At 43.2% G+C, this 288,358-nt stretch overlaps 2 protein-coding genes across 5 annotated transcripts; one reads left to right on the top strand and one right to left on the bottom strand.

Moving 5' to 3' along the window:
* The first annotated feature begins 87,107 nt into the window (after window positions 1–87,107).
* On the top strand, window positions 87,108–157,744 carry FANCL (FA complementation group L). Of its 3 annotated transcripts, XM_060249532.1 has the most exons (14): window positions 87,108–87,376; window positions 96,366–96,424; window positions 103,539–103,599; window positions 105,493–105,549; window positions 114,316–114,419; window positions 124,477–124,573; window positions 136,371–136,439; window positions 148,269–148,419; window positions 149,126–149,209; window positions 151,780–151,825; window positions 151,911–151,992; window positions 152,579–152,695; window positions 156,133–156,204; window positions 156,447–157,744. In XM_060249532.1, exons 1-14 carry the CDS (start codon window positions 87,281–87,283, stop codon window positions 156,480–156,482), a joined length of 1,131 nt encoding a protein of 376 aa, XP_060105515.1. In that variant the 5' UTR covers window positions 87,108–87,280; the 3' UTR covers window positions 156,483–157,744. The 3 variants fall into 3 exon arrangements, with proteins under 3 accessions (XP_060105515.1, XP_060105525.1, XP_060105534.1); XM_060249542.1 differs by lacking the exon at window positions 105,493–105,549 and having other exon boundaries at window positions 87,254–87,376; XM_060249551.1 differs by lacking the exon at window positions 136,371–136,439 and having other exon boundaries at window positions 87,254–87,376.
* Window positions 156,351–232,422, bottom strand: VRK2 (VRK serine/threonine kinase 2). Of its 2 annotated transcripts, none has more exons than XM_060249521.1 (13): window positions 232,321–232,422; window positions 228,756–228,900; window positions 217,964–218,019; window positions 216,824–216,893; window positions 216,491–216,578; window positions 215,633–215,741; window positions 214,503–214,595; window positions 193,554–193,686; window positions 178,235–178,355; window positions 172,556–172,614; window positions 171,059–171,237; window positions 159,106–159,255; window positions 156,351–156,771 (listed from the first exon to the last, which is right to left on the bottom strand). In XM_060249521.1, the coding sequence occupies exons 2-13, from the start codon at window positions 228,889–228,891 to the stop codon at window positions 156,550–156,552; spliced, it is 1,416 nt and encodes a 471-aa protein (XP_060105504.1). In that variant the 5' UTR covers window positions 228,892–228,900; window positions 232,321–232,422; the 3' UTR covers window positions 156,351–156,549. The 2 variants fall into 2 exon arrangements, with proteins under 2 accessions (XP_060105504.1, XP_060105495.1); XM_060249512.1 differs by lacking the exon at window positions 232,321–232,422 and adding an exon at window positions 231,475–231,813.
* Window positions 232,423–288,358: the final 55,936 nt, after the last annotated feature.

Here is a 288,358-nt window from a genome sequence, read left to right as displayed (position 1 = left end):
TACTTCGCCCCGTTGCCTTTCGGGTAGCTTTGTCAACGCCGCTGCTCAACTCCTCCAGGCTTTGCTCTCGCTTCGACCTCGCACCACTCCACAGTCCACAGTCCACGCCCAGCTCACGCCTGGCCTCGTCCGTTGCACCTCGGCCCCAACTGCCTCAGCGTCAGCGTCCAGCCCACAGCCCCGGCCGGCTCGCACTCCCAGGCCGCGCCATCCTTCACCACCTTGGTGCCGGCCCAGCTGGTAAGCACTTTTCCGTCACTTTCCTCCTGAGAGAAAAGATGGGGCAAAGCTCTAAAAATCACCCTTACCTTCTCCAACAACTAGCCAAGCAGCATAGGTAGCTAGGGAAAGTGCAGTCTGGTATTACAGTTGGAAAATGATGTTACACCAGGAGCTTCAACATGGTTGCCGCCATCTAGTGTGGCCTACAATCTCCTTTCCCTTCCTCCCCCACAACAGACACCCTGTGAGATGGCTGGGGCTGAGAGTGCTCTCACAGCCACCTGCATTGTTGCGGTATTGATAACTGCATGCAGCTGGGAGCATGGGTGACAGAGTGCTAGCAAGTGAGCAGGGAGGGTAAGCAGCAATGGGCCCTTCTAGAAGCCCAGGGTCCTGGCAGCTAATACTGGCCCTGTTCTGTCAATCTAACCTATGTTGTTGTAAGGACAAAATGGAAGGGGGTGGGGAATGAGGTATGCCAGCCTGAACTCTTTGGAGAAATATAGTAGATTGTCCAAAGACAAAGATCTGTTTTAGCATGGCTATGCGAGGTCCTTGGGCAGGACTCAGTGCAAACTAAAATCAGGACCTGCTACAACAGGGATCCCAAAAGTGGTACCCATAAGGGCCATGATGTTTGCTGGCATCTTTCCTGGTGACTACCAAGGTCTTTTTAGAAAGTGGGTAGGATCAGGTGGGGCTTTTCCCCAGCAGGATTTCTGATTGGCCACTGGAGATCTGATTGGCTTTGCACATTTTTAAAAACATAGTTTTGGCAGCAGCTGCCATCACTGTATCGCATGACTGAAGGTAAGCTGTGTGTAAGTGAGTAAATGTTTTTAACCAATATGGTCATGAAGTTTTATAGAGTTACTAATAGAGGGAAGGATAACCTCACTACTTGACATTTTGTGGGTTTTCCACCTAGGGATGCCAACTTCCAGATGGTGGCTGGAGATCTCCTGGGAATATGACTTATCTCCAGGTGACAGAGATCAGTTTACCTGGATAAAATGGTCACATTGGAAGGTGGAATCTATGGCATTATACCCTACTGAAGTACCTCACCTCCCCAAACCCCATCCTCCTCAGGTTCCATCCCCCAAATCTCCAGGTATTTCCCAAGGGGCAGAAATTTTTCTCCAGGCATATTGGCAATCACAAAGTCTATTATAGCATGAACTTTTATGAGTTCCACTAAAATTACAATGGAAAATTGTTCACTCAGAGCAAAGAGCAGCAGAGTATAAAAAGAGAGTTAACAGTGGCAGTGTTCCCTCTAAGCTGAGTTAGTGTGAGCTAGCTCACAGGTTTTTAGCTTCCGGCTCACACATTATTGTCTTAGCTCAGGAAGGATGGCCTCAGAGCAATTTAATTAGGCATTAGCTCACAACTTTAATAACTTTAATAATAACTCACAAAGTAGAATTTTTACTCAAAAGATTCCACAGCTTAGAGTGAACATTGAACACTGGGCTTTCCAGAGGGAAGAAGGATGAACACTGAAGAAGGGCAATTCTTGAGATGCTTGTTAACAATATTCTAATATTTCTGAAGTCAGAAACAGAGACAGTGATTCACCAGTATAAGACATCAGGAAATGGGGACAGTGACCAATAAATAGGGACAGCTGGAGAAAAGAAGGGCCATGTAGGGTGTGCCTTTAGAATTGCCAGGTTCTCTCATCATTCTGGCAGGGGGGTGAATGGGTTGGGATGTGATGGCTTCATTCCAAAAGACATCACATCAGGGATATCACACAGCAACACTCTGGTTTGGGGGCAAAACTCTACAGTAAAACTGGCTTCAAACCATAGAATTTTGCCTACGAATTAGAGAGTCAGCAAGCAATGCTCCCAACATTAGCATCATTTCCATGTGACGTTATCACATTGGGAACATTGTGCAGTGACATCACTCTTTGGGGCAGGGGTTCCACCCACCACCCAGCTGGCCTGTGATGAGAAGAAGCCACAAAAACGAAAGGAACCCCCGCCAGGACCTGGATTCTGGCAACTTTGTATACTTTGAATATTGAGCTGGAGAAGGCTGGGTTCCTCACTGGGCCAGTCACTCCCCATCAGCATAACTACCTAACCAGGCTGAGGTGAGAAAAAAACAAAGGAGGGAAGAATCATATACACCCCACAAAGCTCTTTTAAAGAAGGCTAGTATAAAATCTAATAAACAGAACAAATATGAAATAGCACTTTCCTGAAGTAAATGTTCTTCCTCTTCCATAATAGAAGGCTTAATGTTCAACGCAGTACTTCCTTATCAGAAACAGCAGCACAAGTTTTCACTAAGGCCCCAGTTTTTATGTGGAAATACTTTCTACCAAAATCAATAGGGTTTACTTCAAAGTAATATATTGGGAATGGGAGGGATTGTTATTATGTTATATTTTTTCCCAAAGAGGAATGTTATTTATTTGTCTTTCACTTACCTGGTAAAAAAAAATTCTGGCCAAAGCCGTGTCCTTTGTTTACACACAAATACATTATTGATTTAGAATAGCTCATTCATTTGCTTGAGAAAGTCTGGATCTGAAATTGATCCTCAGTTTTAAGCTATGTGTCCTCTGAACCTGACAGGCCTTGTGGAACTTAAAAGGGTATGCTCTGCATTAATTTTACAGGGGGTAGAAATGGAAAAAGGGAAATTCAGGAAAACCTGTAGTGAAAAATAAACAAAAATCGGGATATATTTAAGAATGTAAAAGCAGATTAGGGAGTTAATTAATATTTACAATTTTCATGTCTAGGAGCAAAAACAAAAACCCCACCACGGTCACAGCAGCACATAATTGTTCTGAATATAGCAACAAGTTTTTGAAGGTTGTGTATACACAAAACAACAACTTTGAACTCACCAGCCCTTATGATTTATGAAATATATTACATGCCTAAGCAATAGAAAGCCAGCCACTGTGTTAATTAAGAGGGTGTGTCAACAGAAACACAGCACCCTGCAAAATAGCAAGGGTGTATGCTTATGTACCTATTTTATTTTTTAAACACACACACTGAAAGGGTATATGCACATGCTCCTCTGTAAAAATTAATTTTGAGGCTATCCAATTGTTTCAGAAATAATATATATACACATAGAAATGTCCCTTTCACTGGGAACCATAAAGGCACCTTGAGGACAACCCTGGAGAAGCAGCATATAAATTTTCAAAATAAAGACTAATCTGGATATTGCCCCAACATGCTTCTGTCTGCTAGTCAAATGAAACCAAAAAGCAGAGTTTCTGGCCATTAACACTCAAAGGATGAAGGGCTTGAGGAAGGAGAAAGATGGCACTTAATACTTACAGAGACAAGCCTCACCCAGTTTCAGGCAATCAGACTATTAATTGGGCTATTAAGGAACACTTTGATACAAAGAATCTGACAATCACCATGTTTGGAAATATTCCCAGAATCCAGGAACTCACATATTCTCATCCTCAGTCAAGCAGGGAGCATACAGGTTAGCTCACCTGGAGTCCCATTCCCTTCTCCCAAGCCAGGGAAGGAAGAACCTTTTGCATTTCATTCAGTTCTCATGCTGAACTGTAATTGAAGAATCTTTCTTCATGCTATACTCAGAGCCAGTCTGGTGTAGTGGTTAAGTGTGTGGACTCGTCTGGGAGAACTGGGTTTGATTCCCTACTTCTCCACATGCACCTGTTGATGTGACCTTGAGTCAGTCACAAGTTCTTGCGAAGCTGTTCCTCTCAAGAGCAGTTTCTGTTAGAGCTCTATCAGTTCCACCTACCTAACAGGGTGTCTGTTGTGGGGAGGGGAAGGAGATTGTAATGTAAGCCATTCTGAGACTCCTTCAGAGAGTGAAGGGTGGGATATAAATCCAATCAAATCCTCTTCCTCTTCTTCTATATTCTTGTGCTGTGTATACTTGTGTACTCTGAATGCGATGCCTTGTCATACTCACTTCTGCCTTAGAAATTCCCTACAACTCCCTGGCATGTTATGTGCCTCTGACTCTTTGCTGAGCTTTCCCTTGGAGTTACCTTGAGTTTCTTGGCTGTTTAAATGTTTTCTGCTTGAAGATTAGGGTCTCTGTCTAGATAGGTAGGTATAAAACCTCACCCTCTACCTCTTGCCTGCCCTCCTCAGCCTGTATAATGTGTGTGGCTGTTTGAAACATTTGCATCTTAATATAGGCATTATTGTATCTGGTGTGGTAGTTGCATGTCTGACATTATTGTGACTGCCTGGGTGTGCTTATCCCCCCTTCAGTAAACTTATCACTGATTACACCATATCCAAGGTCTCACTATTTCTTCCAAATTGGCATTGACTTGAGAGTCTTAAACATTGCCACTTTGTCAAATGATTCCATGATCATTGCCCACATCAGGTGTACAGTTTGTGTAAAACCAACAGTTCCTAGGTGCAAGGGGCTGTAGAAGGAAGTCCCTCCTATACTATCAGTAATGTAGTGCGATTTTAGGCCATATTGGAAAGTGGGCTCCAAGCACACAAGTATGTGTCAAGGAAATCCCTATCACCCAAACACTCACAACAATGGTTAGGGTTGCCTATCCCCAGTTGGGGGCAGGGGATACCCTGCTTTGGAGGCCCTCTCCCTGCTTCAGGGTCATCAGAAAGCAGGGTGGTGGGAGGAAATGTCTGTTGGGCACTCCATTACACCCTATGGAGAACAATTCTCATAGGATATAATGGATAATTGATCTCTAGGGGGGCTGTTTGATGAAGAGGCACCAAATTTTCAACATAGCATCTAGTGCCTCTTCTCAAATCACCCCTTGAGTTTCAAAAACATTGGACAAGGAGATCCAATTCTATGAGCCCCAGAAGAAGGGATCCCTATACATTATTTCCAAATGGAGGGATAGCATTTAAAAGGTGTACACCTTTAAATGTGATTGCCAGAACTCCCTTTGGGGTTCAATCATACTTGTCACACCCTTGCTCCTGGCTTCATCCCCAAAGTCTCCTGGCTCCACCCTCAAAATCCCTACATATTTCTTGAGTCAGACCTGACAACCCTGATTGACATCACTGACCAGGTGTGAGAAAACTACATGCATTCTGAGGCACTTTGGTCCATAAGAATGAATTCTACCTCTAACTGCTTTGTATAGGAGCATTCTGTTTCTTGGTCATGCTGGGAATAGGAATAGATGGATAGAAAAAAGTACAAGAAGATGCTCATTAAAAATGTTCCATAAATGATTATGAAAAGAAGAAACCTCAACAGGTGTTCTGTTGCTTTACTCCCCCTTGCCACCACAAAACCAGGTGGTTTTGCAACATTTGCAAAATGCCTTTGCAACACTTTCCATTTGTTAAAAAAAAAAATAGTATATATGAAAAAATACAATTTTAAAACCAAACCTCTAATAAATCACATTGTTAAATCCTTTATGATTTTTTTAATTACACCCTGGGAAGAATATCTGTTCTAAAAATAATTGTGCTTTAAACATTGCTTTCAAGGCACTGAACAAGACGTTAATAAGAAACTGAAGAGATAAGCAGAAAAGAAGTCAGTGAAAAATTCTATATTTGTACTATAAAGGCATTGTTTTCACTAGTGGCACCTTATTTTTCAAGTACATAAAGAGAATGCAAGCTAGAGCAGGTTGAGACAAAGATCAATGCTGAATGTATTACCTGGCAGTGGTCAGACTCAGTTTAATAAGAAAAGAATTGATCCATTAAGCTAAACCTAATTCTTCGCCGAAAATGGTTGAAATCTATTCCTTATATTGCTAGCTTCATAAAGACCTATAATATTTGGACGAAACAACACAGAGCTGAGTTTAATCAGATTAAATGTATTGCAAAATATACTTAACAAGAATCTATCAGGTTGTTAATGATTGCTATTAATAGCAAACAATTTTTGTATAGAATTTTTTTTTTATTAATGCCATCGTAAAAAAAATATAGCTGTGTGGAATGTAATAGGGGAAAAAGGGTTTCACGGTAATCTATAACAGCTACAATTGCAGCCATGAAAAACCTTCAGCTACAAGACATAAGTAATTTATCTCATCAATCCAGTTTTTAACACAAAGCAAAGTTTGATTCATAAAGTATTTAAAGTGCTGGCCATTCACATTCCAAGAAAAGTTCAGAACAGCTTATGCCCAGGGTGGTGTGAGCCAGATGAAAAACATTTTCTCCTTGTCAACAACAACCTTTGCAAAGTAACTTGGTAATTTTAACAAAAGTTATTTATCTGACATTCCTTCACATGGATTGCTATGCTCACTGCTAGATTCCAGTCACAGAATGGGTACCCCATTATACATGTGAGTACATAAACCAGGCCAGAACATTGGTCTGATTAGATCAGTATTTCCTGCACTGAGTGACAGTGGCTCTCCAAGGTGTCAAAGCAGAAAATGGTCTTTCCTAAATACCTTTAACTGGAGGTACCAAGGACTGAAGTTGGGACCTTCTACATGAACCATGAGCTCTATCACTCAACCACAATCCTTCTATAACAACCCTTGGATGGAAAGTGGGCTGCCAATCCTGTGTAAATAACTCATACAATTCTCCTTCCCCACTGGTGTGGGTCAGTTCTATAAACATCACCTCAGCCATGTGAAAGTTGCTTATGGACAAGTAGCTTTCCAACAAATCTGAAATAATGCTTTAGAGGCTGCCCCACAATCTATTTGTAAAGTGAGAAGTGGCCCCATAGGTTGAATGGTATGTCAGTAAGTGATGCTGTCAGTTTATTATTATACTTGTTCTATGGATAAATGAAAGACTTCAGCCCACAGTTTTGTCAACAGAGCCCTCGTAACAAGCACGGCATTCACTTAAAGAAACTGGAGCACAGAGACAGAAGGATCAATCAGGCAATTGTTCTTTATAGACTCAGGATGTGGCTGTTTGATAAAACAGTGCACAAGAGAAAACTGGAGCAAGGACCAAGATTCTGCCTGGCTTCTAAATAACAGGTCATAAATGTAAGAGGCACATTCCATTTATTTCCATATGAGATGCCTGAAATCTGCCTGAGAAATTTTGTTGCTGGTTTTTCTTCCAGCTTCAGCAGCCGAAAAGTTCTCTGCCAAACCTCACCCTACTATCAAAATTCCTCAGGCATTTATAGCACTCTTTTTGGTTCTTAACCCAACCTGCATTACTTCTTGGCATTAAATACATTAACAAAGGGGTGTTAATGTGAGGAGGAGCAGATAAAGAAGTAGGACCATTTTTTGTTACAGAGCCCCTTTGCTCTTCTGTATCACATGCAGAAATTCAAATAGATATTTTTCATACTCTCACATTTCCCATGCTCCTCTACTAGAGATCCTTTAACTGGAGATGCCATCTTCTGAAGTCCCCTTTCTCAAGTCTATGAAAGTCTACCACAAAAAGAACATATCGATGCTCTTTGTTAGTATCTTACTCACCTTTCTGAAACAGGCATTATCTAGATAGAGAGGGAAGTGTGTGTGTGTGAGAGAGAGAGAGAAAGAGAGAGAGACTGTGAAAGGCATATAAATGAAAGTGGAATTATGCACAATGTTTGTATTCTTTACCTGTCAGGAATCACTTAGTTCCTGACAATTTTCCAGTAAAAATAAACAGTAGATTTACTCTTTATCCTAATAGACAGCATAGACATATTTATACATGCAGATTTTCCACTCTGCTTTGTCTCAGAAATATTTATCATTATAAAAGGCAAAAGATGACATTCCATAATGCTACCTCTTAGAGTAGTTAACACTGCAGGGAAGAGATCTGTCTTTGTCTTCAGACTCCATTACCATAAAAAAGCAATAAATGAAGTCTAACATGTATGCTTGCAAATAAATAACTAGTTTTGACCAAGAACATATCTTCTGTTATGGCTACCAAGTGATGTAATCACTTGCCGTTCAAATCACAAACAGCCTCGAACATGTACGCAGTACTGGCAGTGTTTGAACTTCTCTAGCTTTCAGCATTAACTGGATTATCAGTTTGGCATCCTCATCACAGGATCAAACATGTTACATGAGAGATCTGTAATTGGAACTCCAAGTGCAGTTTTTAATGTTAAAAAACTGCCCTACGTGAGAGAGACATTTGAATTGGAGCACTGCACTAAGGCAGGAGGAGTTAATTCTTTCCCTCCTGTGCCATTTTCCTGATTAAAAACACCTCCCCCAAGCCACTATTAGTCACAGTAGGGGGAAAGTGTAGTTTATTTATTTCACATATGAAGCTGCCATAGAGCAAGTCAGACCAATGATCTATCAAAAAATTATACAGATCATATACAACAGCCATAACCACAATCCCCCCTCACTTTTGTTTGTTCTCTCCTGACCTGGAGAAGCATTCTGATGAAGAAGCAAAATTCCATGTGTCTTAAAAATCATGCACATAAACTAGATGCTCAACTGAAAGTGCATGTGAATGTACTTGTCATCGGTTAATTTGACTGGAATGCCCACGTGGATCCATACTTGAAGATGCACTCTCATTTTATGTGAATGTAAATGTGCATCTTAATGCGCATCCAAATGTGCATCCCACTGTAAAGTTAGTGTGGTGTGGTGTAATCAGGGCTCTTTTTGTAGCAGGAACTCCTTTTGCATATTAGGTCACACACACCTGATGTAGCCAATCCTTCTGGAGCTTACAGTAGGCCCTATACTAAGAGCCCAGTAAGCTCTTGGAGGATTGGCTACATCAGAGGGGGGTGGCCTAATATGCAAAGGAGTTCCTGGTACAAAAAAAGCCCTGAGTGTAACTATGATCAGAGTGCTGGACTATGATATGGGAGCCCCAGGTTCCCATCCACACTTTGCCATGGAATCTTGCTGGGTGACCCTTTGGCATGCTACTCTATCTTAGCCTATCCTACCTCGCAGGGTTGTTGTGAGGATAAAATGGAGGAGGGGATAATGTTGTAAGCCCATGGAGTGCCCTTTAGGGAGAAAAATAAGGTATAAAATGTAGCGGGGGGATAATCCAGTGCAGACAATTTCTGCATTCAGAAGTGCACCCAAAACACATTCACAGTCCCTTATACACATGAAAACCCTACCTGAGCACATGGATCACCTTCCCTGGATTAGGCCAATGATATTTATGGCATGTATTTTTGATTGATTTAACACTGTTCTTTATGCATTTATTTATTTACATTTCTTTATAGTGTTAAAAAAAATCCATAATGCCATTCTGTGAGAGTTGTTATAATAGACAGTAGCAGCTGTTATGGTCTATTGTGTAAATAAGTAATTATGGAATTTACAGACTATCATGTAAATATGTAATTACGGACTTTTAAAAATGTGCATTATTTCCTCCGTGTATTATTTACTCAGCTTGCAGCAGTTCCTTGGGATGGAGCCCATCCAGCCTATTTGGGTAAATATATCAAGACAAAAAATTTTAAGATATGATTTATTCCAAAGTGCTGCTTTTCAATACATGAACCAGAGCCATTTTTTAAATGGGAGCCAAGTACACAATACTTTGTCAAGACCCTGCAGGTCTCTTTATTGCAGGAAAGAAATACCATTTCATTCACATTTTCATGAGACGTGTTTCTCAGGGACATAGAACAGGCCTGAGCTTCATGTGTTATAGCCCCCACTTTGCACTCCCCCAACTTGCTTCCATACGGTAGCACTTCTTGAAGATGTCATAGCATTTGTAAGCTTCTTATCATGTATCCCTGAACCCACACTATCTCTCACCTTCATAAACACTCATGTGTTTATCCAGATGAACACTTTGTTTTATTTCAGTTTCTATTTGTGGAAATTTTCTTTCAACCCAGAATAATATTTCAGGTCTAAATGGAACTTAAAGAAAAGCAGAGGAAAGAATGATGCAGCAACCATTGGACAATGTGAGAACACTGCCTCAGGGTCCTTGGACTTGACTTCAGCATTTGCTACTTATCAATGTTGTACTAGATTTATTAGGGTAATCTTCTCCCCCACTGGATCAACAATTACTTGGTAGTACAGCTGCATCCTACAGTTGCCAACTCCAGGTTGGGAAATTCCTAGAAATTTGGAGATGGAGCATGGGTAGGGTTGCCAAGTCCAATTCAAGAACTATCTGGGGACTTTGGGGGTGGAGCCAGGAGACACTGGGGGGGCGGAGCCAGGAACAAGGGTGTGACAAGCATAATTGAACTCCAAGAGAGTTCTGGCCATCACATTTAAAGGGACAGCACACCTTTTCAATGCCTTCCTTCATAGGAAATAATGGATAGGGGCACCTTCTTTTGGGGCTCATAGAATTGGACCCCCTGGTCCAATCGTTTTGAAACTTGGGGGGTACTTTGGGAAGAGGCACTAGATACTATATTGAAAATTTTGGTGCCTCTGCCTCAAAAAACAGCTCCCCCAGAGCCCTGAAACCTCCAGAACAATTCCCCATTATACCCTATGAGAATCAATCACATAGGGAATAATGAAGACGTTTCCCTCTCTCCCTCCCCCCACCCCCCTTTCTGGTGAGCCTGAAGCAGCGGATCGACCTCTCTACTCACCAGTTGCTGCCAGCTTCTTCACAGAAACACAGACACACCATCCTAAATTGAAGCCTTTCAAGTCAAGCCTCCGGAGGTGCAAAGGCACATGGTCCTTTGCGGGCAGGGCTCCCTCTCCCCCCCCTGCCAGCCAGCTGATTGGGGGTGGGAAGCAGCCTGGGAAAACTGAAGGTAGGCTGCTGCGATCGGGGCTGGGTGAGAAGGGCAGGGCAGGGCGAAGCTGCTGGGATCGGGGCTGGGTGGGAAGGGCCGCCATTCCCCCCCGCTTTCCAGATTTTTGGCGAGCGGGAGGAGAAGGCTCCAAATCGGGGGTCCCCCGGCTAGGCGGGGGATTTGGGAAGCCTAAGCATGGGGAGGGCACAGTTTCGAGAGGGGAGGGGACTGAACAGGGTATAATGCCACAGAGTCCGCCCTCCAAAAGGTTTTTTCCAGGGGAACTGATTTCTGTAGTCTGGAAATTAGCTGTAATCTCAAGGTCCCACTAGGAGTTTCACAACCTTACTGCATCCCCAACCTGCAATGACTCATCCCACTCCCACCCCCACCCCCTCAGCTACTGAGGGTGTTGTAGGTTCAGCTCTGGCTGCCTCAGAGGACAGAGCAAGATCTAGTGGACATCTACTGGTTGTCCATATAGTATACTTTTTTTGAATATATGCAGAGTGTGTGTGTGTGTTAAGAACATAAGAGAAGCCATGTTGGATCAGGACAATGGCCCATCCAGTCTCACACTCTGTGTCACACAGTGATTAAAAAAACCCAGGTGCCATCATGAGATCCATCAGTGGGGCCAGGACACTAGAAGTCCTCACACTGTTGCCCTTCCCAAGCACCAAGAATACAGAGCATCACTTGCTCCAGACAGAGAGTTCCAACAATACGCTGTGGCTAATAGCCACTGATGGGCCTCTGCTCCATATGTTTACCCAATTCCCTCTTGAAGCTGGCTATGCTTGTAGCCGCCATCACCTCCTGTGGTGGTGCCATGTGCTTGCTGGGGGCAAGACATCTCCTGCCCCCAGGGAGCCTTGCCTGCTGACACTCAAGGTCACCTGGAGAGAGCAATTAAAAAAAATCATTGATAGTGCAACATGCACAGAGTGCAATGTGGTGTAGTAGTTAAGAGCTACATTCCTCCACATGCAGCTGATGGGTGACCGTGGGTCAGTCACAAGGTCTCTCAGAGCTATTTTCTTGAAAGTAGTTCTCGAAAGAGCTCTCTAAGCCCCACCTACCTCACAGAGTGTCTGTTGTGGGGAGAGGAAGGGAAGGAATTAGAAGCCACTCTAAGACTCCACATGAATGGTGGGGTATAAATCCAATCTCCTCTTCTTTTCCCAGAAATGACACCACACCTTTCTGAGTTTTTTGGTGATTCATAAAGGGAACTGACATCACTGCTGGGGAAAACCTGTAAGTGACTTCAATGATTCCTAGAGAGGGCTGGACTCTATGGTTTTACCTATTAGATTCCAGCAATGTGATGTCACATGGGAGCTTCCTAAAAGTGATATCACACCATCTCTGTCAGCTGCCCCCATGTCCCTGCCCCCTGATCTTCCACTGGTTGCCAGGCTGGACTACAACAAAGTAGTAAAGAAGTCAGCCCTAAGTAGACAGAGGTTGACAAGGTCTTACCTTGACTCTTCTTTGTGACAAACATCTGCCACAGTCAGGCTGTGGGCCTTCTGGGAAGTGAGCTAGAGTCCTGTTCCCTGTGTCACTTCACTCCCACAAGTCTCAGCAGGCCATGTTGTTTACTGCCTTTTAGCTTTGCTCCATCCCCATTGTCCATCCCTGTCTCATTTTCCAAGCTCAGAGATAGCCACTAAGGTTTCCAGCCTCCAGGTGCTGGCTGGAGATCTCCTGGGATTACAACTGATCTCCAGGCAATAGAGATCAGCTCACCTAGAGAAAATGGCCACTTTGGAAGGGGAGGGATGGGGCTCAGTGAAGGTCCCAGGTTCAATCCCTGGCATCTCCAAAAAAGGGTCCAGGCAAATAGGTGTGAAAAACCTCAGCTTGAGACCTGGAGAGCCGCTGCCAGTCTGAGTAGACAATACTGACTTTGATGGACCAAGGGTCTGATTCAGTATAAGGCAGCTTCATATGTCCATGACTCCATGGAACTGTACTCCACTGAACCTCACCCCCCCCCGCCCAAATCCCACCATCCTCAGGTTCTACCCCCACCCCCAACCTTCAAGTATTTCCCAAACTGGAGCTGGCAACCCTACCAACAGCCCTACTAGGTCCAGTGTGTCACCTATTTCTGCATTGCTTCCTGAATCTATACTCTCTCCCTTGGTTCCTCAGCTATCCTAGTATCACAACCACACCCCACACCCCCCGCTTTCTCCCTCCATATTTGCTCAGATTTATGGGAACGGACCTCAGTTTGTCTCTCTAACCTCTCATTCTTCCTCTGCCCCCTTCCCCAGACAGATGTCGCTTTTCAACCAGTTCACAACACAGGCCTGACCCTGCCCAGACTCAGCTCCTTTCTCTCTTCCTGAGACAAAATGCTGACATTGCTTTTCTGGATCCTGACACCTCTTCTCCGTGGTTTGTTTATTCTGGATGTTCTGCCAGCATTCACAAGGTCATGCCGGATACTCCTCGTCACGCTATATTGCCTATGCGTGAAATCCTCATTTGGTGCAAATCTCACAAATATATATTCATGTCATAATATCTTAATGTCTGGAAAGGACTGAGCAAGCATAGGCGAGGGAGTTCATCATATGTGCTCTATATTATTGTGACAAAACAGGCCAATGGGAAACACTGTCAGTTCACAAATAGAAATCATGTGAGGGAGGAATAGAAAGCTTTTGAGTTGGTTGGCATTGCAGGAAGTAGGGCATCCAGCCAAAACCCCCACCAAAAACAAAAAAGTCAAAGGAATACATTGCCTTTCTGTGATTGCAATTAGTTATGTGTGAAGTAGACATGCCAATCTGGAAACTGTGTCCACATTTTTGTAAGAATAATTGCAAAGCCATTTTCAAGGTGGGATTATGGGGAAAGAAGCCCCCTGGGGCCATTGCTGCCCATGCAGTAAATCCTCATTCTGAGCAGACTTAATGAGAAAGAGAGTTTCTTGTAATTCATTCTGGTTTTGTCACTTGTTTCTGCTGCATCAATACAAGGATGTGTTGTTCGCATTTAATAAAGGCAGTGATAATTTGGGGAGGGGGGAACATGTTCCTTCTGTAAATGCTCCAACATTGCAGTAAACCCAGAATTAAGACTTCTAAATATGTATTAATAGCTTTGAGCCAAAGTTTTGTACTAAGTCACAGAGCATGCAAATTCCCTGCTATATCAGCTCTGTTCTCTGCCATGCCAGAGTAAACCCAGTCATTGCTGCTCACAAAACTCTTTGCAGGGGGGACAGCAGATGCATTTCTTTTCATGTGCTACATCTCAGATTGCAATATTTGGGATTAGGAATGGCACCTAATGATGATCAGGGTGGGGAGTGGGATCACCGCCTATTATAGCTGGTCTGAGCTCCAAAGTTTGCTATGTTTTTGACACCAAGGAGAATTAGGACAGAAGCAAGTTTCAGGACTAGGGTTGCCAGCTCTAGGTGGGGAAATATTTGGAGATTTGAGGGATGGAACCTGGGAAGGGTGGGATTTGAGGAGAAGAGGTTATAATGCCTTAGAGTCCACCCTCCAAAGCAGCCATTTTTTCTCCAGGTGAACGGATCTTGGTCATCTGGAGATTAATTGAAATAGCTAGAGATCTCCAGGTGCCACTGGAGGCTGGCAACCCTTCCAGGACTCAAGTATAGGCTACAACAACTTCAGGAATGAAAACAATCAGTGAATCTATTTAATATGGTCAGAGACCCATCAAGTAGCATAACATAGCACAACATAACAAAATATGTGGTATAACCAGGGGTGGAATTCTAGCAGGAGCTCCTTTACATATTAGGCCACACAACTCTGATGTAGCCCTCCTCTAAGAGCTTACAAGGCTCTTTTTTGTAAACTATTGGAGGATTGGCTACATCAGGGGTGTGTGGCCTAATATGCAAAGGAGCTCCTGCTAGAATTCCACCCCTGGGTATAACCAAATAACAAAATATACAATTCAAGGCAGACACAATTAAAACCTAGGCATACAAATTCTGATATTCCAATTCTAAAATGTTAGACTTCAAATTGATAAAATAATTAAAACATTTTTGCCTAACAACATTTTTCCGGTGTCTTATAGCTTGAATAGTAAATGTTGCCACCTTTAAGGTAATCCTCCTGGTCCCTGTCAGCTAAAATCTTATCTAAATAAAATCTGGTATCCCTCCCTGGAAGCTGACTACAGATCAGGGATATATAGGCCATCCGAATATTCTGATAAAGTTTGCATTCAAATAGTACATGTTTCCTTGTCTCTATTCTCCCCTCCCAGTAGATGCACAATCTTTCTTCATATGGGTGTTTGTTGTATTTGCCCTCTGTGACCGGAACACAGTTCAGTTTCACAGAATTGTAAAATAAAGCCTTACTTATCTAATGGGCACAACACAAAAAAAGGTAAAAGGGGGGGATATTAGGAAATACAGCTACCATAATGTTAAATGATGATTACATAATGACCAGGAGGTATGGCCATTGCAGCAATGAGAAGGAAATTAAATTACAGTATTATATCAAGTTACTCTCTCAAGTGGCTAAAACTACTTAGACAAATTCCCTTAAGCATTAGTTGAGAAGGTGATAAGAATGCTACTTGTGTGCCCCCAACAAAGTGGCAACTAAGAGGGGGATATTGTTTTTACAGTGCTGTTTTGATGTCTCTTTGTAGTGATGTGTGGACACATTCAGTTTGGTGATGAAATTCACCTGGCAGGGGCTGACTGGGGGGAAAGCAACTCACCCAGGCTTAGCCCCCACAAAAGAGGAGAGTCAGCCCCACTTTTTGTGTAGCTCAATGAGGCACTACCTACTGTTTAACTAGAATTGGGTGCAGCACTGTAGCCATCTACATGCTGCACCTAGCTTACCTGGGCAGGAAGCCAATTTCCTTGGGCCATGCATGGCCCTTAATCCTGTACTAGACTAGCCCAACCTGGGGAGCAGGCCATTGCCAGGTCAGGGTTGGGAAATAATTGGAGATCTGGGGGAATGAAGCCTGAGAAGGGTAGGGTTTGGGGAGTGAAGAGATTTAAATGGGGTTTAATGCCAGAGTCCACCTTCCAAAGTGGCCATTTTCTCCAGGTGGAGTAATCTCTGTTGACTGGAGATTAGTTGTAAGAGCAGAAGATCTCCAGCTACCACCTAGAGGTTGGCAACCCTATCACCAGGAAATCTTCCAGTGGCTATAATGGCCACATCCTTGTTCACCTTAATTGTCAGACTGGCCAAAAGAAAAGTGATCTAGGCTTCTGACTGACTTGAAGGCCCTACCCTGCTGTGAGGTAATTATACTTGTCAGGGTCTATATGTTTCAGTTCACACCATTGTTTCTTCCTGGTCTTCTAACTCACCTGAAAAAAAGTCAGGACCCAAAAGCAGATTAAAAGCCACAGTCTGTGACCCATTGCACAGCAGGAATATTATGGCAGGGTAGAGCCTAAGGACCTAACCTGGGGTTTTCTGGAGAAGCAACCCTTAGGATGCCCCAAGCCAAACCATATTGGCTACTGGCTCAGTTTGAGCCCTCCAAGCCAAGTTACTAATTTGTATAATAAAAGCTTGAAAACATCACGTCTAATCCTGCCTAGTGGTTAATAATCAATACCAAATTCATAATCAACCCTATAAGAACACAGAGAAGGGATACCCTTCTGAGGTTATACCTCCAGGAGACTCTAAGAATCTGCATAAAACAGGGAAAGTGTTATTAGTAGCATAAAAATGAGAAACGTCCTGTTGCTTTTGTGCATTGAATTTTCTGCAGAATGCATTACAACTCAACTTCCCCCTGTAAGCACAAGGTCATGTCAGATATGACTCGTCACACTATATTGCCAATGCATGAAATTCTCATTTTGTTCAGCACTCCAAAATATATATTCATGTCAGAATACCTTACTGTCCACTTATAGTCCGGGGGAGTCTGCCTATTACATATGCAGACAAATCCAGTAAGGAGTCTGAAATCTATTTCTTCTCCTTCACTGTACATGCTAACTTACATTAGCTGGGGATTGTACACAGAACTGTGAGAGGTCTGCATTACTGGAAAGAGAGAGAAATGAATTTGGTTTGAATATATGAAGCTGGAGTCATACTGATGGTCTAGCCATTCAGATCAGTTTTCTCTGGTGTACTGTGATGACAGATAGACAGAGAGACAGATATAAAATGCTACAATGCCAATATATGTGTCTGCTCCCTCAGTTGGGCTGGTCTAGCACAGAGTAGAAAGGCCATGCATGGCCCAAAGAAAGTGGCTTCTTGCCCAGGTGTGTGTGTGTGTAACAGGTGTAGAGAGGCCATAGCTCAGAGATTGACCATCTGCTTGGCATGCAGAAGATTTGAAGTTCAATACTTGCAAACACCAATTAAAAGTATCAGGTAGTAGATGATGTGAAATATGTTATCCTGAGACTCTAGAGAGCTGCTGCCAGTCTGAGTAGACAATACTGACCTTGATGGACCAACAAACTGATTCAGTGTAAGGCAGCTTCATGTGTGTTCAGCAGCTAAGGATGAGTGGACTATGGCTGAACTAAAGGGTCTATGGAGGTCACTTTTGGTGGTGCTAAAAACCTTCTATTTTCACGCTTTAGGAAAGTGACGATAGTACACCGAATGTGAACGACAAAATGGGATCATGAATTATTGTCCTCTTTCTTCATTGTCTTCACTGCTCCTTAGTGCATAGTCAAGTATGTTTAAAGTGCATAGACAAACACGTTTAAAGATTTTTTAAAAATAAAATAAAATAAAACATGCTTAAAACATTAGCACTTGTTGGTCTAAAGCAGGGGTAGGGAACGTTGGCTCTCCAGATGTTTTTTGCCTACAACTCCCATCAGCCCCAGCCATTGGTCATGCTGGCTGGGGCTGATGGAAGTTGTAGGCAAAAAACATCTGGAAAGCCAATGTTCCCTACCCCTGGTCTAATGGTAGGGCAGGGTTTGGGGATAGTCAAGTATGATTGCCTGAGTAATTTCACATGCATTGTATCATTGTCTATGTAATCCCTGATTGGCTAGAATCACACAGTGAAGGATAAAGAAGCCCTGGCAAAGAAGAGAAGAATGACAGAAAAGGTACAGCAGATTAAGGGAACAAAAGCTGCAAAAAGATATAACAAAAGCAAAGGATGATCAGAGTGGTGGGGGGAGAGAAATTAGAACCTCTGTAAAGGGACATCTGGAACCTGGTAGTTTTGCTTGTCAGTTAAGGCTATATCATTTATGAATTAACTATGATTTCATCTTATAATTACTCTAGAGAACTATGCTCAAGTCTAAATAAAATACAAAAAAAAGCCCTGGTACAAGAAGAGCATCACTGGGGCTCCGGGGCCTAGAGACCTGCAGGAATGAAAAGTGGGGAACTGATACTCCCACTGAAGAACTCCATGGGTACAGTGAGGATCCCATATTTCCTACTTATGCTGGAGCCTTCTATAAATCTTGGCATTCTATTTGGTATGCCCTGTGTGTTTTGGAAGCAAGGGAAATGACAAAAGATAGCCCAAGCCTTAAACTAGGCTGCCACCTCATAAACTTTTAAAATATTGTAGCTTACACTGGGATTGCCAGACACTAAATCAGCATTCCTGCTCACTTTCACCACTTGTGCTGAAAGACCTCAGTTCCATTAATGGGATATCAGTTGGACAGTCTACTCCAAGGGTGTCAAACATGCAGCCCAGGGGCCGAATTAGGCCCTCGGAGGGCCCCTATCAGGCCCCTGAGCAACTGGCTCTTGTCTGCTTCCTTCTTGCTCTCTCTTGTTCCTTCTGCATCTCAGCTTGCTTTGTAAAGCTTGCTCAATTGCACAGGAGCTACACAGCAAAACCTCTATTTTCTCCATTGGTTGAGGCTCCTCTGCCTCCTGGTCCCCTGGGGAGGGAGGGAAAGAGCCAGAGCTTCCTTTGCCCAGTTCCCTGGATCCCATGGGAGAAATACAAAGAAAGGACCTTTAAGATCAACAAGTGCTAATGTTTTATTTTTTATTTTTTTTTTATTAAAAAATCTTTAAACATGTTTGTCTGTGTTCTTTAAAAAGTTTATATCTCCGCTATCTAATTTTAAATAGGTACACACATGGCCCGGCCCAACTAGGGCTGCCAAGCTCCCGCCGGGGGCAGGGAATCCCCCGCCCAGGAAGGCCCCAACCCACCGGCAGGGAGCATGCCACCAGTGGGATCCCCGCCCCCAAAGAGCCTCGTCTGCACACGCCATCCCCAGTGCAATGACATCATTTGGAAGTGACATTATCATGCCGGGGACATCACATGGGGACAATCTAGGACTCGCACTAAAAACTCTATGGTACTATAGAGTTCTTAGCATGAGTCCTAGAGTGTCACCTGTGTGACATCCCTGGCACAGTGATGTCACAAAGTGCGCATGAAGAACAAATCCCCCACCCCATCGGTGATGGGACTTGGCAACTCTAGGCCCAACACAGCCCAGCCAAACAAGGTCTCATTTATGTCAGAATTTGACACCCCTGGTCTACATCATCACTGCATTGACTGTAGGCCAGGCCCATAAAGCATATGAGTAGGGTTGCCAATCCCCAGGTGGGGGCAGGGGATCCCCCAGTTTGGAGGCCCTCCCCCCACTCCAGGGTCATCAGAAAGTGGGGGGGGGAAGGGAAATGTCTGCTGAGCACTCCACTGTTCCCTATGGAGACAGATTCCCATAGGGCATAATGGAGAATTGTTCCATGGACATCTGAGGCTCAGGGGAGTTGTTTTTTGAGGTAGAGGCACCAAATTTTCAGCATTACATCCAGTGCCTCTCCTCAAAACACCCTCTAAATTTCAAAAGGATTGGACTAGAAGGTTCCTTTCTATGAACCCCAAAACAAAGTGCCCTATCCTTCATTATTTCCAATGGAGGGAAGGCATTTAAAATGTGAGGGGTCCCTTTAAATGTGATGGCCAGAACTCCCTTTGGAGTTTAGTTATGCTTGTCACAACCTTGCTCCTGGCTCCACTCCCAATGTCTCCTGACTCCACCCCCAAAGTCCCCAGATATATATTGAATTGAATTGGCAACCCTAAATAAGGGAGTGGAATGAGCTATGCCAGTTTGGCAAACCGATTAACACAAGTTGTTGGAACACTTGTTTTACTTGCTCACCTTATATACAATTGTAAATCATTTGGGCACATAAAAAGCTTGGGGAAAGGGGGAGACCCATTCTTATCCAGTTTCCAAAAACTTTCCACCTGCTCACTTGGAAGCAATTCTTATTCATCACAGACAAGTAGCTGTTTGCAAAACTGTACTATATGAACTCATCTGATCCTTCAAAAACATGCAATTTGGCAGTGTCCCAACACTCTATCCATTTCTTTCCTCATACATAGCTATCACTGACAATAAGTGCATAGGGAGCTCACTAGTAGTAATTATCTTAGCAATCTGTTTTACATTTCTGCATGTTTTGATGATCAGAACACTGCCTCAATTAAACAAGCTGCAAGTTTGCCGAAAAAGTGTGAGCGACACATATCTTGCGACACTCTCGAATGTATCGAAATGCCCCATGAGACTGCAAAACATTCTCTAATCAAAAGTTTAAATGAATGGAATTGTAATTTACATATGGTCTCATTGACATGGAGCTTGTAAAGGGATACACTGCAGTCAGATAATTAGGAGACTTGAAGAACACAGGTGTGTATAAGGGAGAATAGTTCCCATGAGCCATTGCTTTTAGACTCCATACTGGAAATGAGAAGAGCTACAAGAACTACAGTGCTCTGACAGTCTAAATTCTACAGGGATAAAGGGGGTGTATTTTTCTAGGTATAAGCTTTCGTGTGCACACACACTTCTTCAAATACATTAAAATGGAAGTTGCCAGTCCATACATAGTCCTTGGCAATGTTCCCTCTAAGCTGCAGAGTCTTGTGAGCAAAAATTCTACTTTGTGAACTACTGGCATTAAAGTTGTGAGCGACTGGCATTAAAATTGTGAGCGAATGCATAAATTAGGGTGCTCTGGAGCCATCCTTCCTGAGCTAAGGCAACAATGTGTGAGCTAAAGGCTAAAAATGTGGGCCGGAGGCTAAAAATCTGTGAGCTAGCTCATGCTAGCTCAGCTTAGAGGGAACACTGGTCCTTGCATCTGTGAAAGAATTTTATTAAGCTGTACCATTCTCAGTTTGGTCTCTGCATCTGTCAAACAACTTTATTGAGCTGCATGCTAATTTGCTGCTCACCCACTACCTATATGTATGGACTGGAAACATCCATTTCAATATATCTGTATGATTAATCATACTACACAGATGTGGAACGAAGCACAGAGAACACTTCAGCATCCTGAAAACCAAAGCTTTTATTGTTCAAAAAACAACAGCCAGGCATTTCTTCCATATGTGGTGGACTTGTGAAAAAGCGAAAGAATACTGGAAGATGATACAACAAGAAATCTCCCAAATTCTGGGCTATGACTTCAAGAAAACTGCAGAGACGTTTTTGCTTGGATTACAATTAGAAAAATTTCCAAAGGAAGACAGGACTCTAATTTGGTACTTGCTGTCAGCTGCTAGGACATTGTATGCGCAGCTTTGGAAGCAAAAAAAAAATACCGGAGAAATGGGACTGGACCATGAAAGTTTTATCGTGGTGTGAAATGGACAAACTAACTAGAACATTAAGAGACTATGATTTAGAGATATTTAAAAGGGAGTGGAGGAAATTTAAAGGATATATGGAGAAAGAGTGGAAAGTAAAAAGACATTGGACAATGTTTTAGTAGTAAGAACATATATATTGAATTTTGATCAGTTAGTAGTACCTTTAGTATTGAATTTGAATTTATAACCTCGGGGAAGTCAACATTGGAGGGAGGGGGGATTGAAATGTCATATGGGTTAATTCTGAAATAATTAAGAAATAATAAAGTTTTGTAACCATATGCTATCAATAAATTGTTAAAACACAAAAAACAACAGCCAGGCAGAAAACATTTCTCTTTGAATCCAGATGCAGGATAGTGGTTAGAGTGTCAAACTAGGATCTGGACAATTTGAGTTTGACTTGAACTCAGAGCCCTGCTCCATTGCGAAGCTTGCTGGGTAATCTTGGGTCAGTCACATACTCTCAACAGAACATAACTTCCAAGGTTGTTGAAAGGAGAAAAATTGGAAAGAGAGAACCAGATATGCCACTCTGAAGTCTTGGGAGGGAAAGGAAAGCAGGAAAAAACTGGGCAAGATAAGACGGCACAGAATAAGTTTAAGTATTGTTTGAATGTATTGATGTTCAGGATTTTTATGGTTTTATAGATATTTTTATGGTGGATTTATTAGGATTGTATTGTTAAGTGGTTTTTAAAGTGGGTTGCTTTGGGTAAAGCTATTAAAAGAAACAAGTCAGACTTTTTAAAAAAATAAAACAAACTATGAATAATTCCTGGGAAATAATCAGGTGAAAAAAGGACCCATAAATGATCTCTACTGAATGGCTGAGGGGATCCCCATAGCAAACAGAAGCACATGAAGGGGAAACCAAAAGGTAGCCACTTACATTTTTAATTTAAGGAGACTCCTGCGACATCAGACCATGAATCCATCTAATCTAGGGATGCCAGCTTCCAGGTAGGATTTGGGGATCTCCTGGAATTATACCTAATCTCCATAGTTCACTTCCCCTGAAGAAAATGGATATTTTGAAGAGTGGACACTGTGGCACTGTTCTCTAATGAGATCTTTGTCCTCCCTAGTCTCCATCCTCTAATCTCCAGAGATTTCCCAACCTGGAACTGGAAACCAATTCTGCAGGGCAGAGATGTTCTGACAGGTATTCAATGGAGGGTGGCAACAGTTTCCATTCCGGCTGGCACCCTCCCCTTATATTCCTCCTGCTTAAACAGTCTTTCTCCCCTCTCTGCACCCAGGAGGTGGTACAGTCTGGAATTAGGGGCTGAATTGCTACAGCGGGAGGGCTTCATAAGAACATAAGAGCAGCTATGTTGGATCAGGCCAATGGCCCATTCAGTCCAACACTCTGTGTCACACAGTGGCCAAAAAACAAAACCAAAAAAAAATCCAGGTGCCATCAGGAGGTCCATCAGTGGGGCCAGGACACTAGAAGTCTTCCCACTGTCCCCCCCACCCCAAACACCAAGAATACAGAGGATTACTGCCCCAGAGAGAGAGTTCCATCAATATGCTGTGGCTAATAGCCACTGATAGACCTTTGCTCCATATGTTTATCCAATCCCCTCCTGAAGATGACTATAGTTGTAGCTGCCACCACCTCCTGCAACAATGAATTCCATGTGTTAATCACCCTTTGGGTAAGAACATAAGAGAAGCCATGTTGGATCAGGCCAATGGCCCATCCAGTCCAACACTCTGTATCACACAGTGGCCAAAAATTTTTATATATACACACACACACACACTGTGGCTAATAGCCACTGATGGACCTCTGCTCCATATTTTTATCTAACCCCCTCTTGAATCTGGCTATGCTTGTAGCTGCCGCCACCTCCTGTGGCAGTGAATTCCACATGTTAATCACCCTTTGGGTGAAGAAGTACCTCCTTTTATCTGTTCTAACCCGACTGCTCAGCAATTTCATTGAATGCCCACGAGTTCTTGTATTGCGAGAAAGGGAGAAAAGTACTTCTTTCTCTACCTTCTCCATCCCATGCATAATCTTGTAAACCTCTATCATGTCACCTCGCAGTCGACATTTCTCCAAGCTAAAGAGCTCTTTTATCAGTTCTAATCTGACTGCTCAGCAATTTCATTGAGTGTCCAAGAGTTCTTGTATTGTGAGAAAAGGAGAAAAGTACTTCTTTCTCTACCTTTTCTATCTCATGCAAAATCTTGTAAACCTCTTATCATGTCACCCCTCAGTCAATGTTTCTCCAAGCTAAAGAGCCCCAAGCGCTTTAACCTTTCTTCATAGAGAAAGTGTTCCATCCCTTTAATCATTCTAGTTGCCCTTTTCTGGACTTTTTCCAATGCTATAATATCTTTTTTGAGGTGTGATGACCAGAATTGTACACAGTACTCCAAATGAGGCCGCACCATCGATTTAGACAGAGGCATTATGATACTGGCTGATTTATTTTCATTTCCCTTCCTAATAATTCCCTGGCCTTTTTTATTGCAGTCGCACATTGTCTCAATATTTTCAGTGATTTAACTACCACAACCCCAAGATCTCTCTCTTGATCAGTCTCCTCCAGTTCACACCCCATCATCTTGTATTTATAGTTAGGATTTTTGACCCCAATGTGCATTATTTTGCACTTGGCCATGTTGAACAGCATTTGCCACGTTGACACCCATTCGCCCAGCCTTGAAAGATCCCTTTGGAGTGCCTCACAATCCTCTCTGGTTCTCACTACCCTGAACAATTTAATGTCATCCACAACCAGTTTCACTGGGGAACATTCTAGTCTTACGAGAAGAAGAAATCCTACATTTTTATGAATACTTTTATAAATCTGAATTACATCTTTCTTTATTCATCTGTACTAAAAAGCTCCAGAAACATTAACTGTTCCTCCTAGGGCAGTGGTGGTGAACCCATGGCACGAGTGCCAGAGGTGGCACTCGGAGCCTTCTCTGTGGGAACGCGTGCTCCCTCACACCTCCCCCTTCTTTCATTGAAGCTCCTCATCTCCCCAAACTCAGGCTCCTTCCCCCAAATCTCCAGGTATTTCCCAACCCAAACCTGGCAACCCTAACTGGGCCTCCTTCAGAGAGACAGCAGGGCACTTCAACCTTTTTGAGCTCGTGGGCACCTTTGGAATTCTGACAGGGGGAGGGTGCAACCACAATGCAGCCCCCAAGCACAGCACACAGAGGAAAATTCCTTGCAGGTGTTCCTGCAGTATTAAGGAGGGGGTTAGATGGGACCTATTAGGGCAGGGGTGGCCAAACTTGCTTAACATAAGAGCCACATAAAATAAATGTCAGATGTGTGAGAGCCACCAGACACGAACATCAGATGTCTGAGAGAAGGAAGGAAGCAAAATAGGTGGGGAGGGAGAGAGAGAGGTGGAAAGAAAGCAACTTGAACTTTAAATGCACTCTCCAAGCCACTGGCTGGCTTGGCTTGAAGCAGTGGTTTAAAGAGACAAATGCCTTCTCTAGTGGGGCTTCAAGAGCCACACAATGTGTGTGAAAGAGCCACATGTGGCTCTGGAGCCACAGTTTGGCCACCTCTGCACTAGAGAGATGGATATAAGGCAGCTTTACGTTTTCATGTGGCCAAGGCTGGTTGTGTTTCATATTTCAAAACTGTTGTGGTACGGTCCAAGCTGAAGGGAAGAAGAGAGCATGGGTGTGTGGGGATGCAGGGGCGGGGGAGGAGAGATCAGGACCTTGAATCAAGCACATTTTTTTGAAGGGACATGGGTTTATTGCAGGAAATTCCACTAATCTGGCAGAAACAGTGGCCAGGATTGCCTCTGGTTTAGGAGTGGAAAGGGAGGAACTGCAGACTTCCTTGCTTTCAAATACCATGCTTCTGATAGCAGTATCTGAGCAGAGCTCTTTCAAGCCACAGGGACCATAAGGCAAATTGTTGATAAGCTGTTTTTGAACTGTTGCACTGCTGTTCTGGCTTTCTAGAGCATCCCTAACAAGTGTTTGTCCAGCCGCTGCTTAAAGACTGCCAGTGAGGGGGTCGATTGCACTGTTGAACAACTCTTACTGTTAAAAAATTTTCCTATGCCAGTCCTCTCCTCTGTTGCCAGCAGGAGCAGCTCCCTGCCATCCTCTAAGTGGCAGCCCTTCTAATACTTCATAAGAACATAAGAGAAGCCATGTTGGATCAGGCCAATGGCCCATCCAGTCCAACACTCTGTGTCACACAGCGGCCAAAAATTTATATACACACACATACACACACACTGTGGCTAATAGCCACTGATGGCTATTAACTTCAAAAGAGCAATCATGTCTCCCTTCTCAACCTCCTCTTCTCCAGACTGAATATCCCCAAGTCCTTTAGTCTTTCCTCATTGGGCTTGCTCTCCATGGTTACTCAGAAGTAATCTACAGCGAGCACTTTGAGAGCAATCCTAAACAGGTCTATTTGGAATTCTACTATGGTCTATTCAGTGGGGCTTACTCCCAGGAAAGTGTTCTTAAGATTGCACTGTGTGGCACCTGCTCTCTACACATGCACAGGATTGCAGTTTTAGTTTAAAGAAAGAAGAAGATATTGGATTTATATCCCGCCCTTCACTCTGAATCTCAGGGTCTCAGAGCAGCTCACAATCTCCTTTATCTTCCTCCCCCACAATAGACACCCTGTGAGGTAAGTGGGGCTGAGAGAAGCTCTCCCAGAAGCTGCCCTTTCAAGGACAGCTCTGTGATAGCTATGGCTGACCCAAGGCCATTCCAGCAGCTGAAAGTAGAGGAGTGGGGAATCAAACCTGGTTCTCCCAGATAAGAGTCCATGCACTTAACCTCAACACCATACTGGCCCTTCTTTCTCACATCAGACTTTCCAGTTAATACAATTCAGACTATCCTTGAAGTTTCCAAGGGTAGCCGTGCTGGTCCATAGTAGAACAACTAGATTCGAGCCCAGGAGCACCTTAGAGACCAACAAGATTTGGGGGAGGGGCACAAGTTTTCCAGCATTAGAGCTCCCTTGGTTAGATAAAAGGAGCTTTGACTCTCAAAAATCTTGTTCTCTAAGGTGCTACTGGACTCAGATTTAGCCATATAAATCAGTGGACTCCTTTCATCAACTTAATTTATTAACTAACATCATGTATCCCCTGCCTTCCTCCCCCAAAAGGACACTGAAGTGGTTTGACACACCCTCCCCTTTTCTTTTATCCTCACAACGAACCTATGAGACGGGTTAACTCAGAGTATATTACTGGTCCAAGGTTTCCCAGCAAGCTGCCAGGGCAGAGTGGGCATATGAATCAGGACCTCCCAGATCTGATTTGAACACCCTAACCACCAGCTCCTACTAAACACACTATATTTTAATGTATTCTTTTTTTCCCTAATGACAAACTAGAATGATGTTTATAATGTATGTTACATGTTCAAAAGTAAATTAGGTGGACAGGAACACCTCTGGGAAAGCCATGTTCTCAGTTTACCCCAGACTTGCAAGCAACAGAGCAATGAACAGCCTTCATTTATTGCCTTATGACACTCTCACCATCATTCTCCCATTTTGACATGTTACTATTTTGTTGGTTTCCTAAGCAAATGCTATCCAGACCAAATGTTCTTTCAGTTTGTTAATTTCACTATGAGTTGTTTTTTCTAAACTAAAACCTCAGTATTCAGGTTAAATTGCCGTGCTGGCACTTTGCGATAAATAAGTGGGTTTGGGGTTGAAGTTTGGGCACTCGGTCTCTAAAAGGTTCGCCATCACTGTCCTAGGGGAAGTAATCCAACCCTTTGAGAAGTTCCCTTCACACTTTAGAATGTGAAGTCATACCAAATTATGCCCAACCTATTTTCAAATCACAGCAAATTATGCCCAGCCTATTTTCAAGCACAAAATCTCCACAGTTGTAGATCTTCATTCCCTGTGCATTCTTGTTTATTTTTAAATAATATATATCTTTTCCAGAAACTGTCACTCCAATGACTTCCAAGGTAGCTTCCAATCAATAAACATAATTTAAAATACAATAACAAACAACATCCAAAATTGCAGCCAGCAATGATGCTTACTAAAAGCCAATAAACATTAAACAAAAAAAATGGATTATGTGGAACTGAACACAGCAGCATGCCCCAGTGGAAAGAAAGGTTTTCCACTGGTGCCTAATGCTAGTAGACTAAGTGCCAGGTAAATAGCTGTGAGATAAAGAAATTCTGGAGGTGTGGAACCACTACAGAAAAGGTCCTGTTCCAAGAAACTACTCACCTTATTGGAGAGGTGGAGGCAAACAGAGCAGGACTTCTGCAGACTATCTTAATTTATAAACAAGTTAATCAAGAAGTGGGATTTTCAACTACAACTTAGGAAATTCCTGGAGATGGGTATGGAGCTTGTGGGGGCAGAGTTTTGGGAGACGAAGGAGCTCAGCAAGAAGCTCATGGAGTCCACACTCCAAAGCCGTCATTTTCTCCAGGGAACTGAGCTTTGTAGCCTGGAGATCAGTTGTAATCCCAAGAGAACCCTAGGCCCATCTTGAAGGTTGGCTACTATGGTTATGATGACCTCACACACTTCCCTCTCTCAGAGGCAGAATCCCCATTTTTCTCTCCCTTTCTGAGAAGCCCATTCTGTCTAGTTTCTTCTCTGAAGATCTATGGCTGTCCCATCCTGTCACAGCCCAGGAACCTGATGGAAGGAATGGGAGCAGCCTTTAACATAAACTACTGAAATGGCACACAAGAGCATTTTTAAAGTTCAAAAATAACAAAATATTTTATTCAGTGTAGAGGGGCGAAGGTCAGGTGGAATCAGGGGTAAAATGTCTGAGGTAATTCAATAATGAACTCTGAGGTAAATCAGTATAGTTACATAATACCTTTCACATGTTTTGAGCAATTGAGAGCTTCTAGCTTTTCACAGAATCTTTAAGATGAGATGCTTTTGTTTCTATAATATAGTGAGTTCCATGCAATGAAGAGACGCTGTTGCTGTGATCATAGCTCTTTTATTAAGTACAGCATGGTAGTGGCTGAACACTAAGACTGACGAACTGGACTAATGGAGCCAACTATATACATTTCAAGTTTCCTGTGCCAGGACACCATTGGATCATTCAAACCAGGAGGGAGCCCTGAGCAGGGCAACAGAGATCTGAATCCTACTGCCCATTGTTCCTGAGTCCCCAAGCTCAGTCCCAAAGGCGCCAATGAGCCAGGTAGAAACACCGTTAATTATGCACAACATAAGAACATAAGAGAAGCCATGTTGGATCAGGCCAATGGGCCATCCAGTCCAACACTGTGTCACACAGTGGCCAATATATACATATATACACACTGTGGCTAATAGCCACTGATGGATCTCTGCTCCATATTTTTATCCAATCCCCTCTTGAAGCTGGCTATGCTTGTAGCCGCCACCGCCTCCTGTGGCAGTGAATTCCACATGTTAATCACCCTTTGGGTGAAGAAGTACTTCCTTCGATCCATTTTAACCTGACTGCTCAGCAATTTCATTGAATGCCCACGAGTTCTTGTATTGTGAGAAAGGGAGAAAAGTACTTCTTTCTTTACTTTCTCCATCCCACGCATAATCTTGTAAACCTCTATCATGTCACCCCACAGTCGACGTTTCTCCAAGCAAAAGAGCCCCAAGCTACAGTATTCCAAATGAGACCGCACCATCGATTTATACAGGGGCATTATGATACTGGCTGATTTGTTTTCAATTTCCTTCCTAATAATTCCCAGCATGGGGTTGGCCTTTTTTATTGCAATCGCACACTGTCTTGACATTTTCTGAGTTATCTATCATGACCCCAAGATCTTTCTCTTGGTCAGTCTCTGCCAGTTCACACCCCATCAACTAGAAGAAGAAGAAGAAGAAGATATTGGATTTATATCCCGCCCTCCACTCCGAAGAGTCTCAGAGCGGCTCACAATCTCCTTTACCTTCCTCCCCCACAACAGACACCCTGTGAGGTGGGTGGGGCTGGAGAGGGCTCTCACAGCAGCTGCCCTTTCAAGGACAACCTCTGCCAGAGCTATGGCTGACCCAAGGCCATTCTAGCAGGTGCAAGTGGAGGAGTGGGGAATCAAACCCGGTTCTCCCAGATAAGAGTCCGCACACTTAACCACTACACCAAACTGGCTCTCTACTTGTATTTGTAGCTGGGATTCTTGGCCCCAGTGTGCATTACTTTGCACTTGGCCACATTGAACCTCATCTGCCACGCTGATGCCCACTCACCCAGCCTCAACAGATCCCTTTGGAGTGCCTCACAATCCCCTTTGGTTCTCACCACCCTGAACAATTTAGTGTCATCTGCAAACTTGGCCACTTCACTGCTTACTCCCAACTCCAAATCATTTATGAACAAGTTAAAGAGCATGGGACCCAGTACTGAGCCCTGCGGCACCTCACTGCTTACCGTCCTCCACTGCGAAGACTGCCCTTTTATACTCACTCTCTGCTTCCTATTAATTAGCCTGTTTTTGATCCACAAGAGGACTTGTCCTTTTACTCCATGACTCTCGAGCTTACTAAGGAGCCTTTGATGAGCAACTTTATCAAAAGCTTTCTGGAAGTCAAGGTAAACAACATCTATTGGGTTTCCTTTGTCCACATGTTTGTTCACCCCCTCAAAGAAATGTAACAGGTTAGTGAGGCAAGATCTTCCCTTAAAGAACCCATGCTGAGTCTTCCTCAATAACTCGTGTTCATCACGAGTTATACCGTTATACCGTTATACGTTATATACGAGTTATACCATTTCTCAGGTATTAAATAAATCAATGTCTACATAGTCTACATACACAACAGTTTCAGCGTTTCCTAAATGCTCCAGTATACTTTCTTGAGCTTACCTGTCTCTTTTTATTTCCAGAAGACAGGGATACACTATCCAGTCCCCAAATTCCTTCACTAAACATACCAGTACACTTCCTTGAGTCTTACTGACTCTTCAGGTTTCAGAAGGCAGTCTCTAAACACACCAGACCAGGGATCCCTCCCTTTTATAACTAGATAGGGAATTTCTTCTCTCACTAGAAGTTTTATGTCTTTTTCTGGCCTAAATGGGAGTGTTCACTGATCTACCCACTCCTCCAGCCAGCCTTCCCAGTTCTCCATGTATGCTAAAGTGCTCTCAGTTAGGGCTAAACACAAACCCCAGCATCATCCAGCTCTTCTGAATCAGGACTGAATTCTCCTTAGCATTCACTTCTGAAGTCTCTCTCTGCTCAGTTCATGTTAACCAATCAAATTCCTTGGAGCAGCCTGTCACTCAAGGCTCTCTGACTCTTTGAGGCATTAACCCTTCACAGTCCATTACCTTTTACAGAGCACTTATGATCTTTTAAAGGACAGTCCATCACAGCTACTCTATCAGGGAATGATTTTTAAAAAATACTTTGGTGTTAGGGCACTTAGGACTTATGACTGCAGAACTCTGAATTGGATCTGGAAACAAACAGTGGAGCTCTTTCAACACCGGAGGGACATAATTCTGGCTGTCAGAATGTGGTGAATCATCTGTTAACCTACTCTGTGCATGATCTTTTTAAATTAGGTTGACTAGGAAGCAAGGGCTGGACTTTAGTATTCAAAGTTTGTGCTAGGTAATGTCCAAAACAGCCCAAGCACCTGAAGAAATTTTTCATCCAATATATCCCTCACTGCTGTATCAGGTTAGGTTTGACAACCTTGTTCTGTGCTCTTTCTTCTCAGAAGAGATATATCTCCTTGCTGCAAGGTTGTTGTTGTTTTTTGCAGGGGGGGGGATTATTTTGTCACAATTGCTTGGCAAGCTGAAATAAAACAATGTAGTATTGAATCCACCACTAGAGGGAGCAAAACATGTGCAGAACTAAAAGCAACAGGAATACACAAGCAAGGAAAATGAGAATGTGGGAAAGCCTAATGGTTCAGACTTCAAGTCCTTTTTGGTGGTTGGAAGAAGCCACTCTTTGGAATTCCTTAGACAGTCACTTCCTCACTTTCTTGTTTTCATCAGGTAAAAACACCTCTATATGAAATACCGTTTCTCAGGTATTAAATTATTAATATTGCTTCCTAGTTTTGTTTTGAAATTTATATATTATTTGAAGTTTGGGAAGAAATTTTATTATTGTGGCATGTAGGTTTTTTTCAGTGCTGTTACTTTAAAAATATTGTATTATTAGATGAGTAATGAAAACAAACACAACATAAATAAATGCAAACATTTGGGTTTAGTGTGTGAGCTGTGGGGGGTGGGTGGGTTTGAGGTTAAGATTCTCAGGGTCCAGTTGAGCTGTCCAGAGCAGAAGTATTAGGAATACAAAGAATTATTATTTTCAGTGTTTGGATACAGTAGATTCTGCCTTTTCTGTATATAATGGGATTAAATGACCTCCAGGTATACTGTATGTCCACTATTCAGCATCTTTAACCTATGTTAGGTTAGATCCAAGTGGGCAGCCATGTTGGTCTGCTTATGTTCTAAATAAAACTTGGTTGGTCTTAAAGGTACCACTTGACTCCTGTTTTGTTCAACTATGTTAGGTTGTTAGGGTTTGTAGAATCTTTCGGGCTCAAGTGCCGTGTTCTACTGGAGAAAGTTTTCCTTCCAGACGTTTCGTTCTCAGCTGTGGAGAACATCCTCAGTGGCGTTGCAGCTGGAGCAGGCGCTCTGACCTTCTTGGCTGCTGTGCATTGTTGAGAACGAAATGTCTGGAAGGAAAACTTTCTTCAGTAGAACACCGCACTTGAGCCCGAAAGATTCTACAAACCCTAATGATGTTACCAGCCGTGAAAACCTGAAATCTTTGATATGTTAGGTTAGAGTGAGTGACTGGCCCATTGCCGTAAAGCAAACTTTCATTGCACAGTGAAGATTCAAGACTAGTCCACCACTCTAAATGCTGCACCATCCAGGACTGAGTTCGGAATCAATGATTCGTATAAAAAAATAAAGGATTAAACTGAAAGAGAAGCGTTTTACTGATTCCCAGTTACGTGGAAATGGACTTTATTTATTAAGTGACAAGTGAAAAACATTCCAAACATGCTCAGGAGCTGTTTCGTATATATTCCAGTGATGACCTCCCATACCCAGCGGGAAGGTTCCAGGGCTGGCGGGCGCAACTTCTTGAGAGAGCAAAAATGTTTGATGGGTCTCAGACCCCCTGCCTCTTTGAACCACCCAGGCACTGCCCAGTTTCGCCCTCTCAAGACGAAGAGATAGAAGCGTCCTCCTTCAGCGCGACCTGCCGCGCTTTCCCTTCCAAAGGGCAGAGTCGGACTCTGCCTTCCTCCGCCCCCCCTCAGCCCTCAGCCCGACCAATGCGCAAAGCCAGTTTCTCCAGAGGGGTGGGGACAGAACTGGATCGGAGCCATTCAAAGACAAGTATCTGTGACCCCCGGAGAGCTTCTGCAGTTTCTAAGAGCCGCGGGAGGGGGGGGGGGGAGCTGCTGCTCCGATGCCCGCTCCTCCCTCACCTTGCGAGGTCTCGCTCTCCAAATGGGCGCCGCCGAGCAGAGTGCGCCTCGGCCGCTGCGCCACAGAGAGGGCGCAAAAGCTCTCCCGGTTGGACTGGGGCCCCTGCAGTCGGGCAGCACCCGCCGGCAGCGGTGGGGGGAGAAGGGGGCTTTTTTGAAGGGGGGGGCGGAACTAAAGACCTCCCCCCGACTCTCGTGGGTGTCGCACTTACCCGGGCCGTGGCGTCGTTCCCGCCACCTGCTGCGAGAGGTTAGTCCATAATCCGCACACCCTCGGAGGGGACCAAAAAGAAAGGCTCCGCCATGATTTCTTTGTTTCGCTAATTCCTCGGCTCCCGGCTTTCCGCTAACAGCACCCCCCCCCCTCTCCCCGCGCCGATTTCTCACGTCTTTATTTATATATTTAAATCCTTACATTGCCGTTTGAAAGTGCTTGCTGCTCCCCCCCCCCCCCCCCCCCTCTATCATGCATCGACCGCAGCTGGAGTCTGTTCTTGAATTTTTAGTTACCTCTTTTCCTCTCACTTTTTTTTTCTGGCCGCCCGGCTCCCTTGTTCGAAGTCAGCAGCGGATGAGAGGACGGAAAAGGTCTGGTCCTTTGCAGAGTTGGATTCGGGCTATGATCCGCTGAATTCACATGAATGGGAAAAGTGCATTTAAGCATGTGCAGAGAGTGTGCTTCATAAAAGGGTTGCCAACGCTTCAGCCGGCCGGTTTCACTGTGCCTGGAGCGGCGCCTTGAAGTGCTGCCAACCGGCGGTAAATACCTATCTCCATGCTGTAAAAAGCCCTGCTTTTTAAAGTCACAAGAGCTGGTGAGCTGATTTTTGTAACCCGTTGGCAATTCTTTTTGTCATAACTGTTTGTCAAGCTGAAATTTAGCCACTTCATCCATGCACTTTTCTGGCTAAATTCTCTGGCGAAATTTATACCCAAAGCACTTGATAAAGAGGCAGGAATCCTGCCAGCAGAAAACTGGCAACCTGCCTATGATTTACACTGCCCTAGCAAGCAACTGTACTATGAACTTTAAAAAACAATAACAAAACATCCAGTTTTACTTCCCTACTCAAGCATTCCTGGTGTTAAAGTTAGCAAAATCCAGGTTGCCTTCATGAATCCTACCTGAGTCCTGCATGAATTCTAGGGGTGACTTTTTGAATGCTGCATGACTGTAAAAAAAAGGCGCAAAAGCTCTGCTATAAAAATACTTAGCGATGTTAGTGTATGCGTGTGGACACTATTTTATTTGATGTGGAAATAAAACCCTGTCATCTTGCCAGGTAAAACTAAACATACTTACTGGAAAGGAAATTCTATTGAACTCTATGGGATAGCTTTTAGAATATTATTGGGAATGGCTATTTTGACGATCCCATTGCCAACCCACTGGCAGGACTCCTATGCCTTTGACAGCTTCATGGTTAGAGGAAGTTCAATAGGGAAAGCTTTGTGTCTCACTGCATCATCAAGCTAGAAAAATCTTTGCCTGTTGAATTTCCATTCATCCTAAAACAGTTAAAGGTTTGAAGACACTCTCAGAAAACATCAGCAACTCCTTAAGGCTCCCTGAGCGCTGAACCACTAAGAGAGCCTGAAATCTGGCTTCATTATTTTAGGATCAGCTTAATTGCCAATAGCAAAACCAATAGGTTTCCGTGATGAACCAGCCTCCAATAAATAGAACAAATGTAACAATATACTTGAAATTATATTACAAAAGTAATCTTACACAATTACAATCTCATGCAAAACATCCATATGTAGAAAACTTATTGTGTTATACAGACTGGCGGTGTTGTTTGGAGGCTGTTATTGGCCAGTGTAACATTCCATCATCTCATGTCAATGAATGTACCATCAGGAAGGATGGCAGTTCCCTGACCCTGGGGATACAGTGTCACACTGAATTAATGAAAGCATTGTTAGAATACCTCTAGCTGCGCTTTACCTGCACACTTTCCAAGGCAAGCGAAATATCAAAGGGGCCAGGAAAATAACATAAAACCACATTCTCTCTGTATGAATTACATTGGCACACAGTTTACTTTGCAAAATGTGAGAATCGGGCACAAGTATGGATTTTACGTAGAGGCTTGGGGGGGGGCACACTTTCTGCATCATATGTAGGAAATTTATTGGTGAAGAGTGTTCTTTTTTTAAAAAACCAGCATGAGAATACAGCAATAGGGAATGGTGTGTCTCTTGAACAGCTCACCTCTAATGCAATTATTAAAGGTGCACAGCATCTATCAGATGTTACAATCTTGGAGTCTCTATCAGGCAGTCCTTGCTGCCTGGAGAGGACCTCTGCACAGAAAATGCAACAAAAGCATGTTCTTCTAGGAGTGAGTGGCCGTCCCCCATTAATAAAACAGGCCATCTCTGGTTTATTATTGCTCTGTGTAGTGAATATGCCTCATGTTTTTGCCTTCTGATTTAACCTGGAAATTTTGTACAATTAATTTTGAAAATGGCAGATTTACTGTTTTTATTTACATACTTTCTCCTTCCAGGTGAGTCATTCACAGGCGTACATAGGCACATTAATTAAATACCATCCCAAATGGGAACGTGAGTATTGAATGAACAGAAGTATCTGGATCCTGTGTTCAGACAGCCTGACACCTACATCCATCACATTTTAAGTTAAAAGGCAGTCAGGGATATTCACAGGTCCAGTTTTGTTTGTTTTCCCTACTCAGTGAGAGAATGATTGTCTCTCCTGCTGAGGGCTACATGATCAGGGAATAACATAGGAGGAAAGTGGAAAAAGACCTTCCTTGCTTCTGTAGCCCTGATTACTTCCCCAAGTGTGGTACAGTAGTTAAAATGTCAGACTAGGATCTGGGAGACCTGGGTTTGAGTCCCACACTGTCCTAGGTGCTTGCTGCATGACCTTGGACTACTCACACACTCTCAGTTTAACCTACCTCATGAGATTGTTGTGAGGATAAAATGGGGGGAAAGGGGCCCCTTTTGGAAAGAAAAGGGGTATCAGTGAAGTAAATAAATAAAACACATCTCACCCCCAACAACTACTTTCTAAAGCCAAAGTAGACATTGTGGGACCTGATCCTGAATGTTCAGTATAAGATGTAGTTGCCTTTGAAAGTTTACCTGCCCACATCAGTTTGTACTACACTGCCTGGGAGCGCATGCCTATGTTACATATTTAGGCATTATAGAAGGAAAAAAGAAAGAAACATATTTCCATTGTCCGTGGTCTCTGGTAGATATAAGGATATCCCTTATGAACAGAGACAGTGCAGATGTGGTAGAGAACCTGACTCTATATGGCACATTCTGTTAGACTGTCCATTGCCCATTACAGATGCTGCCTGATCAAACCTCTCCTCTTAACCCCCAACTTGGTGACAAACAAAAGGATAGAGTTTTTGTTGGCTGACAAATGTCTCTCAATTACTGAGCAGGTTGCAGAATTTCTGGCCCTAACAGTGAATGAGAAAGAAATCAAAAATGGAGTCCGGCAGGGGAATACCTCACTCCACTTTTCTTAGTTAAGTTTTGCTTGTAACCTTGTATTCCCATGCTGGTTGGGCTTGCAAATAACTGGTTTGTATGTCCCATTTTGAAGTTCCTTTGGATCTTGTATTTCTTTTCTGTTATGCCAATAAAGGTTATGTATGTATGTAAAAAAAAGACCCAACTTTCACAGTGGTTCCTTGTCTGTCTCTTGGACATTATTTTTACCTGTACAGAATTTTTCCAGGTTATGTATCAAGCTATTCCTCCAAAGACATCAGAGTTGTATATACAGTTCTCATTTTTTTTTCTTCATGATCACCCTGTGAGGTAGTTTGGGCTGAAAGAGTGAATAGCCCAAGGTCACTCAGCAAGTTTCATAGGTGAGCAGGGATTTGAACATGGATCATTTACTTCTAGACCAGCACTGTAACCACTGTACAGTCAAGTAACTATTTAGAAGACTGTTGCATACAGCTACAGTGTTTTTTTTGTCTTTACGTCTGGGGCTTTGTATGAACTGGTTACAGGATCTACCAAGATCACAGAAATCAGTAATTACTGTCAAATACACTGAACTTCACTGTGATTCTGTAACTGTGGATTCTGCAGGACTCTTTCTCCTTTGTTAGTGCAAAGTTAAAGCAATTGTAGCATGTGAAAATAGGAGAAAGTTTTCTTTGTGCATATTATCCTGAGTTACCAAATTGCTATTTTATAACAATAAACTATACATTAATTATGCCAATTTTCTCCCCCATGATGACAGATTACAGTTGGCAATTCATCATTGTAACATATTAATCGTGTGTATTAGTTTTTAAACGGAAGAATCACATCTGTAACATACTTGTCATATTAGTGAAAATTACCACAATGATGAAAAATAACCACCCAGCTTGTACATGCATTAGCAAAACAAGAAGGTAAAAAAGTCATAATTTCCTATCTATTGGATTTTTTCCTCCCAGTAACCACCTACTGCTGTAAGAATGCAGAACTGTTCCATATTGACAAGCATAGCATTTGGACCCAGCAAGAAATATTTATGCAGTTTCCTAATTATATATGTCTGTGCACATGTGTATAATTTTCTGCTTTTAAGACTGATGCACACATATGCCCCAATCTAGAGGTCTGCATGCTCACATATATAAGCTGCTTCTGTATTCAAAAGAATGTGCATGTCACAGTTGCCTCCACTGAAGCAAATTGTGGGCAGGGGAGTCCTTTGGGTGCAGAGGTACTCTGGTTGGTACTTCTAATAAATATGCCAACTTACTCCACTGATATGAATGGGGTAAACACTCTAGGCAGGTGAGGAACTTGTGAAGAAGAGCATTGCAGGGAGCTTGGCCTTGATTAAATTAACCCATCAGAGGCTGAAGGATGGACTCTCTCCTCTCCCTGCATGAACTGGGGAATGCATGCAAGGAGTTTACCTTTTGCAAATAGATGGAGATCTGTGATTTTCCTATTTTGTGGCCTTCAATTCTTCTATTTTGTGGCCTTCAGTTCTTGAAATTGTGCCCTCCAAGAGATGTTCAATTAAACAGTGGACAGTATGCTGGTCTTTAATGCCTTCAGAGGAAAGGAAGGACAGCAACAAGATACCCTGCCCTCAGCAGAGGGGGACCCCCTTCCTCTAGCTTCCATGAGCAGAACCATCAGAAAGAGGGCAAGAGAAGCATTCCATTACCCTGGCTAAGAATTTCCTCCCCAGGGAATATTTTGTTTGAATTTGTATTGGCAGTTGTATTACTTTTTCCTTTGAGCTGCTTTGAAACCCAACTTTGGCTGCAAAGTGGGTGAAAAATATAATAAAAATCGTGTCTCAAATCTGGTCTTCGAGGCAACCACATCATAACGCCTTCTGGCAGGGTTGTCGTGGTGCAGGATTTTAGACCATGGATACTGAAAAGGTTGAGGGTACAAACATACATAAAGAAGGTTAAACAAAATATATCATTAATTGCTAAAGTGCACTTAAATAGTTCATTCAAAACTGTATAGGCCTTTAGGTTACACACTGTGCAGTACACATTACATACAATGCACTGATTGGAAGCAATAAACGAATGAAATTGGACCAGACACAAAGGCCTTCTTCAGTGGTCCCAGTTTAATCCACATGCACACCATGTGAAGGAATCTGTATTGCAGTTAGCCAGTATTGTGGGGGCATTCCAAACTATATACTGTGGCACAGAAATGGGAGTATTACATCTGGCTTTTGATCTTTATAGCTTCACCAAAAGGAATGAGAGATGATATCATCATACTGAATACAGCAGTTCCTTTACGTGCATATGTGTGCTGCAATGGTAAATTAAGAAATTCCATTTTGGGGTTGGGTTTTTGCCTCCTCTGTGTTGCAGGATTTTTGACCACCTTCTACTGATGTATGGCCCCTCTTTATATATCAAACAAGACTGAGGGCTCATGAGATTTAATTAAGGACAAAGTTACTAGCTAAAAACAGCACTCTCCATAAAAACTTGGGATTGATTAGCAATGTAAATTAAATATTGGAAATATGAGTTTCTCCTATTTGCATGTTCATTTCTTCCTGCACAGTATGGATAGCTTTTTTATTCCTCAGGCCAGATTTCTAAAAGTTTTACAAAACGTTGTTTTATTTTTAATTAAATTAAGCTGCTTGACATCAATTAAAACGGGGGAATAAAGGCAAATGGAGAAGCTAACAATACTGCGAGTTTGTCTCTGAAAAGGGATATATTTTTAATGTAATGACTCCTTTCTCATTTAAGGGAGGCGGCTGTCAGATACCAAGCACAGGTTTTGAGCACTTTAAGAATTGCTCTTTCCTATTCCGTCGGGACTCAAGCAGAAGGGAAGCTGCTCCAGAGAGATACAGGATATTCGACTATTTCTATAAAAGATATCTTTGCTTTGTTTTTAGTGAGCTTTTTTAAAGTCCCAAAGGCCTTTGGCTCCATAGTGTCTCCTTTGTATAAACGGGCAATGCTGTTCTCTAGGATGTCAAATGTGGTGGGTACATTTCTTAAGCACTAGCCATTTGTGCTTTGAAACGGCCGCTGGCATCTGACATCCAAGTTTTATTAGTAAGTGTAATGGCTGTCACCTGGCATGTTTGCAGTCAGTTGGACTGTGCTGCTGTAAAAGGAAGAGGTCCAGCATTCTTTCCCAAGGCAACATGCTATGGGAATGGCATTCTTCATGTGCTTTGCATTGTAATTTATTGCTCATACAAAAACTACTCCTGAATTTAAAGGTGTCACACAAGTACACAATTGTTGATTTTATGTGTCTGTGTGTTTGTGCATGCATGCGTTAATTTGGATCCTGCTTTTCTTCTTTGTGAGGACCCAAAATAATCACGTTGTTCAGTTCTTCTCCATTCTATCATCCCAACAACAACCTTGTGAGGTAGACCAGGCTGATAGATTGTGACATGCAGAGTGCTTCCATGGCAGAGGCAGAAGTTGAATCTAGTTGTCTTCAGTCTTTGTCTGATAATTCTAATTACTCTCTCTCTCGGCTTGACTTCGCGAACGAAGATTTAAGAAAGGTGCAGTAGTCCACGTCTGCTGCAGGCTCGCTGGTGCCTGACAAGACCAGTGCGGGACAGGCAGATCTGGCCACAGTGGCTGCAGGGAAAAGTCTGATTTGGGGTTGGTGCTGTGCCTTTTCTTTGTTGTTATTTTTTGACCGCAAGTAAGGATGCCCGTTGACCGCAGCTAGCCAACTGGGGTGGGGGGGAGACGAGCTTTGTTTAGGCCACCTTTTCTAGGCCCCTCTCCGTGTGGAGCAAGCTGTGTTGTCCCTAGATAAGGCTGCTTGGTCATTCAGGGTGCTGTCGAAAAATGCTTTCGTCTCCAGGTCAGCATCAGGCGACCAATACCCTGAACCGCCTACATGCAGGATCGGGACTGCGGCTTCCAGTGGCATCTTCCACCTGCTGTTTCGCCCCTTGCCCATCGCTGTAGGACTTGGTGTGTTGTGGGTTGTGGATGCCCTTCAGACCTGCGCAGAGGAATTTTTAGGTGAAGCACAGTGTGCGCGGTACTGGCTCCACCCTTTCACCTTGGGGTCATCTGCCATGGCCCAGTAAACCGGGACGCCTGCAGTGAGTCCTCCAGGTGGTAGGTGTTACATTAACGAGCTCTATCTGCCCGGGTTTGATGTTAGAGTTTTCCTTCTCTTGGCTGGCGAGGTTGGTGAGCCCAGCCTGCCCATCCGGTTATACCGCCGGACATTCGGTCGCACCATGACGTGGCAAACACTGTGAGAAATGGGGGGGACCAGCGGGAAGGTGTTGCCACGGATGCAGTAATGCAGGAGAGGCCATTGCAGTGACCATCTGCCAGGCATAGCCGGACAGTGACCACGCGGCGTTCACTACACCGGGAAAGGAGAGGCTATGTATTGCGCATACACTTTCCCTGGGGGGGGGGGCAGGATACCCAAGAGGGAGCCCACCCACTCCTCCCCCCATCTAATTACTATGCTAAAGCAGTACAGGTGTTCCCCCCCACTTTTCTGGGAGCTGGTTTGGCATAGTGGATAAGAAAATGAGATCTGTTACTCAAATCCTCTCTGCCATAAGATCACTTGGTCACTTTGGAAAGCAATTCAGTCATTTGAAATATGAGATAACAACATTGGCCTATCTTATATAGCTGTGTATGGATTGTGGGGGAAAAGATTCTTTAATAGGATTGCCAACCCCCCAGGTGAGGATAGGGGACCCCCTGGTTTGGAGGCCCTCCTCCCACTTCAGGGTTACCAGAAAGCAGGGAGAGGGGAGGGAAGTGTCTGCTGGGCACTCCATTATACCCTATGGAGACTGATTCCCATAGAGTATAGTGGAGAATTGATCCATGAGTATCTGGGGCTCCGGGGAGCTGTTTTGTGAGGTAGAGGCACCAAATTTTCAGCGCAGAATCCAGTGCCTTTCCACTTGCGGGATAGGGCGGGATATAAATTGAAAAATTAAATTAAATTAAAACACCCCCCCAAGTTTCAAAAAGTTTGGACCAGGGGCTCAAATTCTATGAGCCCCCAAAGAAGGTGCCCCTATCATTCATTATTTCCAAATGGAGGGAAGGCACTTAAAAGGCGTGTGGTCTCTTTAAATGGGATTGCTAGAACTGCCTTCGTACTTCAATCATGTTCGTCATACTCTTGCTCCTGGTGCCACCCCCAAAGTCCCCAGATTTTTCTTGAGTTGGGCCTGGCAACCCTAGATTCTTACCATTTTTCCTTTCATTTTTGTTAAATACATCTGTAGTCCTTAGGGTTATGAAGATCAAGTGTGAAAATACATCACATCTTAGCCCCTGGTAACACTGGGAAGAGCAGATTTTTTCCCCCTACAGTTGGGGACAGTCTTCCTCCTCAGGACTTGTAGAGGAAAATTATGCATAATAAGAAAATACATGCACAGTTGTATTAATTTCCATAATATATACAGCTCACAGAATTTTCCTATGGAATTAACACAAGAGCCCTGCTGAACTGGACTAGTGGCCTACCTATGCCAGTATTCTTTTTCCAGCAGGATCCATAAAGATCAGAAAAGGGACCTGTGTCAGATAACAAGCACGTAGAACCCCATAAAAACTGCGAAAATCCTTGTACCATGCACAGATGCAATAATATGTGTTTATAAGAGTGCAGTCTCTGACTTATTCTTCTGACATGGTCCCTGCAAAATATACATTTTAAAGAAAAATGTACATAAGAAAGCCTGTCAGTAACATTTTATTGATATAGATTTGTTTATTTATTTACATTATATTTATATCTCGCCCATTCTATGCATACTCAAGGTGGATAACAACATAAAATACACAATAAACAATAAGCAATATTAAAACAATAAAATAATCAAATAAAATTGCAGTGGTGCACATTTAAGAGTTAAGCTACTGTTGCACAAGTAATTGATACTGCTCACTCTTTCTACTTTGAGTTTCTTCTTGTATTCATTCTACATTCCAGGATGCTAGCAGTGTGCCCTAATCCAGGAACAAACTCGCCTCTTAAAACTGCCTTCCCAACTAACCTTGATTGGCACAAACAAACTGAGCCACATTCTATCAAACGGATACATTTTGGATTCTTCAGGCCAGCGTCAAAAGTGCACAGTGTTTATAGAAAATTTCTGTTGTTTAACCCTCTTTAAAAATGCATCTGCTAGCAAAATACTTTGGAAGTAAAATTTTCAGCCAAAGCCTTTGTAGTTTACAGTTTGCTTGCTTGCTTGGTAATTGTCAGTAATAATCCCTTTCAATTACCAGGGAGAAGTAGGTCAGCCAATCCTTACTGCTTACAAAACTTGGAACACGGAGCTTGAAGGCATAACAGAAAAGTTAGACTCAAATACGGTTGAACAAACAAGATTCCTTGCAGGCCTGTCAGCTGAAGGTTCAGAAGTTGTGCTCCACCAAGACCTTTTAAAGACCAGCATGCCTCCATTACCATCCTTTGAGTTTTGTTACTCTGCACTGATTCATATGGGATCTGGGAAGTATGAACATCTGCACATGAAGCTGCATTATACTCAGACCATTTGTCCGGGAAGGTCCGTCTTGTCTGCTCTGACTGGCAGTAGCTCTCTAGCATTTGGGGTGGGGGTGGGGAGGGAGATCTTTTACATCACATGCTACCTGATCCCTTTTCAAATTTAGATCCTGGGAATTGAACCTGCGACGTTCTGCCTGCAAAATAGATGCTCTTGCACTGAGCTAAAGGTGCCTTCCTGCAATTTGAAGGCTGGAATTCCATGAGATTGGGGCTATAGCCAAGTTGGGACTTGTGAATACTCCACCCCATCTGGAGGACTGGGAATGGAAACTTTTTAGATTAGGATCATTCCTAGGTTTGTGGGATCTGTGTAGAACAACAACCATGTAGATTGGTGGGCTGGAGTGAGAAATAATAAAGAATGAAATCTTGTCCCTTTTGTCACTGGAGCTGTGCTTGCAGAGGAGGATGAAGGAATGAATTCACCCCCTTCCTTTCCTTCCTGACTCCATCCCCCTAACCTGTGTGGCTGCTCTTCTATGTAGATCCCCTGACTTTGGGAATAATCTTGCTGGAGGTCAAAAGGGGCTGCAGAAATTGAGAAGTATGCAAGAAAACTGCTTTCCATGCATGGAGTGATCAAACAAATAATTGTTCTCATTCAAGTCCTTTATTTTATAGATAAAATATATGCAGACCCTTGGCAAGAAAGTATATAGGTGTTTCATAACCAATTTTCCATTTATTCCTTAGAAGCCCCACCTGGCAAAATAGCAGTCCTATCTTGTGAGGAAGGTTGGCTGTGGCTTTGCTTGAGATGGGCCAGTCATTTGGGTGATGGCAGCATCCCCCTGAGTAGGTTGCCGGTTCTTCCATGGGAAAAACCATTCAGATAACATTTGAAACCAGCCCCCACGTTATCATTACAGGGAGGGTGTGCAGCATCACTCTTCTGCTGTTGTGCTGATTTCCTTTTTCTCAAATTCCGTGTGTTCCACTCAGTTCCTTTGGCAAAAGTTTTTTTTTTCTAGCTCCACCCACTCCTGAAAAAGATGTACCTTTGCAGGTGAAGTGATGGGGCTTTGCAAAGAGGAACTGATCTGATTGTCAGTGGCTGAGATAGTGAGATTTTTCTCACATGTAAATGAATAGTTACCATTCATGTCAGAGAACAACTGGTCACCAATCATCCTATGACAAATAATAAAGCACTGCCTTCAAGGACATGGTCATAAGAAAAGCAAAATCTACCCTTTGCCCTTAATACTGCATTGCTTGGACTATCAAGGTTTCCATGGCAGGGCCTGTCCAAAGAATCTGTGTGTATGGCACACTGCTTGTCCATGGGGCACTTGTAATGTGCAGATCCTTTCCTCACTGACTGCATGCACACAGAATCAAGGGCCATTATGCTAGTTTAAAAAAAAAACAAAACCTAAAGTTAGTCCCCTGTGCAAGCACCAGTCATTTCCGACTGTGGGGTGATGTATCACAACATTTTCATGGCAGACTTTTTAATGGGGTGGTTTGCCATTGCCTTCCCCAGTCATCTACACTTCCCCCCAGCAAACTGGGTACTCATTTTATCAACCTCGGAAAGATGGAAGGCTGAGTCAACCTTGAGCCGGCTACTGAACCCAGCTTTTGCTGGGATTGAACTCAGGTCGTGAGCAGAGAGTTTGGACTGCCGTACTGCAGCTTTACCACTCTGCACCACAGGGCTCCTTATTATGCTAGTTAGGCTACATCAAAGGAAGTTCTCATTTCACCACATTCTAGTGTGGCCAACTGCCATCTCAAGAACCCTTCTAACCCCATTGAAGTTGGCTTCAAAGGGGAGCAATTTGCTTAGGATGGCACTGCAAGAAACTGATTGAGGAAAGAAAGGAGCTGGTTTGGGTCTCAGTGGCTTCCAATAGATCTAAAGGGCAAGGTGTTACCCTTTGTTATTAGCAAAGGAAACAAATATCATTTAGATATATCTTTAGATGCCAAACACATATGTTTTAACATACGCATTAAATTTAGGAAGAAAAGTTATAAAGTTATATACTAAAATTTCCACTTCCAGAAATAAAAAAAGGTTACCAGCAATTTTGTGTGTGTGTGTGTGTGTGTGTTTTAACTGCCATTTCTTAGACCTGTTGATTCAGATACTTTAGATGGCTTAAGGTGCAATCATAAATAATTCAATTGACTTTGAAGAATCTAACTCAGTTTAGGATTGCTCTGTTAGCCACCTGGTAGACTTTATTATAACAATACATTTTATATATTGAATGCTGAGAAGCAGGGGGCCGCCCCATGTCCACCTATCTGACTTTACAGGCCTTTTATTGAATGCTGTATTTGTACCATTTGTACAAAGGGATTGGTGATGATATCATCTGTTCAATGTTAATTGCAAGGATTTGGTTTCAGATCTCAAACTATGGAGAAGCAGAGATATTTGTCAGGGTCGCTAGCACAGCAATGCCACCAATCATTAGAAGTCACCAGGAACCTTGGCAGAGAGTTTTGTTTTCAAGGATGTTGTGTTTGCTCGGCAATGGGTTTGTCCTGAGAGGCCTGAACTATGAAAAGCACAGTGATTCCACAGGCACCTAGTAAGCACTTTCTAGCCCTTGAAAATTTGGGGTGGCGGTAAATCACATGCCAGGCTGTAACCGTATCCACAGCAGGTCTTTAAGGTGAATAGCACCTAGGAGGCAACCTCCAAATGAGGAGCTAATAAATATCACTAGACAAAAAAAGAGAGAGATACTTGGCTGTAAAGCCCCCATCCCCTCTTTTATTGAAAAGTATTCTGGCTTTATTGCTGTAAACAACTTGGATCATAATGATGCCATTTGAAAGAGCTGATCAAGCCGAGAAAAAATGGCAAATGCTGTAATAAAGGCATACTAAATTGTGCTATTAACATTTTATAGTTCATCTAAGGAAACAACACAACGGGCTCCAACTTGCAACTACAGACAAAAGAGAAAATTAATTTTTAAAATAGGACCATGGAAGCAAATGTTTGCTGTATACTGGCAAAGCACTCCACAATATGACATGAAGTGAAGATTAAAGCTGCTGCTGGGTTAACTTTGTTGAAGAGCTTATTGCAACAGAGTGGGGGTGCTCTTCATCTTGGCTGTTTTCCGTGCTGGGGCGTGGGCAACAAGGATCAGAGGTGGGAGGGGGTGCAGTGGCTTAGAAGAGACTGGAAAGGCAAGCAGATGGGTTAGAAGCAGGGAAGCACAAGTGATTAGAAAATCACAGGGAGAGGGTCAGATCTGTCTGTCTCCCGGGCTTCACCTGAAGCATATACTTGACAGGTGAAGCCAGAGAGAGCTAATGGTCTACTAGGGTGGATAGATAGAACTATTCTGGGACTTGGGTTGAAAAATGATAACATTTCAACCCTGGCTTCCGGCAAAGCTCAAAGAACCACAGTTTAGGAAGCCCTTGGTACCTTCAGGCATATTCTAGTGATGTTATTCCAGTCCTTTGTGAACAGCAAGGGATCTATAATGGCTTAAAGTATCCAGAGTTTGCCTCAGCCTGGTCCAGGCTCTGCCATGATGAACAAAACAGATTCTATTCTGCAGAAATGTAAATGGTAGTATGTTTCTTCTTGTGTCTCAATAAACTGTTTTGTTTGTTTCCATCAAGCTGTTGATTCTGTGTGTTCCTTACTGGTCCAATGTGGCTTACTGGAACAAATAGGATCCAGGTTGAATCCTGGATTTTTCTCTCCTTGCAAGGAAAGAAGGTGCAGGTTCAAAACAATTGTGGTTGGATGAAAGGAAAGTGCTTTGTAAAGTTGAAACATCACATTTTTGGTATCTTGAGCTATGGCAAATAACCATGGCAGAAAGACTGATGTATCAGTGTAATCAAAAATAAAGTGAAAATGTTACTTTTCCAAAATGTGGCATGATCTTATATACAAATCAAAGAGGCATTCAACATTTATCCAAGCCCTTCCTCAAATTATTGGGAGGTGGGGTTAAGTATGAAGTACAACAGGCCTCATTTTGAGCAGGAGCTCATAAGAGCAGAACTCCGGAACCTCTAAATTTTATTGTGCTCTTTCTTAATCTCCCCGCCAAAAAAAAAATTGCTTCTGGCTCCATTGTTCAAAACCCCTCTGAGAATTTTGCTAAACTCTTAAGATTTGACAAACTTTCTAATATTTCCCCCCACATAAAAAGGGAAATTAACTGAAACATATAAAGCAGACAGATGGAAATCTTTATGCCACTGAAGCCACATAGGAGAAAACAATTTTAAAAGTATGATGGGAGTAAGGTTTTATTATGATAATTATAATTCAAGAAGCATTTTAAGGTAGATGCTGAGCTGATATAATTTAATACACCTTCCGGGATGTCAGGGGTGTGTAGCATATGCAAATATGTTACGCTAATGAACTCCGGCACCTCTTTTTCTACCAAATGCCCCCTGAAGTATATAAAAAAATAACAGTTCTTTAGGCCATCAATATTCTCTCTGTGTCTCTCTCAGCTATGCCTGTATGATAAATTTCCAAAACATGCTGAATATTAAGCCCTCTGTCAATATCTTTTCAACAATATTTCTTTGTATTCTATGTATTTTTCTTATTACTTTGTCCTTTATGTTGGTAATTTAGAAGGTTACTTTCTACATTTTGCTTTTGTCTTGTTTGTAGAGTGATAGTTATTCCTGTTTTTCACCTCCTTTTTTGTATTTCATCTAAAATTAATGAAATGTTTTTTTTAAAAAAAAGCCACAGAGATTGTGCATAGGAAGCAGTCACCTTGCCACTGCCAAAAAGCTTGCCTGGGTGATAAACTTTTGCTCTTCCCTGATCAATGCTGAAAGAAAGGCACTCTTCATATGCTCTGGGGTGCAACTGTTTTTATTCTTGCTTTTCATAGGCCAGGACTGATGCCTGAAAATAAAAACAGATACCAGATCTAGACAGTATGCTGGAAGATCTCAAGCATATTTTTCCTCTGCAAATATCATCCACAAGAGACTCCAGTTCAAATCAGGATCATGGAGCGGGGGAAAAGAAAGCGTTTAAATCCCCCATAATGATTTCCAGACCCTAAATGGGGGAAAACATACAAGTTAAGATTGCTAACTGAAAAGGGGGGTGGGAATGCCCTTTCACTTTCATAGGGGTTTAATAAGTGCAAATGAGTAGCTGAAACTTCATTGTATGGTTAAATAACATAACATGATAACTGCTGCAAAGCAGTTTTAAAAGGACAGCTAGAGGGAACAGTTTAATTGTTGGCAACCCTACATACAACCAACCTGTATGTTTCTAGCAATTCTGAACAACAGCTTCTGAAACCTGCAGTCCTGATCCAAACTGGGACCTCCTGCAGTGTCTGTTTACAAAGGAAAAACACAATGGGAGATCGCAGAGCTTCCAGTGTTTCATCTGCTTTGACTCTTGCAGTCTGACATATTACAAAGGCAGCACCAGGGCTTTTTTTTTTTTTAAAGCAGGAATGCACAGGAACGCAGTTCTGGCTTGGTGTCAGGGGGCGTGGCTTAATATGCAAATGAGTTCCTGCTGGGCTTTTTCTGCAAAAAAAGCCCTGGGTAGCACATCCTTATACATCTGCCAGGTCCTGTCAACAAAGATGCAAAAAACAACCTATTGTGTCAAGAAACAATTAATACATTGTATTATAGAAAATATCCAGACCAAATACCAATATTCAGACATTAAAGAACAATCCCATATAAATATTATCAAAGGATGACTCCGAAACAATCTTCATACAGTCTGTAAGGAGTACTAAGACTCAAGTGTAAAGTTCGAACGGAGTCCTTCCATGGCGTCGGCTTCAAAGGAGAAATTCTTTCCTTCACGCAACCACCGGTTTGAATTGCGTTCCGCTGCCTTTACAGCTTTTTCATAAGCCAACTCTAAAACCAAATGTGACAACACATATAATAACAAAATACCTAATATACAATAATTATATTGTAATTATAATGCTCCTCAGGACCATTTCACATTGAGAAAACAGCAACGGGATGGTGGTGGTGGTGGTAAAGCCCTTTCTCCCTGTGCACCACAGTACCAATCCAGATTTGGGTCATGCAGGCCCAAGAAACATTGAACTCCCAGTTCCTATCTGTTTCCTGGTTCCGAGGATCTGCCCAGGAAAAGCGTATTGTGGAGTTCAGCTGTCAGTACAAGGCCCTTTCATATGATTTCCCCTGACTCAAATGAAGGCCACGTGACTTCCATTCTTTAGAGTGAAAGTTCTGTTTTACAGCTACAAGATCTTGGGCAAAAGAGGCAAAGACATGATTGAGCAACTTGACACTATTTTAACAGAGAATACTGTAAAAGTATTTCAAAGTCGACTTGACATCTGGGAAGGGAAACCTTAGATTAAGAAATGTCAGTCTGGCACTGCACGGGAAGAGAAGAGCATGATGTATTATGTCAATGAATAGCCAAGGTGGTACAGGCCGACACCTATAAACTTCCCCTCTGGTGCGCTGCACACATTGTATCCTTGGAGAGGCCAATTAAGTGGCCCATTATAGGTACTTGTGAAATGTTGCAACAAGGAGTCCAAAATTGAAACTGGCACATAAATCTGAATCTAGCTGTTATTGCTGAAGAATTTTCTCTTTATCTGGATTGCCCTGCTGGTCTTATTTGATGTTAGAAAGGTGTGTTTATAGCTGCTAAATGGAGAATGAAATATATGCTGTCATGAACACTAAGGACAAAGTCTCTTTTAGGGTGACTGGATAGAAATGAAAACAGGGCTCCTGCCCCTTTAAGAGTAGCCACTTTATAAATCTTTTTGTTTATGTTTATTTCATCCCAGGTTAATGTTCACAATTTTCATAAGAGTTCTCAAGAATCCTGGGAAATATAGTTTGGTGAGAATCTTGAAAATTCTCATTTACAAATCCCTTGCTCTCTTAACAAACAAGGCCATTAGCCAGCATTTATGGCTAGGTGGGTCTCCATATGGGGAGAGCCAGTTTGGTGTAGTGGTTAAGTGTGAGGACTCTTATCTGGGAGAACCGGGTTTAATTCCCCACTCCTCCACTTGCACCTGTTAGAATGGCCTTGCGTCAGCCATAGCTATCACAGGAGTTGTCCTTGCAAGGGAAGCTGCTGTGAGAGCCCTCTCAGCCCCATCTACCTCGCAGGGTGTCTGTTGTGGGGGCAGAAGATGTAGGAGATTGTAAGCCACACTGAGTCTCTGATTCAGCGAGAAGGGCAGGGTATAAATCTGCAGTCTTCTTCTTCTTCATATTTCTACGAAGAACTTCAAAGAAATGATGAAAAAGATATAAGTTGTTTGCTCAGAACAAATATTTCTTTAAACCTGTTGCTAGCTGAAGAATGGTTTTTAATCACTGGCATCAGAAACATGCATTGACCATCAGCTATTTTTCAGAAGTCCTGATGATGATTTTTTAAAACAATCTTTTCCTTGTTCCAAAAAAAAAAAAATCATTTAAATAAAGCTATCACATAACAAATTATAAAGCTCCTTTTAAAAGAAAAATTAGGTGGGGCAGACCTCTGCTCCGGTTGGATAAGGATGCTCATTGTCCCCATCCTAGAACTGAACCTGGAACTTTCATATGCCCAAGGCACTTGCTCTGTGCCATAAATAGCATAGATCGTATTTGAACCCGCGTCTCCCAGACTGATAGATCTGGCAACTGGCTCCCTACCTGTCTCGCCCTGACTAGCCATTGTAATCCATGTGACAGTTACCTCTAGGCAGGGCCTTTTTTTGAGCAGGAACACAGTTCCAGCTGACTTGGTGTCAGAGGGTATGGCCTAATATCCAAATTAGTACCTGCTGGGCTTTTTCTACCAAAAAAGCCCTGCGAGAAACAATAGTTGTGTAAGGGTGTGTGGCCTAATATGCAAATGAATTCCTGCTGGGCTTTTTCTGCAAAAAAGCCCTTCTTCTAGGCTTGATTACTGTAACTCGCTCTATGTAGCGATGCCCTTGAAACTCATCTGGAAGTTACAACTGCTCCAAAATGCAGCAGCCCAGGTCCTTATAGAGACACCATTAACTGCACACCTTTAGCCAGTGCTCCGCCAGCTGCACTGCCTACAGATTGAGTACCAGGTGAGGTTCAAGGTTTGCCCTTCAAGGCCCTAAATGGTCAGGGACCAACATACCTGCAAAACCTCCTGTCCTGGTATGTCCCCTGGAGAGTGTTGCACTCAGGAGAACAACATCTGCTGGAAATCCCTGGCCCAAAGAGCACCCAGCTGTCCTCAACCAGAGCCAGGGTTTTTTCGGCTCCTGGTGGAACTCTCTGCCAAATTACATCAGGGCCCTGCAAGACTTTTTACAGTTCCACAGGGCCTGTGTCATGATCCTGGGCCTAATGAGGTCTACAGGCTCCAGAAGCCTGCCTAGGAGTAGCTACAGAGCGCCTACATTTCCCAAGATCCCCTCTGATTGGGTGGTGAGGTTTTGGAGGGAAATTAGCCCAGAGAGGGGTGGGACTTGGGAGGAAGGCATAAAAGGACCAAGCACAGACAGAGTGTGTTCTCTCTGGAAAAGGCTGCAGGAGAGATCCCTTACCCAATGTGGTGAGTTTGGGCAATTTAATTGGATTTATATTAGAGGAAGGGAATGTCTAGCTAAATGCATCAGGGCTTCTGTTTATTTGCACCAACCTTTAATGTATATACATTTCACTGTTTCCCCCCACTTATTATTTGAACATTGTAAATCAACTGTTGTTGTTGTTGTTATACTGCCTGGGTCCTCATGTCTCCTTGGTCACAGCTAAGAGGTATTTGCTAATAAGGAAGATACAGGGGTGGTTGGGTGTTCTGGGCCTTCCCATGTAGACCCTTACCAAAGTGGTCGCAGCCAGTAGAAGGCCCTCCTAGGCCCCTGCTGACAGTGACAGCCTGCAAGATGTTTGCCAAGTATATGGTTGAGGACAGCAACCGTCTTTATCAGCAGTTGGCAGATTTAGTTGCCTTCTTACTCTCCCTTGTTATTGAGCATTAAATTTGTACTGTGATGCCATATAGGTTAGACTTCTTGGTATATTGTCTGTTTGTTTTAAGGTTTCTCTATTTTATCTGTATATTTAGATTAGTGGATTGTTTTTAATGTTTCTTGATGTAAAATGCTGTACACCTCTCTGAACCCGCTCTGCAGAGAGAGCAGAATAAAAGTAATAACAATAACAACAATAGTAATATATCCTCACCAAATAGCTTTATTTCTTCTATGCTTCTTTATGGTGTTGTTGGTTTTGTTCCCGACTATATACAGATGCAGTTCCCTGCATTCAAGAAATTTCCCATCCCTTAACACAGCACTTCTGCATCTCAGCAGCTATTTACAAGGTGGGGGGAATGCTCAGACAGATGATCTTGGGTAGTTTGACCCTCACACTGTAGCTTTTCTTGGCATTTTTTTTTCATACAAATAGATAGAAAGAAGCATACCTGAGTACAGCCCTTTCACACCGGAAGGCTGGGCAGGTTTCTCACAGAAGGTTATTATTTTAAATGTCTTGTGCTTTTAAAAAAAGGTCACTTTGATATAGCGGGATGTAGTTTTACACTGCCCCCCCCCCCTTTCCTCCATTACAGGGGAAGAGCAGATCTAGAATATTAAGAATAAGCCCTTTGAAGCTTGCAGTTTCCCTTGAGTTCATCGGTATCCGAAACCGTCGTTCTAGATAAGTGTTCTTGCTTCAGGCTTTTGCAGACTTATTACAAGCATAGGCAGGACTAGCTATTACCGCAGTGGAGTACCCATTAAAACTTCAAAGTGTGTGCTTAATCTGCATTTCTCTCCTTGTGTTGCATGGAGCACTTGTTTAAAAAAAAAAAGGGAAGAGATTTATTAAACTTCTGCTGTTTTGTAGGCTGAATCCAAGGAAGGGTCATGAGCAACACTCAGATTTGCAAACCATCGTAAAAGAGGGCAGATTTTCGTATTTCTGTTTGGATTCAGGATTTTATAAAACTGCAGCTCCTTTAACACAGTTGAGTAGCAGTGCAGCAGCTCTATATGCTGCTGATTTCTTTTCAACAATAGAGGAACTAGTTTAAAAGATACCTGAAGAAAACAGGGATCATTATATAGGCCTCAACTAACAATCCAATGCAAGCTGAAAGCAAATGTACTTATGTGGTAGGAAGGGAACTCCACAGCCTTCAGCCCTGAGACCTTCTATGCAACATGCAGAATGAGGAAGGAAAAATTATCTACTATACTACTTCAGCCTACAGTTGGAAATAGGGTTGCCAACTCCAGGTTGGAAACTTTCTGGATATTTGGGGGGGGGGGGGAGGTGCCTGGGGATGGCAGGGCTTGGGGAGTGGAGGAATCTTAGTACTGTATAATGCCATAGAGTCATAGTTGATTCTCCAAAGCAGCTATTTTTTTTCCAGGGGAACTGATCTATGGAGATTACTTGTAATTCTGACTCCCAAGCAACTGGCTGACATCTGCTTCCTTCTCCCTCTCTCTTGCTTCTTTCTGTATAACAGCTTGCTTTGCAAGGCTTGCTCAATTGCATAGGAGCTACAGAGCCATTGGCTTCCTCTTAGGGAGGAAGGGGGGGGGGACAGCTTGCTTTGCCAGGCTCTCTCAATCACACAGCAGAGCTACTAAGCCAAGCCTCTTTTCCTTCTATTGGCTAAGGCTCCTCCCACTCCTGGTCCTGAGGGAGGAAGGAAAGAGCCAGAGCTTCCTTTGCCCTGTTCCCTGGATTCCATGGGAGAGATATGAAGAAAGCACCTTTAAGACCAACGCATGCTAATGTTTAAGCATGTTATTGTTTTAAAATCTTTAATTGTGTTTGTGTCCTTTATAAAGTTTATATCTCTGCTACCTGGCATTACATTTTATGGCATACATGGCCTGTCCCGACAAGGTTTCATTTATGTCAGATCTGGCCCTCATAACAAATGAGTTCAACACCCCTGAGCTAGTGGATCTTCCACTATCTAATCCATTTCAAATGACTTGGTTGATGTTGACTTGCTATATTCCACTCACACATATTGCCATGAGCTTGTCAGTCCGTGCTGGCACTGGTGTATGTATGGACCTTACCCTTGGTTTTCCTCTTATTTACGGAGGAGGAGATTAATTAAAGTCATTCATCCAACCAGTTGACAGTCTGGTTTGCAGGCATTCAACTCAGAGGTGTTATATACAGCATGCAGAATGAGGGGTGTGGAATTCTCCACTGTACTATTTAAGTCTTCAGTCTCTCTCTTTCCAAAATCTCCCATGTACTGCACCCAGTGCAAATTAGGGCTTGGAATTAGGGCTCAATTAAACAAGGAACCAATATCCAGGTGCAAGCAACACTGGCAGTGGACGGACAGGGATGCCAGTTCTGGAAATCAAGAGTTTTGGCACCCAGGTGGAGACTGATACTATAGTTGGAAGCGGAGTCCAGTGGTTTTTAGAAAAGCCAGGAGACAAAACTGGAAGCAGAATCTAGCAGATTCTGGTAGGCTGGGGGTGGAGCTCCATGCTTTTGCTTGGGTATGGAGTGGAGCTGAATAATTTCTAATAATTCGGTAATAAAATTTAGCTCTGATTTGCCTCCTGCTTTCTGATAGATGTTCTCTTCTAGTTCTAGTCTGTCCCTTATGTTTTGTTTACCTAGGTCATCATTGCTTCCTTCTGATTTTTCTTCCTCAGTAATAATCCAAAAGTGCATTATTCTTTCTATTTTCTTCTATTTCACCAACCTTTTCACATAACTCTTACTCTACCATTTTAGGAACCCTTTTGGATCAGAACATTCTTTTTTTTGGGGGGGGGGTGCATTATTATTATGACTATTAGAAGAGGAAAAAGAGTAGGTTTTTATATCCAATTTTTCTGTACTTGAGGGAGTCTCAGAGCGGCTTACGAGTGCCTTTCCCTTTCTCTCCCCCCCCCCCCCCCCCCGCTGCAGAAACCTTGTGAGGTTGGTGGAGCTGAGAGAGTTATGAGAGAACTATGACAAGCCCAAGGTCATACAGCAGGTGGAGTGGAGAATCAAACCCAGTTCTCCAGATTAGAGTCTGCCACTCTTAACCACTGCACCACGCTGCTACTGATGTTAATAAAGCTGCACTATTTATCATAATTCTGTTGCTGTCATTTTTCACCCTGATCAGCTTGTGAACATTCCATGCCATCAATGCAGACAAGCCATGTAGCTTTATTTATTTACAATTCTGCCTCACCTTTCCACTCCAATAGGCCTTCAAAGTTGCAAATAGTTTGAGAGTGATTCACAGATAGATTTCCTACTACATCCGTAACATAATTACAGATAATTGTTGACCATCATTTGCAAAAGCCATGGATTCATGATACAAACTTTCTGTCCAGCTGCTGCCTTGTCTCCAGTATGCTATTTTCTTGTCAAGGTACCAAAGCCAGCTGTCAATCGGTTGCTTCTCTGCATTTATGGAAATGTGATAAAGGCCTAGCCTGTGCATTGTTTAGAAGCAGTGTGCAGCCTGTCTGTGTACATATCGAGTGGCTGAGTGTAAGTTGCAAGGTGAGGTGGGTGGTATTTAAATGTATGACATTTTCTTTTTCTGTTTTAACATTATCTCCAGTCCTGCGCTTCTGGGAAGGGAACATTATAAAGAAAGGAATAATATAATATCATGTTTCTTTGTTGCCTACTGAAGCAATATTTTATTCTGAATCAGAAGTCATTTTTTGTCAGTTTTCACTAGTGTGCATTTAATAGAAGGGGCAGCCTTCCTCGATTCATGCTGTCCGCCAGCCCTCCTTCATTCTGTGCTCTTGAAAACCCTATCTCCTCATCGCATGCCCCCCAAACTCCTCTGTTGCTGCCACCTAAAACCAAACAGTGATTTACAGCTGGATCCTGCGTTATCAGAAAATAACACTGTTGCATCCCAGGCAGCTAGCCCCAGTTGTCATACATGGTTACCATTGTTTCTTTAGAAATAAATGACTTCTGGTTATCACAGGCCATTCTAACATGGGTAACACAAAACCATATTCAGGGCTGTGGTGTTCGAGATGATAACGACTCTTACCACATTACAAAACCGGCTGAAATTCTCTAGGAATTACTACTTATTAACTGATACAGATTCTGGCTCCAGCACACTGGTGGTGACATTCTTAAAGCTACTTTGGACATTACATCATACTTAAAAGAGGAAGAAAACTTTTACCACATTACAAAACCAGCTGAAATTCTCTGGGAATTATTACTTATTAACTGATACAAATTCTGGCTCCAGCACACTGATGATGACATTCTAAAAGGCTGCTTTGGACATTACACAGCAACCATCAACAGCTGATTTGTCTAAAACATTTTACCACCTTTTGACCAACAGCATGTTTCCAAGACAGTTTAAGATTTCTTTTTTTAAATTAATGTGGCTTTGTCATGGAGAGAAACTGCAACAGAGAACCACTGTCAATCCTAACTCCTCAACTAGTGTACCTCTGATATTTGAGTTTGCAAACATGTACTTGTTGTGTTCATCCTTCATATTTATAGGTTCTCATACAAAACATCCGTTTTGATCCAGTGGAGTAGGGACATGTCCAGCTGCCTCACAGTGCCCATCTCTACAATCTTACCATCCCCATGAACACCCAGGCACCCCAGGACTGAAATTGCATGCACCTGTTTTCCTAGCTGTGAGAGACTGTGTGTGTAGCTACTGCTTGGTGCGTATAGTTCCCCTCTCCAGTCTAGCATCTGGGGTGATGAACAAGCAACTCTTGTTCTTCCTTGGTAAACAGGTGTCCAGTGAGATTTTTGCTCTTCAATAAAATGGTTCAATGCCTTGAAATGATCTTTCTGACTTGCTTTGTTCTTTTCTGCCTCATATCTGCACAAATGGTTTTTCTTCCTCTTTTAAATATGATTCTCATTAAACATCTGGTTTTTATTAACTCTCTCACACATACACACTTTTTTAGACTTGCGGTTTTAGGGTCAAACTAGAAACGATAGCAACTGATCCATCTTCTAATATTAAGGTCTGCTTCAATTAGCTATAATATGGGGGAAGGTAATGGACCCTTAACTGAAACAGCAAAGGGGGTGTGAGATGCTTAGTTCTTTCTTGTTGCTTTCCTTCCTGTGCCTTTCCTCCCCAGAGTCTATCCCCACACCTCAGTTTTTTTCCTCAGCCCAGTCCTGAGGGCAGAAGCAAGTCCCATCTGGAAGCAGGGTGGGGGGAGCCTTGAGAAGGACTGCAGGGAGACAAGCAGCAAGTACAGGAGATGGTCAGTTTATTGACTACCTCACAGCTGTAAGACCTGGGCAGGGCTATCAATGATAGGGGATTTTGTAGGTAACTGATTCATAGGGTTGATGTAATTCTGAAGTAACTTGATGGCATGTAGCACACACAACAGTAAGAGTCTCAAATGGACAAAAACAGCTACAAAAGAATTACAAATCGGGTTTTTTTTAAAATGGAAACTGGCACTGAAATAATTAGCACCAGTAGTTAGAAGTTTTGTAGAAGAATGCACCTCAGTAGGAAAGAAAACCTATTAACAGCTGTCATGGTCCTTACTCTGTTGCTCTTTAAATCATTCCCCAACCCTCAGCCAAGATGCTATCACATCTAGTTTGGCAGGCATTCTTACTTGGATTTTGGCTCTTTTACACAGCCCAGCAACTGACCACTTATTCCTGTACTTTAACACTCTCTCTTCTTTGCTATATATCTAACATCAGTGCCCTCAAGTTCATTTTTATCCTGCATCTCCTACAGGACACTCAGAGGCATTCAGATTTTTTTTCCTTTGCCCATTTAATCAGCACGACAGCCCTGTCAGGTAGTTTAGGCTAAGTGAGAGTCCAAGGTCACTCAACAAGTGGCAGTGTGGAGAGCTGAACCTGAGTTTCCCATATCCTGCACCTGACACTCTAACAACTAGGCTTGCTGTATGCTTGCTGAGGGTGGGAGATCGCTCAATGTCAGTTCCTGTTGCCTGCCAGCAGTACAGCATCCAGTGGAAGAGGGGGAAAAAAACTGCCATTGGGCAATGGCATTATGTCACTTCCAGGGGAAACCTGAAAGTGACATTGTGTCACTCTACGAATCGGCAGAAACTCTTCAGAGAAACCATGGAGCTTTCAATGATTCCTAGAGTGGCATGATGTCACTTCTAGGTTTTTCCTGGAAGTGTAACACCTTTGCCCAATAGCGTCCCCCATGTCACCTCCATCCTGAATTCACACTGTTTGCTGCTGCCTTTCCACCCTACTAACCACAAAACCTGTATCTCTCTTATGAGTGATTATGTCCTGTGTTATTTTTGTGCAGAGCATAGTAGTGAACAGCAACAATAATGGTAATACAAACACCACAAATGAAATGTGTAAAGTGTACTTGGCTCTTAGCCAAGATCTGAACAGTCAAGATTGCCCTTGGAGATTTTACATAGATGCAGCTGGCCCAAGATGAGCTAATGGAGAAGACACATTTTCCCCTCCCTGAAATGCCTGCCATGCAAACCAATTTTGTCAAGAACAGTTCTGTGCTTTACATATTTGCCTGCTGCTAATTAAATTGAGCTCTAATTCCAATTAAAATGCTGGTTTTCTTAAACAGGCCACATTAAAATGACAGTGCTATGCAATTTGGTATTCTTACGTGACCGTTGTAACAATGGTCTATTCAGAGTGCCTTCTTTCTGTCTTCTAATCACAGTGGATTGCATGCAGAATCCATGGAAGTCCATTAGAACTTTATCTATTGCTTTCATAACAGCAGTATTTCACTCACCTTTGTTTTATTTCTGTCTTCTACAGTTTATTGCAGATCACTCAGCTGGTGTAAAAGTATTTCTCTTATGGGAGCTGGTATCAGTCACAAGTCCCTGACAAGGATTTGTCTCTAACTTTTGGTTCACAAACTGTCTATTGCTTTTCCTAATAGTATTGTCATTGCTGATGAATCAGTTATCCAAAGTATATTCATATATCCATAACGATTGTTTTAAGTGTTCCTGTATGTATTCCTGCACATATATTCACAGCTATACTAACCCATGTATTACAACACCAGTATTTACTAATCCTCATAAATCTACATTGTATTCTTTTAAGGTTTATGTAGAATAGTGTTGGCAAGACTTTTTTTGTAGCAGGAACTCCTTTGCATATTAGGCCACACATTCCTGATGGGCTCTTATTACGGGGCCTATTGTAAGCTCCAGCAAGATTGGCTAGAGCCAGTTTGGTGTAGTGGTTAAGTGTGCGGACTCTTATCTGGGAGAACCAGGTTTGATTCCCCACTCCTCCACTTGCACCTGCTAGCATGGCCTTGGGTCAGCCATAGCTCTGGCAGAGGTTGTCCTTGAAAGGGCAGCTGCTGTGAGAGCCCTCTCCAGCCCCACTTACCTCACAGGGTGTCTGTTGTGGGGGAGGAAGGTAAAGGAGATTGTGAGCTGCTCTGAGAATCTTCGGAGTAGAGGGCGGGATATAAATCCAATATCATCTTCATCAGGGTGTGTGGCCTAATATGCAAAGGAGTTCCTGCTACAAAAAAGCCCTGAATGTTGATAACAAAGGAGACCACAGTAGGGGGTAAGCCACTGTGGGAAGCAAGGGTCTAATCTAGTTTCCCTGGTAATGGAAGATAAGTACCAACAAAAGATGTCTGCCAGCTGGAATGCGACCTTGGAGAAGAGTAACACTGGAGTCTGGGAACTAATTCAAAGACTTTTGAGCAGGAGACAGGAGGGAGAAACGATGGGATGTTAACCTATAACATATATTTGGACTGTAATTTTTGTTTTATGTCAGTTTAGCAAGACAAATAGTCTTGTGTGCATATGCTACAAGTGTTTGTTTCCTGTTTATTCATTAAAGCTTCTTTTGCATTCACTCAAGGAGTCTTGTGTTAGATTCTGGGCAAACCTTACAGCTTGTTGCTATGCCTCACCAATGGGGAAAAGCATCTGCTTTGCTTTGTAGGTAGGGTTGCTAACCTCCAGTTTCCCTGGCGAAAATGTCAGCTTCAGGGGCCAAATTTTATGGTATACCATAGATTCTAGGTGACGTCGCTTCCCAAATTCTCCCATCCACAAGTACTGCCCCCAGATCTTCAGGAATTCCTTAGGCTGGAGCTGGCAACCTTACCAGTGCTGTGTGACTTGTCTACAGCCTGGCTGTGTACTTCCTGTCTACCTAAGGTAATTCCTGTTCCTCAAATCTGGCCAGGCACCCTTACTCTCATACTTACAGGAATTCCCCTACAGCCAGCCATTCGCAGAAAAATAGCTCTAGCTAATGCAGAAGACTAATATTCTAAGTTTCTGAAACAGATTCTAGGACCTGATACCAATGGCTTCTGCCTCCCATTAACCTTTTTTCTTCTAGCCTGTGTCTTGGAGCTCTGCTCCCCATTTTCCACCAGGGCTTTCCCCTTATTCCTTTGGCCTACCAGTCCCAGCAGATGGCCTTGTTTCGGGACAGTTCAGGAGTACATTCATGGGGGTTTTGTAGCCAGATACTGGTTCTCCTTTCCATTTTTGTCTGTACTCTGGTTAAGTTTGAAAGATCATAGTTTGGTTGGTGCAAATGTGAAAAACTGCTATGTTGTGACAATTTAAGATAATTGGTAATGTCTGATTTATTTCTACAGTAAATCTAATTGGATCCAGTGATTAGAACTCTGTTGTCCTCCCTTGGTAAAGCAAAGACTGCCATCCTTTGTAAAAGCAAATATGCCATTTTCAAGAACATCACAGTGAAAATGTCACAGGGCTAGTGTTCAGATATAATCACCACTTGAAATCTGTTTTGTTTTTAAAAATAATCTTTGGTCCACTGTACTTTCTTCTTTTAAATCCTAGAACCAAAAAAGCAAAAACCCTAGTTTCTATAAATGCAACATCAGTGATACCTTGAAAACATACAGCTTAGAAGGAGGAGAAGGGGAGTGTTTATGAGTAAGAGGTGCCTTTGCTACTAGGCCTCACATGAATAAGAGACATCAGATGTTTCTGGTGATGAAAACCTCCTTGGAAGGTTAAATGGGCCCCATGCCCTATCTTTTATTTCAGAGATCAGATGGATTTTATAAAAAAAAATGAAAGAAAAGAAAACCCTACCTGGTTCCTTGATGTGAGGTCTCACCACATAAAATAATCTCTCCAAGACCTTGCTGTTGGCAAGCGGATGTCTCTTTCCCTTCTTCCATGCATGTCAGAAGACTATTAAATTAGTTGGGTTCCTGTACAAAATTTTGGTTCCCAAAATGAGCCATCATTATGTTCAAGAGAACTAGTTCATGGCTTTTTGACACAGGTATCCCTAAAGTATTTTATTTGCTAGAAGACTAAAAGACATGGCTGATCTCCAAAATCGATATCTTGATTGAATATGTTTGAACTACTGGCAGGTAAAGCCTCCTTTTCCTGGCCTCAAGGCTTTTGAACCACAGAGAGATACCATTGTAGCCACCCTGGGATCTGAGTGGAAGGAGTTCTCAAAGTTGTGTTAGAAACCTTCCTGCTGTTCCTTGTGTTCTTCCAGCAAGGTTTTCTAAAGGTTGAGATGAGACGACAAAAAGATCAAGAACCAAAGTGTCTTTATCTCCATGTTTTAATCTTTCCTGGTGCTCCCTCCTTCTTATAACTAAAAATAAGCATTTATAACACTAGTTTACTGGAAAAATTCCCTGTGGGGAACCATTTAGAGGAAGAAGGAAACAGAAAATTTTACACCTTCATTTCCAAAGATACTAGAATAACTTATTGTTATTGAAGGTTTCCTCCATTCATTAAAGAGGAATATCAATGGGCTTGATCCAGATAGATTTTACTATTCATTTATAATAAAATGTTTACCTAACACAACTGGCCAATATAGCTTCCAAATTGCATGCCAAAACCCACCCGACAAATGTACAAATAACATCACCACAACAGTTCCAGTATAAAATTTAAATAAGAATACAAGAAGAACCGCACTTGATCACACAAAATATCTATCTAGCCCAGCATTCTGTTCCCCACTTTGGCTAACCAGATGCCCCACAAGGGTGTGGAGGCTGGAGCCTTCTCTTGCTCTTGCCCCCAGCAACTGCTTGGGGGGGGGCAAAGTGGAAGGGCTTCTAGCCCATCTTGTGAACCTCCTTTCTTTTTTGGCCACTGTGTGACACACAGTTTGGACTGGATGAGCCATTGGCCTGATCCAGCATGGCTTCTCTTATGTTCTTATGAGGTAAATTGCTTCTATTCATTTTAAAGCACAGCACTCTGCCTTCCCCTCCAGAAACTCCCAAACATTCCTATATTAAATACAAGCAAGCCTTGAATTCAGGCAGGAGCTCACAGGAGCACAACTCCTGAATCTATCTGAGGGTTCCCCCTCCTCCCCCCAACCTACCTTGTCCATTGAATAGTAAGGTGCAGCTGCATAACACTCCCTGGATTAGGAGAGCAGCCAGCCAGCCAGCCACCAGGAACTTTGCCACATCCGCAGCAGCCCTCATTAACCCCTGGAGAAGCCCACACCACTTTTTCTCCAAGGAAAACCCCAGATGAGGAAGGCCTGCTTGGGCTCACTGGATCTCTACCCAGCCCAAGCAGGCCTTGCTTGCCTGGGGCTCTCTTTTCTTGTATTGGGTTGCTTTTGGCTGGTGGGGGGCAGCATATACTAATGTTATGCTAATTAGCTCCACCACCTATTTTTCTACAAAATGACCCCTGAATACAAGCATTATTATTATTATTATTAGTTTATTTCTATTCCGCCCCTTCCCCCTTTTGGGGGGCTCAGAGTGGAGTACAACAATTTAAATTAAAATCATAGTAAAATCATAATAAAAAACAAGTTCAACATTCAGTAAGTTAGTTCAGCAAGGTAATATGAAGCAAGATGGTATAGCTCCACAATACAGTGATGCAGCGGGCCATAAGGGTGTAGGGAGAGGCCAACTGATCTAATAGATGGATGCCCGCTGCCTCATCCAAAGACCTGGCAGAACAGCTCCGTTTTACAGGCCCAAGTAAGCCAGGTAGGGCCCGGATCTCCATTGGGAGCTGATTCCACCAGGTCAGGGCCAGGACCGAAAAAGTCCTGGCCCTGGTAGAGGCAAGACGGACATTCCTTGGGCCGGGGACTGTCAGAAGACCCTGGGAGGCCAAACGAAGTGACCTCCGGGGCATATATAGAAGGAGATGGTCCCATAGGTATGTTGGTCCCAGGCCGCATAAGGCTTTAAAAGTCAAAACGAACACCTTGAAACGGATCCGGTACTCTATAGGCAGCCAGTGCAGGTCGCAGAGCGCCGGCCGTATGCTCACCCGTATAGGTGATGCAGTCAGCAGGCAAGCTGCCGCATTCTGTACCCGCTGCAGGTTCCGGATCAGTTTCAGGGGCAAGCCAGCGTAGTTACAGTAATCCAGCCTGGAAGTGACCATTGTGTTATGTCTTGAAACATAAGCTGATGTGCCACATGGCGATCGCTACAGAGGCAACCCCATGGGTCCCCGGATGGAGCTCGCCAGACACCCCGCCCATCAAGATCTGTGGCGGGAAGTTTGACTGGCCAGGATTGGACTGGTCAGACTGGGGGGCAGTTCTGGGGAATGTATATAAGCGGGACCCGGCCCGCATGTTCTCTCTCTTGTAATGTACCACCGAATAAAGCATGTTGCCTTCAACCCGTCTCGCAACTCAGTACATTACAGTGGTGACGAAGGTGGGATGCTAGCCAGGTAACTCCCGAAGAGGACCTTTGTGGAGCTGGCCGGAGACGAAGAAGGCACACCGTCCAGGGAGACGGAAGCACCCGCTGCCGCAGCCATCATGGCTAACCCGAGCGGAGCGACGGGTCGCCTCAAAGAGTTCAACTCCGCTAAACCGGAGAGGTGGGAGACCTACATGGAGCGGGTCGATTGCTACCTTCGAGCAAACATGATAATGGATGACAGCCGGAAAAGAGACGTGCTCCTAAGCATCTGCGGAGAGGCCACATTCAAGATCGCCAAGGGTTTCTCGGCCCCCACGAGAATCACGGAGAAGACGTATGAGGAGATAGTCCGACTCCTTGCCCCAACCCTCAATCATCGCCCGCCGATTCCTCTTCCACAAGAGGGACTAAGAGGCGGGAGAGACAGCAGCTGAATACCTGGCCGCTCTCCTCCAAATCGCGGGAAACTGTAGCTTTGACAAGCTACAGGAGGCCCCGAGGGACCGTTTCGCCTGGGGCCTGAGGGATGAAAGACTACAGCAGAAGCTCTTCGCAAAGGAAGAGCTCACCCTCCAGGGCGCCTTCAACGAGGCCACCATATTCGAGAGAGCCACTAAAGCTTTCCACAGCCCGAGGGAAGAAGACATCCACCAGGAGGAGACGGCGCAGAGTCACCCAGAGGAAGAGGAGATGCACCAGCTACGCCGCCCACCAGGGACAGGACTGAGAATGACCCAGCGGCCACGAGCGACGGAGAAACCAACCATCACCAAGTGCGCAAGCTGCGGGGACCTGCACGAGCGTCGGGACTGCCCCTATCGCAACGTGGATTGCAGGAACTGTGGGAAAATGGGCCACATTGTGCGGGCTTGCCGGGCCAAGGCCGCCCGCAGATGCCAGTCCACCAACCAAGACTCGACCGAGGACTACTCGACCGCCTCGACCAGCCTGCAGGTGATGAACTTGCCCAGCAATACCCCCGACGTCAAGGTATTGATCAGGATTGAGGGCAGCCCCTGCCTGATGGAACTGGACTCGGGCTCCTCCATCTCCATAATTTCGGAGGAGTCCCTAAGAAAACTGTGCCCACGTGGCCGGCCCAGGCTGCGCCCGGCTGGTTTCATACTACAGGACTTCGAAAAGAACCCCGTACAGATCCTGGGGTGGGCCACGGTGAGGGTGGAGTTTAAGAGCTTTAGGGGGAAACTGGATATACTTGTGGTCAAACGCCAGCTCACCACACTGCTGGGCCTGGCCTGGTTTCAACTGTTGGGAATTCAGATCATGGGGGTGAAGCAGCTGGGAACGCAGGGGTTCGAGCATGTGTGCAGGGAATTTCCAGAGGTGTTTGATGGGGCTCTAGGGTGCTACAAGGGTCCTCCCATATCCTTACCCCTCGACCCCCATGTGCGGCTGATACGGCTAAAGGCCAGGCAGGTTCTGTTCGCTCTGAAGCCCAAAATTGAAGCAGAGCTGGACCGCCTCACAGCCCAGGGAGTGCTAGAACCGGTTTCCTACACCACGTGGGAAATCCCGATAGTAACCCCGGTGAAGCCAAACGGGGACGTGCGCATATGCGCCGATTACAAGTGCACCATAAACAAGGTACTACAAGATAACCCCTACCTAGTCCCAGTAGTCAGTCATGTTTTGGCTGCACTAGCGGGGTCAAAAAATTTTGGGAAGTTGGACTTGGCCCAGGTGTACCAGCAGCTCCCAGTGGACGTCGAGACGGCGGAAGCCCAGACCATAGTGACCCACAGGGGAGCTTTTAGGGTGCGGCGGTTGCAATTTGGGGTGAGTGTGGCTCCGGGGGTCTTTCAGAGCCTGATGGATTCTCTCCTCAAATGGATCCTCGGGGTGCAACAGTCTTTTGACGACGTTCTGATCGCCACACCAGACGCGGAGGAGTTCAGCAACCGGTTGCGAGAGGTTCTCCGCAGATTCCAGGTGGCTGGACTGAAAGTCAAGCGGGAAAAGTGTTCCCTTGGGGTGCCGAGGGTGGAGTTCTTGGGGTTTGCGGTGGACGCTGCACCCGACGGCCGACAAAACCAAGGCCATTGTGGATGCCCTGGCCCCCACATGCAAGGCGGAGCTACAAAGTTTCTTGGGGTTATTAAACTTTTATCATTTGTTTTTGCTCCACAAAGCAGCCATAGCAGAACCCCTCCATAGGCTCTTAGATAAAAACGCCCCGTGGGTCTGGGGAAAGAAGCAGGCAGCCGCTTTTCAGGTGGTTAAGGAGCTCCTCGTATCCAATAACGTGCTTCACCATTTTGATGAAGCCCTGGTGGTGGTCTTAGCGTGTGATGCGTCACCCAAAGGGGTGGGCGCCGTCCTGGGTCACCAACTCCCAGACGGGAGGGAGGTCCTGATAGCATATTACTCCAGGACCCTGACCCCCGCAGAGCGCAACTACGCCCAGATTGATAAGGAGGCTTTGGCAATCGTGGCGGGGGTGCATAAATTTAATGACTACCTGTACGGTAGACGTTTTATGATCACCACGGACCACAAGCCGCTCCTGGGTCTCCTCGCCCCGGACCGCCAGACGCCACAGATTCTGTCGCAGCGCGTCCTGCGGTGGAATCAGTTCCTGAACTCTTACTTGTATGCCCTGGTCCACTGCCCGGGCAAGGCGATGGGTCACGCTGACACCCTCAGTTGCCTGCCGCTGCCCTCCATGGACCCGGACCTGGCCCCAGCCCACCATGTGATGCTCATTGAAACACTACCGGAGAGACCCCTTCATGCCGCCGAGGTAGCGAAGCCCACGGGGCGGGACAAAATACTCGTGTGGGTTCTCGAGTGGGTGGGGAGGGGATGGCCCGAGGGAAAACAAGCCGAAGAATTCAGGGCATTCACATCGCGCAGGGAAGAACTCTCCACGCACAAGGGGTGTCTTCTCTGGGGAAGCAGGGTGATAGTTCCCCCCCCCCCCACATTGCGAAAACAAGTGCTGGAGGCCCTACACGAAACTCATCCTGGGATTGTATGGATGAAGGCCCTAGCACGCAGTTATGTTTGGTGGCCGGGGATGGATGAAGAGATCGAGGAGTGGGTTCGTAGGTGCCAAGCCTGCCAGGAGTCCCGGCCCGAACTGCCCAGTGCCCCGGTCCACTGCTGGGAAGCCAATAGGAGGCCATGGTCGAGGTTACATATTGACTTTATGGGGCCATTTCAGGGCCAAACATTCTTCATTCTGGTGGATGCTTACACCAAGTGGTTGGAAGTGATACCCGTAGCCTCCACCTCAACGGCAGCGGCGGTCCGAGTGTTGCGCAGGGTCCTTTGCACACACAGGATTCCTGACACCATCGTCTCAGACAATGGGACCGTGTTCACCTCCCAGGAATTCCAGGAGCTCTTGCAGCGATACCTAATAAAGCATATATGGTCCGCTCCTTTCCATCCAGCCACCAACGGCCAAGCGGAGCGGATGGTATGCACCACAAAAGAGGCCCTGGGATGCATAGTACAGGGGGACTGGGACCACCGCCTGGCCGCCTTCTTATTTGACAATAGAATCACCCCCAATCCAGTCACAGGGATGAGCCCAGCCGAGTTGTTAATGGGAAGGAAGCTGATCACAAGGTTAGACAGGTTGCATCCTGACCGGGCCACCGATCTCCGCTAGCAGCCCCGAGTGGGTAGTTGGTCGGGTGCTGCGCATGACTGGGTCCCGCCACTACGACGTCTCAATCTGTCAACAGCAGATTCTAGATTCTGTAAGAATTCCCCCCACCCCCAGCTTCAAGTCTCCACTGCTTCTCTTTCCATGCCTGAGTACTTTAGCCATCTTGCCTCCCCCTTGCAATGTTCAGCCATGGAGGAATGTTGTAGGGTGTGCAAATGGACATGGATTAATGGTGATGCTCAAAAGGTTTTTTTTGTGTGGCCATGTCAACTGAATGTGCACTTTAAAAGATGCCACGAGATCCTCAGCTACAAAGAGGAGTTGCATGGCAGGAAGTGGGATGTTTATACTCCCTGCTTTAAACATCGAGTACTATTTTATTCACAGCTCCATGGCACAGAGTGGTAAGCTGTGATACTGCAGTCCAAGCTCCGCTCATGACCTATCCCAGCAGAAGGTGGGTTCAGGTAGCCAGCTCAAGGTTGACTCAGCCTCCATCCTTCCGAGGTTGGTAAAATGAGTACCCAGCTTTGCTGGGGGGAAAGTGTAGATGACTAGGAAAGGCAATGGGAAACCACCCTGTAAAAAGTCTGCCATGAAAACTTTGTGATGCAACGTCATTCCAAAGTTGGAAATGACTGGTGCTTGCACAGGGGACTACCTTTACCTTTACTATTTTATTCATGGAAGATCAGAAAAGAAATGTTGAAAACAAATAATGAATACATCTGTCCCATGTAATACCAAAAGAAAGCATTTTCTCAAAGTGAAACTTGTCACTTTCATGACAGAGTGAAACTTCCAAGGGACAAACATGGTTTGAATGGCCAAGTTTGGAAAGTCCATTTACACTCTTCTTCCCATTTCCTATTGGATGTTGCATGTATGGATCTGGGCTGAGCCATTTAATTTCAAGTAATATGAAGAAGTCCCGCATCTGAGCTCATTTAATCTGCAGACAAAGCAAGGTTTATCAGCTTTGCCACCAACTCCCCACCACAGTATACTCAAATGGCTCGACTGTGCCAAATGCTACCTTCCTCCAGTTACTGTACCAGACATCCTTTAACTGAAACAGCAAGCACCCAGCAGTGATGTTGGATAGTCAATAGAGTTTTCAAGGATAAAAATAAGCCAGGCAAAATCTATGGTTTCTGCTTGCTTTCAGTGTGTTTGGGAAACATTGTTAATGAAAAATGAGGTGGATGTACCCATTGCACATTTTTGGATTACTGTTCAGCACCATCAATCTGAAACCTAATGAAACAGAGACCACCTACAGTGGACGGATATTGTGTCCATCTGACAAGCAGCATCCGATTTACTAGCTGGTTGTGAGGTACAAGCTGACATCAGCTGAGAAATTTCCACTTTCTGATCAGGCATGGGCAAAGTTCCAACCCCCCCCCCCCCCTTTTGCTGTAAGACAGGCAAGGAGGGAAGCTCACCTAGAGATCTGGGTGGCCGCTGGAAAAAAGCCAAAGAGTTCAGCAACTGTCTTGTGCTACAGTTGTAGTCAAAAGGATCTGAAGGATGTGGCCACCTGCTAGCAAGTGTAGTGAAACAGGAGCAAAGGACACTTGTGCAGAGTTCTGTGATGATCTCCTCTGCGTTCTTCCTGTATTTACTTGAAAGGAAGACAACCCTGATTGTAAAATGACCCTGATTGAAAAATGTTCTATGCTCACACAAAATAATTATTGGACACAACTCTAACTTGGAGGCAAATGTAAGATGACCTTTCTCTCTCTCTTTTTTTGGCATACCTAGACTTGTGTTTGAGTAAATACTGTATTTTAAACCAAGCAGCATTGGAGGGGTGGGGGGAACTGTGACTGTGCATAAGAAGGGCCTACTGAAAGAGGTTATTGAGGGCTCTTCTCTCCTGTCAAGTTTCTAAGCTCAGATTCACCCTCCCCATTCTGCTTGTTCATCTATGGTGAGAAGGTATTGCCCATCCCTCTTCTCTGAGGCAAAAAAAACCTGTGTGTGTGTGCCTGGGGGGGGGTGATGTTGGGCCTTAAGTAGCTTCTGTCCTGTGTCATTCTCCTGCTCTGACACAGCTTGCATCACACTGCTTGGGTTAGAGAGCAGAAAGACAAGAGGAAAGATTCACGGATGTGCACCACAGTGACCTAGGATGTTCCCAGTTCAAATCTTTCCTCTGCCATCAGCAAGCTGCTCTCTTTTAGCTTCAGCAGCATCCGTCTCTGAAATATAGGGATAACAACACTTGCCTTCCTTACAGATCTGTTATAAGGATTATAAGATGCTATATGTGAAGCTTTATGAACAGATACTGGGCAATCCTAATCAGATAGATCAGAGGGTAGCCATGTTGGTCTGCAGAAGAACAGCTAGATTCCAGTCCAGTAGTACCTTAGAGATCAATAAGATTTGGGGTGTTTGGGTGGTATGAACCTTTGAGAGTCAGGACTTTGACAAAGGGAGCAGTGAAATGTCTGATAAAGGGAGCTTTAACTTTCAAAAGCTCAAACCTCCTCAAAACCCTGTTGGTCTCTAAGGCGCTACTGGACTGGAATCCTTCAATCCTACTCAGAGTTACACCCTTCTAATCTCTTTGATTTTAATAAAAAGATTTAACTCTGCTTAGAATGGCACTGTAGACGTGCCATGTAAGTATCATTTTTGATAATTATAAATGCTAATGTTTATCATTATTACTATAGTTACAGCCCCGGATTCAGGAGGGAGAAGGGAAAGGCTGATTGAGGGTAATTATTTCCTATTGATGTGTCCTGAATTTTTTGGGGGGAGAAACGCAATTTGGACACATTGTGGTATGTTATGGAAGTATAATTTGCAACACACCTGAAATATACATACAGGTATCACACATTCAAAATGCACATCGAAATGCACATCGCACATGCATCCAAATAAACAAAGTTAACTGAAATTTGCTGAGGAGCATCGGAAAGTTGCAGAATACAACATTAAATGCAGCAAAGCTGCAGAACACAAACAGAGTGGAAAGAGTGACATTTGTCCAACCATCGTAACACAGTAGTGAGCTTCAGAAAGATATTGCTAGGCACTGTGGTGGGCGTCATGGGTTTGAATCCACCAGCCAGAGCAAATTTTCTTCTTTAAAGTAGAATAATGCAGACATTTTAGGTGAGAAGTGCCTTTGTCTCTGCACCTGTTTGGACTAAGCAGCAATGTTAGGATTGTTGTCTTGTTATTGCATGTCACTTTAATGGGGAGAAGAAAGCCATGAGGAATTATACTCTGTATTACTTGGATCTCTTGCCATTGTGAGACACAATGATTAGCTATTTCTGCCGGGGCTGCCACTGTACAGGCAGAGGTTATGAAAACAGCCAGTGCTGTTAAAAGTTTTCCTGGCAAGCTAAATGGGGCTCACATTAGACCTCTTCGCAGGTCAACTTGCTGTTGGTTATGGATGAAAATGAAGGTTTTTAAAATCAATTTGTAAAGGTTCCTGACAGGCTTGTCCCTGGTCACGTCTTCCTGAACTTGTCCACCTGTTTGTTCATTTGTAGAATTTATCCCTAGCAGGTGCAGGTTTGTTATAGGTTTTCTGAATATTGACTCCTATTGCCAGAAAAGACTAGTAAGGTGGTGAGGCTTATTGTAGACCCTGTATCATTCCACAGCAGAGAAACAGCTTTCCAGCTGACTTTGAATACCCCACTGTCTATAAAAAAATAATCACAACATTAGATCTTTATTTCAGCTAGAGCAATGACATGCAGGTTGTGTTTCAAACTGCAGTTCATGTCCAAAAGCATGTGAATGAAAATGTAGTTTATGTGCCCACAACACATTGAATTGAGGAGCCATTTATCTGCAATTGTCTTCCATGTGGCTGGGAGAATGTTTTGGGCAACCTTCTTCTTTGTGTCCTTTTATTTATTTATTGCCCACTTTCTTTTGTCCTATTATGATATGTGCAAAGAAGCGGACTAGCTTTTGTTAACCAATGAGGAAAAGGTCCTCAATTCTTGTTAATGTTCTACATGGAGTTTTAACGATAATCCTCATGCAAAAAGGTCTATGCCACTTAATGTGCATCGCATGTGCTAGCTAATTTATATGATCCTTTGAAACAGTGTTACTCATCAGTTTACATTTACCCCAGTGTGGGCAAGGTGCCATTTTTATTTATCTGCTTGGGTATTTTTTACTGCCTCACAATAATGGAGCACACATCTAACACCACAAATGCTTATGCTGATGACTCTTGGAATAACAGACATAAATCAAGATGCAAGAGCTGCCAATTATTCCAAGATCAAAGCTATTACTGCTGTAACATCTCCTCTACTTTTACAATAATACCGCAGGATTGTACCTGTCTCCCATTTCCTCATGGGAAGCAAGAGAACCTCAGTGAATATGTCCTGAAAGCTAGTGTCAACAGACCACTTAAAAACAGAGCAGTGCCAAGAGCAGAGACTGAAGCCAAAGTAAGGGAAGAGGAAGCACATGCCCTTTTGAGAATAGCCTTTGCCTAGCCTCTTGTGCGCACTTGGGAGTCTGGAAGAAGTCTAACAGGGAGGTACACAACACCTTATCAGTCTACAGAAAGGAGATTCACAGTTGGAAAAAGACTTAGCTTCCCTTGATCAACAGCAGCCCAAGCAGCTGTAGTTAGTATTAGGGCTAAGCTAAAGATAGCAGTCACATATCTATCTTCATTTATTCAAGGGTGTGTGTGTTAATCAAGAAAATGACACCGTGACAAAGAGTTAAAACACTCCTTCTCTTAATGCCACATCCCCATATTGTGCCTTCCCTATCATGATGGCCCTGTCACATTCCCTGAGTGATAATGATTTCTTCTGGGGTGGGGGGGGGAGGGACTAAGCTGTTGAGGGATGCCAGCATTCTTCCTCTCAGGATCCCTCCTGTTGAGGGATGCCAGCATTCTTCCTCTTAGGATCATGCCTCTAGGCAGTGGAGTCTGACCTCTTTTCTTTGGCCAAGGTGTGAAAGCATGCCCTACCTTTTGCTCCAAACATAATTCCTTACCAATGGCCATTTTCCTCCCAAGCAGGAATCAGAAACTGAGGGAGGCTTTCTCTGCAAGCAACCCACTTGGACAGGGGCATGAAGAACTCTGGAAGTGTGTAGTTCATCTGATTTTCATCTCTATATTTGTATCTCCACCCCATTATCCTTGGATTGTCTAAGAATCCCATCTGCATAAGACCAATGGTGCAATCCCACTGTGAATACCATGATAGCTCCATGAAAGTCTGACTGGCCTCAACATGTGAGCAGCCTCGCTGAAAAGACTTCCCACTGGATAGGCTGGTGGTGTGTTGGCTCGCAGCAGGGAAGACTGGGAAGGGAAGGTGATGGAATGGACCTGCCTCTCTCCACATCCCATCTGTGCTTGGTCCAATCATATCATCCTCCATTATATGAGAGGGGGGGAATTAAATCACAGATCCACAACGTATCATTTCTTTATTTATTTTTATTGGATTTATATCCCGCTCTCCCACCGAAGCATGGGAGGTTCTTGGAATATAAAGAAGAAAGCTGAGTCCCTGCCTCATCAGTGAAGCTACTGCTTTTCCTACATGTTAATAAAACATTTTTAAAAGATATGTATTCCATAAACTCAACAGGGCAATCCCAAGAAGAGTCAGTGGGTTTAGAGGGATGTTAATTCTGCTTTGGATTGCACTGTAGGAGTCTAACTAACCCAGTATTAATTTATGGGGATTTCTAGAGATGCAATGGAAAAACCCAGATGTGACATCACACCATTGCTGAGGGCTGCCCCACATCCTCCTTGTCCCCTGGTCTCCCATTGCTTGCCAGGCCAGGCCTGGCTACCATATGCATGTATGAAGCAACAATGGGTTGATACATGCAAGCCAGCAATTGACATTGTTGCCATTGGGTGGAGTGCATCCATGTGTGAACCTGCTATGGCCTTCTTACAATGAGAGGAAAGAAAATACTCCCTTTACTCCCATGTCAGATTGGAACCATCTTCCTTTCCAGTTGCTGCTGACTGTGAAATGAATGTTGGCCTTCCAAGTACAGGAGATTAATTGTCAGTAATTGAACACAGTTTGGAGGCTAATTGTGTAAAAATTGATATTAAAAGAATACTACTGGATTGATGGAGTTTAGCAGTTCATATTTAGTTTTACAAATTACATGAGTTGAGAGGCAGCAGTAAGAAACAATAAAAATCCACGGAGAGCTGCTAAAGCAAATTAAGGTTTACTAGTCCTTTGAAAGACAAATGATCCAAGCACTTGTAATGTAGGGAGGGCAGTAAAAATTGTTCCTAACATTTACTATAGATTTAAAATATCAAACGGTCTTGGATGCCATATGTTGAACACATTTCATTCCCTCCCAGCTTTGAAGGTAAATGCTGTTTTATTCCAAAGAATGATAAGGAAGGAAGGAACCTGAGATATGATCTTCTGAACCTGGTGTCTCTAGTGTGGTAGAATATATCTAAATCTGTGGGCTTCATACCAAGTTCTGGGGAACCCTGGGCTTCCACAGAAGCTTATCAGGTGTTCTTCAGAGGAAAGCTTCTCTGAAGATCACTTGCAGTTGTAGATCTTCCCCTCTGATATGTAGGTTTTTAAGGAATGATGCAATATATATATGAGGTTTATTTTCAGAATAGGAAATATGAGCTTGGTTTAAGAGTGGATGCTCTCATCATCAGACCAGGGATTATTATCAGTTCTCACATGTGGGCTAATGAGAATTTTTCTGCTCAGATTTCTTAATGGCCAGTTCTCACTCACCAGCCAACCTACTTTTATGTGCTCCCCTGTCTTCAGATTTCCTTCTTTCTTCCTGGGAGCCTCTCCTCCAGATGTCTATGACAGTTTGCTGGTACCAGGCCAAGTTGCATTGTGGCTGATGATGTCAGGCCAAGTTTCATGGTGGCTGCCAGAGCAAGGCCATGTTGTATAGTTGCTGTCAGTACTGGGCTGGGTGAAGTTGTACATTGGCCATCATCAACGCTGAACTGGACAAAGTTGTGTGGTGGCCACTGGTCCAGGGCTGGTTGTGTGGTGGCTGGTGTGACCACAAGGAAAAAAGGAAAGGTCCCCTGTGCAAGCACCAGTCATTTCCGACTCTGGGGTGACATTGCTTTCACAATGTTTTCACGGCAGACTTTTTACGGGGTGGTTTGCCATTGCCTTCTCCAGTCGTCTGCACTTTCCCCCCAGCAAGCTGGGTACTCATTTGACCGACCTCGGAAGAATGGAAGGCTGAGTCAACCTCGAGCCGGCTACCTGAAAACCCAGCTTCTGCCTGGGATCGAACTCAGGTCGTGAGCAGAGCGTAGGACTGCAGTACTGCAGCTTTAACATTCTGTGCCACAGGGCACAGTAGCCACAAGGCTGGGCCCAATTGCATGGTGGCCAGTGCTGCCACTGGGCTAGGTCTGGTACCATAGTTGCACAGTGGCTACTGCCAGGTTGTCTGGTCATCACTTGCAGGCCTGTCTTCAGCAAGTCCTACTCTACCAGCAGACATTACAAGGGAGAGGGAACAGGTCCTTTCCCAGGTATGTTTTAGCCTTCCAGTTACAGAAACAAGGCTACAATTTTTATTAATATTGTTGTGGCTACACTACACTTGATCTTAGCCAAAAGGCCGACATAGTCACAACATAACCTCCAACATAACCACAGAGAGTTCAGTGGTTATTCTTTTGTTAAAGCTACAGGTGTTGTTTCTATTTTTTTTTTGGGGGGGGGGGAGTTAATCCCCCAGTACATTTTTTAAATTTCAGACTTTTCTGCAACCCTGGGACTTCCTTTAGGTTTGTGGAAAAATCTTCCCTGTTTGCTCCTAGGTCCATTTTACAGCCCTGTATATCATATCGAGAACAATCTCATCAGATTTCCAAAGCTAAGCAGAGTCAGACCTGGTTAGTATTTGGATGGGAGCCCACCAAGGAAGACCAGAGCCATTATGAAGAAGCAGACGATAGTAAACCGCCTCTGAACATCTCTGGCCTTGAAAAGCCTATGGGGTTGCCATAAATTGGTTGTGACTTGACAGCAAAAAAATAAAGCACAGAGGCTGCTTATGTCTTCAGTGCTATGTCAGGATTCATTCCCAGTCTTCCACTTTAGCCTATGTCATCAAGGCAACTAGATCCAGCTGCATGTATAAAGCTTGGTTCCAGTGAATTCACATCAGTCCTCGTTAATGACACAGCAGAAGGCTAATGGCAGGCTGGCTTACAGTGTGTAGCACATTGTTATCCTTGGACATGAATTCTTGCTTGGCTCTGGACTGTTGATTTTTTGCTTTAGAACAGCCTGATGTACTAGACAGGGCTGCTGAATCAATGACCAGCTGTACCTCAGTCTGGAGCTGACAAATGTGACTGTTCAAGGCTATGCCACCTAGTGGGAAGGGCGGGATATAAATCTCAGATAAATAAAAATAAATAAATATGCGGGGGGGAGGGGGCAGAACAAGGCATTGCCCTGTTGACCAGGTACAAGCAGAGAACCAGGCTTCACATATTCATATCAGATGGGCAGGGGTTATTTTGTTGAAAAAGAAGTGCTGGAGCTCATTAACGCAACTCATTTGCATTTGCGACACACCCCTGACATCACTGGAAGGAGAACTAAATTATATCAGCTCTGCATCTACCTTAAAACACTTCTTGAATTATGTCATAATAAAATCTTACTGCCACAATACTTTTTAAATTACTTCCTCCAAGTGGTAAACTGCAGTACTGCAGTCCAAGCTGTGCTCATGACCTGAGTTCGATACCAGTGAAAGCTGGGTTCAGGTAGCTGGCTCAAGGTTGACTCAGCCTTCCATCCTTCCAAGGTCGGTAAAAAGAGTGCCCAGCTTGCTGGGGGTAAAGTATAGTTGATTGTGGAACACAATGGCAAACCATCCCATAAAAAGTCTGTCATGAAAACATCGTGAAACAGCACTATAGAATGGTTTTAAAATTGATATAAGTAAATTATGGTCTTATATGTTTTATTGAATTGATTGTTTTTATGATGTTGTAAGCTGCCCTGAGTCCGCTTGTGGAGAGGGCGGGATATAAATGGAAAGTAATAAATAATAAATAAATTGTTATGTGATGTCACCCCAGAGTTGGAAATGACTGGTGCTTGCACAGGGGACTGCTTTTACCTTTATGTGGCCACAGAGGCCTGATGATTTCCATTGCTCTGCTTTATATGTTTTGGTTATTTTCCATTTTTTTTTGGGGGGGGGATATTAGAAAATTCTCACAGGGAGTTGAACAATGGAGCCCAGAAGCAAATATTGGGGGGGGGGGGGTAAGAAAGAAGGAACACAATAAAATTTAGAGGTTCCAGAGCTGTGAGCTCCTGCCCAAAATGAGGCCTGGATGTGGCCAATCCAGAGGCTTCATACTGTGTCTGCCAATCACAGCAGATGATCTACATCTTTTCCCCCTTTGCACCAGAAGAGACTTCTGTGGCCTGAACAAACACAGTCTTAGGCAAGATCCCAGCATTGCATCTTCGTAAAGACTCTCTCTCTCTTTCCCTCTCTGTGCATCTGTGTGAAATTAGCCACACTTTAGCTATTGCACAAGCTGAGCATTTTGCAGATCCACATTCTCAAGGTGACAGTTTGTGAAATTGTCCTTCTCACACATGCTGTATTTGCATGTTATCCCAAACTCTAGAGACCCTCAAGTGCTGTGCCAAAATGGCTGTTGAAAGTACAGAGCTCTGTACATCTTGTACAAAGCCTAACATGACATGACCTACAAACCTCTAGGTCTGCGTCCTGAATGGCAGAAAATCTTAATATTGAAGTCTAGACATCCTAATCATTCTCAAGCTGCTATGCTCTTCTTCCATTTTCCCCTTCTACTCATGTCTTCTTAGCTCCACAAATACTTGGCGTACCAGTTTTATTATAGAGATCTGCCTTCTGTGTGACTTCATTCAGCAATGTCCAATTTTACCATCTGGTCTAACTAACCTTCTGTTTTTTCTCTCAGAAACCATGGCATATGCACTTTGCAAGTGCACTGGGACTCTCAACACTGTTAAGGATTTCTTTCCCTTTGTTGTACATCTCATCCCAATAAAAGCCATCATCCAGCTTGGTAAGCAATATGGATTCCATCCACTTTAGTACATAAAGAGCCAAGGTAGACATGACAACACAGTTCTATTTGCTATTTCTGTGCTACTCCCTCCAGCTTCTGTGTAGTGGTTAAATCCTTAGACTCTTATCTGGGAGAACCAGGTTTGATTCCCCATTCCTCCACATACACCTGCTGATGTGACCTTGGGTCAGCTACAAGTTCTCTCAAGGCTGTTCTGCTCAAAAGCAGTTTTGGAAAAGCTCTCTCAGCCCCACCAACCCTACAGGTATCTGTTGTGGAGAGGGGAAGGGAAAGGAGATTTGTAATCCACTCTGAGACTCCTTTGCCTAATGAAAGGTGGGGTATAAATCCAATCTCTTCTCTTCTTGAAGGCCCACAACAATAACTGGACATTCTCCCAGAGCCTCACTTCACAGAGCTGTTGTGCTGCAGCCCTAGCAACATACCCTCCCTACCCAGAGCTGAGAATACTGCCCATCTGCTCTGGTTACACTCATTCTATAGGGCTGTCTTCAAATTCCTGGCCTCACTGCCTCAGCATCCAGTCTGTCTCCTCCTCATAACTCATTTGTTATGAGGGACGGATTTGACATAAATGAGACTTGTTGGGCCGGGCCATGCATGTCATAAAATGTAATGCCAGGTAGCACAGATATAAACTTTATAAAGGGCACAGAAAAACACAATTAAAGATTTTTTTAACTTAAAATAAAACATGCTTCAAACACTGCCTCAGCATCCAGCCTCTGTCTCCTGTGCTGGTTCAGAGTCATGACCTAATGAAGCTGATGGGCAGTAGTTCAGGAAGGACAAAAGGAAATACTACTTTATATAGAGAATGATTTAAATGTGGAAATTGCTGCCAGTGGACGTAGTGATGGTTACAGGAATAAACAGTTTTAAAGGGGGATTAGATAGATTCATGGAGGATGTCTATCAGCGGCTACTAGCCAAAGTGACTGAGGGAAATTGCCACATTCAGGGCAAGTGATGCTCTGTATTCTTGGTGCTTGGGAGGGGCAACACTGTGAGGGCTTATAGTGTCCTGGCCCCAGTGATGGATCTCTTGATAGCACCTGGGTTTTTTGGCTACTGTGTGACACAGATTGTTGGATTGGATGGGCCATTGGCCTGATCCAACATGGCTTCTCTTATGTTCTCATGTTCACTAAACCTCTGATTCCCAGAGCCAGGAGGAGGGCCTCGGCCTCTACGCTATTGGCCCTCCAGAGAAACTGGTTGGCTGCTGTGTGAGAGAGGATGATGGTGAACCATTGGTCTGATCCAGCAGGGCTCTTCTTATGTTCTTAACTCTTGACCAGGAGTGTAGCCTCTTGCACAGGGCCATGTCACGCCTTCCCTTTCTAATCTCTAGTAGTTGCTCAGCTCACATCAACTACTTTTCCCCTAAGATCAGTTTTAATACAGAAAGTATTCAGCTGAAAGAAAAGAACTGTAAATGATGGTGTGTGAAGAGGTAAGGTAAAAAAAGAAAAAGATTTCAACTCTGCCCCAGTGCACACACTCCCTTTCATGTCAAATTTGACTGCCTCACCCATTTCTCAAGCCCATATTATGAGTCAGGAAATAAAAAGTATATTTCTTAGATTAAATATCATAAATAAACCATATAATGGCAATGAATTTGCTCACTCCCTGCTGAAAAGAGAAAAAATATCAATAAACAAACACATAGCCAACTAGGGATACCAGTTGTCTCTCTCCATTGTTCACCAGCAGGAGGGGGGAAATGGTTTTTAAAGTAGTGCTACACTAGTGATGCAACATCACTTCCAGTAAATGCCTAGAAGTGACATCACATCTTTGAGATAACATTGTTGTGATGCTCTGGGATTTGAGCAAAATTTGAGTTTTTCCCAAAGCCTAGAATGTTGCATCAGTGTCATATTGGCCACATGACATCACTTCTGGGAATTCACTGTTGGTATGGCATCATTCTCCCTTGTCCCTAGCCATCCCCCCCCCACACACTGGTTGCCAGCTGTTGGGTGGCAACCTGAGGCCCAACATAGGTAGTTATTTAAAATATTTATATCTCACTTTTCTCATGATCAGTGGGATTCAAAGGGGCTTTGTCTATTTATTTAAATATATCCCACTTTTCCTGATGGCTTAAAGTGGCTTATATCATTATAACTTGCTATAATCTCATTTCACACAAATCATTGTCTCTGTTTCCAGACTATGATATAGAGCAAGGGTGTCAAACTCATTTGTTATGAGGGATGGATTTGACATAAGTGAGACCTTGTTGGGCCAGGCCCTGTGTGTCATAAAATGTAATGTCAGGTAGCACAGATATAAACTTTATAAAGGGCACAGAAAAATGCAATTAAAGATTTTTTTTAACTTAAAATAAAATGTGCTTCAAACATTAGCACACTTGCAATATTAGAGGATATAGAGGATGGTGCAGAATTGTTTTCTGTTGCACCAGAAGGTAGGACCAGAACCAATGGATTGAAATTACATCAAAAGAGCTTCCTGACTGTAAGAGCGGTTTCTCAGTGGAACAGGATTCCTTAGGAGGTGGTGGGCTCTCCTTCCTTGGAGGTTTTTCAACAATGCAGCAATGCAGATCCTGTGAATTTAGGGGGAGGTATTTGTGAATTTCCTTCATTGTACAGGAGGTTGGACTAGATGACCCTGGAGGTCCCTTTTAATTCTATGATTTTGTTTAACAGCCTCTGATAACTGACACCTCTTGTTCTGAATTATTGTATCAAAAACTGGAGACAATGTCTGAGATGTAGCAATCTTGAGTATGCTGTAAGTTGTAAAACTTCATTCATTACAGAAATCTCATGGTCAATGCTTTGATCCTAACACCCAAAGGAAAACATGAAATGGCTGGGCATTTTGAGCTTTTGTAATTAAGTTGCTTCATGTGCTGGTCAAGAACTTGTAAAGGCACCATGACAAAGACTGAGGGCTATGTATTTGTCTACAAAACCATAGTCTTCCCCAGAGAAAATGCTACATCCATGTGTATAGTAGTCAGTATCAGCCTACTATCTGGGAAGTCTACGTTCAAAATTCCCCATCAATCAAAGGAAACCAAAGGAAAATGTGAAAGAAAAATCAAACGAAATGTGCTGGGTAAACTTCGTCTGGATATAGAGTCTCAGCCTAATCCTGGCTTGTTGTTATTCCTCTTCTAAACAGTTCACATGCTTTCCTATTGAGAAATGAGAGCATGAATAAAGTGGGAGGCACTCAACCCGTAACAAGCCCAACAAAAACTCATACCTTGAATAAACATTGCTGGTCTTAAAGCTACTTTCTTTGTATCTCTCCAGTGGGGTCAAGTGAACTGGGCAAAGGAAGCTTTCCCTGGAAACGAGGAGGCGAAGGAGCCTCAGCCAATAGACAAAGAGAGGCTTGGCTCAGTAGCTCTGCCAGGCAATTGAGAAAACCTGGCACCCCAGGCTAACTCAGTCACACAGCAGAGCTACAGAGCTGAACTCCTCCATTGGCTGAGACTCCTCCCTCCTTCTTCCTTTGGGAAGAGGAAGGAGGAAGAGGGAAAGACTGAGAGGCTGCTTTGCCCAGCAGCCTCATCACGGGGGAGAAATTAAAAATGGTGACTAAAGGAAGCAGGTGAGGGAGAAAGAAGCAGACAATGGCCAGTTGCTGGAAGGCCTGATTGGAGCCCTTTGGAGGTCAGATCAGTCCTGTGGGATGGATGTTTAACACCCTTGCAGTAAAGGATAGAGAACTAAGAGGTAGCCTACTCAGAACTGGCCTCAATTAGAAGATGAGTTATGCAACACTTCTTTGGTTAATTTCTGTTCCACATAGGTCATAACTAGGGATGGGTATGAACCAAAAAAATCTGGTTTGGTTTGGAGCAGCTCCTGAACCAAACCCCAAACCCAACTGACCCAAAAGCCCCCAAACTGAACCAGTGAGTTTGGTTCTCCCTTTCTCCTGGCTATGGCAAGCCCTCCTCCTGCTCCTTCCGTTGATGAAAGACCTCTAGATAACACTACTCAAAACTTTGATTACTTATCTTCGTAAAGTGTACTCAATAAATCAGGTTCTTACTTTAACAGTAGGCAATTGTGCTCAGATGGTGAATTACTGATCTTCTTCCCACCCTTGCTTGTAACAAAATGCAAGGACAATTCCTTCCACATGAAGGTTCTACCTACAAGGTCACCCTTCTAAGAAGTATCTTCTGCTAGTATTTCCTTCATGGTTTTTAATGTTGCAGTTTAGTTAGAAGCCTCTTTATTTTTAAGACTTATTTTACTGTAGCATTATCACATCTTAATTTTCATGCAGTTTAATCACACTGGGTTATAAAGTAAAACATCTTGGTACTTATGGTAGCATCTAGTGGAACCTACCCATTTGGTCCTTTTAGTACCCCCTGACTCATCATCTTACACTATATTCATTCATCAGCATTTTAACAACCCTTCTTAAAATGTGATGTGATGGGATAATTTGCTTAAACATGTTTGGCTTTATTATATCCAGGGTGTGTGGGGGAGAGATTTCTCCATAGTGCCTTCTGAGCTGTAGGCTTATTAGAAAGTATTTCCCATTGAACTCAGTGAGACCCTATTCTCAGTGGCACACCTAGGATTTTAGCTACAAGTCTATTGTGTTTTGTTTTATAGCACTTTTCAGCTTTGCAGTTCTTCCATTTATCCTGATACATTTAGCAGATTGAAGAGACTAAGAATATAATCAGTCCAAGGCAACTTGTGGCTGAGGATGGCCTCCCACATATAGATTCCAAATTTTTATCTACTGTACCACATTGACACTTAAGAAGCGACTGTAGCTCAGTGGTATAGCATCTTCAGCTTTGCATGCAGAATGTCCTTGGTTCAGTTCCTTGAATCTTCAGGCAAAAGGATCAGGTAGCAGGTGATATGAAAACATTCACCTGAAATCATGAAAAGCCCCTGCCAGTTACAAAAGCAATACTTATTGATAGACCAGGAGTCTGACTCAGTTTAAGGCACTGTTGTATATGTGATATAGAACTATCGCAGAAATGATATTTTTATATGCATCTCAGTACATCCTCAATAAAACAGATTCCAAAAGAATGACTCTATTACTTGTGTTTCTTTCACAATAACCTTTCCACCTACTCCTCTCAAGCTACAAGATGAAGAGGAAGGGGATCCATTCAGTCTCAGCAGCAACTCCTAAAAACTAGGCCCAAATCCAGGAGCTGCCTTCCACTCAGAGAAAGATTTTTAGAGAGAGACAATAATCTCTGATGCACTGCCATCCCTCATCCCTGGAAGCTAGATCTCTATATTCTGATTCTTTGTATCACCTTACTGGCAGGGTGTATGTTAAGAGTGGAGGGGCTCATAGAATATATGAAAGAAGAATATATATAAAATGGTGATTCTAAGGGAAATAATATAAATGTATACACATAAAAGTTACCTGAAGAGTTGTAGTGAATGAAATAATAGAAACTGAAGTTGTGTTATCCCCCTACCCCCAAATTGAAACATGGAATGTTAAACGTGGTTGAGAGAAAATCACTTTAGTCTGATAACCGGATTACATAGAACAAAAAAACCAAAGGAAATTAAGAACTGAAGAGCATAAAATTAAGGTGGAATGCAATTTAAAGAGTAAGTAAATGATGTAGGCTTTCATTTTCATCCCCCCCAGTGTCCAACTAATTAAAATTACAGTCAAAATGAAAGAGACCAAACTTGTAAATATCTTTTTGTTAATGATTTTGTCTTTTTAATCATCTTCGTATTCAAAGACTTTACTTTATTCATTTAGAGCTTTACAATTCAAAAACTGTTTTGCTTCAGTAAAAATCTCCTTTCTTAGTTTTTCTTAAATGTCTCTTCTTCAAATAGGACTTCAGGATTTCTCATTTGTCTTTCTGAGGTTCGTGCTTCTTTCAGTGAAATCACACACTGCATCAGTTTGCGTAGTCTCACTTTTGTTTTCAAATGTATTTTTATATATGAGCATAGGTTTTAATTTGAGTAAGCCAAAGTCTGCTTTCATACAATTTATATTAAAAGTACACATTACTACATTTAAAATGTACTACATCACAAACCCCTTATTTTATTTATTAAAAAATACAAGATTGAAAAAGGCAATAGAAATTACAGAAAAGGTGTGGTTCAGCATAAACCATGCTTAAGACATGGGATTTGAGGAAGGACTGAAGGAACATAGAAACAGGAATTATATTGGGTCAAGAGATCACATCCTGAGCCAAAGGTCTTTTAGAATTTGAATATCCACCCACCATTTCTGAAGGGGAAATGTTCAGCGGACAGTTTGGAAAGCCTCCAAGTATTTTCAAGGTTTGAAAGGGATTAACAGCATCCTTTTGGGCCTTCAAAATCAGGGCAGCATATGGATTGGTCTGGTCTTTCAGTGCTGCCAATGTCTGCAAAGGGAATATTTTTATAATTCAAGGAGATGTAAATGAGGCATTAGAGAATCTACGTTCTTTATGTGTAGAAGGCAGTTGATTTATATGGTTGCTGTTGGACACCTGCCAGGAAGAAATAATTCTGGGGAGCCAAGATCATGTTTTGCATATGTGCACAGACATAGTCAAGGCCACTTGGTGTTATTTTATAAAGAAACAAGTGCAGACAGCCATAACTTATTGGAATGATCACCACACAGACCTTCGTGTCCTCATAATCCACTGCTAGCATAGAAATTGGCATTGTACATACGTCATACAGCCAGTTTTCGATGGAAGCATGTTTCATAAAGTGGGTGCTATAGGAGAGAAGGGCCTGCTCTATGCTTTTGCAGATTTCTCTTGAGCAAATAAAAGAACTATGGAACAGACTCCTGAGAGAGAGAATGAATGAAGAAACACAGCATGCAGCTCTCAATTCAAACCAGTTCAACATATCATTAACAAGCTAAAACCTATGCTGGACAACAATATGTTCCTCTCACAGGCACTACAGGACCACCCCCCCCCCTCACCTTAAGCAAGTTCTCACCCACAACAATGTCCTTCCTAAAATGGACACAGACTGGAACTAGAGCCTGCAACAAACCAAAATATCCCCATATTCACTCTGACAACACAGTCACCAGACCTAACAACACCAGCTCATACCTTTTCAGGTTCATTTACTAGTTCACTTTCCAACATTACATATGCAATCAAATGTCAGCAATGCCTTTCCACCATCTATATCAGGCAGACAGGTCAGTCCCTATGCAAAAGAATAAATGGACGCAAATACCCTATAAAAACTACAACATCCAAAAACCAGTGGAAGAACATTTTCATCTTCCAGGTCATTCAACTACTGTGGCAGTGCTCAAACAGAGAAGCTTCAAGGGGAAATTACAACACAAGATTGCTGAATTTGAGTTCATTCATAACATGCTACCCCCACCTCCAGTTGGCCCACTGAACAGACACAAGATTTTTACCTCACTGCAGATGATAATTGTCTGCCCCCATGCATTTCCCCTCTCCTGTAATTGAGCTGATTACAATATGCATTGCATCCCTGAATAAGAACATAAGAGAAGCCATGTTGGATCAGGCCAATGGCCCATCCAGTCCAACATTCTGTGTCACACAAAAACAAACAAACCCAAGTGCCATCAGGAGGTTCACAAGTGGGGCTAGAAGCCCTTCCACTTTGCCCCCCCAAGCACCAAGAATACAGAGCATCACTGTCCCAGACAGTTCCAATAATATGCTGTGGCTAATAGCCACTGAGGGACCTCTGCTCCATATTTTTATCCAAACCCCTCTTGAAGCTGGCTATGCTTGTAGCTGCCACCACCTCCTGTGGCATGTTAATCACCCTTTGGGTGAAGAAGTACTTCCTTTTATCCATTCTAACCCGACTGCTCAGCAATTTCATTGAATGTCCTCGAGTTCTTGTATTGTGAGAAAGGGAGAAAAGTACTTCTTTCTCTACTTTCCCCATCCCATGCACAATCTTGTAAACCTCTATCATGTCACCCTGCAGTCAATGTTTCTCCAAGCTAAAGAGCCCCAAGCATTTTAATCTTTCTTTAAGGGAAAGTGTTCCAAACCTTTAATCATTCTAGTTGCCCTCTTCTGGACTTTTTCCAATGCTATAATATCCTTTTTGAGGTGTGGTGACCAGAATTGTACACAGTATTCCAATCTTGATCTGAGATATAAGAGATCTCCATTCCAACATATGTCTGACAAATGGAGCTTCGTCTCTCTAAAGGTTATACCCCCAAAATCTTGTTGGTCTCTAAGGTGCTACTAAACTCAAATCTAGCTGTTCTACTGTGGACCAACACAGCTGCCCTCTGAAACAATCTTTATTGAAGAAATCCAAACAATGCAAAAAACAATGGAGCCACACACTTTCAGCCTAACCATTCTGATACCGTTGCCCCATTTTTATTCCAGTCTGTCTTTTAGGAGGGTACTCTCACAACCACCCTCTGTCATATTCAGGGCAACCATACGGGACTGCTTGTGATGATAAAATGAGGTAAAGAGAATTAGGCAACCCTGCCTTGGCCTCCTTAAAAGGAAGGATTAAAAACGAACTTCTCTGAACTCATCATAACACAAAAACTAAGCAGGTCAGCCCCAATTAGTACTTGGGTGAAACAAACAAAAAAGACCAGTGCTACTACATCAATACAATTGTCAACCTCCAGGTGATGGCTAGAGATCTCCAGCTAATACAAGTTGATCTCCAAGTGAGAGATCAGTTCACCTGGAGTAAATGGCCACTTTAGAAGGTGGACTCTATAGCATTATACCTCATTGAAGTGCCTCCCCAAACCCCACCCTCCTCAGGCTCCATCCCCAAATCTCCAGGTATTTCCAACAGAGGCAGGCAACAGCAAAGCATCTCTGAACATCTCTTGCGTTTGAACTCAACAGGGTCACCATAAGTCAACTGCAACTTGGTGGCACTTTGCACCGCCACAAAAATGTACTAATTTAGATAGATAAGATAGATTCAGGTGGGTAGCCCTGTTGACAGGGTCTCTTTCACTATATTCTGCCAGGAATTAACCCCAAACAAATTGGAACAATATAAACTAAGCTTGTTATTCCTATTTGGTCCTTGAATCTGTTAAACATCTTCATTAGGTTGTATGCTAATTTATTGCTCACCTTCTACCAATATGTATGGACTGGTAATTTCCATTTCATTGTATCTGAAGTGTACTTGCACAGGAAAGCTTATACCTTGAATAAAACCTGGATAGACAAGGATAAAAGACTAAGGGCACTGTCCCCGGTTTTTTTTTTAAATTCCATTTAGGACTGTCCTAAAGCAGCTACTCTTATTTAACCGTAACCCACTAAATGCAATGGCCCTGGACTTCCTCGATGCAAACTCTCAACGATATTGCCCGCTCCCTCCCTTTCTCAAACCCCTCCCCTTTTCTGCCCAATGATAGTTAAAGGCGCGAGAGTGGAAGTTTTGAGAACAACAAAACAGTCGACCCATGGCTAGCATCCTCTTCTTGCTTCAGAACTAGGCTCGGGTTACTTTTATGAAGGACCCATGCATCCGCTTTCTCTTTCGTCCCCTTTCTTTGTACAGATAAAGAAGTTTTGTTTTGGTGGGCGGGGCAATGCTTTTTAAATGATTGACTCTACCCATCGGCACTGTGGGTCTGCAAGCACTACGCATGTGCCGCCAGAATTTTTCATTTCCCGTAGGGCGGCGCTTGATAGGGTTTTTGACAGACCGAGTGCGCGTGCGCGTTGTTTTCGAATTCTCCGGCGCGAGGAAGGGCGGGCAGCAAAACAAAATCCTACAGTATTTTGGGGGGTTCTGTGCATCCGCCAGAAGGCGGCTGGGTGCAGGCAGGAAGGCAAAGCAGAAAATGGCTGCTGGATTCGGGTCGCTCCTTCGCGAATGTCCGCTTCTCCTGCCCCAGAACCAGGAAAAGAGTGTTTATGAGGGGTTTGTCACCGCTCAGGTAGAGTAGACGCCGTGCTCAAATCCCAGTGTGGGGTGGGGGAGAGGGTGTTATTGCCTTATGATTGTAAGGGCTTTCTGGATAACCTGCGCAGGATTTCTCACCCCTTACATTCATCCTCACAAAAACCTTGTGAGGTCGGCCATAAGTAAGAGTGCTCACAGGTTATCCTTTCCCCCCACTTATGAGCTTTATGACCATCCGTTGCTTTGCCATGGAAGCTTGCTGGGTGACCTTGGGCCACTTTCACAATCTTGCTGTAACCTGCCTCTCAGGGTTGTGATAAAATGGAATAGAGGAGAATGATGTAAGCCATTTGGGGCCCTCGAGGAGAAAGGTGGGCTAGTGGTTTAATGTTTGGAAATAAGCAGGTAAAGCTTTTTCATGAGATGGAGGTAAATAAGTTCACTTGTAAATACGTCTGTATTAAAAAGACAGTTTTGCAGGCTTGTTGGCAACCAGACCCTGGAATAAGTGGAGGTGGAGATGAGAATAGATCACAGGCTCCTTTCTTTATATATGTTCCAGGAAGGACAGTCTTTTCTTTAGCTGGTCATTTGTGGGGGAGCCTATGTAAAAATATAAAGCAAAAATATAAAGAATTTCCCTCCCTGAAAGTGTGTGTGTGTAAGAGAGAGATTATTGTGCAAAACTCACAATCCTTTTTCAAGGAGAGGGATGCTTTGTGTACAGAGATTCTTCTCTTTCATGCTCCCCCCACCCCAGCAATGTGTATGACCACCTGCTGTCAGTACTAATGTGACAGTAGAAATTATTTGTTTTACATAATGAAGGTTAGTCAAATTCCCATGGAAGGGAATTGAGCAGCATTGGTGGAACAGGATCACTGCCCGAGTTGCGTAAGGTATATTTTTCACTTTTGCTCGACTTGTTGGACACTTTGACTCTCTCCAGCAACTAGTGTGACTTCATTCTAAGTGACATTGGAAGAACTATGAACATATGCATTTTGTCTCTCAGGGTTAACAACTGTCATGTGTGGTGGGGACCCCACACCACCACACACTGTTGCTATGATGTGAACTTCTGTTTGCAGGAGGCAGGGTACATCACAACATCAAGAAGGGAGGATTCATGTTAGGATGGAGGAAGGGTTTAATCCTGTCCCCACCATTCCACAGCTTCTGTCTGGCTCAAAGGTCTTTAGAGTTGCAGCCTGAGAAATCAGTCCCATGGGAAACTGTGCTCAACAACATAGTGCCAGAGCAGTCCTGCTTATCCACTATAGTTTGTGCAGGATGATTTATTATTGTTATTGCTCCATTGTTATACATAGTGCAGAGTAAAAGGAGATAGTTGCCTACCCTGAGGAGTTTACCACTTATTTTGTACAGTTTAAACATAGAGACCTGAGAGGAGGAGGCCGGGATACATGGGAGAACAGTGTGTGTTCATTATGGGATTTCTCAGCGGACTGTACTTTCACGCTCCATTTCTGCTCAATTAAAATTAAAAGAATTTTGCCATTGACTTCTAAAGGACAGGACCCCACCTTTAAAGTACTTCATTATCTGGCATCTATCTGTTCTCTTGTATAGAATCATAGAGTTGGAAGGAACCTCTAGGGTCATCTAGTCCAACCCCCTGCACAATGCAGGAAACTCACAAACACCTCCCCCTAAATTCACAGGATCTTCATTGCTGTCAGATGGCCATCTAGCCTCTGTTTAAAAACCTCCAAGGAAGGAGAACCCACCACCTCCCAAGGAAGCCTGTTCCACTGAGAAATCGCTCTAACGGTCAGGCGGTTCTTTCTAATGTTGAGCCGGAAGCTCTTTTGATTTAATTTCAACCCCTACCTTCCGGGGCCACAGAAAACGATTCCACACCATCCTCTATATGACAGTCCTTCAAGTACTTGAAGATAGTGATCATATCACCTCTTAGCCACCTCCTCTCCAGGCTAAACATCCCCAGCTCCTTCAGCCTTTCCTCATAGGACTTGGTCTCCAGACCCCTCACCATCTTTGTTGCCCTCCTCTGGACCCGTTCTAGCTTGTCCATATCTTTCTTAAAATGTGGTGCCCAAAACTGAACACAATACTCCAGATGAGGTGTTACCAGAGCAGAGTAAAGCAATGCCATCACATCATGTGATCTGGACACTATGCTTCTGTTGATACAGCCCAAAATTGCATTTGCCTTTTTAGCCACCGCATCACACTGTTGACTCATGTTCAGCGTATGATCCACTAAGACCCCTAGATCCTTTTCGCACATACTACTGCTAAGACAAGTCTCCCCCATTCTATGACTATGCATTGGATTTTTCCTACCTAAATGCAGAACTTTACATTTATCCCTGTTAAAATTAATTTTATTGGTTTTAGCCCAGTTTTCCAGCCTGTCAAGGTCATCCTGTTTCTGTCTTCTTCTGTGTTTCAACCCCTCCCAATTTAATATCATCTGCAAATTTAATAAGCATTCCCTCTATTCCTTCATCCAAATAATTGATAAAGATGTTGAACAAAACAGGCCCCAGGACAGATCCCTGAGGCACTCCACTTGTCACTCCTCTCCAAGAGGATGAGGAACCATTCACAAGCACTCTTTGGGTGCGATCTGTCAACCAGTTACAGATCCACCTAACGGTAACAAGATCCAAACCACATTTTACCAACTTGTCAACAAGGATAATATGTGGAACCTTATCAAAAGCCTTACTGAAATCAAGATAAACGATGTCTACAGCATTCCCCCGATCCAGCAAGGTAGTCACATTCTCAAAAAAAGAGAATTAGGTTAGTCTGATATGACTTGTTCTTGAGAAAACCATGCTGGCTCTTAGTAATCACATCCATTCTTTCTAAATGTTCCAGGACTGACTGTTTGATGATTTGTTCTAAAACTTTTCCAGGTGTAGATGTCAAGCTGACGGGTAAGTAGTTACCCGGATCCTCTTTTTTCCCATTCTTGAAGATGGGGACAACATTTGCCTGCCTCCGATTTTCCGGCACCTCTCCTGTTCTCCAAGAATTTTCAAAAATAACAGCCAGAGGCTCAGAAATTACATCTGCAAGCTCTTTTAGAGCCCTTGGATGCAATTCATCTGGCCCTGAGGACTTAAAGAAACTAGGTGTTTATATACTACCCCTACGCTGATCCTAGGTTGGAACTTTATACCCTCCTTATATGTTCTGTTTTTGCCATGTTGAGCACCATTCCCCTCAGAAGAGAAGACTGAGGAAAAGTAGGAATTGAGCAGTTCCGCCCTCTCTTCATTACCTGTTACAATTTCACTTTCTTGCCCTCACAATGGGCCTACCATGTCCTTGCTGTTTTTCTTACTCTGAACATAAGAAAAGAACCCTTTTTTGTTGTTTTTAGCATCATTGGCCAGCCTAAGCTCATACTGAGCTTTAGCTTTCCTAACTTTTTCTCTACAAGCACTGGTGATTTGTTTATATTCATCCTTGGTTATAAGGCCCTCCTTCCAACTCCTAAAGGAGTCTTTTTATTTCTCAAGTCTTTAGAGAGCTGTTTATGGAGCCACTTTGGCTTCGTTAGACTTTTCCCATTTTTTCTTCTCATAGGAATCATCTGTGATTGCGCTTTCAGTATTTTCACTTTTAAGAAACTCCCACCCCTTCCTCCTAAGTATTTCTGACCATGGGATTTTACCCAGCATAGTTCTATCAAAGTTTGCCTTTCTGAAGTCCAACCTATAAGTCTGACTACGCATTGCTTTCCCCTTCCGTAAGACTGTAAATTCCAAAATCACATCATCACCACTACTCAGGGTGCGCACTATTTCCACCTCTTCAATCAATTCTTCCTACAATTCTACAAACCCTAACAATTCTTCATTGTTGGTGAGAATCAAATCCAAGATAGCAGATCCCCTTGTTTCCTTCTTCACTTTCTGGAAAAGGAAGTCGTCAGCAAGACAAGTCAAGAATCTATTTGACTTTTCATTTTTAACAGAGTTGGACTTCCAACAGATATCCGGATAATTGAAATCTCCCATGATCACTGTATCCCTTCTCTTGGAGAACTTTGCAATCTGATGTAGAAGTATCTCATCTAAGTCCTCTTCCTGACTTGGTGGTCTATAGCAGACCCCCACAATAATATCACTGTTGTTTCTTACTCCTTTTATTTTTACCCAGAGACTCTCCTTCACATATACTGCTATGCCTCCGCCCTTTCTCATTTGCCTGTCCCTTTTAAATAAGTTGTACCACTGAATCCTAATATTCCAGTTGTGAGTGTCATCCCGCCACGTTTCAGTAAGGCCTATTATGTCATAGTCTCCTTCCTTTATTAGAACTTCTAGTTCCTCATTTGGAGTACTGTGTGCAGTTCTGGTCGCCGCACCTCAAAAAGGATATTATAGCATTGGAGAAAGTCCAGAAAAGGGCAACTAGAATGATTAAAGGGCTGGAACACTTTCCCTATGAAGAAAGATTGAAACGCTTGGGGCTCTTTAGCTTGGAGAAACGTCGACTGCGTGGTGACATGATAGAGGTTTACAAGATAATGCATGGGATGGAGAAAGTAGAGAAAGAAGTACTTTTCTCCCTTTCTCACAATACAAGAACTCGTGGGCATTCGATGAAATTGTTGAGCAGACAGGTTAAAACGGATAAAAGGAAGTACTTCTTCACCCAAAGGGTGATTAACATGTGGAATTCACTGCCACAGGAGGTGGTGGCGGCCACAAGCATAGCCACTTTCAAAAGGGGATTAGATAGAAATATGGAGCAGAGGTCCATCAGTGGCTATTAGCCACAGTGTGTGTGTGTGTGTGTGTATATATATATATATATATATATATATATTTGGCCACTGTGTGACACAGGGTGTTGGACTGGATGGGCCATTGGCCTGATCTAACATGGCTTCTCTTATGTTCTTATGTTCCTCCTGTTTGTTTCCCATATTCTGTACATTAGTGTAGAGACATCAGAATCCACGTTTTATGCATCCTGAGGGTTTGGTTTCTGTACAAGCTTGCAAGTTAACATTACCTAGCATATGTGCCACTCTTCTGCAAATCTTTAATGTTCTTATCCCCAGTTTCTGGCATCATACGAGGCTTTGAATTATCGTCTCGCTCCCCCATACAATTTAGTTTAAAGCCCTCCTTATTAGGTTAGCAAAGCTAACCCTTTTCCCTACCTCTGTAAGATGCAAACCATCTCGCGATAGAAGACCACCATTTCGAAAGTGTAAGCCATGGTCCAGAAATCTGAATCTTTCCTGATGACACCGTCGATTAGCCAGTTGTTTATTTGAAGTATTCTTTTTTCTCGTCCTAAGCCACGGCCTTCAACAGTAAGCACTGACGAGATCACAACCTATACGCCCAGCTCCTTCACCTTCTGCCCCAGAGCCACATAGTCTTTTCTAATACATTCAGGGCTATGATGGGCAGTAGAGAAATGTATTTTTTGAGTAAAGAAAGGCAATACCCAAGTAACTGGCTATACACAAAATGTTATTCAAATGTACAAAACAGAAATTAAAAACCCAGAAAACAATTCCCCCTCACTAGTAACAAAGGCTTATCTAAGCTGTTGTATATGTTTGTATAACGTACTGTATGTTTCAGGAAGAGTATGTCATCTTAAAGGGTTTATTTAAAGAAAACCCCTTTCAGTATTTTAATGAAACACTGAATCAAAGTCATTTGACCTTTACAAAAGGTCAGAATTACATCTGCTATTTTTAGGGACCACTTAAATGTAATAGAGTGAGATTTACAATATACTATGAAGGTAAAGGTTGTGGGGTACATTAATTGTGTTTCTCAGTTCTTCAGACTACACTATGACAGTTTCTTGGAATTCTTTGTGTAAGTGCTGGAAATAATTAGCAGTTAAGCTGATAACTGCTCCTAAATTTAGTTAAAATACTTTCCAGGAAAAAGGTCTGTGGACTGTTTGAGACCTGAAATCTTCTTTTGTTTCCATCAGACTTCCCAACTGTGATCAATTGAAATAAATATTAGAAAGCTGCAATTTTTAAGACTAGCTGAAATACTAGATTTGGGTGGGTAGCCATGTTGGTCTGAAGCAACAAAACAAAGCTTGAGTCAGTTGCACTTTTTAGACCAACAATTTTATTCAAGGTATAAGCTTTCTTGTGCAAGCACACTTCTTCAGATACAATGAAATGGAAATTACCAGTCCATACATATAGGTAGAGGATAAAAAGTAGCATGTAGCTTAATGAAGATGTTTAGCATATTGAAGGACAAAACAGGAATAACAAGCTTAATTTATGTGGTTACCTTTTGTTTGGGTTTAATTCCAGGGGGGAAACATAGTGAAGGAAAATATGTCGAAATTGGAGATTAATAGGCAGCTGTATCCTTGATTGTGAACTGCTGAGAGTAATTAACTGAGACCCTGCCAATACTGAGAAAGCAGGAGCTTTTTTTACAAACTACGATGTATTTCATCAGATGCTAGAACAGAACTGATTAAAAATTGGTTCTTATCAAAAACAGAATTTCTTTGCCAATGAAATTTCATACTACTTTCGCATTGTGCAGGGGATTGGCCTAGATGTCCCTGGAGCTCTCTACCAACTCTGTGATTCTAAGACAAAAATTCATGCTTGAAGAATCCTGATAACTTGCTAAAATTAAGAACAAGCTACAAACCTTAACCAGTGTTACAGCTGAAACTGTTAACCAACTTTGGTTGATCTTCCAAATAGCGTGTTGGAATATATGAGATCACTTAGGAAGAAAAAACATTCCCCTGCAAATGCTTAGCACCTATAGACTCCTGCAGTATTTTATCATTAAATGTTCTAAGATAATTTAAAATAATATTTTAGTATTCATTATCTGAATGAGAGAAACTTAATGATAGAAACTTAATAAATGATAGATACTTAATGACTTGTAGCATTTTCTCTGAAAGTTGCTGGAATCTTATCTGTGGAAATAAATGCCATTGAAGTTAGAGATATTTACTGTGAAGGTACTATCCATTAGATTGTACATTAGATTATACTCACAAACTACTATGTTTAAAACTAATGACTACTTTGATTATAGAAACAGTCGTTTGAGGAAGGAGTGATTTCAAGCAGAGAGAGAGATGTTTAACATGCCTCTTCTCCCATGTGCTTTTGTCTTGCATGGTTCCAGATGTGTATTTATCTCAGCAAACACTCATCAGCTATTCCATGGGGAAAAGGCTGCTGGCAGGCAATTTTGAAGCAGAAAGATGGTGAATGAGTGAAAGGGTTAACATCTCCTCTTTGCCATCTTTTCACCACTATAAAATAACCCTGCCTCGAAGCCCCTTTTCCTTCAGCAAAATAGCTGCTGGAATTTAAAAACAAGATTTCATGAGAGATCTAGTTTGGATCTAAGCATACTTGCTATATGCTGAATTGAACCCTTGCTCTATTCCTTCCTCCTTATTGACTGAAGGGGGGGCATGTATTTTGCACGCATGTAAAAAACCATTGTAAAGGTCTTGCATGGCAAGTCAGACTTGTGCCCTACAGGATACCTTTGTCTCCTGATCCACAGTACAGACACCACTGTTATATTGTGCATGCCTGAATTTGCAGTTTATATAGATCTCTAATAACAGTTCCCACTTTTTAAAAAAGTCTTTTATTGATTTTATGAGTGCTGAAGCAGACTCGCACGACTGACTTCAATATTATGGAAGAATAAAAGGATGAGGGTGTTATTAGGTATGGGCCTTTGCATCCAATGAGGTAATGTGTGTTCTTCCCACTTTTCTTCTTTTAAACAGTATTCCCACAAGTTGCAATCCAGGAGGGGTTTTACATTTGGCATTCCGCTCACATTTGCTCCTGGGGATGAAGAAATTACTGCTATTTCTTATTATTCCCTCTCCCCTGAAAATCCCTAGATGCTTGCTTCTGTGCAAAAGAGGAGTGCTCAGCTTCTTGAAAACTATGCAACCTGTAACCCCCCAATGTTACAAAAAGCAAGGCAGCAATGATGGGTAGTAGCATTGCTGTTCTTTTTCTGATCCCAGATTACTGCTTCACTGCTTGATTGCTCAATGCAGACACTTGTCAGTTTTTTTTCTAAAGTAATTAAAATAAAAGAATTTCATAAAGTTGTGCAAGAATGTAAGAGTAAGTTGTTGTAAGTATCTTAAAACTACTGTTACTCCTTTTGAATTTATCTATGACACTTGAGGAAGACTGCATTTTCCACGGCAAGCCCAATAAAGAAGTCAAAATTCTATGTAGGAAAAGGGGTGTATTTATTCAGGTGTAAAATGCTGTATTTTGGGTACTTCGAAAATGCCAGTTATGCAAGCGTGAGATGATGTGCGTGGATGGTGCCCAACAGATGCCCAACACACTTAGGCGCTGAGAATCTTCTTACTCTAGTCCACAAAAACTAGAATAAAAATTTGTTAGTTGTGGAGGTTACCACAAGATTCCTGTTGCTTTTTGCTGCAGCGGCGTGGTGCACAGCTGCTTCTCTGGTATCATTTTATCGAGTAGTAGATATTGAAAATAAGTACATATTGAAGCATTTCTCTTCTTTGCCAGTTTTTTTTGGGGGGGGGAATGGGGTGGTCATCAAGGACTATTTGATGGTTGATACTTTTTCTTGTGAAACTTGGAAATGTGTATTTTTGTTCACCAGTAATGTTTGTTTCTTTAAATGACATATCACTACTTCAGGCAAGAGTACTATACACTTCAGGGGTTGCACAAAGATTAACTGCATGGTTTATAAAATTGAAAATAATCCCAGCTACCTTGTTTGTTATAGATTTTCTAGCAATCATTGATGTAGTTAAAATGGTTAACATCCTTGTATCTTAAGCACAGAAGTAAAAAGGGAAATGAAAGGCACATCAGTGATTCCTAGAGTGTTTTCATGTATTTCTTACGTTTAAAGATTAACTTTGGCTTTTCAGTTTGTACTGTGTTACCGTAGTGTGTTGATGTTCTCTGAGATTTTCTGGGTTTGGAGAGACGATGCCTAATGAGTTGTTATTTTTTCCAGGGTATAGACTTTCATATAAGGATACTGTTGCCAGTGGATCTTCAGTTGAAAAATGCTAGGTGAGGTTCATGATTTTCTATATTCCTCCACCTTTTATTGCCCAGTAATTTTTCATTTTAATCATGCATCTTATGTGATGAGCAGTGTTGGTGACTACAATTCGGAGAGATTCTGACTATCAGTATTTTCATTTGTTGAATGATTAGCTTCTAATTAGTTTGCTTAATATTGCTGATGTTGAGGCAGAACATGGAAAAGATGAGAGTGTGCAATAATTTTCTGTTTCTGCAGACCAGAGACTGTTAGCAAAATTGTTGGGGATCTCCTCTTTTAGATGGGGAAATTAGCAAGAGGAAGACTCTGGTAATGCTTAGGAGAGATCTTTTACCAATTTACAGAGGTCCAGTTTCAAAATAAAATTCCAACAGTAAAATAGTTTTTAAAATAAAATGTTTACTTGGGAATATATATAAAAATACAATCACACATTCAAGCAATCAAATGGTGACGGTTAAGATGTGGCATAAGGAAAAGCATTAGTCAGTTCCAGGGTCCAAAGACATCTACCTTATGAGTTCCAAGTGCTCCACTATCGGAACAAATGGAATACAAGGAACACCCCCTTGAAACCCTTCATTGTATATGCCATCTCCTGCACTATCAAAGTCAGAGGTTGAAATTGTTCCTGAGCAGGACATACCTTCAGTTTCAGCCTCCTCCCCAGCCTGCAGAACCATTGCAATCAGTTTCGTGGCAGTTCCGTGTGCCTCCACCACCCTGGCAGCACTACCCTTACTATTTTCCATCACTGTTTCCTCAGGAGTTGGGTGACTACTCTGTTCCAAGAAAACATCCAAAGTTGAGACACTATTCAACTCAGAACTGTAGCTTTGCACCAGTATCAGTGTTGTATTTGCCTTCCCCTTCCCAAATTCACCAGGTTTTTTCAAAGGTTACTTGGTTTAATGGCTTCCACCACTGCCACTGTCCCTTATGCCCATTACAAATTGTTTTTTGAGCAAATACATTCATTTTGTTCATTAACAGAGTACTGGATTTTCTACAACCAGATACATCATCCAGCAGCTCAGGGTTTTTGGTGGATGATAAAAATCTCTTTATAGGCATCCCATTTGGTCTTGAATCCCCCAAAACCTCCATAATATCCAACACCTCTTTAGAAGGCTGCGGGCCCCACTGTGGTCCTCATTCTATCCAATATAGTTGGTCACATAGAGGCTGTGGGCTCTACATAAATGTGTTAGAATTACAAGCAGTTCAGTATGCCTTATCCCTTTAGCAGCTTTAACAAAAGGGAAATTGGTTAAAGTTCATACAGATAACACTGCTTTGACGCCTTATATAACAGGGGATACATCTTTAACACTCTGTAAAGAAGCAGTGATTATCTGGGATGCAGTTATCATGCAAGGGAGTATGGTATGAGCCATACACATTGTGGGCACTGATAACACAAAAGCAGACATCTTGAACAAACTTGAGCATTCAGAGTAAAAATGGTCTCTTGGGGAGCAATATATCTGTTCCATTTTTGTCCACTGGCATTTCTCTATGGTGGACCTGTTTGCCACAAGATTCAGCACAAAGGCTCTAGTGTTCTGCTGTAGTGCTTGGAGCGATGGCCTCTCTATCAGGGATGCTTTTCAGTACTGGTGGACTGGTGTCCTCTTTTATGCCTTTCTCACAACTCCACTAAAAGCAAGGTACAGTCCAAAATCTGAGCAGAGAATACCTGGTTTATCCTAATCACCCCCTTTTGGCTCATCCAGATCTGATTTCACCTCCTTCTGTTGATGTCCAGTGGGCTGTACCTTCACCTATCCATGGCTGCAGTTTTGCTACACAAGGGCACTGTGCTCCACTATGATGCCCACTTTTTATTGAACCAACCCAATTTGGTTTCTCTGAACAAATAGGTAATGTCCTGCTCAGTGCTCTCAGTGTGTCTACCATACTATCGTATATGAGGGAAAGGACTCAGTTCTCTAGCTGGGATCTCTCTAAAGGGGTTCCCACAGTTACTTGTCCTCTTTCTCTTGTGTTTGAGTATCTCCTGACTCTGAAGGATTCAAGTCTAAGAACATAAGAGAAGCCGTGTTGGATCAGGCCAACGGCCCATCCAGTCCAACACTCTGTGTCACACAGTGGCCAAAAATTTTATATACACACATAAGTCTAGTAGCTCCATCTTTGAAGATACATTTGGTGTCCCACTCTGCATCTCATCCATGATTGAGGGCAAAACAGTATTTTCTTACCAGGCCTCTAAATGATTCTTGAAGAGTTTGCTTAATTAGTTTTTCCCCAGGGCCCTGATAGTCCCCCAGTGGTCCCTCTCTGTGGTTCTTTCCCACCTTTTGAACCACTTAACTCATGCACTCTAAGCCTTCTATCTGTTAAGGAAGCCTTTTTGGTAGCAATCATATCTGCTAGAAGGGTGGGGAAGCTGGCAGCCTTATGAGCTGACCCCCCCCCCCCCTCCCTCCATCAAGTTCCATGCAGGGAATGTAGTCTTGTGACCCAGTCTGCGATTTCTCCCAAAGGTGGTTTCTCATTTTCTTTGGGCACAGAACATTATCCTTCCTGTCCTTTTCCCGTCACCTGTGTCAGACACTGAAAAAACACTGCATTCTTTAGATGTTATGAGAGCTTTATTATTATACTGAAATAGAAAAAAAATCATTCCATAAGACCTCACGATTGTCATTTTGGCCCCTCTAAGGGGAACAGCCTCATCTTAATCTCCAAGTGGATAGTCTTTTCAATTAGATTGTTACAAACTGGCTAATCTGCCATGCTCCCTGAATGTTTGGGCACATTTCACATGTTCCCAGGGGACTTCGACTGTGTTTTATCAGGGTTGCTCCAATTATGAACATCTGTAGAACACCTATGTGGTCATCCCCTGGTACCTTTGTCAAGCATTACTCTATAGACATCAATGTGAGAAGAGATTTGACAGTTGACAGAGCACTTCTGCACTTGATGTTCCAATAAAAGCTTCATGCTTCCTCCATGGTGAGTAGTTAGTGAGTCTCCCTGTTGTTGGCACTCTAGAGAAATTGGTTGACCACTGTGTGGGACAGGATCCTGAACTAGATGGACTACTGGTCTGATCCAGCAGAGCTCTTCTTATGTTTTTGTGGGACTGTACAGAAGACTGAAGAGGAAAACAGTGTTGCACTTACCTGTAGTGGTTGTTCATTGAGTTGTCTTTTGTGCAGGTACACATTCCCTCCCTCCTGCCTCATATTGAGCTTTAGTTGGCATCTGTTAGCTCGTTTGTTACAAGGGCTGGATCTGACATAAATGTTATTTCATCAGGCCAGACTGTGTGTGTCATAAAATGTAATGCCAGGTACCAGAGATATTTTACCACTGATCATGACCCCCACCCCTCCTCAGCATCTAACTAACCATCTTTTCCTTGATATGCACAAGAACTCTTGTGCAGTACGGAGAGCTACTGCCTGACAATCAAGATGCAGCAACTAGAAGCTTTCATGGCTCTTTAAAGACTAACACATATCAGAAGTTTTTGATGAGCTTGAGCATGAAGTGCTGCATTCCATTACTGCAGGTGCAGCAGCCAAAGACAGGTGGCCAAATGGCATCAACCAGGGGGAACCTGACAAGCCCTGCTGTAAAGAAACTGCTGTGGTCAACAGGCTCTGGGGAGGGGAAGGAGGTGAGGCAGCCATACAGTCCCATGTCTCCCTGTGTCAGAGTCCTAAATTCAGGAACAGTCTTGAACCACAGGGGAAACTGCGATGCTTCCCAGCATCACAAGCAAACTTCAAGCACTGCCACTATCCAAAGATCCCAGCTCCATTTTAATTGCCTTTTGCAGACATTTATCTCCTGCCAGCTCCACGGCAAAATCCAGCTGCTTAAAATATTACTCCCCATGTGCAAGTGTGCAGACACACATCCAGCACCTGCCTCTGCGGTGTGCAAACCCAGCATGCTTTTCAGAATGCCTGCTCTTGTCCTTGATCTTCACTTCCCTGCCCCCTGCTTCCATTTAGGCTGTTACCTAAGGCAGCGCTTGTGGTCAGGGAGCCCTGGGAACGTGTTGCCTCTTATTTAATCCTCCCTGTGCCATTGAGGGGGAGAAGCAGGACAGGAATTGCAACATTTGGGTCAGTGGGTTAGCAGGCACCAGCTCACCGGACTCAGTGAATCTTTTCTTCCCCCAAGCCTCAGCATTCTGCATGCTCAGTGCCTCTTATATAAATGTCAGTTTTTTCTCTCTTGCACTGCACACCCAGTTTAGCCAGTCAGTCCATTCACATGCTTACATAAGTGGATGCATTTGGAGAGCTGGCCAGTGGCCTTCCACAGGTACCTGTGCCTATGGGCACCTTTCCTGGGCTGCTTGCAAGTGCTTGGCTCAGCTTGGGGAGATGAGGCCACAGAGATTCTGCCTGCCATATGTGAACAGCCAGCCATCTTTCCAGCAGCCCAGGCAGAGAGACACTCTAGCTGGAGGAGGAGGTGATGGCAAGCAGTGCATCCCAGACTGGTGCCTTGGCCAGGGGCAGCAGGCAGGCTCCATGGTTTTGAGGCTAAACCAGCTCTCCTTGTCCCTTATGGTTGCCAAGTCTAGGTTGGGCAATCCCTGGAGATCTGGGGAAGAGACTCTGGGATGAGTCTGCTGGGACCTTAGCAGGGGATATAATACTCTAAGCCCTTCTGGTCCACATTCGGACTGCTTTCCCCCCTAGCTGCTCACAAGCTGGATAAGAGCCCTTGGATAGGCTAGGCTACTTCTGGTCTTCAGTCCGTATGTTTGACATGTGTGAACCAGTAGTTCTTGAATGCTCATGATGGCTCAGGTTAACTGAGGGAAAGAGGAGCAACCTCTCCCCCCCAGCGCGTGATGGTTTGAGTGGGAAAATGGTTGCCTAAGTGCTCCTTTCCAGCAAAGCTGGAAACAATGCAGCGGAGGGCAACTAAGATGATTAGGGTGTTGGAGCACATTCCCTGTGAGAAGAGTCTGAAGAGTCTGGGACTTTACAGTTTAGAAAAGAGATGACTAAAGAGGGACATGATAGAGGTCTATAAAATTAGGCATAGAGTGGAGAGAGTTGTCAAAAAGAAATGTTTCTTCCTCTCCCAAAATACTAGAACTCAAGGACATCCAATGAAACTGATGGGCAGTAATTCAGGACAGACAAAAGGAGATATTACTTTAAACAGAGAGTGATTAAAATGTAGCATTTGTTGCCAGAGGATGTAGTGATGGCCACAGAAACAAATATCTTTGCAAGGGAATTAGATACATTCATGAAGGATAAGACTATCAATAGCTACTGGCTGTAGGGATTGAGGGAAACATCAATATTCTGAGGTACTAAGCCTCAGCCACTGTGTTGGTTGTCCAGAGGAACTGGTTGGCTACTGTGTGAGACAGAATGCTGGACAAGATGGACCATTGGTCTGATCCAGCAGGCCTCTTCTAATGTTCTCTTCTGCTTCTGAGGGGCTCCCATGGAGTGCTTCTAAACTCTAGAAAATGCTGGGAAAATCCCGTGGTGACTAGTCTGTGCATGTTTTGAGGCAGTGGGTATAAAATTTAAAAGTATCAGCAAATAAAACTGATTTGCAGGGTGGGTGAGAATTAAATGTTTGTCTTATTATGAAGCTGCTGGTAAAATTCAGGCAAACTCAGTTAGTTTCTTGTTTGAGAATCTATGACTTAAACTGCACACTCTGAAAGGTACATTGTTCCCTGAAATACGGGGATTAGATGGAATTTGTGCTACAATTGAATGAACATAATAAGTATTGATAGAAGTGGATGTTATCCAGGTTATGAAGAAAGTTATGAACCATTTAAGTTAAGTTGAATGGTCAGTGAAAACTGCCTCCTTTTCCCTTTTCAATTATTTCACCCTATTTACCTGAAATTATATATTTGTGGATCATGCATATAATTGTTAAATTGAAACTACTATCGCTAAACAACTTGAGGTGGCATACTTATGCCTGTTTACTTCCTATTGTAGGTAGCCCTGCTTAAAAATTTTATGGTTCATACTGTAAAGGTACTTACAAACGAATGTGGTTCTGCCCCATTAGACTTTTTTTAGCTAGTTGGAGGTGCAGCATGTACCATTGCAAGCCACAATTTCCAACATGAATTATAGTCCTTACTAATGAGGCTGTTTAATTAAAATAGGGTAATGATTGATGTTCATTTTCCTGTCCCCTTGAACAGATGTGGCCTGATTGAGGCATGCTGCCAGTCCCTTATAACCATTGGAGAACATGTAGCTTCAGTCTCTATTCCTGGGGGCGTGGCCTCCTGGATTAGAAAATAATGAGAGTAGCACAATTACCCTTTCAAGATTCATAATAGAGGTTAGCGTGACATCAGATGTAGGAGATTCAAGTAATGCTTTAAGAACCATTTAAATATTTTTTTTTCCTGAAAGCAAGCTAAACTACTTAAGCAGGTCAGAGCTCTTTTTAACAAGCATCTTTCTGATTATTTTCAGGAGAACAAAAATTATTTTATGTCTAACTGAATAAGGTGATTCCCCCCCCCCCTGTATTGTACATTATTAGAATGAGGAAGATTGGGCAAGTTTAACTTTATGAAGATTTTTTAAAAAATATTTCTGTTGAAATTATGTTAATATTTGCATTTTTATGTTGATCAGGTAGTCGTAATTGAAGATTACCTGCACCAGGTTCAAGACATGGGTTTTCTGAAATAATGTTACAAACTCATGCAAGTTTTCCAATATAGTGCTTTGATTACAACATTATCATTTTTTTCATGAAGTATAATATAATACATTATAGGCTAAGGGGTGACAGAACACAATAACTTACTGGATTTTCTAAAAAATGTTAATGTTTCTACATCTCTTAATTTTGATTTTATAGTATTTTGAAATGTATTTTATCCCCAATTTGTTGAACGTGAACTCAGAAACTTTGCTATATTTATGCTTAGGAATTATTATTTTCAACACAGAATTTCGTGTTTCTATAGTGAATAGTATTTAACATGTAAGAAAATGTCCTAATAAACACCACCTTATCCCTTCCCACATATACAATATACCAGATGGGTTTATGTTACTATTTGAATGTTGACCAGTTACTTACATGACTAGGATTAAATATTATGTTTTGTAGGATACAGTGTAGTTGGCAGCTGAAAAAGGTGCTGAGTGGATACCAGCAGATTCTAAAACAGGTATGTTAGTGCATGTGCTGGTCTGAATTTAACACCTCTCCTCAATTTATCAAAATATTTGAGGTGAGAACTTGCATCTCTAACTGTTTACTAATCATGTCTAATTAGTAGTACTAGTATAATCTCAGACACTGGAGTGTTTCAGACCTGATGGATTACTAGTGGGGATCTGTAAAGATTTGCAGGGGAAATCTCATCCAATGCCCCCATTTCCTTCCCACTCCATAGCTGCTGCCATTAATTTCCATCTCTTCTATATTTTACCCTTACACACACATACACACACCCACTTTTGACTGTAAAACCTAGGTTTAGAAAGCTTGGCAATACTGTTATAGCTGCCTAGCAACCCCAAAATGGCCACCAAGATTTTAGAATATAGTCCCATGAGAACAAAGTGGGCATTCATTTCTTAAAGCTACAGACATTGTTTCCGTTTTTATTTTAATCCACCGTTGCCTTGTTTGTAAGACTTCAGGTTTTTCTGCTAACCTGAGGCTTTCCACAGATTTGTAGAAAATCCTTCTTATCTGTCCCTGTCCTCATTGTGTGGGTTTTTTTTTCTACACTAGGGTTTAGTTCAAAATTAGGTATGATAGATTGCAACCAAAGTGATCCAGTTATGATTGTGATCCTGAATTAGAGTAGGGAGACTCCAGCACCTGCTCTTGTATGCTATTCTTCAGTGCTGTTCCATATTAAGTGGGCAGAAGCTTCTGCTCAAGCTTAGAGAAGAACTGGCAGTCACTTTCTGGTAACCCAGCCTTTGAGGCTGGAGAAGACAGGGAGCATCGCCTTAGTGATGGAACCTTTTTGCTGCACTGAAGGTTTTCTATTCTGGGTTGAGTGCCTGTTCTTGGTCTTGTCTGTTGACCTGGTTTAAATGAAAAACACTTCAAAATCTAATATATTTTAAACATTCATAGTTCACATCTACATATATTGCATTTATTACTCTCCCAGTATGTGTTAAAAGGAGGAAGAAAATATGTTCAAGTTTGTATTCATAATTTTGATGTTTTTCCGATGCTGAAGCTTTCTTTTTAAAAAAAGATACTTGAAAATGTATGCTCTCAAATGGAAAAAATATATTAAGATTTTTTATATAAACTTGACATATTTATTACATTAAAAACAAGAAAATGCCTTTTCAAAAGGTCTATCAATAACAGGTGCATCTAACCTCATTCTCATGCAGGTGCTTTTCTAGTAATAATAGAGATATTAAAATAAGTCATGTCTCTCATGGAAAGAGACACAAATAGAAGATATGTACATGTGAATTTATAAGCTTTTCACACCTATTATATTTTAAAATATTTTTCATTGAAAGCAGGTCAATAGGCAAGACCAAGAAAAGGTATTCATCCTAGGCATTCAGTGCAGCAGAAAGTTGCATTGTCATAATAGTTGACTCCTGACATTTTTTGTATGTGTCTGTTTTAAGAAAAATTACTTGAGTTCTATTCCCTCCATAAAACAGAGGTCTTTTTGGAGGCAGGAATTTCACTTCTACATCACTAGGTAGAATTGGGAATGGGATGAAGGACACTTGAAACTATTCTTATAATTAACTATAATTTCAGGAAACATCCATTTCAAGACTTTTTTTTTGCTGTCAGTAAGACAGTTCCCACATGCATTCTTCTGTAAAATCGATGGATGAGTGGCATGTGAATGAGTCATTCGAAATCAACTTGTTCGTCACCTCAAACACAGTATTTCAGTATTTTTCACATTCAGGTGTGGGTTGTCAAGTGCTGATCATTAATCAATTAACCAAATCATTTATTTGCTGCATCATAAAATGTCAAGTGGAATCAAATCTGTATCTTCACCTAATCGTAAAAAACTAGGTTTGTGAACTAATTAACAAAAACACATATTTTCCAGAGATTGCAGCGCTCCGTTGATCTGGTCAGTTTTATGGTGGAGCTGAAGACTGTTTTGGTAAGGAAACCAAAAGAGTTTATGTATAACAATTCACTTTTTTGTTGTTTATTTTTAAGCAAGAAATTCCCTTTGTTATCTGTCTGGCAATTTCTCGTGACAATCCTCCAGGAAATAATTATGTGTTGGCTGTACAATTCAAAGACCAACACCAAAGTTTACAGAACTTTAGTTTGCAAATTAATTGAATATTGAATATAATTTTGCAATTACAGCTGTTGTAAGTACATCTCCCTCCCTCATGTGTAAGCATATACTCTAGCTGAATATATTTCTTTGTGATGGGGTAATCTTTATTTCATTGTTGGAAATAAATACTCTTTTTTCTCATATAAGATCTATATTGGAATATTACTGTATGAAGGATGATGGTTTCCCTACTTTTTCTTTCCTGTCATTGGCCCATTATGGGGCATTATGAAGCCATGTGGATCCATTTACTTATCAATTTAAGTGATTGGGGCATGTAATGTATATGTACAGCACAGATCCCTGTATTAGTGTATTTATTGCCTATATGTCTATCATAAAGATGGCACTACAGCTACGCATGAGAGGCGTGCTTTATTTTCTTATTTTGAGCATATAATGGTAGTGTTTTCCAGTTCATAACTGCCAAGCAAATATGGAGTGACAATCATTGTAGAAAGATTAAAGAACCTTCTGGTCACAGCTCCCAAAGACTGCTATTTCCATTCACATCAAAACATTAAATTCTAAAACCTGTGACTATTGAAGGAGGAAAAACATAATGTTCTGAGCCTTTACGACATTTGGACATGTTTATCTGAGCTGGATGGAAGTTTCTTTCAGCCCTTATTTCAACTTGTTGCTGTTTGATAATGCAATCAATGAATTAGGAATTTTCTTAAGGTTCTTAGATGAATTAGGAATTTTTCAAGGTTCTTTTTTGAGTGCAGTTTCTTGAATAGTGTAGTAAATGTCCTTAGAATTGTAAAAACTGGATCTTGGAAAATTTTACATATATCATTTTCATTATAGAAAACGTGATGATGTGCAATTATTGCTCTTTAGTCACAGCAGGATGGTACAACTGGACTATTGCTACAGTTATGGTTAATTTTTAATATGCTTGACCAGTTGATGGAAATCCTGCACCACTAGTGTCATGGAACAGCCAGGGCTCAGTGACAAGTGAGGGCTCCTCAGAGGAGGAGGGGCCCATGGTGGCCATCCTGCAACCCACAGCAGTAGAGCAACAAGGGGATGAGATTTAGGGAGCTGAGAGTGGATACAGAGCTGCCCCAGCCCTGCAGCAGCACCCCAGCAGCTGAAGGCCAGCCACCTGCTTTCGCTTTTCCAGGGTCACCAGCACCGTTGGAATGCTGCAGTGAAAGACTCAGGCATAACTTACATGCTAGGTGTAGGAGTGCACAGCTCTCTGCTCAGTGCCAGCTTCTGGCTGACACTGAGGTTAAGTCATTGCAAGAGCCAGCTATGTGCAATGCCAGTGGCTACAAATACACAGGGAACTCGTGGGCACGTGTTCCTAGATGCTGAAGTTGCTGCTACTCCTCATTGATAGCCCTGACATCTGGACTGTTTCTTGACAACTTGTTTTCCTAACTCTTTCTGGATGCTGCTGTCTGGTAACTTTGACTCCTGGACTGTTATTTGACACTGAGTTCTCTACACCTTCTCTCCTTGACCTTGCCCAGCTGGTCTGCTGCTGCTGGTCTCCTTTTAACATTTTGGTCAAGGGGCTCTAAAGAAATGTCATGTACAGCATAGAAACTGTGCCGACAGTGATGCTTTAATGGCAGTTCCCTATAGCTGTAACATAGCTTGCTATGTATATTCCCCACTGGTATTCATTATAGGTGCTTGGAGCTTTTGGGTGTGTGTGCTGTTCAGAGGTTTGTTTCCTTTGGAGCCTTCAAATGGTGTCTGAGAAGTTGAAACATCTCCTGGCTCCTTTATCTGTCCTTCTGCCAGTTTGGTGTAGTAGTTACAAGTGGCAGCCTCTAATCTGGGAGAACCAGGTGTGATTCCACACTCTTCCACCCGGAGCCAGCTGGGTGACCTTGGGTCAGTTCTTTAAAGAGCTCTCTCTAAGAGCAGTTCTCTGAGAGCTCTCTCAGCCCCACCTACATCACAAGGTGTCTGTTGTGGGGAGAGGAAGGGAAGGAGATTGTAAACCGCTGAGACACAGAGTGAAGGGTGGGGTATAAATCCAACTCTTCTTCTCTGGGCCCATAGGCCATATATCTCGGAAAATGGGGTCTGGCTAATAAAAGCTTATACCACAAATACATTTGTTAGTCTTCTTGGTGCTTTTGAAATTGTCATTTTGTTGCAGCAGGCCAGCTTAGCTGCTCATCTGAATGGAGAAATCAGTCACCTTACCTTGGTATCTGACAAAGGGAGCTTTAACTCAAAAAGCTTATATCCTGAAAATGCTCTGGGTCTCTAAGGAATTACTAGGATCAACTCTAGCTCTTACCTTATCATTCTTTGCCATAGTAACATTTTGAGTGAACTTGGTTTCTTATAGGTTTTCATGTAGAGTACAGTAATTTATGATATACTTAAAATGATAATATTTCTTTAATGTATAACTGTTGCCTCACTCATGGTGAATCATGAATGGGGTTATATCTCGCATTGATTTAGGATTGCGCTGTGAGCCACTGAGACTTTTAAGAAGAAAGTGGCAAACACCAGAAAGTTTTTCAAATTGTTCTGTCTTCATCTCCGGTAAAATAATAAAAAAATCTAGTGGCGTCTTAAAGTCTGGCACTAGAGTTGCCCTGCAGCCACTGTGGCCGGACCTGCCTGTCCCGCATTGGTCTTGTCAGCCACCAGCGAGCCTGCAGCAGACGTGGACTATTGCACCCTTCTTAAATCTTCGTTCGCGAAGCCAAGCCGAGAGAGAGAGAGAGAGAGAGAGAGTTGGGTACTTTACTAGATTTTTGTTTTATTTTGCTGCAGCAGACTTAACACGGCTACCGCTTTACATTCATCTCCTGTAACAATCCTCTACGATGTCATACATCTCTTCTTCAGTCCATTTAAAAATCTTTAAGAATGTTTTCATTTTCTCTCAAAAAATGACTAGCGAATGAACCAGCTATCCCCTGCAGTAAGCTTATTCTTTTGACATTCATTATATATGAACAGGAGATCATTCCGGTTGCAGTAGATGGCAGCTAGCTTGAGTAATAGTATTAAGGTAAAATCCTGTATTCTCCTTCAGTGGGGGAAGTCATCCAGATTGGTTAGGTTGTGCCTCCTCCAGCTCCAGGCAGAACTATGCAAAAATTTTTGCAAGTCTCTCCGGGTTGGATCAACTGACCCATCAGTCTGAATAACTGCAGCTCCAGCAGAAAGCTCCAGCCCAACTATCTTATCTTAGAAAACAAAGTAATAGTATAGAGGCGATACCAAAAGGAAAAGAGGGATTATATAACAATTATATATATCATGTATGATTATGTATCACAGAGGGTAAAAAACAGAAAATATTTCTCCTCAACATCCCCTTAAATATAATTTTTCAGACATTATCTATAAAATACAATGGTCCTTATTTTTGTTGAAATTTAAATTTCAAATTTTATAACTGATCTATTTTGCAACTGCAGGGGTGGGGTGAAAATTTTGGCCAAGATTCTATGATTACCATAGGGTTCTGTGGTTACTGTAAAATACCAGAACTTTGCTGCACAGTGTCCCTGGCACAATGATATCACTTTCACACAATGTCATCACACCGATGCAATCACTATGGGGATGTTGTGCCAGGTGATAGGGGTGGGACTTCCCCCTGCTGGCCAGCTGGCTGATAGCCGTTTGGAGCCCACCAAATCAGGTGATCCTCTGATTCCACTTAGGAGCTGGCACTATCTTCATAGCAGAACAAATATATAAACAATTTCTAAACTGTTTCTCATTCTGAACTTGTCCCCTGCTTGCATAATGCACACTCCTTCTCTTTTCAAATTTTGCAATTGATCTGTTTCTCAAAAAGGTGGTTACTTTTGCCATTATTGCATAGTTGGCAAGTTTATTTTCCCATTCTTCTAAGTTTGGACAGACATCTAATTTCCATTTTGCTGTGAGATAATTCTAGCTGCTGTCACTATGTATTTGAATATCTCTTTCAAAATTTTGGTATTTTATTAATTTTTAATATGTTCTGCATTTTCCCATGTATTTCCTTCCAATATATTTGTTTTTTTATAAGTCCACCACATAGAGTAAAAGGTTCCATCTATGTCTTGACATTTCCAGCATTTTTTCTTTGTTGTTTTTGTCTACTTTCTCAATATCCTTTGGGATTATATACCATCTGAAAACATTTTTTACCAGTTTTCTCTTAATTCCTGGCTGTAAACTTCCCATAAACATTTCTGTTGATGCATAGGTATCTTCTCTCTAAAATTCTTCATCCATTTAATCATACTTTTTTTTCTATTTCTTCTTCTGTTTCTAACTGAAGAAGTAACTTGTATATCCATTGTAGTAAATGGTCTTTTTTGATTCATGATCAGCTGTTTGAACTCAGTCAGCTCCACCTTCCATGTTGATTCCATTTATATTTCTCATGTTCTTATCATGATAAGCATCTACTGGGGACATGAGCGGCCTAGTTCAACTTTCTGAATGGAAATAAAGTCTTAAATAGATTCCAGAATACTTATAGTTTTTGAGATGAAAAAGGAGAGGTCTTCAGGGACAAAGAAGCTTGCTATCCCTATAATGAAGAAAAAGATAAATTCAGCAAAGGAAAGGCCTTGCAAATTGAGACTTTGGAGGCCCCTAGATAATCCATATCAGCCATGCTGAATGGGAGAGGCTTCAAAAGACTGGTGAGCAGATAATCAGTGGGTTCCTTTCCAGTTTTTTTTCCCATTGAAATCATAAAGGCAAAATGGGCCATTCCAGGAAATGGAAATTCCTTGAATGCTGTCGCCCTCCTTTCAGATACCATGGAATACCTTAAAGTGCTATTGCTGGACCGGTAGTAGCTCTTAATTCAGGAATGGTGTTGTCAAAAAAATAAGAATAAAGGAGACTGGATTTATATACCATCCTTCAATACCCAAAGGAGTCTCTGAGTGGTTTACAATCTCCTTTCCCTTCCCCTCCCCAAACAAAAGTTGGTGGAGCTGAGAAAGCTCTAACAGAAATTGCTCTTGAAAGGAACAGCTCTGTGAGAACTTGTGTCTGACTCAAAGTCACAGCAGCAGCTACATGCAAAGGAGTGGGGAATCAAACCAGATAAGAGTCTGCACACTTAATCACTACACCAAATTGTCAAAAGATGGTGACAGCCCCTTAAAGGACGGTGACAACACCTAAAAGAGTTCACCTCTCCATCTCCCCATTGCTTTATGCCTTCCCCGATCCCAAAATTGGAACAAAGACTTATCTACTGTGACAAGTCATTCATCTCTTGCTTCAGATTGAAGCCACAGAACCAGTTCCTACAGACCAACACTTCAAGGACTCTTTGTGGTAATGAAGACTTCAGGGGACTGGAGAGCAATTTTAAATTTGATAAGTCTGAAACTTCTGGGTGGTTGTATCCTTCATCCAAAGCTGAAGCACCCTAAGGAAAAAGTTTGGTATAAGTTAGCTGCGCACTGAGTTCTGTGCATATATCTAGATAAAATAAAACGTTTTAGGCTTTCTGATATTGTTTGCATCTCACAGCAACCTGTTGCTGGGGGGGAAATGTCAAGGACATTGGTCACCTTTTGGGTCAGAACATATATCAGTAAGCTGTACGAGACACAGAGCCTATCACTACCAAAGAACATAACAGCTCACTATGTGGTCTAATTTTTCCACCTTTGTCAAATATTACAGGATTGACCAGATAGCCTCAGCAGGGACATCCTTTTGCAGAAGGGTGTTTCAGCAGACGTTGGATTATGGAGGAAAAAGCAGGATCTCTCCCTGTGTGACAGTTTGGGCATACAGCCTATTTAGATTACTTCCCCCTGTCACACAGCAGGGGCCTGGGAGGGTCTTCTACTAGCTACCACCACTCTGGTAAGAGTCTGTATGGAGGGCCCAGAGCACCCAACCACCCTTGTCTTCCTTATGAATAAATACCTCTTAACTGTGACCAAGGAGACGTGAGAACCCAGGCAGTATAACAACAAAAAGAAGTTTATTATTACTGCTCTAAAACAATAAGTGGGTGATAAAGATTCAGTGCTAAAGTGAATATGAAACAGTAAAAGTTGGTGCAAATAAAAGCCCTGACGCGTTTAGCTATATAGTCCCTACTCTAATACCAACACTCATCTTCTTGGGTAAGGGATCCCTCCTGTGGCCTTTTCCAGAGAAATTTATTATTTATTTATTTATTACTTTACATTTATATCCCGCCCTCTCCGCAAGCGGACTCAGGGCGGCTTACAGTATCATAAAAACAATCAATTCCATAAAACATATAAAACCATAATACATTTATCAATTTAAAACTATTACGCTATCTCAATCCAGTCTGGCGGTATTGGGTTCTGCCTATGACCACCAGCTTCTGTAGGATGTCCGGTGGCAGCCCATTTTCAGTCAACCAGAAAAGCCTGTCTAAACAGTTCGGTCTTACAGGCCCTGCGGAACGCCGACAAATCCCGCAGGGCCCTTATAGCTTCTGGGAGGGTGTTCCAGAGTTCTGGTGCTGCCACCGAGAAGGCCCTAGATCTTGTTGCGCATAGCCTGGCTTCTTTTGGGCCAGGGGCAGACAGCAGATTTTTTGTCCCTGATCGCAGTGCTCTCTGGGGGATATATGGGGAAAGGCGGTCCCGTAGATAGGCAGGTCCCTGACCATAAAGGGCTTTAAAGGTTAATACCAACACCTTGAAGCGAACTCGGAACACAACAGGCAACCAGTGCAGCTCTCTCAGCACTGGCCGAATGTGCTCCCGTCGTGGTAGCCCCATTAACAGCCGTGCCGCAGCGTTCTGCACTAGTTGTAGTCTCCGGGTTAGTGTCAGGGGTAGCCCCATGTAGAGAGCATTACAGTGATCTATTCTTGAGGTGACCGTCTGTCTGTGCTTGGCCCTTTTTATGCTCTTCTCCCAGGTCCCACCCCTCTCGGCTAGTTTCTCTCAAAAACCTTACCACCCAATTAGAGGGGATCCTGGGAAATGTAGGATTTTAGTAATAACTCCTAGGCAGGCTTCTCTGGGACCTGCAGGTCTCACTAGGCCCAGGATCATGACACCCCCACTGAAAGAGAATGAAATGTTGGAACCTTCCTGAAGGTTTCTTCTCTTCAGTGGGGTGAAGTAAACAAACACGCAAACAAAAGTGGTATGGATGTAATCAAAATATTCAGAACTGGGCTGTACTAAGAATGGAGGAGAGACTTGCAATAAAATTTGTATAATCTTGCCTGGAGATGGAGGACGCATGACCTATACAATCTGGATGACTTCTCCCCACTGAAGAGAAGAAATCTTCAGGCAGGTTCCAGTGTTTCATTTTTATCATTTAGATGAGGTCTTTGCTTATAACTTTGTTTCTATGTTCAACTTCTGTCTTGACCTTGCATCATTTTATAGTTCATTTTTGTAACATTGCCTGAATACTCCCTGTTCTCAGGATCAGAGATTCATTGTTTGGGCAGTCAGGAAAGGAGCAAGTATATTTTCAGGAGATGTAATGGTTGGAGATTCTCAGTATATTCTTTTCTATTACAAGGATCCATTTATTTTTGAAGTTAGCTTTCAGTGTGTGTTTGCCATAAAGAAGGAATGGTTTGTATTTGTGTCCACCTATGTATTGACATTTATCGTTAAAAAATGTGCACAGCTGTCTGTTATGGGTTTTAGAAGCAAATTACTTGACTGTGGCTTTTCTGTTTAAGTTAGATAGCTTGCTTCCAGTTCAGGTGACATTAACCATAAACCAATGAAGTTAATTGTGACTTATGTGTATTTGCTTTCAGTAGGTCTTAATCATGCATAACTGTAGCTTGATTTGGGCCCTTATGAATTATGCTGGTCAAGTTAGTGTTTGTTGATCCCTGAATGAAAATGCTTTTCAGTACTGCTAAGTGCATTCATGAGATGTATGCATTTGTTTTCACTGGCTTCAATGGGAAACACAATTCTAGGTATAACGTTTCCTATTCAGTTTGGGTAAAATGTTCAGAGATCATACTCCTCATCCAAGAGATGTTGCTTTTCAAATTTCAAATAGTAGGAGGAATCCTAGGTATGTAGACAATTAAAACAAAGGCACATGAATCTTAAAAACACTCTCCCTGCAAAAAAAAAAAATCAACATCTAAAATGCTACTTATCCAGTTTCCATAAAATATTGGGAGACGTGCCCTCAGGATGATTTTCATGTAAACAGGAAGCAGCAAATAAGCAGGACAAAGCAGACAGTCATCAAATAGATCTTTTCTTTCTAGAATGCATGGTCAGAGTGATGAAGGGAGTCAGGAGAGATTGAGAGATATGAAACGGATGTATAGCAAGTAGTAAATAAATCATCAAAATATATACTTTATTGCTGTTATATTAAATTGCCTACAAAGCTGGGATCATTTCTCCTACCTGCCCAACTTGTGGCAGGCGGGATCCCTTATAGGAAGAGAATAGTCTCTCCTAATTTCATGTAATTTGGCTAAAAACAAAGATAGTGCAACTGAAAATGTTACTTGTTGAAACCACTTAGAGATGCAAATAAATGTTAAAATGAACAGAATATTTTTTTAAAAAAATGAATTGAAAACATTTGCACAACTGTAGTTATAATGATACCCTCTTTTAACAGGAAGCTGCCTTGAAGAACGCCCGGGAGTTTCAGTCACCAGCTCTGCCACCACTACAACATTATTCTGGTCTTATCAGAGATATAGAAACTTTGGGTTGGAATAAGTATGTTATTTATTATTAGGATTTTTTTGAGAAAAAGTTACGTACAGCATGCTCATTTAAGAAATAAGCCTGTTTTTATCCTTACTGGTAAAATACAGTATTTTTATAAATGTCCCCTGAATCAAGTTCCTAATGAATTTAAAGAACTAACTGAAACAGAATCTACATATAGAAATCTAATTTTGTTTACTTTAAAACCAAGGCTGTTACACAGTTTGTATTCCCCTTAGGATAGTTAGAACAGGAAACAAAAGCAGCTTTATTGGGCTCCTAAAGATGTCTTGCAGCAGGTCTTGCACAGTTAATTCTGCCTTGCAGCAAAGTGGACTTGGTCTTTGGCTTTAGTGCTTTTTGCCAGATCCCAATTACAAACACAGTGAGAAGGCTAGAACTTTTTTTCTCTTGGAGGTAGAGGATGTCCTTATTGATCAGCAATTCCTGCTTTCCTACCTGTTCTAACAATGGGAGTGATTCCCCACTGGGTTTGTTTCCAACCTTGACTAGGAGAGTGGGGTTCTGCTGGATTGTTTTAGCCAGTGGATCATCATTATTTTCCCTTTGTCCCTCACATATGTGCCCTTTAAAAAATGCCTTTGTTTTTTTTTCACTATTTGTGTTAGGTGAAGCAGTAGTCATATAGCAAACTCAAATGAAGCTGTTGTCAGCTCTTTCATCTAAGTAAAGGCTCTACCAACATGTAAACAAAAAAGAGAATTTATTCACCAACAATCCTTGGGCCATTGGTCCCATCAGGATGGTACTGCACTGGCCTCAATATTGCAACTGGAAGAACTCTGTGTGTCTGTTTAGAGAGCTATTTTGGGAGAAATGGTGGTGTGAGCAGCGAGCCTCAGGTCTTGCCACCAGATGTTGCTGCCTCAGATATTGCAACCATTCTCCAGTGGTCCTGGTAGTGGGACGGTCCGAAACTGTTGGGAGTAGGCTCCTCCTCCGGAAACAGGGTCGTTGATCGCTTGATCCGGCCTGGGGGAGGGGCCGCTCCGTTGGAACTCTCCAGTCCAAAACGGCCCTGTTATGAGACAGGACGTGTTCGCTGTGCGCGGAGCACATTGATCCGTAGACAAGGTCTCCTTGTGAGAAAGTCTCTGCCATTCAGTTTTTTGGCCGCAGTGGCGGCGGGCAGAGCTGTTTACCGCCAGCGTTGGGTTTTTACCTAACAAAGGCGGTTCAGCCGGGGACTGCCGCGGAGAGCGAGGCTCCCCTCCTGAAGCCTGCTGAGGCGGGAGGGGGAGAGCGGCAAGTCCAGGCTTGCGGTCTCACGCAGCGCCGTCAGGCGTAGAGCAGACGACCGAGGTCCAGCGCGGCTGAAAGCAGCTCCCTCAGACAACGTGTCTACTCAAGAGGAGGTGGTAAGCTGCCGGAAAGAGAGCGGGAAGCTCTTTGTGACGCGCGGACTGTTTTTTACTTGGGACGGGCTCCGATGGAATGTGGGAAGCCCACCCGGTAGCTTACGGCAGTTTCCTAGATTCCCCCCTCCCCCCTGAGTGGGGTGCGGGAAGGCTTATGTCGTAGCAGGTCTCTCCATTTCAGGCGCACTTTTTAGTGGCCTGGGGGGCGGGGTTTTTTACCGCGCAGCAGGGGGTCGCCATTTCAGGCATTTAGCCTGGTAACAGAGGCTTCTCCCTCTCCCCTTTCACTTTCGTTCAGCCTTCGGTAGTAGCTGCGTTGGCTGACGGACGGGGACAGACTAGTGAGACAGGCTCACCCAGTGATTTCCCCATCCCAAAGTACTCTGGATCCGCTTCTGGAAAAGAGCGAGAGGATTCTGAACCGGATTTATCTGGAGAGGATGCCAAGTTTAACTTGCTTGCTTGGTTAAAAAGAGAACTGAGCAAGGAGTTTGCTCCTGCCCGAGGCTCTACTGCGCCTGCCCCTTCCCAGAAAAGGAAGAGACACGCAGTTCTAGACATTGCCACTGCCCCTACAGACATGAGCCTGGACTCTCCTTGGTGGTTCTCAGGAGGAAGAGGAGGCTGACTCTTCAGTAGACTCCTCTGCAAAGGAGGAAGGGGAACTCTCTGATGAGGAGGATGTTACTCCTTCTGTGCAGTCTGGGGTTTTTTTTCCAGTGGAATATTATTCTAAGCTCCTTCCTAAGGTCCTTAGGGAACTGGACTTTGCTGCCACACCCAGAGAAAAGGCAGAATTGGACCCTGACCTGCCTGCAGGCTCAGGGAAGATGATGCCCAAAGTGGGGTTTCTCAGACCGGGGTGCCCTGGCCTGCTCCCCTTTTTAGTCTTATTAAGGCGGAGTGGGAACACCCGGCCAAGCCTAAACCTAACCCACATCTGTTTTCCAAACTGTAGGGGTTGAGTCCAGAGGCTACTAAACGACGGAAATTGCCTGTAGTGCACGATCCTGTAAATAGTTTATTATCCACATCTGTGCTCCCCATGGATGCGGATGGGCTACCCAAGGATGCCTGCGGTAGACGGATAGAGCAGGCACTTCGAAAGAACTTTGAGGCTTCGGCCTGGTCCTTTCGGGCGTCTTCAGCGGGATCGCTGTTTGCAAGCGCAGTGTATACCTGGGCATCCAATTTGGCCTCAGCAGATAGTGATGCGCCAAAGGAGTTCAAAGATGAGCTCAAGGAAATAGCTTTGGGCACAGCGTTTGTTGCAGATGCGACCCTAGACGCGATGCAGTTGTCTGCAAGGGCAGTGGCTTGCAGTGTGGCAGCGCGCAGGGACGTTTGGCTGCGGACTTGGGATGCAAATGCAGCTGCACAGGCTAGACTGGCAGCTGTACCATTCAAAGGTGTTAGCCTCTTTGGGGACGAACTGGAACGCTTCCTTATTGAGGGGAAGGACAAGAAGAAAGTCTTGCCTTCTAAGAGGAAGGATTTTAAGTCTAAGAAGCCCTTCCAGCCCTTTCGGGACTACAAAAAAAAAAAAAAATTCTCCCGGCCTTCGGCCTTTAAGCCTTTCTGAGGGAGGTGGCAGTCCCGCAGTCGGGGTGCTAAACCCTTTTCTAGCCGAGGCGACAAGGGAAGCAAAAGTGACTCCAAAAAGGGAGGGTCACAATGTCTATGCCATAAGGCCGGAGCTACCTCCTATCGGGGGGCGCCTTCAGTTTTTTGCAAACCAATGGAGCGTGACAGTTTCAGATCAATGGGTGATCGACACGGTATCCAAGGGCTATGCATTAGAGCTGGAATTTTTTCCACGTCGGAGGTTCCGTGCAGTCCCGAGGAAGCAGGACCCGACCACGCACCAGCGGATGTTGGGTGCCATCCAGCATCTATTGGACATAAGAGCTATAGAACCCGTACCTGCGACTCAGAGGGGTCAAGGGGTGTATTCCATTTTATTTCTGGTGACAAAGAAGAATGGCGATGTCTGGGCCATTCTAGACTTAAAATGGGTGAATTGATTTGTGAAGACCAAAAAGTTTCGGATGGAGACGTTACGTGCCATTCTATTGGCGGTTCAGGAACAAGAATACCTGACGTCCATCGATCTGTCCGAGGCGTATTTGCACGTTCCCATTCGACCAAACCACAGACGGTTCCTCAGGTTCGCGTACGACGGGAGGCACCTCCAGTACCGGGCCTTGCCTTTTGAGCTCAAGTCTTCCCCACGAGTGTTCACGAAGATCCTGGTGGCGTTGGTTGCTCATTTACGGATGGGGGGGCGTGGCCCTTCATCCGGCTCTGGACGACCTCTTGCTCAGGGCCCCTTACTTCCAGCAGAGCTTGGAGGACACCAATCGGGCTATTCAAATACTGTAGGACCATGGTTTCTGGGTCAACAGGACAAAGACCAACCTTACTCCGACACAAGAGATAGTGCATCTGGGTGTTCTGATCGACACTCGGAGACACAGAGTGTTTTTGTCGGAAGCACGACAGGTGAACCTCAGATCCTTGTTGGGGGAGGTTCTGTCTCTGCATCGGGTCCCTGTGATGACTCTAGCAAAGCTTTTGGGGGTTCTGGTGTCTTGCCAGGATGTACTGTCTTGGGCGCGTTTCCATCTACGGCCCCTACAATGCTTCCTGATCCCTTTTCAGCATGTGATAGCTCGCAAGCTGCACAGGCTAGTGTTCCTTCCACCGGAGCTGCGGACGCAACTCCAGTGGTGGCTGGTACCATCCCGTTTTCAGCAAGGAGTGGCTATGAAGGAGCCACAGAGGATAGTGGTAACTACAGACTCCAGCCTCTCGGGCTGGGGGGCGCACTCTCAGGGGATGATGATTCAAGGTCAGTGGTTCCAGATGGGGTCCCAGCAGAGCATCAACCTGCTGGAGCTGAGGGTGATTCGTCTGGGGTTGTTACGTTTTAAGACGGCGTTGCAGGGGAGTCACGTGTTGGTGAAAACAGACAACGTGACGGCCAAAGCTTATGTCAACCGTCAAGGCGGGACCAGAGTCAGGAAACTGTGCAGCGAGGCCAACAGCTCACTGGAGTGGCCCCCAGGAGGAATTATGGTGGTCACTGGACAGAAAGGACAACGGGCTGGCAGACTGGCTCAGCAGACAATGGCTGGATCAGACGGAATGGTCACTGGACAAGGCGGTGTTCCAGTCTCTACAACGCAGATACGGCAGAGTGGCTGTGGACTTGTTTGCAACCGCGGACAATCGTCAAGTGCAGCGGTTTTTTGCCAAACAAAAAGACGATCAGGCGGAGGGCGTAGACGCTCTCAACTGCGACTGGCCGGAGGGTCTTCTGTACGCCTTCCCGCCACTACAACTGATTCCCCGGTTGGTTCACAAGATTCTACAGCAGACAGCGGAGTTGATTCTGGTTGCTCCCTTCTGGCCGAGAAGGGGTGGTTTCAGGATCGCATGCGGCTGTCGACGGAGAAGCCTTGGTGTCTTCCAGTATCCGAGGCATTGCTGAGACAAGGGGCAGTTTGCCACCCTCAGCCAGACATGTTGCGGTTAACTGCGTGGAGGTTGAGCGGTCGCAGTTATTTAAGTTGGGTTTTGGCAAATCTGTGATTGACACTATGTTGGCATCCAGGAAATGTTCTACCACACGGGTGTATAATAACACTTGGCAGGTCTTTTCCGGGTGGTGCGTAGAAAGGGGTTGGGATCCCCTAAAGTTGCCAGTTCGGAAGCTGCTGCTGTTCTTGCAAGATGGCCTGGATAAGGGGTTGGCTACTAATACCCTTCGTAGGCAGGTGGCAGCTATTTCTGCTGTTCGGGGAGCTAAAAAAGGGGGCTCTTTGACATTGCATCCGCATGTTAAGCGTTTTTGAGGGGGGTGTCCCTGTTGAATCCCCCTACTGCACATAGGTTTCCTACCTGGAAGTTAAACGTGGTGCTGAAGGCGTTGTGTCATGCACCTTTCGAGACCATGGCTACTTGTACCCTGAAGGATCTTACCCTTAAGACACTGTTTTGGTTGGGATTACCTCTGCCTGCAGGGTATCCGAGTGGCAGGCCCTGTCCGTGGATAAAGACCTTTGTATCTTTCATGAGGACAGGATAGTGTTGAGACCTGATCCGACCTTTTTCCCTAAAGTGAATTCAGTTTTTTCACCGGTCTCAGGACGTGGTTTTACCCTCATTCTGTCCTAATCCCAAGCATGAGAAAGAGAAAGAATGGCATCGGTTAGTTGTTAAGCGTGCCTTGAGTTTTTATATTAATAGAACCAAGGACTTTAGAAGGTCAGAGTCCTTGTTTGTTTTCTTTAATTCTCCCTCATTGGGAAAATCAGTTACTTCTTCGACTCTAAGCAGATGGTTGGGGCAATGTATTTCTGCAGCATACACTGCATCAGGGTTGGAGCCCCCAGGAGGAATTATGGCTCACTCTTTACGAGGAGCGGCCACGTCTACAGTGTACAAGTCCTTCTCGTCCCTGGAAGGCATTTGTAGGGCAGCCACCTGGAGTTCCCCTCATTCTTTCACCAGGCGTTATGAGGTGGATAGGTGGGCCTCTGCTGAAGCGGCTTTTGGCCGCAGGGTGCTACAACAGGTTATACGTTGAATGTAGTGGTTCCCGCCCGGGGTACATATTGCTTTTGTATGTCCCAACAGTTTCGGACCGTCCCACTACCAGGACCACTGGAGAACGGAAGATTGGAAGCTCTTACCGTGAAGCTTCCTTCTCGGTGGTCCTGGAGTGGGACGGTCCATCCCACCCGGTGTTGTTCCTTGCTCTAGGCGAATAGCTGTGGGAGCTGGTTGTGGAAGGTACTGGGGCACTGATAGCGGAAGTGTCTGTTTGGTTACGGTTACTTCTGCCGTTTGCAGTTCTTAAGATGGCGTTGCATCATTATGGTCTCTGTGTGGTTTATTACCATTCTGCAGAGTTTCTTTTATAGCTGTATGCCGATGGGGGAGCATGGCTTTTCTATGGACTGGAGAGTTCCAACGGAGCGGCCCCTCCCCCAGGCCGGATCAAGCGATCAACGACCCTGTTTCCGGAGGAGGAGCCTACTCCCAACAGTTTCGGACCGTCCCACTCCAGGACCACCGAGAAGGAAGCTTCACGGTAAGAGCTTCCAATCTTCCGATCTCCAGAGTGGTGACCCTCCTCTACCATGGCCTTGAGTTTATCATTTCCCCCTTGGCTGCCTGGTGCTTATGATTGGTTAAAGTAGTCTCCCCAGAATGTATCTCTCAAGGTCTTGACAATTTGCAAAAAGGAAGAAATAGCACTGCAAGGTGTACATCTGTATCCCCTTTTCTCCCTCTCCTGCAGAGGGTAATCTTGAAAAAGGGAAACTGTTCAACCTTCCCCATTGTCTCTTAGCCTCTGGAGTTCTGTCAGAAATCAACTCTTAATTCTTCAGAGGCTCCCTAGATAACCAAGACTCTACTGAGAAACAAAAAGCACTCTTCCATAGATAGAAATTCTCGCCCAAATTGTTGTTGTTGTTCAGTCGCACAGTTGAGTCCAATTCATTGCGACTCTGTTATCACCCAAATTATGGTTACATAATTTTGAAGTATTGGACTTCAGAGCAGTAAAGGAGGAGGAGAAGATTTCTGATAGAGAAATGATTGAACAGCTTCAGTAATCTCCTCCTCTCAGATGATCTCCCATCCTTTATTGTACAGGCCATTGAGAGTTCTGGAGTTCTCTCAAAAGGCACAAGGCCTCAGGTTTACAAGACCACAAAATCCAAAGGGTGGAAAGAAGTTTATACAGATTCTTCACTGTAGAGTATATCTGTGGCATCAACTTCCATCTTTGTTCACCATTATACAATTGACAGTCTTACTTCAACAAGTGGCAGCTGCTTATAGAGTCCAACAACAAAACCTATAATTCTACTGCCATCAGTCTCACTATAAATCAGTAACTAATTTTTAACATCTTCAGTCAAGATACCACCACTTCAAGGAGATAATAAAATACTGAACTTACCTTGAGTATTCCTTCTTGTTGATAGTAAGCACACATCCTGTGTGCTGTCCACTATTGCAGGATGGGTAAATTGTCTGATGGGATCAGAATTACTTAATTTACCATTCAGTTAGCTATATTTTTGTCTTTCTGAACCCTTTTCTCATTAATGTTCTTTTACAGCTAAATATACTGTTTCAGTCTCTTTAAATGAGGTCTGTTCCTTACCATTTTTTCATTTAGTAGTTCAAATTTTTGGCAGGGTCCAGCTTTGGAAGTTTTGAACTAACTCAATAGAGATTTTCCCCAATTGGAAGTTATTTTACTGCTTTAAGAGCACAAAGTACATTGTTCATAACATATAAAACTATATAATTTGGCTTATTTATGAAATTTAAAATATAAATGTTTTAAGTTTGTTCAAACAAAATTGCGGATATACCAAAAACTAGACAGAACACTGTTATACTCTATAATGTAATTTTGTTTATCTTAGAACCCGGAGAAATTTTCTTTGAAAATAGAAACTATTCATTTTGTAATAAGCAAAAGTAGATTCATTGGTTGGGCTTATAAAACACTCTTCACATAATTATAGTACTAATGTCATTTAGCAGATTGGATATGAAGCTGGATTTAGCAATGGAAAATATTAACATCTTTAATACACTATTAGCCACAGCGTATTGTTGGAACTCACTGTCTGGGGCAAGTGATGCTCTGTATTCTTGATGCTTGGGAGGGGCAACAGTGTGAGAACTTCTAGTGTCCTGGCCCCACTGATGGACCTCCTGATGGCACCTGGGTTTTTTGGCCACTGTGTGACAGAGTGTTGGACTGGATGGGGCCATTGGCCTGATCCAACATGTCTTCTCTTATGTTCTTATTAGGGTTGCCAAGTCCAATTCAAGAAATATCTGGGGGCTTTGGCGTGGAGCCAGGAGACTTTGGGGGTGGAGCCAGGACACATTGGGGGTGGAGCCAGGAGCAAGGTTGTGACAAGCATAATTGAACCCCAAAGGGAGTTCTGGCCATCACATTAAGGGGACCGCATACCTTTGAAGTCATTTCCTACTCCCCCCCCCACTTTCTGACAACTTTGAAGTGGGGGGAGGACCTCTAAACTGGGGGATCCCCTGCCCCCACCTGGGGATTGGCAACCTTAGTTCTTATCTTAAATGGTGTATTATGCACACAACTATGTCATACTTACTATGGATAACATTAGTCCCACTGAAAACCATATCCCTGAAAATATGTTGCATATTTCTATAGTATATATGGGCATTTTGACTGAAAATATCCTTAAAACCCATTTCACCTCATATTAGAAAACTGAAAAAAGTCCTGAGGAAGCAGCCAGCAGCTCCAAATGCCCCCTGAAATGCTGCTTTAAGACAAAGGTCTCCTGGGAACAGCATGAGGTGAGAGTTGGTGAAAAATGGCATGAAGCATATAGATTTCAGAGAGCTGATAGAACAGTGATACTCAGTGACCTGGATATCTCATGTGGCTCTCTGACACATCACTTGTAGCTCTTCTGAGCACCATTCCCCAGGTTGGCACATGGCTTTCACTTCGAAACAGAGGGACTGCAGGGTGGCTAAGCTGTGAGCCTCACTGAACTGCATGTCTTGTGCTATGGATGGAAATAGTCTGTCCTCTTCATTAAAATCCCCCCACATACACACACAGCCTCTGCATACTCATCCCAGCACTTGGGCAGCTTACTAGGAAGAGAGTAAACTGGCCACATAGAAGAGAAAGTAAAACCATCACCATACAAGCTTCTTAGGAAAAAAGTAGGCCACGATGGGATAGTGGTAGTTTTATTCCAGGTATATCTTATATTATTATATATATGTGCTCAGTGGGATCATACACGGGCTATGCAGTAGTCATGTATGTGTTTGGGTTGATGGTAATTGCAAATATGGCTCTTTGCAGGCTACAGAGTAACTACCACTGCTATAGAAAGATTGTCTCATATCTTATCTTTTAAGGCATCAGAGAGATCATTGGATATTTAGTCCCTTTATTATCTTTTCCTGTAAGAGAATAATTCATACCAGAATAAAATCTGGAGCCAAGCACATATGTGGCTATTGCTCTAATGTAGGACCATTACCTGCAAGTCATTTCATACTGAAATCTCAACAGCTGAGCCCTTGCACTGTTTCACTTGTTTGCCATGGGACTTTTCTGTATATTTGATGTGTAACTGTTGATGTGCTATACATTTAAATCTCACAAGCTGAAGGTGAGCTTGCTGCTACAACTCAAAATAATGTTATCTCTTAATATATGAACCAATAACTGAATTTTCTATGTGTATAGTTTTACAATGAAGGAAGTCCATTGAAGAAAAGAAAAACCAAGCATAAAAAGTCTTCTGCTTAAGAAACTGCAGAAATGGATCAAATAGTTTGACAGGAAGTTTAATGTGTACATAAGTAGTGGCTGACAGGAACATGCTGTGTGTGCCAAAGGTTCCAGTGATGAAAAACTGAAACGTAGTGCTCACTGACCACAGCATGAGCCCTGACACACAATGTAAATAACCCAGAGATATATGACTGCATTAAGCCAGCAGACTTGTGTATTAACAGCAGTAAATCTACAGCAGCAGAAATGGCTGTCATATGGATGATTTCTGATTAATAAATTTGTAACAGAGGTTTCAAGCTATTTACAAAGGGAATTATTAAAGAGCTTGTTTCTTTGCTTCCAGGGTTGTGTTTGTAGATCCTAGTTTTACTACCATCAAGCTAAAAGCAGAAGATTCTTGTGGTCGGCATCATCAGATCACCTTGAAGTTAAATCCAAAGGTGAATATTTTGACGGTGTTGGGGTAAAATGATGTACATATTAATGACATTTGTGCCTCAAATACGTTGTGCTCTGTTGGAATTGATGTTAACTTGTTTGTCTGCTTAAGTACTTAAATACTTTTGCTGCCAGTTGAAATTTTTGCAACACAGTGGAGACCTGTGAAGGTCTTTGATGTGAGGAAACCAAGCCGCACAAATAGTAAGCACTTCAGCTAGAGGAAATTAGTGATTCTGCTTGTTCTCAAAGCCTTCTGCATTGGTTTGGGAATTCAGTTTCTCTACTCCAGTACGTGCATAGTGAGGACAAGCTGCCACTTGTTTGACTGAGGACAAGCTGCCAAAATTCAGCTTTGTCAGCTGGGAGATCCTTCTGATTGGACTAGGCCCGCTCATGTTCCCTTCCATGGGCCAGGAATCACTTGTCTCAAAATGGATTGGTAGCGCCACAGTCATAGTTCTTCTACATGTAAATTGGGAGCCCATCTCTCCCCCTTCATGATACCATTAATGTAGTGATACAGTTTACTTCAAGCAGAGCCCTCTTATACTTTGCACAAGACTGTGAACCTGCTTTTCTGTCTCTCCACCAGTCTCCCTCCCATGTACAGAATAGAATCTCCATGGCTTGAAATAGCATCAGATTGGGAAGCAACAGGCTACCGAAGTGTTCTAAGTGTGGTGTTGGAGGACCTCTGCTTGCAATGGTTCACCTGGTGACTTTGGGATGTTCCTAGTATGGTAGTGCAGCCAGAGAGGAGAGGATTCTGCTTGAGTCCTGAAACAACTTGCTATTGTTTCAGCAAGTTAAAACAACTAACAGCTTGCAGTTTGTGTGCAGAAAAACTGGATTATAGTCGAGGAAAGGTGAAGGTAGTGTCACAGATGTCACTTTTGGGGAGGCTAGTTAGGCCAGGATCTAGGAACCCATCAGATTATCCAGTTACTTTGGTTGCCAGCCTTTAGCCCATCCTATCTGTTAATAGGATTGTTCTCCTATAGAATAAAAAGTGGGTCTGAAGCTTTGTGTCATTCTTGTGGTCTTTTATTATAAAAACGTATATATCTATAAAAATAAGTGTCAGGTTTTAAGGAACAAGCATGAATAAAAGTACAGCAGACTCTGACATCTATGATGCCCTTGTCCACCAGGTATCTCTGCAGTCTTCAGAGCTAACTCTATGTTTGACTGGGTAGGGAAATCTTTTCTCACTAGAAGATCTATCCCCTTTCTTTAGCCCAAATAGGAGTCTTTGCCTACTTCCCAAACTTCCTTTCCAACTTTTCTGTCTGTGTTAAACTGCTCTCAGTCACTGAATTTCACAGGGAAGGCTTACATCGTTGAAAACCTGATATCAGAATAAAACTTAGCCCATCCATATACATAAAGTGATTGGTGGTGGGGTGATTGGAGCAGTCAGACATGACCACCCTGTCTTGTACTCTAAAATGGTGGTGGAACCTATACACAGGTTTACCATTTCAGCCAGAACATTAAGAAAGCACTTTCAGCATCATGGTATGCCAGTCCTCAGTGGATATTTTTGTTAGCATTATTTTCCAGTTCTTAATCCTAGTAGTATTGCATTGTTCATTAGATATCTTGTGCTGAATGAAATGTTTTCCTACATTTTGTAATCCAAACTTAAGCTCCAGTGAGAAAGACAGGCTATAAATGAATAAATTCACATATCCACAGGAGGAAGTAACATGAAAGCCTGAGGCACCCTCCAAATTTCCTAACTATGATTAGAAAATTTTCAGCATGACATCTGCACCTGGCCAAACAGGAAGAGAACACATTTGTTTCTTAATCACCATTTAAGTAGCCAGTAGTATAGGTAGGAACCATTCTTCCAAAATAAGAAAGCCAACTTTTTGGAGGTAGTTTATAATGTAAATAAATATAAATATCTAGTCTAGGGTTGGCCTGATTTGTTTAACGTAAGAGCCATATAGAATAAACATCGAAGGAAGGAAGGAAAATAGATGGGAGGGGAGAGGTGTAAAGAAAGCAACTTTAACTTGAAATGCATTCTCTAAGCTGCTGGCTGGATTGACTTGGATAAGTAATTTAAAGAGAAATGCCTTCTCCAAGCTGGCTGATGGCAGTGGGGGCTTTGAGAGCGTCACAATATGTGTGAGTCACAGGTGGCTCCCGAGCTGCAGTTTGGCCACACCTGATCTAGTCAACGTTAAGCACATTTCAATCCCAGTAAACCAAATAGATACGTAACCATGGGTTAAGCTCACCCGCTGACCTCAATGGGACTTCAGACACATGCTTAAATCTCCCCCATTGATTTCAGTGGGATATAAATGTTCCTAGCTATGGCTGATCTCCTTGCCACCTTAAATAAATACAACATATAAGCTTCACTGCTCTGGTATTTAATACACATATTGCTGGAAATCAAATTCCCATGTCATCAGGCACACGTTTTATATATTAATTTTCTCTCATGGCAAGTATAAATGCCAGGCACATTTTTAAAAAGGACAAACATAATTGATCCTTTCATCACTATAATCTTGGGAAACAGAATTGATTGATGACCACTAGTTACATCTGGGCAACTTGCATAATCTGGTCACTGTACAGCAAAGCTAAAATACTGTTAGTTCCTTCCCAAACAACAGATTAATGTTAATAACTACTAGTTGCATCTGGACAACTTGCATCATTTGGACACTGAACAGTAAAAGTAATACTCTTAATTCCTTGCCAAACAACAGATTAGCTTTAGGTAAAATAAAGCTACAGGGAATTAGGACGAGAAGAACCGTATTTGCAAATGGCTTGGTTTCTACAAGATTACTACTTAATGAGACCACTAGTGTGAGAGGAATACTTTAATAGATACATCAAAGGCAATGGAATTCCAATCTGTAAATTTCATTAAATTGATACAAAGGAATCAAAATGTTATCACACCTCACAGTCTCAGAATGTTATTATACCTCACAACTCTTCACACAGGGCTAGAAAACAAGGATATCTCAGAGGAGAGAAAATGTGGCATAGAAGCCACAAAGAAGAAACAGGGTTACCTTTACCTATAACTGTTGTTTATCAAGTTGTCTTCCGTGCAGGCACACATACCTCCCTCCTTTCCCCACTGTGGGATCCTCTGCTGTGTGTCCTTCTCCACATCAGGGGAAAGAGGACTGAGGGAGGAGCACTCTCCCTCCCTCTGTCACATGCTAGTTTGGGCAGGAAAATGCCAGCACATACTAGAGGTGCAGGTAGCTTTGCAAGAGCTTAAAACCTTCTCTGTGGCTGACCTGTGCATGCAGTGTTCCATGTGGAATTATACAGAAGCCACAAAGATGAATATCTATTTCTCTTAATCTCTTTTCTCACAATATGGCCTGTAGTCCTCATGTTCTTTCTCCCCATTGCTCTGACATGGCTCCTGGCTGCTGCCATGAACCCTCCCCCCTTGTCTAGCTCCTCTCCAGGCCCCTTATTCTGAGTTCTGCCACTACACCCCCATTTTTCAATGTCTCCAGCGTAACTATCCTACTCAGATCTCCAAGCTTCCTCATCACATTTTCTTTTTGCCTCTCATCAATTCCTTCTTCCCAAGTTCTTCAGAGACATTCACACGTCCACATAACTCTCTCATGGACTAGCCATGAAAGAGACATAAATTGGTAATCTTAATTATCAAATATTTTAGTAACTGTTTGATTAGGACTTGCCATAGTAGATATTTGAAGTGTTTTATTTTGACTTGACAAGTACATTGATTGCCAGCTACCTTTCAGTTTTCCTTTCTGTCTTGCCTTGAATCTATTTGTAATTAATAAAAAAGTTAAACTTTTGACAAACTATTTTTTCCTCATTTTGTTATGGGGAAAATGCACATGTGCGAATGGGCATGCACCTTCCCCCTCTTTCCCTGGATAACAGTACCCTGGAGATTGTAGCCAGAAGAGTAAAATTCAAAGAATTATATCTCCTACTGTCATGGTTGGTCATAGTATGATGCTTTAGAACATTTTGATGTCCTGACTACTCTGGTTTTTGAGAACTTAAAGCTTTCCATTGTATGATAGCCTAGTTCAGCAAATACAAACTATACAGTTTTTGGAGGTCATGCCTGTAGTGCCCTGCCTGCCATTATCTTCCAGGTCTCCCCTGGCTTCCTGGCAGGAGGCTGGCTTGGGGGTCCTGACAGGCGAGGCAACTTAATTGATATTAAGAGAACCAGGCTGGTTCTCTTTATAAGAAGCAGACCACCAGCCAACTCTGCTTCTCCTAAGATATTACATCCATATGCAGTCTCCTTTGCCTAGGTTTAAAGTCCCAAAATTAGACTCTATACAGATAGGTTCCAAGGCAACTGAAAGCTTCTGCAGCCCCAACAAATAGACCAATTCCCAGAGGTCTTTCTCAGGATTTATTAAGGTGCAATAACTTTTACCTTGGTGATTCCACCAATCGTCAGTACAGTTTAAAATACAGTCCAGAAGGTAGGCCAGCTTATATTAGCCCTAAGGCATAACAGCATTCCAAACCAGCCAGCACAAATTCAAGGTCCCCAACAAAATAACAGTAATTTCTGAAGATAAGCCTAAACTTCACCAACAGCCTAACCCTTAGGCTAAGCCCCAAAATTATGAGAGGAATTTCTCCTCTTTTACCCTTATGGGAACCATAGGCAATGATTAGATTCATCTGCCTCCCCTATCTAATCACAAGTTTGACACATGCAATTACCTAGATGGAAATGATCTGGTTTGCAGGGATCATTCTCTCTCTCTCTCGGCTTGGCTTCGCGAACGAAGATTTAAGAAGGGTGCAATAGTCCACGTTTGCTGCAGGCTCGCTGGTGGCTGACAAGACCAATGTGGGACAGGCAGGTCCGGCCACAGCGGCTGCAGGGAAAAGTCTGATTTAGGGTTGGTCCTGTAGCAGTGCGATTCTTCCTCAATCTCCTTTTGTCCTCAAGACCAGCTATGCGTGTGTTCTCAAAGGAAGAGACAGCCTGGTGGATGGTGTGCCTCCATGCTTTGCGATCTGAGGCTAGGTCAGACCACTGGTGATGGTTGATGTGACAGGTGCTAAGGGATTTCTTCAAGGAGTCCTTGTACCTCTTCTTTGGTGCCCCTCTATTTCGATGGCCGGTGGAGAGTTCGCCATACAGGGCAATCTTGGGAAGGCGGTGGTTTTCCATCCTAGAAATATGCCCTGCCCAGCGCAGCTGCGTCTTCAACAGCAGTGCCTCGATGCTGGTAACCTCTGCCCGCTTGAGGACTTCAGTGTTGGTCACAAAGTCACTCCAGTGGATGTTGAGGATGGTGCGAAGGCAGCGCTGATGAAAGCGCTCAAGGAGTCGCAGGTGATGACGGTATAAAACCCACGATTCGGAGCCATAGATGAGGGTTGTCATCACAACCGCTTTGTAAACATTGATCTTTGTGCCTTTTTTCAGATGCTTGTTGCTCCACACTCTTTTGTGCAGTCGGCCAAATGCACCGTTTGCCTTTGCCAGCCTGTTGTCAATCTCCTTGTCAATCTTGGCATCTGAGGAGATGATGCACCCCAGGTAGCTGAACTGCTGGACTGTCTTCAGAACTGATTCACCCACAGTGATGCAGGGAGGGTGATAATCTTCCTGGGGTGCAGGCTGGTGGAGAACTTCTGTCTTCTTCAGACTAACTTCTAGGCCGAATAGCTTGGCAGCCTCTGAAAAGCAGGACGTCATATGCTGCAGAGCTGATACCGAGTGGGAGACGAGTGCAGCATCATCAGCAAACAGTAGCTCTCGGATGAGTTTTTCCATTGTCTTGGAGTGGGCCTTTAGTCGCCTCAGGTTGAACAGGCTGCCATCGGTGCGATAGCGGATGTAGACACCATCGTCCTCATCTAGATCTACTGCGGCTCTTTGAAGCATCATGCTAAAGAAGATCGTAAAGAGAGTTGGCGCGAGAACGCAGCCTTGCTTTACACCTGTGCCTATTGGGAAGGGCTCCGAGAGGTCGTTGCAGTGTCTGACTTGGCCTCGCTGGTCTTCGTGTAGCTGGATGATCATGCTGAGGAACCTTGGGGGACATCCTAAACGTTCCAAGATTTGCCACAGGCCTTTCCTGCTAACGGTATCGAAAGCTTTGGTAAGGTCGACAAAAGTCACATACAGACCCTTGTTCTGTTCCCTGCATTTCTCTTGGAGCTGCCTGAGAACAAATACCATGTCGGTGGTGCTCCTGTTAGCTCTGAAGCCGCACTGGCTCTCTGGGAGGAGTTCTTCTGCAATGGTGGGCACCAGTCTGTTCAGGAGTATTCTGGCAAGGATTTTGCCTGCGATGGAGAGCAGGGTTATCCCCCGGTAGTTGGAGCAGTCTGACTTTTCCCCTTTGTTCTTGTATAGGGTGATGATGATTGCATCGCGAAAGTCCTGTGGTAATTTGCCTTGTTCCCAGCAGGTGACAAGTACTTTGTGAAGTGAGCTATGTAGTACTGTGCCCCCATGCTTCCAGATCTCTGGTGGAATTCCATCAACTCCTGCTGCCTTGCCACTTTTCAGTTGCTTGATGGCTTTAACAGTCTCTTCTAGGGTGGGGATCTCATCCAACTCTGTTTTCACCGGTTGAAGTGGGGTGAGGTGGATTGCTGAATCTTGAACTACGCGGTTGGCACTGAAGAGAACCTGAAAATACTCCGACCACCGGTTCAGTATGGATGCCTTGTCTGTGAGGAGCACTTGGCCGTCTGCACTATGCAAGGGACTCTGAGCCTGATATGATGGACCATATACTGCCTTCAGGGCTTCGTAGAACCCTCTTAAATCACCAGTGTCTGCACACAGCTGGGTTCTCTCTGCAAGCTTGGTCCACCACTCGTTCTGAATGTCTCGAAGCTTGCGCTGGAGGTTGCTACATGCAGCGCGAAAGGTTGCTTTTTTCCCAGGACAGGAGGGCTGAGCAAGATGTGCTTGGTAGGCAGATCTCTTTTTTGCCAGGGATCATTAAGGAGAATCCAAATGATCTACCAACAGCCTAAGTGATTCCAGCTGAGGGCTAGGCTGCTGCAAGCACTAACCCCAAGCTCTAAATTTGCAAACTAAAATTTCAGAATAAGTGACCCCAGTCACTACATCCTTCCCCTTAAATGAAATTTGAGGGGTACAAATCCCAAATTTCATTATACAACTGGAGAGAGGATGCCCTACATAATACAAGCAATACCCTACCTTTAATACATAACAAAATCATCATAAAAATAAAATACAAAGTTTTAAAATACAATTGCTTCAAATTACAAGTAGTTATACACTCAAATATTCAGAATTAAACACACCACAACAGTTACTCTTCCAACTGGTAAACCCTAGATAGTACCTCAGCAATGAGATTTTTCTTTCCAGACACTGCCAATATTCAGCTAGGCTTCAAGCAGATCCCAGGTGCAAACAAAGTTTCACCCTTTGGCAAAACTTCAGCCTTCATAGGCACACTCTGCAAGGGGGTAGGCAGAGAATCCTGATCAAGCCCCACCCTCTGGCAAGCTTCACAAGCCTGCACAAATTTTTGAACAGACTGAGCAATTCATAAGAACATAAGAGAAGCCATGTTGGATCAGGCCAGTGGCCCATCCAGTCCAACACTCTGTGTCACACAGTGGCCAATATATACACACACATACACACACACACATATACTGTGGCACCCCAATAAAAATGCTGGGAGATCTTTTCCAAGGTCTTTTTTTACTCCAACGTGACCTCCCAAGCCACTCAAATGTGCCGATTGTAGCACCTTGGCCCTATAAGCTGCAGGAACCACCAACTGTTTCCGAAGGCCAGTCCCAGCAACAGAACCCTTAGGCCAATACTGTTTGTATAGGGAACCCTACTCCCATGGCAGTTGTTCTGAAGGGGCAGATGCCTTAAATTGTTCATGGCACATTTCCAAAGTAGGGTCAGTCTGAACAGCCAACTTAAAGGCTGCCCTATCCTAGCAGAGGAAGCAGAGGAAATTTCACTTTCAGCCTCTCCCTGCACATTCTTTTTCTATCTGACACAGGGGCTGCTCACTTTTGATTCTCCTACACACAAACATAAACTGGTGTGTGTGGCGGGGGGGGGGGGCGGGCTCCTGTCTGGGAATACCTTTGAATTTTCTTCCTGCACTTGCTTCATGCATAGTTGCTTATGAGGGTAATGGTTTTAGCAAGGTATAAATGTATTGCATAGCCCTGAGAGGTCAGTTTTAACAAAGAGTGTCTTGATTGTGAACATGAAGCTCAATTAATAAAAGCCTTATTTGAATTATATCAAAGAGATGGAGTTAATGAGAACTACACAGAACTTGACAATCATTAATTGATTTGTTCAGTTTAAATGCTGACTTTTCAGCATATCGGTACATTTATGGAATTCATAAATACCTTCATTTTCTGTAAGAAAAATTTGTAGCATACCCAATAGAATTTTAGACTTCTGCACTCTGTGCTACCATAGCAAATATACCTTAATTTTTGCCATCTGAGTGGTAGCAAAAAATAAAAGTTGAAGGTAGGAAAAAATTCTGTAGTAAGCAAGAAATTATAGTATTTGGACATGAAACACTCAAAGAGTTACAATACCTGGGGCTTACCAGCATATGAATACTAAGTTAATTTTTGTAATATTGAAATTGCTCAATTCTTCATTGTAGGATCATTAAATGCATCACAGCATGTCAAAACTATTCACATTTAAACAAGTTGTGCTTAAAATGTTGTATACAATTAAGTATTTATAGAAACTGTCATTATCTAATGTTGTAGATCAGGGGTGTTGAAAGTGCGACCTGCGGGACACAGTTGATCTGCCCAGGGCTTTAATCTTTTCTCCCTCACACACTTCCTGTCCTCGTCCTTTGAATTAGGCTGCTATAGTTTCCAGCGCCTTCTGCCTTGGCTTTTCAGCAGAAAACTCTTCTGGGCTTGCAAAGCTGCAAAGAAAATGTGGAATCGATTGCTTTATGCATAGTTGCTTATGAGGGCAACTACTCTGGAGCAATCTATCTGGGCACAGAGACCTTAATGGAAAATCCATTCCGCATTTTCCTTGCAACTTTGTCTGTGCTGCAATGTATTTCAATGGAGTGGAGCTCATTTCACTTTCCAGCATTTGTATGGCCAATTGAAGATGTTGCTTGTTGGAGTTGTTTCTTTGGAAATAAAGGCTTGATGCTTTGAGCCAGCTTGTGTCTGCTGAATAGACCTGAGAACCGGTGCCTAGTGAGTACTCTAACCTGGGAACCCACAGCCAAAGGGATATTACACTGGAGAGCTGTTGCCAATCTGAGTAGATGGGGGTGGGGTGAGGGGAGAAGCTTACAGTGCCTAGCCACTTCATGTTTTCCTAGGCTCAGAACATTTTATATTTTTAGTTACTGCTGTGATCCTTGTGCTTTTTCTTGATGTTTATTTTGCATTGCCAAATCCCACTATACCCCCCTTTCCATTTAAAAAAAAATTGCAAGAGCCTTAAGCATATTTGCATTTTAAGTTTAAAAAATACCTTTAATTGTGTTTGTGTCCTTTATAAAGTTTATATCTCCACTACCTGGCATTGCATTTTATAACATGCATGGCCCAGCCCCACAAAGTCCCATTTATATTAGATCCAGCCCTTGTAACAAATGAGTCTGTAGATGGTCTTATATAAACACATTCATACTACACATTCTAAGTAAAACCTTTGATATAATGTTAAGTCTTTTGCATTTGGTAAGAAAAATTATGATTGTATCTGTGCAAATTTTTTCACAAGGCTGATGGATTTCCATTTTATACGGCTAAATGTGGTGCCTTCCATGGAGACAGATCAAGATGGGTAGCTGCATTAGACTGTCTGTAGCAGCAGAAAAAAGCACAAGCCTGAAGAAGTGAGCAGTGACTCAACAAAAGCTCATAACCTTCCACAAATTTTGTTAGTCTTTAAGATGCTGCTGGACTCTTGCTCTTTTCTACTTCTACAGACAGACTAAAATGGCTACTCTTCTTGAGTAAAACTTGTTTTATTTCTCTCATTCCAAAAAGAGGTGGAATAATTATTTCAGCATTCCTTCATTTCCCCTACTTTTCCCCTTTTTCACTTTTTTGAGTGAGAAAACCCTTGCCCTAAGAAACATTTCACTCACTCTTGCCCTGATATGGATAGCCCAGGCAAACCTGATCTCGCCAGATCTTGGAAGCTAAGCAGGGCCAGATCTGACAAGTACTTGGAAGGGAAGACCTTCAAGAAATACCATGGCTGGGATCCAGAGGCAGGCAATACAAAGCCACCTCTCTGAAAAATTTCCTAGCCCCACTAGGGTCGCCAGAAGTCACCATGACTTCCAAGTGTGCAAGCACATAAGTACACACAAACACAAAAATACTATTTAAAATATAAAGAAGCATTTCACTCCTCCTAAGTTATAAAATATTTTTTTTCCCTTGGGGGAGAGCTAATGGGGAAAAGCACCTTTTTCTCCTGAATCCTTGCCCCCAGTCATCTGTATCTCTACACCTAACCCAAACTTTATTTCTTTCACATTCAAGAAGTTTATATGCACAGGGATGTTCTAACCAAGACTTTGTGGCTGGCGAGGATTTTTGGTGGTGGTAGTGCTCATCTGCTTCAGCTGAATTGCCCTAACCCCTCCCTCTCTTCACTTTATAACTTGTTTGAAAGTCATTAGTGTAACTGACTGAAAAGAGCATGATAAAATGGCAAAGCGTAAGAGCTTTTGCAAGCCATAAAAGTTTCCTTTAAAAACTGGAAGTATAGCAGGGAACATAAACCATGGTAGCTGTAATAAAATATAAGTGTAAATTTGAATACCAAGTAGCCAGAGAAATAAAATAAATTTAAGTGTAACATAGGTGAAGAGCAGGTGTGAGAATCAAGGAGAGATTACCAGAAGCGGATATAAAGTTATAAGAGAAGCTAAACTTCATTACCATAAAAGCCAATTGGACGTGGTCTACTACTGAATTAAGTTTAGCAGGGTCCATAGCATTAGAAAACAAAGTAGGAAAGATAATACATTCAGAGTAATAGGTGGCAGGTATTCAGGATTAATGTTGGGTGGATTCATTTAGAAAGGTTTAAATTGTATTTATATTTAACCTTACTTCTGCCTAACACCTCAAATATTCATGTGCTGTTTCTTAATCACAAGTTTCATTAAAGTGGATTAGGAGAAAGGTAGTAGTATTTTCCTCTATGCTCCTGTTTATCTATCCTCCATATCTTATGTTCTAGGTTGTGTTCAGTTACATACATCCTGTTTTTATCAGTGGGTCTTGGATGTGCATAAAGGGAGGTCTTTTAATGATTGAAATCAATGGAAATCTCACTCTTAAGATATTCACTTTACCATCATTGGTTTCCTTACCCTAGCTTTGAAGAAATGTATACGGCAACAATAATAGCTATGTACATTTCAATAGCACTGGAAGACTGGCTGTGGTGATAGTTTTATACAGATTATATATAATTTGGGGTCAGAGCTGGCAAGTGTCCTACAGATGTTCCTGACTAAGACAATATCCTTCTGTGTTTGAAATTTGATAACATGCATATACCTGCACACAGGGAAAGAGTTAAAGGTAGAATTGTCAACTCTGTGTTTCACTGTGGGGAACTAATGTAATTGTTTGACATCCTAAGATAAACTGATTGGTTCAAACTGTATTTATCCACCCCCCCCCCCCCTTCTAATTTGGATTTATTTAACCTATTTTTGGTTATGTATATTTGACAAAAATTATAAGTAAAAATGATTTAGTAATTTTTCTCTTCTCCCCTTACAGTTTCCCACAGAACCTCCAGATTGTCTTGTGGACTTGCCAGTTCAGTTCAGTGTTTCAGTCGATGCACAGGTACATACCTTTTGAAAGCATCTTTGTGTAATACAAAGTTTATGTAACAAAATATAGAAAAATGTATGAGCTTATTTTCCTTTTCATTCTGTGAGAAAAAAAGGATAATTGACTGAATCTCTAATTTAGTATTAATAGACTAGGATCCAAAGAACTATGGAATTAGCTCAAAGATTCACTTGTTCACTTCCAAAGTAATATTTCCTATTACTTGTTCCCTGCCTCATAGCAAACTGCTTTCGAAAGTGAAGGGAATTCAAAAGTTTTGGTACTGTGAGAGGGGAGGAAGGTGTTGGCTCTTCACTGAAGAAAAAAAATTCTACTGAGCCTAAGTGCAAGTGGCTTGTGTGAATTTAAACAGTTTTTGCAATGTAAAACAGAGGGGTGGACATTCAAGTAACCCGTTTCTTGTGTCCTGTTTTAACCAGTCTGACCTTAATTCAGATACAAATGAAATCAGTAGAATAAAAACTTCCTTAGGTTTTGCTGAGCAGGATTACTCTCTCAGAGCTTTACATTGTGAAAAAAAGATTATATGCTTAATCTTGGGTCAACTGGAAAAGTATTTGCAAAGAAGCAGAAGGTAATAATAGCTTCCTTTAAAGGTATGGGCCAGATCTTATCAATCCATTCTGCTGGCATGAATGTTATTCTTCCCCTTCTGCTGATGAAATAGGCTTCCTGACTGCAGAGGGGCCTTTGTGCCAGCCAGATACATCAGCAGAATGCACTAGAAGGATCCAGCCAAGGGATTTTAACTTCCTTGAGCACATTTTGTTATATGTGGAAGCTATAAGTAATTTTGTAACACCACCTAAATGTAATAAGTTATTTCAGCAGGGAAAAGTTCAGACTAATTGGAAGGAACCGTATTTATGGTAGGGAGAAGTGGAATAGTGTTATCATTGTAATAGTACCAGAAAGCGTCTTCAAGTTGGAACTGAAGCAGCTAATTTAAATAATTGGCATTCTCACAGTTTTCCATTTCTGTTTAAAATAAATAGTGAGGATCATCGATCCACTCTGTTTCTTGATCAAACTGGGTTCCTCAAGTGCAACCCAGTGATTTATGTTAAAAATAGGAAATCCTGAGCAAAGGCCTAAGATGAATTTTATGAATGTGGTTAAGAATCTTTGAATTTCTGTTCACGAAAAAAGATTTTCATATGGAAATATTTTTACATAGGAAAAAGCTAGTATTTCTGACAAGCTGTAAATACCATATTCTAACCTGGCAGAATGCATCCTTTCTAGGAATCTTTTCATCCCGTCAGATAGATATTCAAATGCCATAAATTACCTCTACAGAATTAATAGTTTGTGCTGTTCATGGAAAGAAAATGCCCCCCTCTGGCAAGAATGCAAAATACTTAATTTTGAAAAAAAAATCTTATACTGAAAACATAATATTGCACCATCAGAATTCGGAAATAGCATTAGCAAGCTAGACCTGCATATGGTATATTAAGGCACTTGACAAAGGTGAGACCAACATGTTCTTTTGTTAATGCTAATCAAAAGATCTGCAGATAAATTACACATGGGCAAAAACTGGCATCCATATTCAACCCCCCTCCCAATTTCTCAACTCTTGTGCTGAGATTTCACAGAGTTTGAAATCCATGTGTTTAATAAAAGGAGGCAATAGTGATGGATACATGGATATGTCAATATTTGGGAGGCAGTGGTGGTTAATTTGAACTGCTTCTTATACAACCTCCTGTCTTGGAAGCAGCTTTCCAGAGTCCAAAGCCCTGGTTTCATTTTAAAGCATGCTTTAGTCAACTGGAGCTGCCAGTGGTTGACCCTATTCTATTATTTTAATTATTTTTATTTTATGTTATTTATAGTTATTTATTTATAGTCCACTTTTCTCCCTAAGACTGAAGATGGGTTACACAATGTAAGTCAATGGAATTAACAAGATGAGACATCCAATAAGCAATGTAATAAGATTAGAACTGCAGAAACCTGAAACAACATATGTATTAACATGACATGTTAAATTATGCAGCAATTACATAGAATAGTATGCATTATACCTAGTAGTATGTACTATCTCTTTTCGTTTTTAAAGTAACTTCCTCAACCACATACCCCTTATTTCCTTTGTAATAACACCTTCCTGAATAAACTAGCTTTGCATAGTTTGTGGAGTGCCAGGAGAGGGGGAGTCTTCTTGACCTCATAAGGAAGGCTATTCTGTAAGGCAGGGCCCATAACAGAGGATGCAGTTATATGGGCAGTTTTTGATCTTGCCCATTTGTAGAGTGGCACCTGTAGGAGGCTCTGATCAGATGAGTGAAGCTGTCATGGAGGGTTATAGGAGGAGAAGGGGTGCTTCAGATAATGAGGGTCCAAGGCCATTAAAGGCTTTTTATGTGATGGCCAATAAATACCTTGAATTGAACCTGGTAATAGATGGGCTTCTGAAAGCAAAAGATGTGCTCTTTCTACAAACATGCCCCCTATACAATTCTCAAAACCCCCATACTGCTTCACATTTCCAACCTTACAGCCCTTTCTTATTGTAGTCTGCAGAACAGTAACTTTCTGAGGTATTATTCCCCTTCCCTCCCCAGAGCATTATAATCCACTTGCACATACTGCTTTATGTAACATGAAACTAATGCTAGTTCATGTTTCTGTTGCGTCAGAATATAGGACTTGGGCAACTTATTGTATAACTAAGCTTGACACTTAGGAAAAGTGTTACTGATTTTATTAAGGAAAGGACACCACAAATATCCTTAGTAGAATTCTCCTTTATTTATATATTTAATTTTCATATCCATAATCTCAGTTTATAAAAACCATGGCAGTGTGTAGCTGTGAAGTCTAGGGCTTTTTTATCCTATCTCTCTTCTTTTATGATCTAATGGAATAGTAACAGTATACAGCTGTTGCTTCAGCTGTTATTCAGTGCAAAGGATTTTGGTCTCTCTCCTTCCCTTCTGTAGGATGGCTGACCCTTAAACAGCAATGGAAGGCCAGGTGACAGTAGACTAGGCAGGCTGATGGAAGAAGCTGATGTCCCCCCCCACCCCCACCCCCACCTCAGCAGAATGGTAGGCTGCTGCTGAAGTTTAGTGGTTTTAATATTAATCTCTTGAGAGCACCTACCAGGTAACAAAAAAGTGATGAATAAATGTGTTACTTGACAAGGTAAAGGTTATGGTCATAGTCTCTTCTAGATTTCTGCTTGTGAGTAGCTGATGTTCAAATGCCAGCCTTCACATATACAACAATTTACAAATGTAGTAGTTTTGTATACTGTGTTAAGGAGAATGGCTGGACTTATCCCTTTATCCTAAACATCTATTTTGCAGTATTTATTAGTGATAATTTCATTAAAGGTAATAGTCCTTATATAGCAGTGTAGCTGTTATGACCCATCATAAACACTTTTGTATTGGCCTAGTGAAGCTCTAGCCAAAGATATTGTATACAGTCAGCATACCTGTAAAAATTGCAAAAATCATACTCTGTCGCTGATGGAATAGGGTTGCCAGCTCTGGGTTTGAAAATACCTGGAGATTTGTTGGGTGGAACATGATGTTTGGGGAGAGGAGAGAATTTGCAGGGTACAATGCCATAACTCCACCCTCCAAAGTAACCATTTTCTTCACTGGAACTTATCTTGGTCCTCTGGAGATGAGCTGTAATAGCAGGAGGTTTCCAGGTACCACTGGCTTAGAGATGTGAAGTCCCAGAAAAAACAGAAACATTCAGAATTCTTTTTAAAAGACCCTTTTAAAAATTTCTGATGGGAAAACTGGAGATTTGGAGAAGAATTAGTGAAAAACTATGACATATTTTCTCTTTTAGAACGGCTGAAATGCTTTTAAAGGTGGTAGACCATCTGAATTGGCCTCCCTTGCTCTGCTTCATTGGTATGCTCTCCTTGTCCACCCACTTGCCCAGTTTTTTACTGCCTGCGGTCACACATATGCAGAACCTTCTGAGATTAGTGCTAGTTGAAATACAGATGACCATGTGATGTCAGTATTGTCATTTTATATATGTTTTAATGATTATATTATGCCTAACTAATATTTAAATTATTGTTTTTATACGTGTTGTTGTAACCCGCCCTGAGCTTGCTGTGCAAGGGAGGGAAGGCTAGAAATCAAGTAAATAAATACAAGGCGAACATGCTGTAAACATATATGGCTCTTAAATCCATGATGCATTTCTGTACCTAAAAAGATGTCTCACCTTCATGAGGGGAGCATGCAGGGCTTTTATTGCTTCTCAACTGTTGTTTGCCTCTTGTTGTCCTTTTTACTTGACTTGATTGACCCTTCTTCTTCTTCAAACTGCTTTGACACATATACCTACAGACTGGACTTATTGCCCTACCTTGCAGGGCGGGGGGAGGTCAGAAGGAGGTAGGGCAGAAATTGGACTAAAGCCTCAGAGGAAAGCTGAAAGTTTCATTGAGAACTTAATTCTCTCTAACCAGATAGGGTGCATCAGCTTGCAATTTTCTGTCAAGTATTGGGTGGGTGTATTTGCAGTTTTGCTTGTATAAAACTAACACATTTATAACTTGTAAATTCCATGCATGTCAAATATTGCAATGTTATATGCTAAGTAAGTTATAAATTATGCATTTTATGTTAAAGTACTAAAATTAGTTTAGTTTTGATTGGACAGTATGCATTGCATGTATTTACATTTTTCCTCAAATTTCCATTTTTCCTGGGGGAAAAAAAACTGGGAAAAACAACAAATCCCCCTCCCCCATGGCTTTGAAATTTCTGGAAATTTTAAATCTCTGACTCTGGCAAGCTTGCTGAAGTGCAAAATACAAACATATGTCAAGTATTTGGCTTGCTGCCACAGCTGAGGGTTTGTTTTTTAAAGACAAGTGCAGCTAATTCTGCAGGTACACACCCTTCACACTTGATGGGATGCACACACATTTTGTACTTTGGTATCTAAGTACAAATGGTAAAGGGAGAATCACTTGACACTGTGTAGGCCATGTTTTGAAAAGGATGTATCTATATTGTGTAGTGTGGATATGGATGCATGGCAAGAATATATGGTGTGATTGTCTCTTGGTCTGGATGTTTTGGGTATTCAGCATGCATGTTCTAATCCTTGGTAGGCATTTAATTCCAACATTTGTAGGTCACCTTAATGAAAACATTGACAAGACCCTGAACTCAAACAGTGCTAATGTCACTGTTAGAATACCAGCACACTCTTGTTAAAGAGAATGTAAATAGATTTCAGGTACCATAATTGATTTTTTTCCCTAACAGCTGTTCCCTGTTTCATGTTCTTCTAGTACTTTTGGACTTTAGGCTTGATGGGTCCCCCCCCTCTTTATATAATAATAGACGTGGCTTTATGGCATCTGTATTAAAAATGGGTAATTTTCCTTATGGTCCCTGTCTTCCTGCTGGGTTGATAATGTTTTGATGTATTTTTCTTGTGCTCTGATGAGAGGTCTGCTGCTGCTGCTCTGACATATTCATTTGGATGAATAATTATAACGTGCACAATGTCAAGCTGAAGATGGTAGGGTTTTGTGCGTCATGACAAGCCTAGTAGCCAGTGCAGGTGTCTCACAGCATGATCAGTAACAGCCAATGTATTCTGGCTCAGAGGAGACATTTTAGAATAGTAAGAAATCAGCACCAAGGGCAAGGCTGCTGCCATTGTTCCATGTGCCAAATAAATGGAGAGCTTCCCAATGACAAGTGCTAGAACATTTACTTGCTTCGGTTGCATGCTTTATTTTTTTAATTAGCCAGATACATTTGCTATCTGCTCAGTTTTTGAAAGAGAAAAAAAATAGTCATTGCATATAATTATTCAGGGTCCCTCATTTTAAAACCTTGTCTTTCCCTATGAAATTTTAGTTAAAATATTTTCAGTAAAATATGCTATGCTGGATCTTCAGAATAAGCTGGGTGTATTTCTAGCTTCTGTTTCTAAGCCTGCAATGGGATTGTAGAATATTGAATCAATAACACATACAAAGGCTTGGATAGTTGACAAGGGGAGCTTTTTAAAGATTTCAGATTCAACACTGTTTTGCTGGTAGATATGAGGGTTGGGAGGGGTGTAGAAGAAGGGTTCAGCTTCAGTAAATGACAAATGGAAACCATTTTCCAAGCAAATCTGAAAGAATCATAAATTACTAATAGAAGAGACCTAGCAGGTCATCCAATCCATACCCCTGCTGTGTCGGAACCTGTTTGCTGCAGTGCATTTTTCTCGTGTTTTTGTCTTAATCCTCCAATCAATGTAGTGGATATTGCCTAGCCTAGCAAGTCTTTCCCACCCATTATTTAGTTGAAAAGAATTTTAGTTCTCTGTTAAGTTGTACGTAGAGATTTTTCTTCTCAGTCAGGAACCGAAAGAGGAGACTGCAGATCATGGAAGAACCTAAAATCAGTGGATTTGAATTCACAGATACTGTTTGAAACTTCCAGATGCATGTTGCTGGTGCAAGCAACCTGTCCCAAACAATTTGCAATAGACTCCGAAAGAAACAAGAGAAATGGTAAAAAGCATAGGAAGTCCACTATATAAAACCTGTTTTATGATCATTTCAACCTTCTGTATAATGTTAGTAAAAAGGAAGGGGCTAGATGTGACAGTCCTAAAAGATCTGCATACACTCGTTCCCTTTAAACACTCCCTTTATGCTCAAAGTGCTGGTTCATACCATTAAAGGCTTAAAAGGCTTGGGGCCAGGGTACTGAAGGACTCCCTCCTCCCATACTGTCTAGCCTGCCTCACAAGCCCTGCTCTCTTCCTCTTCCTACAGAAGTGAGGCAGCTGGCAACCAGAGACAGGGCCTTTTCAGTAGTGGCACCTCACTTATGGTATGCCTTTGAAGCTTGAATGGACCCTGTCTTACTTACTTTTAGGTGCCTGGCCAAAACGTTTCTTTTCACCCAGGTTTTTTTTTTTTAGTGATTGATTTTGACACAATTCTAATCTGGAAACACTTAGTTTACGCTATCAGTGGTCTTTTTTATGGAGTATGTTTTATGCTGGCCTGGGTTTTTAATGTTGGATTTTAATATCTTTTAATTTGTTGCTTTTATTTTGTAAGCTGCCTCAGACAGGTTCCTGGAGAGGAGGCAAACACATTTTCTGAATGAATAAATATGTCCCATCCTTTATATTTAGATTAAAATTACAAATAAAACAATAAGAACATTCTGCAGTTTAATAAGTTAACATACCAAAATGACTCATGTCTATAAAATAGCCAAGATTTTAAGAGAGTGGTGGGTGAACACCTTCCACAGTTATTGAATAAGCTGAGGGGAGCAGGGTAGAGCAGGGGAGGCCAGAATAATGAGAAACCTGTTGCCTCAACTAAAAGCCCAGCTGAACATTTCTGTTTCACAGGCCCTGCTAAAATTAAGCAGAGCAGGGCCCTGATCTCACTCAGGAGAGGGTTCCCCCAGGTTCTGGTCGAGGCTAAACAGATGTCCTTAGGGTTGGGGACCACCAGCAGCTGCTGTTCAGATAAGCATAATTCTCTTCCAGAGCAGAAGCTGGGCTGGAATGGGTCCAGGATGGAGTCATCCAGGAAAGTCTGGAGCTGCTCCACTGCTGCTGTCTCAGCTACCCTACCCAGAAACAGGAGGTTTGACACTGAGTGGTAGCTGGCCGAGGACTCCTAAGATGGCTGTTTCAAGACCAGTCTTCCCATTGCCTCCTTCAAAGCCCCTGGGAAGGTTCCCAAACTCAAGGACAAGTGAGTGACTTTTCAGTGGCTTTCGTAATACTAAGCAGTTCTTGCAGTCTTAAATTTGTCTACATGCACTTAGTACTTGTCTTTTATATTTTAAAAATGGTATCCAAGTTATTTAGATATGCAGATATACAATAATATCCTAGACTTCTGTATTGAGATACTATTTAAAGTAGCTGACAATATATCATTCAGGACAGTAAAAATCTCAAGCAAATAGATGAGGTTCAACATAACTAAACACAAAGTGTGCACACAGGAGTGAAAATCCAAACCATGTATATGTTGATGTGGGGCTATATTAGCTGTGATGGCTCAGGAAGAAGATCTTGGGGTTGTAGTGAGAGTTCACTGTCATTTCAGTGTTCTGCAAAATACAAATCTGGTGCTAAATAATGATAAGCAAAATAATCAATATAAGGCTCTGAGACTCCTTCGGGTAGTGAGGGGCAGGGTATAAATCCAATATCTTTTTCTTCTACTCCTAATTGAAACTAAAAGTTCAGCTTATTGTCACACCATTAAATAAATCTAAGATTTAAAATACTGTGTGCTGTTCTGGTTGCTACTCCTAAAGAAGTACCTAGGTAGCCTGTTAAAGTTAAATGATTAAAATGGTTTGGTATACCTTTCCTATAAGGAAAGCATGCACAGTAGCATCTGAGGCTGCCAGTAATCATAGGAAATTTAGGACTCATAATTCCTAAAGGCATCAAGTATAGATGACTGGGGAAGGCAATGGCAAACCACTCCGTTAAAAAGTCTGCCGTGAAAACGTGAAAGCGATGTCACCCCAGAGTCAAAAATGACTGGTGCTTGCACAGGGGACTACCTTTACCTTTATGTCAATAGCTGTCATTCCCACAGTTCTTTGCTGCCCTCAGCACCTCAAAATAGGACGAAGGGCTCTTGGCACTTGGGAAATGTCCAGGGAGAGGGGCTGGTGAGGATGATAGCATCAAAGCCTCTAGGCCCCATCATGCTCCTGATAATATTCTTAGAAATGCAGCAGGGCCTAAACTCCCACATACCCTTGACTTTTAAATTGGTTTATTTCGAAAACTACTTTAATCAGCCATTTACAAATCAGGTGTGGTGGGTAGCTTTCCTATTCACTGTCCAAAGCTGCCTTTGATATTGCAGATACATATATAGATTCACTAGGGCTGCCAAAGAGGCAACAGCTGGTTTAATTAATTCAGCAATTCTGGCAGCGGTCCTTATTTTCCTATGTCCTCCAGGTGAACACAATGATATTTCATGATTTTTTTCCCCCTTAAGGAATATTGACCACAATTCAAGAAAGAATTAAGTAGCCTAAAGTGCACTGAAATTAGTGGGGTTTAACTGAGTTTAACTCTTTTTTGGATTGTAGCCATTATGTCATAGTTTATGGTGGACATAGTCTTGATACAATGTAGATAAATGCGAATCGAGACTTTTCCTCCAGTAGAAATGCCATTGATCTTAGTGGGTGAGCTAAGCATGTGCTGAACTTCCCTGATGGAAATGGACATGAGTGGCTGGATTGCATCGAAAGTGAACAGAAGTGTACCTTCAGCAAAATTCTCTAATTTTTTAAAAACTAGATTTTCACTGTATAGGGGGAAAAAGTCTTCAGAATTATTTTCCTGCTCCTCCCACCCCCAAATATGTCTACCTGCTAGCATAATATTGTGGCAATAGTATCACATTGTAGTGTTTTGTAACACTATGCTACAATTGGCATTGATGTATACTTCTGCAAGCACTCATGTGTTGATGTACCATTTTGGGATCAATAGTTCAAACTACAACTTGAACTGAAGTAAAAAAAAATCATGCTTATAGATAACGTAAAAGCTTCCGCTTCATAAATGGAGCACTGACGAGACTGAGAGGTTTCCTGTACTTGAATAAATAAGTATGGCAGCAACCTTGCAAGGATTTTATTTGCAAACTCCCTGCTTCTATAAAGCAGGTGTTCCAAGAAATAGCATTCCTGTCTTGTCTAACTGTATATTTTGTCTGACCAGCATGAAAACTAATTGCAAGGAGTGAACAGTCTGATGCATACTTACCAGGGAGCAAGCTCCACTGAATACAGTGAGCTTTACTCCTGAATAAAGATGCAAGTTTATCTACTGACATATTATTATTACAGAGTATAATGGGTTGGATCCAAAAGTGCCTGTGTACAAGCAGGTGGAAGCATGGGACCTACAACAGAACCTGCTTATTGCAGCCCAAACACTCTCACTGCTCTTGTGGTGACTTCCCGTTAGTTCACCCTTCTTTGGATCCAAGCTTGTCACTTTTTAAAAATAGTATACACGGTAGATTGTGGCACAGCAACTCCTTTTACATAAAATCAAGCAGCAGATTGACTATTTGCTGCATTACCAAGTAGTTTTTGTGGACAAAGATAGGATCCATGGAGATTGTTTAAAGGAAAAGTGGTTAGATATAAACTGGTTGAAGTGTAAAATGGGTGATAAACTCTTCATGATTTGCATGACAAAGTAATATGGCTGATTTTAAGATAAAAGATTCAGATATGCATATGGAATGTCAGTTGGCGACATCAATGATGCATGCAAATAAGATCAGATGAGCAGAGCATTTTAAGAAAAGATTTGGCCACCTTTTAAGGAACATCATTGAAAATTGCAATTAGTATTAAAATTAATTGGATTCAAAACTTATCTGTGGATTCTAATCCCTTGATGTTTCTTTATTTCTACTGGAAACCCTTTCAATTCCCTGAAGATAAAGATAAAAATGATTATTAGAGGATTTATCTGTATGTGATGTAGGAAAATGTGAAAAATCAAAATGGAAAGCAACTGTTGCAAGTACCAGAAAATTATGCTATTAATTTAAGTGTCATCAGAGCACAAAAGATCACATTCCAAGACTCTGTGAAAATTATTAAAATACTGGAAATAATAGTACTTAAGATGAAGATATTATGCTCTAAGATCTGGTTAAGTGACTGACACTATTATATCACTTCAGGTATTATAAAAGTAACAAAATGCTTTTAAAGATAATAAGTGTTACGTTTTGAGATTGGCAGTATTCACACTTTTCTGCTTAAGTGCTTTCCTACTTTAATATAATTTAATAACTGTAAGGTGGGGGAATCCAACATTTTTTCTCAAGTTATCCCCTTCCTCTTCCCCAATTTTTTTCTTATATATAAAATAAAAACCCATCTAAGCTATTTCCCAAAACCCTGAAATTTCATCTGAGTTCAGTAAAAAAGATACATGTTTAGGTAAAATGTTGTTTTATAGTGCAGTTCTAACATGTCATACTTTAGAACAAAATGCTTTGTAATCTTTTTTTTTAAATCATATTCCATGTCTTTTCCCATCAAAACTAAATGTTCATATATGCCATGGGATAAAAACTCTCTAATGTATATTTTGGTGGTGTAGAAGTTTTACCAGATGTGTCTGTTAATCCTGTTAAAACACCCCTTGGCATTTGAGTGCCTGTTTTTAAAAGGGTGTTAAATGTAGTCATACAAGTCTCTCTCCCTCCTATGTGAGTCAGCACTTGTTTCCTTTAACATATTTTGGTTAAGGAGAAAAGCTCACATTATTGGAAGAAGATTGTACTGGATCAGTTTGTGAGATTTAACTGCAACATATTTCTTTACTTCCTGGTATTTCAGTTAACTTGATGTTCTGAATTGTGCACAAGAATGAATTACAATGAAACTGATGCAAATGTGTTAGGTCCCCCCCCCACCTTATGGAAAGGGTGCTCCCCACACCTTATGGAAACCTCTAGAACCCATTAATTAAGTGGTACTTAGTTGTAGAATTAAAATAGCTTTGAGAAATATATTTCAGTATAAAGCTGTGGAAATTAAAAATAAATGAAAAGTGAATCACAACATCGCCAAAGAAACACAGTATTTGTGTGGCCCATTCAAAACTCAGGTCTTCAGAGGGGAAAATTCCAGTCTTTTTACTGCCACACATTTTATAGTTAGATGTGTGCTAGACTTTAAAGTGTTAGAGTAGGCTCCTTTAAAAAGAACTATTCTCTGTTGGTCTTGGTAAAATGCCATCTATAAAATTTGTTACAATTTCCTTCTCTCTTAGAGCTCCTTATTAAGCATTCATCGTCAGTTTTTGGCAGCGCTGGAATCATTGAAGGCGTTTTGGAATGCTCTAGATGAAATTGATGAGAAGACCTGGGTACTTGAGCCAGAAAAACCCACACGGAGCGCCACAATGAGAAGAATTGCAATCGGTAAGAAGAACAGAAAGAAGAATATGGTTTTGGCTGTGAATTCACAGAGACAAGAAAACAGAAAAGCAAGATGTTTGAAATTATTTTTCTAACAAATATATGATTTGAAATTGAACGCAATAATACATAACAACAAAGAAATCCAGTGTGGTTTCTAACAGTTTGGTATCAGATAATAACATTTCAGAATTTAAACTGCAAGCTCCTCAAGACAAGGTTTTTAAACATGTTCATGTTCTGTAAAGTCACACAGATGAAGTGAGCTATTTTAGCTGAGCTGGCAAAGAACTAGGATCTGAAAAGTATTTTAATTTTTTTAGGTATGTGAATCTGAGCAGGCATCTTTCTAAGATGGTACCTATCACAGTTTTTATAAGTTTTTGACTTTTAAAAAATCTGCTGCTCCACTAATTGAGGGCACATTTTAATTGTTCAAAAGGATTTCAAATATTTTAATATAACCGGTTCTGTTAGCATTATGTAAACAAGAGAACAACAATGAGAAACAGACAACTTTAAAGATGTGAATAGGAAATACTTACACTGAAGAAAAGGACTAAATCACAATGTGTTGCTTTCAGATATGATGACACAGTATTTTGGGCTAAGTCGGTTAACTAAGAAATTTCATTTGAGTGTGTGTCAGGTTTTGAGTAAGAATTAAGCTGTTTTTGACATTAGATATGTACATCTGTTGCCATTTCAGGAAACAATGTTTCAATTAATGTAGAGGTGGATCCCAGACACCCCAACATGCCTCCTGAATGTTTCTTTCTTGGACCAGATCATGGTAGGGTGCCGTCTTTCTTAAACCAATCTATCAGTTTTTCTGTAGCAGTGTATATGATTCTTCACTTACCTCAAGTGAACATAATAGCAAATTGACATTCTCATTCTAAGCATAGTTAAATCCTTCAAAGTCCAGTTTAAGTCAGTGGCTTTAGAAGGCTGTATCTCTGCTTAGGATAGCATAGTTAATATACTTGTTTCAACCAGACCTAGCTGAGGTTGAAATTAATTTTTCAAGAAAATTGAGTGTCACTCAGAAAGATGTTTGAAGACTCCATCAGTACCCATTCTAAAAATGCATTCTGAGAAGTATAGTGTACTTCATAACTTCCTTGCTGTGATGCTTGACAGTTTTCATGACACTGTAACAAATTCTTGCATGGATGAGGTATTGCTAGTTCTGCCATGTCCCACCTCTGTGCCATGTAACATTTTTTGTGCAGTGCTACTATTGTGCAGTTGGTTTCCCAGTGTAGCAGCCGTCCATTCTCAATATTCAGGGTGAAACAATTTGTCAGTGGTGATAAGGGAAATGTGCCTAACCCTGCTGCCCTGGTTTCTTTCTGTTCAAGGATACTAGGGACCCACCAAAAGAGCCATCTCAGTACTCTCTGCCAAGAACTGGGGTCTGTTGCACTACTGGGTGTACCATCACATTGCTGAGATGTTCTCCTGTTTTCCAGCCCCCAACAAATATGTGTGTGTCTTCTAAAGATGATTCCCTTTAGACAGCTCAGTACCCTGTCTCTAAACCTGATGGATAGTCAGGAAATGATCCTAAACTGGCCTGCTTTCCCCTCAGTCTACAGAGATTATGTGAATCTAACAGTGCTAACAGCAGAGTGTTCTTCTGCCTTCTAGAAGGGGAGGGGAGTTGATCATGGATTTGACATCTCTAATCCTCCCCAATAAATTACATATGATCCCACTGGGCAGAATTGGGATAACTGGCCAACTTCAAGTTGACCATCTATCACATGCTTGTTATGATTCTGCTAAAGAATACTGGACTTTGATGTTATCCAGCAAGGTACTTCTCAGAAATATAGTCAAGATTCCTGAATATAGGCTAGTTAAGCCTTGAATTATTTTTACACACAGTGTTCATTCTTGCTTAGATTAAATTGAAAATACTTCAGTGCACCACACATTATAAGTTTTTAAATGGTAGGCCAGACAGGGCTAAACTCAAACCATTACTGGTCTTTGGAACTCCTGTGACTTACATAGGGCCTGCTGAGGACACCTCTCTTTCCTATCCACTGAAGGGAGTTAACAATGTTCTTACAGTTCCATCTGCTTCATGAAACCAAAGATATGTTGATGTGGGGACTGGGTAAATACTAGAACACTGTCTGTTGATTCAGAAGCAGAAGTTTTGACCTTTTCCTGGCTGCTCTGTCATTGCTGAACAGAACGGAAGCAATAAATCCATGGTTTTCTTCTAGTTTATAGGCAGTGATAAGGTAATCCATGTTACAGCAGGAGTCTGCTTACAAATTATGTCAACATTTGCAGGTTCTGCAACCAGATAGGTTCCTATAACTGTAACATGTGCAGTTGTCACTCTTAATATACATTCAGAACCCATGGCTAGAGATGTGGAAAATGTGCATGGATTCAGCCCCTTCAATTCTAAACTAAACTTGAGGGTGATAACGTTAGGAGAGTTTTCAGAATTCTAGTATAACCACCCCCTTTTCTCAAGTTTTTTCTGAGAGAGAAAAGATTCAGTCAAGGCCTTTTGCTAAGAAAACAGGCTTTTACAAAAATTAAAAATGATCATGAGCTCATCAGTGTTCCCAAGCCTCACTAACAAGCTGGCATAACGAACAAATCTCTTTTTTAGGATAAGACAAAACATAGAGGTCATCAATTCCATTCTCAAACTCTGCTTAGAGTGCATTTTACAGTCAGAGTGCATTCTAATTTTTAGATATCTATATCTTTTTTCCCTCTATGGGGGACCCACAGTGGCTTGCACTAATCTCTTTTTCATTTTATCCTCACAACAAACTCGTGAGGTAGGTTAGACTGAAAGTGAGTGACTGTCCCAAGGTCACCCAGTGTGTTCCCATGGTACAATAGGAGTTCAGATACTAGTCTGACACTAACCACTACACCATGACTATCTTACACATCTTTCCTGTGCAGATAGCATTGAGGCAACATGGCCATCTTTTGTGAACCACTGTGCGAGAATGGTGGATATAAACAGAGAAATAAATGTGCTGGATCCACCCAACCCTTTTACTGAATCTCACCTAGTTTCCCTTCAACTAATTTCTCTCCTTGTTACAGTCCTAGACCCACATGACTTTTGTTTGTGTAGGTCCTGTGATCCTACATTTTTCAGCAGTGGAAAAGCTGGTTGGATCCAACTCAGTGTATGTTCAGTCAGCAAGAATCTGCTCTTTGCTGTCAGGCAGCATAAAGTACTGTATTGCAAGTGCACTCCTAGGCTGATTCTTGTTCAAGTAGTCCACACTGCTTGCCCTAGAATATGGGGTTTTTATAATTAAATAGAACACTTTTATGACTAATGTCAAAACTAAAAACTTTTGTTTTTAGTTGTAAATCCTTTGAAAATAAAGCTGAACAGCAACATACATATGTGGTAAGTATGTTTAGATTTTGATTTTTTAATTCACAGGTGGGGTTTTTTCAGTGGGTACTGACATTTTAATTGTTCTTCCTTTCAGGGATCCAGAAGTGAGTCTATTGCAAAATTTGAAAGAAGTTTTAGAAATGGATTTTCCATCTCGAGAAGCTCTAGATAAATCTGTATGTTGGTTTGTGGTCATGTTCATAATACTTTGAATGGAAGCAGTTAATAGGATCGCTTAAAATTGTTATTTACTAGATGATTTTTGTGCCAGCCACCTCACCATAGTTCCTGATTCACATAACTAACGAAGTAACACACAACAGAATATAAAGCTGTCATACCTTGCCAACTAACGAAGTAACATACAACAGAATATAAAGCTGTCATACCTTGCCAACTTTTAATGTAAATAGTTCCTTGGTGTTAATAATGTGTATGTAGCAGGAATCACTATTAACAAAGTATGAAAATGGTGACAATGACGTAGAATGAATTTGGGATTACCCTAAAACTATAATTTGGCATTCTTAGTAAAGTAACCAAGTGCATTATCTATTGATAATTTACTGAAACCACTATGTCTGCTTAGGCTGTTAAATAGGGGCCAACTGAAACTGAGTAGGGCTAATCTATATGCCAAGTTATTTATAATAACTTGCATAGTTTATACAAGTACAATACTGATAGCTTTCACACTAAAATTCTCCTATCTTAGAACAAATATATCAGTGTTTGCAAGGCAGCTCTATTTTGTCTTTCAAGGATTTCTCTATGGACTGTGGGATCTGCTATGCTTACCGACTTGATGGGGCTATTCCCGACCAAGTCTGTGATGATTCACGCTGTGGCCAGCCATTCCATCAAGCTTGTTTATATGAGGTAAGGAGATCCAAAATGTCCCATAAAGCAGTGGTGCAACCTTTTTAGATTTCAGCAACACACGACAAGAAGAGGGAATTCTGGGTCCTAGGCCAGGATTATGGGTAACAACATAAATTTGAGGGACAGGAGACACAAGGTGGTATATTGCAGTGAGGAATAAGGCAAGGGCCAGAGCCATGGAGGTATCCTGTCTGTCATATAGTGACCTCATTTCACTGTCCTGCTGCTCCTCTCAATAGCCCTTTCCAAAAGGCATCCCAAAATGGCTTTTACGGGCCTGTGACCCAGCAGATAGGGCTCTGAACTCACCTGAGAAATTAAACCGGGGATCCCCAACCTAGTTGAATCTATGGCCACATCTGAAATTTTGAGAGTTGGTTGTGGGCACCACAACAAAAATGGCTGGCATAAGATAAAGGGGAATCAATCACAGAATGGCTCCACAGAATGTCAGGAAGTTCCAGACTAAGCATCTTCCTATCATGCAGGCAGCCATTTTTGAATGGGCACTCTCTGCAGACATGAAGGTGACACTCCCAGATGCTTCTTAAGTATCTCAAGCTCCAGTGAGATGCAGAAAGACAGGATGGGATCTTTGTTTCAATGAGGAGATGCCTCAGGGAAGGAACTAGCGGGCAGCAGGAAACATACTGGTGGGTTGCTGGGGCACCCGTTTTGGGGACCACTGTAATAAAGTTCCTGGCATGTCTTTCGACACATAACTTAATAAAAAATAAGATGGGATTCAATATTTAAAAATTATATAGTAGACTAAGGATTTAAGGTATTACACATACCCAGCCTGTGTCATGGCTTGTATATTTATACCATCTTTTAAGAAAGAGCTTTGCTGAATCAGACCAGTGATGCATCTAATGTGAGATCTTTTTTCACAGAGTAGCCAACCAATTACATTGGAGAACCAATAGCTGTTACCCAAAATGATCTATTAATTAAATGATTGTTTGGGGAATTTAGATAATAAGAGGCGATAACCTGAGATCTTTTCACCTGTGTATACCAGAATGTTCCCTTAGAGAACTCTTAAATAAATCAGGCTGATGTTTAACTAATAAGGGTTTTGATTGGAAAATACTAAAAAGGCAAATATACACTTCTAAAAGACACACTAAAACACTCTTGCAAGGTTGACTTAAGGGGAAAAAATGGCATGGAAAAGGGAATGTGATAAATTGAAGATTTAGATCTGTAGAGGAGAGTAGTGACCTGTATTTCAAGGAGTCTATCTGTAAGAGTGTTCACTATAGTGGAGCAGAGATAGATGGAAGAGCAAGCCAGCCAGTCAACCCACCCCCTTGAGCAAGTAAGCAGAAAACAAACCATCAAAGATGTGAGCTTGCATTTATAGGGGGAAAATATCTGAGTACTCAATGACTTTGTGTGATCCCAGTGACTGATGTGATACAAGTGCTTCAAAGTGTTCCTGGGAACCCATTGTTGTTCCTTTTTAGGTGTGGGAGACTTGTTTGCATGTCAGCCTTTTTTGAACACTTCCAAATACATCTTCCAAGCTTATTTCCTGGCGTCACCTTTGGGACCTGCATTGATTTTATGTGAACTGATATCTGTAGTGATATTAAATATAAAGGGTGTTTGCACCTGTCTTCAACTGACCACTGAACTGTCCCTCTGCAGGATAGAACTGACAGATAACAGCATAGAGGAGAAGCCTTCCTTTGCTGTTGCCTCCTAGCACTGGCCTTTTTGAGATTCACTGCCTCTGAATGTGGAGGTCACAGTAGCTAGTAGAGCTATCCTCCATGAAGCTGTTTAAATCCCATTCTAAAGCCGTCTGTGCTCATGGCCATCAGTCAATTCTCGGGTACCAAAATCCTCTTTACTATGCTTGGATTTGGAACAGTTTGTGATGGCTGAATCTGCCTTTTTATTAACTCTGTAAAACCTTAACTTTTTGAACATTTTCCAAATTCTGGTAAATTGTGTGTAAATAATGCTTCCTTGATTTATTTATTGTATCAATACAATTTATACTCTGCTTTTCTGGCCCCCACAAGGGCCACCAAAGTGGTTAGAATCAAGTCACTTGTGTCAGAACTACAAGATTTGGGGTGGGGTGGTTCTGTTGGGTCATTTGGCATTATCCCGAGAGATTCTGGTGTGATGCCTCTGCTCAAAAGCAATTTTACATTTTAAGTTTAAGAGGCCTTATAAAATACAATTTTAAAACCCATTAAAACTTTTTAAATAAAAAGGCAGTTAAGAACAACTTCTAAGCAAAAATGTAGGTCCCAAGGGGTTGGCCCAATAAAATTACATTGATGTTATTCCAGAATGAAATGAAAAAATATTACAAGCAGCTTGAGAAATTGCATTCCAAATTTTGGGGCCTGCAAGGTGGGACTTGTAGCAGTGGCTCAGTGGCTGCTCTTAATTGGGGAAATATGGCAAAAGATAGCTCCCCACATCGCTCTCTAAATAGGTGAGAACTGTTTGAGGTCATTGAGATATAAATTATACAGCTAGTGCTGTTTCGGTTCTGGCTTGAACCACAGCACCCTTTAAGTACTGACGAACCAAAACAGCTTGAGAGTGGTAGAAGTGTGAATTTCCCCATTCTTCTTCTGAGTTACGTAAGCTGAGCTGCTACTTGTGCAATTATCATTGTGTGTTTACCTTTCCATTTTGTGGATCTATGGTATGCTAACAAAACAAGCATAGATAACAGCCAAGGTTACAAGGCATGGTAGTGAGTGCAGAGTCATGCAGAAGTTCTTGGGCTTCACCGTTATTTTTCAACTTGAGCTATGTGGAACTGGCTCAGAAAAGAGCAGGCTATGAGATGCACCTGCTGTTTTGATATGCTGACCAGCAAAGGGTTCTGGATCAATTTAATGGTGCCTTGTGATGAGTGAACATTTGAGCACACTCATTCAATAAAATTTCTGTGCAGTTCTGTATAGCACTATTTATATCTAGCTCAGATGATCCTTGCCCATGCTCTGGTGGCCACTAAGCACCACTTCTGTCACTCCCTTATCACGACTTCGTAATGCTTCTGCGTTAGTTTACAAATCAGGACAGGTAGAAGAAGATATTGGATTTATACTCCACCCTTTACTCAGTCTCAGAGTGGCTTTCAATCTCCTTTCCCTTCCCCTCTCCACAACAGACACCGTGAGGTAGGTGGAGCTGAGAGAGCTTGTAACTGACTCAAGGTCACACCAGCAGGTACATGTGGAGGAGGAGTGGGGAATCAAACCTGGTTCTCCCAGATTAGAGTCTATGTTCCTACCCACTACACCATACTGGCTCTATGAACACCCCCAGGGGCATTCTGTGCATTGGCTTCCTGTAACTCAGTAGAGAGAGTCTGAGTGTGTGCTGATTTCAGGCACTGAGCACTGGAAGCCCTGCCATCAAATAGTAGATAACAGTCTTGTGTTTCTCAACAGTGGTTGCGAGGACTCCCATCTAGCCGACAAAGCTATAATGTCATATTTGGTGAATGTCCATATTGCAACAAGGTAAGGCAATGGTTTATCTTGTTGAAACACAAATTGGAACGAAGGTCACCGCTATACCTTCATTGTAAACACCTGTATTTAAAATACTGAAATAAGCTTGCTGTGCGGGGAGATGAGATTTAATAATGCCAAACTGGAAACAAACCTGGCCACTTATTCTTTTTAATTCAACCATTAGAAAATACAGTAGAAATCTATGAATTTCACTTTCTAATGGCCCTTCTGTTTCCTGAAAATTCCAGCAAATCACCCTGAAAATGTCTTTGAAGAAAGCCTGAAGAGGAAGTTCAGACAACCTGTGACTGCCTCATCCTGCACTCTAAAAAACACACACTGAGGGTGATATCAAAGGAAGTACAAAGAAAGTGGTATTAGCAATAGGAGAATAACAATGGCTATAATATATTGATACATTTCTTCATGTAATACAGGAGTACTGCATGTGGAAGAGCTAGGCAATGGTTGACAGGTTGGTGGATAAGTAATTCCATTTTGTATGGATTTTTCTTCAATTTCCTGGAAGGTCCTGCGCCCTATACACATTCCAGGTGGAGGTTCTTCTCTTTCCTAAAGAACAAATAAGGTTTCCATCCTTTAACACAGTTGAACAGCAAACATTTAGAGCTGGTATCCTGATATCTTATACCATAAAAGTTTCTGTCTGACAACTAGTGGGAGGGGGGAGCCAAACAAATGTGGGATTTCTAATGAATTATACTTACAACAGGGAATATTGTTATCTTTAATGGTAATAAGCAGAATATATGCAATCAATGTTAGTGTACATTTCCCTAGGCTAAAATCCCTTATGCTCAGTTCAAGAGTCTTCAGTAGTTTCAGTCTTCTGTTCTACAGTAGGAAAGAAGAATGGATTTAGTAGTTCTTCCCCTGCAGAACAGATGGTCCGTGCCAATGAAGACTATTTGTCTGCATTTGTACCTTTCCATGGAGTTGGCTGCAATGCAAGGGAAGGGATTAGCTTCTCCCTGCTGATCAATTTTTATGGCAGGGGCAAAAATCTTCAAGGAGTGCAGGTCTCCATTGCCCCACTCAGCTACGTAGTACTACAGTAGACCTCTTTATAGCCTTGATCAGCAGCTACTTCAGCTTTGGGTTTTCAAATATCTTTTCCTAGGTAGAGCATATCTACTTGCTAATGGCCTATAGTAGACAGAAAAGACCCAATTGGAAACCAATCTAGTCAGAAACAGCAAGTCAGTACAAACAAGTTATCTTCCAGAAGTTCTTTGCACAGCCCTACATTTTTTTTTCTGTGTTATTGTCCAACATTCCTAGAAGCTAGCACACAATGACAATAACTGCTAAAGGTATGTAGCATCAATAGCAAAAAACGATGGTTACAATTACAGTTATTGTATGTGTATATCTGAATGTAAATGTATTCTGCTAACTGCTAAACTGTAGAAACCTTTGTTACATCTGTATTAAACAGCATTTTAAGCTTTCTTTGAAGTTACTTGAACTACTATTTAAACTGATACTCCAAAATAAATCCCCACATCTTTTGTGGTTTCATTCACTGCTGCTTAACGTTTTTGTTGGTATAAGGCTGCTCTATCTTACGTACAAGAAAGACTGAACTAATGTTGTGGGCACCTTACTTTGGAATGAAACTGCAAAGCATGGAAAATAGTCTCTGAAAAGGATGTACAGTTGGTATCTTGTTGCAGCTGTTGCAATCTAAGGACTGGCCACAGAGCTACCAACTTTTGATGCCTAGCTAGTGGCACGGGTTGTTTCCAACTGATGCAGCTTAAAGTGGTCTTGAGTCTGGAGGCCAGTAGTTGATTGGTAACCAAAAGCCAAAATTATTCTGATATAGCTTACAGCCGTGAATTGCTTCCTTACTATTACTGTGATATAAATGTCTAGTCTTCCTTCCAGACCTAGCATGTAGGCTTCCAATGTCCTGGGGAAAGAGCATCGGCACTTGTTATGTGCCCCGCATCATGTATAGAACTACAGATCAGCTGAATTCACTGCCACAGGAGGTGGTGGCGGCCACAAGTATAGCCACCTTCAAGAGGGGTTTAGATAAAAATATGGAGCACAGGTCCATCAGTGGCTATTAGCCACAGTGTATGTGTGTATATAAAATTTTTTGCCACTGTGTGACACAGAGTGTTGGACTTGATGGGCCGTTGGCCTGATCCAACATGGCTTCTCTTATGTTCTTATGTTCTAATTTTCAAATCTACACATACACCCACAAAACTGGGCTTTAAGTGTGATTTGTGACCATTGAGCATGCAGAAGGAGATACAGCTGAGTTTAATTTGCATATTTTTATAGTTACAGAACAGGCAGGCAGGGCCAAAAGAAAGTTCATGCCTGTACAAATGTTCTACATATGCCCAAACACATATGAACTTGCCATTGCGCTAATTAACTTGGGAGCAGCATTATTATGCCAAGGATGACAGCAAGGCGAGTGTGCCATTATAAATGGGTGTACGTGCAGGTAGGAGATTTAGTTCTGCCCTGTATAAATTAGACATAGTTTTCTCAAACTGTCTGAGTATGACAGAGAATAATTCTATGAAATGTCTAAACAGAAGGAACTACAATCTGAGCAGCACCATACCAAGTGGATGTGTAAACAGATTCCAGTATTCACAAATGGGTCTTAGATTCACCATCCTGTACTACTTTTAAAGTACATAGACTGGGGGCACACTTTTTGTCCAAAAGCACCTATTAAGAGCTGGAAAAATAAACATGGAAAAATAAACCAATAACTTTCAATTGTTGTTGCTCTGTTTTTCATCTGTACTTAACCCGATGAGAGAGTGGGAGGAGCCAGGGCAGCAGAGCTGGGCAAGCAAAGGTTTAAGAGACTCACATACAATTCAAGGCAACACTAAAAAGCAGTCAACTCACTTCAGTCTGAAGAGGCTTGCTTGCTTGAGGCTGCAGTTGCTCATCTTGTGTTCCCACAGTGACTTTTCTCCGATAGGCAAGTTTCTTGTTTTCCTGCTTGTTCTCTTTTGCTTCTTTCCCTGGTTTTGGAGTCAGCTTTGACAAATCTGGCTGTTAAATATACACATTTGGTGATCCTTGGGCACATGCTATCAAGCACTGTTGATACTGCACAGTTTCTGTTTATCTGAATGAGGCTGGCAGGCTTAAACAAGTTCTTCTAAAACCAATGGCATTTGCATAACAGAAGTTTGCACACTTCTGGTGAAGGAATCACTAAGACTATAACCATGCAAAGAAATGACAACTTCTATAGAAAAAGTAAAAAATATATAAACTTCCTATTCCGTTAAGTTTTTGCCAAGGAATACTGCAGCTGTACTGTCCTAAGGCAAGACTACTTACTGTAAAAAATGTTTCAAGAATTCTTTAAGAACTCTAGATGAATGTTATTAACCTTTACTGTCTGTGGAAACCAATAAGTCTCTTGTCAATTAAACTCTTATTAACTATAAATAAGTTCTCATTTCAGACACTGGCATTAACTAGTAACACTGCAATAATAGAAAATAGGACTTCTTCCTTTAGTGAGGTGATCTGACCTCTAAATTGGACTGCAGTGTTTATATCTTCTCCATCCCATGCTGATCACTGCACTTCAAGAGGTTATGCAGTTTTGCAGAGATTATGTAGTGCACCTCAAGAGGTTACAGCATTCTCCACCTGTGTTTAAAAAGTTGTCTTACTGATTTGTATCTATTACCACATTAGTTGCTGCTTTCGCTGGGTTTGTTGTTAGTTTACAACAGCCCTATGAAGTACATCAAGTGAAAGGCAGGACTTGCTTCTAGGACACCTAGTGATGTTCACAGGTTATGTTTTGGACCCAGTTCTTCACTGGCCAAGCCAAATACACTGTTAACTGAACCATATTGTTGCTTATCTGTTTTTCAGCTTATATGGGGCTAGCCCATTGGAAGTAACCTCATAAATACAGGGGAGTCCACAAACATTGCCATAACTTAACTAAACACGTTTTGCTAATGTCTACCACCAACCTCTCTCATAAAGGGCTCCAAGAACAGTCAGGTTTTTAAATTTGCATTGAAGTACGGAGAGTGTGGTTTAATGGATTAGGATTTGAGAGACCCAGGTTTGAATCCACAGTCTGCCAGGGAAGCTAGCTGAATGATCTTAAACCAGTCATGCTCACTCTTCTCAGTTTAACTTATCTCACAGGGTTGTCGTGAGGATAAAATGAAGAGCATTGTAAATCATTCTGGGTTCCCAAAATCAAATAACAGAGGTAAAGTAATTAAATAAATAACAATGGAAATGCTCCTGCTGCTTCTTGTGCACAGGGGAAGGAATGTGTTTCACTAGGCATCCTTGCCAGTGGTACATACATCTGGCCTAGGTAACATGAATAACATGCTTAGGGGGATGCAACTAAGATACCTTGCAGGCTATGGCTGATTCTACCAACAAACTCATGTCACACTGTTAAATGTGGAAATGTCCCTTTTCGATAAAGGTATTTAAGCAGTTAAAATGGTAACCAGTAAAGTAGCAACCTATGGAAGTTAAGTGGTCCCACTATCTGGATGTTGCTTGTTATCTCCTTCATTACTTTGGAACATAGCTTATTCACATGCAAACATGAGTGAAGCCCAGTATTTCTAAACACCAAAGTGCTGGAATGTCTGAGTTCTTCAGAAAGAAGACTTTACTGTTTTCATCCCCCGTTTACTAGGAATTCACATCACATGTCTATTTTAAAATTCTCCCAAGTTTTAAAAAAACACACATCTCTAGTTAGAGATGATAAAAGTCTGCATTTCATTCTATAATGAAAGAGAATATTTGAAATCCCCCATGAAAATGCCAAGGAAGATAAGGACTAGGATCCAGTCATCTGCAAACAGCACAGTTTTCGCTGACCTTGTTATTGGCCATTAAAAATGTTTCTGCTTCTGTCTAAGGAACAGAAGCTGTGATAATTGACACTCCTTGCTCATGGACTTTAAATGGGGCTATGCACTTGCAAACAGAAAATACTGTTGCAGTTCTCCATTTCCTCACAATCAAAGTTCAGCAGCATTTTGCTTGACAGCAATATCCAAGATAAGTTTTAAGGTGTAAACAAGATAATACCTGTATCTTCTGCTGAAGGTAAAAAGGAACCTTGCATTGTCTATTCATATAGCTGCTTTCAATTTTAATTACAGATTTTAATTTTAAAATCACTATAATGTTTTACTACAGTAGAGCTGAGACTTTTTAGTTCTTGTGTATGTTTGAAAACATGCATTTTTTTCACAAACCAGCAGCTTCAGACTTGAGAAAGATATCTTATGAATAAATGGCTTTATGTCCAGAATAAATCTCAGAACAGAGTTTGCAGTTTGGTGTAGTGGTTAAGTGTGCGAACTCTTACCTGGGAGAACTGAGTTTGATTCCCCACTTCTCCACTTACAGCTGCTGGAATGGCCTTGGGTCAGCCATAGTTATCACAGAGCTTGTCCTTGAAAGGGCAGCTGCTGCGAGAGTTCTCTCAGCCTCACCCACCTCACAGGGTGTTTGTTGAGGAGGAAGATAAAGGAGATTGTGAGCCGCTCTGAAGACTTTTGAGTGGAGGGCGGAATATAAATCCCATGTCTTCTTTGTAATGCTCACACCTTCAGAAAAAATGTACTACATAGTTTTAAAGAAGTCATGCAAAGCTGATATAACTATGTCTATATAAGATTTAAAAAAGGTAAAGGTATCCCCTATGCAAGCACCAGTCTATAACAACTCTGGGGTGACGTCACATCATGACATTTTCACGGCAGACTTTTTTACGGGGTGGTTTGCCATTGCCTTCCCCAGTCATCTACACTTTACCCCCAGCAAGCTGGGTACTCATTTTACCAACCTCAGAAGGTGGAAGGCTGAGTCAACCTTGAGCCGGCCTCCTGAACCCAGGTCATGAGCAGAGAGTTTGACTGCAGTACTGCAGCTTTACCACTCTGCGCCACGGTGCTCTTCCTATATAACAGGGGTGGCCAACGGTAGCTCTCCAGATGTTTTTTTCCTACAACTCCCATCAGCCCCAGCCATTGGCCATGCTGGCTGGAGCTGATGGGAGTTGTAGGCAAAAAAGCATCTGGAGAGCTACCGTTGGCCACCCCTGTGATATAAGCTAGCCATGCCCTAACCCCTCTTGAATCTCTCAGAGCTGGGTTGTGGTCAGACTACCTTCTCTTTTCTGAAAAGTGAGTAGAATTTTAGAGATTAATGTTTACTTCTAAATGTAGAAATTTAGGAAAAAGGAAGACATTATGTTTTAAATGTAAAAATCCCATTTACATATGCTACTCTTTTCTGTATAATTGTGATTCTGGTTCACTTAATCTGTTCAGGAGTAACTAGAGTGATTTTAAATACAATTATTAAAAGGGTTATTATTGAGCTATCATTGGCTGGGACAAAACGTTTTCACCAAGACCTGGAATAAACTTCTGACCTCTTTCCATTCAGAAGTCTGGTACCAGAATTGAACAAATATTAGACTGTTTTTTGTATACCCCACTTTTCTCTACCTGAAGGAGTCTCAAAGCAGCTTACAATCGCCTGCCTTTCCTTTCTCCATAAGAGACACCATGTGAGGTAAGTGAGGCACGAGAGAGCTCAGAGAACTGTGACTGACCCAAGGTCACCCAGCTGGCTTCATGTGGAGAAGCAGGGAATCAAACCCAGTTCTCCAGATTAGAATCCATTGCTCTTAACCACTATACCACATTTGTGGTTTGATAGGTAATAAATTGCTTTAAGACAGTCAAAAACATTTCCGGTTTCCATGTATGTGTAACATAATATCCCTACCAGAAGTTCAAGTAATTCTGGAACACTTTAACCCAAAAGCACAGCTAGAACCAAGTGACATTCTAGTTTTCTTCTAGCCTTATCCTAAAATATAGTGTTTATTTTATTAGAAATTTACATCCCACTTTTCCAGATCTTCTTCGTGGTCTCTGTGCTTCACACTCATGGGATAGTGTGCCTGCGCCGATCCCCGAATCGGTACCTGAAAAAGCCCGGGATTTTTTCACGCTCGGCGCCAATGGGCATGCGCAGGCGTCCCAATGCGCATGCCCACCAGCGCCAGCGCGGGGATCCCGCCAGTTCCTTTCTGACCGCCGCGCTAGAGAGGTTCCCTTTCTGCTTCTCCGGTCGGTGAGAGTATTTTTTTCTCTCGTTCTAGCCCGTTGGCCTTTGTAAATAGTTAGTTAGTTAGTTATTAGTATAGTTAGTGATAGTTAGTAAAAAAAAAAAAAAAGCGTTTCGTTGTCCGGCGGACTACCCCTTGGGGTATTCCGCTTTCGCTTTCCCCCGCCTTTCTCTCAGGCGTTTCTAAGCAGAAAGAAATTGTTTTTTCGTGCGACTGCCTATGGAAAGTCGCTGGGGGTTTTTCAAGCGCTGCCGTGCTTGCGGGAAGAAGATTGCCCCTCCGGACGGCCATTCTCTGTGCCTCTTGTGCTTGGGAGAGTCGCACAGAGTAGAGTCGTGCCCGCATTGCCTTCGGTTCTCGAAACAGACCAGGAAGAACTGTGCGGCTCGATTATCGGCGGCGTTAACCGAATCGGCGCTTCGACCTCATCGACCGATGGAGGGATCGGCACCGAAATCGACTGACACCTCGGCACAGGAGCTCGCATCGGCCAATGCCGCTCCGATCCCGACTTTAGAACTGCCGGAAGAGCGTGGCTCCACAAAACGTTCCCGCAAGGGCTCGGTGGATACACCCGCTAAGAAACGCCGTGAGGACTCGGGGACCCGAGCTCCGAAAAAGGCGAAATCGAAGGAGAAGCGTAAGCGACCCTGCACTCCTTCCCCGTCGGGTGGCGCGTCGACATCGGCAAACCCGCCGAAAACGATTCGGGTTTCCCCGCGCCGAAGCCCAGCAGCCCAACAACGCCTGTCGGCGTCAGAGCAGGAGCCGGAGATTGACCTCACCCAACGGTCTTCGTCTTTGGGCTCACGTCGTCGGTCGATCAGCGATTCGGCGTCGGAAGTGGATGCTTCGGCACCGGTCATAGACCTGCCATTCAAGCCCCGACCCAGGCGGGATCCACACTATACCCCGCACCGCTTCCCGATACCACCATGGGAGCAGCGTCGGTGGCAGCCTCCCTACTCCCAGTATGAATCCTGCCGTTGGTACCCGGAGGACTACCAAGACTGGGAGCAAGCTTCGGAGTTCTCTTCGGTGTCGAGGGTCTCGCATCGTTCCCGGAAGGCGTCGGCTCCCCCGGATCGACAGCTAGTTCCGGTCGAAGCCCCTCGTAGGCTACAGCCGCTTCAACCTCCACCGAGAGAGTCGACCCCGATCCTGTCAGAGCATTCCACTCATCAGGATTCTTCATCGGAGTCGGACAGTGAAGTCCACGACTTAGACCCTTCACCGGTCTCCCAGACGGCTGAGGATCTTCCGATTTCGCCTTCGGAGGATCTAAAGTCTTATGGGGACCTTGTGAAACGCATTGCTGCCACCCTTCGATTACCCGTGACCCAGCCGGAACCCGTAGTGGACGACAACGTGTTTGACATAATGCAGAAGAACACGTCCACTGCGGTCGCTCTACCGGTTACCAAGGTGATCCTTCAAGTGGTCAAGGAACCTTGGAGCAAACCATCTTCGACGCCGGTGTCATCCAAACGGCTGGACCACATGTACAGGGTCCAGGAGACGGGGGCTGAATTCTTATTCACCCATCCACGCCCTAACTCGGTGGTAGTCTCCTCCTCCTCGAAGGCCAGGAAGGTTCACTCCGCTCCACCGGACAAAGAAGGGAGGAAGATCGACGGAATGGGCCGCAAGGTCTACTCAGCTGGGGCACTCGGTATAAAAATATCTAACTATGCAGCCTGCATGGCTAGGTATCAGTATGCCGTGCTGGAACAACTTGCCCCGTTCCTCTCTTCTCTAAGTGAGGACAAAAAGGCCGCTGCAACCAAGCTGCAGAAAGAAGGTCTCGCTGTGGCCAGACAACAACTGGCTGCAGCGAAACACATGGTAGAAGCCTCAGCCAAACAGATCACCTCTGCAGTCTGCATTAGGCGTCACTCCTGGCTTCGGTCTACAGCACTCCACCAAGATACAAAAACCTTTATCGAGGACCTGCCTTTTGAGGGTGACAGGCTCTTCAGCACCACAACTGACACGGCGCTGCAAGAGTTCGACAAGAGCGTCAAGACCTCCAAGAACTTGGGCGTCCAATCCACCCCCAAAGCTTCTAGGTCCAAGCAGTGGCCTAAGCCCTGGACCAAGAAGCCCTATCAAAGGTTCTCCCCTGATCAATGGCGTCCCCGGCCTGCACAGCCTGAACGACCCTCCTTCTCTGGTAACGGCAGGAACCGTTACGGGGCCCAGCCCTCCAGCAAGTCTAAGGGGGCTCGTCCTCAGAAGCAGGGGGTTTGGCTTCCTGCAAGCACGCGTCATCGTTCCCACTGTTGGCTCTTCCATCCGCCAACGCCCTTTCCTGCCTGCCTGGGAGTTGATCTCCACAGAAAGGTGGGCACTGTCCATCGTAAAAGAGGGCTACAAAATAGAGTTTGTTCAGACCCCAAACCAGTCCATGGTAGTTACCACTCCCCCTTCCCCACCTCTGCTGGCGGAGGTGAACAACCTCCTACAGAAACAAGCCATAGAGGTGGTTCCGCCGGAGGCCAGGACAGGAGGCTTCTACTCCCGTTACTTCCTGGTCCCCAAACGGGACGGGGGTTTGAGGCCTATCATGGACCTTCGGAGTCTGAACAAATTCATTCTGTACCAGAAGTTCAGAATGGCTACCCGGCAAACTATCCTGCCCCTCGTCAATCAGGGAGACTGGATGGCGACCCTGGACCTCAAAGATGCCTACTTTCATGTCAGCATCCACCCTGCGTTCAGGCGTTTCCTAAGGTTTGCAGTGGGTGCTCGGCACTTCCAGTTCAGGGCCCTGCCGTTTGGACTGTCTACCGCTCCTCGGGTGTTCACGAAGCTGATGAGTGTGGTGGCTGCCCGCCTTCGTCTTCAGGGAGTTGTTGTCTTCCCATACATCAACGACTGGCTTCTTGTGGCAAAGTCGAAGGAGAGTTTGACAACGCACATTGCCATCACTCTGCGTCTTCTCGGCACCCTGGGATTGCAGGTCAACCTGGAGAAGTCCCATCTGACTCCATCAAGGACAGTTCAATTCATAGGGGCTCTGCTGGACACAGATCAACACCGAGCATTCCTTCCTTCGCAGAGAGCAAAGGACATCATCAATCTGGTACAGCTTCTCCAAAGGCAGCAGTGGGGCACGGCTCAGCAGCTCCAGCGGATGCTGGGGCTGATGGCTGCGACGACAAGCGTGCTACGTTTCGCAAGACTGCGAATGAGGGGACTGCAACTGTGGTTCTTACGCCATTTTCGTCCGCTCAGAGATTCGCCCCGAAAGAGGTTTTCCATCCCACCCGGGACTATCCAATCTCTGCAATGGTGGGGATTGGAGAGCAACATCTGTCAAGGGGCTCCCTTTCATCTACCAACCCCCACTGTGACTATTGCCACCGACGCTTCCATGTGGGGGTGGGGAGCTCACCTGGAAGACCTATGTGTGGGGGGCCAGTGGCCTCCGAAACTGAGTCGGTGCCATATAAATTACTTGGAACTGCTGGCGGTTCACTTCGCCCTTCGCTCCTTTCGCCCTCTGTTAGCAGGGAAGACTGTGGCACTGCTTACGGACAACACCACTGCCCTGTGTTATATAAACAGACAGGGGGGGACAGTGTCCCGCAGACTGTGCTCGCTGGCGATGGACCTCTGGATGGAGTGCCTCCAGTGGGACATTTTTCTGAAGGCAACACACCTGCCGGGGGTCCTCAACATTCAGGCGGACTCTCTCAGCAGGGGTGGAGCTCTCCCACACGAATGGGAACTGCAATGGCGGTTCCTGAAGCCGGTGTTCCAGCGTTGGGGGTACCCACAGCTAGATGTCTTCGCCACAGCGGAGAACAAAAAGTGCCCCTTGTTCTGTGCCAGGGGAGGTGCGGATCCAGCCTCACTGGGAGACGGACTCCTTCTTCAGTGGGGGGGCTGGTTCCTTTACATGTTCCCGCCCTTGCCTCTTCTGACAAGGGTAGTCCACAAGTTACTTCAGGAGAAGCCACGTTGCATCCTGGTGACTCCTTGGTGGCCCCGTCAGAGTTGGTTCTCGATCCTGCTCCAGCAGTCGAGGGGGGTATTTTATCAGTTCCCGACAGATCCGGACCTGTTGTCGGCCCAGGGCGGGCACGTACTCCACCACAACGTGCCCCACCTGAAGCTGACGGCGTGGTTCATCGATCAGTAGGGTTTTCCACCAGGGTCCAGCAAGTCCTCCAAAGCAGCAGGAAGCCTTCCACTCGTGCCTCTTACGAGAGGAAGTGGAAGAAGTTCAGTAACTTTGTGGCTGACTCCCCTACGTCGCCTGACTCCGTTGGGCTTTCGGCAATTTTTGAGTTTCTTTTAGCCTTGGTGGATGAGGGGCTGGTATTCTCCTCCATCAAGGTTTATTTGGCGGCTATCTCTGCTTTCCATGTTTCAGTAGAGGGCTACTCTGTTTTTGCTCACCCTCACTCTAAGAGGTTCATGAAGGGACTGTTCCGCCTTCATCCCCCTTCTAGATCCCCTCCACAGTTGTGGGATTTGACTCTGGTTCTGGACAGGTTGACTCGTCGTCCTTTTGAGCCCATGGCAACGTGTTCCTTACAACTTTTGTCCTGGAAGACTGCATTTTTGGTTGCCATCACCTCAGCACGTCGTGCGGGGGAGCTCACGGCGATGCGCTGTGATTACCCCTACCTTGCCTTCAGGGAAGTGGGGGTCTCCCTAGCTCCAGACATTACTTTTCTTCCCAAGGTGGTTTCCCAATTTCATCTTAACTTAGAAGTTTGGTTACCCACGTTTTACCCTAGCCCTTCCTCGGATGAGGAGCGCAGGCTGCATGCCTTAGACGTTAAGCGTGCCCTCTTGTTTTATTTGAATCGTTCACGGGGTTTTCGTGAGGACAACCAACTTTTTGTCTCCTACTCTGCCCCCAAGTTAGGGTCCAAGATTTCGTCTAAAAGGCTTTCCAAGTGGCTCACTGAGACAATTAAACTTTGTTATTTGTTGGCGAAGAAGCCTTTACCTGGACCTGTTCGTGGACACTCCACAAGGGTGATGGCCACGTCGGTGGCATTCCTGAAAGGTGTGTCCCTTTCCGACGTCTGCAAGGCGGCTACCTGGTCTTCTCCGCATGCCTTCATGAAAGCACTACGCGCTGGACGTGCATGCTCAGCAGAGGACTCGGTTGGGAGCTGCGGTGCTGCAAGCTGTTTCTTCAGGTTGACCGTCTTCCCACCTCCAGGTATGCTTTGCTTGCTAGTCTCCCATGAGTGTGAAGCACAGAGACCACGAAGAAGATAGACAGGTTGCTTACCTGTAACTGTAGATCTTCGAGTGGTCATCTGTGCATTCACACTACCCGCCCTCCTTCCCCGCTGCTGACCCTCCAGTAAGAGGCTTTCGGCGGTCAGGAAGGAACTGGCGGGATCCCCGCGCTGGCACTGGTGGGCATGCGCATTGGGACGCCTGCGCATGCCCATTGGCGCCGAGCGCGAAAAAATCCCGGGCTTTTTCAGGTACCGATTCGGGGATCGGCGCAGGCGCACTATCCCATGAGTGTGAATGCACAGATGACCACTCGAAGATCTACAGTTACAGGTAAGCAACCTGTCTTTTTCAAAACCCTAAGGCAGCTTAGGGATAGAGAAGATGGTGTAGTGTCATGAAAGAAGATGGTATAGTGAAGTTCTCCAAAATCCATTCTAATTTTGCCTTGAAGAAAAGAGTAAGCACAGCCAAAGTTTGTGTCTCATCTGTGAGCTGGGATCCATTCAGTAAGTCCAAGGGGAATTTAAACTTCTCTGCTCCCCAGGGAGGGGACAGAACCAAATTTGGCTGAGCACACTCTAAGTACTCATCTGAATCCCAGCCATTATTAACAGAAATTACCACATCAACAGAAAGAACACCAGCACCTTCACTTTCTCAGCAGTTTTGAAGAAACAAATGCAACCCAACTTTCAACTTCATGCGGACAACTGCTCTGATTTTTCATAGTCAATGGCTAATTCTTACATCTGCATTTTTACTGCGTGGGGGGGTGAAACCAAATTACTCAAAATCCATATTGGGCAGTGGACGCATTAACAACAACAAAAGCTGCCACAATTGTTGTATTTCAATTAGGTTTAGAAAACTCTACAAATTGCAGAAACAAGAAAGCTGCTGCTCAAATTAGCATAGATTAAATGGTGACCACAACAGCAAGCAAAATACTGTCAAAGAAATGGCTTTTTGCTTTGTTGTAAAAGTGATAAAAAATACCAAAGTCTATAAAACTCAGAGGGAAAAAGTCTTTGTAATTACCAAGATCAAAATCCAGTGGCTTTTTATTAAACATGAACTTTTGTTCTGCTTTTCCACACAACGTAAATAGTGCTGACAATTGGGTTTGCGAAGGCACTCGCTACAATAAAATGTAATTGTATCATGAGAGAAAGGTGACAATCGGGAGATCATGAAAAAATTACATATTCTCACTGGTAGTTAATTAGCCATGCAAAAGCCCCTCAAACAGACATTCTCTTCTATTAGGAATGATTACTATGCAGACCTACAGATGTCAATACCGGAGTCATTCAAATACTTCTTTCGCTACTAATTGAAGGTTGTAAAGCTCTGGTGCCAAGGTTTGGCTTCCAAAGAGCTAATTTATGACTAGGTGGCTATTTTATGTCTTCAGTTGCTGCAGCTACAAAAAAGTCGGCAAATCAGAACCATCTGTGCACCGAGATTTGAATCGCCATTCATCTCTCAGCTGATCCGTCACATTAGTTTGCATCCCGCATTTTTTGGCTTGTGTCTGCCAGTGACAGTCCAAAGTTCACTAGGAATATTGAAAAAGAATGATGCCACAGTGCTGCCTTGTTCAGCGTACATCAGCAGAGGGCTGCGGCCTTCCCTATACCAGAGACAACTGTACTGGAAATTTCTAATCAGGCCTAGTCAATGCTGCTAATTACATCAATATAAGTTTATTAAAAACAAAGGGGTCTGATCTGGAAAACGGCAGAAAAGGAGAATTCTTGCTTCATCAACTAACGCATGCAAAACCACTTACATCCAAGGATTTTAAATAAGCTACTTTCAGAAGATGAAAAAGAATCACACAGTTGCATCAATAAAAGCAGTGTTGGTTTTAAATTGTTCTGTAAGAGACACCTGGCATTCAGGCCTTCCCCCTGTGATATTAGTAAAGAAACTCTGACTTCCCCACTGCCCAGAACTTATGGTGGTTTTCTCCTCCGTAAGGGGCTGACATCCAACTTTTGAGCAAATCCAGGGAAATGAATTTAGAGATATACTTGAGACATAGCCATTGTTGCCAGTGTATGTTTCAGATTTCTTTTTACTTCCTTGAGTAAAAAGTTGCGGGGAAAAACCATCTTCAAACTGCAAACAGGTCATTGTGGATGTTAAACAAATAACTCTTGAAGAAGAGCAGCATTACTTAACTATTAAAAATGATAAATACTATTTGTAGCCTTTCCCAAAAGAATATGCTCCCCTTGAAAAATGCTTATAAGACAGCAGACATAGTTCAAATAATAGAACAAAGGATACATCGTCAATGCATCTGAAGTGTGCATGCACGCAAAAGCTTATATCTAGAATTACTTTGTTGGTGTCTTAAAGGTGTCACTGCACTCAAACTTTGTTTTGTTGTTTCAGACCAAAACAGCCACCCTCCTGAATCTAATATTAAAGAATATTCTCTGGTACTTTTTTGGTCTTGACCATTTTTGTTTCATTACTTACTTTCCTGGGGTTAGCTGCATGTTCAATCAGACCACTTGTCACAGCAATAAAACTGAAAGGATCATAACAGCGTCCTCTGTGTTCCAGGCCACTCAAGAGGATTTTCTTCAGCATCTCATAATCTGGCTTTTCATCATATGCTAATTCACAAGCATTTTTCAAAAATGTGGCTATTTCACCTGTAACACACAAAGTTTCACTGGCTTGAGATCAAAGGCTTTTAGACTTTCTGGGTCAACTATTTTTATTTGTTAGCAAGCATTTATACAGCAAGTTCACAGTTAGGTTACAATCCTTGGAAGCTTCTTGAATTAGGAAGCAACCAGGTACATTCATAGCCTTGCTTGATCATTGTCAGTGGTCAGTTATAAAGATGGATACTGAAGTTTAGCTGCCAGGTCACTCCAAGATAGGTAATTGTGAAACCACATTTCTATGACTCTTAACATTTCAAAATTAAGTGATAAATAGTGGGCATCTGCAGATGAGTATACTTAGTACACTCTGTAGATTAGAGAAAATGAGTATCAGAAAGAAAGGTCTACCTTCAGGATTGCCTTTCCCCAAATGTGTTCCAGAGAGCACTACGTTCAAACTCCCAACATTTTCTTATGATCCCTGGGCCAAAGGAAGCTTGGCTGGCTGCTACGAGCCAGGGCTTTTTCAGTAGCAGCCCCTGCTTGGTGGAACACCCTCCCCCAAAACATCAGGGCCCTGTGGGACCTGCCACATTCTGAAAGGCTTGTAAGACCAAACTGTTCAGACTTCCTTTTAACAGCTAAGGGGAGGGCAGCTGCCACTCCCCAGCCCCGACAGCCTCACCCGACACCAGTATACGGATCTATAGAACGCTAAGTAACATTTTGTATGTTATGGTTTTTATTGTATGTTTTGTTTTAAATTTATAGGTTGTTTTTAATTGTTAGCTACCCTGAGCCCATTAGGGGAGGATGGGATATAAATAATATTTTAAAAATAAATAAAATACTGGGGGGGGGGGGCAGTCTCAAAAACACTATTTCTGCAGGACCCCGGGAATAGCCTGGGGAAAATCAGTGCTCACAGGAGAGGGGAATTGGCAAAAATCACCCCTCTCTGTGCCTGTGGAAGTTCTAGGTGGGATTCAAGGTAACAAAATTAAACCACTGAGTTCAGAGAATAATCAAACTAGTTATACCCTACTACTCCACTCATTTACTTCTGTTATCTTACATTAGCACTTAGCTGAGCGGAGTGATGAAACACAGGGGATTAGATCCTGCCTACAATTTCTATGTGGTTTTTCTTGGGGGTGGGTGGTGGGTGGGAGCTTTTGCTGATTCCCCACCGTCTTGCAGCAGAATTCTTGAAATTCCCCCCATCTATAACAAGCACAAACCAATTTGATAATTAAAACTAAATGGACAGTAAGACATGGAGCACTTAGGGTTAATACTCCCAAGGAAAATCTTTTAAAAAAACAAACACCGAAGAAGAGCCCAGATGCTTGTCCCTTACCACAGCTTGTTCCTGGAAGAGCCCACCTGGTCACTGAATCTGGGAGTTCATCCAGGAGCCTGAAACAATGAGAAAGCATCAAGACCACGATCGGGGAGGGAAAGCAGGCAAATATCTTTCAAAAAGATGGAGACTGCTGGAAATCTCAACTTTCCAAAAGGAAGGGAACTTGTGAGCAACTGGCAAGTCACTCCAGATCTTCCTAGCCACTATTTTAACAAATTGGCAAGTACAACTACAAGCAGTTGTCTGAGCAGAGTTACAGCTTAAGAAAAGCACAGTTGCTCTCAGGAGTCCTTGCCAAGTGCTTTGCAATTTTATGGGAGAGGGAAAAATCCCCTTGGGATGAATTCACTTTCTTTACTCTCAGACCAAAAGATTAATAGTGATCTCTTTCAAAGTTCAGTAGAGTTCACTGGCTGCTTCTTGTTGATCACAGCTAGTTTCTATAGTCTAATGGCAATATGTAGATAAGTAAATTAATTATAACTCTGAAGTCACACCAAATTATTTGCCCTTCATAATGAGTTGCTGAATTTCTTGGAAGCTTTTCACAGTGGAACTGAGAGCCAAGGTATATTGTACTAAATATGGTGCCCATGATTTAGCCACAAGATCTAAAGGACATTCATACATCTGAACATAGAGGTGTGGTCTACTGCATGCTTTCAGATTCATGAGCCCCCTTGAAATGTTATAGGGCAGATCCGTTTTCTTCTTATACCGCAATTGTCTCCTGTCCATTCCATATCTAAGCTGGAATTGGGGGGGCAGGTTCCTCCCTAAACACCAGTTCAAACATTAAAGTTTCTTCTGAATAAAAACAAATTTAAAGGGCCTAGACTACTCACGATAGATCGTCTGTGGGGAAGGAGCAGGAGTGGGTCCTGATGCTTGCTGTGCCCTTGCCTAAAACTGTATGAAATTTATAACCCACACCTAATTTTAATATGTCATAATTTGCCCTTCCCTAAAAGTTAGGCATCCTTTCCGGCTTGCCTGTTGATGGCTTAGAAGAAGCTTACAGAAAGATACATGCACAGGCCTGCCAGGACATCATCATTTTAATAGAACACACACAGCATGGGTGCATTCAGATATGATGGCAAATCCATGGGCTGTCATTCCTCATAACAAAACCTTGCACCTAACCAGCCCTGCATAACATTCATACTCCCAAGAGGAGAGCTCATGGCCTGGGGTTTGAATTAGTGATTGGAAGTAGCCCTGAGTGACCCTGCCGGAACTAACAACTGGCCAACCAGTCTCTCTCTAATGGATCACAGGCAGCTTTCCAAACTCACTTTCTTAAAATCCTCCCAGCCTAACCTATCCCAAAGGGCTGCCAACATGACAACTTTCCCAGTTGATTGTTGATTATGCTTTTATTATTATTGTTTTAATCTCTGTGAGCTTCTTGGTTCTTTGCAAATTAGAGGCAATGATTCGAAGACACTTTTTTACTGCACACTGGAGGATTCCTTGGCAAAGCTGAGAGAAGCTCTTATTTACAACCTGAAAACTCCAAAGAAAGCAGCTTCTCTTTCAAATAAGTAATCTGAAAGCAGCTGATGACACTCAGCAAACATGGAGCAGACTGGCAAGGCAGGCTTGAATAAACCTTGCCAAACTTTGGAAGGAGCTGTATTTTTGGGCACACCTTATGCCAGAAGGGCACTCTCCTTGCACTTGGAAGCATCTCAGGTGGATATTAAGTATCTGACTGAAAACCGTGAGTTTGGTGTTTCACTGGGAGCCAAACTTGATGCTCAGTGGAGACAGCAATGTCTGAGTCTCAACATATAAAAAGGTGTGTGGCCAAGATAGTGATGGGCAAGAGAAAAGCCATAGATAGTGAAATAATGTCCACTTCTCTCCTTAACCAGAGCCTAGATTCAGGTTTGGCACAGGAATGGAAAAGAGCTTATCAAGAGAAAGATTAAGCAGCCTCAATACTGTTTTCCCTTTCCAAATTGTGAACTTCCCCATCATCCCACCACTTTTTAGGTGTTTAGAAAATGTGGTACAATCCATACTATGTAAAACCCCAACAATTCCCCCAGATGAGATGAATAAAAATTAAGTGATGGTTACTTTGAGCCCTGAAGAGGGAAAGAAGAAGTCTCAATTCCCAGAATTCAAGACTCTCAGCCCCACCTACCTCACAGGGTGTCTGTTGTGGGGGAGGAAGGTAAAGGAGATTGTAAGCCGCTCTGAGACTGTGAGATTCAGAGTGAAAGGTGGGGTATAAATCTAATATCATAATCATCTAGTAAAGCACCTGAACCTCGATGCAACACTGCCCCTCAACTAATTGAAGCCATGTTGCAGGGGTAGGCTGTATAACTCAGCTGTACCCCTGCTAAGAGAGCCATCCTGCAGAAACTGCCGACAATTCATTTGTAGTGTATTCCTGTAACATTTCCTCCCCAAGACAAATGGCAGCCTGTGTGCAGCATGAAAAACTGCCCCAGGTTCCCAGAAAGATTTATACTCTTAAATTGCCAGTTGCAACTTTTGCCCCCTGCCCATATTGAAGACCACACTATGCTGCAATTCCTCCCTCAGTCTCCACCAATTTTCAAGATTCAAGAATGCAACTGATTCAAGAATTGCATGCACTCTAAGCATATGGATTGAGGGTGTGTATGGGGGGTGGTAGGAACTACTGGCCCACTAAGGAGCTAATTCTCAACTGCAGAATTAATAAAGCTGCTTGATGGATTACATTGATTGCATGTTGACCTAGATAAGGAATAGTTTGTGGAGGACTCTGTTGGTCAGAACTACTATAGGAGAAGTATTAAACAATATTGCACAGAATCAACATTTACAGATGCAATCTGTATTAGCCACAGCCCGGGGACTAACCTCTCTCTCTCGTCCCCTCTGCAGAGAGCTAGTGCCAAACAGAATGTGCAGATTGATTTCTGCAGATCATCTTATCCCTATTGTCTACCTCTATTGTGACTTGCCCTACTTAGAAGTTTGCAGCTGCCTTTGCCACTTCCAAGAGCTCCACTGCAAAGCAGCTGGTGCTCAACATAACAAGAAACTGGTCTGGGGCAGTCACACAAGAAACTAGCTTGCTCAAGTCCCGCCAGCAACAGCAAAATGGCAACAGCATGCTGGGTTGTTAAGCATGGACTAATTACAATTTACATGCTTGGGATGGGATTTTGCTACTCATTCTTTCACATTTATGAATCAACGTTCTCCAAGCACCCAAGGAGGAATACAAGGAATGAATAACACTTTTAAAAAGCAGTGGTGATAGTAAAATCCCCCCTTCAACTTTCAAATCAATGCAATGTTAAAACACCGGCGTCAACCAAGCTACAAGCTAGTTACAATTAAGTGCCACTGAAACTAATGGATCAAGTTAGTTTCCAAATCTAGACAATATAACATTTTCTGCAGAAAGACAAATCATTACATCTGATTTACAAGTTATCACTTGGTGCCTAACCTTTAATGCTCAACAGGTTAGTATGTACATGGGCCAGAAGGAAAGGCAAACCATGGTTTGCTGATGCATGATATAGGTGGGGCTACTCTCACATGCAGCCCTGACCTGGACAGCCAGGGCTAGCCCAATCTTATCAGATCTCAGAAGCTAAGCAGGGTTAGGTCTGGTTAGTCCAGGGTCATGACACAGAGGCAGGCAATGGCAAAACACCTCTGAACGTCTCTTGCCTTGAAGATGACAAGGAGTTGCCATAAGTCAGCTGCAACTCGATGGGCACGTTCTGCCACCATTATTCTTACACACTTACTCTCAAACATTCTCTGCTTATACACAGCCAAATTTCTGTTTTGTAGCAAACCACAGTCCACTGTTACGTTTCAACAGAAAAGAACTACAGTTAATGCTTTCTTGGAAACCAGGATTTCAGGGCAAAGTCTGGAATATTGGTTTGCAGGGAAAGAGCACGCTTTGAACTGCTGACTTGAACGCAATGTCAAAGTATGGTTTTCAGCAATAGCGTCTTTCTCTGTAGATGGTGGAGTGTGTGAATCCTGAGCTTTACATGGGCTGAATCACACAACAAGAAAAAACCTTGCTGTTATAAGCATGTCTCTTCCTACCTTAGGCTTCCCAACCCTCCCGCCCTGGCGGGGGACCCCAGGATTTCCACCCTCTTCCCTCGCTCCCCCAAAAAATGGAAGCGGGGGGAGGGGGTGGAAACGGTGCCGGGGAGCATGGCGAGCCGCCGCATCCCGGAGCCGGCGAGGCCGCCGCGCCACTGCTGCCCCCTCTCCTCCCACCGCAGCTGCTCCTCCGAGACGAGCCCAGGCTGAGCCCATCTCAGAGGAGCAGCCAAGAGGCGGCAGCAGCGCGGGGGAGGGCGAGGCAGGCCACGAGCATGGCGAGCCGCGAATCCGGGCCCTTCTAGGACCCGGACTCGTGGCTCGCCACGTCCCCGGCCCGCCTCCACCCCCCCCTCCGCTTCCACCCCAGAAGCAGAGCGGGTGAGGCGGCAGCGGCAGCCTCTTCTCCGCTCGCCGTGGCTGCTCCTCCAAGATGGGCTCCTTGGAGGAGCAGCCACGGTGAGCGGAGAAGAGGCCGCCGCTGCCGCCTCGCCCGCTCCGCTTCTGGGGTGGAAGCAGAGGGGGGTGAATGGAGGCGGGCCGGGGAAGTGGAGGCGGGCGAGCAGAGAAGAGGCATCAGCTGCGCGGCGGCCTCTTCTCCGCTCGCCGTGGCTGCTCCTCCGAGATGGGCTCAGGCTGAGCCCATCTTGGAGTAGCAGCCACGGTGAGCAGAGAAAGGCTGCTGCGCCGCTGACGCCTTGCCCGCTCCTCTTCTGGGGTGGAAGCGGAGGGGGGGGTGGAGGCAGGCCGGGGCTCGTAGTTTCCCCTCCTCCCCCCTAGCTCCACCCCAGTGTCTCCTGGCTCCACCCCCAAAGTCTCCTGGCTCCACCCCCAAAGTCCCCAGATATTTCTGGGGATGGACTTGGGAACTCTATCCTACCTCCCAAAATTAAAGTGGGTGGGAAAGGCTTCATGGCAACCCTCACACCTTTTCAGAGTTATATTCCTCGCAAGTCACGTGCTGCGCTGTATGAACTCTGGACCAAATATCACCACCATTTGGCAAAAAGGTAATCCAAATTCCTTGCCAAAGGAATTTCACCAGCGGATAGTTTCACCAGTTGAAGCTGACAGCGGCACAGAAGATGGAGTTTTGGACACATGAGGCGGCTTGGGTTCAAATTTAGCCATGAGGTGCACTAAGTACCCTCAAGATAGACAGGTATTTCAGTAAGGTACAGCCTCATAGTGTCACCGTGAGGCTGCTTAATATTACTTGGGGGAAAGTGAGACACAAAATTTGACTGAATGTATAATGTATCATCAAACCATTGGTCCATCCGGTTCAGTATTACCTCTTCAGGGTCTGAGGCAGAGGTCTTTCATATCATCTAAGACCTGAGTCCTTTCAGCTGGGTATGCTGAGGACTGAACCTGAGACTGTCTGCTTGGTAAACAGATGCCTGCCCACTGAGCCACAACTCATCCAGGGATTAGTGGCTGTTGTGGATCCTTTCATGGAATTATTAATTTTTCAAGTCTCTTCTCCCCACAACTAGATTTTCTTTAAAATGTAAAAGTATAACGTCCTCCGTTTTGGGGGCAGAATAAATACATATTTATTCATTAATAATACTTGTATTTTACTTTGTTTTTGCTGCCTGGACAGCCTCAGGATTCCTCAGGTCCTGCTCCCAGGGTAGCTTCCCACAAATCCACTGCAGCATACAGTAGCCCAGGATTTCAAGGTCCCCTCGTCTGGATGGTGCTAAACAAAGTAAGAGTTTAAAAGGAGAGAGGGGAAATGAGCATTAAGATGGGGTTTCTTTCCCCTCCTACATCCCCCTTCTACCCTTTTTTTTCTTTTTAGAAACAGAAATGGTTGTGGCTTAAAGCTACAGCAAGATGAAACATGGAAAATTGTGTTGTGTTTGTTCAGCTGTCCCAAGAACTCCAAATGGTCGGGCTTTTGGCAACGGCCCACAGACAGGCAAGGATTTGTTGCTGTTGAGAGGCGAGGGTCACTTTCCTCACCTCCTCAGACTTCATCCTTCCCTCAGCTTTGGCCTGTCACATGAACTTGATACCCGTGGCCTCTGACATGATCCAGACAGCCCATAACCCAGCACCAACACTTTCGCCAAGAGCCAGGCAGTAAAACAAAGAAATAAATGTCTGCTGCTAAATTGCTAACACATGTTCCAGGAAGTCCATGGGGTCCACACTGGTCATGCGGAGACCCTTTGAGAGCAGACTAAACAGTGATGGCCTTTCCTACTCTGCTAAACAAGAGCCATTTGAAAGCAGATGGCATGGCAACAGTGCCCTCTAGTGGGCATAAGCACTTCAATGCCTCTGTCAGCACAGTCAAGAGTTTTCTTGCCTAGGCTGAAATAATGAAAACCCTTCTTGGCTCTTCCGAGTGAAACTCTTTGCTATATTTAAATCTGGATTTATTTCCAAAGCATTCAAAAAGCACAATGTTTACATTTTGCAGTCAATGCTGGCTGACTTTACCTACAAACTGAGTTACACAGACAAATGCAACTCTCCCACGGGGTTTTCATCCCCCCCCTTCCTTTGACAATAGCCAAAACATGCATTACAGACAGATAACTGAAAACCACACAGAAGGTTTATCCCCAGGGGCAAAGGTCGTGAGTATAGGATGTGGGGCAGAGAGACACAATGCAACCCAAGAGCTGTGTTATCAATGGCCAATTTTAACTTCATTGTTAAAGATAGGATTCTATACTTCTGCAGTACATTTTGTATGTTTTCCTGCTTTAAAAATGATAAAGACAGCTGGCTGAAAATGCATTGAACAAAATCATTCCTAACAAGGAAGCAGAGGTTATTAATGAAGCAAGTTCTTGGAAAAACTAACTTTGCTGTCTCTTGCATTAATTTACATCCTACATTAAGGATAAAAGTTCTTATTCAGACAAGGGAGCACAGAGGAGTGCCAGAGAATTACAACCTTCAGAGACTGAGGCCCTTAACCTGATAGGTATTGGATTACAAACTATCAATAAAGGAATTCCAAAAGAGGCCCTTGGCATAATTTTTGATTTATAAAAGGCAACTTCTTAGAAGTCTAGTGGACACCCATCAGAACTCTGTTCCTACTCCCTTCTGCTACCCATCCTCTTGCCCCTCACATGATGAAAGAGCATGCAAATTCTCACATGTTATCTGTGTTAACTGCTGCAAAACCATGGTATGATAGGCCTCCTCTGATCTAGCAGGATGCCATCTTATCCCCCTGGGAGCTGTTTGTACCCTGCACAAGCTTATAACCAAGTCCACAGACTTAGCTTCTTGTACAAATGCTAAGAAAACACAATCTTTTGCCCTAGCCATCCTGCTATGATTTCCCATGTGACAGTTTCAGCAATGAAAGTGGGGCAAAATGTTTCCATTTGAGTTCACAAACTCCACACCTCCCCTTCAATCATGCCAATGCCCAATTATGTTTGCCCTTTTGCATTCCTCCCCTTCCCCCCAAATGCTACTCTGGAAACTATTTTGTTTGAAATAGACAAAGCTACAACTAACCCCCCAGAGAAAAGTTGTCAGAATTATAACAAACTATTCCTCCTCCCTCTGCATTCCCCCTCCCCCAGTGGAGGGTGTAATTGATATGAAGTAGCAAGTAATGCTAAATCATTTAGATATATGTAGCTAACCTGCTGTAACTGGTCTTCAAGTGAAAGAGATCTCAGTCTACAGAAGTGAATTGGGCTAAGTTTAAGCTATAATAAAAACAGTTTTCAGTTCGGCACATTTTACACCCTACCACCACATTTTTAATTTATTTATCAACCAGCTCTTTCTAGACATTTTGAGAGGTGGCATGCTCTCCAGGGTACCATTTTGTCCTTTTTTCACTGTCTCTCTCTGGTGCTTCCAAAGACACACACACAAGGGATACATATTGGAACTGCCCAAAATGATAGGAAGTACTAAGGCTGCCTTTAGACAACGGAATACAAAATAAATAATTTATCTTATATGTATGTAATTTAATGTAAAGGGACAAGGTCAAGCTGACCCTGCCCACAAAACAATACAGCATTTTATGTGAAGATGTTTGTACTGCTTTTACCCTGATGTGTTTTCTTCAGGTTATGATGGACTATTTCTACCTTTTAACAGAAATGTATTTATTGGCAAATAGTCAACTATGTCATTACTGGAAATGATAATATGTTCCCTCTTTCAATTCATCAAATCAGTGCCAAAGCTATGATTATCCTTCAATGATTATCTATATAAATAAAATAAATATCTTTTACCCAAACTAATTAGACCAAAAATTCTGAAAGACATCTCCAGTAATTTTAGAACAATAAATCAGAAGGGAAGGGGGAAAGGGTGCCCCTGGAATGGAACCCTATGGTCCACTCTTTTTGGGACTTGGGGGATCCTTGGGGGAGAGTCCCCTGAAGCTCTGCTGCAATTCTGGGGATAATGGTGGGATAGGAGCACCCTCTTTGGGTGCCCCTGGAATGGGACCTCCTAGTTCAATCTTTTTGGGACTTGGGGGTTCCTTGGAGGAGAGTCCCCTGAAGTTCCGCTGCAATTCTGGGGGCTCTCCCCCATACCCCCTTCCATTATGCCCTATGTTGTGCCATTGGCTTCAATGGCCCATAGGGTAAATGGTGGGATAGGGGCACCCTCTTCGGTCCAATCTTTTTGGGACTTTTTGGTCCCCTGGTCCAATCTTTTTGGGACTTGGGGGTTCTTTGGGGGAGAGTCCCCTGAAGCTCCCCTGCAATTTTGGGGGTTCTCCACCAAACCCCCTCCCCACCAGGCAGCTTCCAATATACCCTATGTTGTCATTGACTTTAATGGCCCATAGGGTATAATATATCCGGATATAGCTAGATATCTCAGTATATTTGGATATATCCAGATACTACTATTTGGAAATATCTGGAATTCCGAAAAATTTATTAAAGAATATTTCCGGATTCGGATATTACCAATTTTTTTTATTGACAGCCCTATAATCTGTCACTTGTACAGGCCTATCTCTCCCCCCCCCCAAAAAAAAGATCCACCTCCCATTCTCAATAGATTATGTCTGATTTCTCTGCAGACAAATGCCTTTCCAATTGGTATTACAAAAAGGAGACATGGCCTGCTCATTAACAACATAATTCTCTAATAACCATTCTAAGTCAAATAAATAATTCTGGATGGATAAGTAGTAAACAGTACACTAAGTAAATTTTAATATATATATTTTAAATTTGTATATTTTTAGAGCTGCTGTCTGCCTTTATTACATACATCAAGGCATTTACAAGAATAAGTGGCTTCACAGAAACATTCCCTACCCAATAATCCTTTTTGACAGTCATGTCAGAACCAGGCATATTATTTCTATAGCAATTTAAAGGAGAGCTTGGGTAGACCAGGAAATGTGCTGAGGAAAAGCAAGGGAAGTTGTATATCAGAGGGGGAAATAATGAAAATGCCAACTGGCCCTCTTACAATGGAGACAGGAAATGATTACTGTGGACCAACAACTGAGCAGTGGGGCTTTAGCAGCACAATCCTAAACAGGGTTATGCACCATTCTGCACCCACTAAAGTCAATGGATTTAGTGAGGTATAACTCTGCTTAGAATGCAGCATAGAACAGGCTGTGCACATCTTACAATTACTCCATGCAAATACAAAGCTTATAGACTTGGCCAAAAAACTCCCTATCTTGACACTATCAGCTTTCAGGTTTCTGGCCCTTAATGTTACCCGGTGGGGGGGGGGGGGCGGTGGCAGCAGGGAGAATGAAACTGTGCAAATAGCTCAGTGCAATTTCTGAAGCCAGAGCTTAAACTTTCAAAAGGCATGGGACACTTAATTTCCATGCATCTCTTTCCATATATTTCAACACTGTTCAACTCACAAATCTTGGGGTCTTTTTTGGGGGGGTGGGGGAGAGGGGGTTAAAAAGGCTAGAATCAAACCATGTGCAAAGATAATATGATATAGGGAAAAAAACAAAAACAGGGAAAAATATTTATTTATTACTTTCAATTTCCATCCTGCCCTCTCTGCAAGCGGACTCAGGGCAGCTACATGAAGGGGAGGGGCGTCACATTTTCCTGTATCAGTAGAAAGGGTATATAACAGCAGAATATGAGGAGACAGTTACAGAAGCAAGGTGCTACCACAGAGACCACAGGTCCTGCCTCCGAATGATATCAGAACCAGGCAACTTCCCCTGCAACCTCACCACTGGCAGCAGTTTAAATGAACTCAGATCCCTCCAACTAGGTACACAGAAAAGGGCTTCATCAGAGAATCTTAAATCACAGGGAGGGATATAGTGAAAAATTATCCATTTGCAAGCCTCAGAAAACAATAAGCATTCTTGATAAATTCAATATATACAAGCTGCATTAGTTCATTTTGAACTCCTGCCTCCCTGTCTAAGCATTGAGTGTCTTGTTATGGCCATGTATTCTGCCTCAGGACAGGAACTGGTTGGATAACTCATGAAAGGTCTAGGATTTCAAAACAATGATCCTTTAGAAATGGGCTGAACAATAAACACAGCAAGAAAAAATCAGTCTATTTGGCCTCCAATCATCTACTCTGAGAGACAATGGCCTCCCTTGGCAGATGATTTTCTAGGTTCTGCTCCCTGCTCCCTCTTTAAGCCTAAATGCCATGATTGAATCTAGGATCTCAAGGAGGCCAACACAAGGACTCTACCAGTGACCTTCAACCCCCAAGGAACTTCCCCTGCAACCTCACCATTGGCCGAAGCTTAAAACAACACATCTGACTAACAAAAGCTTATACCCAAACAAGTTCACCAGTCTTTTTGTGCCACAAGCTCTTTGTTATATAGGTCCGTTAAGGATGTCCAGAATTGCTCCCTTTGTATGGGAAAAGGCAACTGGAAAAGGAACTGTATTCTCACAGCACAGCAGGTTTTCAAACTGTGAGGTGGATCCAGACTAGCATCTCTGCTGGAGCCCAAAATGTCACCACAAATCCAGTTTCGGGGGGAGAGGGAGCCCAGGTTTTCAGGGGACATCTGGGGCTGTTGCAGGAGAAGAGGGGGACAGGAAAATGGAGCAAAGTCCTACCAGAAGTGCTAGTCTAGTTCCACCAAGGCAGTGCCCTGGCTTGCAAGTTTATTACATGTTATTCAATCAGGAAATAATAAATGTCACTAAGTTTAACTAAGACACAATTTTCCAAAAAATTTACACTGAAGAGGGTACTGTTTTGGGGGAAGGGAATGAGGGCACACACATATACTTCTCACAGGGCATCATTAGGTCACTTCAGTCAGTGTGGTATAATGGTTAAAATTAGTGTGGTATAGTGGTTAAAAGTAGTTTGATTCCCAGTCCTCCACATGAATCCTTCAGGGTGACCTTGGATCAGCCACAGTTCTCTCAGCCCCATCTATCTATCATCTATTTGTGGGGAGGGGACAGAAAGGCAAGTGTAAGCTGCTTTGAGACTGCTCAGGGTAGAGAAGAGTAAGGTATAAAAACCAATTCATCGTCTTCTACCTCAGACCCCCAGTGCCCTGCCCAAACTGCACTGTGTGCACCCTACAATGTGAAAGCCAATGTTTTGGTAAGATTCAATCTGCACAGAGGAAAGCAGAGAAACTCATGGGCACCCAGAGCAAAATTAAACACATTCTCTACTGGATTTGTTTGATGGAGTTGAGCTCTTACCCGCCACACATTAAGAAAATTTAACTAAAAAAGAAATAATCCTCACTGAAAGTATTAAGCTACCGATACTTGAACAGGTTGATCAATATATAGTCTTTCTATTGCCGTAAAGTAAAGTTACTGACTTCTGTTATTAGTCTAGTCAGATTGTGGCTGCACCATCATAAGCAAAATTTATAAAGTCAAAGTGAGGAAAGTAACAAGAGGCATTTTATTTTGGGTCAGACTAACAAGGTCTCCACAACGAGTGGAGGAGACTTGCTAACTGCCTGTGGAGGGGAGACAGAGACACGTTCTAGAACATATCTCTCTTTCCCTCCACCACAGCAGATCACTTGCCTCATACAGTAACTACATGTAAATATTACAAGATCACGCCATTGGGAAGGAGAAGGTAAACCACATCATACTTCCATTCACAATGGGTTCAAATGTGGAGCCTCAGAGAAATACAGAGTGCGCTGTAACCACTTGCATTTTAGCAGCTGTGATAATATGCAAGCTAGCAAACATACCAGAGTACATTTCATTTGCATTATTTGTGCACACAGTAAAATTCAGATCCTTTTTAAAATTCAAACTCCAATATTGCTATAAAGCACTTGAAGGAATGCACTTCAGCATGGCTTTGCCAAATTAATAAAGAATATTGAGATGTTGATTTCTGCCTCTCTCAGAGTGAGAAAATCTGTTAACATTAGCTATGTAATTTACTTGTTTAAGGAATTGGACAGAAGGAGCATTTTGACCCTCCACACAGGCAGAAATTTAATTCAGACAGTTCATATTCCTCTTATGTTCATCAATGATGGCAAATTAAAACTGGTCTTATGCACTTGGTGTGCAGGGCCTAGAGTATTTAAAAGAAGCTCAATACGTTAAGCGCAGTATATCTCCAGAGAAATTAGGTATTGACTGCATGCCTCAGTGAGTAGAAAATCTACAAAAATCCATACAGTGCATTGATTCAAATATTACTTTTTAACACTACTAACAATGTAACAAATTTTTAAGAGGTATACTTGACGTATGTATAATTCTCTTTAATTATCAAGGAACAGGCAGGGAAACTAACACTATTTACACAATGCAGTTTGCAAAACACATGTTCAATAGGATCTGGGCAGATTCCATGGCTGATACACCACACACACACTTAGAACATCACTTCAAATCATAAGACAATTAATCTGGGAAACTGAAGAGTATGCTAATGAACATGCTAAATGTCCATTATTTATTGAGTACATTTTATGGCTTTACAGGGGTCTTGTCATCTAATACTGACAAGGCAGGGTGTTATTCTGCTTTGAAAGCTGAAAAGCAGTCTATGGTTCACCATACTCAGGTATTCACATGGACAATGGGAACATGCCTTTATGCAGTTCAGTCTGAAGCACCAAGCTGAACTCCTCCAAGCAAAGGAGGAGAGAAAGCAAAAACCTCAAGGTGTGTTCAGATCGCTGGACAAGTCACTTGGGTAGACTTCATGTCTCAGTGTTATACCATGTCAACTCACATGCCACTGAGATAACTTCTTAATGCCCAATGTTAAAATAAAAAGGTAAAGGTAGTCCCCTGTGCAAGCACCAGTTGTTTTTGACTCTGGGATGACGTTGCTTTCACAACATTTTCACAGCAGACTTTTTATGGGGTGGTTTGCCATTGCCTTCCCCAGTCATCTACACTTTCCCCCCAGCAGCAAGCTGGGTACTCATTTTACCGACCTCGGAAGGATGGAAGGCTGAGTCAACCTTGAGCCAGTTACCTGAACCAGCTTCTGCTGGGATCAAACTCAGGTCATGAGCAGAGGGCTCCGACTGCAGTACTGCATCTTTACCACTCTGCGCCATGGGGCTCTTACTAATGTTGAAATACTAATACTAAAATACATGCCACTGAGGTAACTTTTTAATGCCCAAAGGAAGGGATAAGGACAAGCAGGAGGAGGAAGATACAGCTACTTCTCACAAGCAGCACAGTTCCTAAGAACAGTGGCAAGGGCCATGTTGTGGATTCTTCCCATATACCTGAGCAGGTCATGAACAAGAATTCCAAGGCAGCAGTGGGCGAGGCCACAGCCAAGCCCATCTGGTCTCACTAGACCATGTTCTCACTTGTGTCAGCAGAAAGCACCAAGGAAAATTAAGCTTGCACATATGACACCTAGTGCCATAATACAACTACATTTGAAATACTGAATGAGAATCATGAAATAATACTTATTTTTCTTACAAAGCCTTTAGCTCCGTTTGCATAAAATTTATACAGTTGCAGAATTCAGCTTCTTTCGTGATGCAGACTCCCTAGACTGCTCTGGCACAGAATTTCAATTTCTTTTTTTAGCACAGGAGGCACAGTGTTCACTACAGGTATGCCTTTGAGAGCCCTCTTGAAAATATCACGCACAGAGGAAGAAACACACTCTGCATTGTGCCGTAAGCTACGAAACATGATACCCTTGGAAATGAAAGTTGCAAAGAACTAAATAAAGACCACTATCGCCAAATTGCAATCAGTTTTAAAAATGGCAACCCTCTCTCTGTACCTTTGATAGTCTACGGAGAATCAGAGACAGCAAGTCCCCCCACAGCGATCAAGGACAACCTGTCCGCAGTGGTGGAGGTGCTCATTAGGACTCTGTTTCCCTGCTAAAAGTCTCACCTTGCCAGATTCTAAAGCAACTCCTCTTAAAGGGCCAAGCTATTAAAAGACACCTGCTGTGATCCAAAGGGAACACACCGACTTGCACCGGTGAGACTTCCCATAATCTTCTCCAAAAAGGAGAACTTCACAGACAAGAGGGGTATGCCCTACCCCAAATGTTTATCTAGCAAATATCTATTCTGCCATTCTCACAACCACCCCTAAAAGGGGACTCACAAGAAAATCTAGCTATGGTACAAAGTTGGACATCCTAAGGATTTCATAGTTGATTTTTTTTAAAAAAATAAAAGTTTCTAGCTCTCATGAGTATGGATGCCTCTCACTCTCCTGATTAAAATAATCCCGCATAGAACAATTCATGGAAACAGGCTTCATTTCTACTCTTTCATTTTATCACAGAATGCAGAACTGAATGGTTAGAATACGCTGCTTAACCTTGTTTCGATGCTCATTCCTATGCCACCAACACAGCAAGAGCTCTGTTGCTATCCAACCAGCAGCCCTCACCTCCCGTTTTTCACCCGATAATTCCTGTATTAATAGAGAAAGTGCATTTCACAGGCCCGGCATGCCTGTAGCCAAAGAGCTCACAGCATCAGTGGATTTAACAGATTTCTATCATCCTTATCCCACGGTACGGGTCAGGAACTGCTTGCCCATTATGGCCTCTTTACTAGTAAAACATTTCCAGCGGGTCAAACAGCACAATTGTCTCAGCATCAAAGGCATGTGGAGTCCCATTTCATTTTTCCTAATGACCAGCGTTAAATGACTGCAGGTCTTAACAGTGCTGGCAAATTATCAAGGCCTCTACATTACATGGTCAATGGTCCTTTTAATAGAAAAGCAATAATATATAGTTGTTTGTGCCAAATAAAACTCGTTAGAAAGTATTAGTTTAAGATAACAGTTCAGCAGCTATTAATAGTCTGCAAATGTTTGTAGACTCTCTCTACTAAAACTGGGCAGCAGAAGGTGGAGGGAGGTAGATAGATTTTTAGAAATCCTACTCCTTTAGGTATGCAGGTTTTCTTGTAACCTTGCTTTGCAGGGTGGGGCAATAGTTCAAAAGGAGAACAGGTGGCTCTGCATATGGTCCCAGGTTCAATCCCTGGCATTTCCAAATAAAAGACAGGGAGACCTCTTTCATGGAGAGCCACTGCCAATTGGAATAGCCCACACTGGCTACATGAACTTTGGGGTCAAGAAGCAAATTTCTGCAGGCCAGTTTGGCCAGGGATCCTGGAGTGTTTTTTTTTTTTTGGGGGGGGGGGGTTGACATCTTCTGGGTCTGGAGCAGGGGTAGCAGAGGGTATGTGTGGGGGGAGATATTTGTGCATTTCCAGAATTGTGCAGGCGGTTGGACTAGATGACACTGGAGATGACCTCCAGTTCTATGATACTACAATTCTATTCTATGACCAATAGTCTGACTCGGTCCAAGGCAGTTTCCCAAATGCCAGGCCCATCCCTGGGATACTGTCATCTAAATTTCAACAAAGGCCAAGGTAGGAAATGGTGGCGAACCTAAAGGGAGTGAAAAGGTCCAAGGGAAAATAGGGAGATTACTAAAGAATTAAATTAAAGTTATGATAGAAGAACAGAGCTCTGAAGAAGGATAAGGAGGAAGGTGGCATCCCATATCCATTTGGCGAGTGAGTGGCAGGCATCATTCAAAGAAGGCTGAAAAATCTCAAGTTAACAAAAGTTTGGCAATAATCACTGGTATTTTTTCACACTAGCATAACATTAGAATTGACTTTTTGTCTTGCTGACATAGCAACTAAGAAAGTCGTGTTGCATTGACCATATTGATTGCAAGCAATGCAGCCAGTCATCGGGGGGAGGGGGATACACCGTGCCATATATTTCCAATATTGACCTTCCACTCCCTTTTCTATGGCTCCATGGGCCTGCTATTGAATTTGGACTGCAGTGTAATAAACAGCTGAGGTTTAATTAATGGTAAATGAATACAAGACACAGGTTATGACTTTAACTAATTAGGGAATTGTTGAATTAAGTCTGCCTTGGAATGCAAGGCAGTACAATCGATATCCAATAAAAGGACTATGTATGTAATTTACCTGCAAATGTGTTTCCAATACCGTCAAAGTGAGTTTAAATAAGTAAGATATATGAAAGGCTACTGGGGGAAAAAGCTTTTTTGAAAAAAGTTAACACTTTACACAGTTTGCAACAGGATGCCTTGAGATATTTAGTGCAACAAACATAATTAAGAGTCATCTTGCCTCGGAGCACAGTATAAGGGAGTTGGAAAAGGCTAACTGGCAGCCAGCAGGCCTTGTCTAAGGGGACTCCTAACAACCTCTCAGTGGGAGATGAGGAACTGGTCAGGTCTGGAAACAACAATAGAAAGCTGCATGCCAGTGCCACTGGTCCATACATTGTATAGGCTGGCGGGGGGGGGGGGGGGTTTGCGATGCACCCCCTCCTGGAGAATTGTATGGCTCAGGCCTATATAGAGATCTATGGTGGGTGCAGGTTAACGAGTCAGACTCCCGCTCAAGGGAGTTTCAGTTCAGTAAGTTGCACACAACCCCAACCCTGCTCTGATTATATAATTTCACACCTAAAGCTTTCCAAGTTGATTTGTGAGTTTCCTGCATTGTGCAGGGGGATGGACTAGATGACCCTGGAGGTCCCTTCCTATGATTTTTAAAGCCTTGATGTTATGCTCAAATTTTGGACTGCAATGGTAATAAAGATTTGACATACAAATTAACTGATGTCACTTGGTTTAGGTGGTCTTCTCCACATTACTACAAAAAAGCCAGCATGGTTTAGTGGTGTGGTTAGAAAGTTAGACAGGATCTGGGGAGACTCAGGTTTGAATCCCACTATGGAGAGGAAGCTTGCCAGGTGATGTTGGGCCAGTCACATAATCTCAGCCTAACCGATATAACAAGGTTGCTTTATTATTTATTTAATTTAAAATGTTTCTGAGCGGCTTTTCCACCCAAGTAGGGCCCCCAGGGCAGCAAATATCTATACCATTTCAAACCAAGACATTTAAATAGCATTTCAAATAAAGAATATATAAAATATTTAAACCATTCAATAAAACATATAAACGAACACAGATAACAAAAGCAAAGGGAGAGGGCCAGTAACAGTTACTGGGGGAATGCCAAACAAGATTTAAAAAATCTTAACCCACTGGAAGAAGACAACCGTCAACAGAGACAGATAAATCTCCTTGGGGAAGGAAATCCAAAGCTGCATCACTACAATCAAGAAGACCCTTTCTTGGGGACTCCCCATCTAGCTTCAGTCGGAAGAAACACTCAAAGTTGGGCCTCTGAAGATGCCTGGAGTTGACAGGTAAGCTCATTTGCGAGTTGGTCCAAGTATACTAGCCTCAAGTCATATACAGCTTTAAGAAAGTTAGTTTGGTGTAGTGGTTAAGTACGTGGACTCTTATCTGAGAGAACCGGGTTTGATTCCCTATTCCTACACTTGCACCTGCTGGAATGGCCTCAGGTTAGCTACAGCTCTTGTAGGAGTTGTCCTTGAAAGGGCAGCTACTGTGAGAGCTCTCTCAGCCCCACCCACCTCACAGGGTGTCTGTTGTGGGGGGGAGAAGATAAAGGAGATTGTAAGCCACTCTGAGACTCTGATTCAGAGAGAAAGGCGGGGTATAAATCTGCAGTCTTCTTTAAAGGTCAATTAACAGAATCTCAGATTGGGCCAGGAAGCAAATTAGGTGTAAGTGGAACAAGACTGGAGTGATAGTCCCCAAAACCCCCTCCAGTCAATATTCTGGCCACAGCATTCTGTACCAACTAGCTTCAGAACACTCTTCAAGGAAGGCACTATGTAAAGCACATGGCAGTAATTTAATTAAGATGTTACCAACCATGCACCATGGTGGCAATATTTTTCCCGCCCAGAAAGGGATGCAGCTGGGTCACCTGTCAAAGCTGATGAAAAGGACCCCTTGCCAGTGCAACTAATTGTTTATCCAACAGGAGGCGTGGGTCCAGCAGAACACCCATCTACAAACCTGTTCCTTTAGGTGGAGTTCAACCCCATCTAGAAGAGGAGGTTTGGTGTAGTAGAGAGTCAGTTTGGTGCAGTGGTTAAGTGTGCATACTCTTATCTGGGAGAGCCCAGTTTGATTCCCCACTCCTTCACCTACAGCTGCTGGAATGGCCTTGGAATGGCTCTCGCAGGAGTTGTCCTTGAAAGGGCAGCTGCTGTGAGAGCCCTCTCAGCACCATTCACCTCACAGGGCGTCTGTTGGGGGAGGGGAGAAGATATAGGAGATTGTAAGCTACTCTGAGTCTCTGATTGAAAGAAGGGCGGGGTATAAATCTGCAGTCTTCTTCTTCAATTCCTGAGTTAAACCTTTTTTTCTGCTCTACCAGTAGCACCTCTATTTTATCAAGATGAAATTCCAGATTGTTAAACCCTCACCCTTCCCAAAACTACCTCCAGACACCAGTTCAGTTTCCACAGCCTCCCAGCAATCTGATGGAAAGGCAAGCCAGAGCTGAGTGTAATCTGCATACTGGTGGCACTGGCAACTCAGCCCACATCTCCAGATGACTCCTTGTTGTGAGGATAAAGTGCAAGAGGTGAGAATGTTGCAAGCAGCTCTGGATCCCCATTTGGGAGAAAAGTGGGGTATAAGTGAGGTTAAACAAAAGACCAAAAAGTATACACATTTTGACAAACAGGTTGGGGCAAGAATATTATTTGCACAAAACTTTTCAATACTGGCCTCATTCACTCTCAAACCTGCAAATGCATCCATTTTTAGACCCGTCTGTTCCCCAGTGCGAACATGTGCTAAGAAACGGCAACCAATTCAAGCCACTCTAGGAATATTTATTTATTTATTTATTTTTGTTTAGGCATGTGACTTTTAGCCCACTCTCCTCCACAAGCAGGCTCAGGGTGGGGTACAACATGGCAATAAAAAAATAAGAATTAATACAATTCAAATAAAAACCTAAAACCCAATTTAAACTACAAGATGGTAACAAATAGGCCATAGGTATATAACTGTGTGGCACCAGGATGGCCACTGAGATAATAATTAGGCCTAGCCCCCATCTAACAATATAAGTTGATATTAGTGTTTCCTCGAAGGCTAGCTAAGTTAGTATGAGCTAGCTCACAGTTTTTTAGCCTCTGGCTCACGCATTTTTGTCCTAGCTCAGAAATAATGGCCTCAGAGAAAATTAATTTATGCTGTAGCTTACAACTTTAATGTTAATAGCTCATGAATTAGAAGTTTTGCTCACAAGACTCCACAGTTTAGAGGGAACATTGGCTGGTATACTAGTTCACACAGCTGGATGAGGGGGGCTGGTAGAGGAGGCCAGATATAGCGAGGCACCCACCATCTCAACCAAAGGCCTGGTGGAACAGCTCCATTTTACAGGCCTTATGGAACTGTAATAAATCCCACATGGCCCTGATCTCAAATGCGAGCATGTTCCAGCAGGCCAGAGCCAAGAACACTCTGGCTCTGGTTGAGGCTAAGCAGATGTCTCTTCAGCCAGGGATCTCCAGTAAATGTTGTCCAGCCAAGCATAAAGCTCTTTGGGGGACATATCAGGACAGGCGCTACCATAGGTTTGTTGGTCCCAGACCACAAACAGCCTTAAAGGTTAGAACCATAACCTTGAACCTAATCCAGTACACAGTTGGTAGCCCATGCAGTTGGCAAAACACTTGGCTGTATGGGTGCCCACACAGATATCCCAGACAAGAGGTGCACAGCTGAATTTTGCACCGACTGGAATTTCTGGGTCAGGGTCAGCCCTGTTTAGATTGAACAGCAGTAATCCAATGTGGAAGTGAACAGACTGGATCCCTTTTGACAAGTAATGGGAGGAGAGGTAGGGAACTAATTGCCTAACCAACCAACGATGGTAAAAAAGTTGATCTGGCAGCACTGGTATCTGGGCCTCTACTGAGCTGTATTTTTTTTCCTGTACAGCTTGCACAATTTCATCTTGAGAGAGACAGAACTAAGTATTTTCGTTCTGGTCATTTGTGTCCTTCTTGCAAGAGAAGCTGTGAATACCTGGAGCAAAAGGTCAAGCAACAGCCTGGAGATACTGAGGGACATCCCAAGGCACTCCCCGAAGGACTTGAGACTAAGGGAGCACAGTAGTTCTTGGGGCTATAGAACAGGCAGTATCATCAGGCTCATCTGACTGCCAGACGTCTGCAGCCTATAGCACCCATATTCCAATGGTCAGCAGGCCCAATGGCACAGGGAATTGCCACCTAACCCACAGAGCTCCCAACTAACACCCCACATTACGTAACAAAGCATATTCACAGGTCACATTTGGGGGGGGGGGGGAATCTTGCCTTGCAGCCCTCCTCAAATTTTACTCTGCTTTACATCGCATCCTGTGCCTTTGCCACAGCAGGGATAACTATATTGACCCAGGCAAGACAGGAGTTCACCACACAGGGGCACATTAAGCTGCACAGAAATCCACTGCTATTCTGGCTGTGCTTCACACAGCCCAACTGTACGTTTATTCTGAAATGTCTGAAAGAGGGGGAAGGGGGGAGAGAGTAAAAGAAAAACTTACCTACTCCCTTGTGCGCATCTAAGCTGGTAAACTCTATTGTCCCATTATGGCCCTTTTTAGGATTTTCCTGATACTCTTTGTGGTTCCCATTGGGACAATATCTGTAGGCGAGTCCATAATCTGCAAGATAAACCTGGAAGACATAACAGGAAAAAAAATGAGTAATGCTGTTTTTGTCCTTTGAAAAGTATAACCTTTCTAATTAAGCCAGAGGAAAATGGTGGCTTAAGGACACTCGAAGATCTGCATTTTATTAATCCAAATGGCACCTCAGGATAAAATATATACATCTGGGGGCTGTAACATCTACCCTCCCCCCCTTCTCAATGGTTTGTCTCCTATACCCCATCATATTTCAGAGTACAATAGGATTTCAGCCTATTTTGTTCTTAAGCTCTCTTCTCTCCAGGTGGGCATCTAGACATCATAAAGTGCAATATGTCTTTTATCTGTCTTCATGCTGCTTATGGGACCCCTTCTCCTCCTTACTAAACACACTCACACACACAGACACGACAGATCCAATCTTTCAACAGCCAGCCCTTCAACAAGTTCATAACAGCTATGGTTACAGAAAAGAGCAGAAGAAAAAGTTTCACAGTGTCTCACATACTAATTTCTGGGGGTGGGGGATGGAGGCCATATGCTTCACTCAAGGCCTTCAGAAGGTTCTGGGATGCACACCCTCCCTAAAATAAACAGTGTGTCATCCTGAAAAAGCAGCTACCTGTTGTTAGTTCTGCAACATCTGAATCTGATGGAGATTTTAAAATGGGAGTACAGAAATGGTTGCCAGCCTCCAGGTTGCCCCTGGAGATCTCCTACTATTACAATTGATCTCTAGACAACCAAGATCAGTTTCTGTGGAGAAAATGGCTGCTTTGGAGGATGGCTTCTATGGCATTATATCCTGCTGAGGTCCCTCCCCTCCCCTTCCCTCCCCAGGCTCCGCCCCCAAATCTCCAGGTATTTCCCAATCCAGAACAGGCAACCAAGTACAGAGGTGGTGGTAAGACAGATGCAAAACCAACTGATGTTTTTCGCCTTCTTTTCAAATTTAACAAGCCTGTAAACTTAGCAACTCAGCTACAAGGGGAGGCACCCATCAAGGCATTCTTCAGAAGGACCCTGGAAGAAAACACTAGCCACGCTACACAAAAGGCAGGAAATAGAGACATTCCTTATAATTTCATTTTAGAGTTTAATGCTGTTTTGGAAGCATCCACAGCACATGCAGAAAGCAAGAAGTCCACTCTTAGCCTCTTTTCCGCTCTTCATTTTCACCTAAATTCCTTCTGCTCACCATTTTTATCCAGCTGAATCAGAACCCCAACTAGACACAATGTACTTCATTCAAAAACATAAAAGTGCATTTCGCAGCAGTGATCTATGTTTCCCCATACTTCACTTCTATTCCCAGATGCATGCTTGAAATTTTATTAAGATGCTACCTTATATTCAGGCAGACACTAGTCCATCTAGCTCAGTACCTTCCTCTGACTGGCAGGGACTTTTCATACCTGGGGTCGATCAGCACTCTTTCTCTAACCTTCACTCCCCTGAAGGAGTTCACAGTAACATTAAGAAGAAGAGATTGGATTTATACACTTGGAGTCTCAGAGTGGCAGCTTACAATCTCCTTTCCCTTCCCCACAACAGATAGGTAAGGTAAGTGGGGCTCAGAGAGCTCTTTTGAGAACTACTCTCCACAGAACAGCTTTGAAAGAATGTATGACTGACTCAAGATCACATCAGCAGGTGCTGGTGGAGGAATAGAGAATCAAACTTGGGCTTTCCCTTCCTCCATTTTATCCTTATAACAACCCTACAAGGTAAGTTAAGGTTGAGTGTTTGTCCCACGGTCACTGAGTTTCTAGTCCGAGTAGATATTTGGATCTGGGTTTCCCTGGTTCTCATCCAATGCTCTGCTGATCTTCTAGATACAAGACAAAGGCTCTACCACCAAGCCACAGTCTATTACTACCAAACCTCACCTTCTCACCAACCATATCTCAAGATAGCTTATACAATTAAAACCACAATATGTTCCTATAACAAACAATTACAGCAACATACAACAATTACAAAATTACAGAATCATCGGAACAGAACTAAGGAATCTTATAGGAATAAGCAGCCATTTCAAAGCTTGGCAGAACAATAAAACAAGAGTAGCCATGCTGGATCAGACTAATGCTCCACCTAGTCTAATATGGCAGTGGCTGTAACTGCAAAATAACCATCATACAAGTTAGGACTGATCACAGAATACTGGCTCCCTGCAGACTCAAATGTGATACCTCCTGTGATACCTTTTATGCCAAGGAAATGAAGGAAAGGCACGACATGTTTACTGTTTTGGGATGAAGCAAGTGGGTGCCAAGAAACTTATTGGTGAGCACCACATTTGGGATCACTGCCCTACTTCATATACCATGGGTTCAGAAAGGCACTGCTAAGTCTAAAAGAAGGCCTGCGTGGTTGATGGCAGAAGTCAAGGGAGTTATAAAAAGTAAAGAGGCTTCTTCTAAAAAGTGGAAGGTCTGATTCAATGAATTGAACAGGAGGGACCACCTGCTCTGGCAAAGTAAATGTAAGTCAACAATTAGATGAGCAAAAAGATATTTTGATGAGCAAGCTGCTAAAAGCATCAAGATAAACATTTTTTAAAAAAGATATCTGAAGAAGGAAACCATCCAGAGAAACAGTGGGGTTTTTGGATGACAAAAGAATCAAGGGGTTGCTAAAGGAAGATGGGGAGATGGCAGAGAAGCTCAATGACTTTTTTTGCTTCTGGGTTTACTGTAGAACGTGTGGGGCATGTAGTCTTGCCACAGCCCCTATTTTCAAGAAGAACTGAGACAAATTGAGGTGACCAGAGATGAATGTCCAGACCTACTGGAGAAATTAAAAACTGTTATGTCACCAGATCCTAATAGTATGCACTCAAGAATTCTTAAGGGATTCAGATGTGACAGTTGATCTACTAACCTATATTTGTAACCTATCACTAAATTCAGCCATTATATCAAAAGACTGGAGAGTAGCAAATGTTACACCAATTCTTAAAAAGGGATCCAGAAGGGAACTAGGAAACTATAGGCCAGTCAGCCTATTGCTATTCCATTGCTATGAATGAAAACATTAAAAAAAAAAAGGTAGTCCCCTGTGCAAGCACCAGTCGTTTCTGACTCTGGGGTGACGTTGCATCACAACATTTTCATGGCAAATTTTTTTACGGGGTGGTTTGCCATTGCCTTCCCCAGTCATCTATGCTTTCCCCCCAGAAAGCTGGGTACTCATTTTACTGACCTTGGATGGATGGAAGGCTGAGTCAACCCTGAGCCAGCTACCTGTAGAAGCTGGGATTCAACTCAGGACATGAGCAGAGCTTGGACTGCAGTACTGCAGTACTGCAGCTTTACCACTCTGCATCACAATGTTTTTCTGAATGACAATGTATCTACATGTATATATAAATGGATTTACAAATAAACATTATAAAGTTATCAACTTGTCTTCTATTATATTTTAATGGTTATTTAATAATATCAATAGAATCATAGAGTTGGAAGGGATCTCCAGGGTCATCTAGTCCAACACCCCAATAGCATATATTGTTATTAAATCAATAACATATATAATATTATGGGGGAAATCCCATGCATGGTTATAGGATGGGGGAGACTTGTCTTACCAGTAGTATGTGCAAAAAGGATCTCGGGGTCTTAGTGGACCATACACTGAACATGAGTCAACTGTGTGATGCCATGGTTAAAAAGACAAATGCAATTTTGGGCTGTATCAACAGAAGTATAGTGTCCCGATCACATGAAGTGATGGTATCGCTTTACTCTGCTCTGGTAAGACCTCACCTGGAGTTTTGTGTTCAGTTTTGGGCACCACATTTTAAGGAGGATATAGACAAGCTGGAATGGGTCCAGAGGGCGGTGACAAAGATGTTTAGGGGGCTGGAGACCAAGTCCTATGAAGAAAATTTGAAGGAGCTGGGAATGTTTAGCCTGGAGAGGAGGTGGCTGAGAGGTGATATGATCACCATCTTCAAGTACTTGAAGGGCTATCATATAGAGGATGCTGTGGAATTGTTTTCTGTGGCCCCAGAAGGTCGGACCAGAAACAATGGGTTGAAATTAAATCAAAAGAGTTTCCAGCTCAACATTAGGAAGAACTTCAGTGGAATAGGCTTCCTCGGGAGGTGGTGGGCTCTCCTTCCTTGGAGGTTTTTAAACAAAGGCTAGATGGCCATCTGACAGCAATGAAGATCCTGTGAATTTAGGGGGAAGTATTTGTGAGTTTCCTGCATTGTGCAGAGGGTTGGACCAGATGACCCTGGAGGTCCCTTCCAACTCTATGATTCTATATATCCTTCAATAATTTTCTAATCATCAGGGCTCTTTTTGTAGAAGGAGCTCTTTGCATATTAGGCCACACCTCCTTGATGTAGCCAATCCTCCAAGAGCTTACAGGGCTCTTCTTACGTGGCCTACTGTAAGCTCTTGGAGGATTGGCTACATCAAGGAGGTGTGGCCTAACATGCAAAGGAGCTCCTGCTACAAAAAGAGCCCTGCTAATCATACATTTAAATGAATTTCTAATTCTAATTCTAAATTCTATAATGAAAATGGCTTCTACAAAGGGATGTCCTGCCTCAACAACCTTTTGGAGTTCTTTGAGAAAGAAACAAGCGTGTAGACAAGGGGTGGGGAACAGTGGCTCTCCAGATGTTTTTTGCCTACAATTCCCATCAGCCCCAGCCAGCATGGCCAATGGCTGGGGTTGATGGGAGTTGTAGGCAAAAAAACATCTGGAGAGCCACTGTTCCCCACCCCTGGTGTAGACAATGGTGACCCAGTAGACATTATAAACCTGGACAATCAAAAGGCTTTTGATAAGGTCTCTCTCTCTCTCGGCTTGACTTCACGAACGAAGGTTTAAGAAGGGTGCAGTAGTCCACATCTGCTGCAGGTTCGCTGGTGGCTGACAAGACCAATGCGGGACAGACAGATCCGGCCACAGTGGCTGCAGGGAAAAGTCTGATTTGGGGTTGGTGCTGTAGCAGTGCGATTCTTCCTCAATCTCCTTTTGTCAGCATCAGGCGACCAATACCCTGAACCGCCTACATGCAGGATCGGGACTGAAGCTTCCAGTGGCATCTTCCACCTGCCGTTTCGCCCCTTGCCCATCGCTGCAGGACTTGGTGTGTTGTGGGTTGTGGATATGCCCTTCAGGCCTGTGCAGAGGAATTTTTAGGTGAAGCACAGTGTGCGCGGTACTGGCTCCACCCTTTCACCTTGGGGTCATCTGCCATGGCCCAGTAAGCCGGGACGCCGGCAGCGAGTCCTCCAGGTGGTAGGTGTTACATTAACGAGCTCTATCTGCCCGGGTTTGATGTTAGAGTTTTCCTTCTCTTGGCTGGCGAGGTTGGTGAGCCCAGCCTGCCCATCCGGTTATACCGCCGGACATTCGGTCGCACCATGACGTGGCAAACTCTGTGAGAAATGGGGGGGACCAGTGGGAAGGTGTTGCCACGGATGCAGTAATGCAGGAGAGGCCATTGCAGTGACCATCTGCCAGGCATAGCCGGACAGTGACCACGCGGCGTTCACTACACCGGGAGAGGAGAGGCTTTGTATTGCGCATACACTTTCCCTGGGGGGGCAGGATACCCAAGAGGGAGCCCACCCCTCCCCCCACTTTTGATAAGGTACTTCACTAAAAAATCCTGAGTAAACTTAGCAGCCATGGGATAAGTGCATGGCTTCTCTTATTGATTAAAAACTGGTTAAATGACAGAAAGCAAAGTCTGAATCACTGGCAGTTCTCACAATGGAAGAAAGTAAGCAGTGGGGTCCCACATGGATCAGTATTGGAGCCCATACTATTTAATTTATTCATCAGTGATTTCAAACTAGGGGTGAGCACTGTAGTGGCCAAGTTTGCAATCACCAAGACTGACTGTGAAGAGCTCCAAGAAGACCTCCACAAACTGGGTGAGTGGATGAAAATGTGGCAAATGAATTTCAGTGTTGGTACGTGTTAGGTGATACACACTGAGACAAAAAAGCCCAGCTTCAAGTATAGGCTAATGGGGTGTGAACTTGCTGAGACTGAGAGGGAAAAAGATCTTGGGGTCATAGTGAATAGCTCAGTGAAAGTGTCAACCCAGTGTGCTGCGGCAGTGAAAAATGTAGTTCTTAGGAAAGTGATTGAGGGATTCTTAGGAAAAGGACTGAGAATAAAACAACTATATTGTAATGCCCCTTTATAGATCTACTAGGAATAAGGTCCGATGTGAAGGAAAATACAACAGGCTCTAGAAAGAGGCTCTGGGCAAGTGCCCCCCCTTGCTGCCTTCCCAGCCACCCACCCAAGTAAATGCATTCACTTCCCCACCCACCCTTGGTGTCTTCCTGCCCATCCACCCCCCACCTTCCCACCCTACTCCTCCCTCCAACTACCACCTATCCTCAACCACCTCCTCCTCTCAACTACCTCAGCACCCTTGGCACACCACTATTCCCTCCACCCATGACATTCACTCACACCACCCTTGCTGTCAGTCCCAGAATGGAAGTAAAGAATAATAATTATGGGGAGTGCAGGGGGCATGACAACAGACACTGAAGCTCAGCATTCCATTTGTTTGCAGTGCATTTTACTGCCTTTTCCCATCATATTCAGCCTTGGGGCATACAGCACCAGCATGAGCTTGTGGCATGATCCAGGTTTTTTTGCCTGACTTGGTTGTGCTATGGTACACCACAGAGTATGCCCCTTAAGCTGGCCATTTTCTGTAGGGGAACTGATGACTTCAACTTTCCATCTCCTCCCCCCTCCCTACAGCCTCCACCTATGAAAAGTACAGTCTTTCTCCACAGTGTGGACCAAAGCAGGAGGGAAACAATATCAGAGTACAATGACAGAGTCCATCCTGCAAAGCAACTGTTTTCTCCAGGGGAGCTGATCTCTGTCATCTGGAAAGCAGCTGTAATTCTGAGTCATCTCCTGCCCTCACATGGAGATTCACAACTATGGTTCCCCAGGAGGAAATAGCTGGTTTGGAGGGTATAATCTATGGCATTATACCTGTCTGAGGTCTCTACCCTCTCCAGGCTCCACCCCTCAAATCTCCAGGAATTTCCTAACCTGAGTTGGCAACCCTCTCTCCTTCCCAGCCAATCATCAATCTACCCTTATCTACCCCTCTGACTTCAGCTTTTCATCTACTCACTCCTCCCTGCAGCCTCTACCTAGGAAAAGTACAGTCTTTCTCCACAGTTTGGACCAAAGCAGGAGGGAAACAACCTCAGCAGGGTATAATGATAGAGTTCACCCTGCAAAACAGCCATTTTCTCCAGGGGAGCTGATCTCTGCCATCTGGAGAGCAGTTGTAATTCTGAGTGATCTCTAGCCATCACCTGGAGATTGACAACAATGGTTTCCCCGGAGGAAGTGGCTGGTTTGGAGGGTGGAGTCTATGACATTGTATCTGAGGCCCCGCCCTTTCAAACCCCACCCTCTCCAGGCTCCATCCCTCATATCTCCAGGAATTTCACAACCTGGAGTTGGCAACCCTATCTCCTTTCCAATAGCAGTAGGAAGCAGCCAGGCTTAGGGTAGCCAACCTCTTGGTATCACAGCTGAACTCCAGACAACAGATCTCTCTTTCCCTGGAGAAAATAATTGCTTTGGAGGGTGGACTCTATGGCATTCTATTCAGCTGAAGCCTCTCCCTTTACTAACAGAAGCAACCTTGGTTGCCTAGCAACAGCCTCTGGCTAGCAGCTTCCCCAGTGGGCCAATCCTCATCTGTTCTGGGACGAGGTGAAGGGGAGGAGGGAGGGAGGGAGTGACAGGAAAATTAGAATGCTCCCAACAGGGCCAGGCCTTGCTACCTAGTTGCATTGCCACCTTAATTCCCTGTCTCTTCACTGTTTCCCTGCCGCTGCTGCCTACTTTCTCTTCCAAATGCCACAGAGAGTGGGTCAGCAACAGCAAGCAGGAGAGAGGAGTGGACCCAGCCAATGGCATGCAAGTTCTCTTGAGTGGCAGTTGATGGGCCAATCACTGATGGAGTGCACATCACAGTGAATGGGAATGCTGGATATGGCCAATTCCATTAGGAAATTATTATCTATGATGGTGGTGGTGGTAAGAACTCATTTGGAATACCATGTATAGTTCTGGTTCCTGTACCTCAAAAAAGGGCATTGCAGAACTGGAAAAAGTGCAGAGAAGGGCAACCAAGATGATTAGTGGGTTGGAGCACCTTTCCTATTTAATATTTCCTATTTTCCTATTTCAGTTTTTAAAAAAAGACAACTAAGTGGGGGGGACATAATAGAGGTTTATAAAATTATGCATGGGATGGAGAGCATTGACAGAACTGTTCCTCCCTCTCCCAAAATACTAGAACTCAAGGACATCCAATGAACCTGATGGGCAATAGTTTCAGGACAGAAAAAAGGAAATACTTCTTTACACACAGTTATTAAAATGTGGAATTCGCTGCCAGAGGATGTAGTGTTGGCCTTAGACAGATTCATGGAGGATAAGACTATTAGTGGCTACTATCCATGGTGATTAAGGGGAACCTCCACATTCAGAGGCATTAAAGAGCCAGGAAGCAGCATCAGGAGAAGGCCTCAAACTCTATGCCCTGTTGTTGGCTCTCCAGAGGAACTGGTTGACCACTGTGTGAGACAGGATGCTGGACTAGATAGACTACTGCTGTGATCCAGAAGGGCTCTTCTTATGCTCTTATCACAATGTAGAAATAAAAGAAGGGTGTGGTGGAAACAACTGACAAACAGCTAATGCAAACTGCAGTTAACTGGTATCAACTGCAGCTTTCCACTTGTTCCAATATCTTTACTATGTGCCCCATTTTTATCAAGCAGTGGATTATGTAGCCAGCCAGGACAGAATTTTGTACTAAGCTGTCAAATTTCTGTGACCAAAATTCTACAATGGATGTAGTTCTAAACAAATCCAAGTTTCCATTCAACAAATCCATGGATGCTCTTGCCCTATCATTGTAATGCATTTTCAGTACCTAAAATCAAAGCGGAAGAGAAGGAACTCATAGATCATTGCATTCAAGGAGTACAAGCAGAGAATCAGAGTCAGTCTGCTATGGAAAACAGTTATGGGACATTATGGTTACCCACTAAAATCTCCTGTCACTTAGGCTTGTATCAGGGATTGCCTTACCTGCTAACTCCACCTGTTTAAACTACACAAAGTCATGAGAACTAGGACCATGCAATAAAGTCAATGAGTATGGGTTTCTGAAGAGTGCACCTAAATCTGTGCTGGCAACTGGATTCCAAACAACATGTCCATGCTTCCCCTGCCAACAGCTCTAAACAAGGAACTCTCAACCATTTAACAAAGCTGAGGCTTATATGGCCACTTTCAACCATACCGCTGAAGTAACCTCTTTTCAACAATAGCCACAGTCAAAGACAAGTTGCAGTTCCTTATCTGCAGTTTCTAAGTTCAAAAACTAGTTTCTGTGTCACTCTCTAACTAGTTTTGTGTTCTCCTGGAAGGCAAATTCCTGCCCTGAAAAAATATGAGCAGCGTTAAGAGTGACCTTGCACTTAATTTAATTATATTGCTCTTGATGGGCTTTTTCCTTGTCTCCTTAAAAAAAGAAAGAAGAAAGGCTATCTTGTAGCTGATTCTGTTAAAATTACTGATTCCTGTTTGTGCTCCAGGCAGCTTTACAGTCTTAGGATGGCTAGTCTCTGACTTTAACCATTTCCTGCTCCAGCATCTCTTGTGCCTATCTGGAGTGTGGTACTGGGACTGAAGCTCTCTCATCCTGCAAGGGCAACAGCTTTTTAAACATTATACTGATTATATTTCTCACCTGACGTCCTATACAAACTGTGATACAAAGATTAAAGACTGGAGGCAATGTTTGGAAAACTGGGACAAGGCATAAAGCTTTGTCGGGCTGACCGACTCTTATCTTATTTTCTCCTGTATCCTCCAGTGGATTCGTGTTGCTTGGTACCCAGCCTAGCCGAGCCCGGAGACAATAATGCATCAAGTCAGTGTGACAGAAGAAGCGACTTAATGGAACAGACTGAAGCTACCGTATCATTGGAGCTTCACAATGTAGGAGGCGGCCTTTCCCAAATATCATGTTGATCTAGGGGGAAAGGCCATTTGATTGAAAAAGAAAAACATGGCTAGCTGGCTGCAATTTAGACTTAATTTAAATGTAAAATGCTGTTTTAAAAAGAGTGCCTTTTGAAGTAAATCAAAGCAACATCTTTCCTAGGACCAGAAGACTGCCATAAAGGCAACTCAGACACAGGGGAACCATTTTTCACCCTACTGTCTGACCCTAAGACAAGATGTTGTCACCATAAAACTATCTACATGAGGAAGACCTTCCTAACTGGGTGAGCAATTTAGAAAAAGCTATCAGATGCCCAGAAGCTTTGTAGAATCATTTCCCTTGAAAGTCTCAAAAAAACCCCAAATGTATGTGCCTCAATTATAGATGCCTCAGGTACTGAACAACAGTTTCAGAGCAGGAGACTTCTACTATGTTCCCCAGGGGCCCCAAGATGAAAACTCATCAGAAGCAAATAAGCACCCCTTAAAGGAACAGTCTGGCCAACATCCACCAAGTCCCAGGGTATGGTTGGAAGGCATACACTGAAGCGACTGGTCCAAAAGCACGTATGGGTCTGACCAGTGCCCAGATGGGATTTCAACAAGACCCCTGTGTGTGCTGCCATAAGTTCCAGGATGGAAGAAGGGCAGGATGTAAGTGTAATTAGACCTTCCCTTACAATGCAATGTCAAGACAGTCTTGAGTCCCAAACTCAGCACATCCATTTACCAGCTTACCAAAGGCCTCTGCTCAACAGCACATCATGACCTAGCTCCCCTTCTTCCATCATTGGAGAGAAGAGGACAGATTCCTCATGCCTTATTGCAAGCTGCAGCATTTTGCAGAGTCCAAAGTGAAGAACCAATAGAACATCCCCCCACCCCCGCAGTTCTGGGAAATACACAGAGGACGTGGAGGTAAGAAGGTCAAGAGCCAAAAAAGATTTGAAAGCCCACAGCTGGCCAGATTTTACTGCAGAAAGGGTCCTGAGAGCAATATGTTCCCAAACTGGTAACTTATTTTGCATGCTGATTAAACCTTCCAGTTTTATAATTTTATTATTAAAAGAGATCATAACTGTTCAGTGAGGCCATGGAAAGAAGAAAACTGCAACATGCACAAGAAATCTTGGATTTTGTGGACTGATGTAATTTTGACTAAAAGAATGCGCATTGATTCACAAGTCACCATTTTAATCCTCAGCTATGATGCATGACAGTGGCATTGTTAGTGCTAGACAGTGGGTTCAAATCCTCATTCAGCCATGAAGTCAGCCAGGTGGCCTTGGGTCAATCATCCTTTTCTCCAACCTGAGCTACCTCACAGGGTTGTTGTGAGGATAAACTCTGATGGTATGCTCCCCTGAGCAATTTGGAGAAAAGGTTAGACAGATAGACAGACAAGCCAATTTCTCTCAGCCCTCATCTGCAATATGATATAAAACTGGCTTACCTTCCAGGACAGCTATAAGGACTGTAGTATGACAATACAAGTGGGAGACCAGCAAGGATTTGCAGGAGACATCTCATTTAACCCTCCCCTACTATTTCCTCTTTCCTTTCACTGGCAGCCTCCTTAGCCTGTCCCCTTTTCCTGCTTCTTTCTTTCTTTCCTACTCATTGACCAACCTACCTTTACTCCCCCACCCCATCTCCAGCTTTCTATTCTTCCTTCCTCTTGACATCCTCTACCAAGTAAACCTGAGGCCCAATTCTGTGGCACTGGCTGCTGAGTCCAGATGCACAGTGGAGAACCATCACGGTCTTCTGAGGAGCACCTCACTTTCCTCTATATCCCCTTTCCCAATTAATTCTTCTTTTTCTTCATCTGGCAACCTCTATATTCTCTTTTCCAGCTTCCTTCTCTCCTTCCCACCCACTAATCAATTTACATCTTCACCTATATTTATTATTTACTTCATTTATATCCCACCTTTCTCCACAATAAGGACCCCAAGCAGCTGACATCATTGCTTTCCTCCATTTTATCAAAACAACCCTGTAATGTAAGTTAGACTGAGAATGTGCAACTGGCTCAATATCAACCAATGAGCTCCCAAGCAGAATGGTGATTTGAACCTGAGTGTCTCAGATCCTACTCTAAAACTATAATCACTACACTACACCAACTTTCATCGGGTGGCTGCTGATGAACAGCAGCAAGTAGTCAGTCCTGAGTGAGTTATGGAGGTTGCTTGTTATCAATATGCCCACTAGGGCTTTTTTTGTCACAGGAACTCCTTTGCATATTAGGCCACCCACCCCTGATGTAACCAATCCTCCAAGAGTTTACACGGCTTAGTACAGGGCCTACTGTAAGCACCAGGAGGATTGGTTACATCAGGGTGTGTGGCCTATATGCAAAGGAGTTCCTGATACAAAAAAAGCCCTGATGCCTATAGACTGCTGCCGGTCCCGGTCCCAATTAGTCCTCCTTCAGAGGCCAAAAGAATACCAGAAAGGGCCCTGAAACCACTGCTTTCTACAGACAGAAACCAAGGCTTGATGGCTAGTGTTACTACTGTAACTGTCTAGCAACCCCAAAAGTGGCCCCTAAGAGGGAATTTGTATCTTAAAAGTACAAGTATTACTTCTAAACCCTGCAATTTAAAAAAAAAAAAATAGATTTCAGTTTTCAAACCTAGAGATTTTTTTCAGGTTTGTAGAAAGTTTGTTCTTGTCTGCTCATGGCTCCAATCTCTGCATAAAAGTATCCACAATTCAGGCCATGTTGGGAATTAGATATATTGATGCATTAAGAGCTTTGCACTTTGCATGCACCAAGTATAGTTAGGAAAGAAAATACTTCAATACCAGCAGAAAAAAGGAGATGCTGCTGAATCACCTTTTTGAAAGATCAGTTTAAAGTAGAAAAATGTTTTAGAGCATTACAACACTGTATTAATCGTTATAAAATATTCAGTGCAAAATTCACACAGTTAAATCTGACATAATAACCAACTGCACCAAAACCAGCCTCAATAATTCAAGTATTTATACAAAACTTTCTTACTTATAGATAACACAATTCATATAAAGTGCAAACAACAGCTACACCTGAACGCAAAGTCCACGTTTATATCAAATAATTAATACTTCAAAACTGGAACACCGGGTTGTGGTATGGTGAACCGTGGAAATAGAGTCCAACGCTCAAGTCTTCTAATAGCCAGTGTAAGAATTTGAAGCAGCAAGGCAAAAGTCGCAACAGGGATGTACATAATGCTCTGTTTCACATGGGGCTTCTAGAAGCTTCAAAAAACATTCAAACAATTCATTTGGGAGACCCAAGCTCCAAACATTCTGCAGAAGAATGATCCATTTTTAATTTTTTTTGAAAAATATATAACTGAAATGACCCAAATATAAAATATCTGAATTCAACATGAATATATCTATATGATTCCCAAATGTACCCCCTATGTGAGGATAATTATTTCTGCAGATAAGGAACAGATGGAGGGTAAATGGTCTTTCTGCACTATATGGAGGATGTTTAAATCCCTCAAAAGAAAAAGATCATTTTCTGCTCATGCACAGAGAATTCACTGAACACTGGGAACTGCAGGAAATGGCAGTTGAGAGAGAGGCTGGGAGTTGCATCAGGGCTCACTGTCGCTGTCGGGGGGGCGGGAGGGAGCCTTGACAGGCCCAGCAGCTGGGAGCCACACAAGACTCACTGCCATTGGTGCTATGAGAGGGGAAAGAGAGAGGCTGGACCCCACTTCCCACCCAGCACCCCAGGTGAAGAGGTGTCTGCCGGTGGCCAGCTGACATGCTCGGAGGGCTGGCAACCAGGCCAGAAGAAGCCTGGCCATGTTATCATGTACCTATCCCGACACCAGCTGCAGCTCTGGAGGGGGAAATGAGAGAAAGAGAGCAGCAGAGGCTGGCGCAGTGGGGCTGGGGAAGGGGTGCCTGCCTGCCCACCTGCTAGGCTTACCTGTGGCATCCTCCTCCTCCATTCCCTTGCTGCGACTCTCTAAGAAGAGTGCAAGGGTGGGGGTGAGTGAATACCAAGGGTGGGGGGTAGGTGGGAAGAGAGCAAGAGTGGGGGATGAGTGAATGTGAAGGGTAGGGGTAGTGCAATGTGAAATGTGGGGGTAGGTGGAAAGAGAGCCAGGGTGAATGGTAGGTGGGAAGAGAGCAAGTATGGTGGGTAAGTGAATGCCAAGGGTGTGGGGGGTATTGGGAGAAAAAGAAAGAGGGAAGGGAGATAAGGGAATAGGAGAAAGGGTTGAAATGGGGGTAGGTTATCAGAGAAGGGGGTAGATTGACAGATAAGGAGAAAGGAAAAAAGATAAGGAAGATTGATAAAGAGGAGGAGGAAGGAAGGAAGCAAAGAGAGGGGAGGGATTCACCCTCTCTGAAAGTTTCTTGCGGGTCCCCACTTATAATCTACAATCACTGTCTTAATATGGAATGCTCAATTCTCTATCAGACTGTATTAGAGCCTCCTTTTGAATATAAAAGCACTACCTGGACACAGAAACTGGACTTTTGAAGTTGAATAAGCTTTGCTTTCCACTGCAGCCCTTCATGCAAGGCATACTAAAGGAAGGGCAGGGGTAGGGGAAGGAAAGTCCCACTGTACATACAGAATGCTGCACCCTTTGAATCTACTCCAGTAAGTGCCTTTATATCTGCACACAGAGCCAAACAGAAACCCTTCATTTCAGAGAGGTAACCTTAAACAACAAAAAACCTGTAGTTCTTAAACTACCCAAATAGTCTTTGATAATGTTTCTGGGTAGTCCAAATACTGGAACTGGCTCACTGTATTAGTTTGCATACCAACCAATTAGTGCATATATGGAAATCTATGGAATGAGGAACTTCAACATAAAGCTATAATCTGAAATATTTTTTTCTTTCAAGTCACAGCTGACATGGCAACCCCATCGGGTTTTCAAGGCAAGAGACATTCAGAGGTGCTTTGTCTTTGCCTGCCTCTGAGTCGAGACCCTGGTATTCCTGGTGGTCTTCCATCCAAATACTAGCCAGGGCTGGCACTGTTTAGCTTTGGAGATCTGATGAGATCAGGCTAGCCTGAGCTACCCAGGACAGGGATTTAAATATTACTTTGATCTGAGTCAATCTAGTCCAGGGGTGTTGAACCCATTTGTTATGAGGGCTAGATCTGACATAAACGAGACCTTGTCAGGCAGGGTCATGTTGGGCTGGGCCATGTGTGTACCTATTTAGGTAGCAGAGATATAAACTTTATAAAGAACACAGACAAACACATTACAGTTGGATTTTTTTAAACTTAAAATAAAACATGTTTAAAATATTAGCTCTCATTGGTCTTAAAAGTGCTTTCTTTGTATTTTTCCCATGTGATCCAAGGAATTGGCAAAGGAAGCTCTGGCTTTTTCCTTCTTTCCCCAGGGGACCAGGAGGGGGAGGAGCCTCAGCCAATAGAAGGAAGAGAGGCTTGGCTCAGTAGCTCTACTGTGCAATTGTGAGAGCCTGGCAAAGCAAGCTATTCCTCCCCCCTTCCTCCCCAAAGAAGGAGCCTCAGCCAATGCAGAAAATAGAGGATTTGCTCTGTAGCTCCTGTGTGATTGAGCAAGCCTTGCAAAGCAAGCTGTTATGCAGAAGGAAGCAAGAGAGAGAGAGAGAGAGAAGGAAGCAGATGACAGCCAGTTGCTTGGGGACCTGATAGGAGCCCTCCAGGGGCTTGATTCGGCCCCCAGCCAGAAGTTTGACACCCCTGATCTAGTCTCTTTGTATGAAAAAGAACTTAGTCAATACTGGAAGGAGAACAAAACTAAAGTCAGATAAGTAAAACTTCCTGGGAAGCAAGTCTCAAAAGCTAGGTGTCACAACAAATGAATATATGTCACATTCCACTTCCAAGAGTAAAGGAATGGAAGGCATGGCCTCCCTTGTTGACATGAGAAGGAGGATCATATCTATTACATTTTTACCCAGTCTTACCTCCAAGGGATGTGTAGTGATACACATCAATCTCCCCTCCTTCCTTTTACCCTCACAATATCCTTGTTAGGCTGAAAGACAGCAACAAATGGTCCAAGATCACCCAGGGAACTTCATGGCTAAGGATGAGTTCGAACCTTTATCTTCCTGGTCCTAGTCTGACGCTAACCATTACTTTACACTAGGTTCAAGAGTGGCACACGACAGGTTTTCAAGCAAGTCTCTGAGCTGTCTCAAGACAGAACACATCATCTCCAAAACTTCACAGATGATCCTTCGAAGGAATAGTGAGACGAGTGACCCTGAACCTTCAACAAACCTAATACTTGGTTTCATAAGACAAAACGAACCAATTACTCCACCACACAACTTTTTCCATAGCTGAAATTCTCTTATTCTTCACACCCACAAGATTTAAGTGAGATCTATATAAAACTACAATCCTATAAATGCTCAGTCAGGAAGACGTTCCAGTGGATTCAGTAGGATGTTTGAGTAAAGTGTGCTAGGATCAGGCTGGGATTCCACAGCTGGGATTCCAAAGCCAAGGATTCCACAGCTGATTCTCAGGGACTACACAGTATCGATAACATGCAGCTATTGGAAAAGAATGTTTTTCAACACTGTTGACTGAGCAGAAGGATCAGCACCCTCTTTTAACACACTATGCCAGCCCTCAATTGTTGCGCTAAGAGGCTTATTGACAACAGAACAATTCTTTTGCTCCGAACACTTGTCGAATGGCTTTGCCCCTCTGTTCAACTGAGTGAAAACAGCAAAAAGCTGCCCTTCAGAGGTCAACAGGTTCTGTTCATCCTGCAATTTCCTACGCATCATTTAGGAGGTCAAAGTAACAGAATATTGGTATTATATTTTCCCTTCATGTAAAGAAATGGTTATTAACTTGTTTTACACCATTTCTTAACAGACTACACTTTTGATAGGCTATAATGCTACCTCTTGTTGAATTTGCATATATTTTGTCCCACACACAAAAAAGAAAAAAGTAAAAACATTCTGACACTATATAATTTAAACTATTTTTATTTGGAGCAGAAGTGCTCAGTATAAGTAGCCTGTGATTTTTACTCCATGCCCCATCATAGTGGAATAGATTTTTTAAAAACAACTGGGGTTTAAATGGTGTTGTGCTTGAATTAGCAAGGAATGGCTTCAATTTGGCTAACCAATCAGGATTAGAATCCATTCACCTGGGACTGCAAACCCAGGGATTGCTGTCCTTGATATACCAAAGTTACAGTCATTACTCCCCCTTGGAGGCCACTGTACCTACCAACAGGAGCACTAAGTAGACAGAACTAAAAAGAAAACAACATGCCCTAAGTTTAACATGCCCTAAGTTTATGCTTTGCCTGCTGCATATTTGGAAACTAAAGCCATAGCTTGGGTTTCTAAACTATAGTCAGTGCAAACCATGATTTAGTGCAGGGCTGTCAAACTCCCAGCCCACAGGCCACACCTAGGGCTTCAATCACCCCATGGCAATTTTCTCTCTCTTCCCCCCTCACCCTTCAACATTCCCAGCTTCTTCTGCCTTGTCTTTGCTAGCTTCTGGGCTTGCAAGGTTGAAAGAAAAACATGGAATGGATTTTCCTTGCAACTTTGTGCTACAATATATTTCAATGGAGTAGAGCCAAGGCAGTTTTTTCAGAGTTTGTGGCCAATTGAAGCTCCTTGCAAATAAAGGGTTGATGCTTTGAGCCGGCTTGTCTCTGCTGAATGAACATATGAAGCTGCCTTATACTGAATCAGACCTTTGGTCCATCAAAGTCAGTATTGTCTTCTGAGACTGGCAGCGGCTCTCCAGGATCTCAAGCTGAGGTTTTTCACACCTATTTGGACCCTTTTTTGGAGATGCCAGGGATTGAACCTGGGACCTTCTGCTTCCCAAGCAGATGCTCTACCACTGAGCCACCGTCCCTCCCCTGAGAACTTGTGCCTAGTAAGTACTCTTATCTGGGAACCCACAGTAAAATGGGGACATTACATCGAGAGCCATTGCCAATCTGAGTAGATGGGAGTGGGGTGGGGAGAGAAGCTTGCAGTGCTCAGCCATTTCATGTTGTCCTAGGTTCAGAGCATTTTATATTTTTAGTTTATATTTTCAGTTTCTGCTGTGATCCTTTTGCTTTCTTCATGTTTTATATTAAAAATTGCATTGCCAAATCCCACTATTCCCCCACCTTTCCATTTTATACAAAATATCACAAGAGTTTTAAGCAAGTTTGCATTTTAAGTTAAAATATAATATTTTAAATTGTGTTTGTATCTTTTATAAAGCTTATATCCCCAGTACTTGGCATGACATTTTATGACATGCATGTCTCAGCCCCATGAAGTCCCATTTGTGTCAAATCTGGCCCTCGTAACAAATGAGTTTGACACCCCTGACTTAGTGGGATGATTGAACAGAAGGGGAGGGGCTATAGCTCAGTAGTAGAGCATCTGCTTGGCATGCAGAATGTCCCAGGTCCAATCGTTGGCATCTTCAGCTGCAAGGACCATGAAGTATGTGACATGAAAGGCTTCTGCGTAAGACCGTGGAAAGATGCTGCCAGTCTGCCAGACAACACTGACCTTGGTGGATCAAGGGTCTGATTCAGTATAAGGCAGTGTCATGTGTGTATTCAACAGATATGTTATGGGGATGGATGTTTCCTGAAAGGCAGAATTCACTACAGCATTTGAATAAGCAGCACGGGAGAGCTCTGCTGGTCTTCATGGCACTTCTCAGGAAGTTTCAAGATCTGTATCTTCAACCTCATTTAAATGCAAATATTTTCATTTTAGAAACTCACTGAACTGCTCTAGCTGCACTTGCAATGACACCAACAAGGTACAAATTGAAAATATGGGTACAAATATAAAATTGACTCTTCCTCAGATCCTCAGTGTAAGAGATGAAGTAAAATTTAAACTCCTTCTGGTGATCTTTACTTGGCTGAAAGTTCTGCCATCCTAGCTATCCTGCATCAGGTAGCACTGAAAAAATGCCTGGACTCACACCACTTTGGACAGCATAATGTAACACTTACTATTGTGCTATCCATTTATTTTTCAGAACTCGAAAGATCTAGGAATCTTACTAAACAAAATGGATACAGCCAATTACGTAGGTTTCAAATATTACATGTCTTAGGTAGGGAACCTGATGTCAGAGTTCCAAGGTAATGGTAGATAGGAGCTTGAGGGGAAGGGAATAGGAAAGAGGGTGCTTTATAACATGGGAATATTTCATCCTTTCCCTTTTTAGTGAATGGAGCTGCCATTTACACCTTGTGAGATGTATTGCTTTGTGAGATGTATTACTTTAGCAGATTCATTAGGCCACATAACTCAATGACACAGTGATTAGCAGTAAAGCTACAAGATGTAAAGTCAGATCTTCCTGAAGCTCTCATTCTCCAGGCCACAAACTCTCCCAAACTTCAGTGGCATGGGAAACAGGGAACCCAGTCCAGCAGTTTTCATGCATGTGCAGAAGGTCCAATGTAACACAGAGTTCTTATTTGCCCAAAGACTGTCCAAATAGCTTCAAATTGCCAATGGCACTCTGCTGGTGCAACCTTGCAAAATACACAAGAGCTGCATTGAAGGAAATGAAGAAGCCTGCAAATGTGGGAACACCTTGTGCATATCAAAATGCCTGTCTGTCCCTGTCATGTTCATATATTTTCAAACCACAAACATTACACAAAGTATTACAAGACTTCTCTAACAATATACCAAGTTTCTTAAAGGTACTCATGTTCTGGTAACCATTTAGAATTTTTTTTTGCATTTTTTATTACATATCGTATTGGATACTTTTTCATCGTTACTAACTTCTGTAATCCTAGCCTTATTGCATTGTTTATTGGATGTCTCAAGATATTTGACTGCACTGTTTTACACCATGTTATCTGCCCTGAGTCTCAGTGAGAAAGGCAGGTTAAAAAGTATATAAATATTGCATGGAATAAGTGTCTATAACTAAACTAGTATGGCATATAATCTCACTAGAGGCTCAATGTATTGCCATTTACTTGAAGAAAGCCACTGGAAGTTCTTGTACTGTTGGAGTTACTGCTACAGCTAATGTCAGGTGTAATTTCACCTGAGTACCCAGCTTGCTGGGGGGAAAGTGTAGATGACTGGTAAAGGCAATGGCAAACCACTCTGTAAAAAGTCTTGCCGTGAAAACTTCATGATGCGACGTCACCCCAGAGTCGGAAACAACTGGTGCTGGCACAGGGGACTACCTTTAACCTTGCATCTGCATCTATGCCCCTCATTTTAAAAACTAGTAGGATACCTAAATGCACACTTCTGTCTTGAACCCTTGGCCCATACAGCATTCCAAGATCTCCTTTGCAGCTTGTTCCACTGACACAAGCAAAACTGCCAGCCCCTTGACATGCACAGAGGAGTTTCCACAATGAGCCACTTCCACCAGAATGGAATGGCACAGTTCAGACATTTCACCTGCATAAGGAGAACACAATGTTCTCAGTTCTCAGATCAGTTCTCAAGAGAGAACTGGTGGGATGTCTGTGCCCACTCTAGTGAGCATGCGTGGTGGGGCTTCTGCACGTCCACTGGAGTCTGGGTGCGAAAATCCCTTAGGCTTTGAAGTTTACTGATTGAGAATGGTGCAGGCGCCTAGATCCCAAAGATGTGATGCACAGAGATCATGAAGAAGATCTAGAAGAATTCTTTGCCCTAAACAAAGGCAGCCTTAAAAAAGCAGCTGTTTCTCCAATATATTATGAATATTTTTAACCAGCCGTGAATGTAGCACCAATATAAACATTATGTAACAAGGCAGAGAGAGGAAAACGCTATGCTTACCTCATGTGGATTCCTGTAGCCGAAAAGTAAATTTGCTGCTTTAATGTCTCCATGAACATACTCATTTTCATGTATATATTCCAAAATATCCAGCTAGTAGAAAAACACATTAAAAAGCAAACTAGAACTGTTATTTATATTATGATCATCCTTCTAAATATTCCTTACTGGCTCAGCAAGTTGTAAGGGTCATGTGAGAAGCTGAAGGAAAAAAATGTTTTCAAAGACAAGACAGAATTTTCTTAACTTGGGGTGAAGGGGCTGAGCAGCTGACTAAATATGCAGCTGATTAAATTTAACTACAATAGTGCTTAGACTCTTCAGGGTACTTGAGAATTCATCCTGAGTACTTGAGTATACACCAGTGTCATGTAGTGGTTAGAGTATTAGACTAGGGTCTGGGAGGCCCAGACTCAGACCCCCATTCTGCCATGGATGCTTGCTGGATGACCTTGGGCCAGCCATACACTCTCAGCCTAACCAACCTAACAGTGTTGTTGGACAGATAAAATGGAGGAGAGGAGAACAATGTATGTCATGTTGGGTCCCCACTGGGGAGGAAGGTAGGACATAAACGGCCTGCTTAATCTTACTAAACGTAGAGTGTGGAAGATTTTGCTCAGTTTCACTTGAAAGAAGGGTTCAAGAATCCACATGTTAATATTATCACTCTCTTCAGAGCTTTATGTAAGATGTCTGGCCAACAGGCATATAAAAATACCTCACTAGTCTAACTGCTTGTGCTTCTGCACCCCCTCTTCATTCCATGGAGGCACATGGAATCCACAACTGCATAGCTCTTAGAGAAACTTTATTACACAACCTGTTGCACTATCAGCAAATGGGCTAAACTCTAAAGCAAAGTTCATTTCCCGATCTCAGGCTGGAAATCTGAGTGAATCCGCAACAACAACAAAAAGTACATTGGCCAGCCATGGTTTTAATGAGAAGGATGCATGCTTTTTACTCTTTGATCATAAGGCAAGGGAACAAGCTCTTTAGAGATCTTCCAAGCAATACAACACAAGCATCTTCATCTCTGGAAAGTGGATACCCAAGACAATGGAGTTAAACTCAACAGCTTGCTACTTCCCTTCCAATGTTATACTGATATGAGAACTGATACTTACCATTCGTACTCCAATCTGAAGAACAGTTCCCTTGTCAAACCTACGTCCTTTTCGTTCAAAGGTGGTTTGAAGGTCCTCTCCTAACCTTTCCATCACCATAAATCTGTAGCTATTAAACATGCACACACAAATATGAAGTGTCAGAATGAGACTGAAATGAAAGGCTCTTCAACAACAACAAAACACTACTAACCTACATTAACTTATTAAGCTAACTTGTACCAAATCAGGCCACTGGTGCACAAAGCTTAGTATTGACTATTCCAACAAGCTGTGGCTCTCCACAAGCAAGGACATTAAAGTTTAAGAACATAAGAGAAGCCATGTTGGATCAGGTCAATGGTCCATCCAGTCCAACACTCTGTCACACAGCAGCCAAAAACCAGGTTCCATCAGGAGGTCCACTAGTGGGGCCAGGACACTAGAAGCCCTCCCACTGTTGTCCGTCCCCCCCCCCAAGCACCAAGAATACAGAGCATCACTGCCCCAGACAGAGTTCCATCTATACCCTATGGCTAATAGCCACTGATGGACCTCAGCTCCATATGTTTATCCAATTCCCTCTTGAAGCTGTCTGTGTTTTTAGCTGCCACCACCTCCTGTGGCAGTGAATTCCATGTTTTAATCACCCTTTGGGTGAAGAAGTGCTTTCTTTTATCCTTGACTAATGCTCTGCCTTCCACAGAAAGAGTTGGAACTTGACAGGTTAAGAGCTGAATTAAGAAACACCTGCACACAAAGCCTTAATTCTGGACACTGCTTTTTCATTTTCAAGGAAAAACTGACAACCTCCCCACAAAAAACTCCCTCCCCCCATTATTCCCATTTAACACCATTTATGTGTGCATATTTCCTTACCTCTTGCCATTGTGTTCCACCTGGCCTGCTCCCCAGAAGATAGGAATTCCTAGAAAAGCTAAGCATTTGCGCTTCATCCATGACTTGACTGGTGAAGGGAGAATTAAAAAAAAAAAAAAATCAGATCTGTAAAGTCTTTTCTTTCACATTTTAGAAAAGAAACATGTTTGAGTCTCAATACTTTTCACACTATTCTCAGAACATAATAAAGTGAAAATACAATCACTTTTGTGTTAGCAAGGACAGTCAAGTTTAAGGGCCCACTTGCACTTGTAAAAGCATCATAACACAGTACAAATTAACACTAGGGATTGTTATGCTGTGTCAACTTACTGCACGGCTGTTTTGCTGCTCGCTGGTAAAATTTCAGTTCAGAAAACAATGGTCCATTCTCAAGGTATTCCTGTATAAAGAAAGCAAATTTGATGCAGCACATTTTGGAATCTTATTCTCATCTAAGGTTTAAATGTTTCTAAGAGGCTGAAAATCTTTCCTCCAATGCAGCCCTCCTGCGGACTGCCAAGGTCACCTGGGAAGCATCCGATCACCCCAAAAGGTAGTACCAATACATGCAAGGATGATGCATATTCAAAATATATATAATGGCCAACAGCTTCCAGTAGGGAAACAAAAACAGGTATTCTTATGGTACTTCTCCTAACAGGATTAATTGCACTTCAAAATTAAGTAAAAGTAAAAGCTTTATTATCTAGCATGTGATTATCCAGAATGTTCAGTTAATTGATATTATCTAAATCAGAAGCACTTTCTCCCCCAGTTAGCATATCTCTGCACCTTCAGGGGCATGTGCATCCTACTCTAACCTCACTAGCCAGCCAGTTTGATGCCTCCAGCCATTGCTGAACTTGTAACAGCGAGCACTACTCCCTGAAGCCATCTTTGGGTGCCTCTTTTCCTCTCAGCCTGTCCTGAGTTGTTCAGAGCCAGATCTGCTAGGAAAATTCTACCTGCTGCTTAAGATGGCTCTGCAGCTTGGAAGAAGGACTTTGCTAGGCATGAGAGCTAACACCATGGCATACCTAACGAGGCTTGGTCACTGCAAATTGCTCTGGGTAGGGGGCAAGGCAGAGAAATAAGCTTGAGTACTTGGCTCATTTGACTGACATGCAGGCAAACTCCATTCCCCATAAGTTCCAGATAACAAAGGGTTCACTGTACATACAAAACTTTCATAAGTCATTACACACACATGCATGTGCATACTAACCAGCAACTTAACTCACCAAAAGCTATTGATATGATGCAGGGTACTGAAGCATCTCATGCTCCTTGCCTCAGTGAGATACATCACCTTGGCAAAAGTCTTACTCCAATACCGTATCAGGAATAATTGCCCCAATGCAGATCAACATTAAGACCAGAATGCAACAGGAAAACATGCAATACAGTTGGATATCTAACGTACTGCTGAGTATCAAATAAATTAGTTTAAAAACAAGGTATAACCCTTACCACTTTAATGACATGTGCTGCACTTTCTTCTACAGGAAAATCAAGGTGAGGAGAAGCTGCATGATAAAGGAGTAGGTGAGGAAAATAGACATAGTTATGGCAACAGCACTGATCCTTGAGCTCCGAGAAGAACAAATCAGCATCAAAAAATGCAGTTGACAAGGCAGCATTATATTTTTCAAGTTACCCAAGGGAATAAATATCTTTTGCTGCACACAGTTTAAATATTTTCAGACACTTATACATGTAAGTACTTAAACCTTGTTTGTCACATGAAGGCACTTTCTAAGAGAAATCATTGCTATATCTTTCACCCCAGTTTTATCACTGTGGAAAGGGGTTACATCTCAGTGGCCATCATAACATCTTCTAGCAATGAATTTGACAATTTAATTATTCAATGAAGAACCACTTCCTTTTGTCCATCCTAAATCTATTGCCCAACAACTTCATTGGGTGTCCCAAATTCTTATATTATGGGACAAAGAGAGAAACTCTAGGGCCCCATACTGTTAACCCTTTCTTCATAGAAAAGATGAACAATTGCTCAAGGACCATTTAGCAAGTAGGTGGCAGAGATGGGATTTGAACCCAAAATCTTTCAACTGTAATAACACACGTTTATCAGAGTTCAGGGCTCTTATATACTAAACAGCTGGACAGGAGAGCGCAGCTTCTACAACCCAGCAACAGTGGGGCATTGCAGAATGGAACAATCTTCAACACTCCCTCTTCAACACTGTTGCAGTAGTTTCCTCAAGGCAGTCATCTGATGGCCCAAAGGCAAGAGCTTTCCCACCAGAACCACCACCACACTCCAGTTTACAATAGTCTCCCCTCCCCTTTAATTCTTCACCAATTTCCCTTCACAGGATAGAAGCTTTACTCCTTGCATTCCATTCCTCACCCAAACATGAGCAATATATCACCTCACAGCTGGAGATCCATCTTACATGTCACCTCCACCCGCTCACTCAACCCTAGCCTTTATATTTATGTTCCACTGCTACTTTGCTCCATCCTGCTTTTCTCCACCGACTGCATGAACCATCTTCCTATTCCATTCCTCAATACATTAAGCAAAATCCAAATAACCATATTAAGGACAGCCAGTTTGGTGTAGTGGTTAAGTGGACAGACTCTTATCTGGGAGAACTGGTTTGATTCCCCACTCCTCTACTGGCAGCTGCTGGAATGGCCTTGGGTTAGTCATAGCTCTCAAAGAGCTGTTCTTGAAAGGGCAGCTTCTGAAAGAGCTCTCTCAGCCCCACCTACCTCACAGGGTGTCTGTTGTGGGGGAGGAAGGTAAAGCAGATTGTGAGCCACTCTGAAACTCTGAGATTCAGAGTGGAGGGCAGGGTATAAATCCAATATCATCATCATCTTCTACTCCCATATGCCCCACATGACCAGGGCACCTGAAGGACCGCCTTCTCCCATACGTTCCTGCCAGGGCTGGTGCTACGTTTTCTGGCACTCTAAGAGAGTCACACCCTAGCACCCCCCTCTCCGATTACAAAAACAAAATTGTAGAGAAAATGAAGAACACCAAACTTGAAAATTTTCACATTTTTAATTTCCTGATATTTAATTTTTTTTTAATTGTAAGAATAAATGCTTGCTGGCCAGGCCACGAAGGAGGATGGCAGGAAAGGACGAGATGGGAGCTCAAGTTGCACATTGGGAAGAAAGGGGCAGCTTGACTTGCTGAGGACAGCTTGGTTGTGGGAGAGGCCAAGGCAGCAGCTGTCAGAAGCCAGAGTTGCATATTAGGGAGTGTCCAGCAATACCCTTAGGTCAGGTGGCGCCCGAGGCAGGTGCCCATTTTGCCTACTCCCACGCACTGGCCCTGGTTCCTGCCCAGGATTGAGGGGAGATGCCTTCCTGACCATCCTACCAATTAAAGATGCTCATTTGGTGGGTACCCACGGAGGGACTTTTCCATGGCAGCCCCACAACTATGAACCAAACTCCCAAGGAAGGTGCACTTGGCCCCCTCACTGTCAATCTTCAGGAGGCAGTTGAAGAACTTTATTTAGGGCTGCATTTTGATTGATTTGGCTTTTATTATTGGTAGTACTAACTGGAGTCTTTAAACTGCAATTTTATGGGTTTTATAATTGTTGGTTTTATTGAGTTTTTAAATGTTTTATTTGCACTGTAAGCCATTTAAGAGATCTGCAAAGGAGAAAATCGGCTAATAAATGTTTTAATTAAATAAATGGTCATCAACATAGGTCCTGCTTGGGGCACCTCTGTCATCTGAGGTTAGACAGGTGGCGTAAGAACATAAGAATGTAAGAGAAGCCATGTTGGATGCAGTCCAACACTCTTTGACACACAGTGGCTTAAAAAAACCAGGCACCATCAGGAGGTCCATCAGTGGGGCCAGGACACTAAGAGCCCTCCCACTGTGCCCCCCCCAGCACCAAGAATTCAGAGCATCACCGCCCCAGACAGAGAGCTGCCACAATAGGCTGTAGCTAACAGCCACTGATGGACCTCTGCTCCATATGCTTATCCAATTCCCTCTTGAAGCTGTCTATGCCTGCAGCCGCCACCACCTCCTGTGGCAGTGAATTCCATGTGTTAATCACCCTTTGGGAGGCAACCCAAGAATTTGTGGCACCAAAATTATTGAATTCTCTCCCAGAAAGATTCAATCGTACTCCTCTTTCATTCTCTTCCATTAGTAGGTGAAGACTTTTTGGCAGGGCTTTTTTTTTGTAGAAAAAGCCCAGAAGGAACTTGTTTGCATATTAGGCCACAACCCCCCCCCCCAGCCAAGCCAGCTGGAATTGCATTCCTGCTCAATCCCCCCCCCCCTGCTTTTTGGTTTTGTTTGGCATTCCCCCAGTGACCCTCCTTCCTGTTTCTGTGTTCTGTGTATGTGTCTACGTGGTTGTGCTTTGCTGAACTATTTAGGTTTTTATATAAATACAGTATGTCACAGAAGTGAGTACACCCCCTCATATTTTGTAAATATTAAGTATATCTTTTCATGTGACAACACTGAAGAAATGACACTTTGCTACAATGTAAAGTAGTGAGTCTACAGCTTGTATAACAGTGTAAATGTGCTGTCCCCTCAATATTACGCAACACACAACCATTAGTGTCTAAACTGCTGGCAACAAAAGTGAGTACATCCATAAGTGATAATGTCCAAATGGGGCCCAAAGTGTCAATATTTTGTGTGGCCACCATTATTTTCCAGCGCTGCCTTAACCCTCTTGGGCATAGAGTTCACCAGAGCTTCACAGGTTGCCACTAGAGTCCTCTTCCACTCCTCCATGACAACGTCACGTAGCCAGTGGATGTTACTTATGCACATCCACCTTCCATTTCAGGATGCCCCACAGATGCTCAATAGGGTTTAGGTCTGGAGACATGCCTGGCCAGTCCATCACCTTTACCCTCAGCTTCTTTAGCAAGGCAGTGGTCGTTTTGGAGGTGTGTTTGGTGTCATTATGTTGGAATACTGCCCTGCAGCCCAGTCTCCAAAGGGAGGGGATCATGCTCTGCTTCAGTATGTCACAGTACATGTTGACATTCATGGTTCCCTCAATGAACTGTAGCTCCCCAGTGCCGGCAGTACTCATGCAGCCCCAGTCCATGACATTCCCACCACCATGCTTGACTGCAGGCAAGACACACTTGTCTTTGTACTCCTCACCTGGTTGCCGCCACACATGCTTGACACCATCTGAACCAAATAAGTTTATCTTGGTCTCATCGGACCACAGGACATGTTTCCAGAAATCCATGTCCTTAGTCTGCTTGTCTGCAGCAAACCATTTGCAGGCTTTCTTGTGCATCATCTTTAGAAGAAGGTTCCTTCTGGGATGACACCCCTGCAGACCAATTTGATGCAGTGTGCGGTGTATGGTCTGAGCACTGACAGGCTGACCCCCCACCCCTTCAACCTCTGTAGCAATGTCATGGTAGCCACACAGAATATTGACACTTTGGGCCCCATTTGGACATTATCACTTAGGGGTGTACTCACTTTTGTTGCCAGCAGTTTAGATATTAATGGCTGTGTGTTGCGTAATTTTGAGGAAACAGCACATTTACACTGTTATACAAGCTGCAGACTCACTACTTTACATTGTCGCCAAGTGTCATTTCTTCAGTGTTGTCACATGAAAAGATATACTTAAATATTTACCAAATGTGAGGGGATGTACTCACTTCTGTGACATACTGTATATATGCACTCCAGGCCCGTAGCTATGGAGGGCCCGGGGTGGGGGAAGGTCACTCCACCCAAACCCCCCTTCCACCTTTATGGCCCATCCTTTTACTGCCCCGCTCTTGTCACCGCTGCTCTCCCCACCCTGCTCTCCCTGCCCCGCTTTCGCCACCTTCGCCTTTTTAATTTTTAAAAAAGTGTGTGACGTCATTTTGTGCCCAAGGGCCCCTCCACCTAAAATTGTATTCCCTGCCCCCCCCCCCCGCCTAAAATTTTCTGGCTACAGGCCTGTCTAAAATTTGTCTTTACGTTTTGACTATTCACCACCTTGAAGACCCTGAACTAGGTATAAAGGCAGTAGAACAACGCTTTGAATAAAATATGAAGTTGCCTTATTCAACGTGCTCCCTTTGACTGAGTATTGCTAATGCCAGCTGGTCCTTCCTAGGCCTACTTTGAAGGGCTGGAGACCGTACTTGAGGCCTTCAGCCAGCAAAGCCTGTGCTTGGCCCCCAAGCCCCTCCTCATAATTTTTACTAGTTCTAATAAACAACAGTAACACTGAAGCACACTTCTGGTGGAAACTGCCTCCCTACCCCCTTGCTGACAGCCTGGCACCACAGTACATAGAAGTTCAACAAAAAAAGGAACTTGCAGGTTTCATTTGCCAGCTGGAGCCTGCCGGTTTTCTCTTTCAGCCGCCCATTTTGTGACAATCATCTTTTGGAATAATGGAGGAAGTACTTGCAGTACATCTCGGGGAGTCGGTTTTGTAGGCAAAGTTTGCACAGTGGGAAGAGCAAAAGCTGCACCGAATGGCAATTAAACAGAATTCCCAGCTCCTGTCCACAGCTGATCTCATTGCTAGTGCTGGAGGTTTTGGCAACATGCAGCTCGCTTCACAAGCATAGATGGCCTCAAGAATGTGGTGGTAATGGCTGTGTATACAAGCTAAGTGGGGGGTTTTAAATCCAGTGGTTATGAAAATTTGAAGAGGAGTAATTCCCTCTAAACTGAGCTTACATGCCTACAATCACAGTATTTGTAAATATATTTATTGACTGAGAAGTATCAATAGTAAAAGAGTTTAACTCTTTTCCTCAAAAGATCTTATTTCTGGACCAACCACTTTCCCTTTGATTTTCTTTCACAATTTCCTCATTCTTGACCCCCGACTTCTTTTCCTGTTCTTATCTTCCTCCCAACACATAAATTAGCCCAGTCAATGGCTTGGGACCTTCCAATGCTGTGCTGCCGCTAAATTTTTAGTTAATATGAATGAACTAGGAACAAGGTTGAATTTCAAGATGGATGGTTCAGTTTCAGTATCCCCCTTTTGTTCTTTTTTTTTTCTTAAGGAAAAAAATGAACCCTTAAGGCTCTCTGTTCATTCCATTGTCTTTCTCTCACCTGCACACCAAATTTTTTCCCATTAAACAAGCAGATTAAAATGACTATACAGAGTTACACACTGGTAAAACTAAACGTCCTGCTTGCACTACAATTTTGGAAAAGGCAAGGGTTCCATCCCCTAAAGGTTGTTGTGAACAGCCAAGGGGAAATATGAACTTATCTCACATCCCTGAAGGAATTGTGAATTCATGCATGGCCAGTGGAAGGGCAAATACACCACAAAGATGTCCCACCACAACGATGTCCAACCACCATGTAAAAGAACTGCTCACACAAACATCCATGCCACATGCTTCCAAAACAATCATAGAGATCAACACAAGGTCACATTGGAATCTTACATTTTTTAAGGGGATAAAGGAGCAAAAGCTGTAATAGCAGTACACCTATATGTTCCTTGTGTTCTGCATTATTTATAGGTTATCCTGTAGATTTTCTTAACCCTTAACATACTGAAGGCCTATACAATTGATCTCCTCTCCTGCATAACTAGTTTAGGTCTGTTGCCAGATTCAAACCCAGAATTTCATCTTCTGAAATCATTTCCAGGGAGAAAGAGGAGGCCAGGGCAGGAATGTTTAAGGCACCAATGTTTCCTTTTCCTGGCACATATCGTAAATCTAAAGCTATTTTCCTAAAGCATTCCCAGCTGAACTATCAATGTACCTTTTAAATTAAGCTCATTCCCAACAATTTCTATAGTCTGTAATCATCCTAGAACATTTACAATGGGGCTATAGCTCAGTGGTAGGGCATCTACTTGGCATACAGAATATCCCAGGTTTAATCCCTGACATCTCCAGGCAAAAGAATTAGAGAGTAGGTGACAATCACTAGAAAGCTGCTGCCAGGCAAGAGACAATACTGACCTTGATAAATAAAAGATCTGACTCAGTATGAGGCAACTCATATATGTTCATCCGCTACTGATTCATGAGAACCCCCTTTTCGTTGTTGTTGTTCAATCACAGTCAAGTCCGACTCTTTATGACCCCATGGACAAAGTCACGCTAGGCCCTCCTGTCTTCCACCATCCTCCGAAGTCTACCCAAATTCGTGTTTGTTACATCAGTAACACATCAGAAGCCCCTTCACTCATCCAAAAAACAAACAAACAAACCTGCAGCCAGAGAAACCATTCTTGACTTTCAGGGCTAATAGTGATATTCTTTGGCATTAGTGATAATCTTTGGCATTTTTCACTGTTCCTTTGGGCTTTGGAATGCTTAAGAAGAGATTGGATTTATATCCCGCCCTTCACTCAGAGTAGCTTACAATCTCCTTCCCTTCCCCTCCCCACAACAGACACCCTGTCAGGTAGGTGGGGCTGAGAGATCTCTTTTGAGAACTGCTCTTTAGAGAACAACTCTGCTGAGAACTTGCGCCTGACTCAAGGTCACACAAGCAGCTGTATGTGAAGGAGTGGGGAATCAAACCCTGTTCTCCCAGATTAGAGCCCACACACTTAACCACTACACCAAACTGGCTCTCAATAGCCGCAACAGGCATGGTAGCTTCTGACACGGTTCAGCTGCTTACCATCTGCTGTCCTATCTCTGAAGGTAGCTTATCAGAGACAGTTTCAGGAGTTTTAGAGGGTAGCCATGTTGGTCTGCAGCAGAACAGCTAGATCTGAGTCCAGCAGACCAACAAGATTTTCAGGGTATGAATTTTCAAGAGTCAAAGTCCTGAAAAAGAACATAAGAGAAGCCATGTTGGATCAGGCCAATGGTCCATCCAGTCCAACACTCTGGGCATTTTCGCACTGACCTTAATCAGCAGCGACGCCCCTCTTCACCGCGCAGGATCGGCGCGGATTTCGCACTAATTGCCGCGGAGCACCCGGAAGAGCCGGAAAGTCCCGCAGCTTTTGCGGCGCAAACGGAAACCGCCAAAAACCAGTTTCCATTTGCGCCGCAAAAGCCACGGGACTTTCCGGCTCTTCCGGGTGCTCCGCGGCAATTAGTGCGAAATCCGCGCCGATCCTGCGCGGTGAAGAGGGGCGTCGCTGCTGATTAAGGTCAGTGCGAAAACGCCCTCTGTGTCACACAGTGGCCAAAAAACCCCAGGTGCCATCAGGAGGTCCATCAGTGGAGCCAGGACACTAGAATCCCTCCCACTGTTGCCCCCACCAAGCACCAAGAATACAGAGCATCACTGCCCAAGAGAAAGACCTTTGGTTCTGGAAAAGCACATTACTCTGAGAATCTTGTTGGTCTACCGGACCTGACTCTAGGTTCAGGAGTATCCTGCACCACCAGCTCATAAGCATTTACAGAAAAGACAAACTTTTTGTGAATTCCCCTTTCTGACACACTGGCTCATATCCTTGTTGTTCTTCTAAATCACTCTTCTCCTTTCTCAGGAATGAGAGCCAGTTTGGTGTAGTGGTTAAGTGCACAGACTCTTATCTGGGAGAGCTGGGTTTGATTCCCCACTCCTCCACTTGCAGCTGCTGGAATAGCCTTGGGTCAGCCATAGCTCTCGTAGGAGTTGTCCTTGAAAGGACAGCTTCTGAGAGAGCTCTCTCAGCCCCACCTACCTCACAGGGTGTCTGGTGGGGGGGGGGGGAGGGAGGTAAAGGAGATTGTGAGATTCAGAGTATAGGGTGGGATATAAATCCAGTATCATCATCATCATCTTCTTCTTCTCTGTGACAAGAGCCAAATGAGGATTCCTTACAGTTCCTTTGCGATATTCTCAGGGCAGCATGTGCCAGGATTCTGCAGAATTGCAGGAAGGAGAAAGCACTGAATGTGGTCATGGGTACACAAGCCATCCCAGAATCTAAACCAGGGGTGTCAACATGCAGTTCAGGGGCCAAATCAAGCCCCCGAAGCTGTCATCTGTTTCCTTCTCCCTCTCTCTTGCTTCCTTCTGCATAACAGCTTGCTTTGCAAGGCTTGCTCAATAGCACAGGAGCGACAGAGCAAAGCCTCTATTTTCTTCATTGGCTGAGGCTCCTTCCTTGGGGAGGGAGAGCTTGCTCTGCCAGGCTCTCTCAACTGCACAGCAGAGCTACTGAGCCAAAGCTTCCTTTGCCCAGTTCCCTGGATCCCATGGGAGAAATACAAAGAAAGCATCTTTACGACCAATGAGTGCTAACATTTTAAGCATGTTTTAAGTTTTTTAAAATATATATTTGTGTTCGCCTGTGTTTTTTATAAAATTTATATCTCTGCTACCTAATCTTAAATAGGTACACGCATGGCCCAGCCCGACAAGGTCTCATTAATGTCAAATCCGCCCCTCATCACAAATGAGTTCAACACCCCTGATCTAAACCTTCTTTAGAAAAGAAATTAAAAGAAAAAGCAGGTTCCTAGGCTATGTTTGTGAAGCTTTACTTGAAAAAGTGAAAGATCTGCTTTCTTTGTTGAAGCCAGTTTGATGGAAAGATTTCCAGCTAAATGATAACACACGTACACACACACAAATCTACAAGATTAGCAAAAAAAGCAAGTAGCAATTACCAATATAAATATCACAAGCATAGACTCAAACATCAATTTGGCAGCAGGCCACATGAGAGTGCACGAAGTCTTCCCTAACGTTGACAGCAGCTGAAACAAATGTACAACTTTGTGGGCTAATTCCCAGTCTTTATCATCCTCTAAATATTCAAACTAGCTTGTCAACATGTGTAGCAATGGCTGCTGAAACCTCAGAAGGGGACAGAAAGTAAATGCCACCTGTAGCTACCTGTTAGCACCTCACAAAGACACATACTGCATGGTGACTAACAAAATGAGAACATGATACGATGGTGGAAGGTGCCATCAAGTCACAGCTGATTTATGGCAACCCCATAGGATTTTCAAGGCAAGAGATGTTCAGAGGTGGCTCGCCATAGCCTGACTCCATGTTACAACCCTTTATTTCCTTGGTAGCCTTCCATCCAAGTACTAGCCAGGACCAACCCTGCTTAGTTTGTGAGATCCAATGAGATCGGGCTAGCATGGGCTATCCAGGTCAGGACAGAACAAGATATACAAAATGGTAAAGTGACAACATGATGAAAATGAAGAGAATGTGTGCACTTGCCTAACTTGAATAATTTATTTACATATCAGAATTCAGTTTTCCTTGGAGCAGAACTGGGATAATTTCAGTTTTAAAAATTCAGTAACATTTTAGAGTTTTCCTTTTCAAAGTGTAAAGCACTCAACACTGACATAACCACTCCCATGGGAGAGGAGACATCCAGCCACGGGAGATAGATCCAAGCTAGATTTGAGTCCAATTGCACCTAAGAAACCACCAAGATTCTCAAGGTATAAGCTTTCATGAGTCAAAGTTCCCTTTGTCATACCCTGCCCGCCCAATCTTGTTGCTCTAAGGTGCTACAGGACTCAAATCTAATTCTACTGTAGACCAACATGGCTACCTTCTAAAACCACTACTGTCATAACTCTTCAGCAGATATGACACTGGACTTGGATCAAAGAAACCTGGGCTCAAATCTCAGTTCAGTCATGAAGTTCTATGGGTGTGAACTTGGGCCAGTCAGTTTCAGTTCTATGTATTTGATCACAGTTTCAGTTCTATGTATTTGCTACTTACAAACCCTACACTATAGAGACTGAAGCAGTGTGTTATTTGCAGGGCTTATACTAGCTGTGCCACAAGGCGCTCACACCATGGACATAGGTAACATAGGTTCAGAGTCAGACCACTGATCCATGCAGCTCAGTGTCTTATTATTTGAGTGGCTGCAGCTGTCAGACAGAAGCCTCTTCTATTCTCCTTACCAAATAGTTTTTTTAACCAGAAACACTCTAGATTGAACACAGGACTTCTTAGATGAAAGTCATAGTTTTTGCTGAGCTATGACCCCACTCTGTCAGTTACTATCTCTGAGCCTATGTATGTCTATATGTATAAAGACATCAGGAGATAATAACCTAAGATACGTGATCCTGACTTCCTTGGAAGGAATTGTGACAAATACTGAATAACACAGCCACTATTTTCATTCACATGGTTCCATGTGTGCTGGCTTCTGTATGCAGGGATGTGTTATTACTGTTTAGAAGTAGAAATATAAGCACCAATGTATCAACATCTAAAATACCATTCTAATACTCTGAGCTATGCACAAGTGTTACAATTTACCCCACTTCCCTGATCCCTGGTCAAAATGAGATCATCACAGGAATCTTCTAGTTGTAATTCCTACTTTACCTAGATAGATCAGTCCAAACCCTCCTTTGGCAATCATACGACCAAGTCGCCACTCTTTTTTCTCAGTATCTTTCAGAATTATTCCTTCTTGAAGGGGAACAGGGAGGTTGGTTTTTCTGGGTCTTTTAGGAGGCATCACAAAGGCCTAAGGAAAAACAAAAACACTCATCAGATAAATGCACTAAACTTTCCCAAATGCTTTTTATACTTAACACACACACTACAACGTTCAGAAGCTGGGTTTCCCATCACACTACAATGGCCATTTACCGAGACCAGTGGTTTACAAATTTCTCAATCATCACAGAACAAGGACCACCACTGTTTTTCATGTTTCTGGTCCTGTTTCTTTTACCAGAGACCAATGCACAGGAAAGTTTTTCCTAGCATAGGCATACACAGTGGGGAAAGCTTTTTTTTATAATTGTAGTTTATAATTCTATATACTAGGTTGCTCAAAAAAGTCACAAAAGTGGGGAAAAGAAGTGATTGAGGTTTTTTTCCTGCTCATTAAAACAAAAGTACAGAAAAGAGAGAGGCACTAGGACCCCATATGGTCAAGGTAGGTGTTAAAGTCTATCTACTTGTATTAATCAACTTAAGAATATAGCATTATTAAATATTTTTAGCCTACTGCTTTCCCCCATTCCTTTTGGCTCTTGTCTTTGCCTTATCAGGGTAGGAAGCTGTTAAATACCGTTGTAAATCTTCAAAGGCCAAACAAGCCATTGCCATAAATGTACAGCTGCCACACCCCTGAATCGAAACCTGCTCTTCCCCTTTGGGCTGTGAGTCTCAGAATGGTCTGTTTCTAGCCCTTCAGCTACCATAGGCAGTGTAGCTACCATAGCAGTGTAGAAATGGTGAAGAGAAGACACAGATAGGTGGCAACTCCAGAAAGGGCCTTCTTGGTTGTGGCATCAAAATTATGAAACTTCCTCTCCAGCAAGTCTTATTTAGCCTCTCTCAGCCTTTGATTTCCACCAGTAGGTAAAGACCTTTCTGTTTTGTCCAATGGGCCCTCCTCGTTTGTTCATGGTATATACCGTAAGTTTGTATGTACTTTTAAAAAGTTTTGACAGAGAGAACTCCAGTTTTCTGGGTTACACTTCTGAGGATGCCAGTCACAGTTGCTGGCAAACATCAGATCTCACAATGCTAAGGTAACAGCCACATAGCCTGGAACAATCTACAACCAATGGACTCCAGCCATGAAAGCCTTTGACAACATATTTTTAAAAGTCTGTTTTTAAATGCCACTTTAATTGTCCACTGCCTTGAAGGCCCTAGTTCAACAGAAATGCAGGATACAAGGGTTTTAAATAAACAGATTAAGAAATAAAGCTTCTAGACTTCAAAGCACATGGAAGCTTCAAAAGACATTCAGCAGACTGAAGTGGGAAATAGACACCTGGGCCCTACTACCTGAGTTCGATCCCAGTGGAAGCTGGTTCAGGTAGCCGGCTCGAGGTTGACTCAGCCTTCCATCCTTCCAAGGTTGGTAAAATGATTACCCATCTTGCTGGGTGGAAAGTGTGAATGACTGGGGAAGGCAATGGCAAACCACCCTGTAAAAAGTCTGCCGTAAAAACGCTGTGAAAGCAATGTCACCCCAGAGTCGAAAAAACGACTGGGACTACCTTTACCTTTTTATTTTAGGTGTTAAGGTTTGTCTACTCTAAAAGGATACTGACTTAGTTTATGGGGCTGTTATACAGATCACTGGGTGGAAACCGCCCATTTTTTTCCACAGCAAAAGAAAGATAAGGGCTGCCTTCTAACTACCAAACAGAAAAGGCTGGGGAACACAGGACCCACATGCATCAAAACTGCAGAAGATGAGGACTGCAGTGAAAAGGAAATTTGTGTGTGAGAGAGAGAGCAGACACAGCACTAGGATCCAACCTACTGTAATAATTACCAAAATAGTACACAAAGCATATTATCTATAGACTGTCAGCTATCAAGGGAAGTTTTAAACTCCCTGCCTTCATCCAGAAACAGGATTCAGGATGGGACTAGGTATATATAGACAGGGCTACATGCACAGGGGGCAGACTAGATTCTCTAGGCCTAGGTACAAAGTTAGTTCCACTGGCGTCTCCTTTACTTCCATCTAGATGACCCCAGAGGTCCCGTCCAATTCTGTGATTCTATGAGAGCCAATACCCGCCGATATGGGGGGGGGGGGGGGGAATCTAATGCACTGCATTTGGAAGCTACCTTGGCAAGAATCCCACAAAACCCACCCCCACAACAGGACTTCACAAAGAGAAACACAAACTGTCCCATGGAGCATCAGTATTCTATCCGGCAGCTGCACCTGCTTACTAGGGTCTCTCAGACAATAAATCAATCTATCAAACACCTTTGATTGGAGATGCCAACCACTAAAGAAGCGTGCGTGCACTCCAAAAGCTCACACTTCGAATAAAATTTTGTAGGTCTCAAACTTTATTTTGAACCTCGGCCTGTTAGGCGTTGAGCCGCAGCCCTCCCCACGCCCGGGTAATTGTCCCACCCAAATCTGCAAAGGAAGGGGGGAGCACATCGTTTGCTGTCAATTTACGGGGGGGAGGGGGGGTTAAGCCTTTACTCAGCTCAGCAAGATTTCTCAAGAGCCAGTTAAGTCCACTCACGCTTAGCTTTGGCTTTTCCTGCCGCGAGGGGAATCCTCCTCCCCTCCCCTCCCGAAGAGTAGCCCAGCCAGATAACCTACCCCGAGCCCCACTCTTAGCCTCAGCTGCTGGGCAAACGCCGGAGAGCTTATTGCTAGTCGCTTCCCGCTCCTCCCTCCTTTCTTTCTCTTTTTGCTCCTCTCCAGGCACCGGCGGCAACAGCCAGGACGGCCCCAGACAGAAGTTCCCGGCTGGGCTCAGCGCCCCGTGACGAGACACACCCAAACAGGGAACAGAGCTGAGGAAAAGTCTGAACACAAACGACCCGAAATTCCTCTTCGCCACTGAACGAAAGGGGCGGAGACGCCGGCCGGCAGCGCAGGGCGCCTCTCTGCGCGTGCTTGGCCCAGGGCTAGCCTATCAGAAGGGACGGAGAAAGTGGAGGCCGAAGCGTTGCGCCGCTCTTTGCTTTTCCCGCGTTCCTGCAAAAGTCCCAAGGAAAGTGCGTGGAAGGAAATGTCATCTCTCGTAGGGGGGCAGGTCGGATTCCGTTGTGTTTTTTAAAAGCAGGAAGAAGAGACTCCGAAGCAGAGGGAAGCAGCTACGTAAGGGTCTCCCTCCCTCTTTAGGCTTCTTACCCAACCCAGGCAACTAGATCGTAGTAAATCGTTCTACTCAAAAGAAAGTCCCACTCCTAGAAAGGACGGAAACAAGCCATGGGGTGGTGTTTTTTTTTTTTGCCCTCCCGTCAGGCAAACTGGGAGGGCCGCGAATCCTTCCCAGCGCAATCGAAAAGCAGACATGCCAGAACTTTATGGTGACTCAAACAAGGAAAGAAAGGAGGGGAAATGGGAAGGAGGAAAATGATAGAAAGGGAGAAACCAACAAGGTTGCTTTCCTCTTCCTTTTCCTATATAAAAGAATCAGCAACCTAGTTTTGTACAAACCTGGCTTCTTTACTGCACAAAACCTGTTCTGCTGCATAGCCTCCAATCACCCAAGACATCATAGCTGTGGGACCGCCTCTCCCTTTATACCGTTCAGAGAGCATTATGCTCGTCTGATAGCAATTTATTGGCAATCCCTTGCCCCAAAGCAGTCAGCTGTTGTCAATCAGGACCTTTTTAGCTTTGGCACCAGCCTGATGGAACTCTTTGTTTAGTGAGACTCAGGCCCTGTGGGACTTGGTTCTGTTCCTCAGGACTTGTAAAACTGTGATGTTCCACCTGGTGTATGTTGAGGACAATTACAGAGATCAGCTGGCCTTCCCCTTTCTCCCCTCCCCCCCCTTTTCTTATTTTTCATTTCCTTTCCTCCACCTTGTCTCATCATCAGGGCTCTTCTTATGTAACAACTAAAGCTTGAATATTTTCTGTCATAGATCCATTTTCATTGAAATCAATTCTCCCCTGGTGTTACGGTAATTTCTTCCTCTGCGTCAAACCTCCCCCCACCCAAAAATAAACCCCTCTCCCTTTGCATCTCCTTTACTCCTTATTTCCAGTGTTCTCATTTGCCCTTCAGACTTTCTTAATTCACTTACCCCTCCCCTATTCACAATGTTTTCTGTTCCCCTGACTCCGCCTTTCGTTCTTGTTTTTTCATTCATTTATAACCTACCCCTTCTTACAAGTGGATTGCAACAGATTGAGTTAAATATGAAATTCCCAACTGAATTTGTTGAAATCCAATAAAAGTCGCTAATAAAAACTTAACCGCTGCTAGAAGGCCCAAACAGCCTATCCAAGGATAAGGAAAGAGATAGTGCTGAAAAGGTAAGCTAGCTTTTGCCTACTGTTACTTCCAAATGTTAAATCCCAGTCCAGAGATTTGTTTCCAGCAGCTGCCAGGGAGGTACTCATAAGCAAGGTGCAAAGGTCCCTTGTTATTGGTTGTCCCTGGCATCTGGTTCTCTGAGGCTGGTTGTCTCTAAATTTGGAGATTTTATTCTCAGGTCTACTGACTAGAAACCTATAATAAACCTGTCCTTCATTCACTTATTTAATCCTGTCCTGTTTAAAAGCCACTTAAATTGGTGTCTCACACAACATCTTGTGACAGTGAATTCCACAAGTTTATTATATGTTAGAGGAAAAGGAAGCAGAGGCATGTCTCCTTACATTATCTTCTCTTTCAGTGTCACCTGTGGGACTGGGAACCCTCATTGGTTCCTTTAAACTGGACAACGTAGTGCATGTGAATTTAGGATTCTCCAGGGCTGCCTCTGACTTTCTTGATGCTTCAGGTCAAACAAAGAATGGTATCACTTTGAGGTGTTGAGGTTCTTAACTGGTCTTGAGGCCCTGAGTAATACCCAAGTGCACCAACCTTTGGAGCCAGTTCTGCTTCCCTGTATTTTGATCCTGGTCAAGTATTCAAGAACTGGCACAAGGTGTCTGTTGTGGGGAAAGGAAGGGAAGGAGATTGATTTGAGAATCCTTAAGATAGAGAAATTCAGGGTATTAAAAAACCCCCAACTCTTCTCTCTCTTTACAGCAATGGGATATGGAAGTCCAGCAAAATCATGTCATACACCTTACTGAAGGGGCCATGGCTCAGTGGTAATGCCCACGATGAGCATGTAGAGGTCTCAGGTTCTACCCCTCTTAACTCCAGTGAAAGAGGGCTCAGATAGGACGCAATGGGAAGGACTCCTCGCCCCCTGCCTGACACCCTGAAGAGTTGCTGCTAGTCCGCATAGACAATACTGAGCTACATTAACCAATGATTGCAAAGTATACAAAGCAGCTTCATATGCTATAACAAGGGTAGCCAAACTTGCTTAACACAAGAGCCACATAGAACAGGTCCAACAGGTAGATCGTGATCTTCCAGTAGATCGCGGAGGGGTCAGAGGTAGATCACCAGCCGCACTTGGTCTCATGGTTTGCTGGACAGGTGTTTGGGTTTTTTGATGATTGTTTGGTGTGTGTCGTGGGTGCTGGGGATCCTGCAAAGGAAGTTGAGCCTGCAGAAGAAACTGCGCCCCTGCCACCTGCACCAGTGCCCCTGCCTCCTGCTGGAGAAGATCCCAGCCCCCCTGCCTCACCCTCTGGGGTGGCGCGTGTGCGTGACCGCCTCCGTCAGGACCTCAGGGATCGGAGGAGGGCGGCACGCTCACAAGCAAGACGCTCCCTGAGCCCTGAGTTTTTAGAGGATTCTGGCCCTTCTAAGAGCAAGGATGCTTGAGTTGCAACAGGATCCTGGCTGCCTTTCTAAGCCAGCAATTAGCCCAAATGGGCAACAGCCAGCAGAGGGCTATATAGCTGTAGGCTTTGGGAAGAGGCTTTGTGGAAGCAACTAGTCATCTCCCTGCCGTTCTAGCATCCACTCCAGCTTGACTTTGGTTTCTGGACTCCCTGACTTTGGCTTGAGACTTCTGGACTCCCTGACCTCGGCTTCTGGACCTCGACCTGCGATACTTGTACAGTGATTCGGATTTGGCACCTCGGACCCTCCTGCTTACTGGCTACAGACCTCGGACTGCCCCTGGACTTTGCCTGACCCGGCCCCAGCCGTGACAGTGTGGTGGCATTGCATTATTGGTGCCAGTATGATGAATACTTATTTTTACTTTTAGAACTGCATGTGTGGTTTTGGCATCATCCAGAGGTCTTCAGTTCCTGTGGATCTTTAATACTTTGGGACAGTGACACTTTTGGACCAGATTCAACCAGTGTTAACTTAGCACCCCAGCAACCCCAGTATAACGAAGATGAGTGTTCCAAAGAAGAACAAAACCTACCTCTTTCATGATGAATGGGAAAAAGACTACTTCATCATGGTGAAAGACAAATGCTGTTGTCTACTTTGTAACACTGCTGTATCCTTGCCCAAAAAGGGTAATCTGGAGTGTCATTATAAGGCTCTGCATAGCAATAAGTTTGATGCTGATTTTCAGCCCAAAAGTGAAATTCATAAACTGAAGCTCAAAGAACTTAAATCTAAATTGGCTGCACAGCAACAGTTGATAGTGAAGCCAAGGTCACATTCGGTCAATGCAACCATGGCATCCTTCAAGGTCAGCAACCTGATCGCAAATAAATGCAAACTTTTCAGTGAAGGAGAATTTGTAAAAGATTGTTTTCTTGAAGCAGCAGACAATCTTTTGAAGGATTTAAGAATAAGAAAGAGATCATAGCTGCGTTCCAGATGTACAATTGTCGAGAAACACCGTCGTGCGGCGAACAGAAAAGATGTGTGGTGACACAACTGAACAATTGTTGGAGGATGTTTCAGTTTGCGTTGCTTTCTCACTCCAACTGGATGAATCTACAGACATAAGAGACATAGCCCAGTTACTAGTCTTTATCCGGATGGTTTTTGAAGACTTCAGTGTTAAAGAAGAACTACTTGGAATGATTTCTTTAAAAGGGAGAACTACCGGTCAGGAAATATTCAGCTCTTTCCATTCTTTTGTGACAAAGTGTAATCTTCCATTGCATAAACTTGTTTCCATCACTACTGATGGAGCAAGAGCAATGACAGGTGAGGTTAAGGGTTTCATAGGCCTCTGTAGACAGCATGACGACTTTCTAGATTTCCTTTCTTACCACTGCATCATTCACCAGCAAGTTTTGGCGAGCAAGAGACTCAATACAAAGACTGTCATGGACATCACTTTCAAAATTGTAAATTCAGTTTGTGGAAGATCACTTCAAAGATGGCTTTTCAATCTTACTCTTGGTGAAGGGGCAGCGGAAATAATTTTGCACACAGATGTAAGGTGGCTAAGCAGACACAAATTTCTGCAAAGATTTCGTGATTTGCTGAATGAAATAAGAGGGTTTTTGAAGGAGAGGGGAGATGACAAAGCAGAGTTGGAAGATGAGGAGTGGTTATGTGATCTGGCATTTCTCGCTGACTTTACAGGCGAACCAAGTGATATGAACATTGAACTACAAGGTAAAAACAAATGCATTGGCGAGATGATGAGTACAGGTTCATCCTACAAGAGCAAATTTGAGCTAATGATGACTGACCTTGCAAACAACACTTTTGATCATTTTCCTAATACACAGGACCATCTGGGACAATATCCAAATTTTGTTTTTCAGAATGAGAGGTATGTGATAGAAATCTGCTCTGTTATCCAGGAATTAAAAAAAAGATTCTGTGACTTCCAAAAAACTGAAAAAGTGGTGGAGTACTTGTCATACCCATTCAAAGCAGATAGGGACATTAAGGAAACTGCAGCTGCTATCAGTAAAATTGAACAAGGCATCTCTTGAAAACAAAATAGTAACCCTTCAAAATGACATTTTTCTCAAGACCCTTGTTGAGCAAGAATCGTTTTGGAAGCTAGTGCCTAGAGACAAATTTCCCAACTTGAGAAGATGCAGTGAAGCTGCACACTCCTGTTTCAGTTCAACTTACTTGTGTGAATCTGCGTTTTCCCATCTGAAAATGACAAAGAGTACACAGTGTTCCAACATGACAGATGAACATCTCCAGGATTCCCTGAGACTGGCCCTCACGCATTATTCACCCAACTTCAAAAAGCTGGTGGATGAAATGCAGGCTTAGACGTCTCACTAATTAGCAAGAGCGAAATTTTAAAGATTGTGCAAGATCAGCCTGAATCAATACTTGACCTACATTTAACACATTACTCAATAAAAGTTAAAGAAAGTTATTAAGACAGTTAAAGAAAGTTATAACAATAAAAAATTAAGAAAAACTGTTCGCAGTTCTTTCTGGATCTTCGTGTCTCTGTTTTGTTTTTGCTTATTTTACATACCAGTAAATGACAGAAGGTGCATTGTAAAGGGGGGGGGGGGCGGTGGAATCCAACTTTTTTTGTCTGGAAAAAATAGATCACAACCTGTTCGAAGTTGGACATGCCTGACATAGAATAAACATCAGATGTTTGAGAGCCACAGGAAGGAAGGAAGACAGGCTGGCAAATAGATGGGGAGGGAGAAGTGGAAATAAAGCAACTTTAAATGCATTCTCCAAGCTGCTGGCTGGCTTGGCTTGGAGAAGTTATTTAAAGAGACAAATGCCTTCTCCAAGGTGGTGGGGGCTTTAAGAGCCATAAAATATGTGTGAAAGAGCCACATGTGGCACCTGAGCCGCAGTTGGCCTCCCCTGTTTTATACAATAGTACATGTTGGCCATCTCTGGACTGCACAATGCTCAGATCTTTACCAACTAAACATGAAAACATGCAGCTGAATTTCCATGTTAAAAATTTCTATCTAAAAGGAATCATTTGCTGTTTTTCACTCTCGGTGGTCTGTGTTCTTTCTACACGCAGCGCTGCTATTTTTGTGCTGTTAGACCTTAGCTTCTCTGAAGAGCCTGCTCTTTTTTGGTGTTGAAGAATAGCTCTGACCTCCAGTGCAGCTTATGCTTTTATGACGTTCTGTAGTCATCAGTGAAGTATGGTGGCTTTTGGGTCATCACTAATGTCAGTTGCAGATCTCAAAGGTCTGTGCAGAACTGATAGCAGAGCTGCTGCTGCTTACTCTGAGTTATGGTGTCTCCCTGCAGAAAGGACAAGCAAAATCTTGGTGCAATTCATAAATCCAGATTTTTCAATTGCCTGTAGAGATTTGGCTTGGAGCATTCCCCCCCCCCCCCGGACATATTTTAGCTGGGTCTACAATACAATAGCGACCTCAATCAAGTAGACTGGGTGCATATGTACGAATATATAAAATAGAACGGGGGTAGAGTTGGGGTTGACTTCAGAGGCCCACTTATTACATTACAAAAATAACCAAAAGTGCATAGTCAGGGCCAAACCATTAGGGATGCTGAGAATGTCAACACAAATTTGGTTGCTAAGTAGACACCCTAACTGAATATTCTTGAGTACACGGAGGGTGAGCACAGATTTGTCTTGAGCACTATGTTGAGCAGATTTGCATCAGCCCAGAAGTTACTTGTGCTTATAGGACAAGGTTATCTATTGGTAAATAACTTTAAATAACAAATATTCTTTATTCCTAGAAAAAAATATGTATAACCAAGGGTCATAGTTAGGTCACTGATGTGATCTACTTGTGAAGCACAGAATTGCTTATAATTTGTCTCCTCTTGGCACAGTTAGATGCATTCATTAAATGACCAAAATGACATACATTGTAAGGCTGTCTTTTGCACCTGCACAGTCTGCAGCATCTGTTTGTGAAGTGATCACAAGAACTAACCACAAGCTTGGTTAGGTTCATGGACAGACACCAAAGTCACACAGCAACATCTATGTAGTAAGCCTCAACTCAAAAATTTCAAACCTTTTTTAACTCTGTTTTTTAGCAACTGAAGGTGGCAGTTGAGAGAACTGCCTCCACCAGTTTCTCTAAGTGTGAGGAAATCTCTCTGGTCTTACAAACATACAAATGAATTCCTTCAGATACTTCCAAACAAAAAGGAAAGCATTATGAGTACATTCTTTGAAAAGCCACAACCAAGAAAGTTATTTGCCTCTGTGCAAGATGCTGGCAGTTCTGTTTGCTCTACTCAGGGATTGCTCCAGCTTGCCAAATAATTTGTTGGCTCTCTGAACTGGGGAGGAAGTGACAAAGATCTGGGCTGTAGTTGCTTGCTTCTGTAACATTCTGATCAATTTGAGGCAGTATCCCAGTGCTAGCTCCCTCTGGCTTTTCTAGGCTTGGGAAGATCTGCTACCATCTGGGGGTTTAACTTTATGTGACCCTGAGCATCCCAGAACAGTCTTGAATGTATCTCAATGGACAATGTGAGTGAGAGTACAAGAAATTCTCTGCCGCAGCAGGCAAAACTGGGCAAATCTCTTGCCTTCAGCAACCTTTCCTGTATATTAAAAACTGAGTTGACCAGCTGTTTGTCTTTGACCAATGGAGTATCAGACAAGATATATAGGGCGGAATATAAATTAACCAAATAAATATAGATGGGATTGTCATCCTTCACTGGAGGTGTATTTGAAAGACTACAGTAGCTGAAAGCCATCTAAGGTGTCAAATCCTTGAGACATACATAATGTCTTCCAAGTTGTGAAATCAAGTTTTGGACAGCTATTCTTCTTTGGTGTAGTGGTGTAGTGGTTAAGTGTGCGGACTCTTATCTGGGAGAACTGGGTTTGATTCCCCACTCCTCCACTTGCACCTGCTGAAATGGCCTTGGGTCAGCCATAGCTCTGGCAGAGGTTGTCCTTGAAAGGGCAGCTGCTGTGAGAGCCCTCTCCAGCCCCACCCACCTCACAGGGTGTCTGTTGTGGGGGAGGAAGGTAAAGGAGATTGTGAGCCGCTCTGAGACTCTTTGGAGTGGAGGGCGGGATATAAATCCAATATCTTCTATCTTCTTCTTCATCTTCTTATAAAAAGTGGCCATTTTTATAACTACACAGCAAAAAGGGATGTTTAGTTCTAGAATGGTATCTCACTAGTGTGCAACAGTAAAGCAGGAAATACGGGTTTTTTAATGTCCAAAAATTACAAGGAAAAAACCCCTCATGATTCTCCCTTCCCCTACCAGTATAATAATAATTTTCATTAAATACTTCCCGGTCTCATTTTCAGTTTGCCTCCATGATTGCTTAAAAATAATCAGGGAGGAGGCCACAGTACCAGACATCTTAGAATAGCAATGAAATTGGGAAAAGGAAGAGGAGGAGATCGGATTTATACCCTGCCCTTCACTTGGAGTCTCAGAGTGGCTTACAATCTCCTTTCCTTCCCTCCTCCCACAACAGGCACCCTGTGAGGTAGCTGGGACTGAGAGAGCTGTTTTGAGAACTGCTCTTGAGAGAGAAGCACTTTCAATAACTTACTGACCCAAGGTTACTCAGCTTGTGGAGGAGTGAGGAATCAAAGCTGGTTCTCCCAGATTAGTCAGCGTACTTAACCACTACAAACTGGTTCTCTTACCAACCACATCAACAGCCAGCCACTCTTCCAGTTGCACTTATGGCATTTTGTCAGTGCATGTGAAATAGGTTAGAACTGCAGTTCTATTCAAAGTCCAAAATACCAGCAAAAGCCGGAGCAGAATAGAGGCAGGAGGACAGCATGGCCCACAATTGTTTAGCAACAACATTAACTGCATAAATAAACTATAGCAATTCCAGACAAAAGGGATAGCACGGAAGCAGCCTAAGTAAGAAAGTTAGAAATGCAGATGTACAGTCTGAAGAGACAATATCCAGGAAATGTCTCAGCAGAAAAACAAAAAGTAAGAGGAAATGCACCAGCAGGAAGGACACAGAATAGAAGAAGAGGGTATGCAGGCTTGGGTTTTTAAATATAACTCTTGACTGACTCTTAATTGGTAGCAGACACTTCTGGTAACATGGTGTTAGAGCTGGGATGGGAACCCATGTCCCCAAAGCAACTAGAGGTTAAAAACTTCTTGCAACAGCATATACCCTTGGATGTCCATGAAAGCAAAACTGTGCCCAAAGGTATTCCCATTTTTTGCACAAAGGAAATCTGGATTTGGCAAGGCGAACGGCTGCTGCCACGAACTTGTCTTCATAGTACACAACACCACACTGTATTTTTGCTAAAAGGGAATAAGGAAATCCCTGCCCAGGCTGCATTTCCTGATCTCTTCTAGGGAAAAGTAAAACAATAGGGACGGAGCAGCCATGAGGGTGAATTTATAGTGGCAGGCAGCTCTCTCCTTACCTGGAGCATTGGGAGAAAGAGAGGGTTGGGGGCGGGCTCCAAAGGCACAGCAGCCTGTGACCTTTGCAGATGCTGGGAGGTTTCTTTCCATGGAATGCCTTGCTAAATTGAAAATGCATGAATCAGGGCTACTATTCCAGCTTAATGCAGTGCCTTGAAACTCTCAAGGCTGTGTAGTAACATGCACAACATTATGAACCGTGCCCTGATTCAACATTACATTATTCTGTATTAAAGTATGACATATTACAGCATAGATCCACTTCCCTTTTTATTCCTTCCTATATATTGTTTTTAAACAGCTAGGTTCAGACCAGAGCTGGAGAGAAAAGGAATGGTTCAATTATCTTGAAATCTTGCCGTTTCACACCTACATTTGCAACAGTGGTTGCAAGCAACTTGTAACTTCTCACACTGTGCCTTGTGTGACACCCCTTGTTGGTATTTAACACTGACATTTCAGCACTTCGCCTCATCCCTTCCTTTAGCCTCAGAGTGCTTAAAAATACCATTGCTAAAATTACACCAGGAGACATAACAACCTTGTATAAAGAACATCAGCAAGCAACAAGGAAAGCATCGCAACTACATTCTTCGAAAAGCTGCAGCCGAGAAAGTTATTCACTTTGGTGCAAGATGCTGGCAGCTCTGTTTATGCTACTTTGGGCTGACTCCATTTTTTACTGCACAGGTTCTCTGAAGTTTTCAGGTAATTATTTCTCCAGGTACCAGGGGACCTTCGAAGTCCAAAGGGCATGCCACTCATCTCCGTCAATGTCTGGGGTGCATTGACACCCATTTTAAAGGCTCTGGCGCGATTTCATGTGTCTGGCCTCATGATTGAGATCACATAATTACAATAATTAAGGAACCTCACCTCAGAATATTATCAAAGTGACCCACCCAAGCCCAAGTCCATATGGTTGGAAATAGCTAATGAGTCAGTTAATGTACTATGTCTGGGAGAATACATGCTCAATATGGATGGGCGTGATGGTGTCATTTGCCGACGTAGTGACTGATTAAGAGTTTCTCTTCTTATTCCCCCCACCAGTAGACCATTGTTAACGTTCTGTGACACGATGTGAGTTCAAAGTAACTAGCACTTTTTGAAATGTGTGTGAAAGTAAGGAAATGAGCTCATAAAGAACTTGTTACATGGAATGGCACTCAGTTAAAGATATCTTAGCAAACTGATCATAGGAGTTGTCACCAATTAATTGATTAAATAATCAAATCTGCATGTTTTTTCCATATAAATATTTTCCCCAAGCATCCTTTATTTTCAGATCATACATGCATTTGCTACAGTGAGTTATCACTGCAGAAGAGGCACTCTGGAATGCCACTTCTAAGGAGGTGCTGCCATCCCAGCAACTCTACAAGTGTACAGTAAATATAATTAATTTTCTTTTTAAAATACAGTCCAATTAATCAGATATCTTTTTAATCAATCAAAAATTAATCAACTAATTAAAACTAGCTGGTTTAATGCTGCAATCCTACCTTGTAGCACTATGAGACAAAGCTCTGCCTTCAACCTAAAGGCCATTTGAAATGGCTGTGACTTATTTGTTGGGACCTCAATACTGTTACCAGCCTCCAGGTGGTAACTGGAGATCACCTGGGATTACAACTGATCTCTAGGCAACAGAGAGTAGTTCAATTGGAGAAAATGGCCACTTTGGAAAGTGGACTCTGGCATTATACCCCACAAGTCCCTCCCCCCTCAAACCCCACCCTCCTCAGGCTCCACTCCCAAATCTCCAGGTATTTTCCAACCCAAAGGTGGCAACTCTAACCCCAGTTGATGGCAGTGAGCCAAGATTATCTTCCCAAGGGCAATCCATGGCTCCTGAGGACATTGGCGCAGAATCCAAAGCATAATTCCCTACAGACATCTAATCAGGGCAAGTTACAGGAGCATCAAAAATCTTACTAAAGTAGCTGCTTTTCCCTTAATCTTTACAAATGAGTGGCTCATGTCCCTTTAACTTCCATAGAAGAGCAAAAAGAAGCTGTAATCCAAAAGACCATTGTTAAGGGAATGCTGTAATTCCCTCTTTTAGACTGCATACAATGTTGTGGAAGAGGCCAAAAATTAACCCAGGGCAGCAATATTGCTTCAGTCAGCCCTGATTTGGGAGGATTCTATGGTGATGTGTAATAACACCCAATGATTCCTGTGTAGAAGTGAGGATTTGTGGTAATCCACATAACAAGCAGCATCTATGTGAAGAGCAAAAATATTTGTCCGAAGGCTACAGGTCTCTCAAGATTTCTACAAGTGATATTTATATCCTTAACGGGTTTCAGAAAGTACCCTTTTGTGCCAGTCTATTTTTCCCCCTCACAAAGGCTCGATTTGATGAGCCATTCAAGTATAGTCGGTTGCTGTAGCAATATAATGACAGTGTCAGGAACCGGCACCCTTGCAGGAGGCAATGAGGCTATTTTATCTGATGCAAACACAGAAGATCTAGTGAGTGCCTCTGAATTGCTGGCTATTTGGGTTATGGGCTACGATTTCTTTTCCTTGTTTTCTCAACCATCCTTCTGCCATGTTCTCCTAGATATTGTGCAGACTGCTTCTACAGAACATATTTAGCAATATATGAACTATGCTAGGTCTTCATGGAAAGGAATATTTCTTTTATTAGGAAAAGATGGGGGAGGAAGAAGAAAATGCTTTATCCGTGTGGAGTTCTGTGTTCAATTTATTTAAAATCTTATTGCCCAGTGTTAATTCATGGCTCTGAGCAAGCTGGGAAGCCATTGTACCAGCATCTGTTTCAGATGAGTTAAGAAGCATTGCTGGGAAATTGGGCTCGTGCCCAACCAATGGAGAAAGCTCATCAGAGATGCTTATAAACTGGTTCTGCCTTCCATATGTAGGCATTTGCCTCATGCAGCTGACCCTCCCAGTTGTCTGCAGAGCATCATGGGAAAACTGGTTGCCATTGGGGACTGAGAAGGAATTTTGGCATCTCCTTGAACTGGCTCATGTAGTGAGTCCTTTTTTCTGCCTACTTCATGCTATTCATATGGTGTGGCGTTATATATAGGGCTGGTCTTGTGACAGCTTTGGCAATTATAACAAGGGACAGCAGAAATAGGGTACGAAGAACAGGTTGAGATAGTTGGTGAAGGCCCTGAGGTATCTTTTGATTCCAACACAGCCCAACACAGTTCTGGGATGGGTTATGGAGGGGACACCCTTGGTGATGACCAGCATCAACCAAACCTTTAGTTACTGGAGTGGCACACTGGAAGAATTAGATGAGGATTGACACCTCTCAGGAAAGGTCATGTGCAAGCTGAGATAAACAAAGCCAACCATAGTGTTATGCAAGTTTGGAGCCAAGGCACAGTTCCCCCAGCTGCTAGCAGCTTGTGTGTTGCCTTAGTAGCAACCTGCTCTTAACATTTGAGTGATAATTTGATGACGTAGATCAGCTATTTGATTTAACCCCCCCCCCCCCAAAAAAAACCCCTTCTTTAACCCTTCTTTGTAGTCTCAGGTCTTCTGATGGAGGATGATGGCACAACTATTCCTTATTGTAGAAAGCCAAACAAAGAAAAAAATTGACATGTGTCAAACATAACATGAACAAACCTGGAAAGAGATTCATACACTCACTGCTGTCTCTACACGTTGTGAATTATAAACTTCTTAGTTTTTGTGTTACATCCAAACTAGAAAGTCTATTTGTCCGCCTCTGTACCTGTTGCTTTTTTTTGTCCTCAGGTGAGAATTCATGCAGGGCCGGCTCACCCACTAGGCCAACTAGGTGGTTGTCTAGGGCGCCGGAAGCCAGGGGGCAACGAACTGGGCTTCCCCCCTCCCCACCCAAGACAACCGTCTAATGTGCCTCCCTCCCCCCAGCGCCACCAGCTCCCTCTCGCCTGCCACATTCCCGCCCACCCCCCAAGCTCGCCCTGTCACCGCCCATCCGCCCCGAAAGCTTGCCCTGCCAGCTCCCTTCCTCCCCCCGAAGCTCACCCTGTTGCCGCCCACCCGCCGCCTGAAGCTTGCCCTGTCAGCTCCCTTCCTCCCCCCCAAGCTCACCCTGTTGCCGCCCACCCGCCTCCTGGAGCATGCCCTGCCAGCTCCCTTCCGCCCCCTGAAGCTCGTCCTGTGGCCGCCCACCCACCGCCCGAAGCTTGCCCTGCCTGCCAGCTCCCTTCCTCCTCCCCAGAAGCTCGCCGTGCCTCTGCCTCTGCCGCCGCAGCCAGCTGCCCACTGCTGCCAGAAGAAGCTCGCTGCAAAAAAAGGGGGGAGAAACTTCCTCCAGAGGTCTGTTCAAAACAAGCACAGACCTCTCAAAGCCAGTACGGCCAGGCCTCCTCGCAGCAAGGGCTACGTGCGAGTAGCACTTGCTTCCTACTCGCGAATAAGTGGCAGGTGCTGGGACTTAGGGGCGGGGGAAGCTGTTTTGCCTAGGGCACTGGAAGGGCTCGGGCCGGGCCTGAATTCATGGGTCCCCTGTATGGTCTGCTCTATAATCCAGGATTGCAATCAAATGGTTGAACACCACAAAGAAACTCATTAGCTGGTGTTCAAAGAAAGGGAGGAGTAGGAACAGGTATGAGGATCCTTGGTTGTTGGTAGAGTAGTGCTTTGTTGTTGTTCAGTCGTACAGTTGAGTCCAGCTCTGCGACCCCATGGACAAAGCCGCACCAGGCCCTCTTGTCTTCCACCATCATCCAAAGTCTGCTCAAATTTGTGTTTGTTACATCAGTAATACTGTCCAGCCATCTCATATTTTGCCGTCCCCTTCTTCTTTTGCCTTCTGTCTTTCCTAGCATCAGGATCTTCTCCAGTGAGAGCTCCCTTCTCATTTGGTGGCCAAAGTATTTGAGCTTCAGCTTCAGCATCTGACCTTCCAGTGAACAGTCTGGGTTGATTTCCCTTAGGACTGACTTATTTGATCATGCAGTCCAAGGGACTCTCAAGAGTCTTCTCCAGCACCAAATCTCAAAAGTATCTATTCTTCTGCGCTTGGCCTTCCTTATGGTCCAGCTCTCACAGCCATGGTCCAGCTACTGGGAATACCATCGCTTTTATACGGACTTTTGTTGGCAGGGTGATGTCTCTACTTTTTATTATACTGCCCAGGTTCACCATAGTTGTCCTCCCAAGGAGCAAACATCTTTTAATTTCATGGCTACAGTCACCATCTGCAGTGATCTTGGATCCCAGAAATGTGAAGTCTGTCACTACTTCCATGTCTTCTATTTGCCAAGGTGTGATGGGGCCAGATGCCATGATCTTAGTTTTTTTGATGTTGAGTTTCAAGCCTACTTTTGTGCTCTCTTTCACTCTCAGCAAGAGGTTCTTTAGGTCCTCCTCACTTTCTGCCATTAGAGTAGTGTCATCTGCATATCTGAGGTTGTTGATGCTTTTCCCGGCAATCTTAATTAATTACAATCTTAATTGTAGTGCTAAGTAAGCTGTGGTAAATCTGAACCATGCCTTCATCCAAAAGGGGGGAGATGAATTCCCATCTCTGTGCCAGCTTCTGTGCAGTTCTCATCAACTCAGCCTCTTCAATTTAAATCAAATAAGGTACTTATCGAAGGTGATAGTTGTTCACAGCAAAAGATGTTTTTGTTATAACTGCCCACCTATAGTGCGGTCAGATACTTATACACTTTGCACGGCAGTTAGTATTCGTAGACAATTCTAGGAGTGCAGAAAAAACCAGTAAAAGCATTTCAAACATATTCCCATACCACCACCACCCCACGCACACACATACACAGCTGTTGGATATCTTTCTCCTGAAAACAAAACTATTCCTCCAGCAGCCTGATAAGTGTCTGGTCTTCAAGGTCAGAGAAGAGGGATGTGGTGTTTCTCTTGAGAAGCCTATGTGCACTATATTCCAGTCTAACGTTACCTGTATTAAACAACTTCCCTGCAAAGCCATGGTAAACGTTATTATATATGCCAAGCATTAATATGATGAAACTACAACCAAATAGCATAAAATCATTGGCAAGAAACATTTTCTTGACACTCTACAGTCTGTGTGGTATAGTGGTCAGGCTACTGGAGTAAAACCCCCACTGATTCAAACCCCTAATGAATTATGAAGCTTACTGGGTGACCTTGGGGTAGTTACTCTCTTAGCATAGCCTATTTAATAGGGTTGATGTGCAGATGACTCATGTAAACTGCCTTAAACTTCTTGGAAGAATGTTGGGATAAGAATGAGAGGAATAGATTTCTAAAGAAACCTGGAAATGACAAGGACAAAAGGTCCTTGTATGTGGTATCCAGGACTGTGCAGAGAATGGCACCGGGGGGGGGGGGGGGAGCATGCCTACCATGAATCCCCCTTCTTGCTTATTCACCATGTGCCCCCACCTACTTCTGTATCTTTCCCCTGCATTTATACAAGTAAAGCTGCCCTCACAGCCTTAATGGCTTTTCCCTGATGGTAATGGGAGTAGATGCGGCTAGGAGATCCATGGCCACTACAGACACTGATACATTGTGCACCACCCACATGTCGTTCTCCAGCAGCATTATGTAGCACAGGCACCTGGGAGCACAGGTGACAAAATGCTCAGAAGCAGGCAATGGAGTGCAAGAATCAGAGATGTGTCAGTAGGGAGTCTCTGCCAGAAGCCAAGAGGCCCTGACAGCTGCTCCACCTTAGGATATGCTGATGCTGGCCCTGCTAGTATCTCATCTTATACAGTACAGGTACTTGAAGGGCTGTCATGTAGAGGATGTTGTGGAGTTGTTTATGTTGGACCAGAACCAACAGGTTGAAATTAAAACAATTTTTGGCTAAACATCAGTAAGAATTGAGGTTCCTCAGTGGAACAGGCTTCCTCAGGAGGTGGTGAGCTCTCCTTCTTTGGTGTTTTTAAAGCAGAGGCTAGATGACAGCAATGCCAATTCTATGAACTTAGGCAGATCATGAGAGGGAGGGCAGGAAGGGTTGCATCAGTGCTTAATTCCCAGGGCTGTTTCTTACACCCCCAGGGAAATGCTGATCACTACTTTGGGATCGAGAAGCAATTTTTCTCCAGGCCAGTTTGGCCAGGAGTCGTGGAGGTTTTTTGTCGTCTTCTAAATAGGAGTCACTGGGGATGTGGGGGGCGGGGGGGGGGGGGGAGAGTATTTGTGAATTTTCTGCATTGTGCAGGGTGTTGGACTAGGTGACTCTGGAGGTCCCTTCCAACTCTGTGATTCTATTATTCTAAATTTTATACAATTAATGATGGGAATTGTTAATGCAGTGGAAAACCAAGAACAGACTTCATACCTGTATGGTGAATCTGCCCAAAAATACAAGTGTATTGTGAAAAAAAATAGTTTAATTAAAGTAACTGTTATCCCCCATAGTATTTTTCCTCTGTCAAACATTTTGCTGAGCAAATTAAATAACCCTATAAAAAAGAGTTTGACAACTTAATTTTGAGTCTTAGAACAGCTGCAAAGATTTTGATTGCTTCCAAATGGCATACTTTTAATGATTTCAGTTGACAAAGAATAGTTACGGAAAATCCAGAGAATTGCTGAAATGGCCAAAATTTCCATGAAGGGAAAGCAGAAGAAAAACACAACATTTTTGTACAGTCATGCTTACCATGTATTAATTTAGAAAACATCTGTACACCCTCAATGTAAGCGATTTTATTAATCATTCATGACCATTAATGTTTCTCCCATTTTCTCTAAATGTTGTAGTTCATACATTGCTTTTTCCTACCGTAATTGCAATTATTCTCATGAACCCCATTAAGAAATTGTGTTGCATACCATTGCATATTTTAATTATGCTTGTTAATATAATCTACTGTCCGCTGATTAAGGCTTCCAAACATGATCATGTAAGCACAGAGAAACAGCCTTTAAACACTAGAATTTTTGCAGCTCTGTTCCCTCAAAATGGACATTTGCCGCTGCAACTAATTATTTCCACCAGTTTAATATCTATTTATCTAAATATTTGGATCCTGGTTTTCTCCCACACTGGAGCCATAACTCAAGAGGCTCTTGGTACAAATTTAACACAGGTTATAAATCATGAGGACATTCTGGGGTTGTGCTCATTCTGCTGGCTTAGTTTACACAGAGATCTGGATGCTTCAGAACTGAATTCCTGCTGCAGGAAATCTACAGCCATAGGATGACTGCAAAGTGCCCATGATGGCCACAGGTGAAATGTAATGTCTAGTTCATACTCAGAAAGACCTTGGCTTGTGGCCATGGAGAGCTTTTGACAGTCAGAACAAGACTTTTGAAGTCTGTTGGCCTAGGTGGTTTCTGTAGCATCATATATTCACATACCTCTAGATTAGATTACTGTAACATGCCTACTGAAGGATTGCCTCTGCCAAGTGCTCAGAAACTGCACCTATAATTCCAAAATGCCACTGCCAGGTTGTTAGCAGGGATTTATTGCATAGCATATATAACACCAGTTCTGAATAGGGATGGGCACAAACCAGGAAAATGTGGTTAGTGGTAGAAACACAAACTGAATTGCAAACCCTGTTGAAAGGACCGCAGTTTAAGCTCATGCTTCTCCTCAAAAGCTGAAAACGCAGCTGAGTGGTGGGGAGACCCATCATGAACCTTGGTTTGTGCAAAATTTGTGATGGCTTTTGCTTTGTGGTTCCGTTTGCATCCATCCCTTGTTCTGAAACACTAGTTGGCTCCCAGGTCTAATTCAAAGTGTAGTTTTTAACATTTAGACCCCAGTGGGACAGAGATGTCTGAAGGACTTGCTTCACAAGTGAGTTTTCTGATCACTTATGCCATCCTTGGAAGCTCTGATTCACATTTCCCCATCACTGTTACTATTTTTTTCCCCTGTTGGGTAAACTGGGGAGATGGAGGAAAGAGGAGGAGAGCTTGGGGAAAGCAGTGTGAGAACTTCCATGCACACAGTATCTGCAGTCAGACCGCTATGCTCCCTTGAATGAACATGGAGTCAGTCGTGCCAAATGGGCATGGTTAGGATTGAGGGTCAGGAAACCATGTGGCTTTCTACTCAGCAGGCTATAAACCTCTTCTAAAAATTCAGTAACAACATTATGTATCTTCCAGGTGAGGGACAAGAGGCAGCTAAGGAGGAAGCTGTGGAAGAGCATGCATGAACAAAGCGTTTGCAATCTGGACCCCTCAGTTGCCGTGAATTAATATTGAGACAGCCAAGGCAAACAGGCAATACTAGAAAAGAGAGCCAAGCTGTGTAACTTTCCCCATCCACCCGACAACATAGTAGAACTGAAGTACCTCTTTAATATTTTACTTCAGTGTCTTCTTAATTGGGATATTTGGTTAATATAGAGTTTGCCCAGTCATAGAAGTGTGATACTGAGTACAGTAAATAACAAAACAATCTTGTGCCTGCACTGTAGCAGCCAGCCTCAGTATAACTATGGCACCAGAAGTCCTTTCTCTATAGTTATGCAGCGGCCAGCAGACAGAATAGGTTGGTTTGCATTGTTTTCTGAGAGCGTTTTCACACTGACCTTACTCGGGAGCGACGTCCCTCTTCACCACGCAGCGTCTGCGCGGATTTCGCACTAATTGCTCCGCAGAACCCGGAAGAACCGCAAAGTCCCGCGGCTTTTGCGTCGCAAATGTAAACTGGGTTTTGGCCAGTTTACATTTGAGACGCAAAAGCCGCGGGACTTTGCGGCTCTTCCGGGTTCTGCGGAGCAATTAGTGCGAAATCCGTGCAGACGCTGCGCGGTGAAGAGGGACGTCGCTCCCGAGTAAGGTCAGTGCGAAAATGCCCTGAGTGTAACTCAGATACTGACCATAGCAACCACACCACTATGGTCAGTGGAGGTGTTGTAATGGAGCAGTGACACTATGATGGACAGGGCAGCCAGAAACAATCAGAAGTCATGTGGCAGGGGGTGGAATCAGCACCTGTCACAGCCTGGGTTGGAGAAGGGTGGGCCGCAAGAGTTCTGATCATTGTTAGCTGCACGCCCCTCACTTCCTTAAGGGAATGGCTCTCATCAGCACTCCCAGGCACTTAACAGTGGGAAGGGGGTTCAAGCAGTCCACCCTACAGGCATTCACAGCTGCCTAAATGCCCACACGGAGTAAAACAAAGAAACTGCACAACCAAACAATAGCGAAATTATCAAAATATATTTATAACAATTCATATACAGTAATAGTCAATATTCATACATACAAACTCAAACCTCACACAAACCATCCATATACAATCACCACAATCAATATGGATCCCGGTGGGCAGCCGTGTTGGTCTGAAGCAGTAGAACAAAACAGGAGTCAAGTAGCGCCGTTAAGACCAACAAACTTTTAATCAGAATGTAAGCTAGGGATGGGGAACCTTTTTTCTGCCAAGGGCCATATGGATATTTATAACATCATCTGTGGGCCATAAAAAAGTATCAACTAAAAAAAACCGTGCTCCACTGAGGGAGAATGATTCAGGCCAGCAAAATTAATGCAAATAATTGTTTTTTCTATTTGAAGTCATGTGGGGAGAGCCTAATCTGGCACACACACACATGGCCCACCGCCCTAGGCAAATGCATAGGTCCAGGGCTTTTTTGTAGAAAAAGCCCAGCAGGAACTCAGTAGCATATTAGACCACATCCCCTAATATTAGCATATTAGGTCACCCACTCATTCGCATATTAGGCCAGCCAGGCCCCAGGGAGGCTGCCGCACAGTACATCTGGGCCCTGTGATCCCTGCCTGGCCCTGGGGAGGCTGCTGCACAGCGTGGCTGGGCCCCACGATCCTCGCTGGCCAGCCAGGCTGCCACATGGCTTGGTTCGGTCCAGCAATCCCCGAGAGCCACACCAAGTGACCTCAAGGGCCATATATGGCCCTCAGGATGGAGGTTCCCCACCCCTGATATAAGCTTTTCTGCATGCACACTTCTTTAGACGAGGAATGAGGTACAGTAAGCAGAGCTACATATAGCTTGTGGGGTTTAGAATGCAAATGGTACAAAGTTAAAAGCCAAAAGCAGAACAGTAAAATTAACAAATTCAGAAAACCTTTGATCTGGGTTGCATTAGCGTGGGAAACCAACAGTGCCAGCCCTAGGTCACCTAGTTTGCCTAGTGAGCAAGCCAGCCCTGGATACCAATAAAACAGTAACATGTCAGAATGCGAGAATGTCTGTTAATAGTCTGGGTCAAAATGAGGGCATTTCTTTCCCAGAAGTTTTTCCTGTTCAACTATTTTACCTGTTAACATGTAGCATAAATATATACATCATTCTAGTTTGCCATTAGGAAAAAGTACATTAAAATAAAATTAACTCCAGTTAATTTTGTTTGAATGGACTTTCGAATAGTTGTCCTACTGGAAAGTTTCATCAGTGCAAGTGGAAAACAGGACTGATACGGTTGTGAAATGTGTTAATTGGCAACACGGAAGAGCCACCGCTTGAGAAAACACAGTGACTTTATTGATTATGGTGCTTGTGTATGGATGGTTTGTGTGAGGTTTGGATTTGTATGTATGAATATTGACTATTACTGTATATGAATTGTTATGAATATATTTTGATAATTTCTCTATTGTTTGGTTATGCACAGTTTCTTCACTTTACTCTAGTTCGCACTGTATGTTCCTTGCTCAGACAGTAAATGCCCACACAGAGCATAGGGTCCCCAAACAGCGGAAGTGGAAGGGGGGTTGTTATTGTTCCTTCCCTATGAATTTGTGGTTGTCCTCCATTCACCAATAGACATGCTTCCCAACAGCCTGGCCACACTGCTGAGAGTACCCCTACACCCACCGGCCATCCGTCCCAGGGATGGAGCAAGAGAGGGGGAGCACCAGGGTGGGCTCAGATGTGGGGGACATGTAGCACCACCCTCAGATCCCCCAATTGCCCCCTCAAGGAAGCAGAAGTGATCCGGGACTGGAATAAGTATCATTCCTCCAATCTGTGCCCAGAGACTGTCATTTGAAATCCAGTGCCTCCCTGTCCCCTTCCAAAGACATCGAGTCAACCCACAGCCACTGATTTTGGGGGACCCCATGATCCCTTGCCCACTCAGTGAAACCTTCCCAGATGTCTTCCCCCGGTGACAGAAGCCCCCCCCCCCCCGCCTTCCTAAGAGCAGACACACAGTTATGAACTTCATTCATTCACTCTACTTATTGTCCATTGTTCTTCCCCTCAAGGACCCCAAGTGGCTTACATTTTTCTCTTCTCCATTGAATACTAACAACAACCTTGTCAGATAGGCAAGGCTGAAAGTGTGGGACTATCACAAGTGGGGATTGGCATCTGGGTTTCCCAGATCCTAGTATCACACACTGACCACTGCACCAAGCTGGCTTATTCACCTAGAGTACCGTCTGACTCTCCCCTGCCCCCTTTCACACAGCACCCTGAGAGATAAGCGGAAGAACCTGGTATTAGGTCAGCCTTGGAGGTGTTGCTGGGCCCCTGCAGTGTTTGGCAGATGACTATGACCTGCTCAGCCATCCACAGCTACCCAAGGCACCCAAGAGGCCTCCTTCTTGGACGTATCATCTGGCAGCCCAGTGGAGGAGTTGCAGATGGGAGTCACAGAAAGAGTACAGAGCCAGTTTGGTGTAGTGGTTAAGTGTGCGGACTCTTATCTGGGAGAACCGGGTTTGATTCCCCACTCCTCCACTTGCACCTGCTGGAATGGCCTTGGGTCAGCCATAGCTCTGGCAGAGGCTGTCCTTGAAAGGGCAGCTGTTGTGAGAGCCCTCTCAGCCCCACCCACCTCACAGGGTGCCTGTTGTGGGGGAGGAAGGTAAAGGAGATTGTGAGCCGCTCTGAGACTCTTCGGAGTGGAGGGCGGGATATAAATCCAATATCTTCATCTTCTTCTTCTTCTACTACAGTCAGAACCCAACAGACAGAGACACAGTTGTGACACTACACAAACTTGCAGAACTTCAGATCATGGCAAGGTCTGCAGACTCCATTTGCTACATCCCTGGGCCCATGAGGAGGAGGACTGAGAATCCCTGGGGACAGCATGCGTCTCAGTGGAGTGGAGTGGTGGAAACTGAAGGGCTGCCTGGGTACAATACAATACTCCATTCCAAGAACAGGGCTGGGCCAGCAGACTGGGCAGAGTGTGGGAAGAAAACAGGTCTAGCCACACCTGTTGAATCTTCACCTGCAAGAAAGCAAGAAACATGCCATGCTCTGCCATGGATGTGTTGTTCTGACAAATGCAAATGCAGCTCGGGGGGGGGGGGGTTCACCATTAACCCCTCTGAGGTGCATGATGCTGCCATCTGAATTACACTCACTTGTCCTTTGTCAAAATGATCCATCCACAGCATCAGCTGCAGCTCAAGGCTCTGTTCCTGCATGAAGATGAGTCAAAGCATCTCCAGGCAAGCTAGTCTACCACATAGAATGGAGCAGCTGCCAGTTGTACCCCCCAAACCACTGATGAGCCCCTGTCCTCTGCGGAATGGGGGAAAGGCACATAACTGAGCTTACAGCCCAGTGTAGGGATGAAAATACTTTCCCCCCCCCCACCCCCAGCAGTTCTCCCTGGAAAACTTCCTGGCATCTTATCCCATGGCATGTCAGGGGCCATGGTGCTGGGAAGCCATGTCTTGTGCCACCCCTGCATGAACCCAATGCTGGGCTTGAGTGTTCAAGGTGCCATTACTGTGAGGGGAATGTGTGTGTGGGGGGGGGCGTGATTTAGAAGTTACAATGGCTGCCAATGAGCTGCACTAGGAATTTTGTTGGCACAATTTTGCACCTCTTCTGGGAGATGTTCCCATGCTGCAAATGCTTTGGGAGCCAACTGACTGGTGTCATGCCACCCAGCAATCCCAGATTCTACTGGCACAGGGTACGTGCCTTCACACCACCAGCATGTGGCTGTGGTGCACCTGTGCCAGTGGAAGTTCCCTGCATTAGCGCAAATGCCTCTTACACTGGCATAAATCTAAGTTATGCTGGAGTAGTTGGCTCGTTATTCCTTTTCATACACGCACAAACACACCCAGGGTTGTTCCACAAATCTCCCAAGAAGTATATTGCAAAAGTTAAACTTATATTTATACAAGTAAATTCAGTTCACATTCAGGTTGCTGTTGAAAGGAAAGAAGTCTATTCTAAAGAGTACTTTCCCCATCCCAAGTGGCCAGCTAATCCGGCATCATGTGTATATATGAGTATGAAGGTATTGTTTCTACAGGAGAGACCTGTAAAGACTTGTGACTCCATGAAAAGCCAGAAGGGAATGGGGATAACAAGCAGCACACACACATACAGAAAGGGTCAGAGGGCAGGCCTCCGGTTAAGGCAAAGAGAGTGACATCCCATTCAAGGAGATAACACTTAAGAGTGAAGTAGTGCCCCAATATCCAGGCATGCTGAGTCACTCACACCAATATTTTTAACATGTTAGAAAGATTATAGGTTAGAAATTTGGAAAATAGTAAGAATACACATGCACAAAGTATGTGATCCAATTTCAAATGTTCAAAAAACAGTTGAATGGCTGCCCTAGCCCCCAAGTTCAAGGGTGCTGCTCTTAACTTGCAATCCAACCATGGTTTGAACAGAGGGGTTGTTGAGCATCCTTGGTTGTTGCATGGGACAGGCCTTTTCAATGGGAGCATCAAGCGTACAAACTTCCTTCCCTTGGGATGGCTGTCTCTCTCCTCTCTCTAGTTTATTGACAGCTAAAAGCAACGGTGCCATTTGTGATACTTATTAATGGCTGTGCAGTTGTAAATTGAGGCTAAATGTTGCACAGCTCTACTGCTAGACTGGCCTTCTTTAGTGAGTTTGCTTATCTGCGTAATACTGCTGGCTTTTAAAAGTCTTGCTTCAGTGTTAATTCTTTGTCATTTGCTTTTGCATACTCAAAAAGTGGGATAAAAATTACCTGTTTTGGGGCTTGGATCATTTCTAAGTCTCCAGAAGATACTGTGAAGGTATTTTGCCTTTTCACTACTAACACAGACCATCAGGTTTTTTTTCTCCTATTGACCTTCCCATTACAAAATCAAATGAACAGAAGGAAGGCACACCCATGAGCTAGAATCTCACTGCCTCTGAACAGGCACTGCAAACAGGGCTTTTGATGTATACACATCTGTAATTCACAATATTGGGAGGTAGTTATTGGAATATCTCCTCCTGTTTCCCTTCCTTTGATTCCTCCACTCCTAACTACACCACTGTGTCTATATAATACCTTAAATGCCAGCGATCTGTTCTCTGTTCAGTACTTAAATGTGTATATAGTGCACAGTGTAGTAAAACAAACAGCTGTACCCTGTGCAGAATCATTCAACTTCCCAACAAATCTCTACAGTAAGTCTCCGTTTATTGCACTGGGAGAAAGTTCTGTACCAACCAAAAGTATTATTTTTTGATGGAGGGCTAGCACTTAGCTTTTGGAAAACTATTGGAACTACTTCTCTGGACATTATGCTCAGGCTTTGATAGGGGGGCCCCAGCTGCCTCCTTTCTAAAAACACGCACAACATTATTATATTATCATGTATATTATTCATACTTGGAAACAAGATGAGCAGAGGAGTCTCAGAATCTGGATGGTGGCCACCTTTTCTGTAAAGCCAGTTGTGAACAACTCCGAGGTCCTGTCTGTTAGCTGTTGGATCATTAGCTTTGATTCACCTGAAAAATCGATCATCGAAGCAGCAAAAGGCTGACTTTTAGTGTTATTTTTTTTTTTCTGCCATCAAATTGCAGCTGACTTTTGGTCACCCAAAAAGGGTTTTCAAAGCAAGAGGCACTCAGAAGTGGTTTGCCATTGCCTGACTCTGCGTAATAAATGCTGGACTTCCTTGGTGGTCTCCCATCCAAATTCTAACAAGGGCCAATCCTGCTTAGCTTCTGAGGTTTGATGGGATCAAGCTAGCCTGGGCTATTTAAGAAGGGTAAAAAGTTTACTGCTCTCATCATATCCTATATGTATTCATTTAGGGATTTATCATCTCCCCCCCTCCCAACAGGAACCTGCTGGCATACAGCATTGTTCTCTCCTCCTGCATTTTATCCTGTCCACAACAACCCTGTGAAGTAGGTTAGGCTGAAAGAGAATGACTAGCCAATAACCTTCTATGGCTGACAGTGGCAGAGGGTGATTCAAACCTGGATCCTTGGTTCTCTGACCACTAAACCACTCTATGGACACAAGGTGGTCTAATTCCAAAGGACTTAAGGGTCCATGGTGAGATGACCAATGCAAAGAGATTCTTATGCCATTTATGGTCTTCCAGAGTCATCTGTATCAATATATTTATTTATTTGAAAGGTAGCAAATAACATAAAAGAGAACAATAAATAATACAACTTTATAAAGAGATATAGGTAGATATCAGCTAAAATAATTTAAAACTAAGAAAACTAAAAAGAAAATGCTATCAGCTGTGCTTTAAAACAGCATCTATTAAAACAGCATCTGGAGATCAGAATAAAAACAATAGCATAAAAGTGGGAAGAAAGCAGGATCCCTTTTCTCTTGTTCAGTAGCACCTTTAAGCCCAATATCATTTTATTCAAGGTATGAGCTTTCATGTGCAGGCACACTTCCTTAGATACATTAGAGTTATTAGAGAAAGGGCCTTCTCATTTGTGGTGCCCCACCCTTAGAATACCCTCTCTCTTGGAGCTCCAAAAGGAGGTGTCCCACCCTCCCTTATTTCCATTGAAGGGAAGGCATTTATAATGAGCATGGCCCCTTTAAATGTGATGATCAGAACTTCCTTCAGAATTCAATCATGCTTGTCACAACCTTGCTCCTGGCTCTATCCCCAAAGTCTCCTGGCTCCATCCCAAAGTCCCCAACTAATTGCTCCTGGGAGTTTGTGGTGATGCAACAATCTGGTCCTGAAGCTCCTCTGGATTTCCTTTGGCTGCTACAGCTAGGCTTCCCAACTCTAGATTGGGAAATTCCTGGAGATTTGAGGGTGGAGCCTGGAGAAGACAGGGCAGGACCTCAGCAGAGCATAATGCCATAGAGCCCACCCTCCAAAGCAGCCATTTGTCCAGAGGAACTGATCTAGGTAGTCTGGAGATCAGCTGTAATTCTGGAAGATTGCCAAGCCCCACCTGGAGGTTGGCGACTGTAGCTGCAGCCCAGTTCTGACTGTTGTGTGGTAGGAGGCAGAGAGGGCCTGATGCTGTGCCACTGTGACTGGCCCTCCTGGTGCAGCCAATCACTTCCTTTCAACATCTTCACCCACTTGAGAACCCCTGACCGCACTGCTCCCAAAAGTTCTCACACCATTGCCTTTATGGCTACGAAAGGACCATTGAGTGTGAAGGCAGCAATTATTATATTTACATTAAATCAAATTAAGGCAGAATGCCCATCTCTTTAACTTTATGTTCCTTTAATAGGTAATCATTCTTCATCTTTCCCTTTCAAGCCAAAGAATGCTTGAAAAGCATAAACCAGCTTCATTTTAATAAGACGAACTAAGAGGGCCGCTGGATCGAAAATGACTAAATTATGCTCAGTTTAGGGGGTTTCACTCAGCTCTTTTGCCTCGGGCTTCGGGGACATTAAGGCCACGTTATAAATCCCGGTCAGTGATTTCTTCTAAAGAACAGAAATGAGAGTTTATTAGTATCACAGTGGTTGCCTCAATAATGACAAAACAGTTGCTCATTACTGCTCATTAGATTCATATTAGATTCATTTGCGGTAGCCATGCATCTTCTATTCTGAGTCGATTGCAAAACAACAGATATGATTTGACACCTGCTGTAATACCGAATTCATTAGATGGTAATAACACAGGAATTCAAAGGACGGCCATTTGCTTGGCCCTCTCTGAGGGTTCTAAAACATTGTAGAATTGGTAACAGAATAAATAAAGGCAAGAATCATATATTCTGTGGGCCTAGCAATAAGTGTACACTAAGCTGCCTTTAAAAAAAGCCCCGTGGCACAGAGTGGTAAAGCTGCAGTACTGCAGCCGGAGCCCTCTGTTCATGACCTGAGTTCGATCCCAGCAGAAGCTGGGTTAGGTAGCCAGCTCAGGTTGACTCAGCCTTCCATCCTTACGTGGTCAGTAAAATTAGTACCCAGCTTGCTGGGGGGGGGGGGGTTGGGGAGTGTAAATGACTGGGGAAGGCAATGGCAAACCACCCCATAAAAAGTCTGCCATGAAAACGTTGTGAAAGCAATGTCACCCCAGAGTCAAAAACGACTGGTGCTTACGCAGGGGACTACCTTTACCTTTTTTTTTTAAAAGCTGCCTTTATGAGAGGTGATGTGTGAAAGATTCCAAAAATCTTGGTTATTGCAAAGAACTCTGGGCAGGGGGGGGGAGGTGTGTGTGGAATCCACCACATATATACTTGGGCATGGGATACCTTGCACATGCACCGATTTCATGTTTCTTTATATATATTTGTTGTCAGTAGTCCTAGTTCTCAGCTTTTCAGTGTTGGTCATGTAGATTTTGTTTGTACTGTGTAAACATGTTATACTGTTTTAGATGATTATGTTGTTTACAGGTATAATATGCATGTACTCTACAATGCTGATTTATAGATGACAATATTTCACAATGTTGAAAAGGGCATTAATTTTGACAGGAAAAACTGAGAGTGTGGAGAAACAGAAAATGCAAATGTAAATGAATAAGGTAACACGGTCTGATTTGGAAAACAGAGAAGAAAAAACTCGAATAAGGATTTATAAGTTGAAAAAGCTACTATGAGTCAGAGGTGAAGGGCTTTTATCAGGCGAAAGGTATGGAGGGTCTTTGCTTTGGCTTAAGCCTCACCTCTCCTGTATTCAACTGAAGAAGAGGTAAACATGTAGTGGTTAGAGTGTTAGACAGGGATCTGGGTTTGACCAGGGTTTGAATCCCCTCCCCATTCCACCATGGAATTCATTCAGTGACCTGAATCAGTCACACTCTCTCTTAGCCTAATCTACTTCACAAGGATAGAGTTGCCAGCCTCCAAGTGGGGTCTGGAGATCTCCCGCTTTTACAGCTGATCTCCAGCTGGCAGAGATCAGCTCCCCTGGAGAAAATGACTGCTTTGAAGGGTAGACTCTATGGCATTGTCCCATGCTAAGGCCATTCCCTCTCTCCAAACTCCACCTTCTCCTGGATCCACCCCCAAAGTCTCCAGGTATTTTCCAACACAGACTTGGCAACCCTATCATTGTGAAGATAAAATAGAGATGGGGAGAATGATGTAAACCACCTCTTCTGATTTTGCATGAGGAGATCTGAACAGCAACGTAGACCACTGAAACCGTGCTCCCATCCTAGTGGCCCTTTTATTCAGCCACTCATTTGGCTTTGGTCAGATACATGTTCAAGTATAAATTTGCAGCCATAAGGGCTAGAAACATGGATTCCAAACATGGTAGGAGATCAGTATAGATCTCAGTGGAGTTCATTATGCATACATGAGTCAGCCATCTTCAGCCAGAGAGGGGCAGGAACAAAGAGAATTGTCTAGAACTCTGAGCTGATTTCCTGCTATGCAGTGTAGTGGCAACTACAGTTCTCAGGAAGTAAGTGTTATGCCAAAGACCATTCATTTCATGCATTTTTCCTGTGATCTGATGGACTCACAACCTGCACACGTTGGTCTGCTTTACCTCAATTTCTCAGTTCATAGCTACCTGAAAAGGGCTTGTGCTTCCTTAAAAAACCAGAACATCTTAATTTCTACTCAAGCAGAGGAGACAGACTCTTCAGCCCTTCCCTCTTTCTCACTGTCCTTTTTGGGTGAGATTTGGGACATAATGCACATATATTAATATTGCACGATCAGGACTACTTCCTATTAATATGCCATTAATATAATAACCCTTGGACTACATTTAAAGATCATGGAGATCAATATTTATTCAGAGGTCAGGAGGAAATCGATCCTGCAGTAAAAGTGAGTCATATTTAATATGTTCCCCATCACAGTAATTAAGTTTATATATATATATAAAGTAGCTCTGATATATGAATAACGAACGCTATGACCGATGAGTTCTCTATAATCTAGCATTTTACGGGGATGGTGTAGGATATTAAAAAGATTTGGATGAACTTTTCTGACCCCTCTGAGCTGTACATCAGAAATATATGGCGGCAGACCAGTTAGATTTGTGCATCACGCCTGAATATCGTTGCTTCAAACTCAGAAGTCACTTCTCAACTTTATAGATGTTAGGGGCATACATTTGGACAACTACTAACTAAAATCTGTTCTGTTTGTTAATAGAGAAATTGTACATAATGTGAAGAGGAAAAAAACAACTCTCTGATTGTGTTGCTCATATTCAACTGAGCGCTCCCATGTGTTTATAATTAATGCTGTGTTCACAATTTAAAATATGCAGTAACTTGAATGTAGTTGCATCTGCTCAGTTGGTGGCATTCATCATCACCCAAGTAACTGGTTATTAGTTGCTGTTGTTTCATGCACAGAATTTACAGAATTGCTGGACTTGGTGGGAACTGTAGTTTTATTGACTTTCTGGTTCATTTTAAGAGCCTATTCCCATCAATACTTCTCATTAGGGCTTTTTTTGTAGCAGGAACTCCTTTGCATATTAGGCTGCACCCCTCTGATGTAGCCAATCCTCCTGGAGTTTTCAGTAGCCCCTGTACTAAGAGCCCTGTAAGCTCTTGGAGGGTTGGCTACATTAGGGGTGTGTGGCCTAATATAAAAAGGAGTTCCTGATACAAAAAAAGCCCTGCTTCCCATCAACCCAAGAAGGAAAATGATGTTAGGAAAAATTTGGAAGAGTGTCACATTCTCAGGGTGCAGGCAGGTAGGTAGGAGTCCAAAGCTAGTCTAAGGTCAAAGTCCAGGAAGTCAAGCAGGAGCCAAGTCATCAGTGCAAAATCACAAACCAGAATCAGAAGTCAATGTCTAAAAGCCAAAAGATCAGGGTGCCAAGGAAATCAAGCAGGTCAGGAATCAGGGATGCAAGCCAGAGAATAGACTTGTTGCTTTCAGAAGATTACCAGGTCCTGGGTGGGAACTATATGGGAGTCTCAATCAGCCTGCTCCCTGAGTGGCAGTGACTCTGCTAGAACTCAGGGCTAAGAAACCTGAAGCATCAGCGTGCCTCAGGTCTTCGCTCTGGAAGTTCTTTCTGGAGCCTGCTTCAAACTCTTGAGATGGGAGGAGGAGAGCTTGGAGGAGATTGATCTCAACAGCTGACACTGGTGCCTGGAGAGTGATTGATGGGCCAGCTGCTGTTTGTTCAGCTGAGGAACTGGCTGGCAACTCTTCCAGGTCTGTTAACCCTTCCAGCTCCTCCTCGTCAGGGCTCATGACAAAGAGCAATCTAGAGAAAATGAAGGCCCCTGATCCACTGTTTTAAGGAGTCATCTCCTGTAGCAGGTTATTTCCCTCCCTTTTTTAGAAAGATGTTTCTGGCTTGGGGAGTAAGGAATATGGCAGTTGTAGGGTGGACAACTGTTTGTACACATGTACATATTTTTATGCTATCACAGCAAATACTTGTGAATGATCATCAGATCTTTTTGAGAGTTGAGTGGGCTGGGCAGATTGCAACCTGGTTGGGCTGGGCATAGAGACATTCACCAGTCACCAGACTTTGCAATAGACTTGTTCTGTGTGAGTGGACTGCTGCCTAGAACACACCTTGGAGTGTTCTAACTTAACACAAGGGTTCCAAAACAGACCAATCAATGTGGGGCAGGCTTTCTGCAGGTAGAAATTTTATTTCCTCAGGATCTTCTAAAGAAAAGTGGCAATCCTGTGAAGCATTCTGCTTTGATGGTTTCTGACAGTGCTGTCCTATGTGGAGGACCATGTGACCCAAGCAGAGAGGTTTCCCTCTTTTCTTTCTGACAGACATTACATTCTGATGTTGAACAAAAGACAGGGCATGTTTATCTGTTTTGTGGGCTCTGGTTCACTGATCACTTTGGTGGTCTGAAGGGAATCCACCAAAAGACAACAAATCACAGTTTCCAAGGCTCTGATGGACTAAAGGTCATTGTCTGACTGGGCTGGGCCATCAAAGAAAACAGATTATGCTGAACAGAGAATCCTTTGCTACAGATGTTCCTATTCCAGATATCTAGTAAATCTGACAATATGAATATGTGATTTTTTAAAAAAATTGTTTCAGAGATCAAAGTTGATTTGTTTTGGGTATGTGAACTTCCCTCCTACACACTGAGAAAATGTAAACATTTTCCTGAAATTATGTTTGTTTCTCCTGACATTTTTAAAGTGTTTCTTTCAGGTAGGAACTTCAAATTAGCACCAAACTTCACGTTGGATGAGTTGCCACAATTTCAGATCGTTAACTTTATCCAGTGTATGAAGACATTTTCACTAGTCATTAGCTAGTTCTTGAAAGATGAGGACTGTGGGTGGGGGTGGCGGGGGGAAGTTTGCACTGGTGATCTCCCCCAGGCTCAACTCCTCCTTTCTTTGAATATTGTGCATGTGAAAATGGGAAGGTGGTTTACAGGAATGAGGTAACTTAAAACAGGGATGGTCTGGTAGGGTTTCCAAATTCCAGGTGGGGCTTGGAGATCTGAAATTATAATTGGTCTCCAGATGACAAAGATCAGTTCCCCTGGAAAAAATGGCTGCCTTGGAGGTTGGACTCTATGGCATTATACCTTGCTTAGGTACCTCCCCAGCCTCCACCCCACCAATCTCGAGGAATTTCCCAAGCCAGAGTTGGCAACCCTAGATGGCCTCTTCATCTTAAGGGATGGTCCCTTCCTTGCAAAGACAACACTTCTCCCATACAACAAGCTAAATGACTGGGAAAGGTGTGGACCTACTTGGAAATGCTGCAGCCCCAACCACTGAAAGCTAACTACGGTCCTGGTGATACCTTAAAAGAGTAGTTATTGTCATTTTAAGCATGCCCTTCTTGCAAGGAGCTTGGAGTAATGTCTATGGTTCTCTCCCTCTTCCATTTTATTCCTTTAACAATCCTGTGAGGGATGTTATGTTGGAAGAAAATGACTGGCCCAAGGTCATGCAGTAAGCTCCATGTCTTAGTATGGATCTGAACCCAGTCCTAATCAATGCACCGCATTGGCTCTACTCTAGAGCATGAACTGTCTCAATGTTTGCATTATGGCTTTAATCCTTCCTCAAGACCCAGTTTTTTTCAGATTCCACACCATGAATCTGCATTCTGCAACCACAGTTCTGGGACAGATTGTCAACTGTTATCAAAAACAGTACGCAATATTCTGGTATGCAATATGTTCAGTCCATTTTAACTACAGTAATGTTTCCTTTAACATTTTTTTACTTCAGTAATAATACAAATTATTGCTTAATTAAAGGAGGATTATTCATGCATTTCTATATTTTTGTGTTTTCTCTTCTCTGGATTCCATGTATACTTTTAATAAGCTACAGTCCAGGAGTTTTGTTCTCTCTTGTGGTTTCTAGACCAGGATTGGGAAGTGCCATTCTCATACCAGCTGCCCTAATCTGAATTTACATTCAAATAATTTTGGGAGATACTATCTGGTGGAGTCACAAATGTTATCTTTGACAGTGATATCACTGACATCTTTTCCTTGGCCCAGGAACAACCAAAGACAAACAACCTCTGCAGGGTTGGTAGCTCCCTAGGAGCCATTCAGTTCAACTTAGGCCACAACATCAGCAAATGTAGCATTGCTTGCGGCCTCCTCCCATGCTGTTGTAGGAAGAGTCTGAACTGAGCACTGCTTGGTTTGGGCACACCCGGCAACAGCCAGGTCTGGCTTATCAAGTAGGCACACCTAAACGATCACCTAAGGGTGCCAGAGAAGAAGGAGTACCATTAAGACCTATTGGAACAAGTGGCAGCCCAGGAGGCCCAGCCCAGGGCACCCAAAATTCCTGGACTGGCCCTGGCAAGAGGAGAGGATGAGCAGAGGCTCTGTGCTCATCATCACTACTTATTGCCACTGGCCAATTCTGAGCTGAGTGGCCTCTGAAAATGGTACCCAGAACTACTGGGACTCAACTCAAGCATGCTATCATCTGCCATTGGTCCTCTAGGGCATTGACCCACCAGGAAATTTCCTGATAAAAGACCTCTTTATCCCTGGAGTGCCACAGCACTGATTCAAAATCTCAGCTCCTTGACAAAGGGTAGGACTGAGAGCAGAGGGTATCTGCCCAAGAGTGGTACTGAAAAAAGCATGAATGGGAAACCTGCAGCAAGAGCTACAGTTCTCACTGGATCTGGTCATTTTCTGCCACTGCTCCTCTGTTCCTGGGAATTTGCTGGGAGGCTCTGGAATTGGTCTCTGATTATACCCATTTGTGCCCTGCAACATTTCACTAAAAGCAGAGTAATCCTTAGTTTAGAAGTGATCCTCTCTCCCTCCCTCTCCAACCCCCTCCCTCAACTTGTAATCCCTCTGTGATATGATAGAGGATGCCCTTTTGCTCAGCCAACCCTTGGCTGCTAGAGCGGCCCCTTACCCATGACAGCTGGTGTCAAAAACAGCAACCTTCGTGCTTCTTCACAGCCTCGTCAACATTTCCAATTCCTCTCTGATTAGCCGCCTGCTACAGCCCCAGCTTTGCATTCTGGAATTGCTATTTCTGAATGTTTTCCTGCCAGACAAGGAATTTAGAGGTTGGAAGCCATTCTTCTGCTTCCTTTGATGTGTTTTTAATCTCTTAAGTTATTTACCTGCAGTAAATAATTTTCTAGGGCCTCAAACCTTCATTTCAGTTCACTGTGGAATGGTGGATGGAGACGTGCTTGGTTATGGTTCAGATCCCTGGCCAGCCACAATATTCTCTGGGGGGCCTTGAAAGAAGCAGATGTTTCTCTTGCTAACCTGATGTGCGAGATTGCTGTGTATAGATGGCTGAGCAATAGGAGAGCATGCTTAGTGGTTTCTGAATGCACTGAAAAAGGCACTATTAACTAGAGATGGTTATCTGTTACTTAGGAGCAGGTACGGTTGCCAGGTCCCTCTTGGCCATCGGCAGAGAATGGGAGGTAGTGTTGCCAGATCCATGTTGGGAAACTCCTAGAGATTTGTAGATGGAGCCTGGGGAAGACAGACATCTCAGTGGGGTACAATGCCATAGATTCTACCTTCTAAAGCATCCATTTTCTTTAGGGGGACTGATCTCTGTAGTCTGGAGATGAGCTGTAATTCCAGGGGATCCCCAGGTCCCACCTGCAGGATGACATGCCTAGGACCTGGGTATTCATTTGTACAGAAACTGAAATCAAAGCCTCTAGTCCTCACTGGACCTGGTCTTTTCTTCCTGCAGATGGGTGCTCACATGATTGCATAGTCCTCTATACAATAAATTCCCTCCATAAGGAAAATTGTCTCAGGGAGAAGAATTGTAACCTAGGTTCCCGCCCTCTCTTGATGTACTAGTTTTATGTGTTCAAGACATTTAATGTTGAGTCACATGAGCCTGGACGGGACTACAACTCAGCAAAAGCATTTGCATTTGGAAATGTTTAGGTATCTCAAGTAGCAGGTGTGTGTGTGTGTGTGTGGGGGGGGGGGGTTGTTCTTAAGAAGCTGGACAGCTGCCATCACCAGTCAGAGTAGACCAAACAGATTTGAATGGTTTCACTTGGTATAAGGCACCCTCTTATGTTCCTCTGAGTTATCACATGCAGTAGAAAGTGGTACACTTGTAGGATTGTTAGGTTCATGCTGAGGCTGGAGAATCTCCCACTCTCAGCTCCCTTTACCTGCTGCCTAGGGTTGCCAGGGTTGGGGTGCATGGGTGGGGGGGTCACATCATCACATGCAGCACTTCCAGTGTAGGCAATGGGATCTGGTGGTGGGGAATTCCCTGCTCCCAGCAAGATCTTGGCAACCCTATCACGGCTGCTCAGTTAGGTGGTAGAAAGAAATGCCTGTGCAAAATGGAGGCTTGATTGGCATCCCTGGCATAATAACATTGCTTCCAGAAATGCTTGCATCACCCCTAGTTTGATGACATCACTTACAAGTCATGCAAGAAATGAAATTGTTGCATCAGAAGACGCCAGTCCCCAGCCTGCCCCTCTACTTTCTCCATCCCATGCATTATCTTGTAAACCTCTATCATGTCACCCCGCAGTCGACGTTTCTCCAAGCTAAAGAGTCCCAAGCGTTTCAACCTTTCTTCATAGGGAAAGTGCTCCAGCCCTTTAATCATTCTAGTTGCCCTTCTCTGGACTTTCTCCAATGCTATAATATCCTTTTTGAGGTGCGGCGACCAGAACTGCACACAGTACTCCAAATGAGACCGCACCATCGATTTATACAGGGGCATTATGATACTGGCTGATTTGTTTTCAATCCCCTTCCTAATAATTCCCAGCATGGCGTTGGCCTTTTTTATTGCAGATGCACACTGTCTTGACATTTTCAGTGAGTTATCTACCACGACCCCAAGATCTCTCTCTTGGTCAGTCTCTGCCAGTTCACACCCCATCAACTTGTATTTGTAGCTGGGATTCTTGGCCCCAATGTGCATTACTTTGCACTTGGCCACATTGAACCGCATCTGCCACGTTGATGCCCACTCACCCAAAGGTTGTAATTCTGAGGGAACTCCACCTGGAGGATGACAATCCTGTGTACTCCTCAGACCAGGAAATCACTCTAGTCACTTCCAGTCTACCAGTCTTCCACTGTAATAGGTTTATGGACACCCAAAGAATTAGGAAAGAAGCTCTGAGCAGCCTCTCTCTTAGCTATCACTGTTATCTCAGTCCTGTTAGCAGAAGTTAGCCGAAGTCTGGGGTCAAAGAGGTTTTTTCTCAAGAAGATCTATCCCTTAGTTCTGAGAACAATGTTCATCATTAGTCTAGGAATTGGTGGTGATAATAATAAATATTATAATAACCTTGATCGTCGTGCCTAGCTTTAAATTGTTTGCTGGGCTCAACAAATTCTCCCAGAGATTTCCTTTCAAAAAATATTATACACACACACACACACACACAAACCGAACAATAATCATAACATTAGAAACAAAAGCAGGGGAGAACAAAGCTCTCCTCCCCACCCTTCTGTCTTTTTTCCTTCCCCCTGTAAAGATTCTAAAATCACACACAAAACATTTGTTCTGCTCCAGCTCTTTGTGAACTAATTGGCTCTCCTGGAGGGACAGGTAATTGTACTTGACTACACAAGCTGTCCTGAAGCTTCCATGGAAAGCTCCAGTAAGCTTGCAGCCTTTTCCGCCATGAAGGATTTCACAGGTCAGGCATCCGATCGATACAGCTAAAAGCAGCAGGGACTGTAATGTCAACAGCAGGTTTCAGAAAACGCTGCAAGTGCCAGTTTGTCCCCCCGCTTCATGCAGACGCTCAAGACAGCTTAATTAACCCTTGGAAAATACAATTTATCCAGAGGCTCTTTGGGCCCATACTAGGCCTTATTGAGGAAACTGATAACAAAGATACCAACACTGGCAGCTCTGAATTACACGCACACGCACCTTTTTAAAGGCTGTCTTGGTTAGGATGTAAAGAAAACACGATTCTAGGTGGAGGTTGTTCATGTTGTCCTGAAGAACGTATAGCATGAGGCCACAGGGGAGGGTGTTTTGTTAGCTCTCAAGTGTGATTTCAGCTGGAGGCTCAGGCAGTGGGGGCATTGATCACTCACATCCTGGAGCGTTCAGTGAGTGTGTGTGTGCACATCAGCCTGTGTGTGTGCATGTGTGTGTGTGAGAGAGAGACGTAGGTCTAAATGCCTCCTTGCCCTCTTGTGAAGATGTTCCCTTGTTAGTTGTCTATTTTTACTGTCTTTTTCATACCACCTTGCCATGAAAAGTGCAGACAAGGTAATTCTGCAATATCCTCAAACACCTACATTTTAGAAGACAAAGAACTCTGGTGGTGGTAACTGACCAGCAAGGAGCTTGCTCTTTCCGTGATCTGATATCCAAATGCGTCTCTTCAGCATCAGACCAAGAGGGCAGGAGGTTTTTGTCTTCCTCTTTGTCTTTTCCCTACTACAGCTCTTTTCAAGCTCGAGAAAAGTTCCCCTTCCTCCTGACAACACCTATAACATATTCCTTTAACCAAATTTAAGCAAACTTACTGTGAAAGGAAGAAGTTGCAGGTTCCCATTAATGATTATCTGACAAAGAGTTCTTCAAGCATTAGAATTTGAAAACTTTTGTACCTCAATAAGGAAATCCAAGGACAGGCTTACCTTCTGTATAAATTTGTTCCAAATAACACCAGGAAAACAGATCGTGTTGAAAACATCTCTGGAGCTGATCATCCTCTGAGGAAGATTTCTCACAAAACGAGTTGAAACCTAGGTGCTTGTCAAGCTGGAATTTTGAAACTTTAATATTGGTTCATCACAAGTTGAACTTTGTTATTATTATACAAGCTGAACCTTGATGCCTGTTTGGGTTTTCTAGAAACTGAAACTTTGTGATTTGTTTATTTATTATTTATTTTATTTATTTAGTTACATTTATGAATCACCTAATCCATACTATTATAGGGCTCTAGGTAATTTACAGCATTAAAAAGCATTAAAACCATAAAACAGTACAATTAAGAGATCAAGAGGTGGAATTTGTGCTTTCTTCCCATTTTTGGCCTGAGGACTCCTCATGGGTGTGGGGAAGAGGAGTTGTCAGTTTGTGGGAATGGGCTCGGAGGAGGATGCCAGCCAGAATGTACACCATTGCTGCCCTCAACCAAAGGATTGTGATTCGCATTATAAAAACTTCATTCGTTTTAATACAGATCTATAGCACTGGATTTGTATAAACCATAAAATAAGTATATTATTTAACAAGCTGACCAGCTGTTATTCACAGTGGTTTCTTTGTTTTGTCCAAAGTCATATGTGACTCTTTGACATGCCACCTATGGTTCTGAGTGTCGTTCACCAGTGTGGCACCTGCACCATATTTCAGAAAAGTGGGAAAGGCCCTCAGCTGGCAGAGCTTGTGGTTGGCAGGTAGTTCCCACCTTGAAATAGCCACTTCCAGAAGAACAGCTAAATTGCAGGCCTCCTTGAGGTACAGCCTTCATGCCAGGGATGGAAGTAAATGTGGCTGTTTTGGCTGATGGCTATTGCAAATGTAGCTCTTCATGAGCCATGGGACCACTGACCAGTTGGAGTACAATTTTTGGGGGGGAGCAGGGGCACAGAAGGTTACAGTGAGGGAGAGGGAGAAAGTTGCAACTCTGCTCATGCTGCTTAAGAAGTGAACCCTCATTCCCTTTTAATATCATGAACAGCCCATTTCATCAGAGCCGCATGATTATGTCTTATGGTACAGTAATTTGTGCTGGGTGGAAGTGCAACCATTATTACTGCATTTCACTTTGACGTCACCAGATCCCACTCCATAACATCAATGGTCTCTACTAATGACATCATCAGTTCCCAGCCAATAACTCCCAGGAATTGATATGGTGGTAAACCTACCTCCCCAATGTAATTGTATGCTACCTCACCATAACATTTTTGTCTGTGGGCATGAGGCTTACTGCATAGCGTATGAATTGATGCCCTGGACTGTGTGCCTTACCTGCTCCTACAGTATACCTGTTGAACTGTAAAAAGGCTAAATAATTTATATTGGAAGACACTAACTCTGAGAGGCATTTCTGTAACCCCAGAACCCAGTGATGAATAAATAAAAGCATTTTGCTGGGTCTGGTGGCCTCCTTTTCCACCTGGGGATTCTCAGCTTGAAGCAGTACCATGCGGAGGCACAAACCCCATCAGTCTGTAGGGCTGCTGTAGTTTTGTGCCACTATCACTGGTGTTTATCTGTCTTGCCTGTCACACACAAAAAGGCAAGCTGCAGCAGCAACTCAAATCTTGCTTCATCAGTACCAAAGAGATATTTGAATGCTTGAACATCATTTCATAGCAACCTTGTGCAACATTAATTTAGGCCATGTTATCAGACATATCAGAACATTAGCTCTCATACTGGCAAGTGATGACCACTGGTGCATGACTGTAGGTGTGACCTCCTCCATTAGTAGTTCACCTAATTGCAAACCTTTCCCCATTATCCATAAAAACCAGGTGCTAGGCTCCTTAATTTGAGACTCTGGCAATGAGATCTAAGTCCCTTAATATGGTAGCTTGTCAGCAGGAGTTGTTGGTCTGCTGTCTGTGACCTTAAAGCACCATCACTGTCAATGATCTCTATCCAGATTAAGTTCCCAGTTGCTTTGGTGTAGTTATTAGGTCCAAAACTAAGAGTGTCCAGCCTTCCCTTGTCTATGCACTTTTATCCTGCTAGTAGTGAATAGTGACTCCTATCCCTTGGCCCCATTAGAGGTTTTACCCAGTCTTATTTCCTCCTGAGCTCCCTTTTTCAGCTTTTTTCAAATCTGAACACACATATGACCATGGACCGTCAAATTATGTATTGTCTAATTAGACTGGCGGGTGCTGTCCAAGGTTTTATCTACTGGTCTTTCACATCATCAACTATCAGACTTTTCTAACTGGCATTGCCAGAGTCTGAACCTGGAATTGTACATTCTGATCTGATGTTCTACCACTGAATCGCAGCGCTTTCCTCTGAATAACATGATATTGGGAAGAGCAGGTTGCTTGGTGATGAAGTAACTCCTATATTACTGGTCATGTCTGCAGAGAATCACCATGAACCCCAAGGTCAAAGGTTTCTTCTAGGCCCTCCTTGTACTGTGTTCATCAAGCTCAAGTATACAAAAACCAGAGTCTTCAGAATTCTCAGTAGTCTTACTCCTGTAAAGTGAGAATTTTGTTTCTTGTCTCTAATTTGTCTTTCCCTGAAAGTGGGTTTCAGAAAGTCTCTAGCATGGAGGATTATGGTTTGTGCTGATATCTCTGTGTCCTCCACAGGCTGGCTCTGGCTCAGACTGGTAGTGTGAATGTGGCATGGGATCACTACTGTAGCCAGAAAGTTTTGGGTAGTGGGGCATTGGGAAATCCAGAGGGTGGGGGAGGGGAAGAGAGAGATCCCATCTGCAGCCAAAGTTGGCTGCAGAAGCAGGAAGAAGACCTCTTCCCATGCCTCTCCAGCAGTTGGAAAGGTACAGGATCACTGGGTATTCCTCTTTTGGCTGTGGAAACAGGAAGAAGACCTCCCCCCATGCCTCTCTTACTGTTGGAGAGGTGTGGGCTTACTGGGTTTTCTTCCTGCTTCTGGAGTTGAAGTTGGCAGTGGAATCAATAAGAAGATCTCCCTCTCCCCCCACACCTCTCCAATTGTTGGAGAGGTATGGGCTCATTGGGTATTCTTTCTGCTTCTGCAATAAGACCCAGTGAGCCTGGGCCTCTCTGACAATCAGAGGGGCGCAGCAGTTCATGCAGACTCCAGGGGGAGGGAGCCCAGGAGGGATGGGAAGGGGCACGGCTAATTTGATAGCGGTGTCACCCCAAAATGCCCCACAATGGCGACAGGCCTGCATGGAATGTTCATAAACATTCCAACTGCTCAGACAATTAGATTTATAACCATTCTGCTGATAAAACCTTGTGGCTTAGTGTAAGAGCATCAGTTGTGCATTCAGAAGATCCTGGGTTCAATCCCTGGTATCTCTAATTAAAAAGATCAGGCAAAGGGTATTATAAAAGACCTCTAACTAAGTCCTTGGAGAACCACTCTTAGGCAGAGGAGTCAATTCTAACCTTGATAGGCCAATGTTCTAACTCAGTATAAGGTAGTTTCATGTGTTCAATCTGTAAACCTTTACATAGGTTTAGATTCTTTTTTATTATTTGCAATATACCCAGCAATTTTTCTTTAAAAAATGATCTGAAAAACATAGCCTCTTACCGTTCCATCAGAAGTGCTGTGTTCCACTTTTATGAACTCTGCAGTAATAACTCTGCAAGAGGTACATGTAGCAGCCGGTTATTGACTGTCAAGACATTCTTTACCGATTGACTGTGAACTAAAGCTTTGGTTTTTGCTCTCATCCCTGCACCTGGATAATAACCCACTTTTGAACCTCTGATTTGATTGATATATCTTAGCAGCAGGACACTGAAGTATTTATGCCATCATAGTGCAAAAAATTGAATATTTTATGCCTCCCATCTGCGACAACATGGCAAACAGAATTTACAATCAAATAAAAGTTCAAATCATAGCAGTAGTTACTAAATATTAGGAACTTTAAAATCTCAAAGCAGTTTGATCTTTTTTTAAAAGCACTTTCAGGAAAACATAGTAAAATTTAAGTGACAGTCACTGGAAACACCCAAGCTTAATGTATCACAAAGACAAGTTTACAAAAGCATGGTATGGTAGAGCAGAAGAATACAACTCTGACAAATTGGTAACAATGAGTTATAAACAACTGATTCTAAGAGCCAATTTTCACTTACTGGCATCAAGTTGAGAACTGTGCCCTGGGGCTGCTTCCCACACTGCTCCAATAATGGAAGAACAGAGGAACCCTGAGCAAATACTGGATGAAGAACTCTAGGCTGCTGCTCAGCTGGGCAACAAGTTGAAACTGGCCAATGAAATGGGTGGCTTAATAGTCAGCCCTGATGAATTGATGCAACCCCTGGTATGACCTGGAAGTGATGTAATTACATCAAGTGACACTCTTGCATCTACTCCAGACCCTGTGGTTAAAGCATAGAGTTTGGTGAAAATGCTAGAGCATCACCCTGGAGCAAGGCCATAACTTCTGGGTTGTACTAGAAGAGATGTAGTTGTGTTATGGCTGGCTATCACCCCCTCTCCTATCTATGTTCCCATCTCCTGTAGGTTGCCAGGCCAAGGCTGGCCTGGCAACCCATCTACTGGTGGTCCCTCAATTCCTGGTGGCCAGTTCACACATTAAGTTATTTTCAAATTCCTGACAACAAAATCACACTCTTCTGCATCCCCCAAATTACAAATGTGGCCATGCTTTACTCTTCCTCCCCAGGACAGTTCCTTTTAAGCATATAGTATGTCACAGACGTGAGTACACCATTTAAGTATATCTTTTCATGTGACAACACTGAAGAAATGACACTTGGCGACAATGTAAAGTAGTGAGTCTACAGCTTGTATAACAGTGTAAATGTTCTGTCCCCTCAAAATTATGCAACACACAGCCATTAATGTCTAAACTGCTGGCAACAAAAGTGAGTACACCCCTAAGTGATAATGTCCAAATGGGGCTCAAGTAACCGTTTTCCCTCCCTGGTGTCATGTGACTTGTTAGTGGTACAAGGTATCAGGTGTGAAGGAGGAGCAGGTTATCACTCTCACTCCCTCATACTGGTCACTGGAAGTTCCACATGGCATGTCTTGGCAATGAACTCTCTGAGGATCTGAAAAAATGAATTGTTGCTCTACATAAAGATGGCCTAGGCTATAAGAAGATTGTCAAGATCCTGAAACTCAGCTGCAGCACGGTGGCCAAGACAATACAGCTGTTTAACAGGACAGGTTCCACTCAGAATAGGCCTTACCATGGTCGACCAAAGAAGTTGAGTTCCCGTGCTCAGTGTCATATCCAGAGGTTGGCTTCAGGAAATATACGTATGAGTGCTGCCAGCATTGCTACAGAGGTTGAAGGGGTGGGGGGTCAGCCTGTCAGTGTTCCGACCATACGCCACATGCTGCATCAAATTGTTCTGCAGGGCTGTCGTCCCAGAAGGAAGCCTCTTCTAAAGATGATGCATAAGAAAGCCCGCAAACGGTTTGCTGCAGACAAGCAGACTAAGGACATGGATTTCTGGAAACATGTCCTGTGGTCCGATGAGACCAAGATAAACTTATTTGGTTCAGATGATGTCAAGCACATGTAGTGGCAACCAGGTGAGGAGTACAAAGACAAGTGTGCCTTGCCTACAGTCAAGCATGGTGGTGGGAATGTCATGGTCTGGGGTTGTATGAGTGCTGCCGGCACTGGGGAGCTACAGTTCATTGAGGGAACAATGAATGCCAACATGTACTGTGACATACTGAAGCAGAGCACGATCCCCTCTCTTCGGAGACTGGGCTGCAGGACAGTATTCCAACATGATAATGACCCCAAACACACTGCCTTGCTAAAGAAGCTGAGGATAAAGGTGATGGACTGGCCAAGCATGTCTCCAGACCTAAACCCTATTAAGCATCTGTGGGGCATCCTGAAACAGAAGGTGGAGGTGCACAAGGTCTCTAACATCCACCAACTATGTGATGTCGTTATGGAGGAGTGGAAGAGGACCCCAGTGGCAACCTGTGAAGCTCTGGTGAACTCTGTGCCCAAGAGGATTAAGGCAGTGCTGGAAAATAATGATGGCCACACAAAATATTGACACTTTGGGCCCCATTTGGACATTATCACTTAGGGGTGTACTCACTTTTGTTGCCAGCAGTTTAGACGTTAATGGCTGTGTGTTGTGTAATTTTGAGGGGTCAGCACATTTACACTGTTGTACAAGCTGTAGACTCACTACTTTACATTGTAGCCAAGCGCCATTTCTTCAGTGTTGTCACATGAAAAGATATACTTAAATATTTACAAAATGTGAGGGGGTGTACTCACTTCTGTGACATACTGTATAACAGCAGAGTTGCACCCTTCTGAGTTCACTGAAATCAATGAAGGCTGTAACTGCTCAGGATTGGAGTATAAAAGCAGGAATTGCCCTTCCTCAGAGGACTGTATTTTGCACATGTTTGTATGAGCCCCCCCCCCTTTAGCTCTGCCTTCTGACTGGAAGGAGGGTATATATATAGGGTATATATATAGGGCTGCCAAGCCTGGCCTGGCAACCGGTAGGGGGCAGGGACATGGGGGGGGGGGTCAGTCATCAGTGATGGCATGTCATAGGAAAAACTGGAAGTGATGACATACCTCTCCAGGAAAACCCACAGATGGCCATCTGACAGCAATGCAGATCCTGTGAATTTAGGGGGAGGTATTTGTGAATTTCCTGCAGTGTGCAGGGGATTGGACTAGATGACCCTAGAGGTCCCTTCCAACTCTATGATTTTATAATTCTATGATATCAGCTTTACCACAGAATGTTTATCCCTAGAAAGGTGACATCACTCCTGGTTTTTCAATGATGGTGGTTGCTGCTGGGCACATGGCAACTCTAACACAGGAACTCTGACAAACTGTGAACTTCAGCTGGGTTTGGAAGTTTCCTCAAGCTTCAGAAGCTAGTTAGACAGCTGAGGGTTTTTGCAGCTCTGGTGTTCCCAAAACTCAGAACTTTCCCTATGGTCGCCTTCAGGGACTGCATGGCTCTCAGGAGTCCTAAATATTAGCCTTTGGGGGGGGGGGCTGTTTTGCCCCTCTGTCTAAGCTGTAGTTAGTGTGTAAGACTTGGATGAAAGGCAGAGAAACTCTTTCAATTTTTGTACAGTTTACTTAACTGTTTGACAAAAGCCTCTGTGAGTTCATCAAACATGTAAATGTTATCACTGGACTTGTAAAAAACATTGAAATATTCAGAGATGCACCAACCATCCTCCTCTATGGGTGAACATTGTGAGTTCTCAAGATTGTTACATTATTTACTTGTATTTCTCCATGCACAGGAGAAGTTAAGAATATAAGAGCCTGCTGTATCAAACCAGTAGTCCATCTAGCCCAGCATTCTGTTTTATACAGTGGCCAATCAGTTGCCTGGAGAGTAAACTGGGCAAAGAGGTTGAGGTCCTCCCCTGACACTGCTTCCCAGCACTGGTATTCATAAGTTTTCTGTGTCTGGTTATGGAGCCTCCCTTCATGGCTAGTAGATGCTAATGGACCTGTCCACAAATCTGTCTAACCCCCATTTAAAGCTAACTTTGTGCCTATCACTACCTCCCCTGGCAGTGAATTCCAAGTTTATTTACTCATTGAATAAAGAAGAATATTCTTTTACGGGTTCTGAACCTATTTCCAAGCAATTTTATTGGGTGCTCATGACTTCTAGTATAACTGGACAGAGAGAAATAACGGCCTCTATCCTCATTCTCCACCCCATGCATAATGTTATAAACCTCTGTAATGTCTCCCCTTAATCATCTCTTTTTGTAGACTGAAAACTGTCAAACTCTGCAGCCTTTCCTTATAGGAAAGGTGACCCAACCTCCAATCATCTTAGCTGTCCTCCTTTCCATCTTTTCAAGTTCTGCAGTGTCCTTTTTGAGATCTGGCGAAAAGAAATGCACACAGTATTCTAAACAGGACCACACCATAGCTTTATACAAGGGCATTATAATATTGGAAATTCTATTTTCAGTCCCTTTCCTAATGATTCTTGGTATGGTATTTGCCTTTTTGACTGTTGCTGCTCACTGGGTCAACATTTTCATTGAGCTTTCCACTATAACCTCAAGATCTCTTTCAATTTCAGTCTCTGCCAATTCATTACGACGTCAGCATATATTTAACATTTGAACCTTTTGTTCCAGTAGGCATCACCTTACCCTTAACCACATGAAACTGCATTTGTCATGTTGTTGCTCATTCACCCACTTTAAAAAGATCTTCCTGTAGCTCTTCACAATTTGTCTTGGTTTTTACCATCCTTTGTGTCATCTGAAAACTTGGCTACTACACTGCTCAGCTCCCACTTCCAAACCATTTATGAATAGATTAAATAGCACTGGCCTCAATACCAATCCTTGTGGGACCCCACTGATCACTTCCCAAATTTGCGAAAACTGTCCATTTAGTCCTGCTCTCTGCTTCCTGCAATTTAACCAACTTTTACACCATAAGAGGATGTATCTTCTTATTCAACAATTGCCAAGTGTACTCAGGAGCTTTTGGTGAGGTACCTTGCCAAAAGCCTTTTGGAAGTCCAAGTAGATGATGTCTACCAGATCAGCCTTATCCACATGCTTGTTAACCTCTTCAAAGAACTTCAAGAGGTTGGTGAGGCAGGACTTCCCTTTGCAAAAGCCAAGTTGATTTTCCGTCAGTCAACTTTGTTCCTCAACATGCTTAATAAATCTCTCTTTAATGGCAGTTTCTACATAACAGTTTCTAATAATTTCTACATAACATTTTCTAACAATAGTTTCTATCAGTTTTCTTGTGACACTCTCTTGGGCCCTAACACTAATTGGAAATTATTTCATTACTGCATAGTGCGCCAAGATCTGCCACTGAATGGGTTTCATCCAGCTTTCCTACTCAGTCTCACCTAATTCTCCTCCTTACTACAGTCCTGGTCATGTGTTGCTTTTGTCCATTAATGTTCTTTGACCCCCCAACAGTCTTTCTTGTGTGGTCAAAGGGAGCACTAGTCTTCCACTTTCATCAATAGAAAACTCTCCTGAATCCAACTCTATGTATGCCCAACAGAGAGCAAAAGTCAATACTGGATACCCATCAAAAGGTTTTTCATGATGTTTGTATATGTTTGCATATAGCTGTCATATTAATGTATCTTTAAGGTGTACAATACATAGGTTTGGAGTACCCTTTTGGGTGGAAAATATGTGACGGAAGCTTGGAAATCTGACAAGAGATGCTGCACACTTATATCTATATTGATAAAGACACAACCATTCTTTCATCTTGCAATAGTGTTCCGGAACATAAGCAATATTCCTCCATTGAAGACACAGAACTTCAGAGAACTTTCTGAAAAGGACATCACAATTGCTTAGTCTGAAATGTTGACCTGGAAGCCCTCACGACAAATCTGAAGTGTCTACTTATCCAAATTCACTGTGTGTCACCCTCGTAGCCATGGGTCAATATAACCCCCCCGCCATGTAAATAGCACTTACCTTTATTGGAGCATTTGATTACTTGAACATTTTGGATGTCCTCCAAGCCCATTTAGACAAATGAAGTCATATTAAATCCATTGTTTCATATTGCCCTGAGGAGTCTCTGAAGTGTCTTTCCCAATGACTGCCTTTTTCTGGTTTTGAAAGGTGGGAGCAGCATCCAGTTTTCTAAAGAACCCCAGAATCCAAGCATGAAGCTTGATTGACATGAACCTGGATTGTCCAGAATGCTCCTGGATGAGAGCTTAACGTCTAAAAAGCCAGTCCTCCCTGATACATACCTATGCCTTTCCTGGAGTGCCTTCCTGGAATACCTTTCCTGGAGTGCCTTCAATGAAATGAATGGAAAATAGTTATTTCCTCCTTTTTGTCAAGTTCAAAACACTTTGAGTCTCTTGCAGTGACCAGAACTTCAACTAGATCAGGGGTCTACTATCTTCTTGAATCCTATGGGGTGGTTTGGAATTTTGAACAAGAACAGGAAGTCATGGTAAACAAGATATAAATAATAACAAAGCACTAAGCAATTAATATATAAAATCACTTTATACTGAAATTTAGATTACAACTATCCTTCAATTGCTGTTATGCGTATTACAATACCCTACAAAGCAGTCACCTCTCTTAGTAATATACCAGTTAAGCATCTGCTTTTATGCTGGAATCCATATGTAATGCAAGAATCATCTGAATATCCATCCATTGAATGAGGGCTCTGGATTATACTATTTGTTTGATACACTCTTCATTGGATATGTAGATTGAAATCAATTCTCCTGAATCACTTCTGGACTAATATATCCTGTTGTCTTTTTTTTCTTCTATTACTGAGCACCTGTTCTAGAAACACAACACTAATAATTCAAAACTTGCATAGACAGACTCATTCTGTTTCTTCCTTAAGACTTCACTCAGCATCTTAGTTTGGTTCAATCGTAAAACATTAGGAAGTTCCAAACTAAACATCCCCTTTGAATGAAGACAGCTGTTTCTAAAATGGATACTCCCTGTAGAAACAAAAAAACTGGGCCTTCTTGGCTTTTCTGAATCATTTCCTGATCTAGTGAACTGGGGGAAAGCCAGGACTGGCTGTTTAATTTGGAGAGGAGGTGCTTTGGAAAAGAAGCAAGTGGGCAGCAGGAAATACACTGCTGGACATTATGGCACCCCTGGGACCACCCTAAGAACCAGTGGACTAGATAGCCTATATGATATTTTCCAATTCTGTTTTGACGTAATGAACTGATAGTATCAGAAACATACAAGCTCCCCCTGGAGATCTGGACCCTGTGGGATCTGCGCCAGTTCTGCAGGGCCTGTAAAACAGAGCTCATTCACCAGGCTTTCAGCTGAGGCAGTGGACGTCTCTTGTTACCGGACTCCCCCCTTCATTCCATCCCAGTGCTATAAGATCTACTGGACCTGGACAACAGGCCATATCTGTGAGGCAGAAATCTGCCATTTTAGTCTATTGTCATTCTGTAGTTTTAGATGTTATATATTTAAATTGGTCTTTTATTGTTTTCATTGTTGATTGTTTTTATGATGTAACCTGCCCTGAGCCTGTCCTAAAGGAAAGGTGGGCTAAAAATTGAATAAAATATAAATAAATAAATAAATTGAATCAGAACAGCCATTTTAAAATTCAGAAACTTTTACCTACTGTAAGTGAACAGATCTGCAACCCCCTCCCTGTCTCTTCTTATTGGACCTCCAGGAGGTCAGGACTCCATGGATGTCCCAAGTCTCTTGGTGACACATACTTTCCCACTACTCCACAGTAGTGCCAGTTACAAAATGGGTAATTACTGTCCTCTTTGACTGTGATGGAAACTGTCCTCTTTGAAGGTAGTCAAGGGGTAGGGGCTAAATCTCTGCCATGCCTTGCCTCAAGTAACTCTGGGTCAGCCTCCTCCTGTCTATTTTCTGACTCATATTCTGTTCCTGGATCAAGCCAGAATATGTCAGAATACTGGAACCTAGCTCACACGTAAATTTGAGAAATATTTTTTGCAGAGCAATAAATGCTCTGGAAATTCTTGACCAACCCACAGAGCTCCCCACATATGAACTTCCAGTCTCCCTGCAGCTTTCCACACCTATTTATGACCATTCTCTACACCTATCTATGACCACTTTCTACACCTATGTACAACACACACACACACCTGCAACTGAGTCTCAACTGTTCTCAACATTCTGTGCCTGTGGAGCATGTTCAGTCCACATCAAGCCTGTTAGATTTTTCCCCTTTAATATCTTAGTTAATTTACAAAATCTATATTTTTCTGCACACCTAGGGAGTCCTTTGTCTGTGGGTGCCTAGTTTTGCTGCTTTGCTGAGTAGGGTTGTGTCATGGCCCAGATCGGGGTGCCACCTGATGCTGCCACCACTCTGGATTGATGGTCCCTTGGGAAGGCCCAGAGTACCCTCCCATGCCCAACCAAAAATGCCCCTTTTAGCCAAGAAACACAAGCTTGATGTCCAGGCAGAGAACATTAAAAAGATAAAGGTTTATTAATACAGGGATGGGTATTTAAACAAGGCAAGATGCTTTAATAACCAGAAAGACACCCCTGTACTGATTTCCAAGCCATGCACCCCTGGAATGTTATATTGCTATGTGACCCTAGAATATTAATATGACACAGCAATGCCCATTTGAATTGGAATGGTCTTTCTTGCAAATAAGGGAGAAAAATCCAATTCCTTCTCGGCCCCAGGCAGGCTGGAATGATGTCAGGTCTGATTCACAGGCTGGACATGGTGGCCAAATGCTGAATGGTTGAGAAGCAACCATCTTCTGCTCCTGGAAATGAAGAATTCCAGGCCCAGAGAGGGACAAATGGTGGGCAGAGCTGTAAAAGTTCCTTCACTCTTTTGGCAACCATTTAAATCCTGTTATCAAAGCATAAAGAAATAAGGGTGACCAGGAACCCTGCAACACAAATAAATGGCTTGTATGTATATATATATATATATATATATATATATATATATATATATATATATATATATATATATATATACGTTCTGTTATTCTTCAGGGCAAGACAGCAGAAACACAAAGGTTAAAGGTTAAGTTCTCATCTTGTTGTGAATGTGTGGTATAACTGCAAACTGATCTCACATTTCTGACTTTTAACAAAGTTTCTATTTTTCTTTAATCACTGCTAAGGCTATCAAAGTCAACCAATCTCTGTCAAGCACGGCTAATTCTGATCAATAACTGATGGGTACAAGCAGGCTGATCACACTGAACCAAATGCTGCTAGTTTATTATCCTTTCCTGGCCCCTCTTTGTTTTATGACTGTTAATTACTGAGACCAAAGCAATCAGCACCTTCCCATGAATCCTCTTGTGGGAGGAAGCGCCATCTGGGCGATGCAAGGCCGAATGCCTGATAACGCCCTGGGAATGTATGTAGTTTTGATACTTATGTGTGAATGCTCCCTTGCTTCCCCTCCCCGTAGGAATCCCTTTGAAGTGTACCTTAAAACTTATGTATCAATGTATTGGTTTCATTCTTCTCAAGCCAAGGCTTGAGCCAAAGTAACGGTCTATCAATAAACGTAGTCTTTGTATCAACTTCGACTCGTCATTGAATCCGTCTGCTTGACATTGGAAAAACAGGGCCATAAAAAGTCATTTGGCCAGTGTAATTAAAATTCCTATGTTGGGGTATGGATCTATGACACAATGATCTCTGATTGGATATTTCACATATCACACTCTGCCTCCTCATTGGGTAATTGAACCGCTTGATGTGATGTAATTTACCCTAGAAAACAGGCAATCCCACTTGTCAGGTTTAGGGTCAAGAAAGAGAAAAGGAAGAGTCAGAAAAGAAAAGGGAATTCCTCCATCCTCTCCTCCCTCCATCCCTTCCTACCTTCACCCCCCCCCCCCCTCTTCTCAAGAGAAATCTCCCTCCAGAGGCCTTGCATTTCCTCTGACTGAGCCTACCGTGCAAGATCTAGGTATTGCATAACCTCCCCCCCCCCATCCATGCCTATTCAGCTAATCTCTGTATTCCTCTTGTATGCTTGAAATTGTTTGTTTGGGATGTAACTATTTGAAACCCTATACCTATAATAAAATCCATTATTAACCAAAGGATTTTCAGTGGTTCATCTCCATAGACGTTGACAGAGATCCCTGCTCACCTCACCTCTCAAAGACTCACCATTTTGAGCTAAGAAATATTAATATTCCCCAATAAAAAGTTGGTTGAGGTGTAACAGCTTAATAGATATAACAGTGTATAAAGGAAAAAGAAAATAAACCCTAACCCGGCTACCTGTACTTCCCCTAGCCTGTTAGTCGTCAGGGACCAAAGCCCTTTTCCCCAGGCCAACTGCCTGTGACTCACTCTACCTTCTGAGTGAGGGATCCTTCTCTCAGCCACAGACTATCCACCCAGCCTGACTCTGTGAGAGAAAAGAACACAGTTCCACAGCCCACAAAGTTTATGTAGCAATTCCCTCACACAATCCCTGGACACTGATTGTTTACAGTGGGTGCCAAGCATTGTGGGGATTGTAGGCTGTATCTGCTTTCTACTCCCACACTGGTCTTTAGGCAGGCCTCCCTAGGCCTTGTCTCCCAGTCCTGCACAGATTATGACAGGTTGTCAATCTTGTGTATAAAAATTCCTGGATTTGGAGGAGAAGCCTGGGGAAGGTGGGGGTATGGAGAAGTGAGAGATCTCAGCTATAGTGTCCACCCTCCGTAGCCGAGAGATCAGTTGTAATTTCTGGCACAGACACAGGATGCTGAGAACAGTTGAGACTCAGTTGTGGGTGTGGGTGTGTTGTAGATAGGTGCAGAGAGCCAGTTTGGTGTAGTGGTTAAGTGTGTGGACTCTTATCTGGGAGAACCGGGTTTGATTCCCCACTCCTCCATTTGCACCTGCTGGAATAGCCTTGGGTTAGCCATAGCTATCGCAGAGGTTGTCCTTGAAAGGGCAGCTGATGTGAGAGCCCTCTCAGCCCCACCCACCTCACAGGGTGTCTGTTGTGGGGAGAGAAGATAAAGGAGATTGTAAGCCGCTCTGTGTCTCTGATTCAGAGAGAAGGGTGGGGTATAAATCTGCAATTCTTCTTCTTTTTGAGATCTTAAGGTTGCACCTGAAGGATGGCAGCCCTATTGGTGAGTGATACAAGCTTCCTACTTTACTATCAGATACAGTAAATAATACTGGATAATGTATGCAATCTGATGGCATCATATTGGAGATATTTTCATCCTTTTAAAAATATAATGTCTACTCCGAAACCCATGGGGGAAAGGGGCAGGATAAAAATTCAAGTAAATGCATCTCAGATTAGCAGTTTTCTGCCTATTAAACCAGGACTCTTCCAGTTTAGAAACTAACTCCAACTTTTAATATGATGATCTAATCATCTTGACAAGTTTTGAACTTCAGGATACTGTGGCTCATTAGTCGATTAAAACCCAGCAAAGCTAAGCTGTAACTTACTTGCCTATTAGTTCAACCTAAGACCCATCAGAAGTGGATTATCCAGTGTCTTGGGAACAATTAAGGCATCCCTTCCCTACAAAACAAGTCTTTTTTTTCTTTTTTAACAAAATTCTAAATGGACAAAGCATATTTAATAGACATGTTTGTAGATCACCAAATGAAAACACAATGCAAGCCACTGGGAATATGCACTTATCCTAGCATGCAACAAGTTCCTAATAATTTATCTGAGGTTTGCAGGAATATGGTATCAAATATGTATGCTTGAAATGTCTGCCACTGAAATGTATATTGCTATAGGAAAGATGCGACTATAGGCAACAGCCAGTTAAAAGAGCAAATTGAACAGTAACGCTAATGCAGATTTAATATGTATATGATTATCGATCTTCTTTTGCAACAAAAAAAATAGCTTTCATGAATAACAGTCACACTTCAGTCTTGGAAGACACAGGAGCTTGGGAATTAGGCATCAGCCAAAGAGCAATTGATAGATTTCGACAGGTCAGACAATGTCATTCTAAAAGCATCTAATCAATATGGACAAATGTGTCAGAAAGGTGATTTGAAAAAATGACTTTATAATAAAGGAGGAGGGGGGCGGAACTAGGTTCTTCAGGATTCCTTACCTATATGATATATTTTCTGGCTTTAACAATTTCACAATAAAAAGTTGCATGAAAATTAAAATAGTTTGAGAGGGCAAGCATATGAGCTATGTAAGTTATAATAACTACAGGTCTAGTTTTCATAGCTTGGGCCCAATGGATGTACGAAGGGCCTATGGTGGGCTAGAGACCGAATGGGGATCAATTGAATGCAGTAAAATGCTTTGAATCAGTGATGAAAGTGGGACTTATACAAGAGGTCATTTTTGGGTGGCCATCACCATCTTGCAAAGCTAGAACCCACACTAAGTGACTGCGTGATTCGTATCAGGACCAGGAGCTTGCTGTTACATGGGCAATCCCTTGAGGTCTGGCTGGTCTCAGAATGGCCAGCCATTTGTGGGGGAGGGAAGTTTTTGAAAAGAGAAATACTTGCAGTCCTTCCAGCCAGAGTTCTACATCCTTACCCTCATCAAACCTGAGTCTTGTGCCAGATTTATCTATGCATATTTTTTATTTATTTATTCGATTTATATCCCACCCTCCCCACCGAGGCGGGCTCAGGGCAGCTGTCCAAACTCTCAGTCTTTCTACTGAAATCAGATTGACCAGTTTTATTTATTTATTTATTTTCAATTTATATCCCGCCCATTCCCAAGTGGGCTCTGGGCGGATAACAACTATCAATAATACAAGATTAAAATCAAATACATATAATAAAACAATATACAATCTGAAAGCAATATAACAATCTAAAAACAAACTCCAATTCTGCAGTTGGTAATATCAGTTGCCTCCACTCCTTCCATACATCCCCCAGCTGGTGTAAGATAAATGGGTCAGCAAAGTCAACAAGTTGTGGAATGTTCTACAATAGCTGTATTTATATGGCCTGACATCAGTGATTAGCATATCTGGGCAGCTGCACAGGCTGATGGACATAAGTAGGGTCCACTGTTGATAAGAGACTGTAAAACCATCCACTAAGGGCAGACCTGTTCTACTTTCTTCATGCACCTTATCCACCAATCTCCTTCTCAAAATCTCAGGGGTTTGGGTGAAAAGTATTCTCCCAGAATCCATCTACTGCTTTCACTTCATGTACAAAGTCTGGTGGTAGATTTCTGTACTCTCCACAAATCACTCAGATACAAATTCTCACCAGTGCTTCTTACCAAGCCTCAGGACTTCATTGTGGCTGGTAACCAGGTTCACAGAGCTCTCCACCAGTCCTACCAATACTACAGCACTTGCCTTCTGCATCATTCATGACCCCTCTATGTACCCTTTGTTTTAACAAGCTTGCTGCAGGGGGAGAGGAAGGTAGATGACTGGGGAAGGCAAGGGCAAACCACCCCATAAAAAGTCTGCCATGAAAACAACATCACCCCAGAGTCAGAAACGACTGGTGCTTGCACAGGGGACTACCTTCACCTTTTTACTCAGCTCCCCTCTATGCTCTGAGAAGACAGATGGAAAGTTGAATTGCCGTGCTTCCTATGATGGAGACAGTGGACTTCTGGAATATCTTTTTTGGTGAGGATGAGGGGTCTGAAACAAGCAAAGCAACTTGTTCTTTCATCAATAGTCTTTTATTCTTGAAACGTATTCTTGATAAAGTTGCCACCCTTTAGGTAGGGCCTGGATTCCTCCCAGAATTACAGTTTACCTCCAGATTATAGAAACCATTTCTCCTGGTGGAAATGTAGCTTTTAGAGAATGAATTCTAAGTAGAGCAGCTAGGCCTTCCACTATAACATTAGACCTCCCACACTGGACCCCCTGTTCCCTGCTGCCACTTGACAAGGCAGCAGTGGGGAAAGACGGGGTGATTCAGTGTTGCGCTAATGCCATGACATCACTTCCATCCATGTTCCATCTACGTTGGTGAATCCTAAAGTGTTGTGCCAAAATGATGACATCACTTCCAGTTCATGCCGGAAGTAATATTATTGTATTTTGGAAGTAATATTAGGGCATTAAAGGGATGCCAATCAGGTAGGTTGCAGCCAGTACTTTTTTTTTTAGCAGGAATGCACAGGACCACAGTTCCGGCTGGCTTGGTGTCAGGGGGTGTTGTCTAATATGCAAATGAGTTCATGCTGTGCTTTTCTACAAAAAAAAACCCCTGGTTGCAGCCAATGTTCCTTCTAAGCTGTGGAGTTTGTGAGCAAAATTCTACTTCATGAACTACTGGCGTTAAAGTTGTGAGCAAGTAATTTGACTGTTGCATACATTAGTTTGCTCTGGGGCCAGTTTTTCTGAGTTAAGTCAAAAATGTGTGGGCCAGAGGCTAAAAACTGTGCGCTAGCTCGCACTAATTCAGCTTAGAGGGAACACTTGTTGCAGCCTCCTCAGTGTCCCATTGAATGTCAGTTTGGTCTGGCAATCTAATTCTTTGGTATTACATCTCTGCTGAGCATCATTCCTTCCACCAACATCATCCTCTCATGTAGGGTTGCTAGAATGCAATCCAGCCAGGGTTCCAACCCACCAGCCCATAGATGGAAACCCCATCCCCAAAAAGTGATGTCATCATACAACATCCCTGATGTGATGACATCACTCAGAAGGATCAACCCCTTGTGGCATTTTTAAATAGACAAATTCTTCTCTAAAATGGCATCAGCCAACTAACTGCCAACAACCAAGAGAAGAAGTGAAATAAAATTACAGCATGGGCTTTTTGGCCCTAAGGGATCAGGGGAAAACAACTAAACAGTTCAATAAGGGAACATCATCAAATTCTCAGCTTGCCACCATATAGCACCCCTCTTCCTTTAAGACTCAAACTAGAGTATTAATCTATCTGGTTCTCTTTGTAATCTCCCAGAACTTCAGGGAGGAGTCATCTCGGAGTTGGTCTGTGGCTGTTCTTGACCCCTATCACCTGAGCCGGGGTTGCTCCTCTATGACTCTTGATGTGTGAGGTTCTTCAGGGTTTGCTGGTGATTGTTGACAATCCCCTATGGTGGGATTGTCCCCTTACTCTGCTTCATCTGGGACATCCCATTGCCCCTCAATTAGTCTTTCATACCAACCATGATCTTCCAATCCATAATGAATAAGAGGTGTTCCCGATACATGTCTTACATAAACGCTTAAAGCAACATCAGCATGTTATTTCATCATGTCCAACATGTATATTTAGATGAAACCAGACAAATCATTGGATTGGTTCAATCCCATAGGGGTTAAGATTTGGAGTTAGCCTCCTTTTGGAATAGTAGTCTGCCCGCTTTCACATTATAATCATGATTCTCAAACTTAAAGATAACAAAAAATCTTAAAGAATCTGCATCATGATTATGAGTAACAAAATGATCCACAAGAGAAGCTTTTGAAATTTTATTTCAAATGTGGGACTAATATTCAAGAATACATGGTTTAATTGGTACTCCCTGCATACAATTTCTCACAATAGAAGATTAGAGCATAGACAGTCCATTTAGTATTCCAATTACTGACTGCTGTAAGTTTTATTTTGATACCATTATATGGATGTTTATATTTTCTAATCTCAAGGGCCAGCCCACATGCTTGGCATGACCCACAATGATGATGGCCTGTGGGTCTCATTAAAGACCTCGATTGGATCCTCATATCAGACTCAATTAAATCATGTCGCAAGTT

Source organism: Heteronotia binoei, chromosome 1 (assembly GCF_032191835.1).
Source record: "Heteronotia binoei isolate CCM8104 ecotype False Entrance Well chromosome 1, APGP_CSIRO_Hbin_v1, whole genome shotgun sequence".
NCBI classification, from domain to species: Eukaryota; Metazoa; Chordata; class Lepidosauria; order Squamata; family Gekkonidae; genus Heteronotia; species Heteronotia binoei.
Note: the sequence above shows the minus strand (reverse complement) of the source record. Positions and strands in the feature narration are given on the sequence as shown.

Excerpts from the sequence above, each read along its gene's own strand:
- VRK2 (XM_060249521.1), bottom strand. The coding sequence starts at position 228,891 with ATGCCTCCTAAAAGACCCAGAAAAACCAACCTCCCTGTTCCCCTTCAA. Across the intron at positions 214,596-215,632 it reads TTCAGATTGGAGTACGAATG|CTGGATATTTTGGAATATAT; the intron begins GTAAGTATCAGT and ends TTTTTCTACTAG. Across the intron at positions 172,615-178,234 it reads GTCCAGGCAGCAAAAACAAA|GCTCCTGGATGAACTCCCAG; the intron begins GTAAAATACAAG and ends TCATTGTTTCAG.
- FANCL (XM_060249532.1), top strand. The coding sequence starts at position 87,281 with ATGGCTGCTGGATTCGGGTCGCTCCTTCGCGAATGTCCGCTTCTCCTG. Across the intron at positions 136,440-148,268 it reads GTGTTTCAGTCGATGCACAG|AGCTCCTTATTAAGCATTCA; the intron begins GTACATACCTTT and ends CTTCTCTCTTAG. Across the intron at positions 149,210-151,779 it reads CTTTCTTGGACCAGATCATG|TTGTAAATCCTTTGAAAATA; the intron begins GTAGGGTGCCGT and ends TTTTGTTTTTAG.